Raw genomic sequence first — 269,101 nt, forward strand, 5'->3', positions numbered from 1 at the left:
TGATCTTCAAGGCTCTTAAGCATACATGCTATTTGAGATTGTTCTAGCTCGTCACTTAAGCACATTTGTTGGTCATTTTCAAGTAAGAAAGCTTAATATATATTAAGCTGTTCGTAAAAAATGAGGTTTAGACAATTTCATTACAGAACTGAATTCACAAACAAAAACATAAAATATTAAGAACAAATTTTCACTTTTATGTGAAAAGCACGGTTTTGCATGCTCTCAATAACATTTTTAGTTTATTTTTATTATATTTTATTACGTTTATAATAAAATTTAATATAAGAATAACAATTATTTTCTTTCTTAAAATTTAATTTCGTAATTTAACAAAATTTATTAAATAAATTAGAAACTTTGTTTAAATATAAAAATAGAAGCCACTGTTAACAATTTTAAACTTAAGTAGACTCCAACATGAACGGTTTAGGAAGAGACCATTTTGTTTTATTGAGTACTAAATGGTCTCTGTCTGCCTCTTTAAACGGATGTTAATATGCCGAGGCATTTCGGCTTTGCAAAGCCTAAGAAGCAGCCGCTCAAACGAGACTTTCGAATTCTGACTATTGAAATAATATATTCTTGATTTCAAATACTTCATAATGAATTCTTAACGTACAATTTAAAGAGATGCAAATACATACATATTTGTGTGTTTAACAAACATTTTGAAAAAAATGGTGAACAAATAAATGAAAACAAAAGAATATTTTTCGAGTTTTTCTGGTTATCTAAATCGTTAACATTTACAACTAGTCGGTGTAAAAGCAATTATTTTAAAGTTTGTAAAAAATTAATTCATTCAATGACAACAAAATATTAAGGAAACCATGGATCTTTTTTACGTTTTCAAGTGACGGAGACGTGCTCTTTTTAGTTCGACGATAGATAGAATGATAGAATATGAACTTTTCAAAAGAGAAAATGTGTAACATAAAATATGTGGTTGTCCTTCCCATTTTACGTTTCCAATAAGAATGGATTTTTAGACTTTGCTTATAATTATATATTATCCCTGGAATCCCGACAGTTTCCAGCACTGGTATCGATAGATATATCGCCATTAACATTGGTCGCAAACGACATCAGCTGTGAGCCACTAACAACACACATTATCGTAAGGGAGATTTGAAAGAGAGCATCTAAGCAGAAGTTGGGAGCGAGCTTTCGGCGAGAGCCGAGTCTATTTAAGCAGCCAGCAACCGTATATTTTTTTGATTCTCACCCGCGCTGCTCTCGGTTCCCGTTAATTCCCATAAAATGATTTAAGCTAAAATATAGCGGAAAACACTCGATATCCGATAAATCGCCGGGATAAGACAACAGAGATAATATCGTATTTGCAGTAAAATAAAGTGGATATTTTAGTATTTTTGTTCGCTTTCCGCCACCCAACTTTCTAACGTCAACGATTTCAGCTGCGCGCTTTTCCAACGGCTTTCCGCAGAGCCGCCGTCGCCGCCGAACAAACAATAATAATGAAAAGCGCCAGACGAAAACCGAAGAGCTAATTGACCAACCAGTATTATAGCCATTTGTTAATTGTTAATTCCGGCTATCAACGTGTTAATATTTGCATATCAGTCGACCAAATTTTCGGGTTTTTAGCCAAGTAGTGTAATAAAATCAAAATAAGTTGAAAGCAAAAAATCCTTAATACACACACACACCGAAGCAGACGTCTGGTGGGAGTGTGTGTGCGTGAGTGTGGATGTGTGTTCATGCGCAGGCGCCAATTCGCGTTTCTGTGCATTAATTGCTTTTCGCAAAGTACTCTGCAATACGATCGAAAGGTAGGTGGAAACTGGTTTTCTTGGCTTTTGATTTCCATATTTTTGCTTATTTTTTTGATAAATTCTCTGTTGCTATATATTAAAAGAGTGTCCACCCACGCAGGCTGGCCAAATCCAAATCTAAAGCCCAAATCTAAGCCCCCCTCCCCGGAAACGACACCACCCGCACATTTACTACGCGCGCTTTGCCGGAAAGCTTCGTCTCTGCGACGGCGTAAGCTTTTTCTTTCATTCAAGTCGCTGCTGCAGTCGTTTGCCGTTATGCTGCGTGAAAGTTAATTCCGTTTACTATCGGCATTCATCATCATCATCATCGCCGTACCACCCACACACAAGCCACAGCCCACTACCCACCGCACACCACCCACACTCCGCACCTTTTGCCGGCTTTTTGTGCTAAGCATTTAAGCAGTAATTGACATGCATTCGCCGATATGTGTTGACTGATAACCACGGCTATCATTTTTTGCTGCCATTAACCACTTGCCCTTTCCCTTTCGCTTTTCCCTTTCAGAAAATGTGGGTGGGTTTTTGAGGCGGGAAGGGCGGATTATTATTACAGCGGGATTAGGGTAGTGCCTGCCACAAGGCCCAATTTTCATCATCTTGAGTGCGGCTTAAAGTGATTCCGTTGCGTGCGGGGGCGGTAACCAAAACCAAAACAAGCTCAAAGTTTTCGGGTCTGGGATTATATTTGCATACCCCCGTATAGAGCTCCAAATTAAAATAAGTTGAGCTTCAAGTGCGGCGATTAGTTTTAAAGCGGAGGGATAGATTGTCTCAAAAGTTTTCATGAAGAACATGCTTGGTGTACTCATAAACTATAATAATAAAACCACTAAGTGAAACCTTAAAAGTCGAAATACCTCACTTAGTGGTAAGACAATGGCGAGCACGTTCTCGATTAGAACTTTTGCATTCCCACGCGAACTCAGCAGTTCTGATAGAGATATAGCCAAATTATAAGTAATACAGATTTTTACGGTTATGTAGCTTTATTCTTTCAAAAAGGAATAATAATGGTACTAAGCAACAAAGCTAATAAGAAAAATAAATTTGAGACCATTCGACTTCTTTTTTACTCATAAAACTTGTTGATGTTGGGTTATTTTGCTTTAGAAAGGCTATATTAACAAAAAAAACAAATAATCCTTTGTTATATTATAACTAATAATTAATTACGAAACAAATTTTATTTAAAACTTAAAGTAGGAATGGCATTTCCTCACAAATTGGATTATAACTAAGTTCCCCGAAACCGCCGAAGCATACTCGTATGTGCATTTTTAAGGTTATCCTTGACGAAACGCGACCCAATTATGACTGGTGCCACTCTAAGTGTACGCTCATTCCCAGATCACTTTCATATTCAGCGTACAAATTACGTTCCTAGAAGAGTGTAATCCGCTTTTTGGCTTAGCATTCTGCTGCCGGCTCTGCAAGAGAAAGAAACCAAATTGCGCTAACTTAATCAGAGCGACGTGCAATTACGTGCATTAGAGCATTTCCACTTGGACCACTTGCTTCTCTGGCTCCTCCTGCTCCTCCTGCTCTTCGGCTCCCAGCTGCTTAGTTCCTTTCTTGGTCCGGCTCTTGTTCCATTTGTTTCCCTTACCTTTTGTCATCCATCGCGCCTTTCAACAGCTCACCGAAGCGACTGAGAGGCGACATCGTCGTCGAGAAAATATCGCACTTAAATTGCACTTAATGAAGCTGCATCATCACATTTTGCATTTCATGCAACGGCACACTGAGCCGAAGTACACGGCAAACAAATTAATAGCTTGTTTATTCATGAAAACATATTCGAACTAGACACGTTTTTGGGTTGTAATATTAAATACAAATATTTGTTACAGAGATTAAACGATTTACCAATACAAATTTAAAGGGTTTTTGTCATACAATTACTTACAAGCTTAAAAATGCAAAAAATCAAAACACATGTTAACATTTTGGTATCGTATTTAATGAAAAATCATGTTGAATGTCAGACATATCAAAAATTGTGCTCTGTGCTGCCAAAGAATCATGTAGATATACGTTCGTCGGAAGGGTTCACTCCATTGCCATTTCTTTCCGTACGTGAGGAGATTCCATACTCGGAGAACAATGCTTCAGCCACTTGCATTCAACAGACAAATGAGTGGAAATTATGCCAAGACACTGGCAATTAATAAGTGGAGAAAAGCAAAGTAAGCCTCCCCTCCCCCTCATCATTCTCATACTCATCCTCATCTTCTTCCGTTTGACTTTTGTCTCTGGCCACCTGCTGTTAGCCGCCTTCAGTGATTACAGACACTCCGCACACCTTTTCAGCCCCAATCCACTTCACCTGCGATCCCTTCCAGCCGAACGTCTCATTTACATGCTTGCATTGGGGGCGTCAAGCATGAGGCTTGAGTGTTTGCCAACGGCAATACATAATAATCCTCAGGTCGGTCTGCACTGCTCGAAATCGGTTGGTTCCATTAACTCCTGGATTCTTGTCGTCTTGCCCTGGAGCTCTGTAAAATAATTGGGTGTATATCGTGATTTGATTTTAATGGGGTTTCTCAACGATAGCTGTCATTGATATAATAATTGGGTTCTGCTCTTTCAACAGAAATTTGCATACTTGATGGTTAATATTGCTAGTTTGGCCGAAAGTTAAGCTTAACATGAGCCTAAAATCTATTAGATATAACCTTCTTAGTAGATACAAACACTTTATTTTAAATTTCAATATGAAAATTATTATAATTGTAAGGCGCTTGCTCTTTTTGATTCATATTTCCAAGCCGATAATGTGTATCATGTCAAAGAAGATAACTAGACAGTTTCATATTGAAAAATCTTTCGAATCAATATCATAATCTGGTTAGGTATCTGAAATGTATTAAATTCTTTTAGGAATATCATTTTTCCCTAATCTGCACTTTAAACTATTCCAATTATTTTGAAAACCCCTCCGACAAGAGCAAAATCAGCCAATACTTGGCAATTGTTTTTGGCCAGGCCGCCATGGAATGTCAACTAAAATACATAAGCTGGCATGCAAGTGGTTCTGGGATTGAAATTGGGCAAACACCAGAACTGTGGCCATAACGCCCTCACCCGAGAGTCGATACACACGCAACCTCATTCGCATAAGCCTCTCGAACCCACACACGACAATCAATATAAACGCATTTTCATAATTAATCAATGCTGAATAATTTGTCAGACAGAGCCAGGTTATGTTGTGACACTGGGTGAGCTGAAAGGGGAGGGCCGGGCTATGTGGGCGGGTGTGCTAATAAGCAAATCTCAGAGGTTTGTTTTGGCTTTTATCGGTCGCAGCGGCGGCTTTGCGGTGAGCACATGAAAAATCTATCCGCCCGAAGCCCACATACTCGTGAATGGAATGGTATGGTACGCCGACAGCAGGAGGCCTGGCGAACTGTGAATGGCGCGTTTACACTAGGACACAGAAGTATGCGATAGTAAAGTGATATAAATAGATGCGGATTTTGGGCTTAAAAGCAAACACTAAGTGGAAATATTTAAATTTCATGGGACGACAAAGTTTAAAGTTAAAGCTTAGTTGGCTATTATTGGAAGTGTAACTTAGTGAGTGCATTTATTTTTAGATTTATTCTCGCAATATTATACAAAGAAAAAGTTAAGGAAGATACCGGAGATAGGGCAGTAGCAAAGCATCTAATTTAAGCAGTTTTAACTCCCTGATGAAACTTTAACCAACATAAATAGCCCTTATCAGCTGGGCAGTGCAAACGCAGCTCTAATAAGCACATAAGGTTAATTTACTCTCAGTTGAGTTCTCACATTACAAAAATAACTAACAACAACGGAAAAAGTCGGGTAACTAAATGGCTAAACCAACTGGGCTTCCAGCATCCGTGTCCCTATCACTGGAATCTCCTCCCACTTCGTGGCCCACAGTTCGAGTGGCTGCTGCTCTCTGTGTGCGCTGCATGTTCTGGGTATTATGTGTATTTAAAGATCATTAGTGCGCAATTTATATGTAGATATTCCGGAATATATGTACGTAAATGCGTATCGATTTCCACCAGTTGAGCGGGCTGAGAGCTTAATGCCAGCCCCAACGTGTGGCGGCATTGTTAAGAATGATTAAGAGGCTTCGATGGCATCAGCGGCCAGGAGGTTGAAGAGGTCGCTGGGATGAGGAGGTCGAGAGGTGGGCGCCTTGTGGGCCGAGGGCTAAAGGCGGTGTCAAGGCCAAGCGTCAAGACATGTGTTCCCCGGTGGGGTTCCACCTTCTACCTTAATCGAAGCTAAGCCGGATGTGGGCCCAAATGAGAAAGAAACGAGAAAATGGTACGATGAATTGGCTTAAATAAAGTTAAATAACATTAGAAAGGCCTTGGCTCAGTTTATGTATGTACCTGGAATTTTCTTTTATGCGTTATGAAGGTGAACTTTTCTTCTATCAAGTTGAATTTTTATTATATTTAAAAAGAAATTTTAGCAAATACTCTGTTTTATCCTTTATTTACCTGGTGAAATATGTGCTGGTTTATTTTTGAAAGGTTCTTTGAATTTTACACTACATTCTTACGAAACATTTTTCACTCCTTTTGACAGAATGCCTGGAAATTGATTTTCCCATTACCATTAAACGATTTTCACCTGGGTTCTTTATGCGACCGACTCCCTCTATTCCATTTCCCCAGGAGCCCCGAAGTATGCAATAAAAATCGTTCCGCATTTTAAACGACCATTCAGCCCGGACTTTCTTTCACCGCCATCCATCCGCAATATATCGTTGTCAATTTCGCCGATAACGATCAAGATTCCATTAAACGCATAGGAGACTCTTCCGCCATCAACTGGCGCAGCATTTTTGCATACATTTCCATTAAAATGCAGAACCTGGACGCTTCAGATAAAGAGAATTAAATGCAGGGCCGTGGCGGGTAAAGGTTGCGGATTAAATTAATGTGGGGAAACAATGCGAGGGCGCCAGTTGTTGCCACTCGCTCTAATGAAGCAACATTTGCACACTTGCAGAGTCACAGATACTCACCCACACACATACACACACATGCAAAGGGAGGAGCAAATAGCGAAAATTCCATGGAGCTTCTGCGGCAGCAAAAAGAAGCAAGAGCCAGCCATAAATATTTTTCGAAATAAATTCTCGTTTACAAATTATGATTTTATGACTTTTTGATGGCGCCGCCACAAGCCCCACACTTACGCAATTCCCGCACACATACATAGCTCTATATATATACATACGCAGGGTAATATATTTCCGCTCGGCTAAAGGCGGGAGCGGTAGGGGCCGAGTCGAAGGAAAAACGCTTTACGTATTTATAGCAATTTCGCATTGGGTTGCCGCTGCTGTTGCTGCCACTGCTACTGCTTTATGTATCGATACAAAGGACCTCCTTTTCGCCCATCACCAAGTTTGCATTAAAAAAATTGGCACAAAAAACAAAGCGAACAAAATCGGACAAAAAGGCGAACCTTAAAGCGGCGCCAAAAAAGTTATTACACGAAAGCGCGAAAAAATTCTGTTCGAGTTGAATGCAACTTCCATGTGGACTGTATGTAAATGTATGTGTATGGCTGCAGCAGCTGCTGCCACTTCCCAGCATTTGTGTGCCACTTTTTGTCCAATTTTTCCGCTGCCTACTTTCGGGCGCATAATTTATGACCGCCCGGCATTAAATTAGCCAAAGCGCAGCATGAAAAACGGCAGAAACGCTGGCGACAAGCGACGTCCGGCGCTTATTAGGCGATGACATGGCGTGGGCTAGAGGGGTAGGGGGCTACAATTGCCGGGGTGTTTCAAAAAAGGGGCGTGGCATACATCCCCGTCGAAATCTTTATCGGCTAAGTCAGCGAGTCGCTACCAAAATTTCACATTTATTTTGGAGTTTGGGGAAAAGCTACCACTGCAAAGTTTTTCACAGTTTATCAAATATTTATTTTTCATTTATGCAGCTCTTTAGCAGTATGCAAATAAGTTGAGTACTATAAAGTACAATTGGACTTTGCCTAAAATTTTTATTTGATTTATTTAGAAATCGGAAAACAATGGGAAGATTGCTATAATATATATGTTTAAAAATAAAAGCAACACAAGTGTGGGAATAGTTTGGTGAATTTTTTTGAATTCGATTAAGTTTATTGGGCTATTGTTTTTTAATCGTTTGTTTTTATATCATTTGAATACAATGAAAGCGGTAATAAAGTGAGTAGTGCAGTGAGTATAGGAAAGGCTTTGTTTGGATCGGAAGGTATAAAAAGCTATAAAGCTATACTCGTATAATGCATTTTAATAAACCTGTCCACTTATTTATGATATTAAAGAATGTTATATAAACAATTTGACCTTCTCAATTGGTTAGTATAGTACGTGCCAAAAATGTATATACAGATGTACATACGAGTATATGTTGATCGAGACTGGCTATGTCTTTGACTAATTCTTTTGCGAATACAAACGCACAATGTGAATGCCCAATTAGCACGGCAAATAGGGATACAATTATATAATTCTCAATTCCACTTGGCAATCACAATTTTCTAAATAAATACAAGATTTTGATTATCGCATTAATGTCTTTGAGCTTTATCGGAATAAGTTCTTGTTTTTACCATAACAAAGACAAATATCTGATGACATTGTATTGGATTTATGGTGCAGAAACATGTTATTATCGAATATCATTTTTAGTTATCTGATTGAAACATCCAGTTGAAGTCTTAATCCCTCGGGAATTCAAAATGACCCTCTTCCTAACTTAATCAGCTCATCAAGGTAGCCAAATAAAAGAGAGAAATGTTATTTCAATAGCATTATGTCGGATAGAGACATATAAATGTATATTGTTTAATTTACGAACATAAATAAAACACGTAAACAACTTTTGCAGACTTAGAAGGCGGCCCTCGCTCCTTGGCCTTAAATGCGAATACATATATGCCTTGAGTTTGTTTGGGTGTGTGTTTACTTACAATTATGAGCGTGTTGATGGCAACGCTGGCAGAGCCTTCGCCGTTCGTCCTTCGTCTCAAGCAGTCACACACTTGGAAAAGTTTTTTATAAATTTTCGCCTCGTCTTCGGAGGGGCCTTGAGCTGCGGCATTGCAATAATAATTACAAATGTTGCACAATAAATTGCAAAGTAAACAGACTTGGTGACGGCAGCCACACTGGGAGAAGCAGCAAGAGCAGCCGCAGCAATAGAAGAAGAAGCAGGAGCAGCGGCAAAATTACTTCCTGCTGAATCGTAGCGGAAATGTACATACAAATGGCACTCACACAGACGCAATCGCAATCACAGAAACAGGATGTGTCTGACTGGAGCAGTCCTTTTCCGGTTGAGAGCGTGAGCACGAAATCGAATTGGTTGCTCCCTGCGAACGGGGGCACTCCGATTCGGGTGCTCCGATGCGATGCCGATTCCCCCTTCGCACCGTGTCACGATGGCATCTCTGGTAGGAGTCCTGTTCCTCGGAGAGTGGCAACTTGTCAAATAGAAAATCATAGAAAAAGTCCCGCGGCGGCGACAAGATGCGTAATTGCAGAGCTCCGAGCGGAGAACTGTTGCACTGCGGCTGCCAAGGATGTGAAAGGATGTGTGTATGTGGAAGGATGTGGCCGGATATGGAAGGATGTGTGCCCCAAATGCCACGGCTTTTTGCATGCCTGCCCTAGTGTCGCCACCTCACTAGCTCTCCGCTTCTAAACTCTGCTTCTTGACTTGTCGGAGAATGCAATAAATCCTGGACTGGCAAAACAATGACAAATGTCCTCTCTTCCGCTACGCTTTTCTGCCTCCGTGTGTGTCAGCCGCATGCCGGACATTTAATTTGATATCCGCTTATTGCCAGCCATCCCCCCATATCCAGCCCCTGTCATCTGCGTGTCTAACTGGAGATCCCATTGGGACTCGATTGCAAATCGTTGCCGACCAAATTGTGATTTTATCTTAATGGCTTACCTGGTTACGGCGGAGTCTCTCTTCATCTCTCTTGCAACACATTTAGCAGGCTCGTTTCTATTCCATTCACTGAAATGGCCACAGCAAAAACTGAATCGCTTATCTCCACAATTAGTGTTCTATGACTTAGCATCCGTTCAGCTGTCACGTTGTTAATTATTGCTAAAATACCAATAAATTAGGCTAAGCTCTGGTTTTATCAGGCATTTCATTGGATTAATAAATTTTAACAGCAGTTAGAATGCATTTTATTGCTGGGAAACTTAAAACCTTTGCAAAAACTATCAGTCTTTATTTTTTAAATCTATAAAATAATTTTAAAAATATGAAATATTTTAATAAGCAATTAAAATATCTATTTTATCATGCATTCCTTCAGCCTTCGCTGGCTACTACCATGTAGAATCACATATCAGCTCTCAAGCAATTGAAGTCAGAGAGGAATCATGGTGGAATCCTCGAGTCTGGGGAGGACCCCACCGGCGGCCCAGCAACCCATTCCGCAGCAGCACTCCCCTTCGCCCTCGGGATTGCGGTGCGGCAACATGGAGACGAGGGTGAGGGGCGCCTGGTACCGCGTCCTTGTCACTCTTGAAACGGACTTCCTGGCCGTAAGCCTGGACGAATCTTGTGAGGCGGCGCAACCATCCAACGATGGACAATCTACAACCCTGAATGGAACATTGGGGTAAGCTATAAGCTATAAAGAGGATTATAACATAAAATGTAGGTTTGTTTATTATTAAAGAACTTTACTTAGTTTAAAGGGAATTATTTCGAACAACTAATATAACATTTTCTTAGAGCCATTTACGGCAGTCTATGATAATTAACGTAGATAATCCACTAGTAAAAAATTCTCTAGAAACGCTCTTCTGTTTTCCTGCAGGAGCAATCACAGTGGCGGAGGAGGCGGTGGTGCAGGAGGAGGTGGTTCTGGTGGAGCCGGCCAGAACGGCACTCTGCCCAGTTCTGCTTCGCTCCAGGGGATGAATATCCAGGACACAGAACTAGATGGCTCCGGCAGCAACGACAATGGCGATCTTTGCCTGAACAACAACAACAATGCCGGCGACGGGGGCGGCATGGATATGTGCGACGTACCTGACCATGTGGCCAACCAGAAGCGGCATGTGCGGATCATCAAGTCGGACAACAATGGCCTGGGCATCTCCATCAAAGGGGGCCGCGAGAACCGGATGCCCATCCTCATCTCTAAGATCTTCCGAGGCATGGCCGCCGACCAGGCCAAAGGACTGTACGTGGGCGACGCCATCCTGACGGTCAACGGGGAGGAGCTGCGCGACGCCACCCACGATGAGGCGGTGAGGGCCCTCAAGCGATCCGGTCGAGTGGTGGATCTGGAAGGTGAGTACACACCGATGATACACTTGTTACTCTCCCGGCCAGAATGTCAAATTGTTATTTGCGTAAAGCATTTCGCACACACGGAAGGGGAAGGCGGAGTGCCGAAAAGGGGAAGAGCTTAAAAAACGCGAGTCAAACTAACAAGTAAACTATGAGTACCATCGCGAACAGTTGGCCACAGTGGGGTAAACAGCTGCTTTTAGGGTTAAAAACAATTGCAGCAGATACATAAATCTGTTTTAAATGGCAACCTAATTGCCCAGATAGAACTTCTGAGCTTTGCACAAAACTTGTTAATATTGTTTGATATGGAATTATATTTGTTCATCTCTCTACGAGTAGCAAACGAAACATAAAGCAAAAGTTTTAATCGCCACCCAGAACTATGAACTAAAATCCATCTCTAAATTCAGATCCCTCTTAGCAACAATAAATTCGAAACATTTTTTATCTGGTGCTTGTTTTTGTGATAAATTGTGTCTTTGATTCCCTCCACAGCCCCGCCCCCACAACTGCACAGATAATCTTTTACAAACTTGTTCAACCGTGATTAATTGACCGACAGAAGGGATTCTTTTTTGTCCCGTTGTTGTGGCATCCGTCCCATGGTGGAGTAGCGAGCTGGAAAGGCGGAACAGAGGGTTTTAGTGCAAATACATACGTGGGATTACTCAGCAAAACATGCGAGTTACTGCCGCAGCCACTGCGACTGCCATTGCCACTGTTGCAGCTGGGTCCTGTTGTAAATCCCCCAGCATCCACCATCCGGCCCCCTTTTTGACAGGCTTCCCCCCGTTTCGGCCCACCGTTCCATGTTGACTGTTAGCTGTTGACTGCCGTTAGTTGCGATGGTTTGTTGGCTGGCTGGCTGGTTGGTTGGATGGTTGGTTGGTTGGTTCGTTGCCTGGTTTGTTTGCCCCGGCTTGGCAATGAGTAATGAGAAAAGTTTTCTTTCCATTTGATCAAATGGCCCAAAAATACATAGTCGCTCCTTGTGGGTGGTGCACCCTTATCCGCCCAGTGGCGTCGAGTGGCAAAAGGCGAAAATGATTCAGGTTGAGGAAGGTTGGATGCCGGGATGGTCTGCTACGCACTGCGTTCCCAACTGTCTGAGTGGCTGACACGCAGAAGCTGCAAGACATAAATAAGGCAAGGGTTATAGGTGATGAAAGCGGTTTGCAACAGATAGGAAACGGAAATAATTATCGAGGTTTGCTTAGCTGTCTGGAGAAACGCTTCAGGAGCTAAGTTGAATGTCTTAAGTTTACATATACTTACAAATATAAATGAACTTACAGAGGCATTAAGGTATTTAAATATAGACTTTTACCTCTCTTAAGACCGAACGTAGCTAATTCTTATTTCTATTCCTAAGTTTCTGGCTACGAAGGCTATTTTCGGTCAACTCAGCAGTTGTAATCGCACATACTATTTAAATCAACTCTATTCTCAATAACAATCACAAACTCCTCGATAATTTTCATTCCATTTAAACACAACTCCTGAACGCTTCAGTGAATCCCAGTTATCAGCAAGAACACACTGCATAAGCAAATATCCTGGCACCGAGCCCATCGACTTGACACTTTAAAAATGGATATGCGATGCCCAGGCCCGATCCAGTACAACCCAAGTACATAATCACACCAGCAGATCATCATCGTAATCATAATCATAGACGCACAGACGAACAGAGAGGACAATGCCTAATCAAAATGGTCGGGCAAAGTTGGAGCATCGTTTCCTGTTCATCTCCATTCAGTTGTGTTTTGCTTCGCTTTGCCCGACTCCACGACTACAAAACACAATAAACAATAGTAAGCATCAATTAGGCGATGTATGGGTGGGATGTCCTTGCGCGCACACACACAGGCACACACACTGGCCCACAAAGCGGGCAATCCCAGACACACCCACTTGTGCATCCTGTGGGCGTGACCCAATCACAAGCCAAACCATTTGGCATAAACAATGCAATGAACCGTGCACGACAATTTTGCTGAAACAACTTCCTCTGCGAAATGATGGGGATAAGCTGGAGTTGGAGTGGAAGTGGGAGTGCGTGTGCGTGTGGGAGATGGAGTTGGGATGCAGCGGGAATCCCCTTTGACACAGCCAATTCCATTTCTTTGACATACACATTTCCTGGGCACCTGCTGCCCCAGCTAAACAAACGCTTTAATTATATTGCGTTTATGGCAGGTAGTTTTCGAGTAATGAATGGAATCTCTTTACACATCCAGTATAAAGAAACTGTAATAAAATATGCAATAAATTGAAAATGTAAGTCAAATATCAAATCATATACCACTGAAATGATTCTCGCAAACTTTCCAAAACATAAACTCAGAATGTATTCGTTTGAAAAAAGTACGTATATTTTTGTTCAAGAATCCCCAACGGTTAGGCAGAGAGGTTTAGCCTTAGATCCTCCTCAGGCGGTCACTCCTCAAGCGCTGACGTGGCTGCTCCACGGCCAGGACGAGGCGACCGAACTGCGCTCCTCGAGCTCCCAAGGGCAGCAGGATGAGGCGACCGCTGGCCAGCTCGTTAGTCAGAGCCTCCTCCTCCGCAACCTCCTCGCCCACGAGCTCCACCTGCGACTCTTCCAAATCCAACTCGTTCTCGGGTTCGCTCAGCTCGGGCACTCCGTAGGTGGCGGCGGGTGGTCCATAGGTTCCTGCCGGGGTAACGGCCTTGACCTCTGCCTCCGGCTCGTTGGCCTGCGCTTCCTCTTGGCCCAGGGCAGGGACATCAGCAACAGGCTGCTCGCCGCCACTAACAACAGTGCCATCGGCGGCAAAGTCTTCGACGGCCTCAAGCGAGGGTGGCTGAAAGTCACGGGCTGGCTCCTGAGCTACCACCTCCACGGTGTCGGGCTCTAGGGGATTCTGCTCTCCGGGGGCTCCGTAGGTGTTTGCTGGCGTACGGACGGACACCTCCAAATCCGCTTCCGCTTCCGTCTCGGCTTCCGGTTGCTGCTGCTCGGTGGTGCTCAGGGGTTCGGTACTCTCTAGGGTCTGGACTTCGCTGGGAGTGGTGGTGGTCAGTGGTTCCGCTTCGAGCTTGGGCTGCACTTCTCCCGGAAGACTGAAGGGAATCCTGGGGCGGAAACCAGCTGCCGGATAGGGGGTGGATGAGTACTCCACTTGGCGTTGACTCTTCGCACGGCGCTGCGGCATGGCCGAAACGGAGGAGAGGGCCAGGAGGCACATGGCCAGGATCAGGATGGGTTGGCTCTTCATGTTGATTGGTGGACGAGTGCTAACGGTTTGTGCTCGGCTGCTGTGGGTGCCCCCCTATTTATGCGAAGTGCACGACGATTCTCCCATCAGAATTCAGTAACGGTCGCAAGGTCGCCTCCGCCCGGGGCAATGATAACTCACTCGATCTCAGATGCACAGTGCGAATCCGAATGTATGGGACAACTGGCAATATTCGCGCATTTAAAAACGTATCGTGGCCCATCAAAGCAGCCATCAAGCTCAATGTTAATGTCGCTTTAATATCAACAACCGCCCAACCCCATCCCGCAAAACTTCAGTTCCATCTCGGGCTTAGCCCTCCAAGACTCACGTCATCGTCGCCAACGTGCCTCGCATGCCACGCAGCCCGGAGTCCCAAAGTATCAGTCCGAGGGTCTGACTTGCATTTAATTTTGGCCCAGCACATGTCCATGTTGAGCTGCTGGTGATCCATTTCGCCGCCTTTTCTGGGCCAAAATATATTACTGCTAGCCAATTACAGAGGCAAAACTATTTTCGGAGAATTTTGTCTTTTTGCCACGAAGCTCTTGTACTCTGCTTGCACTTCGTAGGAAATTAAATTTGTTAACTTTACTTTTACTTTTACTTTTACTAAAAGGTTTTAAAATTCAAGAAAACGAAATGGGTGCGATTTGTTTTTAATTTAACGAAGGATTCTTACACCGCCTTTATCAACATCCATTTTATTTTAAACAGACTTGAATTAAAGATGTGTTTTACTAATTAAGTTATGGAAATGTAAATATATTATAAATTATCGCTGTAAAAGAAGATATATTGACAGGCAAACAATTTATTGACTCCTGATTAAAATATGGATTTATAATTTGGTAAAGCTCTTAAATAAGCTGTAAGCTGCAATAAGTATCGATAATCATTTGTTTAATTTAAGCCCATTTCCATTAACATATTCACTTATTTGTAAAACGCACATCCCTCTCAATAAACCAATCCAATCAATTAGCCAATTTACCCCGCTCCAAGTCCCCAGAAACTTGCCTCGCTGCTCGATTTGCTGTTGGGTAAGCATTTTGATATTCGGCTTTTGGTTTGCGGTCGTTTTCATAATTTCAACGGTGTGTTCATTAAATTAAAGTGGCCCAGATCTATAGGCACGCAAAGTGGCGCAAATGTAATCACAATTTCAAAAGCCTTTAGCTATGAATGGGCGGCGACATGCTTAACAGCTCAGAACTATCCCGGCCCAATTCCGCCCACTGACTTCGGCCCGGCTCTTGATTCGAACTTCAATTTACAAGTTGGCCAAGTTGTTTGCCAAGCTCCGCTGGCCGCTGTGCGCACAACTTTGGCCCAAAGTATTTGCGCGCAGGCAGCCGTCTCATTGTAATTTAAATAAGCCAAGGATTCGACGGGGCGCTGGGGGGTTCTGCAACTGGAATCCAGCTCCGACTGCCAAATGTCAGCGACAGATTCCCGAGATGGCGACGGAGGCGACGACAGTTGGCTTTGCTCGCCTCCCAGAAGTCCATTAGCAATGGTTTTTACAGCTTGGCACACATTTGCGGACCCACCGGATTCGACCCACCTAGCCATCTAGCCACCCAACCAACCCACAAGCTCCACCCGAGTGGCCCCTACTTGGCCAACCTGCCCACTTCTTCAACAGGAACGCGTGAGATTTTACTCGCAAAAGTTTTGCGCAAAGTTTGTTTTAACGCACGATTTGCCGAATTCCGAATGCCGCCTGCTGTTGATATCATATTCCGACCGGCCACGCCCACTATACGGCTTGCCTCCTTGATTTATGCTCTGGGGTGGCAGCTCTGCCGGATTTTCAGGATTTCCTTTTGTCGGCAAAGGTGTAAAAAAGTTTTTTGGCCTGACTCTGAATTAAGTGGGGTAATGTGGGAAGGCCAGAAAGCTGGAGACCAGAGAGTCAAATGAATGCGTTTTGAGTAATAATATTATCGTAAAGATGATCTCGGAGAGCAGTGTAAAACAAAATGCAAGTGGCTTAAATAAAATGAATACCCAAACGCTTAGGAAGATTAGCAAGTGTCATTGCGGAATCACATTTCACATTTAAAGGGAACTGGGTATTTTTCAACATCAAGTTTCAGTTTTCGGAATGAAATAAAAGAAATATTTAACTACGCACAATTGTAAGGAGATAAGGAAGTCTCATAGGAAGGGAATTGTATATATTTATAGGTGTTTAGAGAAGGGGCTATGTGAATTTATTCTCTTATTTATGGTTTCTAATGGCTGTGTAATGCAGAAATCCTGTGAGTCTAAGCATTAGATAAACTTAGGAACTTTACGTAAATACTTTCCGAAAACAAATGCACTTTCAGGAGATTTTTGCGAAAACATTAAAAGCTTCTTTTAAATTGCCTCACTTACCATTCCCAGCTTTATTGACCTAAACCACATGCTACGAGCACTAGGCAATTCCTCGACTTTAATCTTCAGTGGATTGTTTGTAATTCCATATTTATTTGAAAAATGTAAGCGCAAAATATTCATACTTAAGCAGCTAACAATTGTGGCCTGCAGTGGTTTTAGCCAACTTTTCCATAACTTGTTTGTTTTTCCAGAATGGTTTTTTAGCACAAACACACACACTCTCATGGGACGGGCAACTTTATTTACACTTAAATGCAAAAATTTGCTCAACTTATTACCGTTGTTATTGTTGTTTTTGCTGTTGCATCTAAACTTTTCCCGCTGCCAGTTGCGTTTCTCGTTTGTCGTTTTTGGCTTAGTTTGCTTTAGTCCGCAGTCCGCAGTCCACAGTCCGGAGTCCACTCCGAAATATCCCAGCCCCCTCCGCTCGAAAGCTTCATCACACTTTGCGCCTGCCGCTATGCAACATTTTTTATTTTTTGTTCCTCCGCTTGTTTGGCTGTTTGTTTGTCGTCGGTTGCATATTTGTGAATGCAAATGTTTGCAGAGCTCCAGGAGGCGTGGGAGTTGGGCTGTCGGAGTAGCCTGGCGGCTTCCACCTTCCAGTGCACGTAAATGCCAAGCAATTAGCAAGTGCCAGCCGCCACCCACATTACCCATCCGCCGCGTGACCGTCTGCTCTAATTAGTTGAGCTAAACAGACGAATTGAGTCGGACAAACCGCCGCCAGCGGCCGATGGCATTAAGTGTGAAAATTGAATTTCCACATCACTCGCACGGCAAACGACTAGGACAACAACAACAAAAACCAAAGCAACAACAACAGGAACAGAAACGACAACGGCAACAGCAAACGGAAATTGTGCAAATTTTGTGGGCGGAATTCTGAGAATATCAAGTGGGCTGGGCTCTGGTTAGGGGTATGGGTAAGCTATGGGTCCTACCAGTTAGATATACTACTCGGAGTGGGGTGACTTGGAAAGTGCCCCTTTCCCTCGGAGGCAGAGCACCTGGCATCGTCAGCACCATTTGCATAGTGGATGCACAGTGGTTGACACGTTTTACACTCAAACAGACACCGAAAGGTACAAGATTTTTTTGCAAATCGAATCAATATTAGTATGCGCTAAATAATCCTACTTCTACATTCTTTCAAATAACTTTAGAAAGTCCATGTATGCAATCAGATAGTGCTATCTGATTTGTGTTAGTAGGTTTCCTTCCTATAATTCTGACAAAAGAAGAGACAAAATGTCTTAAGTCTCAATTAACTTCCACTGTTCCACTGTACCTAAGAGTTTGCCGCTAGTCGAGGGACTTTGGGAGTGCAAATCGAATAAAAATGGAGCGGAAACTCTAATGAATTTATGCCGCAGCGTTTGCCAAGACTTCCCAAGCAACATCAGCAACGTGGGCCTTAACGAAGAAGGGTCTAACTCGGACTGATTGAATGCTGGGAGTTCTGTGTGTGCGAGTCCTTTGCTGATGACACTGCGCCCCACATCCCGTTCTCATTTTGCTTCCATATTCATGCGATATCGTTTGATTTGCACTGTTTTTTATATCCTGGTATGGTTTCCTCCTGTTTGTTTGCAGTAAAATTCCTACGCGAAGTAACGCCCTACTTTCGGAAGGCGAGCATCATCTCGGAAGTGGGCTGGGAGCTCCAGCGGGCCTTCCTCTGTCCGCTGGGACCAGGTGTGCCCACCTCGCCGCCCGCCCCTAAGACGACACCCAGGGCGGACACACGATATATCCCTCTGCAGCTGACGCATCTGGCCAGGAATCTCAAGTACATCGACCCGGGTAAGATATTTTATTTTGAAAACTTATAATTAGGAGTAACCTGTAAAGTTAGTAATAGAGATGAAGAGCTAAAAATGTTAGTTTTTGTTAGTAGCTTCCTTTCGGTATGCAATTATATAATAATGTGATAATATATCTTCCTTCCCCAGAGAATCGCTGCTTCGAACTGCACTCACCAGACGGAGTGCACTCCTGCATCCTGCGTGCGGCGGACTCGGCGGAGGCCTTGGTCTGGTTCAATGCCCTCCACTCGGCGATGGGCAGCAGCACGCAGCGGGCTTTGGCCGAGGCCAACCGAGCCCTGACCAACCTCATCGGAGAACTGAAGCACATCGGTTGGCTGAGCAAGCGGATGAGCGGCAGCGGAGGTGGCAGTTCAGGTAGCGCCGGAGGTGGAGCGGCCAGCGGGGGTAGCGGCACCTCCAACAGCGGCGTAGCCGGCGAGCTGGTAAGTGTAAGTTGACCCATAATCCCGTTAGATTATGTACTTATGCATAATTAAAAACCAATACTTTAGCCTTACTTGTAATTCAAAGAAACCCAAAGCTTAGAACAGAGTAAATATTTAACAACTTATAAAAGCTTTGTGATTAAGTTAAGTCTCTAGAAATATAACTAATATAGAATGAATTTATTTTAACAAACTGTTGAAAATACGGAGATTTACGCTTAGATTTGCTTAGGGTTATTTATTTTATTACATCTATATTCTGTGTACATAATCCTAACTTGTAGAACTTTTGTGATCCACAGCCCAGCGGTCGTTCCAGTTCAGAGAGTTCCGATGAGAGCGACAAGTGGCTGCCCATCTTCGTGGCGGTCACAGAGCGCGAGTTCCGGATATACGAGAGTGCTCCCTGGTCGGTGGAGGCTTGGAGTCGTCCCCTGGAGATCTATGCCCTGGCCACGACCCGTCTGGCAGGAGCCGGCAACAATTCCTCCCTGAATGTGAGCAAAAAACTGCCCTCGAAGTAAGGCAAATATTTTAAGAATTGTATCCTTTGCAGGGCCAGCAAACCACGGTGTTCTGCGTCCGCTGCGGCACCGCCCGTGGGGTTCTCGTCTACTGGCTGCGCTCGGAGACGCATCGGGACATGGCCGCCTGGGCCAGATCCCTCGTTCAGGGCTCCCATCAGGCGGTCAACTACCAGAGGGAGTTCTCGTTCCGCTGCCTGTTCCAGGGCCGGCAGTGTCAATTGGTTGTGCACATAAATCGTGGCTTCTTTCTGTACGATTGCGGTGGATTCGCTCCGACCACTCCGACGGTGGCTACCTCCAAGACGCAGCTCTGGCAGTTCGCCTTCGACAAGCTGAAGGGCTCCGCGGATGATGGCAACCGGATGTTGTATCTGGACTTTGGCGATGACGGGGAAATTGTGAGTCTTAAAGAGATATTTCTAATATAATAATTTAACTCTTAAATTGTTGTTTTTAGGAACTTGACATGGAATGCTGTCCCAAGCCGGTTGTTTTCGTGGTGCACAACTGCCTGTCGGCCAAAGTTCATAACATTGCCTAGGACGAGGTTGAATTAGAAGGGACAATCGAATAATTGTTGATGTTTTGGATATAGTCGATGTATATTTGGGTTCCGTAAACACAACTGTGCAAATTATGTTGTAATTAGATTGTCCAATCTGGTATTGTTTTTCAAAAAGTATTATTACTTACATTTCCACCAGACTCTTAGCCTAACCTTTGTTTTTTATTAAGCTTTGGATACATTTCTTTAAGTGCAATATTTTGTTAACTCTGTCAATTAACCCAGATGTAATAAATAAATTCGCATTTAACGATTTAATTTGTAAGCCTAATTTGTAGATCAGCCTAAAAGCTGGCCACAAAATATTACGATTCGATATGAAATTGTAGCTTCTGTTCTGCCTAAAATATTAACATTTCTAAATGTAAGTCTTACCGAAATAACGACTTAGTTAATATAGCAAGGAAAGGATTAGATAGTGGTAGATGAGTGAGCATTTCGCGCTTCCTGGTGGCCATGGAAATAGATTAGATGGATAGCTATAGCTGGAAGATGAAGACAGGAAGGTAGATCTTTGAAAAAAGCTAAGGAAAAACACGAAGCACAAACCAAAAATATAAAATAATGACAAACAGAACAACTTTATTTAACTTGTAAGTAGTCATAAATTCATTTTATACGTGTGTCGTCTACACAGAATACCATCTAAAGTGAAATCGAAAAACGAAATCTAATTCTATAACTCCACAACATTTGCATAAACGTTGAACAATAATTATCATAATTGTACTTAACTAATTGTATCTTGAATCTTGTATCTAAACGAAGCACACATATCTCGAGGCCCACTCTGTGGCATCGATACCGATCGCGGACTAGGCTCCAGACTAAACTATATATAAGCCATATAGTTACCTAACGATACGAGTATATCCAGGCCATTTCGCAATTTCTCCCCACTCTTCATGTACAAGCCATCGATCATATGCAATTATTATACATTTATATCTACATATAACACGACACATACTCATTTTATGAAATTAGAAATTTCGTTATAGACAAAGCCACACAAAAGAAGAACAACAAAAGTAATACAAGCAAACAGTAATGACAGAAATCAATAAGAAATAACAAAGCATAAGACGTACAATATTTTTAACGTAAGTAGTGTTGAATCTTCGATAATAAACTTATATATATAAATACTATACCATCAAATACTGCAGTTTTCTTTTCTTATTTTTTAAAATGGTGGGACTTTGGCCTGAGGCAAACTAACATTTAAATATGATTTAGTGTGATTATCTAAATTCCAGTTTATTTTAGATAAAACATCAGAACAACATAAGAACATTAGGCTCACTTTGCTGGGAGGCAACCACAGGAATCCAATTAAAGAACGCACAAACGCAATTACTCCAAGTTAACCCTTCAACGACTGCTGTCCATTTTATGCCTGCAAATATTTCTCTGGGTCAGCAGGCAATCAATGAACTTGTAGCCTGTTGCCATTGTTGTTGCCCTCAAGACACATTTATTTCCTGTGAGCATGTGTGTTTATGTGAATTTATTTTCAATTTTATCATTTCCCATTTAAGACGAAAACAAAGTCACCCGAAGAACGTGACCAGCATGTCCAACAGCTGGCACGGTCAAGCCACTAACTTTGCTCATCACAAAGTTAAACCGACAAAACTACACAAGCTCACACACACACAAGCTTACGCACAAGTACATAGGCCGTACATATAGTTAAGGTCAAGAAAATAGTTACTTCAATAAATTACAATGTTTAGAATCTGGAAAGAATAGCTAGCCTTCCGATATCGCACTCAATGCTATGTAGGCCTTTTTTGAGTATTTTATAAATTATTATTTCCTAACGAATAGACTGAATATGGTTCCATATCTGTTTAATTACTGAATAGTACATTTTGTATACAATTTAAATGATCTTATACAATACAAAATTACTTAAAAGAATGCCCACAAACTCAAATTTGAGAACCATTTGGAATTTATTTTTAAATAATATTTGTTACTATTATTTTGACCCCACCTGTATGCGATCTAGTATGTGTGGCTGAGGTAAAGGCGAAAATGTAAAGTGACTTTTTGGGGTTGGCACTCTGGCCATCGTTGCGGTCAATGGGGCTGTGTGGAGCTTAAGGTGTAGTGACCCAGGCAGTTCTGGCCTCCTACAATGCCACCACAGACTCGCACAACACCCTCCGACAGACACTCACACCCACAGACTGTGGGAATTACATTTCCGGAATGGGCCGCTTGCGGAAGTTTCGCGTCAAATTAAATGCTCAGGGCCAAAATTATGACAGCTCCCGAATGGGAGGGAACCACTCGTATAAATACGCCCGTCTGGAATGGACTGCCATCAAATCGTCAACAAATTGACCAGCGAACATGTGGAAAGGATTCGTATGCACTCTGCTCTGCCTGGCTTTGGTTCAGGCAGCTGTTATCCGTCCCGAAGGGGATTCGGAGAATCCGGAAACAACAACTAGTGTGGTTATCCTGGATCAAGAGGGGGATGTCACCACCGAGGAGTCCACAACTTTGGCGGGCCCTGCTTTGAGCCGCGATGAGGAGGCCAGCATACTGATAGATCCCGCCCCAGGCACTTTGCAAGAGGATAGCCCCGTTGTCCAAGAGAAATCCGGGAAGCTTCTACTGCTTAGTACAACACCCAAGCGACTGCATGAAAATGAGCGGCAATTGGAGGAGCAGGATGACGAGGCGGAGGACAACAAGGCTGATGCTGAGCCAACCACAACTGAGCAGCCAAAGGAAAACGCAAAGCAGATGGAGGAGGAGGTCACCCCGGAAAGTTCAACCACAGAAAGCAGCACAATTCCGACCACGACCTCGACCACGACCAAACTGTTTGCCATCGATGCCACCCCAGCCGGAGTGGATTACCCGTCACCGAACATGGCCATATCCCTCTCCCAGGACAATGAAAATGCTACGGTTTCGATTGCAGAGCAGCCGCAGGTGCCCGGCGACAATAATGCGGCCGTAGAGTTGGCCCTCGTGGAGCCGGAGGCCGAGTACGTGCTGGTGGATGGCAGCCACGATGACCTGGACCTCCAGCTAGCCAGCTTCACGCACATCGACAGCGATGTCCACTTGCAGCCGGTGGTGCATTCCGTGGAAATCGTCCCCACCAGCTTCGATGATCCTTTGATTGTCAATTACGTGCACAATTTGCGATGACTTGGCCAGGGAGGCGTGCCCGGACGAATCAATTAACCCGGTGCCATTGTCCCAGGGACTCTGTTAAAGTTTCTTCTTAACGTTTTATGACTTTTGTTACCTTATGAATATACCTCTCAGTCGGCTTCTTACAAGGCCTTTACCGAAATAAAATAAACGTATACATTAAATTGAAAGCTTTTGGAAGACTTTATAGTAAAGGCGAAGAATCCGTTTCACAATACTAGAGAATTATATAAAGTTTGTACATTTGTAATATCTATTTAAAAATCTACTAAAAATAAGTACGTAGAATATTTGCTTGCGTTAGCTCATGTTCTTATTATTTCATCCCATTCAAAATCCGATGCTAATGTGTTTATCTAAAGAAGATTCAATTGTTTCATTTTAAATTGGTTTTGACAAAAAACAAAACGATTCATAAATATGGCACTTTGTGTTAACATTTATTGGGGCTGTCGCTTCAATTGAATGCCACGAAATTCTCACATAAAATATTCAGAAATATTGCTATAAATGTCTGCCACGAAAACTCCTCCCGCTCAACAAGTCCTTCCCATGGAAATGCAGGTTCAATGGTCTCTGTCGGATTCACCGTCCCACTGCCTTCTACACTCCGATGAGACGCAAAGCACTCGCATACTCGTTATTCAATTTGAATCCTCCACGAAGACGGGATGGGAGGAGATGGAGGCTCTAAGCTCATTCTCCAAACTCGCCCTCGCCTTTCCGCATGCCACGCACGTTCCACGGTTAAAACTTTGCACATCCGCACGTCAAATTTAATACGGATGCCGGGAAGAGGAACTCTACGGCTGTCTCCAGCCATAACCAGTCACAATTTGATAGAAAACAGTTTGTTGCTTGACGCCACTCCTCCTTCAATTGGAAACGAAAACAACATTTAACAAAACACTCAATGACGTTAGAGAAACAAAGTTTGGAACGTGCCGCAACTTCCGGTCGATGAAAACGAAGTGATGACGTTATAATTTGTATGCCTAGAAAAACTTCTATAATCTCGACAGTCATCCTAAATAAAAGACCTAAACTTGCGTTATTTTGTTTTCCACTCTGAAATAACACCTGAGTTTATGGTAAATAACAATAAAGGTCGTTTATTTTTCACACACAAAAGTAACTAAAAATACTGAACTGTTAACAAGAATTAGGGTACTTCTCACCACCGCTGCTCCACATGCGTGGTGTAAACGAATCCGCGGGACCTCGGAGCCTGCATCAGAGGTTGCGACCGCAGGGGAATGGCCACCGGAATGGAGGACGGAGCTCTGGCAACAATGACAGCCGGTCCCACGTTAGCGGTAAAGACCACACTCTCCGCATCAGGTTCATCCTTGGATCCTGGTTCCGGTGTGGGTTTTAAGGGATCAGTACTGACACCGCAGACTGGGTGATCAGCGTTGCTCTCAGTGGAATTGCTGGCGGAGATCTGCTGCTGTTCCTCCGGGTTCTGCTCTGTAGGCAGGCGGAAGGCGCGACTTGGTCGGTATCCAGCTGGTGGATAAGGGGCTTTCACAAAAGCCCGACTGGAACGGGACTCCACTGCAGTAGGAAGAGTTGTGGTGTCCAGGGAATCCCAGCTGGTGGTGGTGCTCCAGTCTCCAGTTGATTCCGTAGTGCTGGTCGAGAGATCCTCAAGAGGCAACTCGGTTGTGGTGGTTAGTTGATCCGCAGGCAGTCCTGACCCTTCCAGGACCTCTACTTCCACTTCGGCTGGCACTTCTCTGACCTCAACCTCCACTTCTCCTGGCAGCCAGAAGGAGCGACCTTGTGGCCTATAGCCCGCTGCTGGATATGGAGCTGCCTTAACCTCAACAGCCTGATCCTCCTGCACACTGGCCGCATACCGATTTATCCTTATTTGTCGAGCTTCGATCTCGAGGGAATTAAATGCGCAAAGGCAAAGGACAACGTGTAGAAGCCACTGCATGATGAACTTTCGATCTCGGCCCGGATTTAGACCCAACTGATTCCCGGTACGATTGTGGGCGATACTTTTATACAAAGTTCTCGAAATCGAGAGTCGTCCCGGGGAATATAGACATGAAGCTTCTATATCGCCACGACATCGATTAGGCGCACACTTAATGATTTATTTTGCATAGGTTTTTGTTTGTTTCTGGTCACCGCCGACAGAACCACGTCCGCCGCCAACTCATCCTCCATATCGCCCACGTTATCACCGGTCTCCAACTGCCACACTGTCCGATGTCCACGTCCGATTCGCCATGTTCTATGAAAATTAAATGCGTTTCGTACGTGACACGCACTCCAATCCCCAACCAATTGAAAGCGAAAACGAATCCAAGTCTCCATCGACATCGCCCGCTGTTGTCAATTGCATTATGCTGGAATTGTCAGTTCGAGTGTTAGAATTTTTGATTAAACGCTTATAATCGATATTTATGCGATCAACGATTCGGCGTTGAGGTGACCACCAAGGTCACTTCGCCCATTCCCCAATCTATTGCCTTAAGTCACGTCCTGAACTATCGTTACAAGATGATGACTTAATATAATATAATTATTAGGTGTGAACGCATAAGAAAGCTTAAAATAATTGAACACTATTAACTTGAATATAATAAACTACAACATGTTGCTCTTGTGTACCTTAAAACCTTATTATTCATGAATATACTTTAATTTCTTAATTTTTTAATTGTATTTATGAAGCAACTTCTCACAAAATAAACCTAAATTGGCGAAATACCTACCTTTCCTAGCTAACATATCTTAATTGCTGGGTAAATAGGCTTAAGTTATTCTCAAAACAAAGTCATCCCCCTAAACTAGATCTTCCTCCCACTTCCAGTATCCCAATATCCTTTAACTTCACCCCAGATTTACGACCAACCATTAATTTCACCTCATGTCACATTAAGAGCGTTTTAATGTTGAGCGATTGGTTCCATCGAGGCGGATAACTCCTCTGATTTTGGACTGATTGCTGTCGGAACCTCGGACCTCTGCTTCTGCTTCCTCTTTCTGGTCACGTCGTGGGCACATAAAGACACCGCAGACACCACCGATCGTGGGCAACAAGACTATAGTAGTGTTCCGACGTCAGCGCATAGGTCCAAAAAAGGATGCCCGTACTGGGTCCACGCGCCGCACACTAAACAGGTGCCCATCCAAGTCCTACCTATAAAAGCGCCCAGGGGAGCTCTTCAAGTCATCAGTCGTTGGCTCTGCCTTCCCATAGATACACTTCCATTCAACTCAAACATGGCCAAGTTCCAAGTTATCCTCGTCGTTGCTGCTCTCAGCTTGTTGGCCGTTTCTGAAGCCCAGAAGCAGCGCTATTCGCAGCGCTTGAGCCGCGGACGTTCGAGGTATTCCGCTCGCCAGGAGCTGGCTCCAGCGGACGGTGCTGATCCGGATGCTGTGACGCCCTATCCTTCGGCTGACGAACTGAAACCGGAAGTGCCCTTCGATGAGGCTGCGGCTCCCTCAGCCGTGGAGCCCACACCGGATGCCGTTTACGGACCGCCAGACGCCGCGCCCAACAACGTTCCCGACGAGGTGTACGGCCCACCAGACGTGACCGGAAACGATCTGCCCGCAGCCGCTGACATTCCGGCCGAGCAGCAGGCTCGCTTGGTGGCTGCCAGGAGGGCGTCTAACTACAGGAGAGTCGCTCAGCCCTTGGCCTATCGTCGTCTGGCACGTCCGGCGAAGTTGAGCGCTGCCCGCTCTAACGTGCGACGTTTCTAGATGAAATGCAAGGTAATTAATTGTTTAATAAAAACACGACAGGTACTAAATATGTCAATATTTAAGACCTTTTTCCCTGATAAATTCTAATTCATTTTGCTTTTTAAAATATCTTCACAATAACTTACTTAACACCAAAAAAGGAATTTTCAAAATCAGCTTAAAGCTCTTTAACATTACTGTATCAATATTATTTGCAATTCCAGCAGCCAACTCAATACAAAAACCCATGACGATCCAAGCCAGCCACGATGACGACAAAGGCCCAGACCCAAAACACTTTTACTCACCTGAAACAACCGACATTCACATGAAAACCTTACTCGATTATAATATAAAGCAAATAAATCATGACCTGACATAGAACGTTCTTTTTCTGGCAGACACTTTGGTGATTCACTTGAGCAGAGAAGTGAAGCAAAATTCGCTAGACGCGCCCGAAAACGAAGTTTCCTGCCAATACGATCAAGGGGTATGGATCCATATTGGAGAGCGTGGCTGAAGGGGAAGACCAGAAACCAGTTTGGGAACGCACGCTTCCCAAAGCGGTGACGAATTTGGGATTGCCCCAGCCGCAAAAAACAAGAAATAAACTTGGCTTCATCACTACAGCGAAGGGGAAATACTCTTAATTCTGCTACGAATTTAAATAAAAATGGTCTTTCATTTAGTAGTCAATGGAATATACGTAACATTTTTAAAAACGTACAGAAATTGATCAAATAAAATGAGTGAAAATAGTTGTGTCTGGCTGAGAGTCCTGAAGTAATAGAGCCACTTAACATAACATTGAGATAAGGAAAGGCAGTTCAACAAGGCATACGGACAATATTTTAGTAAACACAACTTTACACATTTTCCATAGAAATACAAAGACTGTGAATGAGAGACTGTATATTATGATGTGGGATCTTCACATTTAATTAGTCTCAGCAAAAGCTCATTCAAAATACAGAACAGTTTTCGATTTCAACGAAATATTATATCTCCTTTTCAACATGTTTACCTGTTAAATATAAATGTATTAATATTGTGAAATATTATATTATTTATTTTCTTCTTATTACTTTTAATATATATATATATATATATATCTTTCTTTCTGTGTACTTCTCTGACTCAAAGAAAAGCTGCGGTCGAGCAGAGAGTAGAAACTTATTTAAATAATCTTACGATCTGCCTGAGCTCAGTTGTCGTGGAAGATCAGACCAGTTAGCATCGCGTGGAGTCAACAGAGAAAATCGTAGAGAAAAAGTGAACTTTCCCTTTAAAAAATGCTGAAATTCATCTTAAGTGCGGCTATTCTCATCATGACTCTCTTGGAAAATCTCCAAGCCCAAAGACCCTCCTATGCGGGTCTGAGGCCACCACTTGGACTAAGTCAGAAGGACAAATACCATGCAACTCAAAACACGGCTGTTGAGAACTTCACGGGAGTGGATATAGCTACGAGATTTGGAGAGGACACCAATTCACAAAAGCCAGCTGTCATCGTTTTGCCCTTTGGTGCATCCCAGAGACCTCCCGTTGGAGTTTCCATAGTGCAGCCAATAAATACATCTCCTCAGGTGGATGCTCCTACTGTAGCCAACCGATTCGGAGAAGCGGACTCGCCGAACCAAGCTACTAGTTCCACGACCGGGAGTCCCGCAACCCCAGCGGCCCCCGTCCTCAATGAGCTTCCCGTCGATGCTCAGGGTGATCGGGAGTTGGTTAACTACTTGAGTCAGCTGCCAGTGGAAAGCCAGCCCTTCTGGTTCATTAACCACAAGGCCATTGAGGCCCATCGAAACGGCTCGAGACCCAATGTGGGCGCTCTAGAAACGCGGGGATCTTTCTTCCGCGGTTAACAGCGTCAACGGGGTTTTTCTAAAGTCTACGCTTAGCTTATATATATTCCCGAATTAAAATATACAATAATTTATTTATTTTTAAAAAACATCTTTTCCTTTGTAATAGGCTGTGATAACCTTTACCAAAGTTATCATCTATAAAATGATAAGACTCAATCGGTTTCCCCAGCCCTAGCAGTTCAAATGCTCAGATGATGATTTGCGATTTATTTAAGGCTGATGCCTATAAAACAAAAGCCTCATCAATCAAGAGGGAACCTATTCAAGCAATACTATCGTCTTTTCTAAAATGGAATTGCATTCGGAATTCCCGGCTTTCCCAGCTGATCGTACAGAGACAGAGCAGCCGTGATTATTGATTAGTCTCAAAAGAATAAATATATTTTTGTTCTCCGAACATTCTAAAAAGATAACCAAGTTCTTTTGTCGTTTCATGATAATAAAACTTATTGTAAACATATTAAACTTTTCAATTTTTTTTAACAATATTCTGTTAAACTAACTTTATGTGTACTTATCTGGCATTCGCCAAGAACATAGGTCACCGTGAAAATAGTATACATTTGGCATAATTATATAACAACTAATAAAATATATTTTATTTTAATTTTGAACTAACTAAAATTACTTTATTTCCTGGTAAATGATTAGTCGCTGTATTAGACATATAACACTTTCTTAATACTATACATCCATTTACCATCTATTAGGTTCCAAACCTTAATAGATCAGAATTTGTTAAAACTTGTTTCTAATACGGTGTACATAATTCTTTTGAGTTAGCCGGAACAGTTCTTTTAACATTGTTACGCTCATTTCTGCTCACACAGTTTAAAAATATGGTAAAAAGTAATTTAAAAACTAAAAAGAAACACAATCCTATGCATAATTTTGACGGCAGGCCGTTTTAAATGCCCTATTTCTGCTCCTAAGAAAAACAAAACGAATTGCCAGCTCCAATCTAACTTCTTGGTTACAAATAGAACAAGAGGAAACGCAATAGTCGAGTGCCGCGACTATAAGATACCCGTTACTGTTTCACACAATTTTAAAATATTAATTTTGCTAGTGGAAATTCACAAGGCGCCACCTATTGTCAGAGGAAGTATGTTGAGTATGCTTATAGTGACGTCACTCCCCATGTGAGGCCTTATAACTTAATTTCTTTATAAATAGCGAAATAATGTTCCGATTTGAAAAATCTTTGGTAAATCGATAGATATTAACAGAAATAAGTTATAAAGGGTCAAACGAAGGCATTCATAATAATGTTATAGACGCCACAGTTTTCCGCGGTTTGTGGGCGTTAGAGTGGGCGCGGCCACATGCAACTTCGTAGCGAGTTGCAGAGACATCTCTTAAATACGTGTTCTTAAGCAAAATTTTGTAGCTCTTATAGCTTTCGAGATTTTTGCATTTTTGGTTTTTCGGGTTTTGTGGGCGTTAGAGTGGGCGTGGCTTCATCGGAAAAAACCAATTCGCATTGGGAGCATTATTTAAACCTACATGTTTGATCCGAATTTTCTATCTCTTATAGTTACCGATATATCAACTTTTCTAGAAATTCCGAAAACCGTCTTTTGAGCCTTGTGGGCGTATGAGTGGGTGTGACCGGATAGTAGAACCACTGTAAGATGCGCTAGCATGTAGATATTATACTTTCTGAATTTCAACTTTCTAGCTCCAATAGTTCTTGAGATTTCAGCAATTTTAGTTTTTTGCGATTTGTGGGCGTTAGAGTGGGCGTGGCAGGATGCTGTAATAAACTTGCGCTGTCCCGGGACCTCAAGAATTTTCATGGTTAATCTCAACTTTGTATCTGTTATAGTTCCTGAGATCTCAGCGTTCATACGGACGGACGGACGGACGGACGGACGGACGGACGGACGGACAGACGGACATGGCTCAATCGACTTCGCTATTGATCCTGATCAAGAATATATATACTTTATAGGGTCGCAAACGCTTCCTTCGATATGTTACATACTTTTCAACGAATCTAGTATACCCTTTTACTCTACGAGTAACGGGTATAAAAACACGAAGAAACGCTGTAGTCGCTAGAGTGTCGCGACTATAAGATACTGTCTTATCCAACTTTAAAATAATAATTTTTCTAACAAACACTAACGCAGTAATACGCTGTAGTCGAGAGCCGCTACTAAAAGATACCTATTACTGCTTTACACAATTTTAAAATATTCATTTTGCTAGTGGAAATGGACAAAGCAATACCTTTTGTCAAAATGTCATGTTTTCTAACTGATGGTGACATTTCATGTGAGGCCTTATAAACGGACTTCGCTATTGATACTGATCAAGAATATATATACTTTATAGGGTCGGAAACGCTTCCTCCAACCTTTGACATACTATTCAACGAATCTAATATACCCTTTTACTCTAAAACTATCGAGTGTAATGACTATTCTAATAATACTTTTAAGAAAGGGTGTTTTTAAACGTTAAAAATGTTTGGAACGTTTTGAGCGGTGTTTATAGGTGTATCTAATGAAGTTCATTAGGATGCAAATACAAATTTACGCTCATGAAAGCACACGCCATTTGCTGTTTGTGTTTATTTTTCATTTTAATATAAAACACAATTTTGCGGAAAAGTTTAAGTTGAGTTTGCTCAGACCAAAAACTGAAAGTAATCGTTTAAGAACTGAGCAAATTTACTCCGCATCACAATAAAAACTAAATGGATTCTGGATTTCTCATTTGTGGCTCAAGTGTTCATAAAATTTGAAATTATTTAAATAATCTTACACGGTAACCGCAATCAGTTGCTGGAAAAGATCTGAGAAGTTAACATCGCGAGGAGTCACGAGAAAAATACAAAATAAATTTTATTTCTCGCGCAATAATGGGAAAACTTATTTGTACATTGGCTATTATTGCAGTTGCTCTGCTAGAAGTTGTTCTGGCTCAAAGACCCTTTTTCGCGGCTATAAGACCTCCAGATGGATTGAGTCAAAGGGACAAATACATTGCAACTCCAAAATCAGCTGCGGAGGATATTAACGGAGTTGCAGATGCCTTTCCGCGACATAAGCGGATGATCGACCTATCCAATGGAGCACTCAAGAGATCCCGCAGACAGACTCCAGTGGACCCAGGTTTCAGCGCAAGAGCTCAACTACCGGCTTGGTTATTAAATGACGCCTTCAAGGGCGGTCTATTCAAAATCTTCGATCTTCAGTTAATTCGAGGGCTATTTCGTGCGTGGCTTAAAACCTTAAACAGTTTGCTTTTTGCAGCTAACACTGGATTAATGCTTGCAAACACGAAATTAAAATTCATCTAAAAACTATAACAAAATAAAACATTATAGTAGAGTGCTTCGAAATTTGACTTTTATATTTTCTTACTTATAAACTTAACAGACTTAAGGAAGAATGTTTTTATATAGAGACAAATCTGAGCAAACATTACATTTCTAAGAACTTTATCAACTGCTTTGAAATATAACTTTTTGTTAATCGAAAGTGTAACTCAGGGTTTACCAATTCGCTTAGTCTAAAATAATTTCGAAGAAGAGTCTGCTAATTAATTACTGGTTAAATCTGTTGCTCATATCACATATGGCAGTTTATTAATTGATAGTGATGCAACTGTTCCTGTAAGACCTTCTTCTTTAAATTCTTAATAATTTGTGATTCGATAGAGAGAGAGTCTACAATCCATAACTTTGACCTTAATATCAGAGACGTCACAGCTTCGGGTTGTGGGCACCTTGAGTCGCAGGTATCTCTAGAATATGTTTGCTTCATACTTTTATAGTTCAGAAGATTTCCGCGTTCATATGGACAGACGGATAGATTGACGAACAGATGGAAACGCCTGTTGATTTAATATATATATTGATCTTTAGATACATTTGGATCTATTTGGAAGGAAGAATTGATGCTATTTACGAGAAATTTCTAACGAAAGATATTTTAGAGAGCTAAAAAACGTATTTTCAATTTAATAAAGTATTTATTTCACCTTTTCATGTCAAGATTTTTCATCTTTAAACTTGCAATATTTCATAACAATCTTAGCGTATATCGATGTCTGGGTAATCCGGATCCGTTTCTAATTGATCCGATGCGGAGGCTTGGAGGATGACCATGGTCACAATGAAAATAGTGGCAAAACAAATATATTTCAACATTTTTGAAAAGGAAATTAGCTTTTCGTTGATAATGTCTTTTGTGGTTCCACGTGGTGTTAACTGGTTGAATCTGCTCCAATAACTATTTACAGACAGCTTGAAACACTATTTATATAGGCTTAAGCATTGAGACTTTCAATATTAATGAAAGTTATAAACAGGGAAACATTTTGACACTGCACGAACGCTTTATATCTATAATATCTGGCATGCAAATTAACAGGATTACCTTAAACAATTCTATACCTTTATGAGTTTTAACTTAAAAGCTTAAAGCTATTAAATACTATTCTGTATTTACATTCCACTCAAAAAGTTTGTAATTAGGAAGTACGTCTCAACTTGTAACGAGGGTTCTGTAAGAAGTCTGTAACAAGGTAAATGGGTCATTGCCGACTTATTAAAAATGTTATTTGTCTCCCTCTTTGGGGGTGTTTAAGGGGGGTGTCTGATATTAAGTGTATTAAACGTAAAGAAAGATTTAATATAAAAAAGCATTAATTTAATTTAATTGTAGCTCCCAATTTTAGCTTTTAGGTACTTTTGCAAAGTATTTCATAAAAATGATAGGTTTTCCTTGAAACCAAGAACGCTCTGAAGTGCAGCTGACAAACTAAGTAATTTGAACTTATCACATTATTGGCAAAAATTATAGGAATTTGGAGAAACACTAGTTCTATTGACTTTTAATTCAAGTTGTTAATGGTTGTCTTTAAATTTGATTAGGAACAAAGGGGGGGACAAAAGAGATACGCTGTTAGGAAAGGAAAGCGATACTATTAATTCTAAATGTAAGAAACAAAATCAGTTCTCCATTTAATATACATTATCACAAAAATTGATTTGACTTGGAGGAAAGTCATTAATGCCTTCAAATATCCTCATCGATATTCCCTGTATCACCCATTATGAAGAGCCGCCAAAATAGCTTAGCGCAACACACACAGAAACTCCTGCTTAAAACGAAACAAAGCATTTAAAATGCATTGGAAAAGGGAGCTAAACTTTCACAAAAGACCATCAAATTGCGGACAAAGTGTACACCAAGACGAGTAGAGCAAGAAACCCTTCAAACGCTGTTAAAGCTATTCACATGTAAAGGGGATATGCAAAAAGGCTGAAAGGGAGGTGGTCCTTAATGCTTTTTCTGGGCCATTGTTAGAGGCCAATGATTTGCAACCAGGTGGTGGTGAGTGAAAACTCTAAGCATTAAGTTGAACCAAAATACCAAAGAAATATCCTGGGATGCATACAATATAAAGAGAATATGTTAATTTAGTTTTAATTGGATTAATACGATTTATTTAGGCAAACATGGCACTTAAATTACTTTTAATCTTGTCAGTTTTAAAAACTCAAATATTACAAGAGACCAACCAAATACAAGCCAGTCAAATAGAACAGACGTTTTAATGAGTTTCGACATTCAAACCTGTTGTTCCTAAACTTTAAATTCTATCTTTTTCCTTGGTGAACCTAAAAATATCCCACTGATAAACAAAACACTCGCTTTCTATTTCCAAAAATATATTTTCAACGACAAAAACAAATCAAATTGAACAATGTGTAAGTAAAGGAAAACAAGAAATTGGTTACCAGCCCAATTGCTGGGGAGCAGCGTTATAGGCAAGATAGTAGGGCTGCTGGCCAGCGCCCACATAGTAGAACTGGGGTGTTGCCAAAGCAGGAGCCTGAGCTACTGGAACAACTGGAGCCACTGCCTCATCAACGGGCAACTCCTCCAGTCGAGCGATGCGTTGGCGCAGACGCTTGGGCTTAGCCACTTGCAACTTGGCCAATCTCTGTCGGCTGCGTAAGCGGGCAGGAGCAGAGGATGGTGTGGTCACCTCCAGGGAGTTCTCCTCGGTGTCAACCTCCTCGGTCTCAGGGTTAGGCTCAAAATTGTCCACTGGTGGCTCCTGATCCGATGGCAAGGCATCAGTATCAACATCCTCAGGAGGTCCGTAGGTCAATGCGGGCTGTTCGGCGGCAGGTTTTAGCTCCGCAGCCGATGGATAGGGAGTGGGAGCCACCTCCTGCCTGGCAAACGCCACCGGACGGAGGCGCAAAGTACGCCGGCGTTGAGTCTGTGCCGTACAAGTCATGGCCCAGATGGCCAGCAGAAGGAAAAGCGAACTGAAAAGCTGGTGACGTGCCATGATCGTGGGACTTGCAGTGGTGCTATGTTGTCCGTCGTATATGGAGCTTTAACTTTTATACCCGCCAAACATCGACGGTGGCCCTGCTGATCGGCGGTCAGTGGTCAGCGATTCTAGCCCGTCGACAACGCGTGCATTTTAAGCAGCTGTTAAGCACTGCGATTTGAAAGCCATCATCATGCGTATGTCAGGCAGGCGCCGCTCAGTGGAGCGGAATTTAAAGTGCTATCAAAACTCTAACCCTAGTTGCCCATGTAGCCATTTGGGTGGACCTTAGAAATTTTTATTGTCTTAGAAGAACTATTTTTCTTGTGATATTAAGTTTTTCAACGGCAAAAATAGAACATTTTTGGCATAGTAATAAAAAAGAAAATCCTAACATTTTATTAAGCTTATGATGGAAAATATAAATACCTTTACTACGATAAATAAATAAGTTCTAAAAATATTTGTATGATTTTAAAGTTTATTAAAATTGTTTATTACGTATGGTACTTGGAAATTCAAAAGTCCACCCCATTTACTCACAGTGGGCCCAAGTTAAGTGTCAAAGTTAAGTACTCGCGGGTTATTATTAAGTGCCAATGGTTATGGCTAAGACATGGGCCCTTGACAAAATATTGTCACGTCTATAGGCCACCGAAAGGGTGTCCGTCGGTGTGCCAAATATGAGTGGCCAAAAACCGAAACCAAAAATCAGGTATAAAAAGCCAGCGACTTCCAGTTATCGACATCATTCTAAGATAACGCAACAGCAGCTCAACATGGCCCACAAGTTCATCTGCTCTCTGCTCCTGCTCGCAGCCATTGCTTCGGTATCGTTGGCGGAACCAGCTGGATTCCGTAGCCGATCATCTCGTTTCCAGTTTGCCCGTCAGGAACAGGCCCCAGATGATCAGACTGCTCCGGTCGATCCAGCCGTGGATATTGCGCCTACCCGGGACTCAGCTCCTTATCCGCCAGCAGGAGTTACTCCGGAGGTTCCCTTCGACCTGCCCACGGAGACAGAGGCTCAACCTGATCTGACCTACGGACCACCAGCTGAGCCCGACAACACCTACGGACCACCCGATAATACCTATGGACCCCCCGCCGCTCCTGATAACACCTATGGACCTCCAGCTGATGGCCCAGTTGATCAGGCTCCTGTGGATGCAGCGGAACCCGTTCCAGCCAGTCTGATCCAGCCTCGTAATGGACGCCTCCGCAGCCGTCGCCCCGTCCCAGAGAAGCTTCGTTCTGCCCAGATCATCCGGTCCAAACCAGTGCTGGTATACTCCATTTGAAGTGGGTCAACACGAATTTCGTAACATCCGAATTGATTCGAACCATTAGGATACACGCCCCTAATTTTGTTGCTAAATAAATAACCGATTTGTTGTTGAATATTTTAAATTTATGTGTTTTGATTTAAATGTATCCATTACGATCTTGAAAATTTAATTTAATTAATGATTTCAGTTATATGTACTAAAGGCTTACGTATAAGGGTAGTCTTAACCATTAATTTCCGTTACGGTGAAGAGTTTCGGGTATATGATCAGCGTTAATCAATAATTCCAGTCGCGTTGAAAATGGTAAGACAACGGTTCTCGATTTTCTTGGTGCACGGAACTCAAAAATATTGTGGATTGAAAAGGCCATTTTTTCCCTATTGAATTCGATCCACCAAATTTGCTAGTGTCAAGCAAGTTGTTGCTAGTAACTAGCAGAGCATTATCTTTGCGTCATTGTAATAGTACGTGTCATAGACGAGCTCCCATGGTCTTTCTTTTGATTCCATTTGGACGACCAGCTTTATGTTGTCTGTTCTACTGTTCGTCAAATCACGAAGAATCTGGTCACCATAGCTGCCGGGCCCAACGTCCTGCATGAATGGGATTCTGATTGTCATCTGCTAAATTACCGAATGTATGGGGAAATTAGGTTACAATCTGATCGGCATGCAAATAAAAATGCAAATGATATGGCGCATAAGTGTAAAATACGTCCCAGAAAATGTTCAAACCCTTCAAACTAAATAGTTATCCGTCTAAAAAAGTCTTCTAAATATTTATAATATTTAAATGTTCTTATAATATAAAAAATATTAATAAAATTATATGTATTTTTATAGAATAATTATTTTAATTGACCCTGATAAAAACTATGAATACATTTGATAATGGACGGAACGTGATTCTTTAACTGCTTTTTCAATGGACTTCAGCACAGCCTACTTGTTCCACATGAATACAAAGTTTGTCAAACGAAATTATGAACTGCCAAGAACCCAAGATCGAAAATCAAACAATCTCAAATGTTCGCAGCGACCCCAAAGCCGAAATCAAAAGTTAATGAATGATCTTATGGAGGGGAAGGGGAAGCATATTCGAAATCATAGCATTGGCCATTCGATTTCAAAAAAGGGTCACGTATCGGGTATTAAGCTGAAGCCACATCGCCGGCGATCAGCGCAACATAATCAAAGCTTTACCGGGAATAAGAGCCTGAAAACTGAAAGTGACGAGCATAAATTATAGTGAAACTCTATCCGGTAGCTTGGCACTATAAATAAGCCAAGTCGGATTGGGAAATCAGAACAGAAGCCCTTCAACAGCGAAAATGATTAAAGCCAGCTCTGCGCCAATTGCAATTCTTGTCCTGAGCCTGATCGCTCTGAGCTCGGCGGAACCACTCCGCCGGAGATTCCTAGCCCGGCAGGAGGAGGCTCCACCTAGCCCTTCGCCCACGGGCTATCCGGAGGCGGGAATAACCCCCAGTGTTCCCTTCGATCTGCCCAGCTCAACAGCCAAGCCGGACAGCACTTACCTGCCGCCAGATAACACCTATGGACCGCCAGACAACACCTACGGACCTCCGGACAACACCTACGGACCACCAGATAACACTTACGGACCTCCAGATGCCGATTCTGTGCCGGTGGCTGATGCTGAGTCGGAGACACAACCTGAGAATCCCATTGAAACCGATGATATTCCAGAGCCTGAGGAGGAGTCGGTTGATGGCGCCAAGCTGCAGCCCGCTGACGCTGACGCAGTGGAGGATGAGCCACAATTGGCGGTGGCTGAGGATGGTTCTGTGATCGTCGTCGCCAGCAGTCTCGACCAGCCACAGCCCGCCCGACTCTACCAGCGATTCCCTCAAGGTCGTCGTACTCAGCAGCCTGTTCCACAGCGACTTGTCCTGCGTCGCAGATGGTAAACGTCTTTTATAGAATTTAATGACTAGAATTAAATGTTTTCATTGTTCATTAACATATCGTTGCATCAGAATAAATAAAATACCTGACAGGTAACGAACACTAAATTGCACAATCTATTATTGGGATATTAATAGCCAAATGCGAGCTTGACATATTGAAATTAAACAATATTTTTTGTACTATATGTACATTTAATCTCTTTAAAAATGAAACAAAATAATTATAAGGAAAGCATAAGTAAATATTAATTAATATAGTGGGTTTTTTTTAACAGAGAAAATCTAAAAGCATTTTCATAACATCTGTGTACATAGCGCTTACACCGACTTTAGTCATCGACGCAATGGGCACGTAACGTTGGACCTGCCGTATAAGTCATCGGCCTCGTCGTTTCTTTGGGCCAATGGATTGGGCAGTCCCCAAGGCCATTCCTAGTGGTATTTATAGGCGTCAATAAGCCAAACCATTGAGCAGTTCATGCAAGCACATCAAAATGTTCGGTTATTCATCTGGTTCTCTGGTCACCTTAGCTCTTTGTTCCATTCTTTGCCTGAATGGAATCGAAGCCAGTCTGAGATTCCCAGGACCCGCGAGAGCTCGATCGCTGCCGCTAATTCTACAAAGACAAGAACAGGCCCCATATCCTCCAGCAGGCATAATGCCGGATCCACCATTTGAGCTTCCCACAGAAGAGGCGGTGGAGTTTCCCCTGCCCGAAGTGACCTATGGGGCGCCAGCAGGCACCTACGGACCGCCGGCAGTAGTGGAAGAGCCCGTTGAGGCTTACGGCCCACCGGATCAGGTCTACGGGCCCCCCGGTCAGACCTACGGACCACCTGAGGAACCAGCCAACGATGGCAGCTCCAACGGCCTGCCACCAAGCGCAGCCATCATAGATTTGGCCAGTCTTCCGCTGCCACCTCAGGCTCAATATGTTCTTCCGCTTTTGAATCGCCTGACTGCCTTCCGCCCGCAGCGTGCGGTTCTACTGACTCCACAGCGTCGTCCTGCCAATCTCACGGCTCGTCCGCGACCCACTCCCGCTAAGATTATGAATGCTAATAAAGGAACTCCGGTGTTCCCATTGACTCCGCTGGCCTTGCCCTTCGTGGATCGCCGTATTCCATTTCGACCGCAGTCATCACGCCTGATAGTCAATGCGCCTTTAAGGCGCCCTTCCAGACACTAGGCCAAACCCACTGTTATATACACACACTGTAAATAAAGTTTGTTGTTTATGTCTAATTTGCGAACGAAAGTAAGAAGATAGGGAATTTAAAAGGCCAGCCGCTTCATCAACAGGTACATGTGCTGATCCACCTCGAAGCCGTGAAGATTGTTGGCGTCTCCTTGAAGTCGCATTAGCAGGCCGCCGAAGGACACATAAGCGGAGAGCCGGGACGCCTCGTTATGCGCCTCATCGCCCTCGATCCGGTATATCTTGCCGTACATCACGTACTCGAAACTGTCCGCTCGCGTGCCCTCGTGCTCCATGGGGTTGTACTCTCCACTGTCCGGACAGCCATCCTCGCGCAACGTGGTGGCCAGAACCAGGCGGAACTTGTCGCCTAGCTCCATGGGATAAAGCCATGAGTTGATGTCCAGGATGAGGTCCATCTTGAAGGACTCGGACTCGCAGTGCAAGCGGGACACACGGTCGAACTTCTTGCCCTCTGGGTCCATATCCTTCACGTTGAAAATATCCTCGAAGAGTACGCCAGCCATGATAGCTAAAATACATATTATGTTTATTAAATATTTTTTTGGGAATCAGTTTAGTGGAGCGCCAAAAAGGCGCACCTTACCTTGTGTCGGGTTTCGGCCTTATGAATATAAAATCTTTTGGTAGAGGTAGTTCGCTGTTCTTTATGAGCAGGGCTTGTTTTAAAAATAGTACTTTAATACGTTTAAACCTTTGTTAACTACTACTTTCCATTTCTTAAATATAATATTTTGCTTGCGCGTGTTTTTAGAATCAGTGATGCCAGACCTTCTAAGCGGCTTTTAGTGCTGCCACATGTCCGCGTTTTCAGTGAGCAAAAGTAGTCGCGTTCAGCAGTCACATATTGTTACATGGTGTGTAATACACTCTAATAGCTTATGAGTAAAAATAAGTAAATGATACATTATCTTATATTATATTTTTATCCAAAATTTTGTTGTGTGTGTGTAAAATAATAAATTCAAGTTTAATGTTAAATGCTGATTTATACACTTTTTATATTATGCCCATTACTCACGAAAAAAAGATTATCAATATCACACTTCCACCTCTAGCCGTGCTGAATAATAATTCTAGTGTGACCGTCATGTGGGGAATACACATCACTAAAATTAAGACAACAACGAAAAACCACCGTAAACAGTTATTTATTGTGTTTAAGTAAATTGAAGACGGTTTTGGATTGCCATATCTTCTTGGTCATCAGAACTAACTCCTATAATTCCGATGGATACATACTGAGGACCTGGACAATCGGCCAGCGAGCGGAGTGCAAAAAGTATGTACACACAGCGAGGGGGCGTTGAAATTATAAACAAATAAGAACCGAATTCTCCGTTGGCCACAGAATGTAGAAGAGGTGGAGGAGGAAGTGAATGTGCGTCCAATTCGGGGTGATGAGTGTACCCGCGGATCGAAGGCTTTAGCCATTCCCGATGATTGCGAGGGTAAGTCCACGGCTAATTGGTTTTCGGTGTTGGAACTTTGAATCTCCTGGATCCATTGTGTAGCATCTGTGTGCATAGATTGTTTAGATCGTAAGTAACTGTATTGTGGTGTTGGCATTAATTACTAACAATCGGATGCAAGACCCTAAAACTGCGGATTCGTCGAGTTTTGTGCCCCGAATACGAAAGACTTCAACGGCCCCTCCCCGCCCCGTTCCGTAATACATACCTACCACAGCCCCTTGCAACCCATCACCCCGCCTATTTAGCATTACAAAACTGCTGTTATGTATTCACTTCTTTATTTTCGCTTTTTGTGTGTGATTTTTGCTGTCGTTCGTGCTTTTTGCCCCGTTCTCTTTAGCTTCGATTTCCAGCTCCGGATTCTAGCTTTAATTCGCCTTTTCAACAGTTTGGTCGAGGCCGATTTGTTGTTTAAGTGAGTTTGGTTTCAGCTTCTGCGGGTGCGGCTCTAATGAACCATTAACCCTCTCTAGGGACAGGGGGTTGGAGTGGGGGTTGGCCGGAACCGAAGGGTTCCCAATCTGTTTGCCAGATGTTCGTCGACGCAGTCCAGGGTCATCGTCATCGGTTCTCTTCCAGTTGCATTTTCTTTGCGCTCGCTTTTCATTGGAAACTCTGCTGCCTCGGAGAACAGACGATTCCAGATCGCTCAGGTTGTACAGCTATGTACATACATATATCTTTCTATAGCTCCTCCAGTAGGTAATCGTATGTTTGTGAGTGTGTGCTCTTATCGTGCAGTAAACGGTTATCAGTTGTTGCCTCCATGGGATCTTATCGGGCACTAGTTCCATCTCACTCCCGCCCAAACGAAAGATTAAGACAACAAACTGGAAAATTTTGTGGAAGCTTGCGTTCGCTGGAAATGCCAAATGATAATTTGATCAAATGCGAGGCTACGCAGCTCCTAGCTTAGCACACAGTGAAAAACAGAGTAATACCTTATTAATAAATAATTAATTACAATTATATTCAGCTAAATCAATATTAAATTATCAATTCATATCAAATTGCATTTTAGACAGCATAATTCTGATTTAAAAATCTAAAGTAAAGAAAATAGAACACATACATATGTAGTAGTGATAAAACTGCCTACATATTGTATACATTTATGTAAATAGATATGTTTTAAATATGAAGTTACTCATCTCTTTTCGATATTCAAAATCCTACATTAATAGACAATTTTGGTAATACTTCTTCCGTGCATAGGTCTTATCACTGTTGACTCAGCTGGAGGTTCTGTTCTGTTCCGTTGCTGTTTCTCTTTTTGTTTCTGTTTCGGCCTCACTTACTGTACTATATCTGTCTGTGTTTTTGATTCTCCGTCTGCTTCGGAACGTGGCGCATTGCGAGCGGAGAAATAAAAACAGTTCTTAACTTTTTGCAGCCCAACTAAACTAAACTAAACCAAAGGTGTATGGGAACTATCCTAGCAGTAGAAAATCAAACCAAAAACAAAAATCAGAAAACTATAAATTACGTAGAGCATTAACCTTAGAAGTAAAGCAAAACGCAGCTGGTGCCGGTGTCCCCTAAGAAGAGGTCCCCAAAAATATAGTTACAGTAACAGAATAATAAAAACCATATAAATGGTACGTAGTCGTCGCAGTGTGTCCAAGGAGGATGCGGTCTCCGTGCTCACGGACAGCGGGATATCGCTGTCCTCGCCGCCGGCGGCGAGAGAATCCTCTCCAGCCAGCACACATCCAATCAAGAGGCGGAAGAGCAGCCTGGTTAGCCTGCAAGAAGCATGTGCGGAGGAGGATGAGGATGACGGCGGCGAGCAGGACTCGAAGGATTCTGACTACGTGCAACCGTTGCCGAAGAAGTCCGTCCGCAAAGGCGAGCCAGTGAAACGAAAGCATCATGTCTGCAGTCACTGCTCCAAAGAGTTTGGCGGCAAGACAGATCTACAGCGCCACATGCTCATCCATTCGGACGAACGACCGCACACATGCAAGGATTGCGGCAAGAGCTACCGGCAGGCGGTTAACCTTAAGAACCATATAACTACGGCCCACGAGCATCGGAAGCAGTTCGCCTGCTCTCAGTGCCCTAAGTCCTTCGCCCTTAAGGAACGTCTGCGCCTTCATATGCGTCTCCATTCCGGAGAAAAGCCATATCCTTGCGCCCTCTGCGACAAAAAATTTGCCCGGGGAGGTCAGGTAAGTGTCACTATGCTAAAACAGAAATCTGTACCTCAACTTTTCTTTGGAAAAAAACTTATAATTTCCTAGCTAAGATATTAAGCTTTATAGTTATATTTTTTATTATTTTTTAAAGCTGAACAGAATTGCTATATCATAATTTCATAATAGATTTTATTAAAGGCGTAGTCCTCCGAGTATTTACATATTTCTTTCAAAATAATAACACTAATATTGATTATTTTAATCACTTCATTTGTATTGTAGCTGCAACAGCACATGGTGTCTCACCACAAAACGAGCATCCAACAGTTCAACTGCACAAAGTGCTCGGCAAGCTTCTCAACAAACGCCAATCTACGGGTGCACATGGTGCGCCACGAACAGGGCATGGATCACCGATGTGGAATCTGTGAGAGCCAGTTTGCGAATGAGCTGTCCCTGCGAGCCCACATTAACCAGGAACACCACAAGCTGACGCAGTTCGAGTGCGAGATCTGCCACAAAATGATCGAGCCGGACGAGGATCTGGCCACCCATATGCAGAAGCACGCCGCGGTTAAGACTCACGTGTGCGAGGTATGCAACACGTATTTTACCCAGAAAAGCCAGTACAATGTCCACATGCGGATGCATACCGGAGAGCGCCCATACCAGTGTAGAGTGAGTTGAAGGATTGCTAGTTTCTGCATAGATATAACTAACATTACATCTGCCAACAGATATGCCACCAGACTTTTGCACACTCAAGCGTGCTAAAGCTGCATATCCGGAAGCATACTGGCGAAAAACCCTTTCGATGCCAGTTGTGCCAAGACGAGGTGGCCTTCTCTCAGCTGGCGCACCTAAAGAACCACATGAAGAAAATACACAAGCAGCAGAAGCCCTACATGTGCGACGGCTGCCATGAGTTCTTCAAGATCAAGGTGGAGTTGCAGGCGCATGCTGAGAAGTGCCCTAAGTGTCCTGGTGGCGGAGAAGAGCCCTCTGGCAGCCAATCTGAAGATACACAAATCCTGTCCACCATACGATTCAACATGGCAGTGGTGCTGAAAAAGATTAGCTCAGCTCAGAAATTGCGCCAGTTGGGCTACGAGAAGCGTCTGATCGATAACGTGATTATTGCATCCCTAAAGCTGGCTCAGCGAGCCTCGCACGACGACGTTACACTGACGCCCTTGGCAAGGCTCCGGCTGAATGTGGAGGAGTTCCTTAAATGGATTGTACCAGCACCCACAATGAAGAAATTCAACGATGAATTGCTGTCTATCGACACAATTTTAGACAAGATTGCCAGCATGTATATGAAACAGAAGTAGATATCAGGAGTTGCTAGCCAACGCCAAATGCAAGTGTGCCATAGAAGAAGGATTTGTAGAACTAGAACTTTTCTTGCCATTTAGTTTAGTGTTCAGTAACCCAAAGTTGCCGAGCGAAACCCGACCAAATAATTTATCCCAAAGATACTTGTATATGTATATACTTTGTAGTTCTACTAATTTTGATGACTTAACTTAGTTTAATCCCTATTTTGCTGCTACCAAATGAATGGAATAGATTTGTCCATAATAATTTAATTTAAGAACGAATTTCGATGCAATACTTTATATAATAAGCTAAACACCAATGAATTGAAACCCACAAATATTTTATTCTTACTTCAGTCTTGCCAGAGCAGCAGATTACTTAGTGTGGATCTATCAGCTCAAGTACCATTTAACTCATTGTTGCCATACATATAACAAATGAGCTTAACGCATTTAGTTGCCTTTTGTCCATAACCTTTTCTTTTGGTAAACTCGATGTTTATAAACAAATGAAACAAGTGTAAATCCAAAGTATACATCCAAATAAATTAAATGAAAATCAAAATACGTAGGTCAAGTAACGGAATAAATAAAAAGATTGTGTGTGATTACTTCCATTTCTGATTACTGAAACAGATTTCTTTTTGGGCTGCTTAGGATGTTTTTGAATTGAAATTATATATTATTTTCCGTCATGATTTTTTATTTTTTTGTTTCTAATTTTAAATGATTTAATTTACCATCAATTTATTTTTATTTTATTTGTCACTTGTCTTTATTTACAATCTTTGAGCAAATGGTAATTTTAGAGTGCGTTCATAAACATGGTACGGATTCCCAATTACATTGATATCAGCATATGCTAAGTCCGAACATAAATTTTAAGGATTTAAGATGGTATGTGATATTTGTCAATCATATATTTTTCATTAGTGACTTAAGTGTTGGTGACCTTAGAGGCTCATCCAAAGAATTTCATGCCATGTCCGGCTGGATGTAGCATTCCATATTTGAATTCAGCCAAAATAGCATCGAGCCACACAGAAACACCCAGACACACCCAGCCAAGCAGGCATCTAACCACATAAACAGTTAGGTACAAGTGCCCCATGGGTCTCTGCCCAATGGCCATAAATGGTCTGGGCTTGTGCACAAATTTATAAGCCACTCACATTAAGGCGGCAAATATTTTTTATGGCAAACAGCAAGCTGCATGCGAACTAAGCTCTGAGCAGAGCAGCTGTGGTATCTGCAGGCGTTGTGGCACCTGCCCACTTCCCTCTTGCCACTTACCTCGACTACACCACCTTCCACCCACCCAGAGCAATTAATGAAATTTGCTCAGCGAATTTATTGACGCGTCCGTTAGTGTCAACTGAAAGGAATCGTGTGGCGGGGATGCCATTTGTTTGGCCAGAAGATGTATACAAAATTTTATGTATCGAATATAGTTATGATTTTATGATAGCCAGGTCCCGGCTGGGTTTTTTTTCTCAGCATCTTACCATTGCGTGTCTGTCACCTAAAGCTGCTCTTGTAATCTCCGCCAATCTCACAACCCAGCCCAGTCCATCCCTCCCATTCCCATTCCCGATTCCGAGCAGCAGCTTAATGTCTACATTTGTTCTGGCCATTGCGTGTTCAGTGGCTGCCCTTTTTGCAATCTCAGCTAACTCGGTTACTCCTCCTCCCACTGCCACTTCCATGTCCTCCTGCTTCTCCACGCCCGTTGTAACTGCAAGTCAGGCACTCCAGCTCCTTCACCTTCTTCCACAGATTTAGCCTCGCCATCTCCAGCAGCTGCCGCTGCCATGCCGCATTAGAACAAATTGCTCTTGTTACGATAGGAAGGATGGACATGCCTTTTGCCTTGTTTGGACCGACGGACAGAATGCCTCTGCTGGTTAGAGACCGGACACACTGGAACCGTTGGATACAAATGAAAACTTACTCAGTTAGTTATAGGGGAATAATATCATTGTTTAGTAAGGAGCTCCGTGTGTCCCAGCTTGTTATTTACCTTTAATATGCCTGTGCAAAATATTAATTTTATTTTTTAATTAATATAAAGATATCTATTTGACAAGCAAAGAAAATTATCAAAGGACTAGTTTTTGCAAGCTGCCTTTATATTTTATAGAAATTTTTATTCACTGCATGCATTTTATTCTAATTCCAAACAGAAATATTTTTGGAACAGGAACTCAGTCACTTTAAAGTAACCCCTTTATTTCGACTTGTTCGTTTCTGAAATAAAATCAACATTTATAAGAGTATCTGAAATGCATCAAACTTATTTCCGATTTGCATGTTTATTTTCCAAGTAAAATGCGTTGCGAATTCGTGAAACAAATACTCAGAGACGTAAATACGCATGTTTCGCCTTCTGGCCAGAGCTCGTTGGGGTTTTAGCTTCATCTGCATACCTGGATTTGAGCGGGACAATGTTAATGATGAGAAAACAGAAAAGCAGCCTCCGAGGACTAGGTCCCATTTCCGTTTTCCCTTTGGGCCCCGGACTGCAACAAATTGATTTGACTTTGGCCTATGCTTGGACTCCGATCATTTGCGTTAGCTCGTTTGGCATTATATAATGCATATATAATTCTTTTGTTGTCTGCGGCTAATTTGCAAATTTACGCTGGCATTGGGGTAATGTCATACCACTTCGAGGTAACATCTTTACTCTGAACCCCTTACTCTTAGCCCAAATCAAGTTCAAGTTGAGTTGTTCACTGACATCTAATTTGTGCTGGAGCTGGGCAACTGCCCAACTAAATTGCAGTAGCCCACGCCATCGAGCCAAGAGCTTAAAGAGTAGAAATCCATAATTGGCTGGGAATGCCCATGTGAAACCATTTTCACAGAACATTAGAAATAAGCCTCTGCAGACTAATTTTGCGATCAGCTTTATTATTTTTTCGTTTCCTGCCATTCTAAGGAAATATAATTTTTTATATATTACATTTATTATCCCTTTTATTACTCATAAAAGTGATTCGCATTCCATTTTCCCAACTTGGTAAATATTTTTGGGCTATTATAATAGCTTTATTTAAGTTTAAAGTCCTTAGGTCAGCCTTGACCAACGATTTTTCGGACCCTCTCCAAGTGATGCCTAGTCATTGGGGTCATTCAACTTCTGCAGGCCCGGGCGTTTAAGGAGGCAAAGTCAAAGTCAAGTCAAAAGTCATAAAAGATATGCAGTCTGTGCAGTCTGACTGCCTTAACAAATGTACAGATGGTTTTGTATAGCCCTGGCTCTGGGTTTTAGTTCGGGTATGGGCTCTGGCCTGGGTTCAGGAATGGTTTGGGTACAGGTATGAGTACGAGTATATGGCTACGGGTAAGGGGATGTGCGTTGCTTTGGTAATCCTTGGCCATGTCTGCGCTGCCCTTATTGCAACAGCAACAGAAACAACCAAACAGCATCAGGAACAACAATTACAAATGGACGACTTCTTTGTTCTGTCAGCAAGGCCTGTTGCAGTCCAACAGCCCAGAATCAGCATCAGCACCAGCACCAGTTGGATTTCAAGACCAAGCTCCGGGCCGAGTTAAGGCCCAAAGAGCTGCAGCCCGAGTTTTGCGGTAGCAGCCCAAAAGAGGGGGCGTCGTCAGAGTCGTCTCCATCTCCATCTAAGCTGCCAGCAGCTGCTACGCATAAAGCATACGCCCGGCACTGGGAGAAATGGGATTAAAGAAGAAACTAATTACTATTTTTTTTGTTTTGTAGAAAATGGCATATAAATTTGAAAGATATTAAAATAATAAAGGTTTTAGGTCGTTACAAATTATTATTATTATTTGTTAGTGATGAATTATGTTTTCTTCGATATAAGGACCAATTCGAGTGTTCTTTTCATTACCTTAATCACCTTATTGAAAAAAAAAAAATATATTTTTATGTCAGCTAACAAAAAGTATAAATATTTTATCAAAATAGTTTTAAATCATTATTATCGTCGTTAAGATTTTATGTTTTTAAAAGATTCTTATATTTCTTTAAGTGCTTTCTGCGGATGCTGTTCTTTTGGGGCGTTATTGCTGGCCAAAACAAATATGAAGAGCTGCAGTCTGCGGCCGCGTCTCTGTTTCTGTCTAGGAGTCTGAGAAGTCAGAAATGTGCAACGTTATCATAACTAAGTGCATGTGGATGCGTGTGCTTGTGATTTTCCCGAAACGAAACGAAACCAAAAGAACGAAACCGTCTGCATATGCATAATTCATGCTATTGAACCTTCTGCGGTTATGACTGGACATGGACATGGGGCCCTGGACTTGAACCTACCCACGGAGATTGGGACGAGGGGATAGGGGATAGGGACAGGAGATGGGGACCTCAGCCAGGCAACTAGAAAAATTATAATTTCACAAGTCATAATAGGATTTGCAATTCAAATGCGAAAAGGCAACGCAGACACTGAAAGCGGACTCAAGTCGACTCAGCCAGCTTTTTTGAGATTGTTCTCGTTGTTGGTGCTGTTGCCGTTTCCTTTTTGTGAAAAATTCTGTGGAAGGAGCGAACAACAATAAGAGGCTTCTCGGCCAGGGCTCAGACTTATGGCCAAGGCTCTGGCCCTGGCCAATATGTCAAAAATATTAAGAGACATGGCCATTGGGCCCGGGAATAGGATCGGGAATTGGCATAAAAATCGGTTTGAGGTATGGGTTGCTGCTTGTTTTGGGGTTTGAGGATTGGGGATTGGCCTGACTATCGTACTGGGATCATGCATAAATATGCAAACGATAAGAGTATTCCTCTATAAAGTTGTAAAATTGACAAGCGTTGCAATGCCAAACTCTCAAATAAAGCAATAAAATGGGCTAAAACATCGCTGGCCAGGGATCTCAACTGCAGGCCGATCGGTAGCCATGGACCAAATGCAAAAATTAGAAATGAATGCCAGCGGGTTGCAGCAGCAGCTCTACCTTCTCTTCTAGCCTCTTGCCTGCTTGCCCAGAATTTATGCCATTCTACCAGGGACTTGGCGGGGGGATTCTGAAGATCCGATGGAGAGATGAGCACGGAAGCATCATCGTTTGTCACTGGCGCATGCAAAGGCTCAATTCATGATTCTGCATCGACATCGAGGAGGAAGTGCGCCTCTAGTGACAACAGGCAGCGCATAAAGATAACAAATAGTATTGCAGCGGGTTGCATCGTAATCATGTCAAACTGCCAATACCGGCAGCCCCAGAAGGAAAGCCCACAACTTACGACTCACTTAGGACTTCCAACTTTATGCGAAATCGAACCCTAAACGTGTTCCCAGGAAATTCAGAGAGATGAACTCGATATAAATGAGTAGGAAGAGCTTTCGGATTTCGGGAATCGCCTTTGGGAGGGTCGACAAAACAAAAGACTTAGGCAACGAACTTGACAGTTTTTCCAGCTAAGTACGCAAGCGGAGCGGCCAGATTTAATTAGGGATTAGACTCTGGCCGTGCTCAGCTGCGGCGTCATAAATATTTAATGATATTGTCAGCTCCGCGGTCAGGGACCATACATATAGCCCTGATCTTGGCTTCGGACCGGGCTTATTTACCGGCTTTGGCTTCAATTTAAATCAAATGTGAGCAACGATGCCGTCGTCGCCACGAGGCTCCGTTTTGGTTGTGGCTTTGGTTTTGGTTTGGGCCCGGCGCGGCCCGGCTCTACTGGCTCTGGTCTTTTATTTTTAGCATATAGTAAGCATATGATCGACACTCGCACTCGCTTGAGTGTGTGCTTGTGCTATTTTTAGTGGTGCATTTAAGTGGCGACCGCATTCGGCCCGGCCGTGGCCTGAACTCTCTAGCGAAATGTGTCCCGCTGTGAATTATGTGCCTACATAAATTACCCGGCCAGGAATTAATCATGTTTTATGCAGGACTGCGGCAAAGCCTGGCTAGAGCAACGTAAGCCTGGCCTGTTTTATTTTTTTGTTTCTCTGCCTGCCCATTAGGTTCAGTTTTCTGGCCAGGTTCGGTGTGGATCTGGCTGAATCTGGGTTTGAGTGCCTCGCAGTGCTCAGGGGCACTTGGAGTCGGTCCGAATTTTTGTCTCTGTCCCGGGAATTGGAGTTGAAATAGCATAGGATGCTGTTTTGGCGCCTGGCCCATATCGTAATATGACCAGGGTAATTGGAAGGTGAAGTCAAATGTCGATGTTGTAAATGAAATTGGATTATATTGGATGATAGATCCCAAGAGGTTTCGGCCTTAAATGTACTAATTATTAACTCTTAGTACTTCCAAAAATTATAGTCAAAATTATACAAAATTTATAGTCGCTTAATTCAACTGTCCGAATTATTCAACTAATAAGGAATTGGAAATGTATCTTATATATATTTATTATTTGGTTTTTGTTCCCAATCATATACATAGTTCACTTTTAGAGCTGTCACCCCAAAGAAATCCTTCGATGTCCTAGAATTCTCATTCAAAATATTTATTCTGCATAGCTTAAGTTCAAAGTTTGTTCCAAGCCGAAAAGTATTTCTGGAACATAAAGATTTAATGCAGAGGAAAAAATTGGTTGGAAGAGATTTCTGGGACACCCGCTACAAGAGTAAACTGCCATGTCCACACCGAAGATGCATCCAAACTTTAATCGCTTTTAAAACTTTAGTGTCGTTGTTCATGGCGAAACTGTTGTAGTGGCTGCTGTGCTGTGCTGGATCCTGCTGGGGCTGTAGCTGGTGTAGTTATTGTTGTTAGCATGTAGCCCACTATAATTGATACGTGCTGAACTTGCGCGCAAAGACAAAATCTACCCGCTGGCTATTTGCTTTGGCCCAGCGTGTGGGAACGGGGGAATCTCAGTGGCGACGGCGGGGGGCGGAGTGTTCATCCTGGACGCCGGTGCAACACGAGTGGGGCGTGGCTGCTGCAGGAGAGGATGCAAAAGGAGGGGAGTTTGGTCACCGCCCCGTTTGCCGTCTGCAGTTGGATTGCATTAAATGTCAAGGAAACCGCATGTCCACCCTCGTCTGCTGGCTGTCCTTGCGTCTGGATCTCGGCAATTTAATGGCAGTCTGGGTACTGGAGGGTTGAGAATGGAAGGATACTCTGGGGCCACCGCCCCACTTGTAAGGCATTTTATAATTTAATTTTCATATGTGGCGGCGAGCGAGTGTCGGGCTTGGGGTTCGTTTATCTTCCCACTCCAAGTGGGTGTTGCTATCGATTATTATCGATTATTCTGCAGGCCTGGCAACCATAAATCAGTGCACCCCCACCCCACTGCTGGGCTTTCATCAGCTCATTTATCACTTGGGCAAACAGCAGAGGGCACAGCTGCAGCAAAAATGGCAAATAAGACTAAAAACAAAAGACGCAGGCAACGAACTAAGTGCAGTCGCCCTCTAATATCAGCGCTGGGATTTCCTACTCATCCCACTCAAGACAAAAACAGTCACAGCTACCAGCAACAAAAGTGATAATTAATGTGTAAGCCGATCTCCCCGATCCCCAGACCCCGTGAAAAATTGTCATCGTCAGGGGATCGAGGCGCTGGAGCTCCACATGCTAACCAAGGTGCTGACACTAAGCACTTGTCACCCAGCCCGCAGCCAGAGCCAGCAGCCCGATGCTTCATATGCATGCCAGTGATGGCGGCCTGTGAGAATATACATCAAGTGATTTTGCGAGGGAAGAGTTGTGAAAATGTTTATAATTTTTTAAGGAATATTAAATTAATTATACTTTGTATGCAGCTGTCGTTAGTTTGGATTCTAATATCTGAAGCGATTACCGTCCAATAATCCATTTTTAGTGTAAGTTCTTACTGGTATGTGAGATTTTGTTTTTGCCATCTTCAGAGAAAGCAAATAGATTATTCCATAAAATATATTTCAGACTTAAAAATTGGTGGAAATTATATTCGGATTAATCGTTTAGAAAATTTCTCAATCATTACACTTTTACGATAAAGTTTATTCATTTTATAGAATAAGAAACGTTTTCCAAAGAATTAAGAACACGTACCAATCTGGATGTTTGAAATGTTTATCAATTCGATTAATTTTCTAAGTGTTTTCATCGATTTTATGATAGTTTTTTGTATTTTCATATAACTTTAATATATTTGTAAAATAACTGGCTTTAAGTATATAGCTTTCAGTACATAGTAATAGTTTAACTTAAGACTTAGGAAATTCCATTCCAAACCTATGTAATTTCTATGCTTGCACTAAAAGTGATTCATATTTCAAAGCCTGTGACTGTGGAGCATTCACAGTGATCCCAAAGAGAGCTCATCTTCAGCTCACCATGCGTGTGTCTCTGTCGACCTGCTTCCACCCCGCCGGTGTCCAATCCCTGGACATGTCTTCCACTGCAGCTGGACAAATTGCAGTTGTCGTCGTTGCCGTTTCGTGGATGCTGGCTCCTTTTTCCATGCACACGAGTGCGGATATATAAAAAAAAGCAAAAAGGCTCTTCGAACCCAGAGTCGTTGTTATGTGCGTAGTTATGCAAACAGTGGCCAGCCAGAACAAGTTGTGGCTGCTGTTGGCTGTCGTAATTAAAGGTCAACATTTGTGCAAGTTGTCAATGGTATAACCATGCAAGGGGTGCATCCCAAATGGAGGAACCCGAGACTTGAGAGGGTCCGAGAACCAGGACCGCATAAATAATTCCCGCAAATGAGATGTCCCAGGCGGGGGGAGTCGGCCGGTCGGAGTCAAAAGCCCTCGGCACGTAAAGGAAGAGAATCATAAAACTTAATTGGATTTTTCTCTTCTTTTAGTTACACTCTTACCATACGTTGGCTTTAAGAAAGCATTCTTAAATTGATGGCTAAGGCTGTCGGACTTTTGAATAGTTTCAGTCAAAAAAAATCAATATAATGAAAATCTTTGACTTCCTAGCCCATCCACATGAATTTTCCTCCGATACGGTTCCGCGCTCAAAGAGATCCGCTCTAGAGGAAGTATTTATCGCCAGGGAGACTTTTACCAGGGTTTTGTCTTCGGGCATAGGCTCATTTGAAATTTAGACAAAGGCAAAATTATCCAAAGATGATTGCAGCTGCGGCTGCTGCTGCTGTTGATGGTGCAGCCTTCGAAGCTGCTGCGAAATTTCACTTTTCTGGTACGGTTTTGGTAGTAAGCTAGGCACTCTGCGTTGCACTTTACATTATTACTATTGTTATTCAACCCAAAATATTTTTAATGAAACTGGCCGAGTTGCTGCTCCATTGCTTGCACAAATTGCAGTCTATTCTGCGGCAAGTGCAAGCTCGCGAAAATAAAGACTACCATTTGACTATTGCACACTGGGAGAATACAGCCCATTGTTTGGCACAGAAACTAAAATGAAATATTTTTATATATTAAATACAAAAAAAACCTTGTATGTAAATAATATCCCCAATACAGTGAAAGTTTGAATTAACATTTTTGATACTTACTGATACTGGGATGCTATCATAAACCTTTTAAATATTTTAAATTTAGTTTAGATATGAATAGACTTAGTCTGGGTTATATCAACCCTTTTAATTACCCCTACTTATTGCTCAGTGTAGTCTCATTGCCTCGTCATGCTTTCTTTGCTTTTTCCCCAAGCAATGTTCATTGTGCGATATTTGATGATGTTGTTGTTGCACTTTTCCCTGCGCTAATTACGGACAGAGCGGGCTTTTTTCTGTTTGTGATTTATTGCAAAGTGCAGCACACCGAACATCAAGGAGGTAGTTGCAGTCGTAGTGTTGCACTTGCTTTGGCTGTGGCTGTTGTTGCTCCCATGAAGCGTGGCACGTGTTGCGTTTAATGTGCAGTTTCTATTACTCTCGCCAGGCTGCGGCAATTGAAAGTGAAACTCAATTTTATGAGGCAGATAGACAAGTCATCTAGGAAGAAGACCGCAGGAAAAGGGGGAACCTCGAAGCCAATCCCCTCGCAGACTGCGGCTGGCCAACAACTTGCACTTTTGGCTGATAATTGACCTCGTTTAAGATGCGGCCGCTGCGATAAAGCTGATAGGAATTAAAAGCGGCATTCACTAATTTAGTCGAACTCCCAGCTGAAGGATGGGCCAGTTCTATAGATGCCTGAGAGCCCGAGCCTGACTATGATCCTTATCGATCGGCCCTTAGGACTAGACCAAAAGAGAAGTTGACTTCAAATATAGCTGCTTCTGCTCTTGGCCATCGTCTGTTGCCGGTTGCCAGTTGCCAATTTCCAATCGCGGCCAGCAATCGCACCACGCTAACGAGACGACGACAACAACGTGCTGCAGGCGCTGCCAGCGAGAGGAGATCCGAAAATAGTTGTTACCCAAAAGCAAGCAAGTTTCTACAGCTTTATAAGCTGTCTGGCATTTTAAGATTTACTATTACTACTACTGTACTATTTCTCAATTTAGCAAGAGTTACCAAATTTCCGCCCCGGATTTCATTCAAAAGATTTTACCCTCTCTGGTCAAGCTTTAACAATAGTAAATTTTAATTTTTTATAGCTTTTGTATGCTCTCTACAATGTCTTTAAGTGCCAAAAAGTAGACTAATAGAGTACTTACTTAGTTGAGAGAATCCGTCAAATAGGGCGGGCTTCGAAAAGGTTAACTAAATGGACAATCCGAAATTATCGATCTGTAGATCATGGTATGCCAGATATTGGAAAGATATAATCATAAAGATATTGCTACCAGAAGAACTTTTGGAACTACCAACGTCCAGAGACCGAACTGAACCTGAGACGCGCCTTGCAGTGGTTGCCGCTGCATAAGCATCTGTAACTTTTCGCGCTTATCTAAGCCATAAATCTCCGATGGCGGTAGGCAAGTCCAAAAAGCTCCTAGTCAAAAGCAAAGCCAACTGCAAGTCCAAGTCCAAGAGCAAGTCAAGTACAAGTGGAAGTCGTGCGGGCGTTGGCTCGGGCAATCGGCCTCGTCTTTTTGGCCCTGGCCACTTGATGGCAAGTGACTAAGTTCGAGACTGGCGAGCTGAAACCGAGACTGACTGGCAATCAAGGCGATGTGAGATGGGCTATCCTAGATTCTCGATCAGCCATCCGCGATCCTCGACCGCAGATTCCCAGCTCCCGATTCCCGATTCCCGATTTCTGATTCTCCATCATCGTCCGCCGTCTCTAATGGGCTAACGTCACACTTCTTATCTAACAATAAGGCTCGGCGCAGAGGAAAGACCGCCAGTAATAAATGCGACCCACATACGCGACCAGTTGGCCTGGCCAAAAATAAACAGAAAAGCAGCAGCACCATTCTTTTGCATTGCCCTGCCCTGGCCTGGCCTGGCCCCAAATCTTGGCAATCCGATGGAGGGAGGGATGCCAGAGAGACCATAGAGCAGGGAGCAGAGACCCCAGACGGGATTTCCAGTGGCTCAGTGGCAATAAATTTCAATTTGCTGGCTTCTCGCAGCCAGCTGAGCTCCAGCTCCGACTCCAGCTCAGCCCCACTCAAAACTCCTGGCCAAGAGTTGCCTGGCAACAATGCAATGCGGAGGTAAAATGATAAAAATTCGATTACATTCAGGTGTGAAACTCACATGTACTGCAGCGATTTTCTTGTTTTTGTACTCTGCAATCTGGTAATTGAGTCTCTGGGCTAGAGCTGCAGAGATAGATTTGAATCTGGCATAATAAATACTTCTGTTTGAAATTCGGTGTGTGAAATCATTCAAGTAGGAGTTTCAGTTTGGATTAATCAAGAGAATTTTACGGCTTTCTAAAGAGGTCACTTTTCCTATATACTAATAATTAATCACTTTAGGATTATAATGACACAATTCCTAAAACTGTAATCAAATCTTCAAATATCAGCTTACTAAATAAATAAATGATACTTTTAAAATACCATTTTTTAAGCCAAACCATTTCTGAAGTAGCCCATAGTCGGATCGGCTTACATTTCGTTGACTTTCTTCTGTTCTTCTTGGCCCAAGACTGTGCCAATTGCCAGCTCGGAGCTGAAGCCAAAGTCTGGGGCTAAAGTATACTGGGAGCCTAGCTCTGTTGGCATCCTTACTTCTAGGCAACTTTGGTCTAAGGCCCTTGTTGGTCATTAATCATGCACTGTGAACGACAAGCGTATAGGTTACTAGCAGATTGGCCCCAAAAAAGGCCATCGGAATTGGGCTCAGCGAGGGCCTAGAGCCACGAGGACAAGGAATGGCTTGGAAGAAAGCCTTCGTCTGGGCCTTCGTCTAATTGGATGCAGATGGGCATAACGGACCCGACCCCAAAGACCCGAACCGGAGATGCAGACAACGGCAAGTTTTGGTGATTCTGGGCGATTCCTGCTGTGATTGGCTGAAAGGCGATTGTTGATGGTTATGATCAGCTTCAGTAGCCAGGGCGTCGTTGTTCGATTGTTTGTCCTGATTCTGGAACTTCTTAGAGAGGTGGTAACAAGAGAATGCTTCCCAGTTTGGTTGGAAAGCAGTTTTTATAATAGCTAACAATATTTAAGCAAATTTATTTCCCAGCGCGGTATTTCCCAGTAAGGTCACCAAGTAGCTTGCCTTAAGTTCTCACTAATTAATTTAAGAGATCATGTTACTAGTAATACAAGGATCTTAATGTTCGTTATAAGAGTTTGCTACCTTTCTTCTATAGCGTCTGAACATATGAAAGTCTGAAATGAAAATGTAGCCTTGCTTATTCAGCTATTTGATGTATTCAATTAGCATATAAAAAGGAATTGGTAACACCACTCACAGTCCGTTTTCATACGTTTGTTTTAATAACTTTAAAAGATAATTATTATCCATCGTGTACCTTTCAGTAATGACTTAGAAAGTATTCGATTTCGCTTTTTCTAACAGCATTCTGCAACCCCGCATACCTGTGAAAAGTTGGCCACGACTGCGCTTCGGTGGTTTTGGGATATTTAATGAAGATTGTGAGTTGGCCCGGCATGCGATGGATTTGTGTCATAATTGAATTGCTCCGCTTGGGGATCGGCACGCGATATTCACCGACGAAGCGGCGGAGTAATTAAAACTGGTTTTCACTTTTCGCCTGAAGGAAATCGGTGGCATCGCAATGCAGATGAGTGGAAAACTAATTTAGTCGCGGCAGATGGAAACCCTTTTCTGGCCAACGTTGTCCGAGGAATGTTCCTTCGGGGCTACACCCACAATGGCCGGCAAAAGCCGTCAACAGCCATTAGCACTTTGGCACATAATTGATACGTGGCTGGACCATAAAGCAAAATGCATAGACATCCAACTCGACAGACATGGGCCCACAGACTCCACTCGCCGCACAAAAAATGACGTTGTAAGAAAAGCGAATAAAAAAGGAATTCCTCGCGTCTCGTCGTTTCCCGCCATGTTCCTCATATTTTCCCGCACAACACCTTCGGGGGCGTTGTGCCATATGACACCATCACCATACCAAGCCACTCCACACGGCTCTTCACCCAGAATCTGACGAATCAAAAGGGCTGCCTATGGTTTGGAGTCTGGGACAGGCTCGTTCCTTTCGGTTCCGTTCCGGTCCGGAACGTAACTAACAATTTATTTAATACGCTGTACGTGCACTTTAATAAAAGGCTCAATCAATCTGGGAAGCTAAGAACCAACCTGAAGACATTCCATCCAAAATGTGAGCGAACTGGGGGTGCACTAAAAGACATTCAGGAATATGAGCTTACTCTTAAAGTTCTTTAATACTTGAGGCTTTCAATAGCTTCTTAAAATATTTGATCAATACATTAATAAAATCCATATAATTTCAAAGATTTAATATGATTTGATGTCATATAACAAAAAATATTTTTTAGTAAATAAGAAGTAAAATAAATGCAATAAAAACTCAGCATTCTGTTTCACAAAGCCAAGATGCACTGCCGGCTTAAAGAACCGAATCGAAGCGACCCGAACTGAACCTCTTTGAAGTGTGCATACAAAGTCTGAAGTGCTCAGGGCCTCCAGAATGAGGACCGACTCTCCGTAGTGACAGATACATAGACAACGGCAGCGGCAATCATGAAGATGGAGATGGAGTTGGAGTCGGAGACGGAGACCAAGAGGATGACGCTTGCCGACTATGTCGATGCCGATCCTTTTGGCGCTGCTGCAGACAGCGTGTCGAATGGTCTTTTCTGTGGGGGATGGGGTCGGAGTTGGGGAACCAAGAGGGCTTTCGCTAATGAAGCCATAAAGATATGTATTATTCCATAAATTTAACAAATCCCGTCTTTGACACCCACACACAGACCACGAGGGTCGCAGTGGACCCTAAGGTGGGTCTAAGGAAAAGACTGACGTCCTGATAATCTGGCCCAAGTTTATGCATTTGACGACGGGAAATGCATTTAATTTTAACCACAATTAGCCACGCAAAAGGGCGAAAGGGAATTCGAGGAAGGTGCGATCGGGGGCGTTCCCCGTGCAGATTATGGCCAAGAAGAGTTCTTTTCCTTATTGCTGGCCCTCGGCAATCGCCCGGCACCGGCTGTCTCTCAAACGCCTAACAAGGTGTCAATATCTTAAAAATTTTATCTTTCTGCACATAAAACTCAAGCGGATCATAGTAAATCAGCCTTTGGTCAGGCAGACGACTGCGGTGCCCGCTCTTAGAGTCAAGTTAGCCACCATCTAAAGGCCTTTATGCCGTGCTTGCCCAGCCCCGTCCGATCCGCAGTCGAAGCCCAGTTCGCGATCGCTGCTGACCCCACCACACCCCACAGCACAATGGCCTGCCAGTTTCCCCAGCTCCTGACCAATGGGGCGAGCTATGTGCCTTTTATACGCCGGATTTACGAGCAAACTCTCCACGTCGTCATCGCCGTCGGAGCGTCGTGGCAAAAGAAATATTCGATGGCCAGGCAACGATTAAAACGGACGCTTCACGCATGCGCGCTCACACACAACGGCAGCGCAGGCAACACTCTTGTACTAACTCCGATACTTGCACTTGCATTTATATGCATTCTGCATAATGGACTTAAACATTCAGGGGGGCGCACAGCAGAGGTTGGCGTCTTAGGATTTCCCAAGAGGATTTCAGAAGAAATATTATTATTATTATATTATTTCATTTCCATCAAAATTCAATGGTTTTGCTAAGTTTAAATTAATGAATAGAATAAAGGAAAGTGGCGTTAGCCAGATTAGTAATAGCTTAATCTCGATAGCTAAAGTCAAAATGATATTATCCTTTTCATAAATCAGAAAGTATTGGAAAATATCCAAAAAAATGGGATTATCCTGATACCAATTGTTTTACCAAATGATAAGGCTAACATTATACTTGAAAAAGATTTTAGTTTGGTATTTAGTAGCTTCTTTAAAGCTGTCTTACTTAGATATTTTACTTATAAATTAGCTCTGCATTGATTAGGATTGCAACTTCAACACCTATTTACGTGTTCAGCACTGTGAGTTGCAAGAGAGCGAACTCCTCTGGTGAGCAATGTTCACTGGGTGTTTGGCCTGGCAGCATTTGCAACACCAGAAACAGCAACAGCAACAGCAACAGCAAAAGCCAGAGCGGCATCCCAGCATCGTCAAGAGCATCGAAGGGGTCGGGATCGCTCTTGGGATCGAAGGGATGCATGGGGGATTCGGATTGGGGCGCATCATCATGTGCGCATTGCACGCACGTGATTAAAGCGCAGCCCCGTCGCGAAGGAGGGGTATGGTATGGGCAGGGGGACGAGGTACTGGCCAAGAGCCCGCTTATAAATCAGAATTCGCTCTTTTGGGGACGACAATGAACTCGGCTGGTATGGTGGCAAACGGAGGGGAAGGGGAAGGGCCAAGGAACCGCACTACATATTGGTAAATAAATAAGATCGCCAAGAGGCTTTGTCTCTGGATATTTGGTATCTGAGCCCTGTTCATTCCGCCGGTTGTAGGTTCAATGCACTTGACCAACTGGTTTCAATTTAAATTTCAAAATGCATCCCCGAAGATTTACGCGCGGCATCTTTCCTTGTTCCAAAAAACTCGCCAATCGAAATGCCCGAAAATTAATTGCCCCCGTAGAATTATGATCGGAAACATTCGCAAATCTTCGGCAGCTTGACACTTGACCCAGACGGCGCCGGCTTGTCTTTGGCAAATAAATTAAGGCGCTTAAAAAAGAGCCGCCAGCAACGGTCCGGCTCGATTATCCGACACATTTTTCGCTTCCCAAGCCAACTGTCGGCACTTCTTTGGGTTCTAATGCTGGTCCAGGTCCCATGTTTTGGGTTCCAGGTCCAGGTCCGAGGTCCAGGTCCGAGGTCCAGGTCTCGGGCCAGACATTCAAATCACCCGGAATCAATCAACTTCGGGCAGGACTCGGAGCTTCGGTGCCGTCGCTTCACTCCACCAAAGTAATACTAGCCCCTCCATGCGATGAGTTCAAAGCCAGCTCCGTTCTTTCTCCTTACGAAATCGTGAAAATATTCTAGGCCCATCGAAAAGGCAAGCAAATAAATTTGAATAATTTTTAACCATAAAGAAAGTTGATACACAGGGTGGATAATGAGATCGCTACAGCCAAGGCAAAAAGGTTGATGGATGAAAATATTAAAAAACATGGCTTAGAAATTAAAATAGAAGACCAAAAAATATGAGTTAAGGGAATATTTATTTTAGGTTAATTATAAAAAGAATCTTACAAATGTTAATCTATAATAGCTTATGGTCAACTGACCTTAGACCTGAAGTACCAATCCAGCTGAGCTGATCAAAATGAACCAACTTTTTGTCCAAGGTGTGGCCCAATTGACTTTTGGCCTGCGCACGAGCCACAGGGTTGCCTTGATCTTGTGCCCAGTCAGGGGTTATTAACGCAATGTGTCTCGGGTATGTCGTGAAACCCGATCCGGCGGTTGGGAGAAAGGCAAAACGTAATATAAGAATGCCTTTTAATTAGCTAAGATCGCTCTAAGACCGCAGGATTACATAAAGCACTGTTAGCGAGGGGAACTTTCAGTTTGGCAAGGCCAACAGGCAAGTGACAGCTTTAATTAAACGGATAATGGCCAGTAGACACCGAAGGCTTGCCGAATAATCGCTGGCTTAGCTAAAACAAGGATTAGGCACAACCTGAGGAGAATTTCATTTCCCGGAGACAAGTTCTAATTGAAAAGTTCATAAATTACGCTGCATCATCATCCCTGCTCGATTCGTATTAAGAAATCCGCCTGAATGTCTCTCTCCCAGATTAAATCTACAAAACGAACAGGTATAGCGAAACAGGTACGCACATACGCTCGGATCGCTCAAGATCATGATCATGAGCAGAAGCCGGAGCTTGAGTTATGGTCGGTTATGGCGAATCACAAATTTGACTACGCGCTCATTTATACGAATTGTTTTTTTCCGACTCTGTGTCGGGGCATGTCGAAAGGTTATTTACCCGCCTTCATGTCAATACAGAACGCAGATTGCCCGGCCAGACCCTCGCAGATCTGATCGTCACTAACGATACCGTAAGTCGGGGCGGTGGGAAGTTTACTCGGCCTCAAAGGTAGATAGGTTGGTCGGTTGGTTGGTGGGGGGGTCAGCTAACATCGACACGATCTACATAACATTTGTTGCGCTAATGGCTGCGCATTGCGAGCCGCGCCAAATATGGAGATGAATGCGGAATGTCCAGTGGCCAATAAGGTTCCCTTGGTCTGGAGTACCGCTGTCACTCGACCGGAGGTATTACCAGAGGAATATTACAATCTGAAACTCGCCCTTATGGAACCTCTATGGTTCTCTATCCTCTTAGTCTTGATGATTTCCTAATTTTCCCTGATTTGTAATCTTGATATTGTAAAACTTCAGCGGAAAAATCAAGTTCTTATTGATAATCAAAGATCACAAATAACCAATGAATAATTTAAATAAATCCCTTGAGATTATGTGAGATACAAAGACTACTTTATGCAACACATTCTCTGATACATTTCTTTTTGCCCACTCATTCAGGTGCTCGAAACAGGGCCCAGTTCTAACTGTGGTTTGCAGAAAGCGCGCCCGAACACAATAATACTTAAGGAATCAGATCGCTGCCGTTGCCGTGTTCCTATTGCCGTTTCTAACGCTATTGGCGATGCCTTTCCCACTTCAACACTTTGTATATCGATATATCATTAGCGCTCTTTTGATTTACAATCGCCTTTGTGTGCGGATTTCGCTATTTCGCCTTTTGTTGGGTTGTTTTCGAGGAGAGTGGCTCTGTGAGGAGACCGCAAAAGCGGTTGGCTAATAGCTAATGGCTTATAGCACTTTCCTACCAGCCAAGTCGAGCAGCAGAGGCCATAAAGTGATATGCCGCATATGCAGAACGAATGAAAGTGTTCTCCATGCCGCGGATCGGTTTGAGTGTGGAACCTGGCCTAGGTTTGTGGATCGCGTTTGCAGATGGTTGCAACCGTCGATGGAGGAAAAAGTAGCAAGAACTCTTTTTTAAAATTAAAAGTAAAGCAAATGAATAGAAAATATGAACATAATTGTTAAGAATATTTAAGTATCAACATATTAAAATACTCCATTAACTTTTTGGTAAATTCAAATTCAGAGAGAATTCAGAACTTATAGTAATAAGAAGAATATAGTTCATAAGAAATTAGATGTTTGTTTGTTTTAAGTTAGTAGTGTTTAAGGTATGTTGCAAGTTAATTAAATAAAGGCGAGCCTTTATACCAATTACCAACATTTCCTTTTAAATAAATCTTCCTAAAAACAAGTTAGTTATAACCATTTCGATTTTCACAGCCTAAATTAAATTTAGTTCACCGAATTAAAGACATAAGATATATAACATATGCATGAATGTATACATTCAATTATGTTTGGAATAAATATTCCTTAATGTCTTATACAAGTGGGGACCTTTTTAGGGGTTAGAGACCAACTCCTTCCCACACTTTACCGCTATCGCGGTGCGTTGCTCTTAGCCGAGTTAGCAAACGCACATCGAACTCGAACAAGTGTTAGTTCGACTTGGCCGCCGTCAAACTGGTCTCAAACGACAAAGCCGGGCCAAAGTCAGACTTGCAGAGCCCGCCAGTCAGTTGCAGTTGGTCGATCGGAGCGAGCGGACGTTTTAGCGCGAGAATCGAGAAGGAATAGACCGCAGAACTGAGGATCGCAGCCAGCGCAGACTGAAGAATTTACGAGCCAACGATCGCGATCGCGTGTGTTGTGGGTTTGAGTGCGTTCGCGCAAGAGATGTTCCTCATTTGATCGGTTAAAGGTTTAGGGCAAAGAAGGGTCATCACAATCAATGGCCGGCAGACGCCACTTGCTGCTGATCCTCCTGCTGATCCTGCAGCTGATCGCCACCACGCCGGCGTCGCGCAGCCTAAGCGTGAATGGAAACAACATTTGGCGGCGGGTACGACTGGTGACCAGTCAGGAAACAGATCGCAATGCCTACCAGGTGCTCAAGCCGAGCAGCCGGAATGCCACCAGCACCACTACAAGTACCAGTACCACCACCACCAGCACCACCACTCCGGCAGCTCCTCAATCCCAGAGAACTGCTAAACAATTGGATCTCAATTTCCCAGGTGGCAATGTGTCGAGTGCAGCCCGCCTGGAAATGTCTACGGAATTCTTTGTGGTGCCCACACTATCAGCTAGTAGTTCCAGCAGCACCACATCCACCACAGCAGCCACGCCCCGAAGGAGTTTGGGGGCCAAGGCGAGAGCAGCAGGCACCACTGGCAAGGTGACTCCAGGAAGCAGCTCCAACAGCACACCGCCCAGCATAGTTTCTACCCACCTGCCCTTCACAGGGCTGCGCAAGGAGCCGTGGGTGGTGCCAGTGCTTGTTTTGGCCACCCTCACCATGCTCATGATGGCCGCCTTTGAGATTTTCGTGCTCTTTAAGGCCTGGCGGACGTCGCCTTCGCGGAGGCACCTTTTCCTGGGCCAGATGCTGCTGCTCGGACTGTTTGCCTGCGCCAGCTTAGGAGCTATTATCACTGCCCAGCCCACTTTGCTCAGCTGTGGAGCCATCCGCTTCGGAGTGGGTGTAGCCTACGCACTTGTCTTCGCAGCCCTGCTGGTCAAGTGCGTATTCCTGATCAGCCTCAATGGAGGCGTGTATCTGCCAGCTCCCTATCAGGGCTTGCTGCTCCTCTTCGCACTGCTCATCCAGGTGGCGATCGGAGGACAGTGGCTGCTCACCCAGCCCCCGGAGGTCTATACCACAAGTGTTCCTGTAATGGGAAGTGGTTTCCTCAGCACCACGGTGGCCTCGCAGACCAACTACTCGGCGCTGTTCTACCCCACGTCATATACCACCCTTGATGGAACTCCGGAGATTTACACCCGGATAGCTGCCGTCAGCACGGTTCTAATTCCACTCTGCAAGACGCAGTTCTCGGAGCTGCTCTTCTCACTGATCTACATTGTCTTCCTGATTGTCTTCATCGCCGTGCTGGCTATCAAATCGCGTGGAATCCGGGATAACTATCGTGAGGCCACCTACATTGGTCTAGCCATTGGTGGCGCTATACCCATCTGGCTGGGATGGATGCTGTGCGGGGTGGCCGTGGCCGAAAGGCACAAGGATGCATGCGTGGCCTTTGGCCTAGTGGCCACTTCCGCCACCGTTTTCCTGGTGATGTTCATGCCCAAGGGGAGACAACTGGCGGCTATGGGCAAGGAGGGACTTTACGTGGAGGACCGCGAGGAGCAGTTCAGCTCCCTGAGCCGTGCCGGATCTGGCTATTCGCCTTCGTTCTTCCACTTCAAGCCCATCAAGTACGGCGTGATGAGTGGCTGCGGACTGCCGAACTCCGCCTCTAACACAGGCCAAGGACTCAACTCCAAGCACTGCTCCAGTGCCAACAACGGAGGTGGTAAGTCCCGCTCCTATTACCTACCCTACAGCAAAGTTTGTCACAATTTCTGCCGCGGGCACTTGGACCCGACTCAAGCTGGATACAGTTCCATTCCGACCTCCTCCCTACTGATCTTGTCAGCTGTCAGCCTCTGTTAATTTTGTAATAACTTTCTTTTCTTGCCTCATGTGCGCAGAGGGGGCGGGGCTGGCAACCTCTTGAACTTTTGTTTATCCATTTGTCCGCTCTTTCTAAAAGCAAAAGCAAAGTTGGGGAGAAGAAAAAGCAAAAGTCTTAACTTTCAAAGACTTTGAGCCCCAGCAGACGGTAGCCGAGTCACAGTGGTTAGAATGGTCACTAAATGGGGCTAAAAATTTAAAATATTCTATACTTTTAAGTTAATTCGAATAGTTACTCTTGACCAGGAGTTTTCCCTTGGGTTAAATCTTAATGTCTATATTTTGTCTATGACTTTTCTGTAAACAAGCCTTGTCAATATTTCCCTTTTCACTGCATTTTCCAATTAGTTTGAATCAAATTATTTCAAAATGAAGTTTCATCTTTTAATCAATTCCATTGAAATTAATCAACTTCTCTGCAACAACTTTTGTTTTCAGTTCCATTGCCAATGCCAAATAAGTAATCATACATTTTCCCAAACCGCGCCCTGTCATTATTTTCATTTTCATTGCTTATGCATTTCTTTTCCAATTAGTATGTATGCCGATTTTCCATTTGCTCCGCTTCATTTGCTTGTATGCAAATTTGCGCGCTTTCATTTCTTCGCCGCCGCCGATTGTTGGCAATCTTTCGCGGCGAATTCGCGTAACTCACAACCACTGTGCGTCGGCATTAACTGGGCTTAAAATTGTTTTGCCGGGCCGTGTAATTGTTCGGCATATTAATTTTCCGACGTCGCAGTCGCCGTGTAAGCCAAGTGTAAAAAGAGCACACATCCAGCGATCCGTCCATTTGTCTTTCAGCTTTCGTTTTCATTTTCATTTTCGGTCTGAGAACGTCCAGGTTCGTGGGTTAGGTCTCTGATTAGAGATCCGCTGGATCTATCATTTGGCTTAAATCATTTCTGGGGATGCGAATAGAGAGATCAAGACCGCTGAAAATGTATTATTCGAAATTTTACATCTGGTCATTAGCCGGTGTTAAATGTCATGTCAGGCGGTGTGGAAGTGGTCACAACCTGTCCCCAAACGAAATTCGCCCGGCTCATTGTCAAAGAGCAAGTGAAACGAGTCAAAGCCAACAAATCTCGCAGAGCCAACAATACGAGCTGACTTTGCAATTTTGGCAATTTATGAACCGCCTGACAAAAACAATATTTTCGGAATTTGTATCTCTTGTGGTTATTAGTTTTTGTTTTCCTTCTTTCTAAACAATAACAAGCCATAAAAGGCTTTAAACTATTTCAGCTTTCTAATGAAAGCACAAGCTGAGTGGTTTATGTGTGTGGCAAAGTGGAAAGATATGGGGAAACTCGGGGAAGCAAGGGTGCCCAAAGGGGGTACTTCGAAATGTGCGTGCCAAAGCCATGTAACACTTTACGTAATTTAATTAAAGTAAATACATCACAAATGTATGATTACAGCAGTCAGCGAAAAGCTTTTCGAATGGAAATGGGACAGGAAAACTTGGGGTAATTCAAGTGGAAAACGAATCAGAAATGCTCTGTGAAAAGCGTTGGGCAATTTGGGGAAATCAATTAAGTTAGTTGAAAGTGAAGTCTGTATAAAAAGAGCACTAAAACGAAAACAAAAACTCTCCCAATATCGAATTAGAACATGATTTTTTTAAGCTGTTGTTTAGCCAAACCTCTATAGAAAACAAAGTACCTAATAATTTTGGTAGTGTACAAGAGCGGCAGTAGCTTACCAAATTATAACAATGCGCTGGTAGGCCAAAGTAGGAAGCGTTTTACATGGCAGCTACTTGACGACGACTCCAAATCCAAATCTGACTCGGGCAGGACAAAAGCCGGGGTGCAGCTGGAACTTTGGGCAAAGCTGGAGCCGAATCTGGAGATGGAGCCACGGCCCACAAGCTAAAGTGCCTGTGGGCAGCCCGGGCTCAGACTGAGCCTCAGATTCCGACTTCAATTCCAATTCCACTTCCAATTCCGACTCAGTCCTCTGAACTGAAGAAAGCCAGCAAGTGAGGCAGCCAGCGACAGACGGAATATAGGTAGGTTCGAATATAGATAGATAAATGAGAGATATAGTGCTCTGGCCCCGGCTACACATATATACGTCAAACTGTCTGCAATTGAAAGTGCATTTGAGGGGTAACAGAAATCAACGACGAACGAAAAACCAGGCAGCAGGCAGAAACCTTAAGAGCAAAAGACAAATGTCTGGAGACACACGGAGTACAGCAAAATCAAAGTAGGCACAGAGCTTAACAAGCAAAAGGAGCAAACATCAGCCGAGAGCTGCAATCGCTGCCATTATCGTACCCAGACCCATACCCATACCCATTCCCATACCAATGCTATACTTCAGCCCATAACCAAACCCGATCCAATCCAATCCGATCCGATCCAGAAACATGTGTGTGGGTTGTGTAGTTGTCTCGCAAACTCTTCGACTGCGACTCCAACTCCGACTTCGACGTCGACTTGAGCCAGGCTGAGTGAAGTGAGCCAAAGCCAGCGACAGCAAGGGTTCCGGCTTGATTAAGGGCACAGAAAGAAAAAACTGGAGCTGCATGTGGGCAGCTGAACATTTACATAAGGCGATGAGGCAAGAGAAAAATCAAAAGTTTTTCCCTTTTTTTCGTGCTATTCCTCTGGCTGATTGAAGAGCAAATGACTTAGGCAACGAACTTGATTCGTCTGGGGAGTTGACAGGTTAAGGAGAATCAAATTATTGGATGTCTTGTCTCTGGAGTAAGATGCCTTCCATTGCTAAGGTTCTTGATCATCTCTAAGTCATTTACTCAGGCAGGAAATTCAAATTGGTGTACTTAAGGCTGTAAACAAAGAAAACCTGCCCTTAGACGACTATTCACTATTCAAACAACTTCAAATAGCAATTCTAAAAACCAATTAATTTACCAAAGAAAACAAATATAACAGTGACTTGTCTGTTAAAACACTTTCTCTAAAATCTTAGATCTACCTTACTGCCAGCTTTGAGCTTAGTTTTACGATTCAAACAGAAATAAATAAATAATTATTTAATAAAAACCAATATCTTACTCCATAAAAGTCCCAAAGAACTGCAATGAACATAAATCATAAATTTATGTGCCCCGAATTGGGAATCCCACAATCGGTAAACCAAAACCGCAGGAGAATCGAAAGATATTTCCAATAAATCCACAAGATCAAATTTCCTGCCAAGCCTTCAAATGCAGGCACTCACACTCAGACACATGTGTGTGGGGTCGTAGGCAGTAAGCAGTTCGGCACATAATTCACTGAACAATTTGCAACAATAAACTAAACGACAGCTAACGGCGTTGACGCCAAGGAATGAGTCGGGCCAAGAGATTTCAGGGCAAGGGCAGGGACGGATCAGTGGACCGGGGGAAAGGGCGCAGTCAGAGGCCAGCAGCTCTCGATGATTGCCGCCATGGAGTCAAAGTCGAAGGCGAGGAATGAACGCAGATTGACAGCTTCAGCTTGGCCCTCTCTTGCACACAAAAAAAATTAGATCAACTTCAAAAGGAAAACCCCATATCATGAACCAGTTTTGGCTAAATGGGGCTTTGTATAAAGAAAGCCCATTTGTATTATGAGAAGTGAATACGATATGAACATGATTGCTCTATCATTCGTTACAAATAAACTCATTGTCCTGCAAGAAAGTAATGGGGGGAAATCAAGCAAATTAAAACAATTAAAAAACCTTTAAGCATCCTATTTGATAAATAATTCCCTAATTTATATCTAGAGTAAAAGTTTGGATTAATGCGACAGTAATAAGTTTCTACCCTATGAACAGAACTACATAACAAGTTCGCTTCCTAAGTCTTTCGTTTTTCTCATGGTTATATGACTACTCAAAATCATATTCTATTTTTATTGGAAATGTGTTCTTGTAAAATAAATTAAAATAAGCATAATTTCTTACCGTGTGTGGGGCCTGTTTTGGCTGGATGAGGCCAAAAGGATGTCGTGGGGCTCGGCCGACTTAAGCAGTCCGTTGCCGCTGATTGAACGAGAGTTCAAGGTTGCCCAGGCTGCTTTAATTGAAGACGCATTGTTGTAAGCGCTTCGGGCAGCTGTCGACAACGAGCGGCGCGATGACAGGCGGAGCCACAAAAATAGATACTCGTACATACTTCCGTTGCCGCTGCGTGATGTTATCATTATACCCTTACCCCTGGGGCCCGACTGCTTGGTGGGGCAACTGCAACTGGAATCTGCGCGCAGATGCCTCCCGAGACGAGACAGTGACCTTATCAGCCAGCAGAGTGTCCCATCTTCGACTTGGCAGTGCCGCCACTTGGCCAGTTGGTCAGTAAGACGGGCCCATCAATCTGGGCATCTGCCAGCGGTCTTTGTTCTCCGGCGACGTCGCATTTTTTTGTAATTTTATTGAGTGACTTTATGCCAGGCAGCCACATACATAAAATCAATCATTCATGCCCGTGGAGCCGGGCAGATCCAAGCAGATCCGAGCAGACCTTGGAAGGTTAAAGCTTGTCGCTACACTCCCGAGACCCGTGCGGAAGTTTTTGTCTATTTATCTTTCATGTTTATCGATCGACGGGGATTTGTCAATAAAGAGCCCAGGGAGGCCACATAGCCATTTAACTGTGAACAGTCCAGAGATTGCTTTTGTATTTGTTATTTTTTCTATTTTCTGCACACTTGAGGACCTGAAGCTTAGCCCGAGCCGAGGTTTCGCGTGTTATTGATGGATACTTCCAAAAGGTTGCTTCATTGTCATAAACAAGTTGGAAGAAAGCTCATTTATGTTATGAGAAGTGAATAAATTATGGCCATGATTATTATAGATTCCTTCAGAGGAATTATTTTTTGTACACAAAAGTGATTGGAAAGTATTAGGTTTCTGTCTGTAAGAGCGATTCAAAGTTCGTTGCCTCAATATTTTTTTGTGACAGGTAAAAAAATACAAATTTCTTTTACCTACTTAGATCTAGAATATATATTCTTAAAGAACTAAGAACATTAAAGAAGTTCGTAGCCTAAGTCTTTCGTTATTCTATGAAATGACAAACGTCTTGAACTGAGTAAGCCATAATAATTATCATTTTGGATATAATTAAAATTCCAATTTAAGATCCAAATTATAAATTTTTTAATTTGTATTGTAAATAGCACACAAAATATTTTCTCATTTTATACTGACGATGATTTCCCATCGTTGCCTCGAAGTTAATCTGAAAGATAGCAAAAACATTTGCCTCAAAGTGTGCTGTTTGATTGCTTAAGCTGTCAATTATTAGACCCAAATTCAAAGCAATCTGAAAAGAACATCAAACAACACTTTCAATCAAATGATTTCTGTTAACCTGGCTTTGTTTAGAACCCAACTTTGCCTTGGGGCACCCATTGAAACGGTTCGACCAGCATCAGCTGTCGAAAATATGACATAAAAAAGATTCGATTAGCCTCAATTGTTCTGAGACCACTGCCAGCAGACCAAAGACTGAGGCAACGAACTTGAAATTGAAAAACCAAAGCAGAAACAAAAGAACAGAGCAGAGCCTTACTGAAATGAACTGAAAAGAACAGAACAGAACTGCGCGGAGCAGAAAGCTTGACAACGATGATGGGCAAGATGATGATCGCGATGATGACGATGGCGTAATGTACAAATCTGTGAAGTACGTGTTGCTGAGTATCGTATCCAACTTCAGTTTGCAGTCCACCACAGCGGCAGCGGCTGAGGCTGTGGCTGTGTATGGGACTTAATATATGAGTTGGGTAAATGCTGCCAGCACGTGCTTGAAACGAGCGTCACTGTATATTACCACAAAATTATAGCGGTTTGCAATAAGAGCCGCGGCCACGAAGAGCCGGGCTTGATGCTGAGGAGCGATGATATTTAGTTTTGCCTAGAAGTGCCAGCAGCCGGCCAGCAACGTAATCGATAACCAGTTCCGAATTGCGGCAATGAAACCGAAAGCGGAAAAGCCAACTCAGCTCTTGGCCCGGCTCAAAGCGGTTCAGGCCAACTGATCGCGGAGAATCGGGGGCTGAGGCAGCCGAGGTAGTCGAGGCAGCCAATGAGCCGTGTGCCAACTGCACATGCTGAAATTATTACGCTAAATTGGCCAGGAGATCGCCTTGGTCTTACGGTATCTTCGCCAGCTTGCGGTTACCGCCCAGGGATGCAAAACCAGTGGGCTTAAAGGAAAGCTGCACCATGGCTTGGAATGATTGATTTAAGGTCTTAAAGCTTCTAAATGGCTAGTTTTAAAGTAAATCATTGCAAAAAGTTAGTTCTCGTAAATCAATACGTTACGGGTTTACTTTTAACAGCTTTCTTTTACACAGTTTTACATAAACTTATTTTAATACGGGAGTCTTACTAGACATTATTCTTTTTTACTACTTTCAGCAACTTGCATTCTGCCATTAATATTTTATGAAATATAATTCTTTTCTTAGTTTAAATTCTATTTGCAATTAAATTGTTATTTTGTATGGCTCCAATAGGTGTTATTCTAATCTCATACACAATATTTAAAAAATGGTTCAGTCTTATTCAATATTTCACTCACTGATCTTAAGTCGGAGAATAAAAGATGTAGAATTAAACCTTAACCTTCTTAGTCCGCATTTACAGCCCAGCAGTTTCATCCATATTAACCCTATCTATTATTAATTATTTTCACAATGAAAAAACATTTATCAACCTGGTTGAAGATTCCGCAGTATTGTTAGTTGACTCAACTCAACAGAAATGTAAATTGAATTGTAGCAATTCGAAGGTCATACGCCCTTAGCCGAAATATGCAAATTGCCGACAGTTGCGGCCATGTGAAAAACGCTTTTCTTCCGCCTCTAAATGGGAGGGAAAACCTCCGCATCGCAGTTCATGACAATGAACTCTGGCTGTGGCAGCCAGAGGGGAGAGGTTGAGGGGGGCTGGGATTGTATGGGATGGGATGGCTTAGAACGAACGTGGCCAATTAGTTATAATGCTGCTTCGTGATATCACAACATCTGGCAACTCACTCTCAAAGATCCAGACAACGGCCAAGGCAAAAGCAACAACCTTTGGGGCTGCAGCCGGAGGCAGAAAGAAAGAGTCAACGCCGAAGCCAATGAGGAAAAGCAAAAAGGCAAAAAAAGCAAAAAGGCAGCGCTCGCCGAAGAAATTACTCAAGTCTGCAAAGTATGTAGCAACTAGCAACAGCAACAGCAGCAGCAGCAGCAGCAACAAAAAGCAAACTCGACTGTGGCAAGAACAACAGCAGCGAGGCAACTGAGCCTACAACAAAGGCGAACAATGACAATCTGCACGTAGCAATCAGTCAACGTGCGGCAGTTGGTTTAACTTTAACTTGTTGCCAGCCAGATAGAAGATACTGGGCTTAGGGTAAGGAAGCAGATGCCCAAGGGGCGGGGGCAAGCCGACAAACTGCAAAATGCAAACTGCAAGCTGCAAAATGCAAAACGTGGCTCTAGAGATGGGCAATTTTAATGAATTTTCCCCAGCCGGTGAAAGAGGCAGGAATAATTAAATGCAAGTGAGGAAAAGTAAAAACAGCCAGCGACGGAAAGGGGGATTAAAAGTGAGGAAATAATGAAGATGGAATAAATCGCCGCAGTTTAAAGAGGAGAATAATAATATGAAGAATTTCTACGGTAGCCCGGAAAACATGCTTTAGGCATATATCTCTAATAGCGCAGGAACTAAACTTAGATAAAGGAAGATAACCAATTATTCTGGTATGGATAGAGTTTATTTCCACGAATGGGTTTTGTAATTAAATATTTGTAAGATTACAAAAGCCATTTCATATTTTTTCGTTCTACGAAAGGTTTGATAGAGAACACATTTCCTTTATTACAACAATTAAGATTCAGGGTCACGTACTCTTGTCATCTCTAAGCCTTGTAAGGCCTTTGGCCGCCCCCACACATGGATACACCATGGAGTCACCACCAGCAACCACACCACCACCGAAACCATTGCATTGCGGAACATGCACAGAAACGCCAATCTTAAGACTGGCCATACATATTTGCACTTAATTAGCGTTTTTCGTTACATTTCGCCTCGTTTCGTTAAGTTGGCTGTCAGCTGTGAGCTAAAGCCACATATTTAATGCTGGCGCACATAATTCATAATGGCCAAATGAGCTGACAGACGGCGCAAATCGCAGAGAAAGATTTTCTAGCTGGTCTCGGGCAAAACGGAATTAAGCCAAATTTGCCGCTTCAGCTGGCGGCTGCTGTTGGAAAACTAGTTTCTTTTTTAACGCGAAATGCAAAAGCCTGCCCACCGCAGATACAGATATGTATATCTGTAGATACAGGTACAGACACAGACACAGATACTGGCGCACAGATTCAGATTCAGATTGTGGCACACACATGCATTTTCATTTTCTGACACATAATTCCAGATTCGAGGCACAAGAAGCAGAACAGAAGGCCCAGAAAAACAAGCGGGCTTAATTGCAGTATTTGTTCTAAGTTAATTAGAAAAGCAGGAAAGTGCCGCGGGAAAAAAGGTTGGCATGTGTGTAACTGCAGCATTTAACACTGTCAAGAGTTCAGATCCCTGATTTCCCTCAGCCTCTCTTTTCGGCCCGGTTTTCTGGACTTTTTGTTAGTTTCCATGTCATTAACACACTTAGCCACACTCGCCGCATTCGGTTGGCCCACAGAGCTGTTGAAAATATAATATTAATCGTAAGTTATTGGCCCCAGCTGCTGCCAGTTGATTTGGTTCACATATAATATGTTAGGCTTTGTCCGTCGTAACTAAATATTGGCCAGAGGCCCAGGCCTGGAAAATGTTTCTTTGGCCCGGCCAACTGGCCTGCTAATTATGACAAGTGTACGGCAGATATAAATAGCCGAACAATTAGGGCTGGTTCTTATCTAAAAGGGAAACTGGATTTCGTCGAATCACAGGCGAGACAAAAAATATGCATAAACTTGAACTGGTTTCGTTACTGATATTAAGTCAGACGGAAAGGAAATTGCACAGCCTGCAACACATTTTTTATTGGGACGACGAAAAAGTCGTATAGCAGACCCCTGGGAATTTCCCCACATTGGCTTTTATTAGCACCCAAAGTTAATGAAGGTCACAGCGCCGCAAAGTGGATAAACGAGACCAAAAACTGTTTGTAAATCCAAGACAAGCCGATTAAGATAGCACTGAAAATAGCTTGGGGTTTTTGCCCAATACCCGTAAAAACAAAATTAAATGCACACCGAGCTCGACTTTCTCTATGGCTTGAGGGTGTAGAGTGTGGAGTTAACCCATTGACATGAAATCGTTTGACATCATTAAGTCAGCCATAAATTGGCCGGCAAAAGTGTGAAATGTGGCAAGGTAATTCCGCCAATTGGGAACATCTGAGTCTGGGTTCGGGCTCTGGGTCAGGCCAATTATGATGGCTGACCATGGGCAGAAGTTGTGACATATTAACTGAGTTATCTACGAACATATGGTTAAATTTGGTTGCACTCTAAGCACATGAATATATACAAATATATTTATTATTATTTTATTTTGTTTTGTTTACTTCTTATTTTTGTCATGTCATGCATACATATATCATCAAACCCACCGACAAACAACACGACATTCATCCACAACATCAACATCGAAAACTATCGCCATCATCATCATCAATGCAACGAAAACATATACAAATCCTCCTTATCGCTCTCCTCCTCCACCGTCGCCCTGATGACGATCATCCTCAAACATTGTCAAACATAATCGAAAAATTCTCGACACGATCACAACGCACACTCTTGCATATGTCATTTCATAATCCATTCATGTTGTTTCTGTAATTTTTTCATTACTATTACGTTCATCAATCATTCGGAACCTTTTTCATTATTGGTTGACTCTTTTGGTTTTGTTTCCGGTATTTTTACCTTTCCGAAACTTAATTGAATTTACATTTATTGTCAAAAACCAATAATTACTGTACATATATGTTTATCCTATACTGATTATTACCAATACGCGTGTGTGGGTCACGACTGGTTTTGTTAATGGTTTGGTAACTTTACACACGGCTCTGGGACTTCCAACCACACACGCACCCACTCCCTCTCAACCGCACCACCGTGCCGTACCACCGCACCAACAATCCCTGCAACCCGCCGACAGATCGGGTTGCCCTGGTCACCGCAGCACCGCCGAGCTATACGCGTATGTATCACTATTTTCCAGCACACCTGAGTCCGCACCCGTTCTGCTATTATCCTCCCGCACCACCGCCACCACTGCCACCGCAACCACCGCCACCACAGCAAGCCGCACCGCCCACGCTCACGCCGTTGACCCTCAAACAGTTGGGCAACTCGCTAACCTCCATGACACAAGCGGCGCAATTGGCCAAAACGTTGCGCTATGCGCCAGGTAATATTCCCCGATTGCTAACGATCCCCTAGGGATATCCACTGGTGTTTGACTGCAGGGGATGCTTCCACAGAGGAGTACAATTATTATGCAATCTGTTGGATACCAAATTTACCTTTACCTGTAGCGGCAATTCGTTTACTGTTTAAAGCAGTTTCAAAGGTTAAGTCAATAGTATGCATTACAAACCATTAGCTTTCTTAGCATAATACTATTATATTTTCATAATAATCAATATTTAGTTTTCAACTTTTTAAATGGTTCTCTTTTTGTATTGTAATGCATTATTAATTTAATAATTTAATTGATTAATTTAATTGATTAGCCATATTTTTTTGCAGTGCTTTGTTAGAAGTGAAAATCTTTGATAGCAGCTAATATAAAATAATGAAACCATTTTTATTATATTTCTCCCCGAATTTATTAAAGACTTGCCTGGGAATCATTAGATTTCATAATATTTAATACCTTTACGTGTGGCTGTTCATCCCTGCAAGAAAACATAATTAGCAAAACTGCTAGGAATGGGACCATCTACGCAGCGAACACCCTACTAAATCATCTAGTAACCCTAATAAAATGATGAAAATGTTTTTTCTAGGCATGTTTATACGGCCAGACGAAACGAATCTCTACACGACGCTGGAGCCTACGTTGAGCAGCAATCCGAATGTGTACTTCCAGCGCAGCGGGGCCGTCCATCCGGGCATCCTGTACTGAGGAGCCGACGGAGGGTGGAGTACCGAGCATCGAGAACACTGGAACTGAGTATTTTTTCATAACTTTAAGTACGGCTCCCAAGGAGCAGCAATAAGCGAATTGATATTCCCCGATCACTTCGAATAGTGTAATATTTTTGTCATAATTGCTAAGCTCGTTGCATCTAAGTTTTGCGATACGAAGAATACACATATCGACCTAGCGAATTAAGGATAAGACTCGACCTGGAAGCAGGAATTTTGATATATTCCCTGGGGTCGCTAGCGGAGGAGTTCCCACAAGGATGCAATATGCTAGTTAGCGATATCAACCAACTACACTGGTTACATCTTACACTCTCGCCGTAGTAACGATTTTATCGAATAAGTCCTCAAAAGCAGTGGCTGGCCTTGATTCCTAAATAATGTAAACGAGTTTCTAACATCGTTAAAGGTTTAAGTAAGATTACTTTTGGCTTGTGATTTAAAAGTAACTTGTACTTAACAAATTTTCATAACATTCGAACAGCTCTGCTTTTGAGATAGCTTAAGATCGCTGGGGTAAATCATATGTATAAGATGGGCTGGCAAACAAAGTTGGATTTGCAAAAGAGAATTGAAATTAATTGTATAAAAAGTGCTGGAAAGCAGAGAACGGAGTTTGAATCCACCTGATGTTCAGCAATGTTTGTCGGCCATATGTATACAGATGTTCTGGCCCGGCTAGCACACACATCTACCAGTAAGTAATAGGCTTAATAAACATTTGTCTAGCCAAGTAAAACGATCGCTTAAGCAAACACGAAATGTTGTACATATAGCAATGGCCCCGAGCCACACAAACACACACACCAACCACTCACACACACACAAACACACACACGGTGAGCCAGCCAATCTCAATAAAAGAAAAACAAAACCGAGGAATAACCACTCTCAATTGCCACACAGGAACATCAGCAATGACGATTACAATTAAGTATAATTGCAAATTATTGGCATCGCAATCCCTATTAACGCCTGCTTGGCGCACAGAGGGGGAGAGGAGGAGGATGGTTGTATTAGGCTTGGAAGCCAAGGGCGGGGAGGATTATTGGATACCAACGCGGCGCTACATGTTTCAAATAATTTGTTAACGCCTTTCAGATGACGATTTGATTGGGTGCGGCTAGGCCGGAACGGCTGTTTGGAATAGATAAACGTTCGACCATTATCGCCAAGTTCTAAGTGCTCCTCCATGGAGCAATTCCCATTGCAAGACACGACGACGCCTCTGACGACTTGACCCCATATATGGCGTGGTATTGGTCCAGTCCTACTGGGCTGCTGGGACTACTGACCACATCCAGTGCATGCCGAGGGCGTGTTCGCCAAGAGGATGCGAGGTGGAAGGAGTCTCCTCATCCTCACATTAATTAAGTGCAACAATGCGGTGCGGATAGAGTGGCAAAGGGCGGCGCAGAGGCTGAGAGGATGGCCCGGCAACATTCACATCCACATCTCCAGGCAGTCACATCGTTCGTATTAATGACATTTCTCACGAACATTTTACCAGAGCAGTCAACACAAGGAGCTCTTGTCTAGCCAAGGGCACTGAGATAAATGCCTTGGCCATTATATTTCGCTCCAAAAGCATGACCGTAAAATGTTCTTTTAGCCAAATTCACTAATAAGCTGGAAAACCTATACTAAAGCTGTGGCAAAATACAAAAAAAATATAATCGTTCATAAGTGATCCAGTTTTGATGGTTTTGAGGGAGAAAAAAGAACAAAAAAGTATTTGCTATGAAAGAAAACTTCATTTAGTGTAGAATCCAAAAAATATTTTAAATTTGAGGTTAATATGATTTTTATGTGAAAAAGCTTACTGAAAAGATAGCCACTGACGGTACGACAGATCTAAGTATAATCACTATAAATTGTGGGTTAAAGTTCGTTGAAAAAAAAGTAACTTTTGTTTAGGTTCCTTTTTGACAAAAACAAGAGTATCGTGATTTTAAGGAATTGCTGACGTTTAGGTACAAATTTTCCCAATGAATCTGTAATAGTTTTTGACAAAACTCTATTCTTTTGTACAGTGCAACCCGCCGTCCGATGTCCAGTGGGTCCAGTCCCAGAATCTGTTTCTCTCTTTTCCAGCCGCCTGGCTTCAATTAGGCGCGCCTTCAAATCACAAGTCAATCAAAGTTGTTAGATTCGCCGTCCCCGTCGTCATCGTCATCGTCATAGTCGGGGAGTCATAGTCGTGGTCTTCTGGACTCGGACATCGTGGTCCCGTCGCTATCACTGGCGGGTTGACATCTACTGACATGGCACACAATGTTGCAGAAGCTAGAAACCGGGAATCTGGAACCCAGAACCAAGAGCCTGGAACCTGGAGCCTGGAGGCGGCAGCATCAATTACAACATCCATGACAGACACAGCGTGAAATGTTTGTACATTTCTTGGCGGCGCTTCCGAGGGGACCAATTAGCCCTAAGTAGGCATTTCAAATGGACTCCTGCAATTAGCCAAAATCGAAGCCAACAATTTCATCACTGGTCCAGCTATCGCCCTTTGCCCATCGCCCAGCTCCATCCTCATGCTCAGGTCCAGGGCCATCATCATCGACATCGCCACTATCATTATCATTATCGATCGTTATCGATATGTCCATCGTTGCAATTTATTTGATCAATCCATTGTCGATGCCCGCTACCTGCACCTACATTCCTCCACTCCAGTCCAGCATTTCCTATTACCATTTCCATCCCTTGCTCCCAGGGGCGTTCCTCCTGACGTGCTAATGGCGATTTGGTAACGCTTTATGGCATAATGGGTATTAGCCAGCCAACACGATCGCCATCTAATGCGGCTGCGGGCGGCGTAAAAAATCTTCTGGAGATGGACTCACCACAATGCATTGAGATCCAGGTGATGTAGTCTTCAAAGGGGTAAACAACTTTTTATAAATAATCTGTGAAATTAGATTTGGAGTGTTTGGAGTACATAAAATGTAAATTTCATTAATTAAATGTCTGCTCAAAGAATAGCCCCATATAATTTACGTTTCCTAAGACAATTAACTACAAAAACAAATTTCCGCTTTTATTAAGTAAAACCACGTATTAAGTTTTAACGGCAAATCTAACTTAGACAGTCAGTATTTATATCTTCGATCCTAATAACTTCCCAAAATTTAAAATTTATCTTAGAATTTCCCTCGCTTACAAAGTTTCCCAGAAAATTATAGCAATAGAGACCAGTAATTTGTTTGGGCCAAGTTGGCCGACTGCCAGCGTTCACTGTCTCATCTCCAAAGTCTGGCCGACTGAGGATCTCCATCTCTCTCTGTATCTGCATCTGTGGCTCCATCTGCGACTCCATCTGGGCACCGTCTGCGCAACCGTCTAGTCTCGATTTTTGGCCATAATAATTCGCGTTGTTCGTTTGTTGGGGGCATGTGGCGAGTGTACGAGTAAATTAAATTACTCGCCCGGGCGCGCCATTAACCGTAACATTATCCTTGAATGAATGGGGGCTGGGCGGCGGTTGGCATTACAGCTATTATTGTGGTGCAAATGTTATGACCGCTTTATAGAGAGAGTGCAGACCGAGGGCCCCAAGGGCAGCATCACGTTGCTGATTTGATGGGCTTTTTTTCCAGAAGACAGAAAGGGGGAGTTGGGAGCTGGGAGCTAAAGTGCCGGGGCTCAGCGATCGCCGGCCGATAAGCTGACGGAGGGGAACTGGTAACTGGTAATGCGTGCATTGACCGCTCGGATCTGGGATCTCCGATCTTGGGCCCTGGAGCGCTGGCGTTGACGTAAGTTGAAATTAAATTTGCGCGGCGGCCCAGAGACGAACGATGCCTTCGCAGTACAGTTAACCTCGTTTAAGTGCGCCACGCACTGCCAAACTCCGACGCCCCTAAAAGGGGAGGGGCGGGACGGATCCAATTAACAGTACCCGACTCCAACCACGTTCCGAAGGAAGTGGATCCCCAGACCGAGCCACCGATCCCGAGCCCAGAGACTCATTTTTGTCGCATGCTCCTGCTTAAAGCATAAGTATAACTCTGCCAACTGGTTCTGGGTTTGCTGCCAACACCTTTTCCGAGAGAGTGTTGGCGGAATCTTAAAGCCAAAAATGGCCACAATCTTTTTATGAATAGAAAGCCGAATACAAAATATGTTAAGTAAATTTAATGACTTTCAGTAAAAAAAATAAAAAAGGTAAGTGCTTTCCTTGATTAGGTCATATTCATCTTATCATCGTCATATCATCATATTAAAGAAAATAAAAAGTTGTAATTCTTTTAAGTGACAGCTAGCAAGCTAAGAATATCTTAATTTTATAAATGAAAAACCAGTAAGAAAGTTAATTCTTAATTAAATATAACAAAATATCTTTAAGATATATTTTAGGGAACCGAAAGTTTGAGTCACTCGATTTGTAAATTTATTTAAATTATATCGGTTTTTTTTGAGTTCCATTATATATTTAAAAATGTCTAGAACGACAGCACTGCTCCGAGATCGAAGCTTAGAGAACCGGCAAGAGGCAGTGGCAGCCCCAACCCGGCATACGAGTTTATAGCGGATGCGTAAACGTAAACGCATTTGGCTCAAATGCCGTTAGGGCCTTTGACTAAATTGCATGGCCACATGGGCCCCTTGGGCTGCAGATTCAGCCTCGACTTGGTCGTGGACCTCGGCTGTAGCATCTTGCCATGCGCTAGTTGCTATTTGCATGTTGTCTAGTGAGACGCCAGGCCGGGCAAGACAAGACTCTCCCATTGACATTTTGTCTCATTCCTGTTCCTGTGGCTCTAGCTCTACCGTTGACTCTTGAAAGTCTCGAGCCTTGAAATCCCCTGCCCTGCAATCGAGAAATGTTAATGCATTACATAGTTATCGATCGAAAGCCGCCCAGCTAGCAGCCTCATATTGAGCAGCTGGCATCCCATTTGACGTAATCAAAACAACAGAATGTGGGCAACCCAAAAATGTTTTGGGTCATTGATTTCGGTCGCTATCCGCGGATCTTAACGGTTCTTTCCACTATTTCGTAATGGGCCAAGATCAATGTACCAATCTGGAGGCCATGATGCTGCGTCTCGAGTTGAGCGCTCGTTCGAGTGTCTTCCCTTTTATGTGTATTACACGCAACTGAGCCTCCATTGATTAAATAACCATGGTCCAAATAATGGGAATAAGAGACGAACCAAAAGAGATTTAATTAGTGATTGGAATACCGAAGTGGGGATACTCTATAAGAAATATTTCATTAAAATGAATCCAGTTTTATTTAAAATATTTATACATTTTTCAAAAGTCTAACATTAAGGCTGTCTTTTGTTATATAATATATATGCAAATCTTGCTTACATAAATAAGACTACAAAGACACACCGAAAACCCTTAAAAAATCACCATGCCACGTTAAGCAAAAAGCACTACGAGAATTTCCAGATCGCACCAAGTACAAACTTCTTAATTATTTTTTATGATCTTCCATGAACTGACTACCGTCTCGAGTCCCTCCAACGAAAAGCCATTTCGACTGCCTTTTATGGCTGGCCTTTAAATGCTTCAGAAATGTTTGAATTCAATTGAAATGAATTGGGTCAAAGTGTTCCAGCTGCGTTAGAAGATTGTCTGAAATGTGCCCACGTAGCTCAGCATTGCTGGTTCATTGAGATGTTTCATCATCCCAAAACCTGTGTTTATAAAACCCGAGGGAGGAGCGGGAGATGTAAATCACTGAATATAATTGTGATTTATGCTCAAAGAAAGGCCAGCAGCCACTTCGGGCACTTGGGAGCTTGTTAGGAGTGATAATAACATTCTTATGAATAATGTATTTAAATTGAAAATGGAAATGGAGAGGGAAACTGAGTAATTTATAATTAAAATTGCCCTTGATAAGGACAGGGAAAATGATTAAAAAGGTTTCTGTTCGCAGTACAACATCATTCCAGGGAAGCCCATCTCTTTTGGTTGAAGAAATGGGTTAAGTCGCCATAAATGTTTTAGCATATAGCCAATTTCCTAATGACCGCGATCGTTCCCTTCCATCACGATCTCGTCCGTAGTATCGCCAAATCATCTCACAGGGATCTTCATGGCGATATCATTGTATGCAAAATTCTAAAAGGGAAAATAAAGCCCACAAAGTCGTGCGCTAAATATAAAATTTAATATGAAACTTACACATGTTCTGCAGATGCTCCAAATGGCCTGACTGGGTCTTTCCCATTTACCATTTGATGGTTCCCTGGGATCGGTTCTAGTCCGTCTCGAGTTGGGTAAAAGCTCTCACGCGGCTTAGACGTGGGGGGTTCCAGGCGATCGAGGGATTCGGGGTCATTTGCTGATTTTTTACGACTATTTCTATCTTAAAGATACAAGTTTATTTATGGCCGGGCTGTAAAGTGCGGCGAGTGTATAAAATGCAGAGAATGACATTGCAACACCCAGTAAGCAGGATCCGATCCGCATCCGAATCTTAAACCAAATCAGAATGAAAATGGCCCCTCCGGTGGGAGTGCAATGGGATGGGATGGAATAGAATGGGCTGCGATTCCAGGGGAGTAGGGTTGGGTATGAGAACCACTGGCAGGGCACTAAACATGCCGCTCGAATGTGGGTAAGTTGACTCGACTTTAATGTGCCTGGCCAGCTAAATGCAAACGCACCGAGGCCCTGAGATCGAGAGCCACTGTGGGGGCCACCAACCATCACGGCTGAATGCTAAAAGGGTTCGAGCCACCTCGTTTCGCTCCCCGCTCCGCACACCACACCCCACACTCCTTACTCCCATTTTTTCCGCTGATGCGCCTCATTAGGAGTGGCTGGAAACCAGTTCCTGGCTAGGGAGAAGGAGCAGCAGCAGGAGCAGGAGCTGCAGCCGTAGGACCCCAGACAATTGACAATTTAAACGAATTTCTTTCAAACACAGCACTGACATGGCCCGGCACAAATGACGAATAGTGGCGGATGCCCAAGCCAAAGTTTACGCATGAAATATGCACCACCAGGAGGCGGACTCGGCATCCTTGCCCTTCTGGCCTCCGACGCTGGTAGTTTGTGGCCAGTTGCAACTTGCAGCTCCAGGGACGCTTGTATGAAGTGTCATTCATCTGGCCATAAACGCATTATTCAATACGCGAAGTTCACTGAGAGAAAACTTGGAAAAGTCAGGTGAATAAATTACATTTATTTATTTAGTTACCAACAAAATACGTTCCATTTTTTTCTATTGATTCGACACCTTAATTCATTATAAAAAACCTTAAATCAAAGATTATACTCCCAACTTCGCTTTAAGTTTGTAGATTCATTATCTACATAATCATTACTCGAAGATTAAGAGGGTATAATTTATCCATTGAAAAGTATCTAAAAGCTGAATGAAACGAATTTCCTTAAGAACGTCAAGATCACGAAATAGAGGGTCAAGATAAAATCGCATATGGAGCCCAAAGGAAATAACTAATGACGTTTTTTTGATTCATAAACGAGTATTTTACACTATCTTAACATAAATCAGGGCATGTTTTAATTTATAAATAATTAAATTTACATTAAACAGGTTCCTTCCAGTTGATTGATATCTGTTGTTATCAGTCTCTTAAAAGGTTTAGATTCTAAACTTTAAACTAAATTGATTAGAGAAAACCCTCAACCCAAGTTCCATTGAAACTCACATTTTAAGCCCATTTTGTAATTTAGTGCTGTTTTATTATGTTATGTTATTTTTTAGGACCATCATAGGTGTAATAAGCACTTTAGAGGATATTTGTTTCAGTGTAGCAGCACATAAGCGGGGGGCCGCAGCTAGACAAACGAGTGATCGGCAGACGGACAACAACAGCGGCAGCAGTGGTATCAACAGCAACAATAACAACAACAACAACAAGAACTACAGCATCTACAGCAACAACGACCGCGACGGCTGACTAAATGCCTCATACTGTGCGGGGTCCGCGGTTCAGGCTCCTTGACTATCTGTCCGCCGGCCCATCCGTCCGCTCGGTTTTCAAGGTTAACAAGTTGCATTTGCAATTTGGCACTAGGACTGGCTCTCGAGATTTGAGACCCTGACAGAGGAAGAAGAAGGATCGTATCCCCAGACAAACCGACCATCGGACAGAACTCGACATCGTCGCTCTGCCCCTGCGACGGCATCAATCGCTTTGGTGAGAATTAAATGGTGGTGCCTTTTGTTTGGCCAGAATCCCCTCTTCCCTGCAACTTCTCCCTCTTTAATGAGCGACCTGCTCAATACACAGAATCAAAATCAAAGAGCCACAGAAAAGTACAACAAAAAGCACTCTCATCGAATCAAATGATACCCTTGGACGGACGCATCGATGTCCCAACTTTGTGGGGCCATGAAGACGATCTCAAGGGCTGGATGAGGTAAAAACATTGTATCTGGATGAGGTAAAAACATTGTATTTAAAAATGTAGCTCCAATAAAGAACAATATCGGCTGATCTCCTGAACAAATCCCTATAATCCTAGCCTTCTATTTCAATGCACAACTTGTTATAAATTTTTTTTTTGCGGGAATATTTTAAATTATTTCTTTCAGTTAGGCAATTGTCTAAATGACATGTACTTAACATAAGATGTTTTAAAAGTTATACAAATAATATTTTATATTTCAAAAGTCTAAAAAACCAATTATAAACAAACTTACGTCATTCTTTCTTCCTTGAATTGCACCTGAGCAACATTCGTTTCCGTCAATGCGAGAAACCAAAGGAACCTTCTTTATGCCACGGGCTGCGGACTCAAAAAGCATCGATTGCTTCGAAGAGCATTGCAGTGAGGAGTCGGCAATAATACGACGCTGATCTATTATTCGCTAGATTGTAAAAATGTAAAAATCACGCTTTCGTGTTGTGTATAAATTGAATGCAATTTATAAATGTCCAGAGTAGAATTAAATCCCCAGCCGTCGGCACAGGCCACGATCGGGTGATGGTGATTTTTCAAAATAAACAACCTTGAGCCGAGGGCTCCGCAGTACCGCAGCTTCATAGCTCAAGAGATCTAGAGTCGAGAACAATTGCGAGGGCCCAGGGCAACAATAGACGGCTGCAGCAAGAGCCCAAAAGGATCCGCCAGATCGGATCCCTTGGAGCCACAGATGAAAAATTGTGCCAATTGAATTTGACCAGCGATTGTGGTCGATTGCTCCTCAACGCGAGTTGTCTGCGGGAGGTACTCTCCGAGGACCAGGGAGCCTGGCGTGGGGAGGTAGTAATATAATGGGCGGTCGCTTAGTTTTCAACGCATTTATCAATACCCAAGTGGTTCGACCGTCCTCCAGCGAACTCCTCCGGATCCCATTCCAGGCGTTGACAATGCCAAGGGCGGTGTCGGGTGCCGTCGTTTAATATATTCGGGCAGAGAAGAAAAAAACTGCCGCCGTCTCTGATTGAAGATGAAGCCACAGAATCGATTTGCCACAGCTTACATCATTCATGAAAAAAGCTCTATGGGAAATTCTTCTGTTTAAAATACGATTTCCCAAATAGTTGAACTGAGAAACTATTTTCTTTAAAAATTTTCTTTAAATCTATCGAAAAATATGTTATAATTGACCAGCAGTTATCTTAGCTCAAACCTTTTTAAGTGCTACGAATGTTAGCTTATTTCTAGTCACTAATTAAGCACAGCCGTGAAACGGATTCCACATTAAGAAAATCCAATAAATAGGCCATCCTATTTAACACCAGTCAGTCTTAGAGGAAAACTCTATCAGCAAGGACCAGCTATGAACGCGCTTATCATATCAACTATGATCTTGATGTCTAGTCTACCTTTTCCTGCAGACTCTAAGGACGACGCATTTAGTCACTTAAATGAGGACATGAATATGGCAGTGGTAAAAAAAACTAAGGGTAAATATGGGTCTAGTCTGCAAAATTTTCGTTTTAAAAATTTGTATTTTTAGATGGCTGGCAGTGTGCCGGGGTGACCTGTCCTAAAAAGTTCACAGCGTCTTGTAAGGTGACTAAGGTTTTGAAGCCAACTGAGCTGGTGAACACCGACCTTCTTATCATTTGCCTGGATAAAAACAATAAGGCAAAGTGTGGTATTACCCGAACACGCAAAGGCGAAATTCAGGAAGTTTTAGACATGGACGAAGACGGAAATTCGGTATATAGTAAAAAAGAAGTTTATACGCAAAGTGACGGTACCAGGATTCCCAGGTGTCCAAGAAGATAAGTCTTGTGCATTTATCTCAATTTAACACAAATATATTTTATTCTACACATGGTAGCTGACTTAAATATGTTATCGACTACAAAGATAAATATGCATATTTTGTGACAACCAAAAATGGTTTTTGTATTCTATATGTTAGAAAAAGTAGTTGTATAGCATGGCGTAAAGTATTCTTAAAGAACTTTGGGAAATTAAATTAATAACGAGATTGATTTACATACAAATAAAGGTAACAAAAGTGGAAAACAACAAAATAAATATTTTTCTAAATTAAGCTAAATAGAATCTGGTAAGACTTTAGGACCGTAAGACTAGGTTAAATACAAATAAATTATAATTGCACCTTCTATAAACAAAAGAAATAAAGACAAAGAATTAAGTACTTCATGAAAAATTTGTGAAAGTTAGAAAATTATTGTATAAGTCTGCTCTAAGAGTGCTCTGCCACCGCTCGCAGTTCCTCCATTAAGGAGGGCATGACCTCTATTCTCCTCTGATCCCGACTAGCACTGAGCAGCCTACTCAGTTCCTCCATATCTGACTGACAGGCGGTAACATCCTCGCTTAATTGGCACAAATTCGGTTGGCATCGCTGACTCCGCTCAATCAGCTCCAAGATGAAGCTGTTGCGTGGGCGGCATGTCTCATTGGCGGTTTGTTGGACGAGCTGTGGCAAGGGAAATCATTTTGATTATTGTCAAGAAGAACTAATATAAGCGGAGCAGAATTACCTTTTTGTAGTCATCGATCAGATTAGCCACCTCATGGGCGGGCTCTTGAGGCGTGTTGCTGGCAGTCGATTTTCCCGAATCGGATGCCTCAAAGCGGGCTCGCTCCGCTGTTAAGGTTCGCTCCAGATACTGTGGAAAACAGATGTATTTACTTTGTATTTTTGTCTTGTATTTTCTTATTTTTGAGGGCACTTGTCGAGTATTAGCCACACAAATTTTAAGTAAAATTGCGATTATTGGACACCTTTATCCTTACCTTTATTTTGGACAGAGCTTTTTCATGTCTTCCGTTAATATCCGCCAGTTTCATTTTGAGCCCCGGCAACTCTTCAGCCTTTCGGTTGTTCACTCTCCCATTCCGCAGTTCCTTTCGCAAAAGTTTGGACAACTGTGGCCAGCTTTTTATGTGTGGAAGCCTCCTCCCCGTTTCCATTTCGAGAACTTGACCGAGAGATCGCAAGCAGTCCACAGCCTTGCGTTCTTCTCGCGTACTTTCCTCTCGCTCTTCGAGCAAGGATTTAACCTGGCTTTGTAGCCTTTGTAAGTTTATCGAATCAGCGGAATGTATCTCCAGATTCTCTTGGAATGTTTCTTTTAGCAGCTGTAACTCCAGTCGATTCTCCTCATCCTTGGCCAAACTCATTTTCTGAAGCTTCTGCAATTCATCATTTTGGCCAGCAAACAGTTCATTTAGTTTTTCCAATTCAATGGTCTTATGCTGAAGCTCCACTCGCATTTCCTGCTCCAAGTGTTGAGTGGCTTGCAAGGCATCTAACAGTTGTAGCCAGTCTGCTTCCATTTCGTTTGTGCTCTTTATTTTGGCATCTTGCTGCTGAAGCAATTTTTGGAGCAGAGAAACGGTTTGCTTTCTTTGATTCTTGACGTCAGCTAATTGCAATTCCAAAGTCTCTATGCGTTGGACTAGAATCGGATCCTCCTGGTCCGTTTGAGTCGCTTGGCACTGTATAGTCTTTCGTCGTGTCGATATTTCAATTGTTCTTAGCTGCTCTTTAAAGATCTCTTCATTCTTGCTTTGAGCTTCTATTCGAGACTCCGCTTCGACTAACGCTTTTCTAAGACTATCACATTGGCCTGCATAATTTTTGAGTTTCTCCATTAACTCACTTTCCTTAAGAGAGCTTTGCTGTTTTAATTTTATGATCTCGATTTTTTCAATTTCTAATTGCAGCTTGGTCTCTTCACACTTGGAACAAATCTCGGCGTACTGTCCGTGAAGAGTGTGGACCTTCTGCTCTAATTTTCTAAGAGTACTTTGCGCCTCTTTCAAATTTTCCTTTAGATCTCCCTTTTCAGTTTGCAAGGAAGCCAAAGAAAGGGTTAAATTCTCCACCTGCTCCAATTTGAGAGCATCGCTTTGGCGAAGTTGTTCCTCCTCCAAACGTTGTGTCTGTAATGTAAACTCCAATTGCTCCAGCTGGCGCTGCTGCTCCTCGCTTTGTTCCTTCAACTGAGACATCATCATCAACTCCAACTGAAGCTCATTAAGGGAATTTTTTAAGCTTGCAATTTCACTTGTCTTGCTGTTAATCTCTTCGTGAAATTTCAGGCTATAAGAATGCATAATTTCCATGCTGCTTTCCCGAGTCAACTTTTCTTGGTAGTAATGTTTTAGATCGAGAAACTCCTGTTCTTTTATCGCTAAAAGTTGTTCCTGGGTCTGTAGAGTCTCATTTAGCTCTGCTATGACTTGGCGAAGCTGCTCACGCTCGGCGGTGACACTGCGCAAGGCAGTGCTTCTCAGCTCCAACTGGTGCTCCATTTGGCTCTTCACGTCGAGTAATTGCTTGCATTTTCCGGTCATGTGCTTGCTCTCCAGCTCCATGCCTGCCAAAGTTTGCTGCAACTGCGAAAGCTTGTCGTCGTGTTCCAGGCTAAGTCTCTGAATGTCGTCCAGAAGCATCTTCTTTTGTTTGCGAAGCACTTCTATCAACTGACGTTGGTCTCGGAGACGAGCCTCCTGCTGTTTGGCCTCAAAGGATGAATCGGGAAATTCTGAATCTGCACTAAATGAAGATGCGCTATGGGATTTTGGGGATCCTTGCTCCTGCTGCTTCTCTAGTGCGGCGCACTTTGCTTTCAAGCGCATTGATTCCTGCTGAAGCGTTTGGTTCTCCATAAGATATTTCCGCTCCTGGGCATACAATCGTTCCAGAGTCTCAAGTCTGCTATGCTTTTGTGACTTAAGCTCCTGCTTGTACCACTGTTCAGATTTTAAGAGTCTCTCCACCTCGCTGCGAGACCGAAGGAGTTCCTGCCGCACCAGAAACATCGATTGCTCACGTTCAGACTCTGGTTTCTGGACGTGATCACCTCGTCCATCGTCGCTAATGCAGCTAAAATGGCCGGAGTCATCTGCCAACGCTGCAGCGCCTTCGCATTCCGAGTCCATTGCAGAGCTGCAAAAAGATTTTCATGTTGGGAGGGTGAGTTCATGGCCAAAAAAACAAGTTTTGTGGGCGTATGCAAATCGGGATAAACGACTTTAGTTTATTACTAAAACGTACCAATTTTTTTGCAAGCCTCCTTTCTGATGCTTTCTTTTGGTGTTACTTCAAAGTAACTCTAACTAATTAACAAGAAACTACATTTTAATCGAAATAAACAAAACCAGTAAAAAACTTTTTAGCCAAACAGCTGATGGCAAGAATAGTATGCCCTTATTCAATGTAAGAAATAATCTACGCAGCAGGAAAGATATACCAAGACTTCATTTTAAATAACTGCATAGTGGCGAAAGCCACTCAATGGAAATAAAAATAGTTATTTAAACATTGTATCCGAACTGATCTTATTTAAAGCGATAATACTATAACGTTATCTAAACATTTCAAATTCACTTTGTATAAATTTCATAGAGAAGTTTGGAATCTAAATTAGAATTGGTAAAGTTTTTAGTTAACTCCCCACAATCTTAAATTTTGGAAATCTAAAATATAATTTCTAGAAGTGGTGTATGATCAACGTTAAATTACTCATTAAATAAGTTACAATTTATTCCTTTGCTCTAATTTTAGAAGTGTGGGAAAAAATATTTTTGATTATTCATAGCATAGACATACAAATAGAGGCAACAATTTTGATTTACATAACAAAATAATGCGGTATTTAATTGTACACCTTATAAATATTGTCTAACAGCTTTGATGGACAACACTAAATATTTTACTAGATTACCATGTAGAATTCACACCCTTTACTACGATATTCTGATTGGATTTCGCAAGCACTGGTCACACTTAGTCCATTAAACCATCACAAAAACATGAATTCTTATTAGCTAGTAAAAACAAGTGAAGACAGAAATTTTCCTACCGTGACACCCATAATAGCGTTTCAATTCGCGGCTTAAAATGTTCGAAAGTGACAACATGGTTTAGCGGAGATCGGAGCACATGCAGCATGTAAGCACAACTTGAAGGCGTTCCGTGAAATTGCGTCGTGTTACAAAACTTTGGCCCTGGTCAAATCCGCTAATACAACTCGTGTATCATGGCCAGTGCAGCTGATGACTCGTCATCTGGTGGTCAGGAGGACCGAGAGTCCTTCACCGTTTACTACGAAGGCAAGACGCTGCAGCTTCACTGGCGCGGATTGCCTCCCTTGCGACGCGCTCCCGCATCAAGGATCTGCAGCATTGGCGAGGGCCTGCTCATCCTGACCACCGACCACGCCCTTTACTCCGCCCAACTGCAGTCCAACCGAGGCCACCTGGACCTTCAACTCCTGCGGACTGATGTGGTAGACATGGACTTCTGTTTCGGCAGTCAGGAACTCTTCGTGGTTCTGACCAACGGTTCTGTGGAGCGCCAGGCTACGGGATCTAGTAGTGATGTGGGTCACCCCCACGCCTGGCAAACACTGGCCTTCGATCCTCTGGAACTGCTCGCTGAAGGCGTTCACATCCAGCGCGTTTGCTGTTCTGCACAGGGTGTAGTCTTCGTTGGTGCTGGCGGAGAAACCTATGTTATGGGCAGCTGCGGAGAAGTCTTTAATGCCGAGAAACAGCCTCGCCACATGCGCTTATACGAGGAGGGCAAAGAACTCCTCGACTTATCAGCCGGAAACGAACACTTTGTGATGCTGGTTGCTCCTTACAACCTGGCAGATGATGTGCTCCAGCTGCGGTTGGCCAGTGCGAAGGAAGAACCCGAGGATGAACGAGCCTCTGTGAAATCTCTCAGCAGTAACAATTCAGACCGAAGTTTTGCGGCCAACACAAGGCATTTGCTTCACCAGGGTTACGCCTTGCTCCATACCCAACTTTTCACCTTCGGAGCCTCTAATAATGGCCTTCTCGGCATTGGCGATCACATCCGTAGGGCCAATGTGATTCGCCTTCAAAAACTAGATAGCGTTGGTGTGTGCAGCATTGCAGCCGGATTGCAACACACGGTGGCCCGCACTCTGGACGGAAGGCTGTATCACTGGGGCCTGAATAATTACTCCCAGTTAGGCGAGGATGTCAGCTCTCCAATAGAGATCACCATTACGGATAACTCTGCATCACTCCCAATGGAACAGAATTCAGCATTGGAGGCAACCTGTGGCGACTACCACACGCTACTGCTAAATGCCTCCGGACAGATACAATCCCTCCAACCACCGCCTCCTATGCGACACCTGCAGCAATCCAGCACTTATGCCCAGACCCTCCTACAGCTACAGTTGGGAGCTGCGTGGCCACGACAACTACGACTGCTCATGTCTTCCGGCGGATTTACGCTGCAAAACCAACGGCAGTTCCAGCGACAGTATCACTACTACCTAAGTCACCTGCAATCCCAATTGCAGATGCTTCTCAAACACCGCCAGGCAGTTCAAACACTAGAGATCTGGCAGCGACAATCAGCGTTGGAGGCGATCAGCGCCCTCGGTCCGCTGCTGGTCAGCTGGGAGAGAATTCTATGCCTGCTGGTGGCGACCTTGCATTCCCTTGAGGGATTCTACCGAGCAGATTTTGTGCAGCCCGCTGATCTGCTGTTCATCTGCCACTATAAGGAATACATCGACCTGTTCGACGGGTATACGAAGTCCTATTGCGATGTGTACTCGGTAAATGGTTTTGGCGAAGCAGTAGCCGCTATTGCTGGACTAAACAGCCCGCTGGCCGAGCTTAACGAGGAAAGCTACGTCACTCGATTGTTCCAGCAACCCTTTAGTATCTATCAGCTATTTGTTCAGTTTATGGAGCTGCTGGTGAGAACGCAACCGGAGTATGGAGAGCACAGGGTGGCCTGGTCAGAGTTCGCACGGCAAAGTTGCATCAGCCAGGAACTGGCCGTGAACACTAAGGATTTTTGGAGCAGCAACGACAGGAACCCCAAGATCGTTCAGTTCAGAAAACGAGATCGGAGGGTGATCCTAACCTCAGCTTTGGTACCTCTGAAACTGGTCACCTCTGGCATCAGCATATCCAGCAACAGCTTCATCCTGTTCTCCGACTTCCTTTGCCAGGTGGGCGGAAACTCGCTTTATTCCTATCCCTTAACTACTCTGTGGGTGTGGACAGAGGGCGACCTTTACCTACGCTTGACTACGCCGGAGAAGAACTTCTTGGTGTCAACGCGTTCGCAGGAGATGCGGAAGGTGTGGCTTGACCAGCTGCAGTCGAGCATAGTTGCTTCGCTGGGCAGGGCACTTGGCAGTTCGGTGCCCAGTTCTCGCTCCACTGGCTATGAGTTCAGCAGGGAACACCCGAAGTTTTCCCGCGTGAAAGCGTGTGGTACCTGGAGAAAGGGTGTGCTTCACGGAAACGGCTATCTAGAGTATCCGGACGGAAGTGTCTACTGCGGGGAGCTGCAACATGGCATCATTGAAGGTACGAGATCTTTTCTACATTTTTGAATAGTAAAACAAGCTTAAACCGTGGTAATAACTTTTTAAATGCCTATATATTTTACGAGAGTCCCGCACCCAGGTAATGTGTAAATTTTGAAGAAAAATATATTTCTCGAATGGGGTCATAAATAAATTTAGTTTTGTAGCCTATAAACATATTTACGTATATTTGTACATATATTTTCCTGTCTGTAATAATGATCAATATTTTTAATGAAAGCTATTAAATATAATCGCCCGATTCTAGTATATCTATTATATTGAAGTTAAACATGTATGTAAAACGTGGAAAACATTTTAGTGATTTATGTTATAAATTGCATATAATGCAAAGTGAAATCTTATAAGTATACGAGGTGTGTTCAAAAAGTAAGGTGACTCTTCAAATTTCGCGAATTTCAAATTTTTCGATTATCGAAACCTTTTAGAAGTTATACGAGGTGTGTTCAAAAAGTAAGGTGACTTTTCAAATTTCAAATTTTTCAAATTTTTCGATTATCTTCAGTTTTGGGAACAAGAAAAAGTCACATGGGGCCAAATCCGGTGAATATGGTGGCTGAGGCATTATTGTGGTGTTGTTTTTGGCCAAAAAATCCAAATCCTTTGATCCATATTTTTCGATAGCAAAAAATCGCCGAGCTCGCAAAACAACTTGTAACTTTACGCCTCTCACAACCAAACAAAAGAGGATGTTCCATTGAAACTTGGTACAGATGTTAGGGAAGAGTGTACCAATATAACAAAACAAAAAAATCGATAATCGAAAAATTTGAAATTCGCGAAATTTGAAGAGTCACCTTACTTTTTGAACACACCTCGTATATAATACATAAGCCTTTGAAATTAAAAGATATAGCTCCCTTGATTAATCTAAGAAGCAAACCCATTTCTATCCTCAGGCTATGGCAAGATGGTGATTCCGACATCGGGTCTGTATGTGGGGCACTTCAAGGGCGGTCGTTTCCACGGCCACGGCGTCTACGAAATCCACAGCAAGGATTCCCCCGAAAGCGAAGTGTACGAAGGAAACTTCTGCGAGGGTCTCTTTCATGGCCACGGAATGATGCGAAACAACCGATACATTTACGTGGGCGAGTACCAGGCCAACGCCCGAAGTGGATACGGCGTGATAGAAGACCTGATTAGCGGGGACAAGTACATGGGCATGTTTGCAGACAATAAGCGGTCTGGAATCGGCAGCTGCATAACCAACCGTGGGGACTATTTCGAGGGCACCTTCTCCGGGGACGATCTCATGGGCAGCGGTGTGGCTGTGTTCGAAAACGACTATTATTATGAAGGCGAACTCACGCTTCACGGCCCCAATGGAAGAGGAGAGTACTACATGCCAATTGGAGATGCCGGTGGAGTAAGTGGAGTAATATCAACGGGAGATTCCGACGACACCTGCGAGCTGATCGGCAACAAGATGTTCGGACAACTTAGCGGCAGCTGGGAGACGGTTCGTATCCAGGCCGGCGAACTGGTTTTAAATCGTCGTTTTCCAAAATACCCAAGGTAAGTCAATAAGACTAAACATTCTATTTTGATGACAGATCTAAATTCTTTACATTTTAGCTCCCTTGGACGCCAAGTGGTGGACCACAATCGAAAGTGGCGGTCGCTGTTCAACAACTTCGAATCAGACCTAGCCAATTGCACGGCCACCAGCAGCAACTCCGGTGGTGGCACCCTTAGAAGATCGTCGAGGCCGACGCTCAGCACGGCCCAAATATGGAACTGCATAGCGGTGTACATGAGCAAACAGCGAGCACGGGAAGGAGCCAAGCCCGGGAACTACTTCAACAACATCCTGCTGAGTCTACCGCTACCGCAGAAGACTTCTTCCCCACTTGCAAAAGCGCGAACCACTACAAACGCACTGAGCAAGTTACAAACAGAAGCTGCATCAGCGCTAGACTTCCTAGGATTTCCACCACGCCGCATCCACTCCCAAGAGACACTCAATAGCAAGCAAGGCGAATTACAGAGAGCAGATAGTTTGCTCTCCATGGGGCACAATTCCTCTCGTGACTTGGACACCAGCAGCCTAGTCAGTTTCCAATTAGACCAAAGCTTGCTAAACAGCACTGTTATTGGTGATGAGTCTAGCACTCTCAACGAAAGTTTTGCAAAACTAAGTCACAATAACAACAATAGCATATCGAAGCACATGAACAACAGCGATGGCTCGATTACCTCAACGACATCCACGACTAGTGCACTGCTGGAGCAGGTGCCCAGTTTTGGAATGGCCTCGGTGCTCACCGAACAGGATGTTGCCTCTATACGTGTGTACCTGGAGCAAGCTTTCAAGGATCGGCATCATCCACTGTACGCCTTAAACGAGCGCATCGCCAACTGTTTCCACTACTCATATGGCTATTGGAAGGTTAAACCCACCCCGATCCTGGCTAAGCAGGCGATGAGAGAATGGGAGTCCATATCAAGACGCATTTACCGCTTTGTACGAAAGATGTTTCCCGCTTTGCCCGAGGACTTTTGCCACATGGAGGGCAGCAGGGAGGTCATTTCGCATATTACCCTGCTTTATCCACTGGTGCTATCGGAGGGTATCTACTCCACCTTATTTGTGCTGTACGCGAATAAATACAGCCGAAAAGATGAAATGTATCGGCAGAATCTGAATATTGCCGAGAAACTCAAGGACCACGAGCTAGTTGAACTTATGGGTCATGAGAGGTAACAACCTTGAACGGAAATTAAACTAAATAGTTTCAAAGAAATTATTAATCTTACAACCAAAAAACTATTTGTTTTTCAGTTTCCTGCTTAATGTAATGCTCGACCTGAAGTTTGAAGAGTCCGTGCAGACGCTGAAGGAACTGCAGGAGAAGTTTAGTCCCCAGGACATGTTGACTGTGATACAGCGCAGCACGCAGCTGCTGACCGAGGCCTACGAGCACGCCATGGCAGGTAAGATGGCATTTGCATAGAAATTTGAAAAAATGATCAACAACCCTGACTTCCAGCCAATGCCGCCCAGCTCAATGCGGATAATATGATACCGCTCACCATGCTGACGATGCTGCGCGCTGCGGTTCCCCACTTAGGGGCTGAGTTGGCCTTGCTGGACGATCTGACGGGTGGCCCAAATTTCCAGGCCGAGATGAATGGAATGGCGGGTTATTGCTACACCACACTAAAGGCCGCATATGAACACGTCACTCTAAGGGCACTGCAAAAAAATCCCTGAGCAGACGCAGCCCAAACATAGAAGCTGTAAAGTTAATTGTTTTCTTGTTATATATCGACCTGCCGGCTCAATAATCGCTTATGCCAGAACACATAGGCGTTTAAGCAAAATTATTAGTTAAAAGGTAACTTCTTTGTTGACATTGTAAGGCTTAGGTGTTTTGAAACCAAACTATTGGTTTCCCGTATTAGTCTGTATATACCCTTAACGACAAAACCCCTCATAGAATTAAGGGTATCGATTCTGTACAGAAGCCATTTGATCATTGTAGGAAATGTGTATCTATATTTATGTATGTATCTGTTTTGTATATTTTAAGCCAACACAATAACATTCCGATTACTCACCAAACCAAATAAATAATCTACACACATAGTATGTATATGAAATCTAATTGGTCTCCGAATCGTTGAAAGTCTTTACCTTCTGCTCGCGGCCCACAGTGAAGAGAGTCTCAGCCAAGTGGTCAGCAAAGTGATTCTTGTCTAGCTTGTAGATTATGTACTTTTCGGGGAACTTTGTGCCATCTTCATAGTTGTACACCAAGATCACCGGATCGTTTTGCTGGGCAATCTTACGCTTGACTAAGTAGGCCATAGCGTAGAGTGCTTTCCGGTAGACGTTTTTCTGGTGCGACATAAGACAGGTGGAGCGGAATGGGAGCATTGTGACGTTGTGGTACATCGATACGTAATCCTCGACTGATCGCATATGGCTGATGAAAAGGATAGGAGTCTGCGGCCGAAAGTGAGCGATCTTCTGCACCATCCTGGTGGTGACACCGATCACAACGATAGACACTGCATGAACCTCCATTGAGGCCGTTACTACGGCCCTCGCGAGGCTATCCGCTCCCGTGTGGGAACGATCACAATAAGGAGTACGCTCCAGCGCTACCGGGCAGATCTGCTGGAAGATGGCGTTTTGCAGGAAGCGGAAGTAGATGGTGCTTTTGTCACGTGGGCAGGACATCACGTACTTGTCCGGATAGTAGAACGTGTAGTAATAGTGAGCCGGGTCCACCCTAAGCTTTTGTTCGTCTATAAGCCGCGGATCAAAGATAATGGGTTTCTTCGAAGCGTAAGCTAGTTGCATAAAGCACTCAGCGTCGGGACATAGGTGCATGATGTCCGGGACCACCGCAGGCTTGGCCAGTTCCACTAGGAACCCATCGTAGCGCTTGGTGGCCCAGTTCAGCTCCCCCTTGCAGCCTATGATCTCGTTGAGAACCACTCTGGCATACAGCCGCATGCCATCGCAGTGCATCGCGGCCATCGCCTGCTCCAAATCGTCCAGGTACTTTGGGGTGCCTACAATATGAGACACAACCACATTCAAGCCCACCTCTCTGGCGAAAGTCAGGTCCTCCAACTCCTCGTACGAGACCCGGAAACGACGGCACCTTGCCGGAAAGAGGACGGGCATGTAGGAGTAGAGCATCCCGCCCTTAGCCACGCAGCAGTTGAGGTGGTCAGAGTGGATGCTCCGCACAACCAGCTGGATATCCTCGCCAATGAGAATGAAGTCCAAATGCTTCACATCAACTAACAAAAAGCGAGCGTTCACATATATAACCTCCGAGCTGCATCGTTTGGAGTACTCCCGATCCACGGTCAGAACTAACTTTTGGCCCTCCACCAATTCGACACTTGCCTTGTCCTGGCCATCCTGGGTCAACAAAGGGTTGATACCACCGGTGAACTGGTGGCGCGGTGAAATCCTCACCATGACTGAGGACGCCACCGGAAAGCCCAGCTCCTTGGAAACACTGATCTCCGCCTCACGCAGCTTTACGATCAGGTTCTGGTTATCATGTTGGGTGCCCACGAAAAGATTGACCATGAAGCAACGGGCTCCGTTAACTAAAAAGGATATGTTGAAGAAAATCCTGGAAGTTACTCTTAAACTAAGTAGTAAAAAACTTAAAACTCACGCAGATAACTTTTGATCTCATTTTCGCAAGTCATATTTGCCCTAAGTTCCACACATTTCCGGTTCTCGTTGGGATCGGGGGCTTGTGGAGAGGTTAGTATCTGGAAGCCTTTGAAAAAGGCATGCCAGCGATCCTCCTCAAACGGAATTTGGCACAGATCCTCGCTCAATTCCTCGAAGTCGAGTTCCTCGTCCGAGCCCGTTTCAAATTTCTGGTTGAAGCCCGAGGCCAAAGAGATCTTGGAGCGGAAGGCGTTAATTTCACTTTCGTGGCGGAAAATGCTGCCATCATCTTCCGGGCCCAAAAGGTGATAAAAAGTGGTCCGTCGCTGAATGTTTCCGAGCTTCTCCTTGGCCTTCTGCAACTTCTCCACATCCACGGCGATGATGCGGAGTCGGCTAAACATTTGGTCTATTATAGACTCAATGGTCGAACCTCTTCCTTCCGTGTTACTATCCTCATTTTGGCTCATGTTGGGAAACGATAGAGAATTTGGTAAACAAATAAAGAGAAGTGTGATTGTCAAATTAAATTAGCAAAATGTTACTTCGTATTTTAGTAACCCATAAAGTCTGGGTTTTCCTTCAAAGTTGGATAGAATAGTCTTTCTACTTTTTTAAAAATATTCAATAATTTTCTTGAATGTTTGGGTCTCATTATAAGAGATTAAAAAAAAATAATCGTATCTATCACTTTTGTAGTTTTATGTATAGAAAGGAAGGAAAGGCGAAATAAGTCTGTCACACTAACGAATTATTATTTTAGTAGATGATCACTAATTATAAGCTTAGAAGATAATGAGCTTTAATACAGAGGAAAAATTAAATATACTGTAATAATTTTCAAGATCCTGGAGCAATAACAAATCGAAATACCTACAAAGTTTTTTTTATACTACTGATGGTATAGGTACACTTTGTATGGTATAAAAGGTTTTAAATTCTTCCACCTTGAAGGTATAAAAGACTACTGTAAGCACTCTCAATAAACGAGTAAATCGTAACTTAGGGGGAGCCTCATCGCATATGAACTCATCCAACGAGTATGTATTCCTGTAATAGCATACCTTCATAACTGCAGCTATGAAGTTACATAATTTTGTTTTAGATGCAGCTAGTTAGCCGCATTAAGACCCCAGCCAAATCGACCTCCTGCGAACCCAGGGGTTTGTTTATAGTTTTCCTGCCCTTTAGCCACCCATGCATTTCCCATTTCCACTCAGCTTATTCAGTCTTCGTTTTTCTTTTTATAAATTCTCCAGCGATAAAAGAAACCGCAATCCGAAGCGCAGGTAACTTTGGTTTTTTGTTGCCGCTGCTGTTTCTCATTTTTGTTTATTTCCGTAATTTATTTGCCTGTTTTGCCGAAGGCGAAAATGTTAAATTTAGCATCAAGCGTCAAGTGAAATGTTTACAATGTGAGAGAAAGTTAAATGGAAATGCGGGAGGGGAGGTTTTTCTTTTACGAAAACAGGGAGCCCTAACTAAGCGTTTTAGAATCTTTTCGGAATCTTGTTTCACCGGAGGCCCAGCACTTGAGCATTCAGAGATCCGCCCGAAGAAAAAAGGAAAACATAAACATCCAGGAATGTTTAGAGAATAAAATGTACATATTCGCTGCCCTCCTTTTTTTGTGTATGTTCCCCCTTTGTTGTTTATTTTCACCACGCCAACTGATGGATACACCGGCTGACTAAGACTGAGACCCGTACCCATACCCACACCCATGCCAGTAGCCGGATCCGCAGTGGGGATACGGGCTGAAAGACTGGGTGTGGCCGCTGCCATGTTTAGACCAAACAGCCGATCGGCGGATTGTGGATGTGTAGAATTCTTCCGGCTCGACTGCGAAAACCGCTTGAACTTTGACGCCGAACTGCACTCATCGAATCGTTTCCCCCTTTTTTCTTTTTGTCCGTTTTTAGACACGGATTTTTCTATGCCATGGGGCGTGGGTGGGTGGTGTGGTCGGAGTGGCCGGAATGGGCGGAGTGGGTGGTGGGGCTGGCCATCTAACCATCTGCCCATCTGCTGCCATTGAGCGGCAGCATAAATTGCCTGGCTCCTTGGCTCGCGATCGGATCGGAACGTTCGGATCGTTCCTCTGCACTTGAGAGCAGCCATTCACTCGCTCCCTCTCTTTCCAATCCTCTAACCCCCTCTCTTTCTATTCGAGCAGTGCCGTCTCGCTCCCTCGCCCATTCATTTCGTGAATAGAATTTTCTAAATGTCTTTGAGTTTTCAAAATTTTGGAGCGTAGGTGCAGTGCGTCGCGAAGCGTCAGCGTGTACGGTTCGCCTTAGAGAATTCAAGACTATCAACTAGCGATCGGAAAACCACCCACCAAGTAATAGGAAAGTCCTCCCTCCTCCGAAAAGAAAGGAAAACACGTTACACCGTTAAAAATTCTTTAAAATAACTTGCATTTCGACCGATCTTAACTGTGCTCAGTGGCGGGGCATGGAGGGCTCTGGGATCAGGATCTCTGGCAGAGACTCCGCACGGAAGTGGGCGTTTTTCGGCCCTGTTGCCAAGTCCCCAGATACACCACACCCACACAGATACACTCACACACAGCGGCGATAATTTTTCATCTTTCCAATATCCCACTCGACTGGCAAAATATTCGCCTTTGCCGTTTGGCTAAAAATATTTAAAAATCCAAAAATCCACTCGACTTGCTGGCGAACGCTTCAACCTACTACGGCCGCCTGTTTTTCATAATTTTCAGTTTTATTTATTTATCCTATACATACTCGCACGTCCGCATATATCCCCTGAGAGTGTCTGTCTTTTTTGTTTTGCGACTGCCGAAAGTTTTGACTTTTTGCGCTTTTTGCGCCGCTTGTTTAATTTGGCATCTCGTCGTTTTTGTTTATCCCAGCCCCGCCGATTTCCCGGCTTTCCCAGCTTTCCCAACCGCCACCCTTGGCCGTGCATTTTCTCGCTGAGTTTTCCCACATTTTTCGCGGCCTTTGTCTCCGCGCGGCGTCGGTTTTTGGAGTAGGTGGATGCCGCTCCTAATTGCCAGCACCGTGAAACAAATCACAACTTAATGGGCAGCCTCCACCGGAGTGGTTTACAACTTCCTTGCCCAGATATCTTTATAAATATATATATGTGCGCATAGTTGGCATCGGAAGACAGCTGTGTGCATTGGCAGATGCCATCAGCATCAGCATCGGCATCATCGTCGTCGACGTAGTCGTCCATCCCGTCCATCCCGTCCATTGCGTATGTGGGGGAAGTCCATAAAAAAAAGAAACCAAACCAGCACACAGTTATAAAAATAAAACTATTTTCGTATGGCCCCTGCATATAGACTCTCGATCATTAGACATCTTTGCTGATCAGCGGCACAGCCGCCTGTTGGCACAGATTGGTCCAGAGCACAGATTGGTCCATAAATCAATCGAACCAAATTAAATTAATTCAATATCTAAACAACCAAAAACACAAGAACCAACCTCATCGCGGTGCCATGTGTTCGGATCGGTATGTGTCGATCAGGCTATATCAGTGTACTATATATCTAAATTCTAGTCGATTTGTCTTTTTCCGCTTACTGGCGTTTCATTTAAACAACGACAGGAAAGGGAAAAAGGCGTATTTACTAAGAGTTTTGCCAACGATTCGCAGTTGGTCATTCTAAACACCTAAATATCTATACATAGGTAAGTATGTATTACCAGTTGGAAGATATATACTCCATTTGACTAATCAAAGTCAACTGTTTCAACGACGCATGCAGCTCATTTTGCGGCTCATTTACAATCATTATCATCAAAATAATTGGCATCCAACAAAAATGTCCAACAAATCAGAAAACTCGAAGTAAAGTTAAAGATAGAACCCTTCATGTTTCTCTAGAGTTTGTTCTCTACAAACTGTGAATGGAATCAAATTAAAACGGCTTGAACCCAACCAAGGACTAGACCAATACAATAGAAAGAAACAAGTATTGTTCAAAGTTCAGGTCTTCTAATTTCACAAGAACATTTTGAAACAAGAACCAAAAAAAAAAGAGAAGATGAAAAATGTTTTCGTATTCGGTCGTTTTCCCGATTTAGATTTTTCAATTGCTAAGCATTTAATTTGAATTTTTGAATTTCGATTAATATTAAATTATATCACAGCCCGAACAAAGAAACAATACTCGCCAGATTCCCCTGCAAGCGAATTTTAACAAATTGCTCCACCCGCCGGGAGCAGATCCAATTCAGATCCAAATCGGGGCATTCTTCGGCTTTGCCGTAGCGTTTCAAATGAAACGAAAATTAAATGTAAAATTTATTGTTGCATAAACAAAATGCCAAGAAACCGACCGCATCCAAATCGAACGATGCGTATGTGGCACCTTTAAGTATTCTGCCCCGCCCGCGATGGTTCCACCCATCCAAGCCTTATACGCTGCCCATGCCCATGCCCATTCTCATCCGCATCCTCAGCTTCATCTCCATCCCATTGGGCCCCGACATCTTCATCTGGCCGGCTGCTGCTATGTAGAACGCATATAGTATGGTCCGCTGGAGAGGATGGAGAACTTAGTGCTGCCTCACGCCCAGTGGCCAAAAATAACATCAATGAGGGCAAAGCGCGGCGTCGGACGCCGTGTGTTTGCTTTGTTTATAGTTTTGGTGTAAACAATTGCGGGCGGAAAAACCGATTTCCCGACATGTTCACGTTCGAGAAAAATCGAATCTGGAAAATGCCCAAAAAGTAGAATACAGAAGCTATTGCAGCTGGAATCGCACTGGGGAGCGCAATTAAAAGTGGCCACGGCAACAGCATCAATCCTATTAGTAGACATCATTTTCCACAACTTGAAAGGAGGAGGTTAAAGATTATTTTACTAAACAGATGATGCAAATAAAAGAATCTTTATAATTTTTTGAGAAATCTTTTTGTAAAATATGCATCTTTGCATGTTCCAATCTGAGTTTACTCAATTTCTGAACTCTTTCGATGCCACATTTTATCTCCTTTGAGTGTTATGATGTCGGAGATGAGCAAAAAAGACCCTGATCCGGGGTCGAACATAAATTAGGAACCCTGAATTGCAGGCCGATATTCGAAATTGCAATGGGAGATGGCAGATGGGCCTGGGTAAGAAGCTTGCTCTTTAATTAATTCTTAGAACGGGTTTCAAGTAAATACCCGCGGATTCATAATGTACATATCGTATGTATGTAAGTAAGTGTCTGGATATTGGCAGATAACCGGTAAACAAGGCGACCAGCCATTCCAATTCCATTTCATTTTTGGCAATATAAAGAGCTGTCTTCGCTGACTCAGAGTCAAATCAAAGTCAGCATCCCATCCAGACAGCAGCATGTTCAAGATTGTGAGTATTGCCCCGACGGCTGGTACCACACCAAGGATTACCCCATTCCGAATCATCTTGCCAGGTCATCATCTCTTTGGCTTTTTGCCTGGCGGTCGTTCTTAGTGCTCCGGTTGACCACGTGACCTCCACCACCCAGCCACCGGTGGCCATTCTGGAGTCATCCCACGAGAAGCACCATGATGGATCCTACCACTTCTCTTACCTCGGCGAGGATGGCACTCACCGCAGCGAGGAAGCGGTGGTAAGGAACCAGGGCACTGAAAACGAGTACCTCGAGATCAGCGGCTCCTATTCCTACTTCGATGCCAATGGCAAGGAGGTAACCGTCACTTACAAGGCCGATGACCATGGATTTGTTCCCGAGGGCGGTGCTATCCTGCCTCAGATTTCTCTGGCCGCCAAGCAGGTCAGTGAGCAGGTGTCCCAGCCAGATCTTGATTACGATAAGCCTCCTAAGGTCTAATAAAAGAATGACATCGGAACCTAGTTCTTGTAGTATGGTGTAAGAGGGAAACAAGTTTAAGGTTGCGATTTTATCTAAATTAAAGAATAAGAATAATAATTGTTCCAATTTACGTTTATGGCGATTAATCATAAAAACCTTAGTTCCTATCATGGAATTATTATCGGTTATCGGTTTTTAATTATGACTTTGGCAGACTTTTTCAACGTTGCTATCTTTGAGAAATGGGAACTTGATAAATATAGTGAAGTAAAACACTTTGGAAAAGTTATTATACTATATAATCACAGTAATACGATGTTTAGTTAAACCTATTTGATGAGAGTAATATGATGAATAGTAAGAATAAATCACTTTCCCAATTCGAAACAAAAGAAGTAAAAGTTAATGTTTACTTTCTTCATTTAATGCAGAAACAATTTCAACTACAAAATAATAGCTAGAGGACCGCCAGCCATCCGGCGGACCATCCTGGGGTTCGTAAAGGTTAACAGTGCGCTGAACAAATTGAGAATACAAAAATACGACTAAGGATGGGGGCAGGGAGGTCGGGGTGGGGCGGGGAGTTATTATAATACATAAAAGCTCAAAGATTAAATTAAAAACAATGCAATAAATAAGAATTGGATTCTGTCGGGGAAGTGGGTGTGCGGCCCTTTCACTTTTTGAAGGGTGTGGCCGGGGGCGATCGATAGTTGACCAGGCCGCCGCCCGAATTGGGTTTTCGGGTCTTCAAACGGTTCTGGAGCGTCTGCAGCAGTCCGGCGAGCACGTCGTGGTTGGGGATCTTCTTGGCGAAGAGCAGGCGCTTCACGGAGTCGTCGTAGGTTAGCAGGGCCACCATGTTCTGGAGCAGGAAACACTGGCAGTACTCCAGCAGGCGATTGGCATTGTAAACCTAATGAAAGGGTAACGGGTTAGACACCCTATTAAGGAGAAGGTGCAGTTCGCATCCTACCTTAGCGTGAATGTACATGGCCACCACGTTGTCCACATCCACCATTTCCGAGCATCGTGCTTCCGTGTAGCGCAGCAGCCCCTCCAGCTGGAAGAAGCTGGCCGCAGCCATTAGCTCGAGTACATCTCCGTGGGCAACGTCCAAGGAGCTGCAGCCGCCGCAGTAGAGGAACTGCATCACCAGCTGGAAGATGTGGTAGCGGATGTCGTTGATCTGCACCGTGGGCGTCGAATTGGCCTCACTTAACTTAGAGCTCAGCATGCTCTGGAAGCGGGGCGAGGCAGTGACCAGGACAATCTTGTGTCCGTAAAAGATCTTTCCTTCCACTCTACAAAATACATTTTTCGGTTAGTTGGAAACGATTTTAATTTAAATCTAATTTACGATATAAAAAATCGAAAATTATTTGGGCCTTTTAACGCGGTTACACCCACCTAAAGGTCACATCGCTCAGCTCCGGGTTGTTGACGAACTTGGGGTCGATGCGAGATCCCTGGACGGGTTGCATGGGTGGTTGTTCCTTCACCGGAGGCAGTGTCTCCCAGCCGAAGCAGGTGGCGAAGATGTCCGCAAGCAGGAGAGTGGTGCCCTCGTTCTTGTTTCGGAAAATGTTGAACAGCAGGGGCAGGCACTCGCTCACAAACTGGGCACTGTAGTCGTCGGGACACACCTGGAGGAAGTCCTGGAGCAACTGGTCTATGACCGCATCCAGGCGCAAGTCGTGGGCAGCTGACAGGGCGTGCATCCAGCAGTGCAGAGTCCAGGGAACACCCAGTTTTCGCAGCTCAATGGTTATATCTGTAAGCCAGAAAGTGCAGAATGCTGTTAGTTAAATGGGAATACACAGTAATTGTTTATTTTCGGTTAACAATAAATCTCTCCTCAAAATACAAATAAGCGGACTGCTTGTAAACAAAACTCTTTCACCGTTTCGTATCTGGTTTGAAATTGTATTTTGACTAATTTTAATACAATCTGAAGCAGATCAAATGTATTAGAAAATCATTAAAGCTCGATTCATTTAATCGGTCATTGCTGTCTGCCTAATTTGAATTGCAAATGATTTCGCAACCAGCTTTCTTTCTGGTACGGGTAATGTTATTAACCAAACATATTTATGAAAATAGTATTGACATTTTTGTTGTTGCAGGAAGAACTCCTCTTTGCCAAAAACCAACTCCTTTTTGAATGAATCATTCTCTTTCTATTTGGAATTCACTTCCCTTCAATTTCGGGGTTTTATGTGTAACAGTTTTTAAATTATTAACTTATTATAAACTTAAATATGGTATTGTAAAGCTTTTGCTTATAAGTGGAGGGGGACTTAGAAAATTATGTAAAGTCAAAGAAAAATGTAACTTTAGTATTATCTAACCTTATTCATTCTTTCACCTTCACTCCCCTCCAAAGTCTACTTACCCAAGTGATTATTCTCGGCACTGTGGTACATGGCCTCCTGGAGTCGCTTGATCTGCGTCTTATTTAGAAGAGGCAGCAAATCCTCGTTGTTTCCACTGGCACTACCATTACTTGGTCCGCCAGAGGAGCCACCTGCTCCTCTCACACCACCCACATCGCCTTCGGCCAGCATCTCCTCAAGGGAGAGCACATCCCTAGTTCCGGGGGAAACAGGATGGGTGAGCAATTTACGAAGACATGACCGATGTCCATGGGCAGCTGCCACGGAAATGGCGCAAAAGCAGCCTTTCTGGGCAGATCCCGCAAAGCACAGTGAATCCTTCTGCTGCGTGGACAAAAAGGCGTTGGCGCCGTGGGCCAACAACAAGGCCACGATCTCCAAATTGCCTGTACCGGCAGCCAACTGAAGAGGGGTAAGCGTGCACTTCTCCTCGCTACTCCTGGCACCGCCTTCGACTTTTCCGCCTCTTTCTAAGAGGATCCTCAAGGCCACATAGTTGGCCCGGCTAGCTGCGAAGCAAAGAGCCGTCCAGTGTTGGGTATCCGCCTGAATGGCTGGGTGGCCAGCGCTTCCAGCAGGAGGCACCTCCACGTTCGGATCGCATCCGGCGTCCAGGAGGGCGTGCAGCGCCACCTCGTCATTCCGGATGCTGGCGATCATTAGAGCGGTTAGTCCGGCACTGTTTTGGGTATCGTAGCGAGTGGTTGGCGGTAGGAGCTGGGCAGCCTGGGCCAACAGTTCCGCCCGACCAGTCAGAAGAAGCTGCCGGAGGAGATCAAGTCAACATTGAGATTAAACTCCATCTCACAAAACTACTACTATTTCTAAGGTTATGTTCTCCCAATATCTCACCTTGAAGGCTACTCCGATGGTGGCACGTCTACCCAGTTCGGAGGTGTCCTCTCCGATTCCAATTCCAATCCCGCTGACCACCGGCGAACTGCAGCTGCTGCTTCCCGTTCCTGTCGAACTTGAAGTGGGAGGATTGTTGAAGTGAGTCTTTTTCGTAGGCAACTCCTCGTCATGGGCCACCGGTCTGATGGGACAGTCCACTCCTGGAAGCAGCAGTCTTGCAGCCTGCATCACGTCGTCCTTGTCGATCATCAGGGAACTCCGGTGCTCAGCATGAGCGGAGGCCACTCTCAGCCACTCGGCCAATGGGGGCAGCACCACATACGCCCTCTCGTAGCACAACTCTTGGACATGATGGCCCGCAGATGGAGCTCCAGCTCCCGGTGGAGCTGCCTGGGCCTGGCCAGAATTGCAGCCCGAAGCGGCGAGAAGTTCCGTGTGCTCCAGTTGAGAGCACCGCATAAAGTAGAAAAGAGCCGCCAGAGCGGATCCGGAAAGGGCGGCGGCTAATTGGAACTCCTGTTGGGTGCGCAGAGCTTTCTCTTTAAGCTCCCTGATACTTCCCACACAGGTGGCCAGGTGACCCCAAAAATCTCCGGAACTGAAAAACATTCAAAAGAACAAGATTTTAATTGTTAGTTTAGGTAAATAAATAATAATTATTTTACTTTTAAATTAAAGGATGCCTAAAGTTTCCAATTCCTTGTTTCTTTAAGGATGAGAAATTTTTGTTTTATAAAACAAAATTATTATTTAAGAAATTTAAATCCTATTGATAGATAGTCGCAGACCGGTTGATAAATTTCATTTTAATTTTAAAAGCAAGTAAATTAAATGAAGATGGAAATTGTGTTTGCTTTTCCGGTGGTCTTAAGACGGAAGGCAGCTTTCAACACCAATGAATTTAATAATTCACCCATATTTCCTTGGTCATTAATTTATTATTATTTCAACGCTAAAATCAAAGCTGAACGAAAACGCACGCCATAGGTACATGCGCGTCTCTTGGCTGGATTAATGGAGTAGACACAGCTAGATTAGACTCCAGCTAGTGCGAAAAGATTAAAATGACAAAGAGCATATGTTTATAAGGATTGAGGAATTAGTATTAACTATTTCGGATAACATTAATAGGGAGATTTAGAAACATATTTCAGATTATAGATTTTAACTTAAAGTGTATTTTCCAAGAATTCAAACAACTTTGAAGTTGGATCACATCGACTAGTCCTTGTCTGAATTTCTATTTATTTGACTAACTTCTTTTACATTTATTATACAAATTACTTCACCCTTTATACATATTTGAAAAGCAAATAGTATATACCTTATACTTTGATCCAAGGAACTGGCCCATCTGGGCACAGCCAACGCCCCACTGGCTACTCGCCCCGCGTTCAGATGGGCAAATGGTTGGAGTAGTCCCCACACTTCGCTGGAACTGGATAGATACGTTGCACATGTAATAAATAAATATTATTAATTAATATGTTATAAGGGTAACTTTACAGAAATATGAATTATCAAATGAAGCAGGCGAAGAAATTAGATGGAGATAGGAGATCAAAAAGCCGAAAAGCAATAAAATGAAGAGTTTGTACCTTATACTTTGATCCAAGGCGGCCGCTGTTGTTCCATTGCACTGCAAGGCTATCTCCTCTAGGAGATTTTCGATGCCCGCGCACAGATACACCGCAGCATATTCGTGGATGAACTTTCCCAGCCTGGCATCCGTCATCCAGCGGTAGAAGCGACCAACGGACAACTGAAGTCCCGCTCTGGCGGATTTGCTCTGCTTCAGGGCACTTTCCCCGGGAACCGCGAACATGGCTGCGGCTCTAAGGCACGCCTTTGTGCAGGAATCCGCCAGAGAGGAGCTGAGCACCACCCGTAGGGCTCCGGCCACCTCCTGTTTGGAGCATAGACCAACCCCCGCGGAGAATCGCTGGATTTCGCGGGCGATCCTCACCAGTGCCCGCTGCAGCAAATAGCCCAAGCGGGACACCGCCTCAACGGCTAGTTGCTCAGCCTTCTGCTGGCATCGGCCGTTTCTTAGAACCCTCAGGATGCACTGCTGACTCCAGGGCGGATGCTGTAGCTCCACCAGCCTGTTGTGCGAATCAACCCACACGAATTCATCGGCACTGGTGCTTGTAACCACAGTCTCCAAGGAGGAGTATCTGCCCAAACGGCGGGCGGGTTCCGAGCTCTCCGATCCAGCGCTCAAGCTGCTGTAGGTGCTGCTGCTAGTTTGGGACCGCAGTGTGAGCATGGCCAGCTTGATGTCCTCCAGCCCGGTTCCGCTCCAAGGAGCTTTTCCGGCTGGCATGATGCCACGATGTCGCCGGGAACGAGTGCTTCTGTTGGTCACTCCGGCAGCAAGGCGATCTTCGGGCAGCGGACCCAAAGTCATTCCACCTGCTGGCGATGAACTGTGGCCCCCTGTATCCGACATGCTGGCGTGTCCGGAGCTTCGGTTCTCGTCCGAGGAACTGTGGCACTCCTGCACCCGCTGCATTGCCCGGAACTGATCATGCTGGTGGGTCCTGGCTGGTGTGGGGTTCCCCGTTGTCGTGGGAATTCCCAGAGTGGGTCGGCTGGGCGAGACTTGGCTCTGGCCTAGACTCCCACTCAGCTGTGGTGGCTGCGATTTCACGGGCGTACTCTGCACGGTCAGCCGTGCGGGTCCTGCCACCGCGCGCTGTGGAATCACTGCCTTCGAGGCAGACACCGGTGACGGCATCTTACAGGACGAGCTCACCTGTCCGGCACTGAAGGTGGTCACCACCTTGTGGGGTATCCCCTTGTTTGGCTGCTGAGCCAGCTCCTTGAAGACTCGAGGAGCAGGAGTTGCCATTGCCACAGCCAAACCCTTCTGTGGCGTCAGGGGCGTCTGTGAGAGGGGTTGTTGGTGCTGCTGGTGAGGCGGCGATTGCAACTGTGGCGGGGGCACGGGTGGCAAGCCGGTCATCTGGCTGGGGGCCGGATGCTGGCCAAAGTTTGTAGGCAAGTTGCCAGTTGGTCTGGAAGAGAAGCAATACATTAGGTCATCTGCTGTCCATATATTAAATTTTATTATTATAATTATGTATAAAATATATTTATTACTAATTTGTTATTACGAAATATATTAATATTTATAAGCAAAACTAACTACAAAATTCTAAAACTTTGCAACATAAATATTTACATTTAGCTGTAGCTAAAATTCTAAAAGAAACTAAGTACTAGTGGCTAAACTTATACATTCAGAAGCTTTTAATATTAGAGATATCGTTTAAGTTCAAATTAAAATATTATTTTCGCCGTGACCCATTCTCAGCCCCATAAATGATGCAATTAATTTAAATTCTTTGGCAACAAAGGAATCCCAGCCAAAATAAACAAAAGCTTCGACTAACGGGCTGCTGAAGAAGATGTCACACTGCCGCTAATCTTAGTTCACACCAACTTCTGTCTTCTAGTTAGTCACGAGCCGAACTTGAAGGCAGTGGCACCTAATTAAGAGTAGTCGCAGTCGGAGAAAACGAGATAAATATGCAAAGATCGTACTAAGTCGAGTGTTTGTTTGCGAAACTTTGTAAAACATTAAGACTCCTTAAGGTATTTAAATATTTTAAAAAGGCAGAGTTTAGGAACATATTTAAGATTTGATAAATAAATCTATGGTATTAAATAATATTTTAAAATGAATAAAAACATCAAAATGTATACATCAAAAGAGAGCTAAGCTCATCTTGGTCTCCACTATTCTGCTGACTTTGTGATTATCATCTTCTAACTGGGTTGGCCAACAGTGAACACCAAATACAAAGCGATATTAAAAGCCAGTTACGATTTTTCATTTGCATGCGAAAAAGTCGCTTGTCTCCGGCTTCTTTGAATCTCCATTCTTTTTGTACAAAGTTATCATTCAGATTCTGCCCATCCCTTTGACAGTCTATGCTGTAACTTGAGCTCCGATTGACCCAAATTTTAAATGCTGAGATGGCTTTTTGTCTTTCTTGACAATGTATCTCGAATATTTAATACAGATCTTAAGAGCCTGAACGGGGTCTGTGCCAAATGCGATTTATGAGTGGAACTTTGAATTTCTTTGGGGTACTGTTAGTATGATCTAATTCTGAACTTGAAACTTGATTTGCCTTTGGGGTATCGAGCAATGACCTTTACCTTTCTGGTAAATAAAATGTATTTTCAATAACATTATTATGATACAAATTACCTATAAGCCAAAGCAATTTCAAAACTGTATGAGAGTTATTTATTCCACAAATCCTCTTGTCTTTAAAATGAAGACAACCTATCAATTATTCAAAGAAGTTGTATAATTTCCGAAAGAACTGATCCATATTAAAGAAGCGTATTTAACGGGCCTACGAATATATGTAAATTCAAGACAAATCTTTATGATCTTTGTCTTAACATTATGAGTTATAAAATCAAACATCTTCTCTAATGAAGAACTATAAAATAGACAAGTTTTACCTTCCGAGAAGCTTTCTAGTATAGGATTTCCTATTTTCTTTTCAAATTTCAAAGCTGGAAGATATCCCATTTCTATTCTTAATCCAATTAAATCTAATTTAATTAACTTTCTGATTTGCCGAACTGTAACTAAATTTTGATCTGGCGAATTGATGTCAATTCTGACATCTTCCCGACCTGGATTCGATTGCCTACGCCGAATCCTCTTTAATCCCAAATCACGTTCCTTTCCCTTTCCCCAATCGAGTGGCCACCCAATTCTACGCCCAGAAGAAATCCCTTTTCCACCAACTTTCACAAAAGAATGGCAGCAGTGCAATATAAATAGAAATGGAAAATGAGAAATGGAAAATGGAAAATGGGAATGAAAATGGGCAATGGGAATGAAGAATGAGGAAATAAATAATGGCGTATGATCTGAAGAGTTCCCAGTACCGTTTCGCGGCCCTCCGCCACTCCTGAACGTAGCTCCAGTCGCACGAATCCGTCTCCGCCTCATCTTGGCCAGGGTCGTCGCTATCATCATCCTCATTACCATCGTCATTATCACCGGCGGCTGCATCGGATTTCGTTGGACCCACGACGGCCAGAGTGGGTTTCGCCACCGTTTCCACCAGCGCACTGGCTCGCCGGTAATTGCCTTCAATTCTGATATTAATTACGCCATTCTGCACGCTCTCAATGTAGGGCGGCAGTTCGTCATCCGCTGGCGGGGCTGTCTCCGGTGCCGCCACCATCTTCTCCTGCTTCGCTGAGCCCTCCTCCTCCACAACGCTGGTCTTCAGTTTCTGGGACATCTCTTGCAGCAGCTGCGAGTGGAGTTCCTTGGGCGAGGGCAGTGGCGATTGCTGGCCCCGATTAATCGAGTCTCCGAAGTATATGACCACCTTGTGGTTGGGCTTCTTCGCCCTCGAAGAGTCTTCGTTGGCCCAGTCGGGCAGCTCTTCAATTGGCGTGGGCGACGGCGTTTGCGGGGGGCGTGGCACCGGCATCTGTTGGGCCAGCATCTCGCTGTTCCTCAGCGATTGCGGCTGGAAGTTCTTGAGGGAGATGCCCCGTCGTCGCAGGATGAAATTGTCATTCAGCATCCTGCTGAGCAAAGTGGGTCCGGCAGGTGACGCCTTCTTGCCACTGGGCTTGTAGCCACGCAACTCGCGACACAGGCTGCAGGTGCAATCTTTGGTGCAATACATCTTGCTTAGTTTGGCTTTGGTTTCATTTCAGATATATTACAGGCGAAAAGCCCTAGTTTTAGGGCCTTAATTTAGTTAATTTATAAAATTAGTGGCTTATTAGTTGTTATACTCTTTTTACCTATTTTGTTCCTTGACAAAAAAGGTAAAATAAAGTAATATTACTATTTATTTAATACGGTGTTTTAAGAATTTTTAGATAAAAATCGAAATTTTTCATTGTTTTCCTTTTGATAAATTTTTACAACTTTTCCACTCAAAGAATTGGTTTTTAAAATGTTGATACTTTTATTTCTTTTCATATTTTTCAATGGATTTTGGACAATTGGAATAATTTCTTTGAGCACTCCGCGTTTTCCATTTCACTGTCGCACTTGTAATAATAGCAATTATGCAAATTATAAATTGCCGTGGCTCTGGTGTTCATCCATCCGCGGCCGAGACTCCGAAAGTCGAGCATTTGAAAACTCGACCCGCCGAATATCCAAAACTCGCGGTACCGTTCGCTCTCGGCTGGAACTGAAGCTCGACTGAATTGGAAGCCCGGATTTGGCCCGAGCCCCAGCTGTGGCTACGCTGACGACGACGGCGACGCCGAAGTCGACTGCGCTGCCAAGTCATTCAGTCATTGTCGGCGGCGATATCTGTTTTTCCTCATTTTCACAGCGCGTTTTGGGCCTCTGGGCCCGGGGCTCCGGCCACCTTGCATGGAGGGTCTTCGGGTCTCCGGCTGTATCGGCTTGGGTAATTTTTCCATTTGCTTCTCAGCTGTGTGACCAAAACAATGGAGCTGCAACAACGACATCCAACAGCCGCCAGCCGCGCAGAAACAGCAACACCAACAGCAGCAGAAGGCAGCTTTTGAGGGCTCACTTTGAACGCCGTGCGATGTACTGGAGCAATATTAGTGAGTTTTCTTTTTCATTTTCCTCGCTGGCCTGTTGTTGCTGCAGTGATTTTCCAAAAGTCACTGCGATCGCCGGCAGTGATGCTCATCGGGGGAAATAATGGAAATTTGACAAATGCAGATTCTGCCTGTTACCTTTAAAAACTAAAGCTATTGGCCTTAAGTATTTTTCTTATTTTTAATCCGTTTTAAAATTCTGAATTTTTTAAAGTAGAGGAATATTTATATTGCAGTTTAAAAATCACACTTTTTAAAAGTTTAATCCAGTTTTAAGCCTTAAAATAATTCTGGGAAAATCACAAAATCAGTCTCACGTTGACGATTTTTGTTAAAAAACACAAAACCAGTTTATTTATATTTTTAGAATAAATAAATAAGCTTTATTTTGCTAATAGTTAAATTATATTTAATAGCTCTAAAATAAAGATAATTAATATTGCAAGGCTTAACAAAACTCAAAGACTTTTCTCATTACAATTTTAGATACTTTTAATTACCGCTTAACATTTTTCAAGGCTAGTATTTAGTTTAAATGTTTAAAGCACCCAAGACATGTTGATTTTAAGCTAATTGAAGCAGTTTTTGCTATCATAAGAGTATATGATATAGTGAAACCTCCCAGGCAGCTCTGATAAAGTGACTGGCCAAAGTGGCTGCGACTACCATCTCTGTCAGCGGGCCTTGCACTGAATTTAATTATGTATAACTGTTTGGCGGGGCCAAGGGAGCATAGCACCACCCAGCAGCACACGAAGGTTATACAATCTCGACACTTATCAGATCGTTTTGCCAGCTTCCTTCCAGCCCGGGATCGCCCGGTTCAAGCCCCATTCCCGGCTCCCAAGAGAGTGAGAGCAGCCGTGTTCTGAGCTTGGGCAGACGTGCGTAGGCTTCGAGATACATCTACAAGATACATCTCATGTGTGGAGCAAATAAATTGCCGAGCGTAACTTGCTTCTAATGATTTACACAAGCTCATTGGCTGACATAACGGTTTCTTGAGGTTAGCCTTTTGTTTTTCCGATATTAACTACTCCGAAGCAGAAGCTTCTCTTTTGTGGATCAAGAATGAAATGGGAAATGATAAATGCCCAAATAGGTGCGGTCCGAAACCGCAGACCCGAAAACCTCAATCCCAAATCCATACGCACGAAGCAATCGTAATTAGAAAGCCACGGTCCTCTGATCCATATACCCAGATCCCCGAAATGAAAATCGGGCATTGAAACGCCCACGAAATGCGGAAAACTGTCTGCTGCTCTAACTGTCTATCTTCTTCGGACCGATTATACAATAACTTTCTTCAGTAGCCGCCGGTTGTTTGGGTTTCTAAGCCAGGTGGATTATTAAAAAAATTACACCCTGAGCAATTTTCGCATTAAAAAGTTTAATTTACGGAAAAGTAATGACAGGCCATAAATACGCTTACACCCATTAGGCCGAGCTTCATACGCCGCACTCAAAAGACCTCCCAAAAATAAAAAACGAAACAGAAACAGAAACACAAAAACTACACCAAAAAGTTTAATGTAATATTCGCGTGTTTATAAAACAACTCGGCCAAGAGGAAAAAACGACTCAAAATGGGTGGAAAAACTGGACAAAGGCAATAAGTGCAACTCACCCGAAAGTAAAGAGAAGAAATGTGGTTAGCCCAACCCTTTAGTATCGGAGATATATCTACCATATGGGTTTAAGTGTGTCACCCGACTAATGAGGTTTGGGCAACTTTCGTTTTTCATGCCTGATGCCTGACAGTATTAGACAGGAAATGGTGTTCGGTTTTCGGCTCTAGATCGTAGATCATTAGAACCAGGTCTTCCAGCGAGATCATTAATAATCTTCAGCTGCCAAAAATATCAGCAAGTTATGGCATGGAAATGGAAGTCGAAGCAAGGTTAGCCTAATGTCTTAAGCCCCAAAGCGAACTGAGAGACTTTGCCCAAATACTTGCTTCACTTCGACGAATTTTCATTTCACTTATTTTCCCTGTAAGCCATGAAAGATTTACCAAAATGTGATTGACATGGATTGCCCAAGTAAAACTTCTTTCGGGCTGAGTCATGTTTTCTTTTGGGCCTGGGAACAGTGTGGATTTGTTACGAAATCTGAATGTGTAGGAAAGTTATTCGAGAGTTAAGAAACTTTTGGAAAATGTCAAGCTGTCAGTTAGCAATGAGAACTCTCCGAATGTGTGTATTTAACGAGAAACTCCAGAGCAGCCGTGAAGCCAAGGATACTAATGCCATATTCCCAGGGAAATCATACATTCTATCCCAATCAAGTCAAGTTAGTTTACACACCCCACCTGTGTGCCTTCCAAATGATATAGCCGGGACTCGACGTGGTATCCCGACACCATCAGTGACATGGCAATTGGCTGTAACTGTTATGAAACCCCAACATCTGACAAATTGCTACCTACTCCGAGTGCTATCGGCCCTATCATATCATCACATCTAGCTGATTAGAGTTTAATATGCTGCGACTACTGCGAGGCGTCCGCGGAGATTTCCGCATTCAACCACATCCCCATCGCCAATTGGAGAGGCTGCGAAGTGGCAGATGATGATGAGGCAGCTGATGAAGATGCAGCGGCGACTGGCTTTGCTTCCGTTTGAAGACACTATCTTCCTCGACGGCAGCTTCCACGGCTTAATTAGTCGCCTGTCTATCCAGGTCTATCAACAGGCTGCTCCATTCCGGCCACAGCTGACGCCTCCCCCAACAATCTCCCACACATTCGGCCCCGAATTTTCTCTGCTTTCAACTCTTGGCTTTCGCGGTTTTGGCCAGGGCGATTCTGTTTTGATGGCAACTACTTAGTTAGCTAAGTATATTTTGACAAACACCGCGGAGTATCTCACAGATACCTGTATCTCAATCTCCATCTGTATCTGTATCTGTATCTGTAACTGTGGCCGTAAAGAAAGTCGCGGTGAGGTAAAAAGGTAACAACATTTTCACTTGCCCCACGTCGCCGCATTATTTCTTGTGCCAGCTTTAATGCTGCGTTCGAAATACCTCCAAACTGAAGATGCGACGGCGATTGGGGCAAAAGGTACGATTCGGGCGGGGATCGAGGGAAAGACTTGGGTATGAGTAAGTGTATCAAGTTTGTTGCCCTCGCAGATGGCTCTGCCCTCCTCCTGGCCATTGTCATTGACTTTGTTGGCTACAAATTGCTGTTGCTTCTGCTGCTGCTGCTGGATTGCTGCCGCTGCTGCTGGCAATTGTGGCGAATTTTTCGTAAATTTTTCCTATTTCAGTTCGTTAGCTATTATTATTTTATTCCCCGTATTGTTGGGCCCAGCTAATTATTCACATTTTGCGATTTTCACTTTCGTTTGTTGTGTGAAATATTTCCAACTGTCATTTGTTTGTTGTTACTCGCATTTCAGACTTTTAATTGCCACAAAGAGAGAAGCGAGCCACAATAAAGTTTCGTAAATGCCAGTCATATTTCAGTTTCCTGGAGGGCGGCCAGATTTCGATCGGCAATTGTCTGGCTCCGCCGGCCGATTTCTCAATCGAGCTTGAACTTTGCGAGAAGACAGCTTAAACCTAAAACCTTCGGTCGCAGCCTCGCTTTTAAGCATCTGTATCTGAATTTGTAGGTCTAAACGTAGCTCTAGTCTCGTTTTAATTGAATTAGTCTTGTCTGACTGGGCCGGGCCCGCATTTAATAATTATTCATCTCTACCTGTGCTGGGGTCGTAAAGCAAGCCCCATCTACTTTTTGTGGCACACATCCGGAGCAATCTTCTTTGCCCCGCCTTCCGTCCCCCAGACCCTTCTCTACTAGAAGAACTGACATTAATATTTTCCAAATTAACCTTGACCGGCTTCACAATGCGAAAACGAATCGCAGACGGATCGTTCCCGTTGGCTCTCGCAAGGCGACCAAGAAGCCACGATCATTCGAAACAAACAAACAATTCATTATTATTTCCGAAAATCGTCTAGCGTCCGCTATTCTGCCCCTTCCACATACTTCCCATCCAACCTCTTCTCCACGTCGCCGTTTTTGTATCATTTCCGAAAAGAAGTTGGTCGCTTCGGCCCAGAATAGAAGTTTATTGTCCGTTCAGTCCGGCCCCTCTGACCTGTCCCCTTCGGGCTTTCCCCTCCCAAAGCCGCCTCACTTCACGCTTTTGTGCACAATTATGCATGCAAGTGTCCAACTCCAAAAATAGTTGCCATTGTGGTGGATCTTCCAGCGTCTCGACTGGCGCTTCGAAAGCCGGTATGAAATGAGAGCGTTAAGTATTTCAAATACTCCAGCGGAGCAAAGAATTTGTTCTTCTCGCAGATTTCTAAAAATAATCGTACACGTGTCATAATCACCAACATGGCCACTTACTGATTACTATCTGATTATTATCTACGTTAAGTCTTTTTGGGTTGTAGGCATTGGGTTAATATTTCTTTTCAAATTTTTATTTTTAAATAATAAAGTATCCTGTGTAATTCAACCCAACCAAACTGAGCTTGGGTCCTCCAGGAATGTTGATTTCTCTTTTATACGTCTTAACCTCTATTTGTATATTAAAATATTTTAGAGCCGCAATATTGGTTTTTTAATTTCTTAGTTTTACGTTAAAAGGGAAGGAAATCTGAAGACTTTGCATTTTCGTTTCACAAAAGCGCCCTCTGTCGCCACAATGGCATACTATCGGCGCTTCAGTAAGCCTACGGTAGATGGCTTGCCCTGTCAAATACGTGTATAATTCCCTAGTTTCGTAAACCAAACATAGATGTCGCTGAATACGAAGTTTAAGTTATTTTACTGCATGAACTCTCACAAGCAATTCAGTTCGATAATTTATATATAAAAAACCTTGATTTTTAACATTGTAAATTAAGTCGAAAATGTTAAATGTAAAAAGGCGACTATTGTCATAGCAGCAAGATAGTATTTTAGTAAAACAGACATTATTTATCGACTATCTAACTACTTAGAAGCCTCAAGTGAGCTGTTTTTTATAGCTAAGTTTATCATCAAAAGAGTACTGGGGCAACAGTAAACTTGACGTGAAAATAAGAAGATCAATCTAAAAAAAACCTATAAAAAACTTTAAAGTTTCATTTAAATACTACTACTTATACTAACTCCTCGATTTACTTCTGATCACTCTTCTGAACTTATTATCAAAAGATTACAAGATATAATTATCCAATTAATAAAAAGGGAACCGATTTGTTTACATTTAAATAACATTAATCACAGCCAGAAGAAGGCGTGTCAAGCATTTTTAATACATACTGAATAATAGCAAAAGAGAAACCCGAACACTATCTGGGCCCTAGGGGTCAGCATGCAGCTAAATGATTTAGAATAACAAATAATCCATATCAAGACTGAAGATCAGAGAATACCAAGCCATAATTTCCATACATGCATAAACTATATTCCATATTCCATACGGATTTGAAAAATCGAAAGACATAGGCAGCGAACTCACCTTCGCGGCTTCGGCCGCAATATCTCGTGGTTGGCATCAGTTATGCAAAGTGGGCTGAGGGCCCCGGCCAGATGTGCCACGCCCACGCGCTCCGTATCCCAGTTGTGCCGAGTGGGCATGCTGTCTGCGAGCGCGTCTGTGAGTCCGAGCGAGTGGCTACTTCTTCCCCGTCTTCCGTCTGAGCAACCAGTCAAAGTTCACAGTTCCAGCTGCTGCATTTTCCGGCTCTGCAATTGCAAAACAAACAAACGAACGATTCCATTAAATAATGCAGTGTGGGAATGAGGAGAGCATGGGAGTAGTTTGTATACAATTATAGAAGGGGATTAGTTGGCTGAGAGTATTGTTCAGTTTGGGTTGGTAAAATCTTCTTTATACACATGAATCTTAAATATCTATAAATATATTACTAAGCAGAGCGGTAACTCATTTAAATATTCGATATATACTAACTCAGGGTACTTATTTCTGCTTCCTTTTTCGTTTTTTCAATAGCATTGTCTATAATTTTCCCTTTTTATTCGCCTTAGGAAATGATTCTAGCTGACTAAATGGAATGAAGGCAGGGGCATCCCAGTGGACAGAGACGACGTCTAGCCAAATTAAAGAGCCCCAGTGCAATTAGTCGCCGTAGCAGTTGTCGTCGACGTCGTCGCCACTTCCTCTGCTCATAATAATTAACGCTGCCCCTTGCTGCAGAGAAAGCTCAAAGGTGGAGGAGGAGGTGCAGGAGGAGTCTCGGACCATTGCGTGTTCTGCGTCATTGGCATGGCAGGTTGATCGTCTGTTGATCGTCTTGCTAGTTGCCAGTTGCTCTAAAAATGGTCACCGGTCTGGTCTGGGCCAGAATCTGGATCTGAATCTGGAACTGAATCTCAGCCGTCCGACGACGTCGTCGGGCTGGTGGTGCCCAGTCTGATGGAACGACGTCGTCTGGCGCAGGTGTCGATCAAGAACTTTGGAGCCACATTGGCATGCAATCAATGCCGTTCGTTTTCATTTTGCTGGAAATGGTTTTTGCCGGCATAATGTCAGACATTTGTGCTTGCCATAAAAAAAGGAAAACATTTTCCCCCTGCAGCCGCTGGTTTTCTTATCGACCCGTTCGCAGAGAGGAAAAACACAAAACAGTTTCCCCCGAACTGCGTTTCTATGTTATTTTAGCTTTTCTATTGAACACTGAAAGCGATCTTATCGGAAGTGTCCAAGAGTCGTAATGGGAAGGGAAATGGGAGACTGCGATGCCGCTGATGATGACGGAGAGGATGCCATATAATAGTACAGGTATTCCAGCAGGTTCCCAGTAATCTGGAGTTATGATTCATATATGGCCGCGGCAACAAACTAGATGACTTTATTGGCTAGATTGTTGATTTGCCAAGGGAAATATTCGATGATTTGTAGTAGGAAAAGAGTTGGTTCCTTCTTGGCACAGAAACTAATAGATCGTCTAAGCCAGGCCATAAAGCACCATGGCCATTAAGTGAAAACAAGTTATTGGCACTGAAAGAGCTCTCGAATGAATCACCTTTGATCATCCCACATATTATATAAACCTCCCCCATATATCCGAGCGTGATAAATGAGGTTGAGCTTGAGCTTAAGCACTTCGACCGATCGATTTGACCTTGTTATATTGGCCCAACAACTTAAATAATTTCTGCGCTGCTTATCGACTTGTTTTTCGCTCTCTGCGGGACGCTATTCAAGCTTTCCTTGGCCAAACCTATTCGGATACGCCTGACTTAGGATTTACCCAGTTTATTTGCTGTGCAACCTCTTATCAGAATACAGACGAACGGGGTCATCTCGTAGCGCCCTCCTGCCCCGATCTGAGATTTCTTTTTAACCGTTCTCGGCTTTGTTAACTTTAACTTTTATGTCTTCGTTTCTGGCGGCGCATTAATTAACCCAGCCCTGGCCTGACACCCAATAATCGAGCATCGGGGAAAAATGTCGATTGATACCCATATAAATGGCAGCTAAACTGCCGCATTTTAAATGACATTAGTCGACTCCATTCTTCTGTTCTCAGTCAATCGGACTGCTGGCCGGCAGATTTATGGCCATGATGCTGTCTCTGGCGAGAAAGCGCTCTGATCCCGAAGAAGTCGTTGCAAATTGATATCACATAACCGAGTTTATGGCTCTCTAACCAACTGTCAAAGTATCCGATCAAGTTCTGATGCTCTTCGGATTGGAAGTAGTGTTTCCGATATCAAAGTGAGTTTTATATGAGTTTCAGGAAACAGGACTAAGATGGTCATCCATAATTTATTACTCGCCTTGTTTATAGCTTCCTGCGAGTCCAATAACAATTAAAATTCATTTTCATTTTATGAAATTGAAACCCATTCAGTCTTGGTTTCCGTTATAAATTATATCATAGAACATGACTTTGTCTGATATCCACACAAAAAGAGCACAAACTAAACTTAAGAAACTTACACCTTACTGAAACACTCACTTGTTAAACAGCTTTCGGTTTTGTATATGTGAAAGAAACTAGAAACTTATATTCATAAATATTACCTTCTTCCTACTTTCAAAAGGTTATATTTTCTAAGCCCTAATGTGTAAATATAAAATAGATTCATTTTCAACGGCAAACAAGTTATTTGCAAAGTGGAAATCTGATCAAAAGGTGTTGCCAGAAACGATGAAGAACATTCTTTGTTCCTCCAAACTATAACGAAATTCTTCTTCGCTAATCGAGTCTTAGCCATTTGGGAATTTTTTGTGGTGCCTCATGAGTAATTTCCATTCCACATTCCAAAGTGAAAGGCCAATCCGAGAGGCACACACACACACTGACGCGTAAAAAAGAGAGAAATAAGAAATTTCATAATTAATATGCCGCACAGGCGACTAACTGTTTGAAGTTTGCCCCTGGACATTAGCATGCAACAATGTGTGGGACACGTTGCAACACGGAATCCGAGGGCCAGTGTGAAGTATGATTCTAACTCTGATTCCCAACCCAAAGTCAGGTCAGGTGGCGTTGTATCGATTGTGACCACAGAGCTGACACTAATAGATGCGGCCTTCTACGCCCTTAACGGCTAATTTGCATAATAATGCGGAGCTCTGGGTCCGGGGATCCTACCGCGATTGTCGTCCCCATCTCTTCGACTCGCTCCATTCATTAATCATACACGAGATCCACGCTGAAAGTTCCAATAGTTTCTACCCCGTCTGGCCAACGTGCCCCGAAGTATAAGTTATTCGTATTTGGCTTTGGTTTGGCCCGCGGTCCGACTTGGTTTCCACTTATTACAAAGATTAATTGCACAGCTTATGCTAATCCATTGCCATTAGCCATTTATAGATAGTTGCGGTGGCAACTTGCCAGCAAAGAAACAAATAAGTCCAAACCAGAATTCCGGGGGAAACTAATGTGTGGCTGCGTTTGTTATCTAAACAATTTCATCGCTGAATTTATCACCAATTCCGTTGGCGTCTGGCATTCCTGGCTGGCTGGCTGACTGGCCTATGTGGCAAATAAAAGGTATCTGATTTCTGAGGCACTGCCTCCATTCGTTACTTTCCCCCTCCCGACGCCTCATTTTGGGGCATCTGCCCATTTCTTATTGGCCGGGGGCACAAGCGCGTGTTAAAATGGCCCAAACAAACAAATGCTCAATGATAACCGATCCCCAAATGATTTCATTCGACTCCATTCTCTCCCTCTGCGAGTGAGCCCCGTGAGGCAGCAAAAATTGAATCGTTTTGTAACTGATACTTGGCCGCCAGTCGGAATTTCTTCTGTTTCCATCTATCGAGTAGAAGGCAAACACTAAGCACATTTCGAGTGGCCCGCTGGCCTTTGGCTTCAATCTTCCTGGGAATGTGTGAACTGGAAATTCAAATATTTTATATGTAAATATCCAAGTTATCTGCCAGAAAAAGCCACATGTGTTTCAATCAGTCGTGGATTTAGTCGCTTCATTAAAAGTAATAGAGACCCACATATGATATGATAATATTTCTATCAAGCACTTTTGATTCTATTTGGAGAGCTACTTTAAGAACTTAAGATGTAAAATGATTCCTAGATAACTAAGGTGTTTTAGCCTAACCAACAACTATATTATGAATTAAAAACCTATTTTAAACGTTCAAACAATCAATTATATCCTTGTAGAAGCACCTTTCATCGCTACAACATCAATTAATTACACAATTTCGAGTAGAAAACCCCATCAAAGATCCATCTCAAACTACCTGATTCGGTCCAGATGCATTTGTGGCCCGAGGGCGGGATGCAGAACCTGTTGATCTCCATTTGACTTTGGAATTTCTTTTGGCAAGTACCCAAGGCCAATCCGGAGATCTTGTTGTGGCATCCGAAGAACTGTCGAGTGCCGTAATTATCTCCTCAGCTGCTGCCCTGCGTTCTGGATTTGATTGCATGTGGAAAATTTGGATTCATGTCAGAAGCAAGACACGAACGCCATTTTCGTCCACCATCTCTGGCTTATTTACCTTAATAAATTCAAAATTAAATTTTCTCTTAATTGCGAACGAGACGAGGTCGAAGTTGGGGCCCCGACCAGAACTTGATGGGCCGGAGAGAAAGTGATTTCTGGCGTGGCTGCTGCAGTGTCGGTCCGGAATTGGGTCACCTGGTTGATATTGGGTATTGGAGTTATGGCTCGGGTCTCTGGTCTCGACTTCTCGTGACTTCGGGCCCGGGACTGGGCCCTCGTCCATTGACATTTAAATTATTTGTTCGAAACGAAAAATTGCCACCGAACAGCGAAGAGTTCGGCGAAGTCGTTGTTGTTGCTGTCACGTGATGTCAGCAAGGGGCAAAATACCAATAAGCGGAGGAAAATAATAAAAACAATTTTTCATCTTAACTGACAGTGAAATAAAATACTCTCCTCTGGGCTTATGCAACCAGAGAGCCAAGAGCTCTGCGGCTTAATGGACAATTGGCTTAACGGGAGAACAAAGGCCACGCCCTGACCCCCATTCCAGCTCCCCTGCGCCCATTCTCTTCACCGAGTGACAGTGACAGCCCCAAGTGGGCCAAAAGCACTCACACTCACTCTCGCCTCCACCAACTGGTAATTAAAACAAGGCTCACTCTATTGCCAGAAGTCGAACTCTCCATCTTGCTATCTAACAAATGCGGACCTATGTCTATCTATCTCTCCCCCCTTGAGCCCCCTGACAAGTCTTTTCTTTGATGGCGACCCTATAAAACGGCCTCATAATGTATCAATAATGTCAGGCCACAGAATGTGGTCCGCCGATTGCTTTTGACTCGCTTGTCAGGTGTGTCGGCACGAGCGGCTTTTGTAGACCCCCTGAACCTCCGCATTACCCGGCTTCCCTCGTTCTGCACTACTCTCAGAGGCAGCTGTGCCTGGTCGTAGGTCTCTAAGCCTACTTTTTCCACTTGATTCGCCGATCTAAGCAATAAAAATGTACACATACCCTACGAATTAGTCGGCAATAGTCGAATTGTAGATAAAAGACTTATCTATTAATCATCACTGTTTCACTGAACAGAACTAAAAGAAGCCGTATCGATCCGTGCTTATATACTGTAAATGTATACTAATAGTATCATAAATCAATAACTTGTACATTATTCTAAGTTATTATAAGGTACTCAACTACTTTATCGACATATTTGATAACCCAAATACATTGAAACTTTCTAAAAACCTGCTGGAATCACAAAAGTCTGTATGTTAAATTCCAATTCTCTAAAAGGTTCCCAGAATTTGCGTGATTAAAAAAACATTAGTGTGTGGCATGTCAAAGATTCACATTTATAGTATGTTTCATAAAATATTGGATCTAAGATGCATCTAAGATCATTCATTCCATATTATTAGTAAATTGAAGCCAGGAGTTCCCTTAATAAATATTATTAATAAATAGCGTAGTATTATCAATCATTTCATATGGCCTTCAGTGATATTCAGTGACATGTAAATTTTTGTTAATCAGATTTGTTTAACCCATTCTATACCGCTTAAGTTAGTCTCTCGTCCCTCTCTGGTTTCATTTATTTTTCGTGAGTTCCATTCAGATCGTAAACAAAGCCTCAAAGGTGTCAAACGCCAAAGCTAAAGTCAATAAAAATAGTTTACCCATGGGTGAATATACATAAGCCCCTTGGAACTTGTACAAACACATCAGTATGCATATGTGTGCCCGTTTGTGATTGTGTGCTTGGCTATTTACGAGCTTGTTTGTTGTCCACTTTAAACCAGAACAAGGAAAAACTAGCAAAATGTATCTGTAAGATACACATATTTTCGGCTTATTGCCAAATGTTTTGTCAGAGGGGAGCTCCACAACCACACCACATAACCAATTCAGAAACCACAATCCGAACTGAAATTGGGTTGCGGCACAGAAATACAAGCCAAAAATGATCTTCCCATGCGGGTCTTTAACATAATTTCCACTCCAACCGCTGAAAACGCTCGCATTTGCATAGATACAATCCATATCGATAGGTATAGGTAGCTCTTTACTGGCGAATTTATTCAATATTTTTATGAACAGTTTAGCGCAAGAATGAACTCATTAGGTTTCCGTTTTTAGGTGTGGTAAGCTACTTGACTTCATTCTCGATAAGAATCGAAACGGTCCGAATTGTTGTGACAAAATAAACGTATTGGTGTTGAATAAAGTTTGAACAATAATTTAGTTACTATTCTATTTAAGCATCCTGCAAATTCACAGCTCACCTTTCAAAAATTCCAATTTATCTTAGCTTCCGTTTCGCAACGACTCTAGTAAATAATCCAAATCCAAGTCCGAACAGTTTTTCAATAAACACATTAGATACGATGATAAAACGGGGGGTTAAGCTCGACTTAACTGGCAGTGATTATTCAGTTAATTTGGTTTGCTAACTCAAACTTGGCACAGTGATCGCTTGACTCTAGCTATCTCGGCTCACTTTGGGAAATTGCTTGCGTGCAATTAATTAAACAAATTGCTTTACTTTCACCTACTGCTGAGTGGCGAGCAGCAATGGCAACAGAATCAACATTTGCATGGCATTTTTGCACTCTCACACACATTACTGGCACAACAACACGGACACACTCACACACGGCTGCAGTTATTTATATTTTCCTCGAATTCTTTTCTTTTTATTTTGGCAGGTTTTCGGCTAACAGGAAAATTGACTCTGCGGATGTATGCGAATGCGCTGCCTATATACCGAAAACCACTTTTCGCGCATATTACACGGCCAGGCTCAATCGGAGAATCGGAGAATCGCAGCGGGAGAGGCGAGGGAACGCAGTCCCATACTGAGACAAAAACAAGCAACCAACGAACCAACCGATCGCAGGAGAATCGTTCTGCACGGCGAAAAGTCAAAAACACAACTGAAACTTCTTTGGGGGAAAAGTATTTTTACAGAGCAACGATCCAGCGATCCAACCATCCAACGATCCACCGAAGGCACGCGCAATAGACGAGGTCTTGGACTCGGACTCAACAGGTCTGCGTGGATTGTCTCTCTCTTTGTCTCTCTCGGTAGCTGGGAGAGGCAGCCACTTTGAGTGAGTATCTCAAACCTGTTGATCTTGTTTTGGTTTTTTGGCCCTGGTTACATGACGACTGCTGCGACTGCCGACTCCTTCGGCCAGTTCGTGTCCTAAGTCTTTTGTTTTGCGCGCATGGACTGCAAATGCCCGGCCATTATTATCTATGAGTTATTTACGCTCGGCGATTTTGTACTTTTTGTGGACTATGCTCTTGTTATGGCCGAACCGAAGCTCGTGGGCTTGGCACACGCTGGCCCCCGAATCGCAACTGTGGAGCTCGGGCCATAGGAATTTCCATGGCGTCGACAGGTTTGGTCCTCTCCTCCTTCCGCCTGCCTCCTGCCTCCCGCCTCCCGCCTTCCACACTCTACTTCCCCCTGCAATTTGCACTGCTCGATGCTGGCTTCTGTGTTTCCCCAAATGGCCAAGGAGCGTAGGAGTCGCTAATGGTTCAATGACCAGCAAGGAGCTGGGTGTGAAGCCCAGTCGCACTAATCACTGAAACTGCCAGTGAAACGACCTTGTGTGAGTGTATCTTTGAGGCCTGCCTGCCGCGCAAACGTCACAGTTTACTTCGGAATTTATGGCCCAAACTGGGCCCTAAGTTCGGTTTAGTGTGCCATTGTTCTGGTCGGTCCGCCTCACATCTCCCAAAACAATCGACAAAATAAGAACGCCGCCAAATGGCAAACCAGTCGGCCGTCGGACGCAGAGGCTATCCTGCCAATGCTCCAAACGCACCGCCATCTGAGGTCCCATCCACTTGACCAGGCGAAAAACGAGCGGCCAACTGGTTGCATCTTTGCTGCCAAGCATGCGCCAAAGAATTTCGCCAGCGATTTTCGGAATGTCTACAATGCCAGAGTGTGCAAGGAAAAACATCAACAAAAAATCGCCAAGGAATGAAAACAAAAACACGGAAAGACTGGTCCGCCAAAAGGCGCGATGAGTGGGGCGTGTGTCCACTTTCTGATATGTTCTTAAACGGCTGAGCTTTCAGATTATAATATTACATACATTCAGGACCTAAGTTTATACGGAATTTGCAATAATTTTGAATAACATTTAATAAAACTGTCTTAAGAAATAACTCTTTTCTACAGTTAACGCTTTAAGGAAACATTAAATTCAGTATGAACTTGAAGGCTCTGCCTTCTCCAATTGTTTTTCAGCTTCCGCAGCTAACAAATTCCAAATATTATCTTTATTTCAAGCAGATTCTCATCGTTCGCAAGCAACAGCCGTTTAACAGTTTGCTTTACCATAGCCATTTGAACGGTATTCGAAAAGATAATATAATCTTAGCCCTGTCTGCGTAAGGACCTCTCAGATGATATCTGGAACCGATAAGCGGACCACACTTGAGGGATTATTATCGGTCAGGGGCAAGGACGTGTCTCTGGATGGGATGTGACTGGTGTTGTGACAGCCGCACCGTCCCTCGATGGGCTCTTTGTTGTTGGGGTATAAATCAACAAGAGACTCGCAACTCAGAAACGCAACAGAGCCGCAGCCTCAGGTAGCCGAAGACGACATAAAATTCCACACGTCCACCGCTGAGCTCAATTAGTGCAGTCGCCTTGGTTCTTTGTGTGTTGCATTCTTTGCATGCCAAGGTGGCATTTGATTGATAATTTCGTTACGCCCCGAACATGGCCCACAAAAATCACAGAAAGAGACAAAAACAGAACATGAAAAGCAAAAAATAAAAAATATTTCATTTAATAGGTGTGGGTTCTCAAAAGCCAAGATTTATGACGTGTTCAGGCTGCCTCTTCGATCGTTACACCGAGCACCGAACTCCACTGGCCGATGCAAAGTGCCCGCATCAGATTGGGAGATTAGGAACGACGATGGGACATATTTTCGAAATGTAAAACATATTTGGGGTTTTGGAAGCAATAAACTTAACGGGAAAATAAGTTACTCCATGGACTTCTAAAACTAACATGGAATTGGGGAAAATATTCACGGTTTGGAAAATCAAATTACATCCAAGCAATAAAACCTTGCTTATTTTTAAGATTAAAACGTATTTGTATATATATTTAATATTTTCAAAATGGTAAAATTTGTAATATTATGATTAGTCATAAGAGGGCAATTGGCGTATATCATTTATTGGCAACTACATTGGATCTACTTGAGTGCCCCTAGATACGGCACCTACATGTATAGGCAAAACGTTGGCTTTTAAAATTTGAGTAGTTAAATTTGAATTTAAAATTCTTCATCTAGGCATAAGTAATGCATAATATAATAATTGGTATTTAATTGGTTAACTACGAGCTACATACAATTTGGGCAAGAGCAAATACTAGTGTAAAATTTGTAGATCATTCCTATATTTGATTTTGGTTAAGAGTAAAATTTGTATGTATCTCATGAATATCACTGAACAGCGACCCAACTCGAATGCTTTTGGAGCGGCAATGTGGAAGATCCCTCAATCCTATAGAGTCCAGGCCCTAGACTTCAAGTTTCAGCTTGCCGTACTTCTGAAACTTGCTGAGAAACTCGTCTCATTTTTTCACTCCGACGTACGTTGTGCTCTTTCCGGTCTTGCGCAGCTGTTCCAATAGCTCGTCGGATGACAAGTTCGACGTCACGCTCACCGTCCGATCCTCCAAGTTAATGTTGACTTTCTCGACCCTATCTGCGGAATTCAAGACAGATATTAGTTGGTAACCACGACGGGAAAGCAAATCGCTACTGATAAGCGATAATTGGAACAACTTCTCAGTACAATGCAAATTATGGGCGAATTTATCATTTTGTAATTCATTATTTTCAGGGCTTCATTTCAAATCGATTATTAAATCTATAGTAAACAGATTTCATAAGCAACTTATCTTATTTGCTGTTAAAAAGATGTTAGCAAGTATTTCCTAGTGTAACATAACGCTAATCTTTATTTTTTTTTATTTATGATAGTCGTACAAAGCCAAATCAAATTAAAATTTGTTTGGTTAATTCACTTTCAGGAACTGCGGTTAGAACGGTCTGTTGTATATATGTTATCGGGGAATTTATCAAAAGTTCTTATTATAGTCATTATTCGTTGTTATAATGAAAGATCTTAAAAGAAAATTTAAAGAGTTCTTGAATATAACTTTTTGACTCATTTCGTAAGCCTTTTTAAAAAAATGAAATCCTTTATTTTACATATTAGGATTAAAAAAACAATTTAGAAACAAATACATATGTATGTTGGGCCACAATGACTTTAAATAAGTTCACCCGCATATGTAAGATTATACATATGTACATATGTATGTAGTAACTGCCGATAAGATGGTATTAACTTAATACCGGAGACTAATATCACTACATACCTCCCAGTTTGCCCAAAACACGTTCTACGGCGCTGGCACATCCGCCACAGGTCATTTCCACCTTGAATTCGTGCACCTGCGGAAAGCGCGAAAACCGAGAAAGTGGAGCATTAAAAATTTAAAACGTCTGAATCGATTTTAGACATTATCAAGGAGTTGGTACCCACTGGCATCCTGCTGCTGCTGCTGCTGTGACTCGTCGAGTCGGTCGTACGCTTGTAAACTTGCGGTAGGTTAAACAGCTTGGCGGCTTTCGACGATACTCTCAGACGTGGCAGAGACAAACACCTTTCCTTTTTACAGAAATTATTACAGATATTCCTATTTTATATTTGGCTTTCCAGAGTGACCGCGCTTGGCTGCTTCTAAAATACAGCACGAAGACAACCGCCAATTATAGCACAAATTAGTATCGACTCTATTGATAACTTTGCTAAAAGTTTAGCGGTGATACAACCCATTTTGTGCTGCCAATGGATGAAAAGTGATGCCCATAAAACCGATTACCGGTTAATTTGGAATAGCATTTGAATATACAGTATTTGGAATCAAGAATTGGGGAATTAAAAAAGCAATTGCAGACAATAGCCGTAAAAAACAGTACGGAGAATTATAACCTCTCACTTTATGAATAACAGAAACCACAAAGTAAAAACTAATTAATTAAAAACAAATATCAATAAAATGTTGGTAAAATAATATTTTCCAAGGGTGCCAAACAAGTTAATTACTAAGCCGAAAGATAACACCTCGGTTTACATTAAATTTCGCAAGTGTTGGGTGCGCTCCTCTTTTCACTCCTTGGGGACCTTTTTCCTAGCTCCGCGATCTGAAAATGATCCAACTATACCCGCTTGGGGCAGGCGCCAAACCGATAGACTACCTGGTGGTCGTATAGCTGCCCGGGATTCAGAACGATCGAAGGAAAGTCGCAGTGGTTCATGGCGTCCGGATACTTCTGGGTCTGTATGCAGAAGGCTCCCTGGCGGACATAGTGTGCCCCGTCCTTGCCCACGTTCGGGATGTCCCCGCAGTCCTCATCCGGCAAGTTATTGGCCGTGCTGAACTGCAGGCCCGGCTGGTTGGTGTGGACCTCCATGAACCGTCCGCTGCAGGGATGCACCACCCGGGCGACCAACTGCACCCGATTGGGCGGGGCGTCCACGCAGAAGTTGTTGTCGAAGCCGCCCAGAGGGCAAGAGGCCACCATATTAAGCCGCTTGCCCAGACTTACCAAACTGGAGAAGTCGTAGGGAGTGGTGCGCACACGCATTAACTTTCCAGTGGGCAAGAGCTCCTGGTCCACGTCCACGATCTTCTGTGCCTTGATCATCAGCATGTGCTGGTATAAAGCATCTCTCCCCGCCCCCTGTCCGGCCAAGTTAAAGTAGGTGTGATTCGAGATATTCACCGCCGTAGTGGCCTTCGTCCGCGCCTCGATCCGCATTCCAAAGCAGCCAGTTTCATTTAGTGAAAAGTTAATATTAGTTGTAAGTTCGCCCGGATAGCCCTCGTGTCCGTCCGGTGAAATGTGCTGCAGGGTAACCCCGTCCTTGTGCACACCCACCACGTCCCAGATGACGCTGTCGAAGCCCACGAATCCGCCGTGCATGTGGTACCGATCCCGAACATTCCGGCTCACATTCACCTCCTTGCCGCAAAGCTTGAAGCGCCCGTGGGCTGTGCGATTAGCCACTCGGCCGATAGTGGATCCGAAGTAATTCGGCTGGTTCCGGTAGTACCCAGCCACGTCGTCGTAGCCCAAGCACACATCCTCCAACTTACCGTTGAAGTCAGGCACCTTCAGCGACTGAATAGTGGCGCCCATCGTCAGGATGGACACCGACATACCGCGCTCCGTGCTCAGCGTGAAACGCCGGATCCGATCCGTCTTCTGTGTTATCGGATTAACGGCGATGCCGAACATGTCCTCGATCACACGCACCATTCTGTCGTGGCTGCAGGTGTCCCAGAAATTTGGAGATTTGACAATTACCTAAAGGGGGATAACTAAAATTTCGACTGCGATGCTCTGCCGACAGATTTTGTGAATTAATAAGCAGACAGCTATACTGCCATGTCCAAGCCCACTGTGGTTGTGATTTAATGTCTACTTAGTTACGTTTAATGTTTATATATCAAATACACGTGCCAAACAAGAGATCAGAAAAAATTCAAATAAATTACTTTACGAAATGGTAGACAATAAATTAGAAAGCATTATAAGTCAATGAGAGATAAATATAATGTCTGGCGCAGTGTTTTTCACCAGACTAAAAGCTATTACCATGAAATATCATATCTTTTCCTATCACGTTCAAGCAAAATAAAGTCGTATGTACATAAATATTACCGCTTCTATCAGATACACATAACGCTATTTCGAAGAGAAACTAACGCCCTAACTAGCTCCAATTTTAAAACCTTACAAGGCATGTGTATTAACTGACAGTGACGTCGCTGCCCTATGATAATTAATTAAGAAATACTATTCGGACATAAAATGTTTTTTGCCAATTCAATAATAGACTGAAACAACCTTGTACAGGCAACTGTAGAATATGTATGCTTAATCCCGACCTTTTTATATATTTATATAGTTTCTTTATATTATATATATGTATATAGTTTCCGGGATCACAGCTTTCACATTAAGGTACAGGCAAAATGACACTCATGACTAAATTAACCGGCTATTGATTTCAACAAATGCATACAATTCATGAGTCGCCTTCTTCTACCTCTAATATACTTATCGACAAATGCAATATACGAGTAATTAGGAGGAAGATCAACTTATTTCGGGGTTGGGAAAAAGTGGAATATCCACCTTTATTTAAGAGAGATCTAGACTACACTCAGGGATTGTTGTTGCAACAGCACTTCCAGGACTCTTCAACCTTGAACCAGTAACAGACCTCATGCCGGTACTTCTCATTCGGCTCGAGGCTGACAGAAGGGAACTCCGGGTGGTTCATGGAATCAGGAAACTTCTCGGTCTCTACGCAAAACGAACCGTGCTTCACATACTGAGTGCAGTTCTTGCCCACAATCGAGTTTAAATTGTTTGCAGTGTAGAATTGCATGCCTGGCTGGTTGGTCCAGACCTCTAGCACCCGGCAGGATTCCGGATGCACGATCTTGGCCACCTTGGCAACGGTTTTCTGCACTTGACCTCCGTTGACGACGTAGCAGTTGTCGTAGCCCTTGATCAAGCGGTTCTCAAACTGCATTAGGCGATCTCGCATCAGCACAGGCAGCCTAAGATCGAAGACGGTGTCCTTAACGTCCACCAACTTTCCCGTGGGAATCTGTAGTTCATCAGTGTCAACGATGTGGTCGGCAGCTATCTCCACTGTATGCTGCGCCAGACCCTTTGCTCCAGAACCGTGACCGGCTAGGTTGAAGTAGGCATGGTTCGAGAGATTGACCATTGTCGAACGATCTGTGGTTGCCTCGAATCTGACCCACAACCGATTCTCATTGTCGAGCTGGTAGGTGATCAGGCATGTTAGCTTGCCAGGATAGCCCTCGTCGCCATGTGGCGATACGTGACGGAAGACCACCCCCTCGGAGGTCTTCTGAACCACTTCCCAGATCACACTGTCAAATCCCACGAAGCCACCGTGTAGCTGAAACTTATCCTGAAAGTTTCAAAGATTTACATTAATGTGTTTCTCAATAACAAATGTTAAATTTTACATCGATGTTTTTGGTCACAGACACTTTCGTGTCGTTCACTGTGTACTCGCCGTTTCCCACTCGGTTGGCCACTCGTCCGAGAGTTCCTCCTATGTAGGCTCCCTTGTTGGCCACATAACTAGCGATGTCATCAAACCCTAGACACACGTCATCGACCTTTTTGTAGGCGTCCGGCAGGCATACGCTTTGGATGATTGCACCTAGTTGGATCACTGAAACAGACATGCCCTTGGAGTTCTTTAGCGTGTACCGGCGCACCATTTCCGGAGATTTGGTGAAGGGATTGACGGCCAGGCCAAAGATCTCCTCCTCTAGGGTAATCGACATTTCGATTTCGGTGAGTGTAGGTGTATACCTCGTTCCTTCCCCTTAAAACGGTTGACAGCAACTGCCTGGGTATCTGTAAGGCGGCGATCCGGCACACCTCTGTTTACTAAACGTTTTCTACTGATTACGGCCAGCCAAAGTCGTTCGGGTCGCGAGCTTCTCCCTCAAAGTCAAACCGGGCAATCAGCTTGTCAGAAGTCGATTGCCCATCCCCCGCATTCTACTGCCCACAATAGTAAGCGCCAACATTATCGAGAGCCAGAGGTAGGGCACACGGCTGCCGTCACTTAAATAGAATATGTATATACTTAGGGGGATTGGCTGACAAGAGACACATCTAAAATATTACAAGTTACCCACTAATCGGAGCGGTCGTATCTGGGTTATACGACATTATTTATAGCAACTTTATTAAGTAATTCAACAATTCGAAAACTGATGCTATTGCAGTTAGTTAATTGGCCGAATACTCATTCTACAGTATTTAAGTTCAGTTTTTTTATCCCAAAACATTAACTTTGCATTTAAATTACTAAAAATAAAAAATTTACTTAAAAAAAATCCATAATAATCAAAAATGATCTTACCACTTAAAACGTGAAGGGGCCCTCCACCAAGCAAATGACTTATATACACCTCTCTCGTTGCCGTCAAACTCAAATGAGTGATTTTCATGATCTCTCAGGGCATCGCCAGCGTTTCCGGTGTAGTTTCCCAGAGACAGAAGGCAATACCTTTCATCTGAGCTTCCCACTAGAAAGTTATCGTACCGAGCATATGATTCCCTTCCATGTCGGTCCGCAAGTTCGATGTAAAGTTCATGTCTTCGGGCCTTCGTAATCTCATGCAACTTCATGCAACCAATCCAGTACTCATCATTGGGGTCACCGAATCCCTTGTTGTACAAGTAATTCTCCGTAATGAAGTCAAGCTTCCCGGATTTACGACACTGTATGACAATCCAATCCGAGGGTTCTGGGGGTTTAGAGATACTACTACCCACTGTGGAGATCTTTGTTATATCCTTGCATTTCAGCTCTGCAATTTTCATTTGCAGCCTTTCCTCGTTTTCTAAAGCATCCGATTCCAACTTAGCAACTTTATTTATTAAATCAAAAATTTCGTTATTTTGTTCATCAATTACAGTTTGGCACTTTTTTAACTCTTCTTTGACCTGCTTAAGAATGATTTCCGTAGTATGATTTAGTATGGTTTCTGATATTTCAATGCTGATTTCTTGTTTAGTGAACTCAATATTCAAATTGTACTTTTTACTGACATATATGAGCGGTTTTTGAAGTGCTAAAAATTTTTCTACGGCCATGTTAATGTCTTTTGTCAATTTGTGTAAATCATATATTCCTTCATTGTTACTCATTTTAATACTTATAAAATAACAAATTATTAAAAGTGACAAATAATGGAATAATAAATAATCACAAACTGTTTGGTAGAGGTGGAGAAACGTCGATGCGAACTGTCGATGACATCGATGTTTTCGAAACATTGGCAACATCGATGTTTACCGGAGCAACATCGATGTTTTTCCATTTCTAAGGCACATTGAGGAAGATTGACGAATTGTTAGTACGTTTTTAAAACGTTAGCTTAATAATACTTCTGCGATCCGGATTCTTCCTTCGAATCTGAAAGAGTTTTCACTATAGCTAAACAACTTATAAATGAACGTCGTACGCGGCTATCATCGACCGATGTCGATAAGCTAGAGGAGCTTTAACAAAACAAAACAACAAAAACAAACATGTAAATAATATGCAAATATACATATATAGTAGAGTTCGGGATAGTAAGTATAGTAGGGATATCACAATATCCAAAAGAACTATTATTTTCTTTGGACCATGAATATTGAATATATTGAAACATTGATATAAAATTTGTTTATTTTTTTTTTTTGTTTTTATTTACAAACTAAGAATAGGACAATATACCAAAGAAGTGGAACAGGAATATCATGAACAGTTTTATTTTAATTTGCTTTTCTTTTCGTTTTTATGTAATAAGTGATTAAAAAATTGGATTTAAAATAAATAAATATATCTAAATTATAGTTTTTACACTTCCTTAGAATTGTTGTGTGTGTTGGTGGATCGGAGAATCGGACAAGTGGATCGGAGAATGGACAAGTTTTTGTTTGAATTTTAGCTATTAAGTTCTTTAAGCTCTTCTTTTTAAGTTTACATTACATAATTTAAAAAATATGTGATCTCTTCTCGTTTCTTACGTTTGTTTATTCCATAATTATTATATTGTTTTATTTTTTCGAATTAAATCGATGTTTTTTCGAAAAAGATCGAAAAGAATCGATGCACTAAAAATCGATTTTTTCCCAGCTCTATTGGTTACTGAACTTTGATTGTGATAAAATAAGAAAAATTAATCGGAGTGTGACCAAAGCTGGAAACCAAAATTGGTACTAAATAATGATCGTGAATAACTGCTTTTGGGATATTGTTGCATTTAAATATTATCCTCAGCTTTTGGAAAACTCATAAATTAACAACGGTCAGCCCACAGGATATGCTATACACTATATTAACTACGTTGCTTGCAATAATTGCATAGCTTATATATTGGTTTTTAATAAGTATCTCATTGTGAGATGTGTTTTTATAAATTTGTATAACGACTTCGGACCGCGCTGGAATAGAATAACTATGTAAATATTTATCTGTGAGCATGTGACTGGAATATGAATCAATTGAACGAAATTTATTGGGCTATTATGGTCTGTTCGAAAACCGAATTGGCAATTACATTTTTGTCATGGGTGGCTGCTGATGTGCAGGGCCTATGGGATCAGGTGCACGTCCTTACACGGGATGGAACGATTGGTACCTTGCAGTCTGGTGGGCAGCTTTTAATTTACCTTTCTTCTGGTTTTAAGTTGGTTAAATTGGCTTGAGGCTTGAGCTGGATTTAGCTCGTATAGTATGTCCGACTTGGGTGAGTCCGCTGCGTTTAACAACACCTTTTAGGATTGCTCTGGTATAGGGCAACATGGGAAATATATTTAAGAACAGGTAGCGTTTGTGTATTTATATTTGCGGATTAAACATAGTGCTTAAAGATATTTATTTCTAAAGTAATGCAATTGATTTATGATGGGTATAAAATTATCTAAAATAAATTAAGTAAATGGTTTTTTTTCATATTTTATTAACAGCTCTACTTCCAGTTTTTAAATTTTATTTTTGACATTTTTCAGAATATTTTTTAATAATAATTAATTTTCTATCATAACATTATAACCTAATATTGTTACTTGATTGTATTGTTAAAAATGCATCTTGAGAAATTAATTTTTGTTTATATTTAAATAAATTCAATCGAAATACCTGATTATTATTATGTCGTCCAATATCGAAAAAAGAGAAAAAGGAAAGCTTAAATTGAATAAAACCAACAAATATGCACAAGTATTACCATATCTTTTACGGCGAAAGAAGCAGAGTGGCAGGCTTAAAAGTCCCTGGACCAAAATTATAATACGTTCGGAGAGAAAATATTGATGTAAAAGCTTTAATTATTATTTTCTTTTAAGAATATTTACATGATTTACAATGATTGCTTTGCCAGCTATATAATTATATACATTTTTTTTAAACAATATAAATCCAGATAGATGTGAAAGAGTCTAGTACTTGTTAATGTTGAATAACCGAACGCCGTGAAACTGCGGCAGCTTGGGAAGAGTAACTATTACCAGTGATATAAAGTTCGCTATAAAGTGTTCCGTATTGTTCCTGGTATACAAGCAAGTAAGCAAGAATCTATAAATGATAAAACGATAATAAAATGATTACATTATCTATAAGTACTGAAAATTCATTATATGATTTAGAATTAATACTCCTTTATATGGCAAATCTTTTAAAATTTTATATAATTTATAATTATAAACTTTTTTCATAACTCAAAGTTTTTTTCCTCCTTTAACTAAAAAATAGCGTGCACTTACAGCACAATAGGGACGGCGGTGAGAAACCGGCGGGTTGTGGTCATTTGCACGCCGTCGTCAATCTGTTCCCAGTGCGTCCATCGCCGGCTGGGATCATTCTCAGTGCTCAGCCACGGTGCTCCCTTAATGACGTGCAGGAAGTAGAGATGGGCCTAGGCGTAGAGGGATTAGGATTGGCTGATTGATGGAACCTTTACCTCTTACCGCATTATGAAGCAGATTGGTGGCCGTCCAGGCCCACGGAATGCTTACAAAGGGCACTGATAAGAATAGAAGGTGCACCGAAAGCAGACCGAGAAGGTACGCCAGCCAGAATCCGCGGGCACTTAACCAGGAGCTGTTCGGATTCGCCTCTCCGTGACCTCCTGCTATGGACGTCATTTAGCTAACTTATTTACTTTTTGCTCTAAAACAACTAAATAACAAAATAATAAATAGTGAATAATGCAAGTAAAGTATGACCGTGGAAGCATACAAATGAAACGTTTAAATATACTAAACGAATGTTCACACTGGCGGCGATTGTTTTGAACAATAAAGTAAACAAGGGAAATGGTTAACAAAAGTTGAAGTGTTTCTTAAAATTAGCAAACATTAATGAAATAAAGGTGAAAATTTAAAAACAACAATGGTTTTCTTTATTAGAATGCGATTATGAAGGGTTAAAATAAATTTTTACCGAAGATCTCCACTGAGACTAGCTGGAAGCTAGACCCTTTCCATAATTAAACAACACTCTACCTGTACAAAAAAATCAGCTTTTAGCATATTTATTTTATATTTTTTTTAAATTCTTACACTTCTTATGCTTACATTTTGTAAAAAATTTTATAAGTATTTCCTTTTTTTGGTTTTTATGTTCAAACGCAGGTCTTAACTATTTAAAATTTATTCAAAGAGGAATTAAATAATACAAGTTTTATTGTATTTGCAGCTATTATGAGCTATGTATTCAGATTATATTAGTAATGACAACCTAATTATGCATTAATTCTTCCGTTTACTAACTATCAGAGCATTTTTAAGCCGGCATTCAAAGTGCATACATAAAACAGCACAGATCAGAGGATTTCTAGAAACCCTTTCAGCACCAATATTCTAAGCCCGTTCAACTACTTAGTGTGTTCAAAAGTGATTAATAATTGCTAACGTTCTTGGGTATTGCAAGCAGCTGCTTGTGTGTTAGTAAGTGTCGCATAAGACAAGCAGAATATGCAAAATTCTTTGGGCAATGGACACAGTTGAGTGTTTTTCTGGTATGCACTAGCATATGACGGCTAAGGCTTCGAAAGATCGAAAAAGTTTTAGGACACTTGGAACACTGGAATGGCCGTTCTCCGGTGTGTTTTCTCTTTGATCTTCGGGAATATTGGTAAGCTTCTTCCGTTGTGTGTATGTTAAAGTGACGCTTAAGACTTGCTCTGGATGCAAAGGACGCCGAGCACTGGGAGCACTTGAAGGCTCGTTCTCCCGTGTGCGCTGACAAATGTCTCTTAAGATTCGACTTTAATGCAAAAGCCATTGGGCACTGGGGACATTTGTAAGGCCTTTCTCCAGTGTGGGTTCGCACGTGTCTCTGGCATTGTGAAAGACTCGCAAATGGTTTTGAGCAGTAGGGACACTGAATACTGCATTGACGTTCTTTTGTTTTTGGGTGTCGTCTTCGAGTTTTAAACTGTCGGCTAGTTTGAAGACTTTTTGAGCGTCGGGAAAATACTTCTCTTGTATGCAATACCAAGTGCCGATTACGATTTTCTTTAGTTGTAAAACCCGCCGAACAGAGAGAGCATTTAAATGGTCGTTCTCCGGTGTGTGTTAACATGTGCCGCCTAAGATTCGATACCATTGTAAAAGGTCTAGAGCAAAGAGAACATATGTAATGCTGTCCTCCGGTATGGGTTCGCATGTGTGATTTTAAAGTTGCATTTTTGACAAATCTCTTTGAGCAGAGGGAACACTTAAAACGTAGGCTTTCAATGTGGATTTTCAAGTGAATCTTACAGCTTGCATGCAAGTGGGGGTCAAGATTTTCTTTTCCGCTAAAATCCTTAGAGCATTGAGAACACTTAAATGGTCCTTCGTCTGTGTTAGCATTATCATTATTATCAATACTAAGCTCATGGTCTGTATTACTCTTATAATTCTCATTTTTACCAAAAACGTAATCTTCCCCGAAAGTAGTATCTTCCAAATTATTTTGAATTCTCTCAGTACTCGCGTTGGACCCGTACTGATCTATTCCGCCAGGAACCTTCTGCTCTACCATCTCGTTGTTTAAATCGTATTCCTTGATTGTTTCATTCCCAAAAAAATTACACTCAGCACTCTCGCTTTCCTCCTGCCGTACATCATTAAAGAAGCAGTAGAACTGATGACTTCTTTCGTAAGTTTCAATAATATCAAATGCATCTTGTGCATCTTGAAGGCAGATTCCACAAATGACGGCGGGTAAATGATCTCCGCTTACAACTTCAATTCCCGTACAATATGAAATAATATTCGCGATGGATATGCCCGATTCATGTTTTGCCTCGAAAATGTTGACCGTATTTTCGACGATCTCCAAGCATACACGACACAGTGACGCCTCCATTTATCTGAAATTGCTAAATAACATTGAGCAAATTATAACAAGTCAGTTCTGTTTTGATTTGAGTTCTTATTTTAAATTAAAAAATTGGGCCAAGTTGGCTTCAGTTTTCTTTAAAATAAAATGAAACGGCGGAATTTTAATTATTAAGTGTTCTTTCAATACCTTTTCTGCTAATGTTTTATTTTAAAAATTCTAATGTTTAAGAACACCAACACGCAAATTATATAAAAAGGTATTCAATAGATCTGAATATGGCAAATGTTCTTTTTGTACTGATTTTAAACGACATGCCATCAGGCATATATAAATGATTCAACTTTCCATAAGTAGGGATGGCTATTTAGTTACCTGGACCGGAAACCTAAAAACCAAAGGCTTTTCCAACAGATGTACACTTAAGTTTTATGACGGCGCCCCGTAATCATATATCTGGTAGCAGTTCCAAGCAGGTCAATTTTTAATCAAACGAATGAAGGTTTTTGAATTATTCAGGTAGATGCGTTTCCAGTTACCTAATACACTGTTGCTTTGTGCAACGATAAACTATTAGCATAACTTTCCCAATTGTGACTCAGGTCATGTTAAGACTAATCTTCAAGAAAGGGACATTGCAGTATCCAGTTCCAACATACCTAGGAATAACGCACTGCACAGAAGTATTTGTAGCTAATGGGTAACATGTATCTGATATCCGCTGAGTATTACCATATACTAAAGCATCCCTTTTTGTTGTTGTATCCTACAGACAACTAAACGGTATAGCGTTGTATTTGGCAATGAACACAAAACCTGATGACAAAAAATTTATACATTCAAGCTTTTTGTGACATTTTTAATCATCAAGTACAGAAGGGGCTCGTTTACTTATATAAAATAGAAGGAAACAAGTTGACTTAGTGGGAATCGGATATAAAAGGAATACCCTGGTCAAATAAAAATATGTTATTCGAGAATTGTGTGGCCATATATCCAGCCACATAGAGCAAAAACAGCCATTTTGTTGTATTGGCGTTGAATTTTTTCGGCATGATAGAGGTACACAGAAATGAAAGGTTTTTAAATACGTATTTAGATGTGAAAACCGCATTTTACAATCTAATTTATTGTTGAAAATGCCAGAGCACCACTAAGCGAATAAAAATTACCATAAGTCAGAACGATGAGCGGATCTAATGCGAAGGCTTCGGGGACTGGTGAGTACCGTTTTTCATCCGATTAATTTCGATTTGGGGAAATACTAACACCCCTTTGATCAGGCTTCGGCAGTCACATACCTAGTATAGAGGAGAAAAACAAGCAGATCCAGCAGGAGACCATGATGGAGAAGCTGCGAGCCAAGTACCGGAGTAAGCCGAAAAGCTACGAAGAGATCAAGAAGTCGGTGCGGATGTACTTCATTGAGAAGCACTACCCCCTTGACCCGCTGTGCAAGGCCACGCTGCAGTCGGCGCTAGATAAATTACAGCACTACATTAAGGTAACATCTCGTCATGGACTTGTTGAACGCCTTGAGAGCCTGTCGCGCCAGTTGGGACTCAAATTCATGGAAGACCAGCAATTGCTCTTTATCTCCACGGATATGTTTTACGTCGAGATTTTGTTGGACGCCACGGGAAGCCTGTCGGACGTCAAAGTGCACCACGAGTGCAAAATCGAGCAGCAGTCTAGCGAGCTGGTTGCGTGCCTCAAGTCCGGTGACTTCGCCGACTTTACGGTCCAACTAGAGGGTCTGTCTTCCATCTATCAGCTGAACGCCGAACCCAAGGTGAAAAAGAAGGCTTTTGTGGCTCTCCAAGCCATGGAGACGGACATCCAGACTCTCTATCAACTGCATCTGCAGGCTCACTCCGGCGACAGCTACTCTCTGATGTCTAGCTCCGCCGTGGGTCTGGTGCTGCCGAGACGCGGTGGCCATCCCATGAAGCTCACTTACTTTTGCCCGCCGCTTCATTTGCCCGAGAGTGATCCCAAATTGGCCAGTGGCGACTTCACCATCGATCAGGTAATGCGCAGCAGTTACGGACTGAGTGCCACCGTCAACCTCGAGGGGTCCTCAGCTAACAAGCTGCAAACCCTACCCACTGTTACATTGGCTCGCGATGCACAGACTGGATTGGAAGTTCCCACGTATGCTCAACTCAATCAAAACAACTCACTGCTGATGCCTGCCACGTACGTGTTACGACTAAACAAGCCCATGCCCGTGTGTCTTGAATCTCTAAAGGCCCTCGGACTTCCCGGCATAGATGCAACTTCCACACCACCAAGCCCACCCAGCACAGTGTTGAATCTGATTGTGCAGACTGCTTCCAAACAAGCCATCAAGAACACCCAGCGCGGCTTATACGTAAATCTGCCGAAGGAGACGCACTGCTACTTCTTCACCGACAACCGAAAACTACAGGGAACCCTAGTGACTTCACTGCCCTTCACCGAGCCTGCCCAAGTGCCGCGGATTGTGGCGTTCCTCAAAAAACAGGCTCTTTTCTACACCTTGCTCGCCAGTTGCGTACGCGAGCAACAAAAGCAGTATAATGGTAAGATTGATAGATTGATTTCGTTTAAAGTTGTACTCTTACAGTTTTAAACTATATGTAGACATGGACAGCACTGTGATACTGGAGGTAACCGCGGTCTCCTTCAACCAAATCACTGTCGAACTGCAGCATCCGTACGAGGAGTCGCTGGCCACGGTCGATTTTTTACTAGAGGACGGTCAGCCCACGTGTAGTGTTTACTGTCTGACAAACGAATATGAGCTGCTTTCCCAAAAGCTCACCCGTACCGTTCGCAAGGTGGTATCTATTCCGATGGTTATTTACAAGCTGCTTAAGTGCTGGGATGAGGAGCATGAATTCAAGCTGCATGGGGTAATTGGCCCTGGAGCGGGTGCTTCGGGTTCAGGAGCAATCGGTGGAGGCATGGGCGGTGGACCCGTCTCAGGCGGAGGCAATAGCTTTAACCAGTTTACATTGGACTCCGCGCCGCCAACTGATGGAAGTTTTTCCGGAGGCGGTTTCGCCAACATCAACAACCTTAAAATGGAAGCTAAGTCGCGATCTCTAGCGGATGCTTTTGCAGCATCCACTTCGGCTGCAGCGGCCATTGCGGGACTGATTAACCTGAAGCGCGAAACGGATCCGCAATCTGGTAGTTCCACCAGTGGCGCAACGGTCAGTGGGAATTCCAGTTCTTCCAGTGCCGCTAAGACGAGCGATCATGATATTGCTGACAAGTATAAGAATATCTGGAAGGATAAGACTCCGAATTTAAAGCATTGCGTTAGTATCACTCCCATCCCAGGGGACGGCAAGTCTGCGGGGACAACTGGGGCAGTCCCCGGCGTTGAGGTTCAGCGCACGGGAAGCATTGAAATTATCCCACTAAATGCACAGGCTGCTGTCGCCGGAGGAGGTGCAGCAGCCCAATCCAGTGCAACGCCTACGACCATTACAATTACCCCCATAACAGGCAAAGACACCAATAAGGATTCGTCAAAAAAGAGTAGCTCTACCTCTACTTGTGTTAGTGTGGCTGCAAAGCGGCCCCATGAAAGTAGTAGTTCCTCTACGTCTGGTGGAAGTGGTTCTGGCGGTTCTATGTCATCCTCAACCAGCAGCGGTTCCTCGGACACGCAAAAGGAGAAGAAGCGCAAAAAGAAGCGCGACGATTCCCCCATGGGTCCGCCGGAGAAGATTTATTCTCGTCAAAACTCACCAGCAGCTGGCGGAGATGCCTCCACGACTGGTGGAGTGGTTCGTAAGTTCTCCTCGCCCTCCTCGTCGCCCAAAGCAGGTGGTGCTGGACAGAACTTGATGCCGGGAGTGCCGACTGCGCGTCCTAGCCCGAAGCATTCGCCCGTATATAGCAGCCCGAAACATAACACTGCCTCCAATAGCCCGAAGTCTCCGTTCGGCACACATTCGCCCAAACACGGCTCCTCTGGAAAGCCAAGCATGTCTACTTTAAAAAGCGCAGCTACAGCCGCCACCATCTTAAGTCCCAAAGGCGATAAATCCTCTTCGAGTATTGGAGCCACATCAACGGGACCGTCTGCATCCTCGGGATCTGGCGGGACTCCCGGTCTGGTGCGGTCTTTTGCAAGTGTTGGAGGACCGCCACCACCACCGCCAATCCCTCCATTAGCCAGCGCTAGCGGCAGCAGCCAGAGCTTAAAAAAGGAGAAATCTTCTTCCGGATCCGGTTCCACTTCCACATCATCCTCGGTTGCGACTGTGTCATCTGGCGGAGGCATTTCCCCGGCTAGTGTGGCAGCAGCCGTGGCTGCCCTGAAATCCTCTCAGCAGCAGATGAAGTCTGTCGCCAGTCTTTCGCACCTCGCTGCGGGCGGAGGATTGGGAAGCTATACGGCGTCTTCGGGAGCGGGCGGATCGGCTGCAGCAGCAGTGGTGGTGGGAGCTGGAGCTGGCGCTGGAGCGGGGGCTTCCGGACTGGAGCTGAATACCCTGCGCAAAGGCATGGCGGGAGGTGCGGTAAGTCCGTTTTCATTATAAGTGCTCCACACCAACCCACCCCCAGCATCTCCCACCGGAAGCCTAACACGTAGTAGACTCTCTTAACCAATGCAGAATCCAAATTAGAGCGAACCTATATTAAACTAATGCAAATGCAAATTTATCATAGCTATAAAAACGATTTGTAATTCGCCTACCTCTGTTGTAGTTGAAAATAATTATGATTAGTGCTATTTTTATTATTATTATTATTTTTGTTTGTGTCTCGTTTGGCTTTCTTATTTTTGTAAATATATATTATCCTATTATTTGTCATATATTACTGCATCCGTTTTATTTTCGACTAAAATCTATTTCACGGTAATGGGGCCTATAAAATCGCAAGGTCTAACCTCTTTTCCTGCATCGAGCACGTATGTAAATGTTTGTCTTGTATCGTTGATCAGCCTGCATGTTGCTTGTAGAAATCTTACGAAATCTTATTGAGTTTTTCATGCGCTTATAAAAATGGTTTGACTTATTCTCGGTTATACCTGAATTATTGGCGTGCGAAGGATATCCAATGTAGAACCCAATATATGGATTTCTTCTGCATCAACATTACATGGCTAGTCGATATAGCCAAGTCAGTCGGTTCGTGTGCTTCAAAGCCGCGTGCAAGCTCAGTTCAAAGCTATCAAATTCCCTAGAGCTGCCCTGTGTAATTTGATATCTTAACGAATTTTTTCGTAGCATTTGATGGCATTTCCGTTTACGTTATATCTCAGTTTGATTGTAATTAAGTTCTTTCTTAATTGTACTAAGAGTATCTTTTGTGAATCCCCTAGATTTGTAATGAATTTTGCTAATTTCTTGCACTTCTTTTAATTTCCACTAAATAAACGGTGTTTCTCGCCTTATTATTAAGCTAATTACTAACGGGGTCCTCTCTTGTTTTTTCTTCCTTTTTCTCTGTCTGTTTTATCGCCCCACACGAAATCCACACCCACTTTCCGTTGGGACTCTGCAAATGGCTGTGAAATCCCTATTTAATTTTTATTACACGTGATTGATTGTTATTATTTTGGTTCTTTTCCGGTTAATTTTTGGTTCGTTTGTACCCTAAAACACACACAACCACATGCTTACTTTGTCAGGTTAGTTTGATGACGTCGACAGCAGCTTTAGCGCCAACAATCCCGGCAGCAACAACAACGGTGGCAGCGGGAGCAGCGGCGTCATTGGCGCCTCTAGTCTCAGCGGGAGTGGGTCAGGGTCCGGCAACAGCAACAACAGCAGCAACTCTGGCAACAGCAACAATGCTACAACAGCAACAGCCGGGAGCAGCGTCAACTAGTAGCTGCTTGGTCACCAGCGGGGGCAGCAGCGACTGCACTGGGGGCAGCACTCCGGCTGGGGCCTCTACAGAATACATGGTTAAGCCCAGCAGCCAGGAAGGCCTAAAACTGACCATCAACAAGACGGGCAGCAGCAAGAGCTCTGCCCCCGGCTCTAGCTCCTCGTCTGGCGGCCAAGCTAAGGCGAAAAGCATCAGTAGTAGTGCGCCAAGCTTTGCAGGATCCTCAAGTTCCACGAAGAAGCAACACACCGGCCTCAAGCCAGGCGTTAACAGCGGACCCGCTTCCAAGAAGGCCACAGCAGCAACGTCGGCCGCTGCAACATCTTCCAGCAAGCATCTCTTTCAAAAGGCCAACTCTTCGGGCAATCTAAGCAGCAAGCTCATCGGATCGGGTGCCGGCGGAGGAATTCCTCTGACCAAAAGCAACAGCACAAACTCCTTCCAAGAGCATAGCGCCCCGAGGCGACGTCCCAGTATGGGAGCCTTGGCCAGCGGTAGCAGTGGTGGCGGAAGTACTCAGCGAAAGTCCAGCTCCACTTCGGCAGGGCCCAGCGGATCATCAGGCGCAGTCTCGCCGGCCCTCAGCGGTTCCATGTCGCAGCCACCGCCGCGATTTGATCACCATACGGATATGATGACCATCCTCCAATATGCCTCTCCAACGATGGCCGCCAGCATGGAGGGTTTCATTAAGGGCCTGCACAATAAATTTCAAATCCCAAAGCTGTCGCAGCGAGGAAGCGGAGGCAGTACAACCAGCGGACGCAGTACTCCAAGTGGCAACGCGGATCTGGCTGCATCGGGAACATCTTCTTCGATACCTGGAGCTTCTGCCAGTGCGACTGGATTGGCGGAGCCGGAGGCCAAGCCGCCGGCACCACCGCCCCCGCCATGCAATGATGGGCTCCTCAACTTGAGCGGCACGGCGGGAATGCCATCAGGGGATGGCATCGACGAGGAGCTTCTGGCTAGCCTGGCTGGCGAATGACAGAAGGTGGACAACCATGAGATATTCCTGTTGCTCTATGCGATTTTTATTTTTATATAATCTAGTGAATAAGTTATGGAGCATTAGTTGGAATTCATTAGTTACATGATTTTGGATAGACTCTGCGATTATTACTAGGTAATTATATAATTCCATTGCCGTATCCCATAATTAAAGAACTCCTGAGGAAACTTTTATAAAATTTTTAGAATACTATTACGGGTTTGGTCCTAATCTCAGAGATTATTGCCGGTTCTGTAAAGTAAGCAAAACAACTCCTTAAGCATTGGTTTAAAAATTCATCGCGAAACCATCGCTTTAAATATTATGTAATATATAATAAATGAATTCAGTTGGAGATCTTTCAGTTTTTGGGTAAGGTGACACCAAATAATTTCAATTGGTCTCTTTTTGGGGTGCATATTATTTTATTCTCATTTAAACCTTTGTAAACAATGTTGAAACAGCTCTCAGAAAGTTTTTTTCAAACTCCTGCTCAGAAAACCTTTCCACGGAAGATCTAAGAAAGAAAATTTGTTTATAAAAACGTAATAATTCTAGAAATGGTGATGGTTTTTCTTACCTTGCTGCACTTTGGATTCCGGCCATTTCTTCGTTATTAACAATGATATTTAGTATGTTTTCTGCGTATTCCACTGCATCAGTAGCGAGGAATCCATTCTGACTTCCTTCGGAGGTTTCGACAATGTCAAGGAGAGGTCCTCCGGACCTGTGGGCTACCATTATAAGGCCAGCCGCCATGGACTCAACGATTCCGATCCCGAAGTGTTCGTTCCACATGGTATGAATGCCAATATGGGCGGTTTGATACAGCTTAAGCAAATCGTCGTAGGCGACGTTCACCTTAAATTGAACATTGCTCTCTAGCGACAGATGCTTAGTCAAGTCCTGCATATTCTTCAGCCGGTCATAGTCCTCTTCATTTCGGCAGGAGCCCACAATGACTAGCTTTATTTTATTCCAAAGAGCTTCATCCTGGACCAAAAGCGTTCTCAGTTCGTATATAGCTTGCAGTTGAAGGGGATGATCTTTCTCTGGACGAAACTGGCCGACAGATAAAATAACGAAGTCCTCGCCCTTCCCCGTGTGCTGGAGATTTTTAAGGTGGCTCACCTCGCACGGAGGGTAAACGCGGTGAGTCTTAAATGGTACATCCCACAGCTGAAGAATATGATTCTCGGTCCATGATGAATTTACCATTATAGTCTCGGCGCAACAACCAACCCACTTGTACATCTAAAATAATGAAAATATTTTGTAAAGTTGTGGATATTTGATTTTCCAAGCTCACCTTTGAAAACAGTCGGTAATATGCCAGTTTAGTCCAAGTAAGGAAAGGATTTCTTGCCACGTACTTCTTGTTATTGTGCGACATCTGCCGCTGCTGAACTCTTTTCAGCATATCCGTACTGATAACCGGATAGTGGACATAGCAGCCCACTTTGGACTGCGCCAAATAGCGAAACAGAGGAAACGTAAAAGCATATCCCATGGTGTCAATAAAAATGTCTGGTGGAAACTTGCAGAGCGCCTCCAGACCCAAAACCATCGATCCAATACTTTGACCAAGCAAAGTAAAGTGCGGATAGTTCTTTGCCTCGATCCAATGACGTTGCTTCAGGAACACAAATTTGACATTGTCGCTATCAACGGCGATGTTGAAGACATTCTTGGCCTTCTGCAATATGGAATTGGGAGATACGTCTATGTCGCCGGTGTAAATTACCAACTTGGCATTTTGGTATTTTTCCTTTAAAAGTATAATTTCAAAATAAAAAGATAAGTTTACTGATCAGTGAAAAATATAATACGAAAAATAATTAAAAATCGTCAACTATATTGACCTCCTCTCCTTATATTGAGAATACCCGATAGTATATGAAATTTAAATGAACAATTTCGGCATTATTAAGACCGTTATTTCAAAGGTTTTTACCTGAGTAAAGGATCATATGATCATGGATTAGTACCATTAAAGACACGAAGTTTAAGATTTTTCTCTGATATTACCTGCAGCGCTTTCACGGCGCACCATAAAACTCGTTCACCACCGCCACCTGCATTGCAGTAAGGATGGAAAATGCCAACGTTAATGCTATTTTCCGACGATGTGTGCATCTTTTTTTTCCGGCTTAGCAACCATTGCCTCAGGGAAATAAATGAGAGCACTGACACCAACACAAGGGATAACAACAACCAGAGACTGCGGATGAAACATGTTAGTAAATAAGCCCGTTTAAAGGTGGAATTTCTTACAGTAACATTATCATGGTCGACTTCCTTTCATCGAATCATTATTATTACACGTAAATAAAAAATACTGCATTATCTCAAAATAGGGATGGGCCATATAAACTCTCTCAATTAATGCCGATATATCGGCCAATCCAGAAACTGTTATTAATCGATAACAAGATTCCAACTTAATTTTCACACATATATTAAACTTCATAAGAGCGTATTATATTATAAAAGCATTTTAAAAATTACTTTTGTTCTGTAAATTATTTATTATATTTAGCAATAATCAATGTCTTTTTTTTAAATTATTTAAAGACTTTTAATATAGTTAAAAAAAACATTTCAAGTATTTAAAAACTTATTACATTGAAAAGTACAACCCTTTGTAATTATCAATATGTATTTATTTAAGAAAGATTTTATAGTTTGAGACAAGGAGAAAACTATTAAGTCTTAATAAAATTTATAAACATTTTGAATATTTTTTTAAAGTTATCACAAATAAACCTGCTCATATTGCCTTGCATCAAAAGCTCAAAAAGCTTTTGGCATAAAATAATCCTGGACTGGGCATGCGCTCACTAAATGGAACTTTTAAGGATAAATACAATTATACTCGCCAGTCTTGAATTCGAGACAATTTTATAAGAAACGCGAAAAATGATCTTAATCTGACTAAAAATAAAGTGTTGTGTGCAAGTGAATCGGGCCGTGTTAATAAGTCAACGGAAAACCAAAAACTGGTTAATTTAATAAAAATAAAACCGAAAAAAGAACATACCGTATATACATATTAAAATGGTAAGGATGAAAATGGGTGCCTGAAAAATTAGGAGTGATAAAAAAATCGAGAGTAAAAAGAAAGTTTTTCCTGAGTTGAAAATACAATTTAGTGGCCGATTAAGCAATTCCAACTACAATAATTTACTTAATCGTAGCCCTTTATGTCTAAGTCCGTGTATATATATTATGTATGTGGGTGTATATAAGTTGATGTCTATATATACAGACACACTTATGTATTCGTGATTAATTTAAAAAGATTATAATACACACTTCCTCAGTATGGATCTGAAGGTATTAATGAATTTAAAGATTTTATTGAATTCTTTAATGGCATACATATTGATTAGTTTCTTTTTATGTATGCCTACGAAATTTAGATGTACCTTGTGTAGTATATACAGACATATATGTATTATATAGTGCAGACCTTACAGAGACAAGTGCTAAACAGTTGATTGGATTTTACAGTTGATAATGGATTCCAACTGGAGAAAATCAGGGCGGGATAACCGAATTTCTCTAAGAGCTTTTGGGATAGTTGATGTTTTATTTCGTTATAGAAATAGGCAATCCGTTTTATATAATCATAAGTTCAACAATATTAAAACTGGAATATATAAAACCGTTAAATAAAAAAAGGTCGTAAAATGGATAAGCTCATTTGATCCTATATATGTAGATGATGTACTCAAGTTGCAATACTATCTTGACTGCTCGTATTAAGAAACATAAGTTCAAATTCTTTTTACATATCTGCCACACCCCCTTCCTTACCACATGCCAATGACGGACTGAATAGTTTTTTTTTATTTAAAACCCTTTTCTAATTACTTTTTTTTAATTGGAATTTCATTATACAGATTGATTGATTATTTTTAAAAGCATTTAAGCTTGATACAGAGTTAAGCGGGAACGTCAGTTCTAATTCCCAAAATAAAAAGGAACCTTAAAATCAAGTATACGAACACTACAGATCTGTCCCATTTAAAACATAGAAATGATTTGCCAAATTGACCAATAAAATAATTAAAATTTGCTAAAGTTCACTTGATTCAAACTCTTAAAATGTAAAAAAAAGTTTTCAACGAAATTCCCACATCGCATAAAGGTAGCTATATTAACTATCTTATCGTTATAAATCAAGAAAGGAATTTTTATTGTTCGAGATACTTAAATATTTCTGCTTTCTTGTTGCTGGTGTATTCGGTATACGTCTTGTTCCTGAGTAATAGGTATCTCTTAGTTTGGTTTACATCTTCGGCGCTCGAATTTCATTAATACCACATTATATTTATCAAATAGTTCATACATACTATACTTCAAGCATTAACATTTTCTTAAATGGACATTTTCCAAATAGTGCGATAAAGAAAAAAAAATCTCCTCTCTCCCCTCCTTCCTTATTCGGGTAACTCGATATCTTTAATCACCCAGTATAAATAAATGTGCATATAATTTACCAATTTCAGAATAACTTTTCAAGGAGATACTGGCCGGTTGTTCTTTACCTGTTTTCTATATCACTTTCTTATATCGGTAAGTAAAACAAAAATATTACAAATATAAGAAAATACATTTTACAAAAATGGGTGTCTCAACAAAGAGGTAAATTTTAAGCTTGCTGTATTAAATTTAGTCCGAATTTCAGAGTAAATTATTATTATTTAAGAAGTAACACCAAACCCTTGCACCTTTTGCAGATGGCTCTTTCATATTGCCAGAGAATGACCCTCCCACAACGGCGCCAAAATTCTTATCCAGGGGTCACTTGTACAAGGTCATCGTTGGGGAAACCATCGAGTTGCCCTGCAAAGTACAAAACCTCGGCTCGTTTGTGCTGCTGTGGCGGAAGGGATCGTCGGTGCTCACAGCCGGACACTTAAAGATAACAAGGGATCAACGATTTAAGATTGTGGGGGACTACAACTTGCAGATTAATGGAGTGAAGACCCAAGACGCTGGAGACTATATATGCCAGCTCGGTGATCAGGAAAACCGTGACCAAGTGCACACAGTTGAAATATTGGGTATGTTTTTCTCGCTCGGTAACTAAGTTCTTCCTTTACTGTAAATATTTGATGTATGTTCACAGTACCGCCCACACTAAGGGCTCTTCCACATAATGGCCAAGTGACTGCTAGGAAGGGAAGCACTGTCACCTTAGAGTGCAAGGCGTCTGGCAATCCGGTGCCCACCATATTCTGGTTCAAGAAAGATGTCTTTTCGGGACCAACTCACTTATCGGATAGCTCAACACTTATATTGGAGAACGTGGACAGACATCACGCAGGCACATATCAGTGTTCTGCCGACAACGGGGTAAAAGATCGCGTATCAATGGACATACAGCTCACTATTCTCTGTAAGATACAGTTTCTTTGACTTAGAATGCATAATGTACTAACTAATATTGAAAATTAACACATTTTGTCCAGCTCCCCCCGAAATAACGGTGGAGAAATCCTGGGTCCATGCATCCGAAGGATACGACGTGGAGCTCGTTTGCATCGTAAATGGTGATGTGAGCTCGGAGGTAAGTACGAGTGATAATGTTTAATTTCATAAAAAAAACTAAGAATAAACAATAAAAAAAAAAAAACTTCATAATACGTTAATGCACAATCCCGAAGATGCTGTGGTACCAGAACTCATTCCTACTTGATGCTACCGATCGGCGATCTATGTATCCCCGCGATGACAGATACAGTCTCATCATTCGAAACTTCCAACCAACGGATTTCGGCAACTATAGCTGTGTGGCTGATAATGCTTTGGGAAGGACAAAGAAATATATCGAAGTATCTGGACGACCGGGACCTGCTGATTTCATTTCCCCAGCTTTGAGTGGATTCCTAGATCACTATAACTTGACGTGGACAATTGAGTCCATACCCCCTCTGGATGAGATAAAGCTCTTGTACCGCCGTTTGTTGGTATGTTTCCTATTACATTTCTAAATGCTTATGCCAAGTGATTTATTTAAAATAACACTTTAGATGAATGAAACCTACCAACATCCTGGCAAGTGGCATGAGTACCACATTAAGCCAACGCCAATTAGAACAGATGGATCTCACTTCCTGATGTCGTATCTCGTCAAGAACTTGGAACACAACGCTGTCTATGAGGCGATTGTACAGGCCAAAAACAAATATGGGTGGAACGAGGTATGGAACTACTGATTTCATAAATATAAGATTTCTTTTTAAACTGGCTTTAAATCCCTCTTTAGATCAGCGATATTCATCAGTTTTACACGCGAAATCACGATCTCCTTCTCGATATTGATATGGAATATAAAATGGGCATTTCAAGCAATATTAGAATATCTCCAACTGTCTATGGAATTATTTTTTTTACATTTATGTTAGTGTTCTATCCCATCATTAGTGTCTAAGAAATAATGAGTAGCGTTTATTTGCAAATATAATTTAAATGGTGCCTTACTAAAACTTTAGCAAATAATTAAATTTACATGTATGTACATTAAGAAATCGTATTAAATGTATTGAAATCTCAATAGAATACTTCTCTCAATAGAATATTTATGAATGTACTTCCGCAATGGTTTAAGACATAAAACGGATCTATTATCATTTTTCCTTCATTGCTACTGGAATAATAATATTACAAAAAGTTCACTTAAAGTAAATGCTTATAATACTTCCGACCAGATTTCATTTAATTCTCTTGAGATTAACTATCAGAAATATTTAAACAAATTATAAGAGTTTTTAAAACAAATGCCCTTATTATTTCGTAAGCAAATACATTTTTGGTCTGAGCAAAAAGTGTTATACTCACCATTCCGTTAGCCCGATCCATGAACTGAGTACCGGATTTACATCATAATTACTCTCAAAACAGATCTAAAAAATCAGCGTAAACTAGCTGATATCGATAAGGAATAACAACGTCATACCATAAAGAATACGAAAGTAGATCCTTGAATTAGAAATACTCATCGGAGAATTAAATCGAATAAAATTAGGGAAACCGAAATTCGTGTAATTGCACAAAAGATATATGTACATAAGCACAAGTATTCTCAATACATCTTCTTATTGGCAGTGAAAATGTCGAACAGCAGAAAGAAACATTTACCACGTTTATACGATGCATATCCCCATAGCCCCCATATTGTTTGAATCTGACGGTATAATCTTTCCATAAGTTGTGAATTAATAGACAAACACACAAGGGAAACTCGCTTTCTTGACAGAACTTGTTTTCTATTTAATAATTAGTTACGAAATTGTTATTCCCCAGAGTGGTGAGAAATTTTTTAACATATCGCGATAGGATAACTATAGTACTCATATCCTAAATCGTATAAGCGTAGTAACTGTTGATAAAATTAAAAATCTTCTTTAACGAATATTTAGAATCTAGAAAGTACGGTAATATAATTCTCTAAAGTTGCACCATAGGTACTATTTCGAATTCAGGCCCTTTTCTCGTGGTCTATGAACCAGTTCACCTCAAAGAGAAAAAGCAATTGAATCATTTTTTTTTGGAAAGGAAACATCTCCTAAGTTTTATCAGAACTGGTATTCTTTCTCTCATTCTGGGCAGTGGAAATATACAAAGATAAACTATGGACAAAATGATAGATCAGCATTCAAATTCATTGCTGAAGAAAGCTTAGTAATTTCGTAAAGAAAACTTAAATGAATACAGTATATACCCTCCTGTAATCATAAAATACATAAATACATATTGCAATATCGTTCAACGATTGTAGATACGTTTTCATAATAGGTATACCACTGAATATAAAATAACTTATAACTCTAAATAATTTAGTAATATGAATCATCGGTCTGGAAGATAAGCTTCCTGAGTTATCATTAAATTTAAACTTTTCTATGAGTTCATGTACAAAGCACATGTAATGGAAACTTTACATAAATGTAAATTTTAGATGGTTTTATATCTTATCATTGATTGTTAAATAAGACCAAGAACTAAGATTAATTGTTTTTGTTATCTCCACCATTTAAATTGATTTTTTTAAATAATTACTTAAAGTTTTAAGATTTGATTTGGTTATATGAAATCCATCTATCTAAAATAAATACTTAGACTCCATATTATTAGTAGAAATATCTCTAGATGCATAATCAAACAATAACATATTAATAGACTTAAAAGAAAATTAAACAAAAAATAAAAGAACTGTATGATACAAAAATAATCTTTTAAAGCGGGAAAAAATGAAAGTAGTAATAATATTAATAAATCTTTTGTAAGTTTATACGTATGTATGCCCCTATACATATGTATGTATGTACAATTATGTGCGCAATACCCGTAAAATTTGGATCGTATTATGGACATAATAATAAAACATAATGTATCTTTTATTTTAATTATAAGTGTTCATAGGCCTAAGAAATAGAAAATATCTCATTAGTGTTATAATTTCGATAAAAAAGAATTACTTTACATAAGCGTGTAAGATCTACCTACTAATAATGAATGGCATTATACATAACAAACTTACAAAGCACGAATAAATCATTTTACTAGTAGATTAACATAATTATTTTTAATTCAGGTTTTATTCTTCCTTAAAGATGATAATTTAATCCCCCTGACAGTATAAATAAAACAATCAAGGTATCAAATGTGCATATATTTTTGTCTAGTTGAGATTAATTGAAAGTATAATTTGTTTGATTATTATTTCTATTTTAGTTATTAATAATATTTAGTCAAGTGGTGCTCCATCTGGCGAAGTCGACAGAATCGACGGCTGAGGACTTATTTGGCTTACGGTTGTCGGTCTAATGGACAGTAGTTGAATAGCTTCTAACAGCCCATCTTGACTGGTCGAGGCCAATGGCCAATTTCCATCTGCAATGAAAAGGCTTTTTATATAGAATCTGTAAATGACAAACAAATGCTTTGAAGATAAACCTGAATTATGCGAGGTGTATCGTTCAGAACTGGACATTTTATAGCAAGATGTCTTCAAAGTATTCATTGGCATTATTCTGGTTTGGTTCCATGTCACTGTGTTCCTGTCAGTTTTTGATGCTTCCCATGGCATTGACCACCTCCTCATCTGACTTTCGGGATCTGTAGAGATCCCGTCTATTACCTCACCGGCGGCAGCTTCTGACCATCGACGCTGACCGTTCAATGGAAATAATGGGAAACTTAAGGATGATTTGACGTTCCGGTGAAATGGAATCTTCATGGACAAAAGTTGTCCGGGATTTGGCAAGGGACCGCGAGTGTGTTCAAAAATGGCTTGCATGGGATTGGCATCGCAAAAGTTCAATTGGGGTGAGGGTCCACGTGGCTGGTCAGCTTTAAATAAAATAAAATGTTTCGAAAAACGTTCTCTAAAGCAAGTTTGTATAAAAAAATACCAGTTTCTGAAATTCCAGGGGCAATTGGACGTTGATCGGTCAGTGAGTTTCCTCTGGATGAATCCATTTTTGTACTTGGCCCACATAGGTTGGGCGATGGAGTTTGAGATCGTTGGTCGTATTGATGGCTTTAAAGATTGAAAAAAAAAATTGATTGAAGTTTGAACAAATATATGACCATGACTTACCGTTGTTTCATAACACTGCAGTCTTGTTCATGTGGAAATCCGACTGGGGATTGGCAAACAAAGCAACAAGTTAGGGATGAAAATGCATCGTAGCTGGCTGCACAGAATTGGTGCTGAATATTGATCACAGCCTGTGCATTCTCCAATACAATTAGTTCGTTATGTTCTCTGAACCGTTTTTGATCCAATTCAGTATTGGAAGATTGGTCCATGGACGATATGGTGACGAAATCCTGCAGTAAAGCCAACATGTGAGTTTTGACTGTTCCAGTGGCCACTGTTGTAGCTCTGGGGAATGAAGTATTTGAATTTAGAAACAGATTTTGGTCAGGCTTATGGCTCTTACCTTGCCAAATCGTTCCAAGAATTTGTTAAATATGAAGTCGTGTAATTATTGAACAATGGCTTTTCGCTCAAGGACCACTGCTCTAAAACAGCTATAGAATGGGCCAGTTTGGAGCCAGCAGTACATAAGTTATTTAAGGCGCTCAAGTAATTTATCCAAGCGGCGGAGCATTCACTCAAAGCGGTTTTAGCTGATATCGACGAATTACTTCCGCTGCTAGAAGTGGCCGAGTGTCCGGAATTGTTGCAAAGCTCCTCCATTCTGAGACCTAATCTGTAAGTATAAAATGTTCAATTATTTTGAAATTTTCTTGGAAAATTATTTAAAATTTAATTTAATTATCTCATCCTTAATAATTGATGACATTCATATTTTGACGTTCTATAAGTTTTGTGTTCACTTCTTATTAGAATGTGGTGAATAATGTTGGTAAGCCGAAGCATGAATACTCTTAAAGGTGATATTCGTGACTTATAAGGGATTTCATATTAATCTAAAGCTTTTTTTCACTGCTGACCTCTTAAAATTAATAATTAATAAAGTTTATAATAATTAAGGTAAGTTTTAATAGTTTGCATTTCAAAGTGTATTTAGAAATTACAATTGCTTTTACAGTTATTTAATGAATCAACAAGATTATCAATAATAAAATAATGGTAAGCCAATATAGTACCCAAATTTGTTTAGTAAGACCTCAGCTTAACTTCTTAGCTTATAGGATACGTACACATTCTTTCATTTGAATAAATAAAACGTTTGACAAAAGTGAAAAGTCTTGGCGCCTGATAAAGTCTATGGGTCCTCTAGTGTTATTGCCGCTTTTTGTGTAACCATATTATTGTATCTTTTACTGCGGTATAAACAGATTGATTGACTATCCCCAGCTGAAAAGAGTATTTCTTGCAAATATACGGTTATGACCTCTCTTGAGTAACTTGAATACATTTTTGCGATTTAGATTTGCTTTTAAATTTAGCTTTTCATACCTTACTTAAACTTGCTTAAAAATATATGCCTAAAGTATGACCAAAACTAAATTGTGCAAAAAAGATAAGATACAAATTATTGAAATCACGAAATAAGAAATAATCTTTGAAATAGATATAATAAAACCATCCTTTTTTATCATTCCAAACCTATATATATTTGAATTTATTTTTATTTTATTCAATTCAATAGAAGACTTTTAAATAAATCTTAACTTTTATAATTATATTTTTTTCTATTTAGTATTCGCCTTATTTGTATTTTCCGGTATTTTTGATATTACCATTTATGTCCACACTAAACAGCTGATTATGGTTTGTTTATTTGTTTTTCTTCAGTAAGGAGCCTGTTGAACTTTTGAATTAAATTAGATCAATCTCACAAAGTTAAATGAATGTGTTTACTTTTATATTTACCATAAGTGCAATTTGTGGCTTTGACGCCTTTAAAACAGCCATAATTCCCAATGAGTTTATTGTTCATTTCCATTCTAAGTACTTTGCACCGGTCCGCGAATCCTTTATTAAAGCCAAACTCTTTGGGTCGAATGTAAGTTAATGTCCTTAAAACCAAAGTGTATCTGAGAGAACAGAATATTTTTGTTATCAACCAAACATTTCGCTATATTTAATAATTTTAAAATAAATATTTAATTTGTCTTTGCCTAGATCACAAACTGGAAAATAGTTCGTCGTGAAAATTTAGCTTGGCAATACCCAAGCGATTTTGATGTTTTACGAGTGCTAGCTAGTGACGAGACGTTTGCCAAGTTAATTGTAGAAAGGATTGAATCTCACCCATCAGTGAAAGCAATAGTTCCTCAGCGAAGTGTGCGGAGGATCCTGAACTATACCCCGTACAGAAATTTGACGAATATAAACCGTCACACGCAAGGAGTGTTGAGAAATAGACCAGCAAACAATGATCGACAGCGGCAGGTTTGCTCCGTTCTGCACGCTAATGTCCTTTGGAAACTTGGAATTACCGGCAAAGGAGTCAAAGTGGCTATATTCGATACTGGCCTAACCAAAAACCATCCGCATTTTCGAAATGTGAAGGAACGAACCAACTGGACAAATGAAAAGTCCCTAGACGACAGGGTAAGTCATGGGACCTTTGTCGCCGGCGTAATCGCCTCCTCCAGGGAGTGCCTAGGTTTTGCTCCTGACGCCGATCTCTACATATTTAAAGTCTTTACGAATTCTCAGGTGAGTAAAATGTTAACATCACAACAAGATTAAAACTTATTAGAGCTCTCATTTCAGGTCTCTTACACTTCCTGGTTTCTGGATGCCTTCAACTACGCGATTTACAAGAAAATAAATATTCTTAACCTCAGCATAGGCGGACCAGACTTTATGGACTCGCCGTTCGTTGAGAAGGTTTTGGAATTGTCCGCTAACAATGTGATAATGATATCGGCAGCAGGAAACGATGGACCCCTATATGGGACTCTGAATAATCCTGGTGATCAAAGCGATGTGGTTGGTGTCGGCGGTATTCAGTTTGATGACAAAATCGCCAAGTTTAGTTCAAGAGGAATGACCACGTGGGAGCTTCCTCTGGGCTACGGGAGATTGGGGCTCGATATAGTCACGTACGGAAGTCAAGTGGAAGGAAGTGATGTGCGCAAGGGATGCAGACGCCTTTCGGGAACGTCCGTTTCGTCTCCAGTTGTTGCAGGAGTAGCTGCACTGCTTATAAGCGGTGCATTTCAGAAAATCGATTTGATAAACCCGGCGTCGCTTAAGCAGGTGCTTATCGAAGGTGCCGAGAAGCTTCCGCACTATAACATGTTTGAGCAGGGAGCTGGAAAACTGAATCTGTTGAAGAGTATGCAGCTGCTGTTGTCTTATAAACCGAAGATTACTCTTATTCCATCATACCTTGACTTTACCTTAAACTATATGTGGCCGTATAGCTCTCAGCCGTTGTACTATGGTAGCTCAGTGGTAATTGCAAACGTGACAGTACTCAACGGCATTTCCGTCACCAGTCAGTTAGTTGGCACCCCCAAATGGATTCCTGATCTTGATCATCATGGACAATTTCTACAAATATCAACACAAGTCTCCCCTATATTTTGGCCGTGGACCGGATGGTTGGCCTTTTTCATTGGTGAGTTGAATATAATTGTTCGCAATTTATATTCGCCTTTTGTGGGATCTTACAGCTTTTAGAATAGTTTTTATATATCAACAAACACGGTTTTATTAGTAAACATTTTGGTTCCCATTTCAGCTGTAAACAAGGACGGCGAGAACTTTGAAGGGGTTTGTAAAGGAAGTATCACGTTAGTCGTCGAAAGTTTTAAAGATTCAACGAACGAAAGTCATACAACCGAAATAGAATTCCCGATGTCCATAAAAGTAACCCAAAAACCTCCAAGAAACAAGAGGATATTATGGGACCAATACCATAGCTTAAGGTATCCGCCGCGTTACATACCACGAGACGATCTTAAAGTAAAGTTAGATCCTCTGGACTGGAGGGCGGACCATATACACACAAACTTTAAGGACATGTATACACATTTACGAAATGTTGGCTATTATGTTGATGTTTTGCGAGAACCATTCACCTGTTTCAACGCTTCGGACTATGGCGCACTGTTGATCGTTGACCCTGAGAGAGAGTTTGGCGACGATGAAATAAACGCTTTAAAAGAAAACGTTTATAATAAAGGTCTGAATGTCGTGATATTCGGAGATTGGTATAACACAACGGTGATGAAAAAAATCAAATTCTTTGATGAAAACACCAGACAATGGTGGACACCGGACACTGGTGGCGCTAATATTCCAGCCTTGAATGATTTGTTGAAGCCATTTGGAATAGCCTTTGGCGACTTTGTCGGAGAGGGACACTTTAAACTGGGCGATCATTCAATGTACTACGCAAGTGGAGCCGCAATTACTAAGTTTCCAATGAACCCAGGAGATATTTTAGTCGGAACAAAGCTAAATGATCAAGGACTTTCAGTATGTTTACTTAAAACTATTTGATTTAAGCGAATTAATGATTTCCATTTTTCAGATTATAAATGCTAAGACAGCCAACAAGGAGGCTAAGATAGATTTACCTATTTTCGGAATGTTCCAAACTAAAGCGAACAGTATTGACAGCAAAGAGGAGATAATGAGCCTTGCAGAAAGCAATTTGGTTGAGGCTATACCCACGGATTACTCAACATTCAAGAACAGAGTCTTGCTACTACGAAAGAAGGAACGTAGTATCAGCTTAGCCAAAGTCAATACCAATAGTGAAGGACGAATCGCCGTATATGGGGACTCAAACTGTCTGGATTCGACGCATCTGGAGAAAGCTTGCTACTGGCTGTTGATCACATTTCTAGATTTTGCGATAAACTCTCACAAATCGAGCTTGTTGCAAAACCTTAATCGTATATCGGAATTTCATAAACTTAAAAGACCCCCATTACCTCTTAGGATATCAAGCAATAATTCAAAATCAAGTCCACAACACAATATTTGTGAAAAGATTCATTGGCTTCCCTTGTCGAAGAGAGAATCCGCTGAGCCGAGAGAATCTTCTATATTAGACGTAGTTACAAGGGAAACTGAAGGTATTTATTAATGTCTTTGCTAACTATTCTTACTAATTTAACATTAAACGTTAAATCTTTTTCAGAATATAATATCGATTTAATTAAAAATTTATTGGATTCAGAGATCACGAAATTGTCCTTAAACAGTGACTACTTTACAGCCAGCCAAGACGCCGATAGCTTAAGAACTCCAATTATATTTATGGTTTGTTTAAGCTTAATTGTTATTATATTATTTGTTTTATTCATAAAACGTAGATATATTCTGTAAATAAATATTTCATTACTTAAAAAATCCAAAAACTCGTACAGTAAAAGGGTTTATTAGATTTGTTGAAAAGTATTTAACAGGTAGAAGGGAGCGTTTCCGACCCTATAAAGTATATATATTTTTGATCAGTATCAATAGCGAAGTCGATTGAGCCATTTCCGCCTGTCCGTCCGTCCGTCTGTTCGTGTGTTCGTCCGTTTGTCCGTATGAACGCTGAGATCTTAGGAACTATAAGAGGTACAGAGTTGATATAAGGCAGGCAGATTCTTGAGGCCCATACGCAGCGCAAGTTGATTTCAGCATTCTGCCACGCCCACTTTGGCGTCCATAATATTATGGTGTATGTCTTCGTTTGACTTTGTTTAACATATTTATGTCAATATCTACCGGTTTTCCAAAGTATTTTCAAATCGGTACAATTTCGCTTTTTATGAAGAAATGTAAGTTAAGGCGTCACATAGAAAGTGACGTCACCGTCAGCTAGAAAACATGCTTTTTTAATAAAAGATGGCACTTTGTCCATTTCCACTAGCAAAATGAATAATTTAAAATTGTGTAAAGCTGTAAAGGGAATCTCATAGTCACGGCAATCGACTACAACGTTTCTTCTTATTTGTATTCATATGGATACAGGGTGGAGTCTTTTTGGTAGTAAATATCCTTAGACAAAAACGTCTGTATGACACCTGTATATTCTAAGTTTTAATTTTAAAATCCAGTTTACTACCTGTTGTTTATCACAAGTCAAAGGTGGTTAAAGAACGCGAGTACTTTTAAAGGATGAACTTCTTGAAATGTTCCAATTCGAAATGTCAAATTTTAGCAATAACAAATATTTTATAATGTGTTTTATTGATGTTCCTAATCATTACTAATGTCGGAGGATTGATTTTCAACAATCGGTGGATATCTGCAATTAGTAAATACACGAACTTAGTTTTAAAAACACATTTTATTCATTTGTATAATTTTAAAATCTTTAAGTTGTAAGTTACTTAAAAAATTAAAAATGAGAGCATTTCAATCGTTTCTACATACAAATAATTGTATTTGTAAAGATTTTTGTTTGAATTAGTTGTAAAAAGCTTTGTGCTTTTGACAAAAAGTCGATGTATTTGTCTAAGTTAAATAAATTATACGTATTTAATATATTTGAATATTGTACATTCAAATTACAGTTATAGATATACAAAATGTCCAATAATTTACACTTAACTAAATAAATTAATTTACAGGAATTTTATTATTTTTATCGATGTTGTACCTAATGTATGGAAAGTTAATCTTAAACTACGGCTTGCTTTAATCTGTGGCAATATACAACATAGCCTATCATTTTTTTTCGTTGTCAATTTTACTTTTATCCAACGATGATGACACCATCCCGCCACCGTTTGAAGGATACAGCTTTTCCAAGTAGTTTAACGATTCATTCAAAAATGTCTGTAATGAAAAAGTTTGCGTTAGTTTAATAATAGCTTAATAGTTTATCTATAGCATAAAGTACCTGGAAAGCATGCAGAACAGCCATGATTGCGGGCGATCCGAATCCGTGCGTTATCAAGGAGAAGTGTGTTAAGTGGCGCTGCATCGATGGCTCCAGCAAGTGCTGGGATCTCGTGCCGAAATGGGTCGTTCGGTCTTGGCTCAGGATCTGCATAAGTTCTTTTGTAATCTGCAAAGTTAATATTTAATTTAAAAGATTTTAGATTTAGATTCAGTTCTTTAATGAAATCAGTCCATGATTGGTTTAGTTTCCTTAGGACTACTTACCTGCTGGGAGTGAAGAATGAGCTCTTTCCGCCGGTATGAGTCCTGCGGCTCAGTTTGGTGGCGCACAATATACTCGGCCAGCTGCCTGGCGGGGAACTCGGTTTCGCACACGAAATGAAAATCCTTGGCCAGATGGGTTGCCTCCCCCTCCACCAAGGATGTGAGTAGCGTCACGTTGGCCGCTTTTCGCCTGCCAGCCGGTAAGTTAAGGCCGATCTTTTCCAACTTTTCCCTTAGCAGGCGTCCCCCGTTCTTGCTCTTGGCCCTGCAATAATAAAGCTTATTACCATAAAGAAGTTGATAACCCATTTGAACCCACCTTCGGAGCACTCCGCCCAGTAGGGAGGCGTTCAAGCACTCTGGAGGCGACAGGCGTCGCTGCACTTCGGCTATGGTAACCTTGTATTTCGAGGTGCTCGATAGGAGACTAAGGCGACCAGGAACTGCACAAAATACCTCGCTGGGCGAACCCGATCCAATGTTCCCGGCTTCTTTTCCGCTTTTCATGCCTGCAAAAAAGAAACAGCAACACCAAGTTTAGACTCCATGAGTCTGTATGCACACCATATTGTTCAGGGCAGGGAAAATATATTATTATTGCCATTGTTGTTATTGTTCTGGCTGTGCCAAGTGTGAACGCAGGACGTGGGGATCGTTTTACCCGAATCCTGCCAATTAGAAGGGCAAGATTCGATTTCACAATGCCAGCCAACTCACACTTCCTAGGGTAGGTACTGGCATTGTTATTTAGGCGTGTTCGAGGTTCCGCCTCATTCGCAACATGGAGTGGAATCTAACTTGCAAGTTCATTAGGATTATGAATGTATATGTATATGATGTTGAGAGTATATGTATAAAAATATTTGCAGTAGTTGTGTTTTCAATTTATATAAACAATTTTCTCTCTAGTCTTTGTTTTTGAAGCAAGCCTTGAATCTGTTGAGCAATGTAGTATTCCCCAGGAGACCTGTAACTTCTAAGCCTGTGCTTTCTATATTGTATATTTCAGGCACATAAACAATTGAAATGCAGTAAATGCATAATTTTAAAACAATAATCCGCATTCAAAGTAATTTAAGCAACAAAATACAATCTCCCATTACTTTTTCCATCAAAATATGAACATATGCTTTAAAAGTTCTAAATCTAAATTAGACTCTCCCCCTTACTGGTCTGTATTTTGTATATTCTGTATTTTTGGACTCTGTTCACAGGGTTGGTTTCCACACATGTTGATAAAATGACCTTCATTAAGTAATCTCGAGTTTAAAACGAGCTTGTATGTCCACGGGAATGCTATATTTCTAGTCAACTTCGTTTCTTAATTGAAAGATTTATTTAAAAGAGGATATTTTTTGGATCAACTTACTCTTTATAAGCGGTAAGTCTGACATGAACGCCACATTGTCATCGAGGGCAGGAGCTTGGACATCATCGACAGCATTTTGAAGGGCTTGGTGCAACGCCAGGGACTCGTGCTCATGACCAAGGCGCGTTCCGTGGGCAGCTCCCGCCGATATTGCACTACCGTAATCGCTTCTTCTATCCGTGTACGGAAATCCGTGGGACAGTTGAGTCTGCAAATGATTCAAAGTAAATATAATTCGGACTAATAGTAAGATGTTGGTAACTTAAGTTACTTAAACAAATAAACATAAAATAATAAGTACATTACATGGAATGTATCTGGAATGGCCTTTTTTATTAATCTAATCCCATACCTTTTTGTGTTTCTGGACCAAATGAACTTTTTAAAGCACACTTACGACACGTCCCTTATTATTATATCTTTCCATCTTTTTGGTATCGTTACTTAAGTTGGCTATAGTTTACGAAATAATACATCTTTATCTCAAAGATCTGGAACAAATGCTATCTTCTATACTCTTTTGTTTTACATTTAGTACTTCTTTTGACCTAAAAGGTGCCAATAGAAGCGTCTTAAATCAAGCGGAAACATAACTCTTGCAGCTCAGTGTTATTACAGCGGGCATGGTAGAAACGATGTCAATAATTGCGAGATTATTAATACCTCGGCGGTTCGGTTTCGCCAAGGGGTTGAAGTCGTCGCATAGCCAATCCGAGGTCCTTACCGCTAATGTATGCAGACCGGCTGGAGGCCGCACACACACACACTCTTTGCCGGAGCTTGTGTGCCGCGTCTGTGTGAGAGTCCTTTGGGGCGGACAGATGCGCACAGAGCCTGCGAGGCTACGCCTTTTCGGGGCATTGAGGCTGCGTTTCTGGGTTCGGAGTTCGGTGTTCGGTATTCAGTGTTTCGGTTACACTGCACCACTTGCCGGCGGAGTGAGTAGGACTCAACAAGGGACTCCCTTCGGCGGGCTAAGGCTGAGCTAGGAATTTCATCGTTGTTGGCAGGACTTTCTTGCGAGATCCCAAGAACATTTTTTACATTTTCCGGAGGATGTTTTTTTAATGCACTCGAATGGAATTCGTTCAAAAATAACTTCGACAACTTTCACAGAATGAGGAAGTTTCCACCCCCGAAACGCTCTATGGCCTTCGAAGCCAAGAATGTAGCAAATATGCAAGAATAATGTGGAACAAGACGGAAATTCTTAAACGGATGAAGAGATTGAGTACCGTCCTGAATTGCCTCCTTGTTAGTACTTATAGTAATTGCAAACCGCTCAAGCCTTGATTTTATTTGTGAAATTAAAATTTTCTAAAGGCTGTTAGTCATAGTAATAAACCTAATATTACCCAAATTATATAAATACTTTGAATAGGATTAGATCGATACTTCTCTTGTGATAAATTAAAACAAATCCCGAAAGGTGTCTTAGACTGCCAAACAAAAACTGATAACAATTCTATATTTTTTTACAAAAAAAATAGTCCTAATCCGACATCTTATAAAGACAGCATTATACTTCTCCCTAAAAACCTTATCAGACCTCAGTCTTTAAGTAGAGTTAATAGAGTAGTAATAGGGTTTATCAGAAATATAAAGTTACAACACCACAAATTACCATACATTAGATTCTAAGCTATACTTACAACATGTCCCTGCAGCTCGGCCTCTCTGTGGGTCCTGTGGATCCCCAGTTGGTCCTGCGTCGACCTCAGTCCAGCCAGCTGGTTGTAGTGGTGCAGTGGGGCGTGGTGCAGCGAGGAGAGGGGCTGGCCGTACGGATCCGTGCCCAAGTACTCGAGGGCCCCGTGGTTCTGCAAGTAGCCGGATATCTAGATAACGCTTGGGGTAATCAGGGGCAGCCCTTGGGGTGGAAAGCTTACCTGTTGCTGGGGGGGACTCTGGGTGGAGTGGTGGAAGGGAGGCGGAAAGTACGGCGGCTGGAAGTCGGACTGCAGCGATTGGTGGTGCATGGTGGCCGCCGAGCCATGGGTGCTACTGTGCCCACTATGCCCCGTGGCCGGTCCGCTCCGTCCTGTGTGTCCGCCGGAATGCGTAGTGTATGCCGCACTGCCACTGGAAAGCCCTAGACTCCCATGTCCACTGAGGCGTTCCTGAGGAAGACACACAAATGTAAGTAACTTGGTTTTGGAACACACTTAATATAGGTTATATGCTTCTTAAAGTTATTAAGTTTGTTATAGAAATTGAAGTTCCGGCGGTAAAAATATTTTGTAAGAGAAGCACAGTGACACAAATTGTACTCCTTAATTTTCTTAATAAATTAAACATATTTAAATCGAAATCAGTATAGTTCATGTACTTTAGAGGCTTCGTTTTTGGTACTGCTAATTCTTAACATCACATAAAAACAGTTTCATTCATTTAATGTAAGTTTTTTGTTAATAAAACAGAGGAAAAATCCAAATTTAAATCGATGAGTTGCGTAATTTTTTTTGATTAATAACTGAATTTCACATTTAAAATAATAACAAACGCTGTTATTTTTATTTTCCTAGTTCGTATATTTATATTTGCCAGACAAAGTTCCAATTAATTAGCTCAAAATGTGAGTTAAAAAGCAGTGTCTAGAAACTGTTTATGTTGTTTTCCGAAAATGAGATTCAGATGTTGATATCAACCGATTTGTATATATCAATCAAATAAGGATACTGTTTAAGTGTATTTGTATTTAGTTAATGTGATTAGCCACAAATGTGTTTAATTATTTGGAACTTTAAACGGGAGAAATCATGAAAAGCTGTTTTAATTTCCAGGTTAGGTTTCACAATTCATCACATTTAACGATGTCTAATGAGAGCCGATCGAAAAGATTTTAAACACTTCTGTGAGAAACCAGCAAGAATTACTGACACACACTGTTTGGGGGTCAAGTTGTTTTGCCGCCAAGAAATTCGACACACTGTCCATCATTTCTAGAAGTAATCCCATGGAGGTCTTAGGTCCGAAGTATACCTGAACCTGAATTACAGCTGGCATATCCACATACGCTAAGGTCATGTTATCATATTTAAGTCCACTGAAACCTTAAGCACACATATTGATTGGGGTTTTCCGATTCTGATTTGGATTTATCAATATTATGTTCCGGAACTATGGCTGTATCACAACGGATTACATGCGCACGAGATGCAAATCGAATGGGATTTATACGACTTAGATACGCGCTTTTTTCCGGACCGACGGCAGCATCAGCAGTCCACGAGCTCCGAACGCGAAATGAGAACTAGTCTCTCGTCAGTGTGCCAAAAAGGCAGAAAGGTTCTTCAGCCAACGACGCCGGCTTCGCTCCGCAGTCGCTACCGTTAGAGGTCGCTTGGTCTGCCAAGGAACCAAACACCCAAATACGATATATATAAATATATATATGGACATCTATAGATATAACGCCGCTCATTGTGATTACCAGCGATTTAAGATCTTTGTTGTGGGAAGGCACATTTAAATCTGAGCGGCATAAAGGACCCACATTATGGGGTCGGAAGCTGAGCTTAGTGAATGGTATCACACAAGCCATTTGACATCCTGCCCAGTCGCGCGCCTTTGAATTGGAAGGACTCTCAGGATGCGGTGTCAATAGAAGATGCACGCGATAAGGCCGATCCTGTGAGGCTGCACACATTAGGTATCCATAACTGCGGTTATTGATTCCTTAAATTTGCACAACTCGCAAACTGCCGGGCCACTCGATTAGGCCATGCCGATGCATTAGGCCTGCTCCCATTTTCCCATTTACCTGCTCCTTAATTCAGCATTGTGTCCGGGGATTGCGGAAAAAGAATGACAGTAATTTGACACAAAACGTTGAGGTTTTCGCAAATCGAACATGTTTATTCGATTGTGCAGGTGCAAGTGTGTGCGGAGCGCCAAGGTGCAGCGCCCAGGTTCGGCCTTCATTGTGGTCCAAATAAGGAACTCCTCCGAGTGGACCAAACAAGGCGCTCCATGCCCAAACGCTCTATTTCCCGGCACTGGCATCGCTTTAATCAACTAATTCATATTGCTTACACATTCAAGTAGCAGCTCAATTATTTATCTCAGAAGAGTATTTATTAGTGGATGACGGCGAGTTATAGGCGGTTTATTTGGAAGTTGGGAAAATAGTTGGGACTCTAAGCTTCGTTTTAAAATGACTAAATCGATTCCCTTGGACTTTACTCTTGATAGTTTTTAAGTTTACTAACAAGAACATCTTAAATATATCTTTTATTTCTATCCAAAGTCAAACTTAACATGCCATTGAGAAATCAGCATTTAAGGGTTTTCTTTTTATCTACATGACTACCCACTTGGCCAGAATGATTAGTAGGTTGAAACATTTAAAGTTCTAACAGGAGTCTGAGTTTCAAGAGGCTAATATTTAATTAAATTTATACTGTTTTCCACATTTAAACACATCTAGAGATGTCGTTTTGATTAATCATAGATTTACAGTTCCCGAAAAACCCGTTTCTGCAAACCTTCAGAGATTCGTCCATCATAAAAAGCTTCTTCGCGGAATGTCTGTCAAACTACTAAATTCCTGCTATCAAATTATGAATCGACAAGCTATTCGTGTAAGTTTAGTGAATATACATTATATCCACATATGAGGGCATACTATATGATCCCATCTTGATTTAGGTGCCAGGTTCACCAGGGCCGGGGCTTTGGTAGGGAGCATTCTTCAGAGTCAGAGTCTTCGGCTGGGCCAAGAACGTGGCAATTGCGGATCGGGCACGACTTTATTGTGGCTTAATAAATTAAAATAATTTTGATTGATTACTTTGGATTATCTTGTCATTTGCCAACATCAAATAGAATATTTAAGAATACAGGTAAACCGGTTCCCTTTTGTTTTGCCTGAATATTCGTCTATCGACGGCGGTGGCTGGGCTCTCGGTGGTTTTCTTCTCCAATCCCCGGAGATTTCGCGCATTTCGCGCTGAAGAATTCGTGCTTCGCTCTAATCAAAGCCAAATCTGGGTATTAAGTCTCCGTTCAATTAAAACGGTATTTCTGGATGGAATGTACTACTTAGCCAGACACCTAAACATCCAACTCCTGTAAGATCTCCAAGATCGATTTGTTTACTTCTGCTCGGATGGACTACTCAATATTCTTGGTAACCCCCAAACACACGGCCTTCTGCTCATCCCTCGGTAGATATTCGGGGCTTAGTCTCGGCTCTTGCCGTCACTCAATCCCGATACCGTCAATACTCTTGGCCTGATCGGGCTATGTTGGTGTGCGTATGCGTGGCTTTTGAGTAATGCTTTTGACCCTTTGCCAGTTGGCAGTTAGCAGTTAACTGTTGGCAGTGGCCGTGGCCGTTCTTTATTTCGCTGCTATTTTTATTTATTTATTTATTTTGTGGCGGGTCTTTTCTCTATTATGAATTGTGCGATTGGAAACTCTTGGTTTTCAATCACATGAAATTCAGAATTTTACTCCATTGTTCGCCATCGTCAGACATGAATATGCTGAAATTTCGGACTTACTCTGGTGGTCAATACTCCCATGGCGTAATTCAAGATAAAGATAAATAAATTATAAAGGTTCGAATGGTTTCTTGGTCGCGCCGGGCAGAGACTATCTGGTTTTGGGAGGCACTGGCACTGGCGCTGGCACAGGCACAGGTAGACAGTTGGAAGCTGTTGAGCAGGTCGAAATAGTTTCACCTCAAGTGTGTTCTGTTCCAGCGACGGTCATACACAAGGCCTCACATACGCACAATTTACACACACGCCGTGTATAAATGCGCACTTCACTCGGTATTCTAATGAAATGTTATCCACTTGCGAATGATCAATTGCCATTAAAAGAGTTTTGACTCCGAAATCAGGCTTCGCTTTTCTAGCTGGCCTATTACCATTCGTGGTCCAGTGTTATTTCTATCGATGCTCCTCTCCTCCCTGCCGCCACCTACCTTGTCTCCCTGAACTTGGATCCGTTTTCTAACGTTTGGATTTCCTACTTTTAAATGGTGTCCAATATATATATTTTTCCAGATTTTCCAGTCACCTATCACCTATATATAGACATGTACTCGCAAAGACAACTCCTAAATGTGTGTCATTTATAATTTGATTTGAATGTTTTCCAAATGCATTGAGCATTGCAGCTTTAGTTGCCTTTTCAAAACATTTGCAATTCAAATACTAAATAAAGTATTTCAAATAACCCTTAAACCAAGTGAAACCTTTTTCGTATTTACATTCGCATCAGGAATATATCATTTATCAATTTACATTTTTTATATATTATACAACAAAAATATTGTCTTAGAAATAGTATGGATAAATATCTACGAAATTTTAAAAATGTAAGTAAGCTTTTCTAATGATTATAAAAGTTGTATCGTTGGTTAAACGCAATACAACTATAAACTAATATATGGAGTAAAATTAATATATTTTAAAATCGAATTTGCTATCCGCATTTTTCGGCAAGGATTGTAGAGAAGGAAACCAGCGTTAGACCATTCGTAAATTCAAACTTATTTTTAAGTTGTTTATTTATTTTAAATAGAATGTTGTGAGTTCTTGCACTGCAGTAAAGATATAGGAATCTTATATAATCCAGTGGCAAAAACAGTCATACAAATTTCAAAAGTTTCTAACCTAATACCTGAATTAAAGAGATAAATTATTTCTCTATTGTTCTTTTCTTGATCAATTGTTTTTATTAATAAAGAAGAAGAAACGCTGTAGTCGAGTGCCGCAACTATAAAATACCCATTACTGTTTTACACAATTTTAAAATATTGGTTTTTGCTAGTGGAATGTCAAAAAATCATGTTTACTAACTGATGGTGACGCCACTTTCCATAAGAGCCACTTTCCATAAGCCTTAACCTACATTTCTTCATAAATAGCGAAAAAAGGTTACGATTCGAAAAATCTTTGGCCTGCTTAATCTCAACTCTGTATCTCTTATAGTTCCTAAGATCTCATCGTTCATACGGACAGACGGACATGGCTCAATCGACTTCGCTATTGATCCTGATCAAAAAAATATATATATATATTATAGGGTCGGAAACGCTTCCCTCTTCCTGTTACATACTTTTCAACGAATCTATTATACCCTTTAAATCTACGGGTATCGGTTAACTACACTATTTAATATTGTATATTTGAATGTGGAATTTGTTAAATATAAATCAAATAACTATATACATATAATGCATATACTCTGTTTTGTTTGATAATGGCCTAGTGGCTCCACTAGGAACAAATTTAAAATCATATTGAAAATAATAAATTAATAAATTCAGTTGATTCCAATGGCGAACCAGATCGAAAATTTATGGTAACATGGGCGTGGCTTGTCCAAATTTGACGATCTATGAAACTTTACATTCCTTTTACATAATTTACACGCCATGTGCGTCATCTAGATTTGACTTGCTGAACCAAAAAAAGGCACCCACCCATAGGTGGCTCTGTAAAGTATGTTACAACCGAATTGGTAGTATCTCATTTTATATATAAAAAATATGTAATAAAATTCAATATTAGTTTTATGTTACATTTTTTACTTTAAATTTTAAAAGAAAGTATGGAAAGTGACACTATTGATTTAGGCGTTTCACGTTAAATATTTCCCTATTTCAAGTAATTAGAATTATAATATTTGTGATATTTTAGACAGTTTAGCATTTATACCAAGGGGTTAAACTAAGCATATGTAACAATTACTTAATAGAATCTGAATCTAGAATCTTTCAACTGTTTAGGATGTATTTTAAGTATCACCCGAGGATTGGGATTAACAAACAAAACTGCAAAACTGAAATCTAGTTTATATGAATACATCAAGAATATTGTATATATTCTATATTTTATACATATATAAACTCAAGCATAACTTATTCTGTTACATGCGTAAATAGAATGCCAATTATCACATTTAGAAACCACGGATGGAGTTGAATTTGGCTTTTTGAATTCATTAATCTAAAAATAAAGGTATATTTTACCATTAAACATTAAAGAGGTCCCTTTAGATCATTGTTAAACTATATAACTAACTCTATCGTTACTTTAACTGAGTATTGCCTCTTAGAAATGGGGTATGGCATTAATAAAAACTTTAAAGCAACTTATTTAGAGCTATAAATAAATGGTAATTGGTATTGGTAAATGAGAGCATCATAGTTTGAAATAGTATCAATTTTTTGTGGGTTCAAGATTACATAAAATATGTAAATAGGAAATAAAAGCATAACACTTTCCTGTGTCAATAGCAAAAAAGAATAAGCGTAAGTCTTTACATTAATATTAATAGTAATAATTATTAAATGCAAAATGAATTTGAAACAAAATAAACGACAGCAGACACTTTCCCTTAGTTTATAGTCAAATACATATCACAGCTATAATTTTTTCAATAAAACGCAATCGAAAGCTTAGCAGGGCATTTAGCAAAAGTAAAACAGTGAATTATTCCTCCCAAGAAGAACCCCGAAAGTGCGGTGAAAGAGTTTGGAGCACCGCTCACTTTGAAAGTATTTGCAAATAATAATTAAATTAGCACGTGGCTTCCATAAAAGCAATCACGTCCGAATTCCTCGGCGATGACGTAATGACTCTGGATACTTATACAGTAGCCAGGGCCAGGGCCAGGGCCAGGAGTTGGCCTCAATCCGGGCTGCCGCTATTACTGAAATTGCCGGTCAAAATGATTCCGCGAGAGCGAAGAAGTGCCCGCCCAAGAAAAGAACATGTCTGCGCGATTTTCGCATTTTTTGGGTTACTACCTGGTCGGACTTGAATGCCACCAATTATATTGCGACATATAAAACAAGTAGGCCCTAACATCTTATAAAACTCCTCACTTTCATCCCGTGGACCAAGCCTGGGCCAGTCCTTCTAATTACGCTGTCAAGTTGAATGATGGTGGGGCACCCAAGGGGGTTGGCCTCGGACCCTGCCACAGGGATATGGAGACATCGAGTGGCATAAAGACCGCCTTACGGCCATAGTATAAGCCGAGTTCATGCGGGCATTGTCATAATATTGTCAGTAAATAAAGAATCCATTCGCAACTTTCAACTGGCAACCGTCAGCCGGCCCATTTTATTCAGCGCACAAATTTACATACTGTCTGTACGGTTGAGACTGGCCATCGACTGACCTGTACAGTGGGCCCCTAAAATTGGCTTGTTTCCAATTAGATTACATATTCGTTCGACGTCCGGTGCTGTCATTTATTGGAGCTGCAAGTTGGAACTGTCGGAAGAGCTATAAATTAAACGAATTTAAGAGGAAGCTTCGCTCCAAACGCTGCATATAATATTCATAACAACAATGGAAATGTTCAGCGGACGATAATCGATTTTTGCTTATTACGATCCAGGTACTCCGGTACCTTTCCCGGTCTCCCAGTCTGGCTGGCCAGGCTGCGCACGCGCTCCAATCCGCGGAGTCGGATGCCTTCTCTCGTCCTCCAGCTCGCCTCTTGGCTCCTTGGCCCACTAAACCGCGAAGGAGCTGGCCCTTAATGAAGTAGTAAAACTCATTCATAAATGTATTAAACCTGCTGGGTATTTGCGGAGCCTTCTTCCAAAATCGAAAAGCTGCGTCCGCTGTTCTAGCGTACAAATGACGAATAGAAGAACGAGCCTCGGAGTGACCACTTGGCGCACTGGAAGAAAAATGCTCTGGTGTTTTGTGCTTTTTGTGGAGATTTTTGAAGTGGCAGGCAGTGGTATACAAGGGGCATACTCTCCCTCCAATAACCTCCTTGACTTTGCCAGACAAACATTTATACCGCACTGATCTATTTAAAATCGGATTTACCTAACTAAACTGTTTAAGAAGCACATAAGTAACTTTTTCTAAAGTACTATTGATCTAATATTTATTGTAGATAAAACAGAGAAAATTTGTTTAGGGATAATAAAACCAAATATAATATGTACTTTAAAATTAAAGAAACAACTAAAAGATCGTCATTAGTTTGAAGGATTATCTTATAATTCGATAAGGACTCAGTTAAGATCTTTCCAAAAAGGTAAAGTACGCTTCCATATTGCGGACTACAATCTAAGACTTATACTCATGATTGATAAAAGTTAGTTAGTTAAATGCAACTATATTCATAAATGTTAATCCTTCTTTTAGCCGACCCAAGAAATTGTTTTCACTGTGTAGCTTCGACTGAGCTGGGCTCAACTTAACGCAGCTCGAGACCGTTTGCAATCTGCGTCCAAAGGGCAGGCTTTCAGTGCAGCAGCCTCGTGAGCCAACTGCAGTTCTCCTTGGTTCTTTAGTCCTCTCCCCTTTGCCAATCTCATCCTCCATACTCCAAGAAGTTAAAGACAACGCATGTCGGCCAACCGATGATTTCGCTCTTGCCTTGGCTTTTGGCTTCGGATGTAGATGTGGATGTGGATGTGGCTCTTTCCACGGCTTTGGTTTGCCACGAGCCTAACACACGCCGTTCGCCTTGTCGACGTTCCGACACTTGATTCTGCTGGCGGATCTTGGCCACGTTATGAACATTTACATTTATCTTGCCAATCAATTTAGTTTTGTTTGGACTTTTTAATTTCCTCTCCGCAAATGAAATCAATTTTGATGCGTGCATATGCAATTCGAGTTTCCTCTGAGCATAAGTCCGTGTGTACGAGCGGAAATGCCTTCGAGCGGATGCAAAGGACTCGACATAATCTCGCCCGCACTGCTGAAGTAATGGATATGATATGCAAATGCTCCGCTATCAGGAGCTCCCTTGATCGGAAATTCCTATCCAAATTGTTGCATTTATCTTGTTGCGAATTTCTTATAAGACCCATTAAATAGATTAATAACTTTTGTAAATCCAATATCTTGAGAAATTCCAATAATATATAGTATATATATCAAAATGAAGGAATTAAATATTATATTCCGCACTTGTGTGATCCATAATCCCATGTCCTAAACTCAATTACCATACCGACAAGTCCTGAACTCCCAAAAAGTGCACATTGCAAATTGGAACAATTATTCTAAATTATAAAGAAATTATTCAATAAATCATCGGGGAACCCATCAATCAGTCCTTGTGCCTGGCTGGTCTGGGATGAAACACTGTTTGGCTAATAAATAAGGCCAATACTTGAATATTTTTCGATATTTGGGGGCTATACATACACCCAAAGTGTGTGTGAGCTATGGGAACTTTCTGCCAGGCTGAGCGGACTGCATGGCATTCATTTTCAGTCGGGGATCGCACGCAAATTGACGATGCGTTGCGCTTCAATCTCATAAATTATTTTGGCAACGCATCACGCGAGTGTCCCAGTGGGATCTTACCTGATTTAGGCAGCATTCGAAGGGCCAAAGCTAATGCCAACACACTCATACCAGGAATGCCCATTTTATGGTCCGCACTTTCGGCATTTTTGTGGGCGATGACTTTTGGTCTACCTCTTCGCTGTGTTTTTGTTTTGATCTTTGGCCCTTGCCCCGCAAATTGCCCTATTTTTTGATCGGGCATCGAAAGGGTTCTTGGAAGCAGAAACACCATATAATTTGGCTAATTAAATGGGGGGAGCGTGTACCCACGCATTTCCAGAATTGCCAAGGAGGCATTGCTCTGCAGCCGCATTTGAATTTTGACTCCTGACGTCTGATCACTCCCACTGCCTTCCTTTCTTCTGGACTTTGAGGCATGTCTGCTATTAAGCCAGAAAACTTTTTGTTTCAAGATTTGTTTTCCCATAACGCAAAAATGTTTGAAACCGAAAAAATACATAATTTCTCGGTTTTTATATAACTCGGGAGCTCAGAAGGAATGCTTATTGGCGAATAGCGAAGTTTTTATAGAAACTCAAGCGAAAGTCAGACAAACAGCTCAGGCTATTATTTTTATCGAAGTAATATTTGATTTTCTTGGTACTTAATATTTTAGTAATATTTTTTAAAGCATTTTTAGTTGAAACTTAAAACTAATCTTGTATTTACCAGTTGATATTAATAGTTTTACTGTTTAAATTTTGCTTAAATCGTTGGGTAGTTAAGAGAATATTGTAAAAACATATTTTAAAGTTGCATTCTTGCCGACGGCTTGTCTCACCGACTTATAAAGCTAAGACATTTGGAAGGAAAATCGTTTCTTTATATTATATATCTCTTGTGTTAATATTGAAGGTACATGTAAGCAAACAAATATAAAGGTCTTTGATTAAAAATATTTTAGTATTTCTTGTATGAATGGGTATATCTGAAGCGACAGTAATTAAGCATTGTTCTTTCTAATGCCAACAATCTTGAGCTTAGATATGTTCTAAGATCATTTATGCTAATCCCAATAACAAGATAACAAGTCCTAAGATATCTACTTGTCCTGCCTAACATGATTATATTATCGAAATACTTTGACTAACATGACTACTTTTACTGTGTCGTCTTTATATATTATTATAATATCGTGTTTAATCATTTTAATTTAGTCCTCTATTTAACCCCTTTTTATAAAGAAGAAGACCCTCCAAAATATATAAATATTGCATTTCATGTCTGTATTTTGGGACCCACTCCCTTCTGGGAGTCTTGAGTGATTCGCCAGACTCTTGGAGTGGGCATAATCAGGTTGAAGTTTATGTACTTATTATTCCCAGAGTAAGAGTGTGCCACACGGACTTGGAAGAAAACCCATTACTGTAAATTGGTCATTGATTCTGCTGCTAGGATGGCCAGGAATGGTAATCAGTTTGTGTGTGAATCCCGACCAGAGACGCTGGGTAATTGGCCAAAAGTGCTTGCGTGCCCGAAAGTGCCCAAAGAAATTTTAGTGTCAATCAAGCGGCTTTGGCCCATGGGCACTCGATGGTTCAATATCTGATTTGAGTAGCTGCAGCTAAAGCTATAGCTGCTCCGATTTGGATCTCGGCTGACAGACAACTTGGATAGAGCTTAGCAAGCCGCCTTCTCCCGCCTCCCGCCTTCCGCCGATTTAAGCTCGGCGCCCACTTGGCTTACCATCATGAACTTCTGATCCTCGAACTGGTGGTCGTTGGTGCGATGGAGAATATGCATTTTGATCCAAATTAACTGTGGCGCTATCGATTAGGTAGAGGGCATAGGTTATCTTTGAACACTTGGGCCAGTTGAGATGCAGAACAGGTACGATCACTAAGTAAGTATTTGATGAAAATCGATTTTTGGCACTGGTTAAGGCAACTGTGGGTGCTTGAGTTAGAGTTACGTATCCGCCGCTATGTACACAGAACACTTGTCCCCTTTAAGGACAATAGATGCGCGTTTTATTGGTGATTGTTATTCGAAATCTATTCGAAACTATTTAAAACTTCAACTTAAACTTAAGTTAGAAATGCAATTTAGATCCGCGATTGCTATCGAATGTGAAGGAGCGGTTCGGTTCGGTACGGATCGGAACGGATCAGAGCGGTTTCGGTACGGTTTCGGTTCGGTTAATTAAGCGAGGGACCCGCAAACGAAATTCCGCCTTTGCGCAGCCACCAGACGTAGTTCTCGACTGAAGTTGGATTTTCTGGTTGGACGCAAAAACCTTCGGGGGATGTGCGATGTTGCCGCTGCTGCTGCGGCGGCTGCTGCTGCTGCTGCAGATGCTGCTGCTTCTGCTGCTGCGGCTGCCGTTTTTTCACCCATACAGCTGCGGAATACATAGGAAAAGTGCCCAAAGCCTATGCCCGTTCGCCGCGCGTCTGTATGGGTGGAAACCGCACACAGATACGCCGGGCAAGCAGGTTTTCTGGCTCTCGGGCATCGAAGAGCGGCTCCCGAAGAGAGTCCGGCGAGCGAAGAGAGCACAGCCATTTATATTTCGGAAGCCACGCCCCGCCAGCGGACTACTAGACAATGGGCCGAGCCCGAGAGCCAGAGGCTGCGGCAGCGCAGCTCCAGATACAGATACAGATACGGATGCTTGCGACGTGCGGATACATAGGGGTTGCAAACTGAATGCGAATGGCCGGGGCTGGGGTTGGCGATGTGCCCCGGAGGGTTGCTGGGTTCCTGGGCTGCTACTGGGAAAACCCCGGCATTGGGCATCCAAATCGCCAGTGGTACGTGCTCCGGGTTCTTTCTTCTCTCGGGGATTAAGCGGCGCACCTATGTACCAACGTACTTATCGAATGTTCGGGGGTTGCCGCACGAAGCGAAAGGTTGGCCAATTTACATATTCCCGGAACCTTCCTACCCGTGCTCATAAGTGTGGGTCCGTAATCAAAACAAACTGAAAATAACAGATTTTCATTTTTCTTAGCTCGCAAACAGTTGCGGAAAAGATTAAACAATGAATACATACATATTTCGTAAAAGATAAATCACACTGAAGGGACAAGCAAACAAACAAATATAATATATATATGATGTATATATTATATAATATATATGATGATATGTAGAACATTTGGTTAGAAAAAGGCCTCGTTAAAGAAAATCTTGCTGGGAACTCTTTAAGGCTATTATTTAAGTATGCATCTTTAATAAACATAAATATTATAATTTAGTCATCCCAGAGATGGTCAATGTTGCCCAGAATTACCTAAACTCGGTTTTCTATTTATAATTATATTGAAAATATCCTAAATAACTATGAGTAAATGCTCTAACTAACATAGCTTAGCAAAATAATAAATAAAAAACAAACAATTTATCAGTTAATATCGTTAAGAGACCATAAGGGTTGTTCTTCCCACTACACTTATCTCTTTATTATAATATACAACCATAAGATATGCAGTCATTTTCCACTTCATCTCAATAAACATTTTTACCTTGGAAGGAATTGCAGTTTTTATTTGTAATCCTTTACATTAACCAGGACATTTATCGATATTAGTAAGAAGATGAATACAAATAAAATTTTGCTTAAATATTACGAAACATATTCAGAACTGTCAATATGATTTTAATTTTTGTTTGCTTTCGAGAACGATAATATTGCGAAACATTTCAAATAAATCAATTTATATATTTAGACAGATTTTAATAATGCAACTCTTTAAGAAAGCTAAACCTATATCTCTACCTTTTGCCATTTTTATTTATTAATTAATTAAAACCCCAACATCTTAGGTAAACTTACTTTGACATAGTTTGATTATTGCACAAAGTATACAATCCAAGTAGCTATAACTGCACGTTCCTGTTGCTTTAGTTTAAGCTTTAAGCAGATAGTTGAAAATACTAACTACAATATGCTTAAGCTGTGAATTCAGTCCACCTAAATATTAAAGTTTAAATTATAAGCAATTATACGTATCATTCGTAGGGTGTTTATCGATAACATTTTGATAGATCATACGTACCTATGTACCTATGTACGTATGTATGTAAGTTAAGCTCAGAAGAAGTTAAGTCATAAGATTTTAAGATTTAGTACTAGTTCATAGAATACCATAAACACCTTAAAGGTCATGATTTTCATGGAAATTTCTTACATTTAATTTGTATTGTTTTTTAAACTCTCACAATTTCTAAAAGTCTGTCTGGGACCTCTCAAGGGACATTTATTAGCTTTCTTGTTGACAAGATTCCGGCTTTGTTTTCAGGTTACGCAATTAAAGCCGCGAATAAATGCGATAAGGATTAGGAGCTGTGGAAAATTGAATCAGTTGTTTTGCCCAGCCAGGGCTTTGGATGTTTGTCTTCGCAATTAAATTATGCCATTAGCTTTCTAAGCGACTCAAATGGATTCGGGCTCCTACCTTCGGATGCCTGGGGACAAGGTGGCGAAATCGGGAGAGGGAGGCGAAGGAGGCGCAGAGGGAAAAGTGTAGCAGGCACGCAGTTATTAAGTTCGAATTTGTGGCAGGGCAAAGTAAGATGTGAAACCGTGATCCCGCCGACTGCACATACACATTATGTACGTACAGCCACTCACGAAGCTGCCTCGTAGGAGCAGAGCAGACCCGCGCTGAGCAGAGCAGAGCAGCTAATTTCGTGGAGTGGAAGCGGTGATCAGGTGCATTATCCAATTGCGGCGGTGGAATGCCGGACGACCCACCTCCATTTCAGCGATTTCATTGCGGCGGCACGATTTCTGATTGCGGCCACGACAAGAGATCGATCGATCGATCGATGATCGGTCCGCCATTTTTTTAGCTCCGATTCGGATCCGAAACAAAAACCAAAAACAAAACCCAAACCGATACTGATACTGATACTGATGCACTGCTCGCATTACCAATTAATTCCCAATCCTCCCCGCAGCACAAGGCATAAATCGTGATGCACAGTGGTCCGTGTGCCCATGGTAAATGCACTCAAGTACACCTCTGTGCAACTACCAACTACCAACTTGCAACTACCAACTACCGACACCGCACACCTACACCATTGCACTTAGCCACATCCACATCCACATCCCAACCCATACAAGTCCACTCCCGAAAATGGCAGCTTTCTTTGAGCCAGTCATAAGCTGCCTCTAAACCGGGGAGCCCAAGAGCTGGAAGACAAGGAGAAGGAGAGCTGCAGAACCCAATAGCCCAAGTACCCAAGAGCCGAGGACTCGGCCTGAGCACCTCATTTAAGATGCGTCTTAAATGCGATCGCCAAGGGGGAAACTCGTGAATGCCGCAGGACTTGCATGACTACTGCCCCGACTTTCAGCCCCGACTTGTGGCTTTCGTGGCACTGATGCTGGAGCTGAAGCTGGCACCGACCTCTTCGGACTGCGACTGCCAATCTGAGGCGACTCCTTTATCGGCAAGCCGCTCTTCTCGGTCTGCATTGCTGGCCTCAGTCAAGTGCATTCCACATGCAAATCACAATCAGCGCCAGAGCAGTGATTTCCCAAAAATATAAGCAACCGATGTGCGGCCAAAAATAATGTGGCTTAAATTGCAAATGCACTGGGCTAAAATTACGGCTTAGAAAAGGAGGCTGAATCGAACATGTTTTAACTTAAGAGGGCTTACTTTTTATGGTGAACAAACTCACAATGTATCTCCTTGAAAAATGGAAAACACTGCCTTAACTTTTAATCAATTTATTTTAAGAATTTAAAAAAATATAATACAATTTTCTCAAACATCTGAACCTTTCTAGAAAAAGTAGGAGGAAGTCCCACATTATTATTATTAATCTAACTTAGTGGGTAAAGTACTGGTGTAGAGGCCTTTGTCCCAAATTGACATTCAACATGTTTTAAAGGTACAACATTTTTAATGCTATTCGATTCGTCATCGCAGTAAAATCAATGCTTTCACTACAATCTAAAATTTGCAAATCATTCAAAAACAGAACTTTGTTTCCTATTTCCCAAGCATGTTGTTAACTTTTTGTTTTAATATTTAATAAGCTATAGAATGAATTACGTATTCAAGAACAGTAAACAATAGTTATATCAGTTAAAGGAAATAAGAAATATAACCCAGATCAGTGTTCTCCTGATTCGCCACAGTTTATGTTCTCTGTGTAAGACCAAGAAACACAATAGTTTTCCCTTTAAACCACCTAAGCAAGTAACTCATAACGAATATAAAATCAGCTCGTCTTTCAGAAAGAGCTCTAATTAACAGATGTAAGAGTGCAAAACTCTTTAAATGAACAATCCCTCAGAGCGAAAGGAAGATCTACTTTCGGGACGGTTCCTAGAGGTTATGGTTAATGGGACTGCTTAGGCCTCATGGCTTTCCTAGTGGGATATGGAATCTGGGATTGGGAATCTGGGATCTGGGGATCCAGAGGAGAGACCGCAGAGAGGGAGGAGTATGCAAATGGAGCCCTTGTGATTGAGTGTTTGTATCTGCAACTACCTCGCCATAATTTTCCGCATTCACTCGAACTCGGGCTCAGCAAACTCGAACGCATGTACGTAGTACGTAGCGAGTGTGGTAATATTTTGAAACAGCCGCGGGCCATTTCGTTCATATTCGTTAAGTCCTCAGATGCAGGCAGATTCAAATTTCGGGAGAAGCCAAACGCTGTAGCGGCGGCGGCTGCGATACACGAATCATCAGCGACATGGCCGTGGCCCATGGCCCATGGTCGCTCATTCGCCCATTCGGGCCATTCGGCCATTCGCTCATCCGCCAGGTCTTTCTTTTGGCCGGTCTTTCAGCAGCCGCAGCCGCAGCAGCAGCAGCGCAGGCCCAGGAAAAGGCTCCTGCAATGTTGCACGACGCCAATAGCCGCGGGGAAGATGAGCGAGTGCGCCGCGCTCGTCGCAGTTCTGGGTTCCTCCTCCTGCCTCCTGTCTCCTGCCTGCTGCCCTTTCCTCCTCCTCCTCTTGCTTTTGCCCCTGGTTGCACTGGCAGAAAATTTTATGGCATTCTACTTAATCACATTAAATGACTCTTGGAAATCTAAATCTAAGCTTTAAATAAACTCGCTTCATTTTCTTATTCGTAATTTCAGAATTCAATTTAGAGCTCTAGTAATTCAGTACTTAAACTTACATCATTTTCCGTTGCTTTTCAAGCCAACAATTAAATGAATTAAATTAAATTAAATTAAATCAACATTAGATATAGATAAATAATAAAGAAGGTTGCATCTGTAGAAACATATTTGTCAAGATAATAGATACGGTTTCTGTATAATGACTGAGCTTTGGATAATTCAAGAACTTTGTTCATAATTTTAGATATCTGAATAATATTTTATCGAAATGGCTTCGAATTCATTATTTTGAGTGTGCTCCAGCTCTGTGTGGCAGTGTGTGCGTTTTCAGATGCAGTTGCAGCAGGCGGATGTTTGCAGCATATTTCCTACGGCTGTGCTCATGTGCACCTTTAATCCGCTCCGTTTTTTCGCAATTCAGGGTAAGAGAGGAGCGGCCCAATAGTTGCGGAGCGGCCAGGGCGGACCATTTAAATTCGAGGTCAAAAGGAAATATATTTGCAGCTGTGTTTACCCACAGTAGATTGCGATTACGCACATATAAATGCGAATATATATCGTTCCTTTGTGCCAAGGAACTTTATTTATGTAAAAGGATTATTTGAAGGTATCTCAGATCATTCGAAAGTTCTACATTTCGATTCTCCACAGATTGATAATCAAAATTCTATTATTATGATTTAAATATCTTCCAACTTTGTTTAGGCTTCATCGTCTTTAACTTAATTTGACTCTAACATTATAATATGTGAATCATCATAAATTTAGCATATCGCTTGATGAATCCTTTTGAAAAGCTGCTTACTTATGCTACAAGTTCAATAAATATATCGAGATCTAATCTAAAATCAGATTAATATACTGTTAAATTAAAGAGGATAATATAGCGAGTATTTCTTATACTAAAACACTTTGCTCATAAGCATGTTTTCCGCAGAAAGATAACTTTAATAGCCCCTGGATAGGAGAATAGCAGATAGGACTCCTCTCGCAGATTGTTAAAATACTATTTCCCCTTGGTGATCTGGTAATTTAGTGATAATGCCAAGCTGGGATGTGGTTAGGAGGATGTGCAGACAGGAGTCCACACTGCGGCGCTCCTCCGAGTAAGTGATTCCTCGGAGGCCGTAACTCCGTTCACGCGTCACGCACAAGAGGTCGTGAAATGGTCAGCGCCAGTTAATTAGGCAATAAAACATGAATGCCGAATTGCGTGCGGCGCCTTTTTTTAGCTTATAAAAACGGATTTCTATGTGAGAAAATTATCAGTGCGTTGGAGTCGAACCAAATTGCCACTATTAAATCAAGCGAATCGCCAGAACCGAGTGGCATCAACATCCACATCAGTGGAGCACACATTCAGAGACCCAGACATTGGGGCACATGCACACATCCAATTTGCGATAAATAACAGCGGAGACGGATTCGGGATACTGGATTCTGTGCTTTCTGCTTTTCAGACTCCGACTCCGAAAATTAAAAGCAAACATCCAAATAAGAGTTGTAAGCATTTGGCCGAGTGCAAGTGGTTGTTAAGGAATATAAATTGGACTATAAAATCATTAAAGCGCTTAATAATGATTAGCTGCTTTTAATTCCTCGCTCGTTTTTACGCTCCCAAAATGGTATAATTATGCCATAGCAGCGATAAAACAAAACGAAAATCATTCTTTTTGGAGTACAAAAAGTTCATATCTCGAATGAACAAAATCATTGATGGATTGAAGCTATTTCTGAATATAAAAATAAATTGTTATTTTTCACTACAGATAACAGATATGTCTTATTATATACTAAATATAATTTACGTTTTACTTCTTAACTATTATCGATTGAACTTCATTATCTAGTATTTCTACTGTGCTTCAGTACTAATTTCAAAGAAGCTTAGTTGACTTTTGAGCTATGCAATTCGATCAACGGCATTACACTATTAATTAGGGCATAACCAGTCATCCTAAAAATAGGTGGAAATTTCATATAATGATAAAAAGCTGTGAGAAAGTGACCCTTTAGTTAGCGTATCGTGGAAATATATGCCAATTTGATAGCTTCTTTGGCTTGTAACATCTTGTATATCTACTCAAATAGGACCTATAGTAACATTAATTGATTTGCTTGCCTAAACGATTTTTCTATGCATTTAGTTACCTCGGACGCTATTCTCTGTTCTCCTTAAAATCGATACAGATCGGAGCATTTATCACTGCCAAAAGCAGTTTCTTGGCCCAAATGTTATCTTTTGTTTATTAGCATATAAGCCCCGCTGTACTATTATTATGTACTTTGACTATACGCACTTAAACTGCTGTGATCTTTGGTGCAGAGACATCCAGTGCCTGCGGATGCGTTTCTGAATCTAGATGGGCTGAAAAGTGCGTAGAGGTTGAGATGGCGCGGAACGGTATCCGTTGCCAGGTGGTTGGTGCCTGGTAGAGGTAGTTGGAAGTCAGATGGTGGCTCATAATACTACTACCTCTTAACTAGCGGTGGCCTCACCTGGTAGTAGGTGTCGCTGGCCCCGTGTGAGAATAACTAGTTGCAGGCCCGCCCAGAGCTATAATTAGGGATTCGCATTTTGCCTCATTTTACTGCACACTTTCGAGTGATTCGCCAAGTGTAAAGTGGTCTTTGGGAGAGACGACCAAGATTGCATTAAAGAAGAAACACTTTACATGGCTCGGGACAGTTAGGAGGTCGGCAATCCGTCTTCTTAGTCAACGCAGTTCCCTTGGCCAAAAACCGAAAGAAATCACAAAATCACTTTTGAGCACGCAGACGTGTTGATATGGGGTATTTCAACATGGTCCAAAACCAATACCAAAACAATAATTAAGCATGTTTGCTAATGACACGACCGCGATGTTCGGCAACAGTAGCGGAATCTCGTACAATTAACATAATTTGCCTTTCGGTGCTTTTGTCTGGGTGCAAAAGAATAAAAACCACAACAAACCGAAACAGATTCTTTTTTTTTAATATTTAGTCAATATTCATTTGCGTTAAGCTAATGCTGATGCCTACTCAAAATCACAAATTTATGTAAACTAAAATGTTCAGATTCTTGGCTTCCTAGGAAGTTCCAGCTAGTAGAAGCGGGCCTCTCCTTATCCGCAGACTTCAATAAATCGATCTGACATTTTCGGATTAAGATTTATAGCCGTTCGGTCCATCTCCATCATAAACCTCAAACCGCCGGCTCTTCTCGCCCATATTTCTTTGTTTTATGGCGAAAGCCCGGCTCTCAATAGGTGCCAATCCTGTCCCAGCGCCAGCTACGGCCAGCATCTGTATCTGTATCTGTATCCGAATCTGTATCTGTATCTCTTTCCGCGCATTTGTGCATTTAAGCATTTATGCATTTTGCCATTGCTGGCCGACCTGTCGTGGCGATGACTTTATTCGAAAGTGCAGCGCGTGCCGACCCCCACTGACAAATTTGTTCTGCAGTCAAAACCAGCGCCGAGCACGCGTGAAACATGATATGCCGCCATTAATATAAATCACGTGATAAGTACAGTGCTGCGAGGACCCGTCACGTATATATCTATATGAATACAGTGAGCCGCGAGTAATGCCTCTTCAAAACGGCACACAATCCATTGAAATATATTAATTTATGCAACGAATCTGAACACAACCCGTGTGTAATTTCCTTTAATTAAGCTGCAGTGGCTAATGTTAGAAATGAATAATGAGACTTAGAAAAACTTTATTCGCTGTGCTTTAACTTGGATACTTCAACATTAACAATGACCTCTTCCTAAGACTTAAAACTAATCATTTCCATGGCTAAAATTACATTACATTTAAGATAGTCTTCCGGATCAATAAGTTTTCTTATCAGGATATATCTTTCTACGGCATTTACATCAGTCTTGCAGTCTCTATGAAACCGGAAAGGGTAGTTAGTAATAACTTCATAAAAAAGACAACCTTTCTAGCGTTCTTCTTAAGTTACCTGTAACAGATATGCCCATTTATACCACCCACAAATGCTATCCCTGTTGATAGCAATAAGCAGCAAATAAAGTATCAAAATTGGAAATTCGCTGACAAAAGACTGTCGCGGATCGTGGCCCTGTTTTTTTATGGACTTAATTAAAATGACGGCTCTCGGGTCACGTGGCCCGGCATCGTAATGTATATCCGGCTTGTTTGTAGTGTGTTTGCCGTGTAATTTTCCTACAAGCCTTCGCAGGCACTTGAGCCCCCAGCTATCGATTCTGCAGGAGTGGGGTCGGGGAGTTGTGGATTTTCATTAAGCACCACTCAGGTGTGCGCATCCTGCAAAGCAACAAACACTGCCGCACGGCCCCAGAAAAAACATATGCGTGTCGCCGCAGCGCCGCTCCTTGCCACTCGCACTACTTGGCTTTTCACTTTTTAGCTTGAAGTACCTCTGCCCCGCCCCGTCTCTACCACTCTCTCTTCCCGGCCCAATTTCTCACTTAGAGGGAACAATGTTCGGCAATGGGAAAGATTATCCCTGGAACACTGAGAAAAAACGGGGTCCTTCGACTTGAATATAGAAAAAACTGTCACGGATAAGGCAGTTTCCTAATTCAAATTCCAAGTACCAACCTGCTACTTTTATGAAAGGAACTACTAGTGTGATGAGCCTCTAAGAGGTATTCTAAGAGGTATATACTTGCAACTGAAGCTAAGAATTGAATTCCCAGTGCACGCAGCATCACTGCAAAAGGCGGGGGTGCATTTTTGTGGGCAAATGGGATGATATGCCTCGAAGTGTTGTTTGGTGCCAGGCGGTGTTTCCTCATGTATTAAATGGCATAAATATGGTCACGTGCCATTATTTTGAACATTCTCCGAGCTCGTCGCAGCTCTCTCCATTTCATGCATGCAACTTGAGGCCGATTCCCAAGCCGCAAACGTCGGAGTATTAACATATCGAATTATTAGCCTACCCAGAACATTGGATAACGTGGATAAGGATGTCGCGGCCGCTATTCCGTAATTATCTCGAAAATCCCTTTATGCATATAATTGGCATTTAACTACAATGGACTCTCTGTGGGCCACGTCTGTGCTGGTAATGCCATTACTTCCGCTAGATTATACAAATTCTGATATTTCACAAATTTTGATCTCAGCCAAGAGGAGGCTGCGGCGACCATGAGAATGCCAATCTGAGTTTCTCCAAAAATGAGATGCAAGCCAAAGGGTCGTCAATCAGTTTTCGGGTTGGTGTTATAGATAAGCATACGCTCGGAATAATCCCATTCGTCCTGGAAGAATAACAGAATTGGAAGAGCAATGGCCACGGCGGCCTATATTCAACGCTGCTCATTTTCAAGGAATGAAATGTTTATCTCAGTTTCTCAACCAATATATTTTAAAACATAAATCTTTTTCTGGGTTCGTTACTGTTAAATGGATTTAACTAAGGCTTTTAATATTATATGTGTTTCACTTCAAGTAAATTAAAAACTCACTTTTACTTTACTTTCACTTCAATACAAAACACAGGACAACAAAGGATAATCAGTTATATATATTGACAAAGATTATGGATTTCTTAACAAAAAACATATTTTCAAATACGTTTAGTAAACCAAAGCTATAGTATTTCATCTGAATTATCTGTATTGTTAGGATAATTAAAAAAAACTTATCTATGCTGGAACTTTTAATTTTTAATACTGAACCGTAAACTAGAACATATATTTTGAGAAGAAGTTACATTCTTTATTCTGAGGAACAACCTATAACAGCTAGAGAATTGAATTTGTGGAATTAAGTTTAAAAATTTGTTCTCTCCCTTTTCCGAAACGTAAGTCTCGAATCCCTGCTCCTATACTTGAAAGCCAACACTTAAACACAGCATTCTACCTTGTTATCAAAATTACTTCGACAGAGAACTGAGTTAGCCACGGGACATTGAGGTAAAATTGTCACGTTTTGATTTTCACTTATAAAAGAAAATTCAACAATCTGAGGGATGGAAAGTGAGAGTTTCCAGAATGATGTAAAAATGTTAGTTAATTTAGGAAACTTTAAAACTGATGAAAGATCTCATTGAATAGTAGGCTAATGTATAGGTAGAGTAACAACAAACACAACATTCGTTATTCGCATTATTTCGAATAAAAGCTTTCCAATTTAAGGCTGAGGAACCTGTTACCTATTTATTTCTTAAGGCCAAGATAGTGAGCCACCCCTTCTTAACATGTTTTCATGCGTCACGTCTCATTACCGACATTGCAAATTGTTTTAGGGGCACAACAGCTTAGGCACATTTGCATGCCACGGCGGTTAGTTGCCGGTGCTTGATTAATTTTTGCAGAAACGACGAGCGGACGGCTTATTCAGGGGCGACCCACCGCACTCATAAAGCAATCAGGTCCACCAACTGCCGGGGATTTGTCACCCCCGTTAAAGAGCGTTTGATGTATTATTCGGTTCATTTGGTCGACAGGTCTGCGCAAACAGAGCGCTGCCATTTGAGCCTTCGCCACTGCTGGCAGCATCAACAAAAAGAGCGGCCTGCCGGTGACAGGGACTAAGTCGTCCTGCAAATAGAACTACTCCCACAAACAGGATCGGATCAGACGTGGACAACCACTGCCCCGTAATACACACGTCCCACAGGCCCAATCTGCAATTTAATTTGTGGTAAGCGGAACTTGTCAAAGGATTTTCGGAAAGCGGAAATATGCGAATCAAAAAGTTCAGATGTCTCTTCTGTTATGAAGTTTTTTCCTAACCAGGCGATCTTCTTTCCATAACCGATAATGTATTTTATGGTTTATATTTACCCATTTAAGCAAATCTTTTGGGGTCATAAATTCCAAATCAAATTAAAATACGAATACTACAGTTTTTAAGGAAGTTTTAGTGAATATCTGCTAAGTATGGTTTATCTAACAATTCTTACTAAATTGCAAAATTGTTTGGAATATCTGCACTGCAAGAATATTACAAAATATTAAAATTAAGATAAATAGAAACCTTTTGTATCTTTTTTTTGAACCAAACTGTTTTTTTGGAAAGAAATTTTTATTAGAAGGGGGATATCAAATACCACCATCAAATACTACCTGTCTGTTTTCTAATTTCTTTAATCAAAATTTTTTTTTTTAGTATTAGTATTAAACTTAAAAGCACTCAAAACATAAACACTTGACAATTTTGTGGTAAAAAGAGTTAAAACAGAAAATAACATAACCGACGGATAAACAAACCCTCGAAGTTTCAGCCGTAAATCGATAAAGTTTTTATTACAAATTTAGATTCTGCAAAGAGTTTTCGTTTTCCTGGTCAAATTTAGCATGTATGATTCAATTGTCTGCCGTCTGAGTTGTGAAGTTCCATTCGAAGTAATAATATTATTTCGGCTTACCAAACAGCGAAATTAACAAATTCATCCCCTATACCTAAGACCAAATGAGCTTCGTTGTATCTCCAAAAACCCTTATTTTAAAGCCCCTGAGCACTTTGTTTATCTTTGCTAGATGATCTGGGCTTTAAGGCCTCCAGCTTTATATTAAATGAAAATGGTAATTTTAAGCATGATGATCCCGATATAGTTTTATGGGGTAATCTATATATTATTAGGAAATGTCAGAACTCCTTTTAAAACCCCTTCTATTCACACGAACACTATTCTCTTTCCACAAAAGTTGGCCATTTCCAACTTAATACATTCTGCAGTGGTTAATTTTAACAGTAAAACACACGAATCACACTAGCTATGAAGTGATTTGTTCATTTGACACCACTGGCAGAGTTCATTTTTGATAAAAAATTCATTTAAACTTTTGAAATTTTACAAACTTGACCTGATTCGCAGTCAAGATACTCCCAAGTTCCCTTGAATCGCATTATGTTAATGGCAAGGAGGAGGACGTAAGACATACCTGCCAGGCACTTGCGTCCAAGGTAGCCAGAAATGACATATCCAACTCCTACGGAAATAGACGAAAAGTTGGTTAAAGCAATTTTCCAATTTGGCCCCAGTGGCAGCTGTTGTCCGACCGACCTTCCGTCGGAAGTTGTTTGTAAAATCCAGTATGATGACAGCTTTCGCAGTTGGCCACCGAGTGCAAATTTATGTTAATCGTTGTTATCGCCGCGCGGGGGGATGAAGATACTTTAACTTTAATTTTAACTCTAACTTAAACTGTAGCTGTAACTCGTACTAGGGAAGCACGTGCGAATGCGGATGCCGCCGGAACTTGAGAGCAAAACACGGTTATTTAGTTACGGGGTAACTCGGTAAAGGAACACGGCCTGAACTTGGACTTGACATCCGCCCAGTGAATTTCCGCTCCGGTTTCCTGCGCTCGCACTTGTGCCTCTGCTTGTGCCTGTGCCAGAGGTTCCAGCAGCGGATCGGCACTGGAGGAGCTGCAGGAGCGCTGTCGTCGTCGTCTGAGCCAACTTCCGTATCTCCTTTGTGGTTTTCGGCCAAAGGATTCCCCAGCCCAGCTTACATTCCGCTCCGCTCCGTTCAGTTCAGTTCAGTTCCATGCGACCGAAGACCCAGCCGTCGGCTATGTACAGTTCTACCCGGAGGTGTATGCATGCAGCTTCTGTTGGTCATGTGCCACCCGGGTCCCAGCCCCCGTTGGACCCCAGAACGCCCCCCGAAAGTCCTGCCAAGATAGCGCGCAGCCATAGCCACACACACACTATAGCAGTCTATGTGATCCTTCTCCAGTTTGCCTCCGCCTCTGCCTCTGCCTGGGCCACCATTCCACATACAGCTCCTGTACATGGACGGATACGGGGATACGGATACGTATACGTGCACGTATATGTATGTACGGACTCGTAGGTACCTGTACATACGCACTGCGACTCCCCGGACGTGTGTACATGCGTACATCTGAGACTCGGGCGGACTTCTTCTATATGCGGGCAATACCTCCCGAGGAAATGGAACTTTCCAAAGTCGGCAACGGACACGGCTCATGTAGAGTGATAAGTGCATAATTACACATAGCCCGCACTCACTGGAGTGTCTGCTCCCGAGTGGGTGGGTGGTATGCAGATACATAAATATTTATGTGCCGCATGGCCAGTACATAATACACTGCTTGATTTAATATTTGTCTCACCCACTCCCCGGATTTCATTGCCCATGTCCGGGGGCATTATGTGTGTGTGCCTATGTACTGCACTCGGAAAAATAGGATATAGGTCAGAAAAGGAAACATTGATAAACATCTTGAAAGAATTCGCCATCTTTGGCTTTTATAGTTTAATATTTATGTATGTTTTGTTATCTTCATAATGGACTATGATTCAAGGGTTAAACTCATTTCCCCAATTTAATATTGAAGAAGCAATTAAAGAAAAACTGTATTAAAAGTTTAAGTAAATATGTTAAGTATCCGCAGTTAATACGGTTTCTAAAGCAATAGATTCAGATTTGCAATTGTAAAATGGATAAAATTACGAATAGGCATGTAGTTACCACAACTTATTTTCCCCAGTGTAGAGGTACTACTCGGGATAAGCCCGAAAAGGGGGAGTTACAATCCCCTGTGTCACCGGCAACAGCCCCAATACACATTCTGCTGCGGCTGTACATATCGCTTTTGGGGATGCTGGCAGAGTTTCCAGGCAGCGCGTTCGAGGCGGTATGTATCTTCGACTCACCCCCGAATGTATTTATCTCGTGCTCCGTCCTGCTCTGCCCTCGTGCCATCCCTCTCTGGCCAGCTCTCTTTGCTCTCTTACATAGCCAGCGACTCTCTTCGGCGCTTCTCAGATACACTCCTCAGATACATTTGCCCGATTTTTGGTAAGGGAAATAGATGGGATACTGCATGCGTCTGCATCTTGGCCGTGTAATGCCCTATTAGAAATCTCCTACCTTCGTGCTTCGCCATTATTTTCAAAATAGAAAGACGCCGCAGAAGTATCGCAAAAACAAAATCAATAATTTATGCACCACAACATTAATTTATTTACATATGGGTTTCTTATAAAATAACGATTCTTTGAGTTTTACAGGTTGTGATTTTTAAAATATAATTCTAAGCGTCATGGCTTTATTTTCCAATTTGTACATAACTACAGTCGAACTTCAATTATTATCAAACTTTAAGAAGTTTCATAAATATTGTATTTATGATTATAATATATATACATTTAATAATAACTGCATAGCACAGCTTTTTTTCTTGGGATAGAAAAGCTTTTTTTATGCATTATTATTTTATGAAGTTATTTTGTCATCAGAAATTGCATCTGCTTAACGTGTAATTTTATTAAAATAAACTCATAGTTCATACAAATTAATTTCATTCAAATGAGAACTTATAACTATAACCTTTGAACTTAATATAATAAAAAAATCCATAGAAAATTGTTATTGTTAATTGTTATTTTAAATTGAAACTGCTTAAAAGCTTACTCAGATCCCTTGTAAAGATTTGAACAAATTGAACAAACAATAACAATAACAATTAACAATTAAATTGAACGCATTTAATTGAATACCTAATGCTATATATAACGTACTATATTATCCTGTAAACAAAACAAATATTATTTAGATACCGCACTGTACAATAGTTTAGCTTATTTAACTTAATGTTTAATTCCATTACCAAATGCAGCTAAATTTTATTTACACCTGCATTTGTTTGTACTAAATATTGCAATGCATAATTAAATCATCCAACTAGGCGATGTAAATATTTTGATAACGGTTACGCCCTTCGCATTTATAAATATGCATAGTTGATGTTTATGTATTCCAGGAGATTTATTCAGTTCTAGAAATGTGAATTTCAATCATGTTTCTGTCGTCCTTTAAATATTCCATATTTTAGTTAGCTTTACTTTAGATGGAATACAAATTTAGGTTCTAGCATTTAGCCATTTCTATTAACAATGTTTGACATAACAAACAGGCAACAGCGATTGCCTTTAACATGATCGATAATTCAAAATCTAATGGTTAAATCTCTTCAGTTGGATTTTATTAATGAGCATTTAAATGAGTATGAAAATCGAAATAACAATAATAATAATATAATGACATGGCTGGCTAATGTGCATAATAATACGGTTAGCCACCGTCGCACATACCGACATACCGACATGTGCATGCCGAGGTACATGCTTACCTGCATTATTAATTAATCATACTTAAGAGAGAGGAGGCACTGCCTCCTTGCACCGGGACCGGGACTGGTATGGTCTTCTGGTGGTGGCCTAAATGTTGGCCGCGCGTCATTAGTTGGCCGACTGAAGAAGAGCAATCGAGAATAGATTAGTATTTAATGGCTTTTATATATTTTAAAAAGTAAACCCCAGCCTCGAAAAACATTCAAATGCAATTGCAGTGGAGCCGTAAGCTGGGAGTTGCGAGTTGTGAGTTGTGAGTTGCGAGCCTCCAGGCAACGTGGCCAGGGGCGTCATCAGGGCCCAATGTGGATGCCTAGGAGCACGTGGCTCCAGCGGTCCATGGGATTTCGAAATCATATATTTATATTTCCACTAATTCATTTTTAATAATTTGTTTGGTTCTGTGGTCCGTTTCTCATCACGCCCCGCGCTTGTGTGTTAATTATCGAGGCTGGGACTGGGACTGCGACTCTGACTTGGTCTTGATCTTGGACTTGGTCTGAAACTCGAACTGGGGACCAAAAACTGGCACTGTCCGCGGTTTCTTGTGCTTGGCGGCCGGCAAGATGAACGAGTGAGGCCACGCAGGAGCAGGTCGAGGTGCCCAGAGTTCCCGAGATTCCGAAATTCCGAGATTCAGAGCTCTCTCTGCAATCCAGATTCGGGGGTGAGATCGACTCGTCTCAAATAATTTATCGTGCAGGTCCAGGTCCTCTTTGTCTTAAGTTCGCGTATGGGCCTAAATACATGGTTTAGGCCGAGCTTTGTTGGCAGTCATCTACATATCATTAGTGGATATGCAGTTGCAGTTTTTCTGATTTCTGAACAGCAAATTAGTCTTGTTTGACTCTGCAAAATATTTGAAAATAACCTTAAGGGGGAATACTGTAAACTTCACTTTTAAATAAAATCTCACGAAAGAAAACTAAGTTTTGCCTTTGATCAATTGTTAATAATTAGAGTAAACTCATCTCATTGATTTTTTATGCTGAGCTCAGTTAAAAATGGAAACGGAAAATTACGCTTGGAGTGAAGGCGATCAAAAAGTGTTGAGCTTGGATTTTCCGACGGAAAATGGCGGAGCATGAAGGCAACAGAACAGCATTTCTCTACAATAGGAAAAGTCTAAATATTTCGGAGGTGAAGGAATTTATATGTATTAATGAATTATTCCAAATGGAGCAGGGGATTCCCTTAAATCAGTATGGAGAGATCTAAGAAACTTTCGAACCTTATAAATCGACCAACCATTATCATAGTCTTTAGCATTGTTCAATTTACATACTGTTTAACGTTATTAAACTATACTAACCTCCTAAAAATATTCCAGAGTCATTAATACAAACATATTTTTGCTGTTGCAAGCAACCTTTATCAGTCCAGTGATTAGAGCTTTGACTTGCGGGTATTATAATTATGGCAGTGCTGCCCGACCTCCAACTAACAACCGCAAGTGTCAATGCCAGAGATCGAAATGCATTTGAACTCGGTTTTCGGGACTTAGTCCTCCGACGGCTTCCAGACTCCCAAAGTACCGAACTCCCAGACGGAGGTGGAGCTTGGGGCGCAGTCGAGAGCCGAGAATGGAGGACCGAGAATTGCTAGCATTCCTCGCACAGAAGGAAGTACTTGTGCTACCGCTCTGTCTTCCGCCTCCTGCCCGCCGACTCCTTTTGCTGACCCCTCTTCTGACTCCTCCAACTTGTCCAGCTCCTCCTCCACCACTACCTGCGTCGTGCTACACTGGGCGAAATCCGTCCTGATCGCAAAGAGGAGGAGTAGCGCACATAGCGCAAGGGTCCAGGGCCAACGAATGACCACGAGCAAAAGTGGGAGTTGCTATAATTGTTTAATTATAGGATTTTGCTTGCTTGACTTTGCATTTTGTGCTCATAACTTTTGCGCTGAGTTCATGTTACCTGTAGTCGATGGGGTATGCGGTAAGCCGCATGCTCTCATAAATATGCATCGTCGTTATATGGGAATTATTTTAACTAATTGCGATCGTCACTTTTTGTGACACCTCGACAGATTACTCAAGTATGCTAATAGGGAAACTAAATTCGATTTTATAAGATGTTAAGGTTGTTAAGGGCCTGAAAAATATTCACTCCTTGCAGAACTATCATGTTAGTTTGTTCGAAAATAACTCAATTCTTATCTTAAATATACGAATAATACCAATTTCGAATATCTTCCTTTTAAATACCATCAACTACCGAAAGTTCTGGTACCCCTCCTAAGGTTTTGCATGTTAGGGTGTTCAAAAACCGCCTTTGAGCGATGGTTGTCTTTCGTTCTTTTAGCTTTGACACGGGTTGCTCTCCTTGTTCTCCGCTTTGTATTAACCTTCGTAACAAAATCTGCAATCGCTCCAGTGCTCAAGCTTTAGAGCCGGCATCGCCTCCGATCTCGCAGTGCCGCGTGCCTCCGCCTCCCTCCTCCACTTTCCGCGCCAGCTCTTGACGACCTGCGTCGTTATGGCCCCTGCTCCGCCAGGAATCAGGCTGCCGCCTCCGATAGAAGTCGTACTTATCATATCACAACAGTCGATGATCAGCTCATTATCGTTCCTCTGCTGTTTTGAACTTAGAACTGACAATACTCAAGACTCCTCGAGTCGTCCATTTGGATGAGGATGTAAGCATATGAAGTCAATATGCCAAGATGAGTGGCAAAATAGTTAACGTTACACTTTATTATATTACAGATTAAATTAATCGTAAGCTTAATAACTAACTAGGTATAAATAAAAGCACTAATAATTGCCCCAACTCTCTCTCTTAAGAAGATATAATTATGGTTTTTCCAATTTAAGCTTGCAAACTAGCCAAGAACTTAATAATGAATTTAAAATTGAAGTTTAATGTTCGACTTATCAGTTATTTTCCTACAAGATGGCTCCTTTTATATTACCTAAAAAACCTTCCCCTAACATTAGTAATTTCCATAGCATTGATTCTCAATTCTTAGCCCTTTCAACGAAGTGCATCGTTTACTTCTCTGCAACATTACAGAACGAAGAAGACGAGCTTCGCGGCCGACATTAGAGTGCAACATTCTTGGTATGCGTCAGAGATTCCTAACGTTTTTTGCCGATCCGATCGGCGGGATGATGATGATGCCGCCGGTGGTGCCGCTGCAGCAGCCCTTTTCTGCAGTCGTGTACCGAGAATTATGGCCACTAGCCCGTGCCAGACGCAACGCCTGTGCTGCGGCCCATCTCCTGTGCCTCCTATACTTCTGTACCTTCTGTAGTAAGGTCCCATTCTGCCCCGGGGCGATCATGTACGACCTGGAGAGACCGGAGCTTGCAGCCGCCTCGATGGCTCAAATGGCCAGAGACAAGGAATGGGCAGCGAGAAACGAAGAACGAGCGAGCCTTTGATGGGCGACGGGCATGTCCGTATTGCGACATATCAGGGCTCCCAACCGACCATAATTGCTCCAACGATCCGAGGGACCAGAGCCAGAACCAGGACCAGGACAATCGGGACACAACACCCACAACAAGCCGTCATCGCCGGGCAAATCGGCGAGGTAATTTAGTAGCAGGACCCCAAGAATATTCTAATATTCTTTCCGAGGAGGAGGGAGTGATGGAAAAGGGGGCGGACCTGAGGGGGGAGTGGCCAGGGAAGGAAATTGATGGGCAGTTTTTACTATGCTTTGAATACTTCAGACGTGACGTGAATAATGTGCACGATAAGGATCTCAAATACCTTCGTTCGTGGGGAGAGCATGCAAATTTTCGAAGATTATGCGCCGATTACCAGCAGTTAAAGTGATTTGGAAGTTTGTATGGGCATTGGAAATTTTACAGATTTATGTGCGCACATTTGAGGAATTTGTATATATTTCGGCGATTTCATATTTAAAGCATTATGGCCGGAATGCATATTACAGCAGCTCGATGTACCCAGAAACATCTGCCAATTTAGGGCACTTTAAGTTAATTTATTTTAATCACATTCACTTAGGCGGTATATAATCTGGACTTTATTTATTTTAAAGGCATTACGAAAATAATCGTAAATATAAACCCTATGTTTTTATCCATTTACCCACAAGCAAATCCTTTGAACTTTTGATTTATTGCCCAGCTTCCCAATCTCATTGAAATTCAATTCGTCCTGCGAATGTATTCCGCAATCGGATTTCCCACAATGTTTTCAAACTCAAAGGTGAATCAAGATGATTGCCGTGAAGGATCTTAGGTTTATATTATATATTCTTCAGCCAAAAATTTTCATACAAACTAGATTAGGATTATATACTCCAGTGAAACGCTAAATGCCAATCAAAAAACCTGCCTACATTATTATGCCAGGATATTTTGTCATGTGCAAAGTACATATGTATTTATTATCCTCCCCGGGAGACTGGCATGAATATCAAACTTGCACTTGCCGCAACGTTTCCTAATGGGATTATCTCGATGATAATGAACCGCACACCCGACAGTGCACCCGCAATTGGCCTTCCCATGACCATGGCGAACTATTTGCCCGGCCCATAAGCCTCTTTCCCGGATGGATGAGATCCTGGATGTGTGGTGGGCAGGAAAAGAGCAATTGTATTCGGGCATGAAATTCAAATACAAATAGCGCAGCTCGAACAATGCCGTTTATGAACCTGTCAATCCAAAATTCAATTGGGATTGGGATTGTGTGAATTGGAATAGCCGCGGATGGACTGGGTATCAATGCGATTGTTTAATCACTCGACACGACGCTTGTGAATTGGCGCCAGCTGCTAACTTGTTACAAATTCAATACCCATGAGTGCATCTGCGTGGGTTCATGTTTGCCCAAGTACTGTTCTCGGACTCCTGTGTTTGCTCGCTGCCGTATTAGCATTTGTTTGCTTTATCAAAACAAAATGCATTCTTTGGGTCCTTATTGCCATTGCAGCTCACTTAAAGAAAGGAGGTTCTCAAAGGCCCAATTCTCCATGGATAACATGGTAATAGAACTGCTTATGTTTTCTTATGTAAGATACGTCTCCGATCGATCTCATAGGTCTTTATTGGGGAAGCGGATCCTCTCAGTTTGTGTTTATTTTGTATTAACCAAGCCTTCCTTGGGTTATTGGAATATATGAGACTGGTAAGAATAGTGGAAGGGAAACTGCAAATTCTCTGAACAATACAAAGAATTATTATTTTTAAAACGAAATAATAAAGTCTGGATTGAAGGTAAGTTTAAGATAATTAGAGTATATACTCAACAACATAAAGGGTAGAAACTAATGATGACGTACTTACATAATTTAAGTTTAAAGTGGATTTAGTGCGTACATTTCATAGTTTGGTATCCTTTAAATTCATCAACACACCCTGGCAATCACCCAAATAACTTTTAGAGCTATCTGTTTGGACTAATTGGGGGTGTAATAGAGCTATTAACCGCTCCGAGTGACAACACCCCTCGATGTGGTCGCTCTGCGTTTAAATGTGGGCCAAAGGTAACACATTAGCATGAACAATTTAGGTAATTGCAAGTGGCAGGCCAATCGGCAACCCTCTCTGCGCCGTGGGGGTGGCTAATTTAAACATCGTAAATGTATATTTTAATGAACGGCCTGGTCGAGTTGGTATGCCAACACTTGACAAGTGCACCGGGATATGCACATAGCACTTATTAGGACATATATAATTACGATGTGTATTGGCCATGTGGACCGTTTTTTATTCGAATATGCTTAATGTTGCCCCAGCAAGAGAGGAAGGCGAGGAGTGACAGATTGCACGGCATGGCGAGAATTTTGACAGATGGCTTTCCCGATTCTGCTTTTTGATCTGACAATTTGTGGGCTCGAATTCAAAAGTGTTTTGTTATCCTTCAGTGCGCCTTGTTTGGTAAATAGGTAATTTAAATTTAAACGAAAAGGGGTGACGGATTATGACAAAAAAGTGTACACTTTACAATACAGTTCATGTCAATATTACTGTCACAATATTTGGGATTATCTAGATGACAGCCTTGTAGGTGTGGGGAACCTTTTTAACTTTATCCTATCAGATTGAAATTTGTTTTTTTTTTTGAGGAACTTTAATAGGTATGTATTTTTTATTTATTTTTAAATGCATATGATTAGCAATATACACATAATATAAGAACCACTTTACAGAAAAATTTAAGCTGCGCAGTTAGGTGTATAGTCTGATTGGTTGATCCCGATGTTTTAGCTCTAATAGTTTCGGAGATCTCAACATTGTACCGACATACAAACACGTCTAATGATATTGATCAACTAGTGATCACATATAACTATATAAATATCTTACTTGGTATGAAATGTTTTTCTAACTTTTTAAAGAATGCATAAAACCTTCTTATTCTACCAGTAAGGAGTATAAGTCTTCATAACAACAAACATTTTGAAATGCGCGCATTAATATACATAAAAAGGGAATCAGGTGAAAATGATATGACTAACCTTTTTAAAAATACTGTATCATTTCGATTGCAGAGAGTGCAAGCTTGAGTCCCATTAAAGTATGTACAATGAACTATTCTTGAAGTCGTTAATATAATCAAAATCATAACATCCCTAGGCGTAAATTATGGGTTACCACATGTTGGCTCGCCTTGTGGGTAGAAAAAACAAGCCCACGGGCGATTCGTTTTTTACGCCATTGGGGGCGTTTCTCATGGTCGATGGAGAAATTTGGGTATCGGCAAATTGTCACGTAGCCGTGGCCCTCGCCGCACTGGAAATTGTTTTTTTTTATTTTTTAGCAAATGTTGGGGGTTCCACTAGCAGTCTGCTGCTGCCTGCCCTGGAAGTAATTACAAATTCGAATTGCAACCACTTGGCACGCATATCGCGCTCAAGTCAATTTCGGGGTGGTCCGTGGGTAAGCGACCGTGTAATTCACGGTTCTCAGCGGAAACCCCGTCACTTGCGGTATAAAAGGCATTTAATTACGGTTTACACCTTCATTTGGATTAATGCGTCTAAATTAAGACTGTACTAGGACTTCATTTGCTAATTTTAATGGTTACTATTTTTAGTATTTGCATACATAAGAGAGGAGATAGCCATTGCCACCCAGAAATGGGAGTATCTTTTTATTAAGCCCAAATTGAAAACAATCCAAGCGAATATAACACATACAACATGGCTACAAAGAAATAATTACATTTTGATCATTCACAACAGAAGTTGGTATTTTACTCAAGTAAAATATACATTAAAAGCAAAAACTGTAACACGAGTTAACTGTTTAAACTTCAAAGGTCTGTAACTTTTTTTCTAATGCACGCATTTTAAAGAAATTAGTCATGTTTTATAGGTTGCATCATTTACTACTATTTAGCAAAATTAAAAGCCATTTGTTATCAGTTAACGGAAATGACACGCCAAACTTTCAGTATGTGTGAAGTTGAAACAATGAACTCGTGTTACAGTTTTGCTCGTCAGTGTATGTAGATAAATTACAGGAAAATGCAACACAGTTTATAGATGACGGATTTCTTTTACATTTATTTTGGACAAATTAAAAATTCAGAGACTTTCACTTTTAACTTTAAACTTTAAAAGATTTATGATAATTGAGAAGGCTAATGTTTTACCTTTAACGGCTAGATCTAGCAATTCCACATGCATACGGGTTTAAAAAAGCGGCTTTCGGAACTAAGAGATATGTCAAGATCAAAACTTCTATCAAACTTAATTTAGTTATGTCCTCTGAAATTCATATTTACGAGAACCCTCTTTTACCTTATGGATGCGCTAGACACAAGTTATAGTAAAACAGTAACGTACACACAGCCATATTAAATCTAAAATGCAATTTCCGGGATAAATTAAGGAAGAGGCAGTTAAAAAAGTTTTACGAACTTACGAACCAGGATCGCTCCTTACACTTCTTAAAAACCCATCCATTTTGTCATTTCGGTTGTCTTTTCTCAGTTTCTAAAAGTTCCCTATTGGGATTCTACACTTAAATCATTAAAAATATTAGCCTTTGCAAGAATAAATTCGATATTTCCGCAAAAAAATCTCTATTTTTTTTTATCTCCTAATGGAAAATTGTTAGCCAGATTATGTCTTACTACCCTGTAAAATATTATAACTGAAAGCCCTACAGTTCCAATAAAAATTAAGTTTTAATCTTATCGTATGTTACTATGATTCTAAGAGACTAATCCTAGGAAAAGCTCCTGTAAAATTAGATTTTGTTTCATACGCATCGCTCTGTAAGACAAGACGAGATAAGCGCTCGCGAGTCGCCGATCGCTCGGCTCGTCCCTTTACATTTCGGTCTCTATCGCTGGCAACACACAGTCGCAGCTTTGCTAAAATAAATCGTAGACAAAATCTCTGCCATTTTTTTGTTGGTATAATTGTAAAAAAAATTATACACAAGTGTCCTTCTTTAATTTTAAAATAATCCCAAAGCATATGAAGTTCTTACCAAAGGCACATATATTCAAATTAAATTGAGTCAATAGGTTTATTTTACATAAGCTTTAATTGCTATGACTTGGTTAACGGAAAATTGCTAAGGAATTGTAATTATGAAATGCTAACAAACAAAAGTGCACCAACTAATACAAACTACTTATTTTGCACCGTCCTGGTTTGTGGCTCCAGAAATGAAAACAAGCAGAACCACCGGTACGATGTACATCCACTGAAAATTAATAATTAGGTTAGAACAAAAGATATTAGTGGAATACTTTCACTTACGTATTTGGCGAAGAAACCACGGTTATCACGGACTTCACCACGCTCCCTGGCTTCTCGCTCCCGCTCCACTTTCTGAATAAAACCAGCGGTATCAGGCACGGGAGCCAGTTCAGCGTGGCGGATCAGGACGTCGGTGCTAAATTGCGATTCAACCAGCTTATCCACGTCCTCTTTGCTGCACTCAACAGTGGCGGGAGCAGAATCCTGGGAGACAGTGATGCCGGTAACGTACCCAGAAGGATCGAGCGAAACCCAAAGTACATCGTTCAGTTGTGCTTGCAGCAGACGGCAGGCCTTGTTGGAAGTGATGAATTGGGCCTTGGCGCCATTCGAGTAGACCACCGTGGCCTTCAAGCGGTAAAACTCATTTTGCAGAGCCAGTTTCTTAAACAGTAAGAAATTACAAGGTAATATAAAATAAGATCATGTAAGTGTCAAAGACTTCAATAAACCCCACGGGCTGTTCCAATTTGCCGGCTACTAAAAACCACTATTACCTTCAGCAAACCAAGCTCGGCATTACTTAAAGATGGTTGTTCCACATTAGCCAGTCCGGAATTGAGACTTGGAATAGTCACATTCCCGCGGAAGCCAAAGCTATCCGAGTTGGCAGCCAGAGAGTGTTGCAGCTCAATTGTAATCCAACTATCATGGTCCAAAAATGCCTACACGTAAAATTATTCAGTTATAAAATTTGTAGTTTACATTGGTTTATAACTTACCCAGCTGCTAGACACTACGCCCAACAGAAGACAGAGCACAAATTCAAACTTCAAATTCATTTTTCCTTAATAAATGTCAATTTTTATTTCAATTTGCCAATGGTACGAGGGATGTTACGAATAGTGTGGCCGACTCTGACTACTCATATAACCATATAATGTCTAAAGAAACATACTAAAATGATTGAGCTCAAGTTTGGGGTATTCTATTTCTTCCGAAATACCCGTTGATAACTGCGTGTAACGCAATTTAACAATTTCTAATAAGTTTGGTTATATGAATTGAAAAATATATACATATTTTAGTTGGAAATTAGTAAGCTAAGAACTATGATATTTTTGTTACAGGAAACACCTTAAGAATTTCGTTATTATTTCTGGTTATAATTAAAAAAAGATATTAAAAATAATTACTATTATTTGAATTTTGTTTTTTAAAACAAATTGTTTATCATTATTTATAAAAGAAGGCTTAAAGATATTTAAATGCGATTTCATGTACACTTCCTCTTATAACTTAAACAGGGTAAAATGTTTTAAAAACATGTGTATTTCCCACTTTTAATGTTAATTTGTTTAAGATTTATAAGTTTAACACCATTATCGTAACCTGTGGTTTTTACTCTCATTATGTTGGGACTTAGTAGGCCAGTAGAAGATTTATAAATATGGCTGTATAGCAATAACTGCTGATCTAAAAAATCCCAACCATAATGGGGGCACACGCGGATTTCGAATAAGTCCCGACTTCTTTTAAGGCTAATACAAAACTGACAAACTATTTGAAAATAACCTGTTCTTTTATAGTTAGCGATGAGGAATCGGTAATATCGGATTTAGCATTCAATATATGATGTAATGGAATATTCATAAATATGATGACATCGTTTTTTTACTTTAACCCTCTAAAAAGATTTTGCTTAACTTTTTTTAAAGTAAATGCTGACTTTATAATCATTGCAACTACTGTCTCGATATTTTAATTTCGTTAAGGTAGCCGAATTTTTGAACTAAAGTTGAAAATATTAAAAAAAAAAATGCATTAATATTTTATTATGACTATAGTGTTAAAAAGATATAAAAGTGAAATAAGATAAAGGTGCTTTTGTAAGGTTTTAAAACGAGGCCGAGCTGAAATCCGAGAAAATCGTCAGGCATCATTGACTTTCGACTTGCTTGATAATTTTTAGTTCGGCAGCTCACAAGCTTTTTGTTGAATTAAACCAACAGTTTTAAAAGAAATCGCAGCAATAATGGTCATTTAGCTAACATTTTAATTTACATTAAAACGGATGCATTCCCATTAAGTGGTAAGACCCCATTTGAGCACTTTTTGTGTTAAAAGAATAAATATTAAAATGAAATATTTTTATTGTAAACGCCTATAATATATTAATATGTAATGACAACAGATTCATGTAACACTTTTCAAGAGTCGGAATTTTAAAAATATTTTGGAAATTTCATGCCATCAGAAACTGTTTTCTAGTTGTGTACAATGGAAACGTATAAATGCTCAGATTTAAAAAAAATAAAAATAAAAACATTAATATTAACGTTAATATTAATATCAAGTAAAAACATATCTATGTAAGATTTATTTTCCAAATCCGGAACGCTTTAAATATTTGGGAATTTCATGCCATTACAAACTGTTTTTGAGTTGTGTACAATCGAAACGCATAAATGTTCGTTGAAGTTCAGATCTCGAAGCAACTAAAAAAAAAATAATTAATTTTAAATTCTTAATATATTAATTTTATTTTATTTACCTTAGGTGTTACAAATAAATACTGAGCAGAACCGTGCTTTGTGGCCTCCTTAAGGAGTAAATCAAATATGTGGCGCTCATTTTTAGCGTCCATGCCCTGATTTATTTCATCGACGCACCTGAAAAATGGCAAAATGTAATCTACTATTAAATAAATACTTTGGTTTATAAATACCTGAATGGCACATGAGTAACATGTTGCAATGATAATGAGTAAATTGCAATTGATACGGCCCGTTCGCCTCCAGATTGAATGAACTTATCCAATGGCTGCAGCTGGGCACCTCTCCTAAACTGGACCATTATCTGAATGCCGTACGAATCGAAGTCGAACTGAAAAAAGAAAATGGCATTGTAGTAAAATGTTCGAAAATTATTTAACGCAATATTACTTATTACCTTATCAGTTTTGGATAAAACTACTTCCCCAACGTATTCAATTGACTCCATAAACTCGCTGAACTTTGTACTTATTGTTTCTACTAAGCTGGTTAGTTTGAGTACCCATTTGTCGTATAAATTTGACATTTCAGATTCGATGTTTTTGGCTTGGCTAACAGATTTTTGAATTCCCTCCTCCAGCGTTTTGACTTCGTTTTGCAATTGCTGATAGCTGTCGATTGCCTGGATATTCATTTAAGAAAAGTAGATCCTTTAATTAAATAATCAGTTTTGTAAAGGGTATTTATGTAATCTAAATAATAAATAACAACTAAATAATCTATAGTAATTAATAAAATAAGCATTTCTTATATCCACCTCGGAGTTAACGCTTTTCATGCACTCCAAACGAGCCTGATAGTCATGTATAGCTTCAAGTATTCCGGCCAAATCCATGTTTTCTAAATCCTTGAATTCCTTCTTAAATGGAAATTTCGAACTGGTTGGAATTTCTCCGTCACACAAACGCTGAATGTCGCTCTTTCGTTTGTTTATATCATTAATCTGATTTTCCAAGCTCTTTATCAATTGTTGGAAATCTCTCTAAAAATAACAACTTTTAAATATTGAATCCAATCTTTGAATGTTCGCTTACGGTTGCTGATAAACTCTGTTGCTCGCTTTCCTTGAGTGCTTCACTTTGACTCTCATGTTGCACCATATAAACAGATGCCATTGTCTGGGCTAATTCCTTTTCAATCGTAAGACGACTCACTTTTTCCAAGCAGTTTGCCAATTGCCGCTCGAAATTGACAATTTTTCTTAAGTCTGTCCTCATGCTTTCATGGAAATTGTCTTTAAGAGCGTCCAGTGCTGAAAATACAGTTCATATATGCTAATACTTTGGCGCATTGATCAACACTTACCGTCATTACTCTGAAGGATTTCCAACTTTCTCCTGAGAGTTTCAACTTCGCTTTTTAGGTTATTAAAATGAGTTATTTTTTGGTCAAGTTTTCGTTTCTTTTCTTGTTCATCCTTTGTTACATCTTGCAGCCGTTCAAACTCATTGTCGGTTTGGCTTATGGCGTTCCTAATTTTGTCACTTTCTTTCACGGCTTCGAAACACAGTTTCTTGACCTGCTCTAGTTGTTGTGAATCCACTGTAATTAGTTGATTTTTTCCCCTGATAGTGCTTTCCGTAAGAATTGTATCGGAACGATAGCGAGATGCCGTCACAACAAATTTCTTATTTCCTGAAATATTCTACCAAATTAGTAAGATTCGTAAAGGAAAGACTCTAATAAACAATAAAATTATTAAAGTATACACACCCCCAAAATAAACTCGAATATTTTTCGGAATGGCTGAAGTATTATTGCCAACGGCTTCTGTGCCAATGGGAATATTATGAATCGAGTAGGAAGCACAAAGCTTGTTTATTAATGGTATCGGTCCGCTTACGAGCTCCACAAGATATGCACGAAAACCCAAGGGACTGTAGGGACATTTAAATAATTATCTTCACTTAATTTAGATTTTATTTGATCGTTTACATACCGCAAATCATTTCTTGAAATACTTGGATTGTACATTACTCTATCGGCTGGTGCGCAATATATAATGTTGACTCCCAATTTTTGTTTCACACACAACTCGTTTATCAAGTCCGACATGTCCTCTTTGTCCTCACATGCAAATGCAAATAAGTCTCGCTGAGATACAACATTTTCCAGGTATTTGGCGTCTTCTTGATTTTCTACGGTAAGCTAAAGGTGATTTATTTTTAATACATATTAGTTTTAGTGTGCAATAATGCAGAAAGCTTACCTCAAGTACCATTGGATCGTATACGTTCAATTTGTATCTCTGTCTATTTTGTGACAACCAATTCATAGCTTTAACTAAATTTGGATTACGCATTCTAATTTCCTGAAAAACATAACATGCAGTATATTTTGTTAATGTAAACCAAAATATTTACTTCAATTTTCTGCAACTTGACGTTTTTGAGTCGATCTATTTTGTGCTTATAAGCTGTGATTTCTGGAATCTTTTCATCATTTAGTTGTTGCTCAAGTTGTTTTCTTCGCTTATACTGTTCCATGGCTTTACGACGTGCTGCATCGCATGCTGTTTTAACTCTTTCCAGTTCCGAAAGGATCTGAGGCCTGCTTTTATTGAAGTCTTCTAACTCCTCGTTTTTATTGTCCACTAATTGTTTCACTTTGTCAGCTTCTGCGGCGTTTCTAATTGATTTTTGGATGTTTTGCTATTTAACAGAATAAATAATATAAATATATACATTTTGAATACTTCAAAAACAAATACCAACCTCTAATTCAAGTTCTTTGCCCCGAATTCCTTGTCTTAGGGAATCAATCTGACTTTCTAAAGCATTTTGTTCTGCTACAGACTTATCTAATGAACGCGTCTAAAAAAAGATACCAATCAAATAATTTTGTAGAAAAATTGCATTCAGCCAACAATTACTTTTTCCAAGCAGTCTTGTCTCAGTGAGACTTTTCTTCTCTCAATTTGTTCTTGAGCCATGACAAGTTGGTTGTGTCGCTCCTTCATTATGTCGCTTTGAGTTTTGGCTTTGTTAACTTGTGTTTGCAATTGAGCTGCCTTTGCTTCTCCATTCTGGGTCTCAATCCACAATTTCTTCGCACTAAAGACTTGAAGTTTTTGTTTGACTTCCTCGCGTTCCTTATAGTGCGCAACAGTCATTTGCAACCTACAAAATAAAATTTGGAAATGCATTAAATAGTCTTGTAAATCATTAGTACAGAAAGTTATGACTTACTGTTCCAATCTTTTTTTCTTTTTCACCAGATCACTTTTCTCCTTTTCCCGATTGGTATTGGCATTGGTCTGTTGTGTGCGCAACTGCTTTAAAAGATTGAAATTGCTGGTCAGCTCATCGTCACATACGGAAGACATTGTGTTCAGCAAAAGCTCTTGAGGATTCATCTTGGAAAAGTCCTAAAACATAAATATAAATATAATATATAATATTAAGATTTAAAAGTCAATCAATTTCAAGGCAAATTACCTGAACCCGATCCTGCGGAAGGAACTGGCACAAATTGCTGACTTGTATGTTGTAGGAAGATACGGCAGCCAGAAAGTTTTTCTTGGAGGTGTCCTGGCCGTTTACAGAGAAGGTGGAAGATCCATTCGAGTTAATGATGCGCCGGAATGACTCCGTGCTGTTTACTGTTCGTCCATACACCCGGACAATAATCGTGGCCGAGGTTTTGTTGCTCTGTATGTAGTCAGCAACACTAGCGGATCTATCCAACAGAATCGGTTCCCCGCCCAAGCCCAATATAATGGCAGACACAATTGTGGACTTGCCACTGCCATTAGGACCCGTCAGGACGTTTAAATAGTGCTTCGGATGAAAAGTAATCTCACTGTAGGACCTGCAATTTGAATTTTAAATAAAAAGATCAGAGATTTACGAATCGGACCATTAAGACTTGAATTTACACGAAATCTTTGCAGTAAACTGAATGAATACGTCCCGCCAGTTGCTTGGAACTTAGGGCACGGTGTCCACCCATAACGACGAGTCAGCTTCACTTGTTTTTATCTTCAACTTTTTAAATAGAATACAATTCCTTTTAAAACGAGTCCGCGCTTTCTGGATTTCTGTTTCGCATTAAGGCAATAAGGCACGTTAAATAAATATCGATAACATTTGAATAAAAACATCGTTGTAATCCTAAGAGGGCCCCTTAAATATGTGACTCAGTTTTATTTAGGACAACAGCACTGTTCCCACAAGCTCTTAAATCAAAGCACAATTCTTTTATCTCAGTCCGTTTGCTGTTCTTACATTTGCTAACACCAAAAATTTTTGACAACATATAAATTTAAATCAATAAATTATTTTTAATTGAATAAGATTATCTTGATTCGTTAGTGTGAACAGCCTATTCTATTCCGTCTACATTATTTTAATAAATCGATAGCTGCTGATGTCTATCGCTATGGTTTTGTTTCATCTCTATTAAGCACTCATAACTATTTAAACTAAGGCAATTAAATATGAATTTTGGCAAAATAAACAGTCTAGCCAGACTTCCTGCACTACAGTCATGCTTACAATACTCAAGCTCTGCAAAAGCCGAACTGCCGGCAGCCATGGTTGGTGACGAGAATGACCTACCGGCATATCCCCAGGCGGTGGACAGATCCGGCCTGCAACCACAACATAAAAATGTGCTCCTGAACAAATTGCCCTACCAAGAGCCGCACTCCTGGATACATCGGACCGAGAAGTACCAGAGGCAGGCCTTCGGACGTTACGGTGCCGAAAGTAATGTGAATCCAAAGATCTGTTTCGAGTCCCTTGGAGAGGAAGACAACAGACAGGTTATGCAACTAGAAACACTAATGAAAATGTTGCAGAAGAACCGCGCTCAGAAGGCCGAAGAGCTGGAGAAGATCACTGCACGCGAGGATGACATTGCGAAGAAGATGGAAAAGTTAAAGCAGTGGAAGGCGGATCTCCATGCGAAGGTCGCCAAGCGGGAGGCGGATGCCGCGGCAGCTATACAACGTAAGGAACGCCTGGTGGAAGAGGTGCGTCGACACTTCGGCTTCAAGGTGGACACACGCGACGAACGATTTAAGGAGATGCTGGAGCAAAAGGAGAAGGAGGACAAGAAGAAGCAAAAAGAGGCCAAGCGAAAAGCTAAGGAGGAGAAGATGATGGCCAAGCTGGTAGAGAAGTCATCTGCGTAAAGTTACTATAGTTGCTAGTACCATCGATTTAAGCAAAGAACTGTTATCTGTTGCCGTCAATAATAAATATCCAGCAATAGAAAAATATTTATTTTACCGGATTCCGTATACATTTTTTAAAATTTCAAAGAATTCAAAATCGAAGTTAAAGCTTCACAAATTTTCGGTGTACAAGTAAGCTTGAATTCTAAATAACTAAACTTTTAAATGTTTGAGGAAGTTATCGCTATCTTCATAGATCTTTCCTTATAAATATATAAAAAAAATCTTTTTACATATCAAATTTAATGTATAATTAAATTTTAAATATAAATTTTAAAAAGCGCAGATAATATAAAAATTCATTAGTTCATTTTAAAATATTTTTTTTGGTTATCAGTAATTTATTATCACAAATATATACATAGTGTCTTGTTTTCAAAATTATCACGTTTATTATCGTCTAGGATACTATATTAATTATATTATTATTATTAAAAGTTATAAAGTTTAAACCGAAATAGATAATTTTTTAGAAAATCATATTATTGTGGTAACAGTAGACAATACGAATTCAAAAATATTTTATGGCACCTATTTTGGTATAGCCATTTTGGTTTTATTCTTTTTATTTCACTGAGAATTTATAAAATCTTTTTATCAATCTTCAAAATCGCTTTGACGTAAGGACAGGGAACTGCGAACTGATTTTTCACTCTCACGCCGGCTGTTTGCCATAACACTTTGCTTTTTGAAATTAAATTCCTCCTCGTTACAGCTTATGCAAACATTTACAAATTGTTGAATATCCTTTTCCATCAATTTATCCGCAACTTTTATTAACTTCTCTAGAGCTTCACCGGTTCGTTCGACCTTGTGAAGAGCGGCATTGGCTTTAATTATCAGTAAATAGCTGAGAAACTGCCAGATATAGCTGTTACACTTGATGGCCTCTAAAAAGTATGATTAATAATCTAAAACTTTACAGTAAATGAATAAAGTATCGAACCTTCAATAGACTTTCGGGCACTAAAACAGCATTCGTCGAATCTATGAGATTGCAGATGCACACTGCCAATCTGATGAAGAAGGTAGGATCTTTCGATAGGGTACTTTGCGAAAACCATCCTTTTCTCGAATCGGTTTACTATTTGACTGAAAATGATTAAAACTTATTAGGATAGGTCAATTTAAAAATGTATTTAAAGTTAACTACCGCGACTTTGACATGGCCGGATCGCCTGTATCCAAGCCCTGATGCGTGGTACGGTCCCCAAATACGAATGGCTTAACCTCCAATGACTTGTCCATGGGAAAGCGAAGCAAGCGGAGCAGAGCGTTCTTTTCCGCAAATCGAAAGTTCTTTGGAACAGTGTACTGATCTACAAAGGCTAATGCCAAAATGTTGTATACCTCGTTCAAAAACTCAAACTTCCAGGGCATAATCCTGTGGGTTTTTTTGACCACATAGTCGCCCATTACTTCCTCCACGTAGTTAGCCAGTTTCTGAAAAGGAGAGTGGCAAAATATTATAATTCTTATAAGGCACAACAGTTACTATGAGAGGTAAAAGAATCACCTAAAGAATCGAATCAAACCTACAAAGTTAATGTAAATTTTACGACAAGGAACTGTGTTCTCAAAAGTATTTTAAAAACAAATAAGCTAAAGCCAAATCCTTACTGGTAGATTTTTAGTTATTCGAAGATAGCGAATAGTGCGCAGAGCAGAGATCATATTTCGTCTGGTTTGGTACTGAACTCGATACAGATATTCCTGCCGAAATTTGTCCATTAACTTCTTGTTAGTGAACTTCTGGTAGCGGATATTGTACATGGGGCTGCGTGCTTCTAGCATTTTCTGTGTCAAATAGTAAAAAGATTTAAATATGCTCTCTTCACATTTAGTAACCGCTTCACCTACCAAAAAACCCTTGAGCTCGTCATATTTCTTCGTAGTGATGGTCTGTAAGAACTCATAGCTTTTTTTACACTGATCCAAGAGCAGAGTAGGATTCCTAAATAAGATAGATATGTTGATCATAAAAGATTTAAATAAATCGGATAAGGGGCTTACTTTCGAACATGTTTCAAAAAAATCATATCTAGCCAAGACCGATCTAAATACATTTGGTTAAATACATCGAAGGCACGATTTCGCCTTGCAATTTCCAAGGGAGAAAGCATTTCATCCTAGGTGAAGAAAACTTGTAAATAAGATAAGTACAAATTCATCATAAATGCCAACTTCTATTTCCGGGATACTAAGGACATCGCATTTTTCTTGTTCCTTCAATATTTTCCAAAGCGGCCTGGTATCTTTCTTATATCTTCTTAGTTCTTCAGCTATCTGCACTATAAGTTTGTCATTTTCAGATATAAACTGAGTCATCGAAGGACCACACGCATCTTGAATATTTTCGTCCACCTAAGATAACTTTGTAAATAAGGGAGATATCTCCGTAATTTACCCAAAAATCAATCATACCACAACCAGAAGGCGTTCAAAAATTTTGGTTTTGTTACCAGTGAACAGACGAGCATTGTCGTGAAGCTCGGCTTTGGAGTTTTCAAAGTGATTCAATTCATAGAGGGCATCGCAGACTTCCAAATTAATCGGCGCATCATTACGTTGCAGACTATTTAATATTCCTTCACGGAAATTAAATAATTTAACATATTAACATTTTGGAAGAGGACAAATTGTAACTTACGCTGTGCATCCCGACAATCCTTTAAAGCACTTTCTGTCAAGGCATTTTTCCTTTTTGTCTGACTTCGGCGATATAGAGTGGTGAAGTCTGTAGGTCCGAGAGTGAGGGCTTTGTTAAAGTAATGTATGCCAAGATTTTCCCGGCGCCGGCGGCAGTAGTACGTTCCCCAGTCCTTGTATATCTTCTGTTCAATCTCTGGGCTCCAGTCAATCTTAAACCATATTGGTATTGCTGCTTGGACGCCCTGAGCCTGCGGAACAAAAGAGTCGGGTTGTATTATTGAAGTCATTATATTATTTTTTTGTTTTATTATTTTGTTGTTTTTCCATCGAATATTTGAAGGCAACTGAATTACATTACAGAACGGATTCTAGGACGTAAGAGTGTAGTAGAAACGGTACTATGATCGAACCTAGCCCTATGCTGGCCTTGATCAGTTACATACATTGATGGTGATACACATTGATGGTGAGACTTCCTTTTTCCTTATTGATCACTTCGAGTGATTTTGTCAAAACTTAGATGCCGCAAAAATAGTATAAGGAGAAAAGCTTGCATCCTTATTAGGCTAACATGATTCTGAAGCACTTCGGTTTGCCCCAAAGCCACAAGTATATCTGAAATTACCTCCCACCTTCAGTTCCACTAGCATGGAAGTAAATGTAGGAATTCGGCTTCAACGCCTGCGCACTCTGCCGCCCAGATTCCCTGCTCCTCAAGCTGGCCAGAACAATTGGATATGCAAACAGTTGCTTCCCACCTGTCGTTGGCCAAGCATCCTGCGGGAAATAAGAGCCTTTCCGTGTCTCGGCAACTTTGATATGTGCACTAATTACGAAAATTCGAGTGTCAAAAGAACCCAATTAACAAGTGTTAAGTCAGAAGTAGTTATGAATGGATTAGGAAGTTCTTCAGGTGCAAGTGGTAAACCAGTGAGAGATTTTACGTAATTTTCAAATTTACAAAAGCACGTTTTCTTAACATATGCACTTATATGGCCATTTGTTATAATTTTAGTTATGACAGTAATTTGTGATAAGATAAACGACTACTATCAACATTGCGATAAAAAGATTGGTATCCATTAAATAAATAATTTATTATGGGGAGATTGAATTAATTAAAAATGCTACTACTTATAAAAACTTAGGAAAATGTTAAATCACATTTAAATAAAAATCCAATGACTAGAATTTAAACTAAAAACTAAAACTAACTTTAAATTCGATAAAAAATAAATAAAAGTAATACCTAAAAAGTGACTCATTTCAAATATATACGATCATTCGAATATTTTAAAAAATAAACACTTATTTTCAAATTAAAAATAATTATGTTATTATTTTCTAAGTACCTTAATGGAGGTGCAGTATATATATTTTCAACATCAACTGGGAATAAATATTTACACATGTAAATATTTATGTATGCACCGATAAAAGCTTTCTTACATATAATTCTTTCATAGTTTGCTGAACTTTTGCATGTGGTTCCAGGTGTTTACGGTTAAACATGTTTTTATTGTACTACATAAATTATGAAAAATAAGTAAAGAGGATCAAAATTACTCTGTTCAGCAATCAAAATCCGTTTCAAATTAATCTAAGATGGGCTTAGGTCCTGTTTATTACTCAAACACTTCGGAAGCTTTGAATAAGACAGCAACCTCGCTAAGCCTTTTTACTTATTCATCTTCATTTGCACTCAATAAATTCAATTGAAGCAAGTACCTTGGCAGAAAGTGCTAAGAAAACTGCCAGATGTACATACATAATTATTTTCCACTTGGGGCGACACTTGACGTCTATTACCCACATAAATACATATGCAAACTTGTGGGTTTCGGCACCCAAGTAATTAGCAACACGTGGCTTTGGTCACTTCTCGGGTTCACCGAAGGGGCTGACAGAGAATGGGGTTGGTCACCGCCTAAGTGTCCCTAATGATTGGATGCTGGATGGGATTGCGTGTCTCAAGGGTGCTCTGGACCCTCCAGGGTCTAAATTGGCTGATTTAATGATTTAGTGCTTCGCTAGGGGGGAAGCTCCTAATGAGCCACCTGCTATTTATTATTTTATTATCTTTGAGACTGTCGTACCTCGAGCTGGCTTCCTAATTACACGTGTGCCTTCCTGTTTGCATATTTTGTCAAATTAAATTCACGTCTGAGTACACTTAGTTGGAAAGTTAGCAAGTGCGTAAAATTGTATATAGTAGTTCGGTTCGCTAAGCCAAAATGTCTCAGTGTTTTGAGTTGAGTTTGTCTCGGCGACATGTTCATTATAATGACAGAATCTGTGGCCAACACCGATGCAAACTTTTCTGGCTGCGAGTCTTCGTATTTGTGTCTAAGCTATTGTTAACCCCATTTAAAGTGGCTTAATAAATCTGGCCAAGATGCTGCTGCCGACACTTGCAACCACAATAAAACTAAATACCTGTGGGCATATTATATTAAATTCCCATCTGTCTTAGGCTTTAGTAAACAAGGCCTTAAAGTTCTTTGGCTGGTGGCTTTAAAACGAACTGAATTAATAAAACATTTTAAAGGAATCTGTAGATATCAAGCTGTTCGCCTTATTAATCTGGCATACAAAATTAACAGACAACATTTAAGACGTGCACACATCGCTCGATATACTTGTATTATATATATCCATAGAGCAGTTTATCTAACGAGATGTGAGTCAGTTGATAAGATAGCATCTTCAAATGCAAATAACGACAAACGTTATACATATATAGGCTTTCAGAGGCTGTTAAATTAAATTAAATTAAATTAAATAGAAATAATGAACGTGTGTGCCGGCCACTTCAGGCTAAACCTTTGGAGGCAGAATCTCCCATGCCCTCTTGATTTGATAACTGACGCTTGTTGACATTTCCACTTAATCTATGTGTAGAAATAAAAGATATCCGGGTACCGTCGGAATAATTCTTTGAAGTTTTTATTTAAATTAGAACACCCAGTGCTCCTAAAGATCAAGGGTATATTGCTTTATCAAAAATCACATTTGACTTCAAAAATATCAGGAACATCTGAAGTCATATACGATTGCCATTTCATTGAAACATTTCCTTTGTGGTACCATTTTTATTTTAAGTCATTACGATATTAAAAAGTTCATAGTTTTGTTTTAGCAAATATATATATAGCCAAAAATCTAAAAGGAAACTATAACACCAAAAAGATCCTCAAACATTTGGTATTCCTTGCATTTGTTTAACATCTGATCAACTTATCTTTTAATTAAAGATTAAATTTTGTTGTTTTTGACGTAAACACAGAAAATTACTCATTCTGCGGCATGAACATTATGCCATACCTATATATGTATCTGACCACATACATATATGTACCTAAAATATGTACTTGTTGTTTATATATGCCCGTGTGTATGTATTTATTTACAATTTAGCCTAAACCATGCCATCTTATCTTTTTAGCGCTAGACTGCGGACAGTAATCTGTGGCCATCTACAAGATACAGTGGCTGTATTATACGATAGCGCACCGCGTATTTTTTTCACCCCATAAAAAATTAAACGGAAATTAAATCGTCGTGTGCCATGGGATATTTTAATTTTAGCAACGGCCGTTAAAAACTGTTCCACTTTTCCAAATAAACCAACAAGAGTTTATTGTTAAAATGAATTCCTCGACAAATCCCACGTTTCCGGAGTTCAATACAAGTTTTAGCAATACTCCAGATTTATATGCAACTAGTGTTAGTGTAGAACCAACCAACGGATTAGAAACAGACGGATACTATGCCTGCGGCACTTTCAACTGCTCCCCAACGGAATTTGTGGCTTTCGTTCTTGGTCCGCAGACCCTGCCACTTTATAAGGCGATATTGGTAGGTATTTAAGATGTTGTTTAAAGTTATACTCCTACGTTTAACTCCTTATTGATTTCCTATAAAAACAATTATTACAAATGTTGTTATAATAATTTATTTTAAAAATGACGCACCCTCACGTTATCCAAGTTAGAATAAAAAATCTGTACTCAAAAACTGACATTCAAATTTGATTTAAATTTAATAGATTTATGTACGTCATTCCTATGTTTTAAAATGCTGTAAAAAATATAATAATTTAAAAAACCAAAACATTTTTACCAAAACCCCCCTCAGATAACCATTATATTTGGAGGCATTTTCATAACCGGGGTCATTGGTAACTTATTAGTATGCATTGTAATCATTCGTCACTCGGCAATGCACACTGCGACAAATTACTACCTCTTCAGTTTGGCTGTCTCTGATCTGCTGTACTTACTATTCGGTTAGTTGAATACGCAAAACTATAAACCTGAAGATTAAGAATGACTGTTTTAATTACTACTAGGACTACCAACGGAAGTGTTTTTATACTGGCACCAGTATCCAGATCTCTTTGGCATGCCATTTTGTAAAATTCGCGCTTTCATTTCCGAGGCGTTAGTATGAATAAACTCTTTTTCTGTGATAATCACTTTAAAGCAACATTTCCTTCTAGGTGCACTTATGTCTCTGTATTTACTATAGTAGCATTTTCCATGGAACGATTTTTGGCTATTTGCCATCCGTTGCATCTATACGCTATGGTTGGCTTCAAACGTGCTATTCGGATAATAACAGCTCTTTGGATTGCAAGTTTCATAAGTGCCATACCATTTGGATTACTCTCGGATATTCAGTACCTGAAGTATCCATTAGGTATGTGACTACATTTGATTGTTATTATTAATCGTAACATGCTATAAATCGCTGATTGAAAACCTTTACCAGATGGTTCCATCATTCAGGAATCTGCATTCTGCTCCATGTCTCCCGAGAAAGTTAATGTTATACCAGTATTTGAGGTATCCTTTTGCATATTCTTCGTCATTCCGATGATACTTATCATATTACTCTACGGACGAATGGGAGCTAAGATTCGGTCTCGGACCAATCAGAAATTAGGCAAGTACTTGGCTACTTCTATTGATCCTAAAAGATCCGACTTCAGGGAAATCTTTTAGGTGTTCAACATGGCACCAATAACAGGGAAACTCGAAACTCCCAAATGAGGAAGAAGACAGTTATTCGTATGTTGGGTAAGCTTTTGGGTTGTTAAGTATTATGAGAAGAATCCAATAAAGTAAACCTTTTAATCAGTATAGCCGCTGTGGTGATAACATTTTTTGTCTGCTGGTTTCCATTCCACCTGCAACGGCTTATTTTCCTGTATGCCAAGAATATGGAAAACTATTTGGATATAAACGAAGCTCTCTTTTCAATTGCGGGATTTGCGTACTACGTTTCATGGTGAGTAATTAAAATATTTTAAAAAAATAAATATTAACTTATTTCTTTGACAGTACCATCAACCCTATAGTATATAGTGTAATGTCTCGACGCTATAGGGTGGCTTTTCGGGAACTTCTCTGCGGAAAAGCCGTTGGTGCGTATTATAACAGTGGATTCGCAAGGGATCACTCTAGCTTCCGGGAAAGCACGGGCACCAGTCTGGGTAACAACATCAATTATGATCGGGTCCATTCCGTCGGTTACTTTTCACTTTTTTACTAGCGTGATTCTCATTCGAACTCACTTTTTAGGTTCACGTCAGATCAAGCCGGCATCAAAATATTAAGAATGAAGCTGAATCCTTATCTGCAAATAGAGTGCTGATTAAGAAAACATACAGTCTTCCGCTACCAAAGGTAAATTATCAAATTCAGTTTTTCAGTGCGAAAATAAAATATAATTTTACTTGAAACTTAACTACAGAGCTTGAGCTTTAAAAATGTCCATGCATGAAACCCCCGTGCAAGCAAGGTTGATAACGGTCATAAGTTAAGGTTACCTTTAAAGTCTTTCGCTTATATTTTTTAGGTCATTCATTAGAAACCTCATGGTTATATATACTATATATTATGTTTAGTAATCTAGTAATATTATATTATAGTTGACCCTTTGTATGAATAAATTTCCTTTTTGTTGCTGAGTTTCAACAATTATTTTCAAATTTTTTCCGTGTCGCCAGACTTCTTCTTCAAAGATACATAGCTCGGTGAATAAATCAAATTAAAAAGTTATTTAACTCTGCGTCAATTCGTGAAACTTTGTAATTCCCAATGCTAAAGTTGCTTGGCACTCTTGTTTTAACCTTGTTAGGTTGATTTCCCATTGTTTACATGTGTACCTATGGGAACCTAACTTTTTCGTTACGTCGCAGGCCAAAGGAATTAAAGAGGTCGTATCTGATTGTCTGAGTTCTCAAAACACGTACATATGTAAATATATTACATGTTGCTTTCACTTATAATAACCTTGAAATTTGTCTTTATTTGCAGAATGCGGATTCCACTGTTCTGAGCACAACAGACATTGTAATTGTACTAGAAAATAGCCACACAGTTTGTGAGGAGCCCAAAGTTGAGAACGATATTTGGATCGAAAATGAGGAAACTTGTATTTAAGCAGGAAGCCATTTCAACATTTCTATATTAGGCTTAAGAGGTCGAGTGAAAAACCTAAGGTTATGTGCACAACATTTTTTGTAGTATTAATTTAAGAGCTTAGATTTGTCTATGTAGAATCGTAGGTCCAAATAAGTTAGTCTGTTCCAGGAATTCGACTAATTTTTAAAAGCTTAGCACAAAGGAGATTAAATTATTATCTTATTGAATAAAAAATAAATGAGTTTTATAATTACGAGGCGTTTTGAATCACGGAGATTTTATAAATATTTATTTTTGCGAGAAAACACTTTTTCATCTTTACATGTTTTCTTAAAACAAAAGAATCCCAGATGATTGAAACTTGATGAACCAAAACTTTTTAGGCAAACAGAAATAACTGGACTTTTATGAATGAATATATTAACAAATGATTACGGTTTTAAACGTTTTGCATAACAATGATTGAAATTATCGTTTTCATGGCTTGTTCTCTCGAACAGCAATGCCAAATTGACGACAAAAACGAAAGTTGTACCCATTATCCCAGTATCTATAATTAAAATACATTTTCACTTTTTCTTGAAGATATAAAGCCAGAGGTAAATAAACCTTAAATTTAAAAATGTCTTATCCAGTGATCTAGCATTGTGTATAAGCAAATTAATCTTTGAACTTTGAGGTATTTCCGAATGAGATGCCGCCAATTACGCATAGGGTCTAAAAATGTTTTCTTCTCGATCACCTCCGAATTACTTTCTCCTGCACTTAAGATAAACAAATTAAAAAATAAATCAGGCAAATAGATCTGTAGCATCTGAAGCGATACCACTGTGCCCCGATGTTCGAGTGTCTCGGCTTCTCGATGATCTCTCGGTGGCCACCACATCCACATTTCCTCTGTAGCAGAGTCACAAAACTGGTTTAATGGCCATTCCGACGAATTCCAGCACAGCTGGCTCAGAAACGTTCCATTTGCAACTCAGTTGCTTTCCAACCAACCGACGAGACCACCGAATTTTAAGAAGAAAGTGATCGGATGGATGGTCGAGACCCTCGATTGATTAACGGTTCATCGGCGTTTAAACAACAGGCTCTGAAAAATGTACCCATGTAAAGCTAAGGCCAATCGGTTTTGAATAGATCGCTGCATCTGGGTCTGAAGACGTAGCTCTGGCTCTGACTTTGTATTTGGCTGCATTGCCGCGAGGCGTTCCATTTTTATTTTAAACGATTGGCCGGATAACAAAGAAAGTGAGATCAAGTCTGCGAGATCGTGGCGAAAGAAAAAGAAGCTTCGCATGTGTGCGTGGTTAATTCGAAAGAAACTTTTTTGCTTTTGGCTGCGGAACTGACAAATGTCAAATACCAATAGACCGTCGTGGAATTAAGACGCGCCTGTCACCAAGCGGACTTCGAAAATGACGAAAATTGCCATCAAATTAGCCCCTCTTTTGGAGGTTATAGTTTTATTGATATTCCTATCGGTCGAAGTGCAGTGCGATGACAACGATCTGAGACAAGCGCGCATAATGCAGTTTCTAAGTGAGCCCCAGCCACATTTTAACCACAACCGACCTCCAGGTCCTGGACTTTTGCCCCGAATAAGACCGCGATCAGATAACTTGGCTCTTCTTTCGGGCAGCCCCAGCGCCAATAAATTCCTGAGATCTCCCCAACCTAAAACCGTTCAACATATCATGCGCCGCGAGCAATTCGGCAACTTTCCTCCGATGGATCAGACTAGAAGGTATCAATTCGACCAGAACCAGCCCGGAAGATTCGCACATGTGAAGGATACTCCTGTCCTGGACGTGGGAAAGAACCAGTTTCCACCCCAATATTTCTCCGAGCAGTATATACAAAACTTGAAGTCCTCACCGCGCTTCAACGGCAATGTGATAATGAAGGATCATAAGCCAGTATATGCACCAATCCAGCAGCATGCGATTCCAGTTCAGGCATCTCAGTACCTGCATTACCCCAAGCTATTCGAACAGCAGGCTGCCAGTTTCAGTCTGGTGCCCTCACAGCAAACCGCGCTTCAGAATAATCAGTTCCCGCAGGAAGCGAACAGTTACTCGGTTTACGAGGAATCCGATAGTCTTCCGAAACAGGGGGTCAACCAAGGGGTTAACTATCGCCAGGCCGTGCCGCCCGCGAAAGAGTCGAAGGAGGCGCAGGACTACCTACAGTTCATGAGTACCAACGAATATTTCCTGCCGAAGAGGGATCCTGACTACAAGAAGTTGGATGTTGAGCGAGATCAGCAAAAGCAGCTTTACCAATATCCACAGCAATACAATCAGCATCACCAACAACAACTCCAGCAAACACAGCAACCACAGCAACACCAGCATCTTCAGCACCAGCAGCCGCAGCAACATCAGCCGCAGCAGCATCAACCTCTGAAGCAAATTCTTCCCTATAAAACTGCTGGTCTAGACAACACTGTCTCCTCCAGTTACAATGAACCCATACAAGTCTCCGATTTGTTCTACCAGCAAGATCCCGCACCGGCGAACTCCGCTGTAGTTCGCGGCAGTTACCAGGCTGGCCAAGATGTTTTTGTGGTCAAATCCGACGGCAACAAGGCGGTCAAGCATGTAGTCTCCACTCCCATGTCGGTCCAAACATCTACTCAAACCCCGCCTAAGAGCCACCACCTTGCCAAGAGCCACAAGAGCTTCACGCCAGAGCCCCTTCGATTTGAGTTCACTGAACAGGATGCAATCAGGGGATCCATGAAGTACACCACATCCCCACAAGCGAATCAGTACTACTACGACACGGTGGCCCAACCCGCCCGCGAGCCCGTTAAATCTCCTGCTCCGATCCTCGAACTCAGCAAGCCCATCAAAGAATACAGTGACGATCCAGAAGATAGTGCAGATACGGAAAGTGGAAAACAGGTGGGATTATTTTTTGATTTGCTTAAATAAAATAATTTACTCATTAGTTTGTTCGATTCAAACAATAAGTTATATTGATGATCCGGAAAAGGAAAAAGGAATTGTCATGTATCAACATTTGAAAATATTAGACTATAAAGTTTAATGTGAAATATATATGCTCTAGAGAATATGAAAAAAAGTATACAACATATTTACTAATTCCAGCAAGAGGATTCGAAGGTGCTAACTGGGACTAGTTCAGCGACTCCAGACAGTCCAAAGGATACGGAAAGTTACTGCGAGAAGGTGTGCGCTAATGTGTATGATGAGAACGATGAGATAATTTGTGGATCCGATGGGTACATGTACACGGGCGAGACTCAACTTCAGTGTTACTCAACCTGCCTTAATATAAGTATGAACTTTTAAAAACCTTTTGTATGAATATGAATTTAACAATTACGTTTTTATTTCAGGTGTGACGATTAAGAGTAAAGGACAATGCTCATAAAGTAGATTAATGTAATAACTATTTATTTTAATTTAATTTATTCTAGCGATTACAGTATAATTTGTCATCATGCTCGATTTATGTCGAAGGCAATGGTAAAATTTAGGGTTTTGTAAAAAGTGATTTCGATTGTATGATAATGTATCAAATATCGTGCACTGGTAGCTTTCCTCTTCAATTAATATTACTTTTTAAAACTATTAGTGCATGTATATTTAAATGCATGTATAAAAAATTCAAAAAATAAGTTTTAATAAACAAATTTACAAATCTAAAATAATGTGTAAAAAAGCATTTGTTTTTTATAAACAAAAGTAGTCTTATTTGCAGGATTACTTTCATAACTGATGTTTCCGTTACTCGAATATCTTCAAGTTGGACAAATTTCATTTACAAACCACAAGTTCCAAATCTTTTTTGGCGGCAGTCATCAGGTTTAGTTATAGAAGTTCATTTGCATTTATAATAATAAAATTATTATTATTAATAATAATTAAACAGCGAGTTTTGTGCTCATAACATAACTTTTCATTTCAAAGCACATTGAACTTTAACTCTTCATATTCTGAGAGATGGTTTTGTTCCGGTGGTCAACGAATGGAGAATTTAAACAAGCAAGTTAATGATAACTTAATTTTTTCAAGCTATAGGATCAGTGAATTTAGAATACAACGGTTTTATACCGATTCTAAATCTGTTCCAATTTTGATGTGATTTACAAGGTAATTTTCAGTTAGCCCAAAAGCCAATATTTTATATTTAAGAATATATATTTTAAAAAATAACGGCACGGGATGCATTTTAACAGAGACCTGAAACTACATCTGTTAAACGATTAGCAAATATATTAATTCAAATGACAACCCTTATCTGGGTGGCAACGCCGCCGATAACACTTGTGTAACAATAATGCGCTATCGATGTATCACGAACACAAGTAAACCCAGTTGCTTTGTAAAAAGGAAATTTAAGGCGAAATACTTTAATTTTCCGTTGACTCTCGCCCGCGTCCGTTGCAATTGAACCTTCTTGTGGCGTCGTCTGATTTCTCCTCAAGATTGCCCAATACCCTGTGCTGTAATATGAAAACTTGCTAACTCAAATTACCTTTGAACACTACAATCACAAACTGAAAACCTCGATGCGAATGGTCGGCCAGTCGCAGTACGAGCCCTAGTCCCCATCCCGGTACCGAATTATAATCCCGTCGAGTGGAGGACTTCCGGAAGGAGCGGCGCGGAACCATGACATCATAGACGTTGCATATGTTTCTTGCCCCAAATCAAATGTACATAAATATGTATGTATAGCCAGCGTACCGCACATACGCACATATCCCTCGCGACAGAACAGAACAGAACGTAGTGCAATCAAAACTAGTGATTCATGGAAAACATACACCTCGGCCTCCAGGAGTCGGCGGCTCTTCCTCTTCCACCCAGCTGTAAGCGATATTTCAGACGACGGCACACAGCAACGAACATATGTGGGTGGAATGGTCACCCCCTGGCCCAGCCCTTGGCCCTGCCATCCCCAATATTGAATACTGCCGGAATTTAACCTTGGATTGATCCCCTGCCCTTCTGTACTCATCCGCCACTACGCCTCTCATTCCAGATTAAACGTGGTGGTCTGCTGCTGAAAATCTTGCAAAATTGGACAAACCCTCTGCGACTTTGTACGACAACAAGAGGTCGTACCTGCGAACCGTGCTCGGAAGGGAAGCGCCATCAGCGAAGATGGTACTACCTCCTGCACCACGCAACCTCAAAGGTGGGTTAGAAGAAGTAGGGGATTTTTCAGGTTTTTTCAATGATATGTAGGTTAAATAGTTAAGAAGGGAGGGATGTTGGAAACAACAGGTATCGTTCTTTCTACCTAAAAGGTGTAAACAGCAGTTCTAGGCTTATAATACCTCTCGTTTATATCGTCCCATATTCCTGCATATTATGTCAACAATAAATGAATAAATATTAAAACTATTGTAAACCCTATTTGCCAAAACTCGTAAAATGAAACCCCCCTATTTCTGACATTGAGTGTTTATAAACAGTTTAGTATTTAATTATACGGAAATCGAATTAACATCCACTTTTGTTATTTTTTTAGGAATACCTCCATTTCTAGCGAGGAGCAAACTGTGCAGGGAGCTAATATACAAAAGTCGGAATACCGTTCGTTTAATAGGTCTGCCTCCTCTAGGCAAAACCAGAACCCGACATCTAAACTAAAAGACACACTGAGCAGAAAGCCCAATCGCAAGCAGGACGCACTTTCTGCACACACGAGCACCAGCAGCACTACATCGATCCAATCATCACCTATCGAACCAGCTTCCTCTCTGCCCACGCTGCACACCACACCACCGGCTTCCGGCAAAAGTAATCTTTTTGTGCGGATGCTGCGCCGCTTTTCCAGTAACTCTCTTTCCGGGAAGACGGCGGTGAGCCTAAAAAACGAAGTCGACGCACCTAAAGTTAACGATAACAACAACGGCGCTCTGAACAAACAGCAAACGACCGATGTAGAGGTGCTTTGCTCTAAAGACAACCAGCAGAGGAAACACAATGAGGACAAAATGGATGGCAAAGCAGAGCCAGCAGATGCCAAGAGCCGCCAGAAAGCTGGTTTAGCTTCGGGCAATCCTAAAAAAGACAAGTCGGCCAAGGGGACGTCGCAAGCTGTTGTTTCAGACACGAAGAAAATGGAGACCAGAAAGTCCTCCTCGGACACAGTGATCGAGCCGTTGATCAAACAGCAGGCACCACTGCACTCGTCCAAAACTACACCTACTACTCTGACGGCAAACTTCGTGCAAAACATTCGATTCGTGCGCAAAAATGTGGAGCAGTCGGGCAGGAACACTAATCCACTGCAATTCGTCGAGCTCGAAACGGAGTTTCCTCGCGATTATGATGATAACATCGAAATGCTGTCCCGCGAGGCGGAACACCTGGAGGAGCAGTTCCGCACGCCAACTCGGTCGAATGCTACAGATGCCACCTCCCACCAAGTGGCCGGCATCATCGACAATATTATTACCGAAGCGTCACGGAGTCTTACAATCGAGAAGACTGAGGACGATGTGCCATTAAGGTCCTCCACCAAGCATTCAAGCGGCGTCAAGCGCGTTGGTTTTCAGGTCGAGGAGAAGGACGATACCGAAATTCAGAGCGAAAAGCAGCCAAAGAGCATCGACGATATATCAAAGAAGTCAGAGAGCGCCGAGGTTAGCGCAGAGGAAGCTACTGTCACTGGATCATCCACGGATGCCTCCACATCCCTGCTGCCTTCCACGACGACGGTGTCAACCACTTCGTCAGCCACTTCGATCACCAAGAGCAAGAGTGATGAGGACGATGACCCGGTGGCCATGTCCCCTTGTGGGCGTTTTTTCAAGTACGATAAGGAAGTCGGACGCGGTTCCTTCAAAACTGTCTACCGTGGCCTGGACACGTTGACGGGTGTTCCAGTGGCCTGGTGCGAATTACTGGTGAGTTAATATATGGATAGGATAGGAAGGTTCCAAATATGCAAATTTATATTTATTAATTTTATATATATATATAATTTATATCTTAGTCAAAACGAACATTAGCCGAAATTCATATGCGTTGTGATAAGAAAGATAATAGTTATCATTTTTTTGATTTTTTTGAGTAATCCTATTATATAATGTATTAGAGTCCTGACAATATGAGAAAGATAGATTTATCAACTTATGCTATATATATATTTTTTTTTTCAGGACAAGCAAGTGAAGAAAAGTGAACGCACCAGATTCCGTGAGGAGGCAGATATGCTGAAGAAACTTCAGCACCCAAACATTGTGCGGTTCTATACATATTGGGAGTTTCCTATTGGCCGCAAGAAAAATATAGTACTAGTCACCGAACTAATGTTATCTGGAACTTTGAAATCGTAAGAGGATACCTGACTTTGGATTCTATTGTTTAGAAATATAAACTCTAATTTACTTCCAGCTATTTAAAACGATTCAAGAAAATACACCCAAAGGTATTGAAGTCATGGTGTCGCCAGATCCTAAAAGGCCTCAACTTCCTGCATACTCGTCAATTTCCTATAATTCATCGTGATTTGAAATGTGATAATATTTTTATAACTGGCACCACTGGTAGTGTTAAAATTGGCGACTTGGGCCTGGCAACGTTGAAAAACCGCTCCCACGCGAAATCTGTGATTGGTACGCCGGAGTTCATGGCCCCGGAAATGTACGAGGAGCACTACGACGAGTCGGTGGACGTATATGCCTTCGGCATGTGCATGTTGGAGATGGCAATCTCCGAGTATCCATATAGCGAGTGCAAGGGTCCGGCCCAGATCTACAAAAAAGTGATCTCGGGTATAAAGCCAGCGGCCTTAGCCAAGGTAGAGGATCCCAACGTGCGCGACATTATCGAACGATGCATTGAACTTAAAAAGGAGGATCGACCTAGCTGTAATGAACTTCTAGAATCGGAGTTTTTTGACGAGGACATCGGCATTCGCGTGGAGCCCACTGCTTCGGAACAGTTCCTTTCTGATCCGAGCATCAGCATCATCGAATTTCGACTGCGTTTTATGGATCCAAAGAAGCGCTCATCTCGTCATAAGGAGAACGAGGCGATACAGTTCGAATACAACATTAAACATGATGAATACGAGCAGATTGCGCAGGAAATGATGAAGGAAAATATTATATCGGAGGATGATTCTCGCGCTGTAGCTCGACTTCTGAAGGTGCAAGTGGTATCGCTGCTTAAAGAACGTGCCCAGCGTCAAACTCAAATCAAACTGCAGAACGAGAAGTCGCGATTGGAGAAACTAGCATTGCAAAAGCAACGTGAGAGTTTGCCGACCAACGTCGACGAAGATGAAGAAGAAGAGGAGGAGTCCGAGGACGAGGAGGATGGCGTGAAGTGGAATCAGCGTCTGCAGCTCAAGTATGACCTGCTTAACACAGATTCAGAAACTAGCCTAGCTCTCTCCACGAACAGCGTCGAGCCGCAACTGTCCACACGGTCGAGCACAATTCCAAATAGTGGTATTCAGCAGCCTGTTCAAGTCCCAGGTCCTGTGGCTGTTTCCCAGTTGATCTCGGTGCAGCCGCAGGCTATCGCGTCACCGGCTATTCCGTTGCAACAAAAACCAACGGTCCACTACATCCAGACGCCGCAGCTGGCCTCATATCAAAACTCGAATCCGACGATGCAGGAGATGACTAACAACCAGGTCATCTCACCGACGGGCAGTCAGCAGATGCAACAACAGCAGCCCATTGCTGCACCAACCGTAAATCATCAGATCATGCCGCAGCAGCAGGTCAACCAGCAACAACAGCAGCCACAAATGATGCAGCAGATGCCCCAGCAAGTTCAAGTACAGCAGGTGGCTCCGCAACAACAACCACAGACAGTGTTGGCTCCACAACAGCACGAACAGCAACCACAGCAACAGCAACAGTCATTGGTAGATCAGCAAAAGAGCCACCAAATTCCATTACAGCAACAATTACAGCAGCTTATGCATAACAACGTGCAGACACCGGAACTGGCACAACAGCAACAAATGGTTCAGCAACAGGCTCAGCAATATTTTCAGCAGCAACCGCAGGCTCCGGTTTCTATGCATCCAAATCAGCTTGCGCAACAACAACAGCAGGCTTATGCGATGCAACAACAGGTGGCGGTTTCGCACCAACAACAAATTTTGCAACAACAATTGGCCCAGCATCAACTACAGCAGCTGCAGCAGCAACAGCTTCAACATCAGCAGCTCCAACAACAGCAGCTCCAACAACAGCAGCAACAGCAAATCCAACAACAGCAACTACAACAACAACAGTTTGTGCAACAATACGCACAGGCCATACCACAGCAACAACACCAGCAAATCATCGCGGGATCGCAGGTGATGGCACCACAACAACATCAACAATCTATGCCGATCCAAGTTCAGATGCAAGTTCCACCAACTTCGGTGGCTCCTACAATGCAACAGACATATAACCAGCAGACCCCTCAAGTGACTCTGGGTGATCCTCAACAACAACAGCATGCGGGATTTTCAGCCGTACCTTCGCAGCAACCACAATTTGTTCAACAACCCACACAGCAACCAATACAGTTGTCAATGCAGTTGGAGCAGAAATTGCAGCAGTTACTGCATAGCCAACCGCCCCAGCAACAACAACCGCAGCAAACCATAAGTCAACAGCAACAGCCACCTTTGCTCCAACAGCAGCAGCCTTTGGTCCAGCAACAGCAACCTTTGGTCCAGCATCAGCAACCGTTGGTCCAACAGCAGCCACAACCACAGCACCCACAGCTGCAGCAGCAACAACCACAGCAGCAACAGCCACAGCAGCAACAGCCACAGCAACAACAACTTCAACAGCAACAACTCCAACAGCAACCGCCACAGCAGCAACAACAACCAATACTACAGCAGCAGCCTGTAGCCGAACAACACTCACAGATTCCTTCACAAGTCCCAATGCAACAGGAAAATCTGCAACCACTCCAAGTTAATCCAGAACCATCTGTCGTAGCGGAAGTCGTGCCTGTTAATAATATTCAAGCAAACCCCGAAAGTGCAGGGAAAACAGAATCCCATACACCTGGCGATGCAGATAAGCAGCAGAAACAACAAGGCACGGCAACACGGACTCAGAAACCAAGACGCTCGAACCGTAGCGGCAACGAAAGGATTCCCAAACTAAGTGTTACCAGTGTGGACGAGGGCAGCGTCATTAACTGTCACATGGAAAACAAACTTAAAACGATTACATTTAAATTCGACATAGGAGATGTTAATCCGGTTGAAATTGCCAATAAATTGGTGAGATAAACTCTTAATTCAAACAACACTCAATCATCAACTTTTTTTGAATTTCAGATCGCCCAAGATTTGCTTTCTAATTGCCAAAGTACAGTTTTTGTGGAAATGATCAATGAAATTGTTGACCAAGTCAAACAGAATCCCAATCAAATCCCTATACCGACCAATTATCGCCGCAATATTGAAAAGGTACATCGCTATTCCAAAATTATTTCCACAACAATTTCATTCTTACTCAATGAAGACTATTCTTACGAGTCCTTTGGGTTCGTTAAACGCAAAGATGGATACTGTTTGTTGGATGAACAACCCCTGATGAATGAAATGATCCACCGATTGTTCTAGAGAACAGTCTTTATATACTATATAACATTACATTGACAGCCCTTCTATCCTTTGTTCCTGATGGCATTACTTTTTCACGGCGCCACACATATTAAGTAGTCCGGTCTGTTAAAGAAAATTTTAGATTTAAAGAGTTCTCAAAGCATCATAAATAATTTTCAACAAATATAAATATATTTGTCCATATCACAGGTGTGATTTTTTACGATGAATATTACATTAGTTAATCCAACACTAAATGAATCCTCCTCCTCCTTTCCTTGTGAAAAGCAGCGATTCGATATCGAGAAAATGATGCGACAAATTTCATAAAATACTTAACTAAGCGACTTAAATATCCATATCACAAAATCCATGTTTTTTGATTGTCTATCCCTACTATAACAAAACAGGTCCGACACGCGTCTCTAACTCGACAGCGTTCCACGTTTAGGTCACACCAAAGACATAGATCTGTAAGTGTTGAGTGCACTGGGCTTATGTAAACACTTATTTTTTCCTAGCTAAAATGTTTCTTTACTTACGAGGAATTTTATTTTATTCTTAGACTATTTCAGAAAATTAGTTATATTCAAGTTATTTATAATTTAACGTATATTTGATGTTACTTTCAACAACCTAATGTTATGCCGTTTCAGGTTTATAAACGAGGCCCCACAAATACCTTCCCCCAAAAACCAATTATTAAATTTCAATAATAGATTTTTAATTCAATAACATTATTCCTTAAAAAAAGAAATCTCCTTTTCCGAAAATGAATATAAATACATTGTCCGGAATTCAACATTTAAATTATCTTCAACTCCGTAATCAAAAAACGCCTTTACTTCATTTAAATATTCCAATTCCAAAGCTTTATACCGATGAATATTCACTCAATCTTTTGCTCCTTTTATAATAAAATATGGATTTAAAATACTTTTTTTCTTAAGTTTCACGTCTAATACATTTTTATTTAAAATAATAATGTATATGCACAATTACTATTGATTGGCTCCTTTGACTCACATTTGACTAAATTATTTTAGCGGGATGAAACCGCCAGCGACATTACAAAGATGTTCGAACCCACTATCCATGGTGTTGAAAATCTACCTTCCGGAGGCGGAGGCGCTGATCCGTCGAACCCCAATTTAATTTTTGAAGCCAGGTCCCATGGATCCAACATAACGAATGCGCAAGAGCCCCAGGTAAATTTAGGAACCCCACCCACAACCACTTCGACCATGTCTTCCTCATCAACCGCATCGAGGGATGCGCCCAATAGCAGCAATGACGTGACCATCGGATCCGGTTCCGTGTCTCGCAAGACAAGTACGGCCTCGGAATACACTTCGCTTTCGATTGACTACATGCCTGATAGCAACATTACTCCAACTGGTCCGGAACCATCGCTTGACGATACCAAGGATAAGCCACTGGCTGTGCAGCAAAAGCCTTGCTCCCTTGCTATCGCTAGAATGCAAAAGCTTTTGGAGTCAACCGGCGGCGGTGCCCCCCGCAGTCTGAACCTGCCCCTGAATCGTCACCTAAAGATTCAAGAGGACTTAAAGCATACTAGAAGCCTTGACGACTTGACCGCTGTGAAAATAACCTTTGACATGCCCAATAAGACAACATTAGAACCTTCCGAGAATGTTCAATATACCACTGCATTGGAAGTAGAGAAGCCAAAAGATAAGTCCGCCCAGGTGGTAGGAAACCAGGGAACGGGAGCGGCCAACACCCTAGAACAGTTAAAGATAGAACTAGAGAACATAACACACGCCCACGCTTTTGCATCTGCGGTGGTTGCCTCGATCAATAACAGAGTTCCTCACCAGGCCTCGCCAGCCATGTCCTCACTTAAGGCTTCATCCGGACAACCGCACACACAAGAGGTAATTAAAAACAGTAAAAAAAAATATGTGAAAAAGACAAAATAAAATGAATGTTTTTGATTATTTGATATTTAACTCACTTCAAATAATGTGTTACAGATGAAAGTAATTTTAATGTGTTATTTTAAATGTCCATTTTCTACTTTCTTTAGATTAACAAGTCAAGTAACGGAGCAGGTACGTCCGCTCCCTCAGTGGGTCAAAATACTCCCACTGCGGCATTAACATCCGCCAGGGGCTCTGGCTCCTCCGTCTACAACTCACGTCGCACTTCCATTGACAACAGCATGGGATCTGATGTGCACTTGCACACTGCCACCAATCTTGAAGGGACAATTAGTAACTCGGATCCGACTCCAACTGAGGCATCAGTTGGCATTGCCATTGGCACGGGCCATGAGAAGCAACTGTCCAAGCAGCCTAGTTTGGAAAAACCATCGACCACTTCCATTTCGACCAACTCAAGTGATCCTCCTCATAGAAATCCTAGCAACGGATCACTCAATCAGAATTCAATAGCAGATTTGGAAAAGAAATTAGCAGCTTTGCGTAATACCGAAAACGCTGAAGAGGTACAATATAAAATAAAACTTCTTGTATCTATTTTTTATCAACTCTTTCCATTTTTAGTCTGCATCAACCACGTTAGGTGTGGTCCCCAAACCAATCGAAGAGGTCGTAAACCCAAGCGCCCGTAAAATTTCGCGTTTCAGTGTCAGTCGTGTGCAGGAGCAGAAAACTTCGACTGGTATGGAGGAACCTGCACTGAAGATCGACTTGCAGGTCGCAGGCCCTGGAGGCCAGTTACAGAGCAACAGCTCAATGCAGAATGGCAGTGTGGTTAACACTCCAACTGAAATTATCAGTTCTCCCATTCAAAATGTTCCACTGGCTATTAACGGAATTCAATTGATATACCAACAGCCCCAACAAATCCAACAGTTGCCTGGAGGAGCCTCCACCTCTACGAGTGGAGCAGGGGCTCAATGCATTGTAGTGCCCCAAGTAATAAATCAGAATGGCACCCATATGCAACAAATATCAAACCTACAACCACAGCAGCAACTTGTACATTCAAATATGCAACAACAGACGCCACTCAATGGCCATCAGCCCATGGTAAACACTCACCAGCAACAACCGCAACAGCAATCTATACCCATGCAGCCGATTCAGCCGCAGCAGCAGCAGAACCAAATGCCTCTCATACCACAACAACAACAACAGATCTTAATGCAACAGCAACAAGGATCTCAGCAGGGATCGCAGCAATTTAACTTGCCTGGCACACAACAAACCCATCCTCAGCATCAATTTATCCAGACTCAGACCAATCAGCTTCACTCGCTTCCACCCCAGGTGGTAAGCATGGCCCAGGGAATGCCACATCAACTTCCACCCATGCAGACTATGTCAGCCCAGCAGCAAATCATTTCGCAACAACAGCACCAGTTGCAGATGCAGTCGCACATGCAGCAACAAAGTGTGTCAGGAATGTACAACCAGCAGACCGGAGCTCATGTGACCGCTCCACAAAATTTCCAAAATGCTGTACCAAATCATTTGTTGCAGCAGTCTCCTCTGATGGCTTCCCAACAGCCAGCACAGCCTATGCAACACGTTATGCAACCGATCTTTAATGCATCGTCTGGGGAAGGTAAACTATTCCAAGGCAATAATCTTAATAACTGGCGTTTTGAATATGTTTAATAAGAAAGAAGAAATGACTACAGCATTTTTTCATAATTTTCCTCTATTGCAGTTACCGAAGAGCCTGTATCACTAGCAGCTACACATCCACACTTGTTACCAAGCGATATACAATCCGTAAGATCAAGCTAAGTAACATATCGTTTACAATTTGTTATTGTTTTTTCCTCTTGCAGGATATAAAACACAATTTAGACTCGTTGGTCAACCAATTGTGCAATACGCGCTTGGGTACTAATCAGCACCAGCGGCTGTTGCTGTTGCGTCAGAGACAACTTATTGAAGAGGACGAGCTGCGCCTGAAACATTATGTGGAATACGAAAAGTTTCAAAAGGCACTTCGCCAATGTAAGTTTTTTTTAGATATTTGGAAATATTCTTTTTTAACCCTTTGGTTTGTTCAGCAATCAGCACAAACGTTCCAGCGCCTGCAGCTTACTATTCAGCAGCTGCCGCTCAGCTGCCAACTAATTTGGCAGCTCCAGCAGCTCCGTCCTCAACGAATCCGACATCAACTAGCTCCGCGAACACATAACTGCGCTAAATGTTTTGCTTTATGCACCTTTGACAAGCCATACTAACAGCTCTTACTCTATGTTCTCGACAATATAATTGGCTCGAGTGTGAGGACGTGGACCTGGAGGTAGATTTTAAGTAAAAAGTTGTCGAATGTTACGGGGTTGTCTGTAAATATTAGTCAAACGCTTCTTGTTGATATGCCATTGTTTTATATTTTTCTTTCTGTTTCACTTTTAATTTAAAGTTTCTAATTTCCAATCTTGGCTTTCGTTTATTTGTTTAAAATAAATATTAAAATTTTGTATGAACTTTTTAAGGAAATTGTACATTTTATTAGTAAAAAAAACTGTAAATAAACATTTCGATAATGTAATAATATAACAATGCATATAGGAATATTATATATTAGTCATCATTTATTTAAAGTGGTGTATACATACTGTAGTTACTAAATAAATAACTTATTATACCCAACTGATTTTTTATATATCCATCTTTAGAGGCTTATTTATTTACTGCCGCTTTACTTGAGGCATTGAAAATCAGTCAGTTATTCAGTGCCACACAATGTCAACTGTAAAAGAAATAATCAAACAGATCAGCACAAATCGTTACTTTGGTTCACAATTCTAGTAGAAATTTCGAACCGTAATAACATGTACCCCGGAGTTAATGAAATAATATATCGCCAGATTATGAGTTCGCAAGGACCATACAAGGAGATAAAACCAGAGCTACATGTTGGTAAAACCTTAAATGAAATATTTATGTTTTATAAATAAAATACCTATTAAATTATGTCGCAGTTAAAACTATTTAAAAAGCTTTTGCCGTTTTAATTGTTTAAGCATGTAAGCATGCAAACTTCAGGAATTTCAATGGTAACGAAATCTCTATGTTTTTCAAGCTTAAAAATTGAAAGTATTTTAATTCCATTACATAAAGTTCAGTCGAGAGCTGCTTCTATGAGATACCCGTTACTGTGTTAACCAAATTAAAAACAAGAGGAAACGCTATAGTCGAGTGCAGCGACTATAAGATACCCGTTACTGTTTTACACAATTTTAAAATATTAATTTTGCTAGTTAAAATTCCCCAAGCGCCACCTATTGTCGGAGAAAGAATGTTGAGGAACTGATAGTGACGTCACTGCCCATGTGAAGCCTTACAACTTAAATTTCTTCATAAATAGCGGAATAATGTTCCGATTTAAAAATTTTGGGCAAATCGATAGATATTAACAAAAATAAGTTATACAATAGACTATGGTTATAGACGCCACCCTTAAAAGTATATATATTCTTGATCAGGATCAATAGCGAATTCGATTGTGCCATGTCCTTCCGTCCGTCCGTATGAACGCTGAGATCTCCGGAACTATAATAGATTCAAAGTTGGGATTAAGCATGAAGATTCTTGAGGTCCCTACTTAGCGCAAGTTTATTTCAGCATCCTGCCAGGCCCACTCTTACGCACACCAAGCTCATAAGACGGTTTTCGGATTTTCTAGAAAAGCTGATATCTCGGTAACTAAAGTGCTAGAAAGTTCGGAGTAAACATGTAGATTTTTATGATGCCTCTTATCCGAATTGTTTTTCCCGATCAAGCCACGCCCACCCTAACAACTATAAAAGCTAGAAAGGTGTGCTTAAAAATACGTATTTAGAAGATGCAACTTCCCACTGGTTTTTATTCGGCAACGCCCACTCTAACGCCCACAAATCACGGAAAACGGTGGCGTCTATAATATTATTATGAATGCCTTCGTTTGACCTTGTACGAGTATAAGATATTTCTGTTAATATCTATGTATCTATTTACCAAAGACTTTTGGAAATCGGAACATTATTTCGCTATTAATTTACTGCCTCACATGGGCAGTGACGTCACTATCAGGTACTCAACATGCTTTCTCCGACAATAGGTGGCGCCTTGTGAATTTCCACTAGCAAGATTAATATTTTAAAATTGTGTAAAACAGTAACGGGTATCTTAGCGTTAGAGTAGGCGTGGCTAGATGTGAAAAAATTAGTTTGCAAATGGGGCATCATCAAAACCTATATGCTTAATCCGAACTTTCTATCTCTTATAGTTAACGAGAAATCTGCTTTCCTAGAAAATGCGAAAACCGTCTTTTGAGCCTTGTGGGCGTATGGGTGGGTGTGTTCGAATAGTACCACTATAAGATGCGCTGGCATCTAAAGGTTATACATTGTGAATTTCAACTTTCTAGCTCTAATAGTTCCTGAGATTTCAACGTTTTAGTTTTTTGCGATTTGTGGGCGTGGCAGGATGCTGTAATAAACTTGCGCTGCGAAGGGACCTCAAGAATCTTCATGGTTAATCTCAACTTTGTATCTCTTATACATATGTAGTTCCTGAGATCTCAGCGTTTATACGGAAAGACGAAAAGACGGACAGACAGATGGACATGGCTCAATCGTCTTCGCTATTCGTCCTGATCAAGAATATATGTATTTACTTTTTAGGATCGGAAACGCTTCCTTCTACCTGTAACATACTTTTCAACGAATCTAATATACCCTTTTACTCTACGAGTAACGGGTATAAATATATTTTATAGCAATGCTTGGGGTCTGATTCGAGTAACCTATCGATACACAAGAAAAAACGCTATAGTCGAATGCCGCGACTGTACGATACCCGTTATTGACTTATCGAATTTAAAAATAATTTTGTTTGCAGAAATTGACGCAGGGAATAATTTTACTACCGCCACTTTTTGTCTCCAAAAAGCAAGTTTAATATCTGATGCTGACGACACTGCTAATGTGATGCCTAATAACTTATATTTGTTAATAAATCCCGAAATAATGTTCCAATTTGGAACATTTTTAGAAATTCGGTAGTTAATGACAAAAAGGCTTTTACCATGTCAAGAAAAACACCACAGTTTCCCGCGGTTTGTGGGCGTTATAGTGGACATGGCCGGATGAAATAAAACACCATGATCATACCGACATCTGAGAGCTCCTAAGATAGCGGAATTTATCTAGGTTTGTGGGCGCAAGAGTTTGTGGAAACCAGGAAACCATTAACCCTGAAACTTCAAGATTAAACATGTTTAATCCCAACTTTCTAGCTCTAGATTCATAGTTCCTGAGATCTCACCGATTTTAGTGAGTTAAACGCGTTAGAGTGGGCGGAATCTTATTTTGTCAAGACTTATTTCCTATGAAAAATGTTTAACATTCTTCTATTCTTCTTGTATGGTAAGTCTTAGTGTGACAAACTTTTTGATTACACTAGCTTTGATCCAATAGCTTTTGGTCTTCGACAGAGCTAACTTATGGTAAGGTAACAAAAAGCTTGGCATATAAATGGGACCGTGATAAATTACTTCAGTTTCTTAAATATCATTATTAACTAGGATTTCCGAGGTCTGTTATTCTACCAATTAATCGTTTAAATATAATTGAATACTTTAATTTACTTTATTATAAGTTTCAATCTTCATTTTAAGACACTCGGATAAATGGGAATGCTTGGCCCAAAAGTCAAGGGTAGCTTTTCACTTTTGCGCGTTCAAAATTTACAAACATAAATGTTTTTAGCTATACATTTCTTTAACAGGATTGCCTAAAGCGAAATCGCTAATACAATATATTTTATGCTTTAAAGTTCAAATTAATAATACAGGATGTAAGAACATCCGGGGTAAAGAAACAATAACAAAACAAGTGAAACGTATAGATAATGATTACACGGTGACATCCATGGTGTTTTTAATTTCATTGCCCCACTCGCGGGCCATAATCATGATTTCGTTCATGCTTAGTTTGGGTCCGATCAGGGGATTCAGCTGCGTCATATAACAGCACAACCAGCTGCAATGAAAAACGTCATTAACAAGTCCTAAGATATGGAACAAGGATAGGTTACTTACAACAGCCAGCATGTTGCTGCGGTGAGCATCAGGCAGCATTGAGTTACCCTGAAAAATGTTATATTGGTGGCTGACTCTGAAAGTTAAGTAAACACCTTACCCCCTGTTGGGACCTCGGGCAAAGAAAGGACAGATGATGCCAATGAAGGCCCAAATGCTGGTGATAACGATCGGTGCCACCCACTCGGAAACCATTTTGCAGGCTGTAAGGATCGACGCAAAGTGTTTGGGCAAAATAAAAAATAAAAAGGTGGACAACGCGATCACGGAACTTTTTCTCGAGCAACGAATATCACATGACGGACTTGTCCCATGAAGCAGTGCGACCATTGGCGACTATCGCGGAAATCGATAGTCATGAAATGGTCACCCTGAACGTCTTGTCTCCACCATGTTTTTTTTATTTATTTTTATTTTGTAGCTAAAAACGGTTATGAATTCCTTCCTTGTAGAAATATTTCTTATCAGGAGCATGTTCATCAAATTGTTATGAAGCTGTTTTACAAGATATAAACTCATTCAAATGTTCAAAATTTTAAAACGCTGACAAATTTATTTAAACGCTAGAAAAAAATTTCGTAGAAATAATATTTTTCGTTTTTACTATTTATTGCTTTCTAAGTTATTGATTAAGAGTTTTTCTAAACTATATATTTATAAAAACTTTGATTGATATTGAAAAAACGAATGCCATTTGTTCATTTGTATATATTAATATATACATATATATGTACATATTTAATGTACATTGTATGTATGAACTGATCGGCCACAATAACTTTCATTGGTAGAATTGACTCACAATTATTCTAATAAATTCTTTGCAAATTATATTTTTGTGTTATTTGCCCTCATTAGCGAACAATCATTGATTATTATGTTACTACAACCTATGTGTACATATTTAAACAATCCAAACCAATATGCTTGATTTAATTGAGTGTCCAGGTATTTGAGTAAAATCTATAAGAACACTTATACTTTGTACTGTTTGATGTTTTATACTATATAAAACTGTGTATACTATATAAAATTAAAGTCAGCCTTAGCTTGATCATCTAAGATCCCTACAATTCTCGTAATCCGTTTTCTAGATATTTTATGAAAGCTTTTTAAGATCTGACGGAATTTTGCGGTAACCATAAATATGATTTGATATTTAAATAATATTTATTGTTTCACTTTTTGAATTAAAAAATAGATTTCAAACACTTTCAAGAATTCAAAAACGCAGTTCTTGAGTTCTTCGAGTACCTCGATATCATTTCGTGTCACGGAAGTTACACGGAAATTCGCAGCATAAGCTGACACATAGATCCGAGTGAATGACAAATCGTAAAGAAGAAGCATTCTAACCTTACAGCATTGATTTTCGCCAGCAAATTTTCCAAATAATATTGAAAAAATGTTCCAAAACAGTGCTGCTCGCCTCCTGGTCCCCGCTATCCGTAGCGCAATGCAAAGCCGATGCCAGTCGGTAGTTTCTGGACCACCAACTCAGCACGTATCCACCGCCGTAAGTTTCAGCTGGTTGCATAACGAGGATGTTAGGTCCCAATTAAAAATATCACAGTGCTAAATTTCAATTTAAATTACAGGAGAAGGTGATCCTTGGCGGCGGCATGTGCGCTGCCTCCCTGTTTATTCCCGCCTGGGTGCTCTACCACATCCGGGACTACAAGGGCGGAAAGTAATTTGGACTTGTTACCACATATAGATAATACCCCTGTAAAGTAAAGAGTGTCAATACATGAATGGTGGCCCTGCGATAGGGAAATAAACTATAATGCGTTGAGCTACAAATTGAATTTGTTATTTATCGTGCCTCAATTGCCTTACTAAGATCCTTAATCATTGATCGAACACGAAAAAAATGTTTAATACAACAATTTTTGTTATGTATGCTTAATTTATAGTCCCCAATCCATGTAACTTTTTAGACCTCGCAGAGCTATGTATATATAACAACAGTGGAAAGTTTGAGAACATTATCTGCTGGTGAATGATTTGAAACAGGATTCAAAGGATACTCTGTTACACAGAGTACGTACAAGTTTTAAAAGACCCGTGAGCTGTTATTTGTTATTTGTTTATATATTTTCACTTGAAGCATAATTTTAAAGAGGCTACAAATGATTTTAATGGGCATACAAATGCTTTAAATGAACTTATAAGATATAATTATAGGTGCGGATTACTTTTTCTGCGAGTCCTTGCCGTCGGTCTTTTTATCCTTGTCCTTGTTTAGCGAACCGACAGCGTCGCGCACTGCTTCCGACTGAGGATCAACCCCGGGTAGGTTTTCAAGCACGCTCTGCAAAAAGGCCGGGTCCCCGATCACCTCAGAGTAGTCCTCGTCCACTTCCATGGGAGCATTGGTCTCGTCCGTCTTGGGGCGCTTTGCTTGCTGAGTAACAGTGTCGTCGGAGGCATCCTGCATGGACATCTGCATGGCGAAAGCAATTTGTTCCTCCTCAGTCATGTTGGCAAAGTCAGGTAAGTTGTCCTCGGGTGTTTCAGTGGACAGAGCCAAGGCCCGCTGCAGCATGGCCTCCTCAGTGTTCGCCTCGTTGTCGGCTCCGACACTCTCTACGTTGCCAGGACCGGATCCCGAGGTACCGCCTGCGCCACTAGCGTCTCCGCCAGTAGGTGCAGCTCCATCTGTATTGGCGCGACGTTGCTCACTCTCTTGGCGCTGACGCTGCTCCTCCATAGACACACGCAAGGCGAGAGCCAGCTCGGGGTCCTCGTTGGGATCTACACCGAATTCGAAGACATTGCCGCCAAGGCCAGCTCCGCCCAAGCCGTCCTCGCCGAGGATGATTGGTGACGAAAGTAGCGCATCTGAAAGGGCGGATCCCCGAGGCACACTGACCAAATGGGAGCCAGTGCCGTCCTTGCCATTCAGCGCATTAATAAATGCAGTGAGCGTCTCGTTGTTGTTACCATGATCGCCGAAACTGACGATGTCGACATTGACCTTTTCTTTCTTAAGGCGCTTGGCCTGTTTCACCAGATCACCCTCTTCATGGTTGATAGGTGATCCCACAAAGACCACGATGCGCATCTTATGGTTTTTGCCTTGGCGATGCTTCAGCACCAGGTGAGCAATACGGATTCCAGTTAAGAGGTTTATCTCGCCCTTCGGCTGGATCAGATGCATCTTTGAGAAGATCCGACCTACATCGCTGGTGAGGGTGGCTAGAACTTCAACGGTACTAGAAGATAAAAAAGAAAAAAAAGGAGAATTTGGGATATGCCCCGGCAGCTTTACACTCACTTGGACAAAGTCATTAGACCAACATTGTTCTCCGGATTCGAACGCAGCTTTGTGAGGCAGACCAGATTGATGCCATCTTTCTGTACGTTCAGACGAGTCGGAAAGTAGTCTCCGTTTCGCTGGTAGTCGCTGTTATCAAAGCTAAAAAAATACGAGTTATGATTGCCGGACCATGCACCATTAGATAAACCGTCGAAATATGTTCTTATTGTCTGAAAAAACAATGATTTACCATATCATAGTACTCTCCAGAACCATTTTCGTATTTTTGCTTGTCACTTTGCCACTGAACTGTAATTTCCAAGGGTTGCCAGGTTGCGAAGTGTTTGCAATCGATATTATTATGCTAGGACGTGTATGACCGTTTTACGGGATTTTCAGTCAATTCCATTTTGTATAAAAGAAACAATTTAACTTTAAATTATAATAAACTCTTAAATTTAAATACTTACTTTTTTTCGTATCAAAATTTTTAAAATTAAACAATTTTTTTTATAAATATTTTAGAGTTTGTGGTATTTAAAGATAATTTAATTAAAACATTAAAAGAAGCAAACATGTTAAAATAAAAAATATTATATAAATTATCTCGGCTATGAAGATTACACTGAAACCAATCATTAAGCTCATTATACCACCAGTGAGGGCTAGAAATGATAAAAGACATATAATAGAAGAAAATAATGCAGATGGTAGATATCATACCCATATATTCAGTTGGTCCGGTATACGATGTCCTCACGCTGCTTCTAAAGTAGTTGTCAGTGTGAAAGAAATTTACTACCGCCAAATTTTTCCGTATGTAATCACTTGACAAATTCTTTAAATAATTGCTCTGCGCCTTAACGTATTTTTGGCTAAATGGTGTGGTAAATGCATCGGGAAAGAAAATTAAATCATGGCAACTGGTCAGGCACAACTCTTTGCACTGCGAACTCTGTGTGTCGAAAATCTGCGATTCTGCACTATTTAGACAATCAAAGTTAATCACATCGCATATCGAAGCGTTTGGATGAACCAGTGGTAAGTAATGGGGAATACAATTGCAAAGTCTCAAATAAAACATGGAATCGCACTCCGCTTCGCAATTTCGGCGGGTATAATACCGATAAAAGAGTAGTTCTTGTTCATCACTAAAAATACATTGCCTTTTTGTCTTGTGAATATTTCTTATAGAAGGTAGTGCTTCGAAACTTCTAGCTATGATGCGAAAACTTGTCTGATGCCCGATCATTATAGGTAATCCCGACTCCTTCATGCGCGGTTGGTCTATCGGATTGTACAGGAGGACCTTAAATATATGGTTGCAAAAATGGCTGATCAAAAAGTATAATATAACACAAACTTTAAATCCTTGGCCATTTGTGGAAGAACAATAATAATCGTTGACGTGGCCATTCAGGATAATCTGCAGGCCCATTGAAATACCAACACCTACTCCCGTACGGGGATAATAACTTGACGGCAATCTATGCGGATATCCAGAAATTGGATCCCAGTCAACGGCGATGTCAGCAAATCTATCCGATGAAGTATAGTCCCGAATATAAGGTGAGCTTTAAAATAAATTTTAAAATACTCGTTTTTTTTTTCTTTAAGAAAAGCCTCACTTGAATTTGTATAGATAATAAGGATGGAGAAAATTAAATATGCAGCACAAGCCCTCATCAACAAAAATTTCCCTGAAGATGTCGGTGCATGGAATTTTTTGCTGATGGAATGTACAAGAAACTATTATATCAGAGCACTTTTCCGAAATATCCAATATGAATTTTGGAAATGTTTCATTTCTGTGTTGCATATCCATATATTGCGAGTAGTTGGTTTCCTTATAACAGGTTTTTTGGAGCATGGCGTATCCCAACGAGCCTCTAAGAAAGGTTTAAAAAAAGAATTATGAACTTCTATACTCGAAATTAACTTACGGCTTCAATTGCGCTACTTTCGATTTCTTGGCCTGGTTCATATTACATATCGTTATTGCCGGAAACGGAATTTTATTTATGGGAGTCATTGTAGAACTAACTTTAACAGAACATAATCAATGTTTTGAAAACAACAAAGAACTAAATCTGTATTTACTTCCAATGATCACTGGTGTGCTGTCCCATTTGTTATAAATTCCAACAGCCAAATTTATGGCCACAAACACAAGAAAAGTGAAAATCACGGCGAAGTAAAGCTTTATCCATAACGGTAATTTATTATCGGTGATAACGTATTTAAGCACTTCCATCGATGTATTTCGTAGAAATCCTTTTCCCCTTTTTTCGCCAGTGTTCCATATTTGCCAATGTATGTTTTTTAAAAAACTCATCTTTTTTCTTCAGTCCTGGTTATCTTTTGTTAAAGTTTAACGAGTACTATTAAGCCCCTTCAAACTCCTGGTTCCTCCAATTCATTTTATTTGAGGGCACTATAAATCAAAAAGGGATTGGTGCTGTCATTAACGTTGCGTCATTAGTAAAAGTAATTAAATGTAACCCTTATTAAGTCCCTGAACCCAATAATTAAAAGAAACCTATGGTTGATTCTTTTTATTATTAAATTGCATCTTAAGTTTTCTTTCATATTCCTTTCTTATATTTAATTGCGATTAATCAATTTGGCAATAACTCAAACTTTTTAAATTATTGAATAATTTCGATTAGTTTTTAATTGTAACGGTTTGATAACTTTGTTCACTCTGCTATTCTCATGACACCTTTGAGACTATTGATTTGTTATTTTAAACTAAAGGTAAATATGACCGCAATTATATAGTCCCAGCTTTTTAAACTATTGAAGATAGGTTCAGGCAAATACCATCTCATAATATCGATTACTATAGGCCCGATAGTTCAGAGAAATATTTTCTCCGAATATCGAAGTACTATGCCGTCCGGCCCGATTTGTTCAAACAAATAACGCCTCCTAATATCGATAATCCAAGGTGCATAAAACGACAAAGTAAAAAATTTTAAGTTCTCTAGGCGTTAAAGAGCTTAGATTTTAGGAACTCGCGGAGCCGTTAGGCCATCAGGTAATATTGAACAGCTTACAATCAGCGATGAAAGTGTTTGATTTAATATCCAACAACAAAACTGCTTAAATACGTCTATAGGAATTCACATACATATGTACATGCGTACTTACATTGCATATTTTACTGATGCTAAGGGAATTATACAAATGCATTTCTCGTCACGCTTGCATTTCTGTTAAATTTCCGCTGAAAATAGCGAAGAATTGAAAATAACGTGGTGTTACAATCCGCACAGACGGTATTTGATATCATCCGCGTATGTACGCAGTTGTTGTTTCTGTAGGTATGCGCATTCGGGGGTAAGAACGTGAAAGCTCGACACTTTGGAACACATCTTGAATGTCAATTTGAAGTGTCAATAGCTAAGCCTTCGCTTTTCCTTTCAGGTCATCGTACGGAATTGTCAGTGATTTGTAAACCCAAAAGCCTTTTGCAATCGTCATAGCGAAATGAGTGCCGTCGCCAGCAGCGATCCAGCCCTCAGCGGTATGTCCCTTGGCCGGAGCCAAACCATCTGCCGCTATTACGTGCGCGGAATCTGTCGCTTCGGGGAGCTCTGCCGCTTCTCCCATGACCTGACCCGCGGTCGCCCAGAGTGCGAGCAGGAGACGGCCACCGAGGTGCTGCCGAAGCCCAGTACGAGCAGCAGCAACAACGCCAGCGTTTCCAGCCAGCAGAGGAACTGGGTAAACGCACCGGTGTTTGTGCCCAGTCAGAAGCGCAATCCTGCCCTGGAGGAAAGCGTGGTTGAGACCTCAATGGGTTCGGAGGTGGAAGATGGCGCGAGCTATGCAGTTTTCCAGCCTGGCGTATCCTGGGCTGAAGTTGTGGGTGGGCCTTCCTCAGTGAATAACAAAGGGGACAACAGCGGACCCATGAATCCCGCTTCGCTTGATGAGGTCTGTCCGTACGAGAGTCCCTGCGCTTGGGGAGAACTCTGCCCCTATCGCATTCACATGGAGCTGTGCGAAATGTGCGACCAGTTTTGCCTGCATCCTACAGATCAAGCACAGCGTAAAAAGCACAATCGCGAGTGCCTGCAGCAGCACGAGCAGGCCATGGAGCTATCCTTTGCCATCGCCAGATCCAAGGACAAGACGTGCGGCATCTGCTTCGACACGATCATGGAAAAGGCGGGGCGTGAAAAGCGTTTCGGCATCCTGCCCAATTGCAACCACATATTCTGCTTGGAGTGTATTCGTACATGGCGTCAGGCCAAACAGTTTGAGCATAAAATAACGCGGTAAGTAGGGCTTACCACTGATTCAGTGATCGATTTCCCTTTGTACAATTTTCGTTGTTAAATCTTGTATAGTTACTATTCAAATTATGAAAAGTTTCAGCACATACTCGTACACTAAGCTAAAATGTATAGATTTTTATAAAGGGGGATCGTATTATTCTCTTGATTCTTATATAAAGAAAACATCTAAATGACGAGACTTTTGACGGAAATATGATTATTTTATTTGATTCTAATTATTTTCTGAATTTTGCAGAGCTTGCCCCGAATGTCGCGTGTGCTCAGACTTTGTCTGCCCCAGTGCGTTTTGGGTAGAGACGAAGGAGGAAAAGGACAAATTGCTCAATGACTACCGCTCAGCGTTGGGAGCTAAGGACTGCAAGTACTTCAAAAAGGGCGAGGGCAAGTGTCCGTTTGGAAACAAATGTTTTTACAAGCACGCCCTGCCCAATGGAAATATTGTCGATGTGGGACTACCGAAACGAACACGAAAGTTACAGAGCCAAACTGAAATAATCGATTTACTTGATGTAAGTGCAATATATCAATCTGTGTTAGGGCATCTTTTTTTTTATTTAATTTTTGGAAGGTCGAAAAATGATGTCTACAAAAAATTGTGATAATTCTTCAACATACTTAATATTCCGTATTTTATAGATATATCTATGGGACTATGTAGATCGACGAGATTATCATTGGCTGGAGATATTTTCGACTGATGTTAGCGAAAGTTCCGATTTTTCGGATGAGGAGTAGGCTTCTTGAGCAGAAGGGATACAAAAAAAAAGGAACAACAGCCCAAAAGTATACAAATTTGGATATACAGTCCCAGAAAAACGTAATCAATATTCAAACGATATATATAAATGATACTGAACCAAATATCGAATGCGAAATTAAACAAAAAACTGTATTTGGGTACCAAATTTAGGTTACATAATATTTATTCTCCACTTAATGCAACGAAATTCAGCAACTTTTCCGTACTTGTATTAAATTAAATTATATTTAATACCATTAACAAGTGGTTCAACTTAAACCTAAAGGAACATTGATATATCATTAAATATGAATACACAATTTTAGAGATAAACAATTTTCGTAAACAGTACATTTTGAAAATAGGTGATATAAAATGTGTAAACTATGCCTTTCAGACTGAATTGTAAAGATAAAAATACATACATTCTTTAATCGGTTTTCTACTCATTTTTTGAAGTTTAACGACTACAACTAAGTGAAACGCACATAGCAAACCACATAAGCACGCCGATCTGGATAATTGCATACATTCAACCTCGAATGAGTCAGTGTATCATAACCGAGCAGAAACTATTCCCATTCGTCGATAAATGAAATTTTTGTTATTGTTATGAGACTTTATGTTAGAGTATTACTGTTGCATACCTATAATTCAGTATATTTGTAATCGTTGGCCACAAGCGTAATACCCAAACCACTACATATTATATGTAAAACATCTATATTGTATATTGCTTTTAAGTTTATACTTTCGAAATGTACCTCTTTGAAATGTTTGTTTTTACTGATACAAATGTAATGTTTTGTCCATAAGAAATCGACAATTAAACAACCTAAGGTAACTAACATATAAACCGAACATGTTCAAAATCTAAAACCTAAATCAATGTAACAATTACATGAAAAATCTCAATATTGCATAAAATCGGGTTCGGCGATTCTAACCCATTTATATGTGATTCATAGTTGACAAACAAAAAATATCTTATGAATAATTGGTAATAAGTACGTAGTTTTAAAAACATGAATATGGTCGTTGAGATATGATATAGAATGAACAATTCAGTTTAACAAATACATGCTATCGCAAAAGCTGCAACGCAATGCCTTTGTTCTACCTTTTTTTCCGTCAATCTCATGTACCACAAGGAACACTATGAAGGACCCTCGTAGAAAATAGCTGGTTAAGAGGTTAACCTCATTGCATAAGGAGGAGGCGTAATTTTAGTTAAGTGTATTAATTACAAATACTTTCTATGAAGTTATGAGTTTGTCCAATACGATTTCCAAAATAGCTAAACCTATCCAGAAGTGATATTTTTCTTTAATTTTTGAACTGGATTACAAAAGAAGAAACTGAACGGAATAAACTTGTAAATCAAAATACATTTTGAAGTTACTAACTAATAATTGTAAGCAAACATTCGGGGTCCGTTCCAATAAATTATAAATATCTTTTAAAACGGATTTATAACATGAGCCTTGAATCGAATACTAATTGTGCCATTTCCCTTTTTAAAATTGTTCAAAACAAAAATAACCAATCTGGCTGAAGTTGTACCTAGATTAGATTAAAAATAAAATTTGTAACATTATGTTGATAATAAAACGCAGGAATGAATTAAATAAAAGATTAAACCTAACCTAACACGGATAAATAGTGTATAGATAGTTAGTTAAATCAAACCTTTTCTTCCTAAGGGTATAAATATTTCTCTAAGAAGTTAAGGAGTTGGAACCCCACAACCTTTAATGCTCTATGTTCTCTTGATTAGCATCATCAGCGGAGAACAGTGTACTTAAGTGACAATTATTTGGGAACATTTTATAGATTCTTTGTGTCGCACAAATGTTTTTGTTACAAATTAATTTCATATTATATTGATGATATGGGAAGGAAAAAGATATGTTTTTAATAGTTACATATATTAGGATCGGAATTTTAATTAGAATATTGACATACATTTTATTTTGTTTCATTCCTGGTGCATAGATAAAGTTTGTTTTTTATTTCGACTTAATGTCAACTTTGGCTTTCCGAATTTCGGAGTTGTTTTCAAAAGAATCGCTTTCCTTGCTCATAATCTATTTAGTAAAATTTGTACCCCGTAAATAGTGTGTCGGAACATATTTTTTATTCCCATTTAAAGCAGTGGATATCTTTCTGAGAAATTTCGAATCCAATCCCATGTTTGTACAAAATGAGAATTATTAAAATCCAATATTTTGGCTTTATTAGTAAGTAAATAGATATTTCACTTTAAAGGAAAATTGTTCTTTGTGTTTTTATAGCTATTTGTTTTTAATATATATTTTTTTTTTATGTTGTTTGACGTACATATGGAAACTACGAGTAGAATACATAATATACAAGTTTTAAAAAATTACTAAATTTCTTATTAAATAAAGATAAAATATAAAACCATTTCTTTTTAAGGATATTGTTTGATAGTATTTAAAAATTTGGTAAGATCAAAAAAGTGCATAGTGTGTATTTTTGAGTTCTTTACAAACGTTCAAGGGAGTGTATTAGGACCAGTCCTTTACACCCTATACACGGCAGATATGCCAGTAACAAATAATTGCACCATTGCAACATATGCTGACGATACATCTATCCTGGCAACAAGTTCATGTCGAGACGAAGCTTCTCAACTGTTGCAAAGTGAGCTCAATATTATTGCATCCTGGTTTCTTCGCTGGAAAATTAAAATCAACTCCCTGAAGTCTGTCCAAATAACATTTGCATTAAGACCAGGAAACTGCCCAAACGTGACACTTTACGGCTCAGCCATTCCACAAGATTCATGTGTGAAGTATCTTGGCATGCACCTCGACCGCAGACTAACATGGAAACCCCACATAAAAGCGAAATGTCAACAGCTCAGAATAAAAACACTGAAAATGTCCTGGCTACTTAATAAAAAATCTACAGCCTCTTTGGAAAATAAAATTCTCCTCTACAAAACCATTCTGAAGCCTGTTTGGACCTACGCTATCCAGCTCTGGGGAACAGCTAGCAACTCAAATATTGATATACTTCAGCGCTACCAGTCGAAAACATTGCGAAAAATTGTCGATGCTCCATTTTATGTAAGCAATGCAAACATCCACAGAGACCTAAACATTCCAACAATAAAAGAAGAAATTAACAAATACAGTAGGAAATATACAGACAGACTTCACAATCATACGAATAATTTAGCCCTAGGCCTAGTAGACAATAGTTCAACATATAGAAGACTTAAAAGATTTCATGTTCTTGATCTCCCTGATAGGCTAATTTAAGTAAACAAGATGTTATATTTAATAGCAGGTTTCACTGGAAGTCTGCTACTCCTGTCCTGTAAAATATTAGTTATAAAATTTACTTATTGTCACAAGACAGATTGTAAATAAATATTGAATTAAAAAAAAAAAAAAAAAAAATAATCTATTTAGTAAAATTTGTACCCCGTAAATAGTGTGTCGGAACATATTTTTTATTCCCATTTAAAGCAGTGGATATCTTTCTGAGAAATTTCGAATCCAATCCCATGTTTGTACAAAATGAGAATTATTAAAATCCAATATTTTGGCTTTATTAGTAAGTAAATAGATATTTCACTTTAAAGGAAAATTGTTCTTTGTGTTTTTATAGCTATTTGTTTTTAATATTTTTTTTTTTTTATGTTGTTTGACGTACATATGGAAACTACGAGTAGAATACATAATATACAAGTTTTAAAAAATTACTAAATTTCTTATTAAATAAAGATAAAATATAAAACCATTTCTTTTTAAGGATATTGTTTGATAGTATTTAAAAATTTGGTAAGATCAAAAAAGTGCATTGTGTGTATTTTTGAGTTCTTTACAAACGGTATTACTAATCAGCTGATGGTAGAAATGTTTGTTTATATGGCACCATAACAAGTCATTTTATATAAAATGACGGAAAAAAAACGGTTTGTTTGCGTTAATTGTGGGCACAGAGTCAAAGAATTATTCAAGAAATACAGCAATACTCTGAAAACTACTCATTGCGTAAGTCAATAAAACATTAATTAATCATTGATTCTAATTTAACATAGTATCGCAGGATAAATGTCACCAAATCACTGATAAATACATAGAGTTCGAGGAGTTCATCATATTAATAGATGCACTTTTATTAGATTCCTGCGCCTTTCGACACATAATTTATAATGGAGATTTTAAGGTGAGGACCTTTAAAATTAGGAAGCTGATACTGCATAAAGCTCTGAAATGTATGCTATTATAGCTGTATTGGAAGATTTCTTTGGTGGTGCTGCTCCTGGAATCCTTTGCGCTGTGCCGACAGAAACTAACTGACCCTTCCAATGCTTCTTTACACGTCCATGAAAAGGGGTTTTATACATATACGCTTCAAAATATGGGAGGTATTGAACAACGGAATTGGAAGCACAGCAATAACTTTCTTTAATTATTTTATAAATTTTCAGATTACCTTTTTATGACGTTGTTGCTGCTAATAATTACAGCTACTCTTAGTATTGATTGGATCCAGAAAATGGGTCTACGCAGTTTTACTTTAATTATATTCAAAGTGGTGCTGATTTCGAACCTATCCAAGTTCTTCCTTCTGCCTATATTAGTATGGCGTAATAATACGACCATGTTTGGAAGAAGTTTGCACCATATTTTGGTCATGGGCCATCACCTTTGCTCTTTGGTACTCGCCTACGAGGCAGTAGGAGCTACTAAAAAGAAGCTTCGCTGGTGGTCTCTAGCACTTGTAGTACTGGCATTCTCCTTTAAGTTAACAGCGAGGCAGTTCGTTTCACTTGTGGTGGAAGAGCATTTTACTTAAGGAAAACCTTTTAATTTTATATAAAAGGCTGATAATAAAAAACCATTCAAATTAATGCATATGAATTTAAAACGTCTATTTGCTGGACCGTCTTGGTTTTTGGGCCTGGCTTTGGAAAAGCCAGTACTTTCTTATCTTAAAGTTCCCACTTAAACCATTTGGCCGAAAAACTGACCAGTTATTCAAACAACCATAGTTAATTTTCACTCAAATTTTATTGATTGTTTAAGACCCAGGATAATCGAAAGGAAACATCGACATTTTAAAAACATATATAGTACTATTTTTATTGTGTCTGTTGGTTATGAAATACGTCAAATCGTGTTACATACTAAATGTCGGAAACTGCATAGAACAAATCAAATGGCAATAATTAGTTTATAATTTGAAGACAAAGCAGGTCGATTTTACTTTTGATAAATGAAAAGGTCGAGAAGATTCGCTTATATAGACCGAGAAAATTACTTTGCATTTCCATATACATACATAAAAAAGAAATCTGAGAACAAATTGATTTCTTGTTATAGCATAGTAGATATGATGTTATGCCTCTCCTTTCGTATGAATGTACTTAAGTAATTAATGCTAATCGTAAGTCATGCTGCTCATACATATTGTTGTAATGGCAGTTTGTAGCAACGACGACACCGACGCGCAATTAGAACGAGATGCATTCTGCATTTATATCGAAATCAAGGCGCACTATAACTAAATCAGCATCCAATATCTACCCCACGAACATTCTTTTGCTACGGCCCACGATCTTAAGTCATATTCCACGAGGATGAAGACGAGCTAGAAGAGCAGTCGTCACTCTCAGTCGTTGCGCTGCTGCCGTTTGGCTTTGGTCCCCAGATCCTCACGGTAGCGTCGTCGCTGGCGCTGGCCAGCAGGGACGGGTACACGGGGTTCCAGGAGACGCAGTTGACCGTCTTGGTATGCCCGGCCAACTTGGCTAGAGGCTCCTCGCGCTTGATGTGCCAAATGTAGACAACCTTGTCCTCACTGCCGCTAGCCACGAAGCTCTCGTTGACGCCGCCAAAGCAAGAGTGAATGGCAAAATTGCTTTGTCGAATTCCCTGGAAACGACGCACCAGGCACTTGTCCTCAATGTCCCAGAGATGAAGGCCTTGGTTGGAGACGTTCAGCAGAGCCAAGCGATCGGCCGAGTTAATGCTGAAGGTCATAATGGGATGTGGTTCCCTCAGAATATCAAAATCTGAACGTGGACTATCAAAGTTGTACCTGAAAGAAAATATGAAGAAGAAAAATAAGTCACAGGTTCTGGTTAAAAACAGTTTTTAAGTTGTTGCATCCTGTCAAAAATTATTAAGGATAAATTCAGTGAAAATTTTATTTTACAATGAATAAATGAAATCCCATCTTTCTATACTATATATCTTCTAAACGGTTAAAATTTTATCATATTGAGTTATGAATGTCATGTTCGTTCTATAATCTGACTAGATATGGCAAACAATCTGCAATCTTACTTACCCTCTGATACGGTAGTGATTATCGGCCGCTAAGATAGTTTTGTTGTCCGCCCGAAAAGCTATACTGTTGACGCGCACTCCCTCCCAGGAGTCCACAATGGTTCCATTGAGGTCGCACAAATAAAGCTGACCCTTCTGTCCGCCGCAGACAAAGCGAGAACCATCTCGACTGAAAGCTCCGCAGGCAAGGCTGTCTTCCAGCGACTGCGAAAACTTCACTACGAGCTTGCCGTCATCCACGTTCCAGATGTATAGCTCGTGGGAATCCTCGGTGCCGCCGACAAGGATGAGCTTGGAGTCGGGGCTCCAGCTGACAAAGCTTACGCTAAGCTGAGCCTGGCCGTCAAGAACACGGCGGTGTTTAAGAGTAAGCTTGTACGGATCAACATCCCAGATAATCACAGTGGAGTCCTTGCTTCCTGTAGCTAATTTAAGGCCGTCGGGCGAGAACTTGCAGAACCAGACTTCGTCACAGTGGTCGGTTAGGACCTGGATGGTCTGCATGGGAAATCCGTCCGTGGTGCAACAGTGGTCGGTGAGCAGAGATACTGTCCTCAGGTTCGTTTCCCACGCCATGTCGTGACAGGGGCAGTGCTGGCTCTGTAGCTCTACGGCCTGCTGCAGCAAGGTTCGCAGGCGTCGCGGCGACATCATTACCGACGGGGGCATAAATTTCTGCAGGCGTTCCATGACCAAAGCCCGCGACAAGATGCCCTTACCTTCCCACTTGGCACGCTGGTAAAGGTCTTGATTGGTGGAACACATCATGTACGAGGAAAGTTGGTGCACACGCGATATGTTGTGCTGCAGGGGCGTTAGCTCGCTGCGAAGGACGTGCAGGGCGTCCAAAGGATTGCCATCATCCAAATGCTCTAAATACTTTTGCTCCAGCAATATGAACTTCATTTCGGTGATCGTTGCCAATTTACCATTATCGATTAATGGCTCTAAGTCCTGCAATATCAAAGAGGGATGTGGGTTAAGTTCTAATTCTACATCACTTTTCGAGCTTTTCCAAAACATCGAATACATTTTTTTATTTTATAATTTTTTGTAAATAATTCAGTCAAAATTTGATTAATAAAAACTTGTTTAGACAAAAATTTTGTCCATAAAAAATGTTATACCTCTTTTATTATTTTAAGGGTTCCTGCGGATATATCTCGATTTTTTATCTTCTTGGTTTAGTTATAAATTTGCCCAACAAACACATGTGCAAAAATTTTTATAACTAGATTTCTACTTCCATTAAAAATTAATTAAAATTACTTTAAATTAATAAGACTTTTAGGATCCTACAAATACCGAGTACAACATATATCAAAAATAAATACCTTAAGGTCTGAATCAGCCTTTGACCAGTCACCCATATGAACATGTTCTCTAAATTTGGTGGCTGAGGGATGTTCCAAGTAGCACCCCGACTCAACCATGAGCGTCTGGACCGACTTGTCGAGGCCCACGTCGTGCAGAAACTGCCCAATCAATCGAATGATCTCCTGGTTGGACTTGTCAAGCTGCACGCCGCTATAGCTGGAGTTTTCCCGATTGTTTTCACCGTCGACGACGCGACTGCTGCTTCCGTTGTTATTGACGACAAAGCCATTGTGCTTAGAGTCGTGTCCATTGGTGGCTGCGCTGCTACCCGAGGGATTCTCATCCCCGATACCAACGCTGTCTTCGCCACTACCGGCGCCTTCGCGTGTTACGTTCTCAGCACTGCCGCCAGAATTGAGTTCGGAACTCTCCAGAGGTCTGGAGCAGGAGCCGCTCGATGTGGAAGTGGTGCTCTGCATGTTTGCTTCGGAGCCTGGTGTATTGCTGTTGCTGTGATCCCGTGGTCTCTTGTTGCTGTCTATCGATTTTCTCTGACCTCTGCTTTGATTTCCTGATATTTCCGTGCTAGTGCCTGTCGAAGAAGAGGTGTTCAATTGGTTCTGTAACTGCTGGGCTGCTCGTGACGTAGATGCGGCATCTATTGCTCCTGATGCAGCGGATACGGCAGATGACGATGTGGAGCCTGAGCCTCCTGAGCGACGACCCTTTTTGCGCGGCGGCTGGTCCTCGGAAGAGGCACCAGTTGCAGCAACCTTTTTGTTGTTTCTATCAATTTTGAGTCCTTTGCGAACGCGGCAGCAACAAGGAGGCTCTGCCTCAGGCTCAGCCTATCTTCCGGACCCGAATCCCGATATCGAGCAAGTGCCTCCAACCTGGTCCGCTCCGATGGGCCTACGCGGCCTAAGTCGACGATTGCACAAGGGCTGACAGTGTGATTGTGGCTCCGTTTCTGGCAGTTGATAGCACTTGCTGATAGCAGTTCGATCTACGACCTGCGGAGAAGGTATAGTACATTAAATTCCATCTACTTTGTAAGAGTGCAGTTCATAATCTTTCTATTGATTGGGACCGATCCGAAAAACCGCCTAGGCCTAGCCACGTAAGGAACCCAACTGTTGTTAATAAAAATTTTATATTTATTTATAACCTACTACCTTGTAACGTGCAGAATGTAATCTTATATTTAATTTGCGTACCTTAAAAAACTTACTGCCGAATAAAATGTAAAAACACCCATTAAATTTTCTCAATTCCTCCAATAATTAAAACAGTCCCAGTCAAATCAATTAATACAGAAATCAAGGGTATCTGCATTCGGCTTTTTTACTTCCTACACATTACATTTATCGGTACATATGTATGTGCAATGTACATGGATTTTACTTACATATGTACATCCCTAGATGTTGGCTGCACAGTCGCGGGCAAAAATGTTGGTAATACTTCTTACAATTCCAAGTCTATTGCTTTTAAAATTAGCCAAATTACCAAATCTTTTACATATGTTATTTTAAAATTATAGTTGTTCATTGTATAAAATTGTGTTTGAATGAAGGAAATATTTGAACGTGCTTAGGGTATACAAGATTTTCTTGTGTACTTTTGAGTTTTCTTTTTGGGAAAGTAAAATTACATAGCTCTATGAACAAAAACTGGTTCACCCACACCACTAGGAAAAATGCACCCCCATATAATAATACTCAAACAATGGGTTCGTTGTAGAATAGTACGCAATTCCAATTTATCCCCTATTTCAATCAAACTAATTTTAAACATATCTATTTTAAAAGGTCAAAGATATATAATAAACAGTCTTTAAGAAAAAACAACAATGAGTAACCCAGTTTTCAAAACAACCAGAAATTTACTACGTCGTAAAAGATAACAGCAAAATTTTAAAGATAACTGAATTTCGGGGCACTTAAGAAATAATTTAATGAATCTGAATTAGCCAATACTTCCGCCCCCGACTGTGTAGGCTCGTATTAATCAACTTTGCTTTGTTTTCGGTACAAAGGAATGAGAAAATACATCTATTTACATACACGCACACATTGTTTTCCTCACTTTCTTTTCAAAATGTCTGGACCAAAATTCCGTCCCCAGGGATCTATAAAAAGGTTAATTTGTGCATCCACTCAACTCAGCTGGCTAAGGTTCGCTAATACACTCCACTTTCCACTGCATTTCTCTTTTGGCCTTCCAGGTGCATCGTAATAATCAGGTATACAAACATACTCGCCCCCACAGATGCAACCTTTCCCATTGTTTATGCTTCTAACTCTGCCCATCCAGAAGGCCTATCCCGAGTTTTAGTTATTTCGATTAGTTAGACACACACCGTAGAACAATTTCTTAATTGACGGACGTGCAATTAAAAAACAAAGGCGAACTGACACAATATACATACAAATCTGATGATGAAACGCACTTATATATATGCTGCACTTAGTGGGACCTCTCAAAAATACCAGACTATTTCGTGGCTCAAGCAAAAGATACTACCCTTTTTCTTTTTGAGTGACCGTATTGCGCAAATTTTTTTAATTTTACCTTTTTTAGAAAATTTTTTGAATTTCCTAAATATACTCAGAAAATTTGTATATCAGTGCATATCTTAAGTTCTATCAGCAACTGTCGGATTACAGCATGAATCGCCATTCTTTATTATTTTTTTAAATGCATTATTTTTGTTTTAGTTATCCGAACCTATATATTAGAAATACGAGTATACATAATGAATTATAATTGTAAACCAAAAAAAGAAAAAGATTTTTCTAAAAAATGATAAGTTTTTATTTTCAAAATAAGAGTTTTGTTTACTAAAAAAACAAATCATTTGACTCCGTCTCATTTAGTTGTGTTGACTCAACAAAATAAATAGTTGTAGCTCTTATAAATTGGCTATGAATCGGGAATCGGGAGAAGAAAGCAAATTTTTAGGATAGATATCTATGAATCATTTCTTTTTTGTTATTTTTCTAATAAACTTTATAAGAAATACATTAAAAATGCATTAACCCAGTTTTTTAAAATAATTCGAGGAAGCGATGTAGCTTAAGTTAAAGTACACATTTTATATTTCACTTTTATTAAGATAGGGTTTGCTGTACCAAAAATTAATTTAGTCGATTTGATTTGCGTTTTTAGATATTACTTTTGATGATCTTCTGTAATGGCAGAAGTATTCAACCTATTTACATAATTTGGAGTGAATCGGTTTCAGTCTCACGCACATCATGCAAAGTAATTCTGATGCTGTGTGCGCTCAAACATCATATTAAAATATAAACTTATCAAATGCCTGCATATGGGTAAATTAGTACATATTTACTTGATAAATTCATTTATAATTTACATATTTCTTAAACTAAACTTAAAAATAAACTAAACTAGTCAATACACTATCTGTAATCTATTATTATTTAACAATTTATTTATAATTAAAATGCTAATCTTTAACTGCTTCACTATATACGTTTATTTCGTAGCTTTGAAACACGGTCACTTACAAATCGCCTTTGATTATACGAATACGTACTGAGTTACTAGTTTACAATTTCGTTAAGCGAACTGTACATTCATGTTCATGCACGATGTCTTCCGATTGCCAATATAAGATTCCAAAATTAAAAATACTATAGCATAGCAAACTAAATTGAATATATAAAACCATGATCTCTTAAAAATGTATCTTTGCGAATATTTATATAACAATTCGTTTATACAGCGATTGATTAAATTTGCCCAACATATAAAGTAATTTATAAATGTAGCCAAGACTTTATTGAAGCTGTCATAAATTCGACAGCGGCTAGAGCAAGTCCATGTCAACCTATTCTGGCCCTGTACAAGAATAACAGAGCCCCATTATTGGTTACGTTATTGCTAGTTACGGCTAGTTGCTAGTTCCACCAGGAACACTCTTCGCCATCACGCTGCTTGTAGTTCTCTCTTACATTGAGAAGCGAAGCAAACAGCAAATGCTAAGCATCCCCCACCATGGCAGCTCCATGCTGTTGGTATTTGGTCGAGGCTATCACCGTGGGCGGCAGAGACTCCTGTTGTTCTCGCATCTGCCGACGGCGCTTCTTACTCCAAAGCTCGTGACAGTCCTGCCATGTAGGCAACTGTGGCGTTGGCATTCTTTAAAGATACAAAAAAAGTAAGTTGATTGCTTGCTATATCCACAGGAAATAACATCTGGTTTTGAATTACTTACTCGTCGGGGTTGATTTTCTTCAGCCACGGTGACCGGAGCGCATCTTCGGCTGTTATGCGCTTGTCCGGGTCCAAGTCCAACATTTTGTCCAGTAGATCAAGTGCATTGGGTGGCATAAACTCAAAGTCTTCCCGTAGGCGACGGCGATGCGTCTTCTTTTGCTTGAGCGTGTGGAACAGAGGCAACTTAATTACATTAGGCCACACGGCAGGAACCGGTGACCCACAGATCTTTGATATCGTTTCAAGCTGAGCCATCTCCGCATTGGCTTGAAACAGTGGGCGCTTAACAAAAAGCTCCCCAAGGATGCAGCCGCAGGACCACACGTCTATCGATGGACCGTATCGCTCCTCTCCCAGCAAAAGTTCCGGTGGTCGATACCATAATGTAATCACTTTGTTCGTGTACGGACGCTCCCGATCGTCCGCATTGTACAGTCTTGCCAGCCCAAAGTCCGCAAGTTTCACCTTACCTCTGCAAACGGCATACAATTGTTGACAATGATTAGAATATCGAATTAATCTTAATGGTATAAGGTGATAGTGGAATTGCTGGTGTAGGTTTTGATCCGTAAGAAAAAAAATTAAATTTTTCTAAGGCTAAGCAAGGAAAATTACACAAATATTTTCTCGACTATGTAAAGGGTTATTTTTAAGTCCAACCAAAAGTTAAATCTCCCCACCTGTTGTTCATTAAAATGTTCGAACACTTAATATCTCGATGCAGAAAATTCTTTTTGTGGCAGTAGTTGAGACCATCTAAGAGCTGCTTCATAATGCTAGCGTTGTTCTCCTCATTAAAGTCGACCATTCCAGATTCAAGCAGGCCCATCAAGTCATGATCCATATACTCAAATACCAGGTAAAATGACCCCTTGTCTTTACGAAACTCCACGGCATCTTGCTTGTCCGTCACAATTTCATGCAAGTTGACTATATTGCGATGGTTCAATTGCCTCAATATTTTTATTTCACGAACAGCTGTGATCGGAAATCCCTCTTTTTCGTGCTCGAGCCGAACCTTTTTCAGAGCTACCATATCATTGGTATGATGATCCCGCGCCTTGTAGACCTAAAAGATTGAATGATAAACCATTAGGCATCGCCTAAAAATTCATTATATATTCAATATTTACCTGCCCGTAAGTTCCTTCGCCTATTTGCGCAATCATTTCGAAAACATCGACACAGCGCTCCCCCCAATCGCGGACGTTGTTTCGCGAGTCTCGACGGTTTAGTATTACTGGGCGCCGACGGGTAGTTCCTTGGCCAACAACTTGACCAGGCACATTGCCACCAGTTGGAGCATCGAAGTCTTCGGGACTGTCGATAACATCATCGTCACCACTTAGTTCTTCGCTGCCTGGAATTACCGGTGGCATAGGAAGATTAAGCACGCTTTTGTTAGCGCTGACGCTAGAATTTGCGTTCTTTTCATCAGGTTCCTTTTTCTGAGCTGGTGAAGGAGATCTAGCATTGACCAGGTCAAGGGCATTCATCCCAGGTGGCAACGGCAAGGACGTCAGACTCTTTGGCTTGACGTTGTTTTTACTGGCCGAGGTGGGTGGAACCAACAAAGGTTGCTTCAAAGGCGTAGAACTGTCCGGAACGTCGGCGTTAGCACCTGGATTCGGAACCAGAATCTCGTTTTCCTTGTTTGGCATGGGAATGTTGTTGAGGTCCAGATCTGATTTGCTTCCCAGAACTTCCAGCCCATTGGATGTCGTCGACGCCACTGCGGGTGTTCCACTTCCAGGGCCAGATCGAGAATCACCAGTGATTGGCGTATTGCCGTCTACAGAGGAACTGTTGTCGTTTATGGTCAGTGCACCGTTGCTGTTACTATTGCTATTGCTATTCTCCTCCTGCCGCTCGATGATTTCCTTTAGCGCCTTTTGTCTTTTGTGCCGGTCCTTAACCAATTCAGCAAAAAGGCTCGTCTCGCTGATCTTTTTGATATACTCTTCCCGTTTGTGTTTAAGATCTCTTGACGTGGGCGATCTACTGCGCGAAGCGGAGCTGCCGCTGCTGATCGAACTGGGCGACCGGCGTCGGCTGCCTCCTCTGGTCCTCTGGCGCATCCTTGGCGACCGGCGGTGGTGATGGTGATGCGAACTGGAAGCTCCGACTGGCGACGGAGGTGAGGCGTCCAAGTATCGTGAACTCGTTCTAGGCGACCTTGAGTAGCGATCACCAGAGGTACCAGTTCCAGAAGCGCGCTTGGATGACCTCGCTGTATGGAGAGTTGGAGAGCTAGCCGTCGTTCCATACTTGTGTTTGTGACTGCTACTATGCCGGAACGCATTGGAACTAGCTCCACTTGACGACAAGCCACCGACAGGTGATTGTCGACTTCGGGAGTGCTGAACACTGGGGCTTCTGGAAAAGTTTTAAACAAATATTAGATTCTTGGCTACTATTTAGTTAAAGCAGATAGTGATATTTCTAAACCTATAAAAAAGGAAACGTTATATCGAAAAATACTTTACCTTGATGACCGCCTAGAATATCGATCTCTACTGTAGCTATCGTACTTTCCCGAGTGGTGCCTACTGTGGTCAAAGTTTCCAAGGCTCACATCCCTGCCATCGCTATACTTCCGTCGCTTGTGAGGCGGCGTGCTTGGCGGGTGATTGTAGCGGTCCAGCTCTGTAACAATTTTCCAAAGTAAGTAAAAGCACTTTATCGGAAATTAAGGCAAACCTACCAGGTGTCAATCGCTTCATTTTTCTGGCATCATGGCTGCTGGAACCGGCACCTGAGTAACGACTCTGATAGCCGTGATCGTGGCTGGACCGGTGATGTCCACTCACATCCTCCTTGTGAGGACTATTTACATAGCGGGAGCTTCGTGAATCGCGCGATACTGGGCCACTACCCCCGCCACCGCCGGAGGAAGTGTAGTGCGAGGGCGGAGGAGTACGGGGAGAGTTTCCAAACCTCGGCCCATTGCCACTTGAGCGGGTGGAAGGAGGAGGAGAACGGTGTCGACTGGTGTTGGTCTTCTTGTTCGTCACAGTAACCTGCAGGTTGCTGCCTAGGGCAGTATTGGCCGTATCCACGGAAGGTTCACCGTAGTAGGTGCTACCTGTATTGGGGCGTCGCACCGGCGGCGGGGTGGCCGGTGAACTGCTTTCCTTGAGGTTATGTGGGGTGAAAGTGGACGGCGCTGCGCTGACAGTCCGATCGTTACTTTTGTTCGGAGCTGTCGGCGGGGTGTATCGCCGATCCAGTAAGGCATTGATGTCGTTGTCAGACATCGAATCGATGCTAGAGTATGACTTGGCCCGCTTCTTCTTGCGCTTCTTTGACTTTTTCTTGGACTTGTGTTTGTGCTTGTCCTTCTTTTGCTTCTTGCGCTTTTGCCGCTTCATCTCCGCCTCGAGCTCGTCGGTGTCGATAGAGTCGCTAGACATGTAGATATCCCTACCCCACAGCTCCTCCTTCGAGGTGTTAGATGCCTGCGAGGGATCCTCCCGAGGATTGGTGGCCTCGCTGCTCGACGTTTGCCTAGATACGGCCGCAGCCGGAGCGGTTGAGTCTTTTGTACGTCTATTTCTGCAAAGGAGGTATGATATGTTACCTTCCCTTTTAAATAAACGTGCAAGCTACTTACCTGTAGTTATCATAACCCTTCTTATCGGCCTTGGCACCGGGTCGACCTTTGGGAAACTGATTATCCGTAGCTGGCTTTGGTTTTTTGATATTTCCGACTCCCTTGCCGGCATCTGCGTCCAAGTCGCCGGCCTCCGGGTCCGAGAAGTCCTCCGAGCTGACGTCTGAGTACTCCACAAGTGCGGTGGCCGCCGCAGAGGATGCATGCATCGTAGCGCCTCGACGATTGGGATCGGAGCGCTTGCAAGATCCGCAGACACCAGGCTCAGTTCTCTACGTTTCGTGCTGGAAATTCGTCGTCTGAATCGCTATATTTTCTTGTTTTGCAAGTAACACTACGACGTCCGAGTTTTTGTAATATTGCGATCAGATTTTCCTCGGGATCAGCTTTAATTTTATTTACATCGCTGCCTCTCAGCACAAGCACATATTCGTGTGACGTTTTCTTTACATGATTATCATGGGGATATGTGCTATTTCACAGCGCCGTAGTCACGCAGACAATCGGAAGGGTTCGGCACTTCACTGCACAGTATTTCAAAGTCGGTTTGGCTTTCGGTTTCCACTAAAATTAACATTAAAAAAAATTATAACTTGTCATTTTAAGGTTATAATGAAGTGACGAGTGTGACCAAACACAATAAGTGGGCGAATAGCGAAAGAACGCGTGTAGGTGCCACTGACATTTTAGCGATTAATATCGCATCTTGGTCTACAGACAGTTTCGGAGAAAGAACAATAATTTGGTTTATATCCTTAATTTCAAACTTCATGTTCATGCTTATTTTGGACACTTACCAGCTGAATAAGACCCTATAATAGACAGTTCGGAGTCTGCCGGAATATCTGAAAATGCAATTAAAACCAGTGAATAATAATTTTTCAGACATTCCGATATTTTCAAAATTTTTAGGTTTCCCGAGGTCATTTTTCAACACTGTATCAACACTGTTGCTCGTGACGTAGTGTGCAAGTCCAAGGCGGTGTGCGTGCCTATATGTATGAGATTCACCGCCGCACATACGTACGAATGTAAGTATGTGGGTCATTTATTTTCTTTTTCTGCGAACTTACCAGTTTTTTGATGTAAATTATGCAAACACCACACTTCAAAAATTGTATTTCCCTTACAATTGGTTGGATTTGCGTTTCTTTGTTTTGCCTGTCCGCGAACGCACTGACTGTTGCTCTTAAATTATTAAATAACACGGCAGACTCGTATTCCGACGTTGTTTATGCTTTCGAATTGAATTCTTACGCGAAATTTGCTTTAGATTGTTTCAATATTGTTACATATATAAGATAGTTTTATCAAGCAAGTTACATGTCTCATTAAGCATAGTTTCGGCAGTACAACCATTAGAATAATTTTGCCATGGTTTTGAGCATTTTCAATGGCTAGGCAATATTCTCGGCGATTAATCACCAGGGCTGCAACGTTTTTGGTTCGGTGTGAACGCGCTGTGATGGTAAGGTTTGGCCTCAGTTAAAAATATGAAAATCTTTTAAAGCTTGATTAAAAGGAGAAGAGAAGAGAAAGTCAGTTAGGTTATGCTTATTTTTAATTAAATAACACCAATTTTAAGAGTTGTTGGGTCGGAGTTTTATCTTAATTAGGTCTGGTCATACTGCTATATATTTTAATGATTGATTTATATTTTATATCGATATATAAGCAGAGGTACAGTTGTAAAAGTAAATATCGAAAATCCAGCCTTTGCTGGTGTTGGTAAATTAATTCCTGGTTTTAAAGATTCCCAACACTTACGGTGGCGTTTAAATTTTTGTTGGCTTGTTTGTTTACATGGCTTTTTGATTAAAAATAATAATATAAAGTAATTGGCTCAGTAAGTCTTTTAACTATGTATTCAAATCGGACATTTGGAGAAGCAATTGAGGTGGGTGCATTGAAAGCCAAGTAATTTTAAGGAATCTTCGAGCGTTTGCCTTTGCAGGATTATGAAGTACAGCACTTGTTGGGCAAAGGTGGTTTTGCGAGTGTCTACAAGGCGCGATGCCTGCACACTCACCAGGATGTGGCCATTAAAATGGTAAGAAACCGTTTAATATTTAAAAACCTTACATTTATTATTATTTTGCCTTCAGATCGACAAGAAACTGATTCAAGGTACTGGGCTTACCAACCGCGTACGTCAGGAGGTTGAAATTCACTCCCGCCTCAAGCATCCTTCTGTGCTCCAGTTGTACACTTTTTTCCAGGACTCCAACTATGTGTACTTGGTGTTAGAGTTGGCGCACAATGGAGAACTTAATCGCTACATGAAGCATATCTCCAGACCATTTACAGAGGTGGAAGCTGCATCAATCCTTAAGCAGGTGGTTGCAGGTCTTCTGTACCTCCACTCGCACAACATCATGCACCGGGATATATCGCTATCCAACCTACTCCTTAGCCAAGAAATGCATGTAAAGATCGCTGACTTCGGACTGGCTACTCAGCTGAAGCGACCGGATGAGCGCCATATTACAATGTGTGGGACCCCCAATTATATTTCGCCTGAGGTGGTTTCACGAGTGTCCCACGGTCTACCGGCGGATGTCTGGAGCGTGGGCTGTATGCTTTACACTCTGCTGGTGGGACGACCACCATTTGAAACTGATGCCGTGCAGTCAACCCTTAACAAAGTGGTAATGTCTGAATACCTAATGCCGTCTTACTTGTCTTACGAGGCACAGGACTTAATAAATAAGTTGCTTAAGAAACTCCCTCACGAACGAATTACCCTTGAAGCGGTCCTTTGCCATCCATTTATGTTAAAAAAATTGGATAATAGCTCAAATGCTGGACATTCCACGCCGGGAGCGTTGAATGTTTTCAGCCAGAGCCTGGAAAGCACCGATAGTGGAATCATAACATTTGCTAGCAGTGAGTTATTTAAAAATATGTTTATTTTATTTTCTTACCAAACATTTTAATTTTAGGTGACTCTAGGAACTCTCAGCGGATTCGTTCTGTGGACAACTCAGGTCCACAGCAAGTGCTTCCCCAAATACGAGAGGAATTCGAGGATCTTCACCGTTTACCTTATGAGCAGCCTGGTTTATTTCGGCAAACTTCAGCTGGTATGGGAGAGCCCAATCGGCCAGGAACAGCCAAGATTCAACCTTTGCGCATGGACATAGTATCAAATTGTAGACCAGCACCTTTGACGGAAGAACGCATTTCTGTGCCGCCATTGAACACAATCAGATTGTTACCGACGCGTTATAGGACAAAGAATGTTGTAATGAGTATTTTGCAAAATGGTGAGGTGGTCCTGGAGTTCCTAAAGTTTCGGCCGAAGTATAATGAAGATCGCATTACCGACATTTGCCGAATATCGGATGACGGGCAACGTATCATAGTTTATCAGCCAGATCCTGGGCGGTAAGTCAAGTTGTATGATGAATGTCTAAAAATGTATGTTAATATGTTCTAAAATTTTAGTGGTCTAGCAGTGAGAGATCAGCCACCGGATCTTCAAATACCAAGCGGAGACTGCGTCTATAGCTACGAAAATTTGCCAAGCAAACATTGGAAAAAATATATATACGGAGCTCGATTTGTGGGCCTGGTCAAGACGAAAACACCGAAAGTCACTTACTTCAGTGGCCTCGGCAAATGTCAATTGATGGAGACCATGAATGACTTTGAGATTCGTTTTTATTCGGGTGCCAAGCTGCTGAAGTCGCCTTCCGATGGTCTTAAAGTGTACGATGCAAATGGTATGCTGCTGTCGGATCATTCCTGTCCGGAGCCCCGATCTTTAATAGAGCATGGAAACGAGTGTTTCACCCACTGTGTTAACATCAGTAATGCCTTGGAAATTGCTCAGACAAAAGACAATACATGTTTTCCAGTCACAATAGGGCGAAGACCTGTACCAGATGTACAGTCAGCTCAGAGATTAGACGGTCTTAGGGATACCACAAACTTTGCGTTTTCTACACCGAAATCTAATCAGGTAAATGCATATAAGAATCTTATATTATTTGGGTTAAATTACTATTTCAATATATTCCCTCAGGGTTCAATTAACTTTTCCGTGAGCACTATTTCGTCAACTCGAAATACCACAGATTTCGAAACAAATAGTTCCAGGTCCAACATGCTAGCCGCCCATCAAAATATTCCTATCAAACGCATCAACGTTCCTGATATTGGAATCGCTACTGAGGTTAGTTAATGATTTTATGTATATTTCAGACATCTTAACTGATAATTCTTTTCTCTGTCCTAGCTTTCCCATGGAGTTATTCAAGTGCAATTTTATGATGGATCCGTGATCTCTGTTATTCCAAACATTCAAGGGGGTGGTATAACCTTCACCCAAGCCAATGGAAACTCAACCCACTTTGGCAAAGACGACGACTTGCCATTCGCGGTCAGAGATAGAATCAGTCAGATACCAGCCATTCAGATTAAGTTAAAGACCGCTCCGTTGTTGGGAAGCGGCAGGAAGATTGACTATAACAATGCAATGACACCTAAAACGACAACGCCTTGCTATAATCGCATGCTTTTATAATTCTAAAAGATCAGCTTATTAAGCCTTTAAAGTTTATGAATGTAATTGTATTGTAAATTTAAGGTAAATATATTTTTTAAGTTTTCCCTGTGCTTATTATAATGAGTAACTCAGTTTGATTTAAAAGTATTAAATGTAAAAATAAATTTTTTCAAAAATTCAATATAAATATGTTTTTTTCTTAAATATGAATACATATTCTACGTTTTCAAGAAAATCTCTTTTCAGAAATTATTATTAATTCAGAGTTTTCCTTAAGTGCGCTTTAAGTCCACCCAGTTAAGTTTTAAAAGTTTGGACCATTGATTTAACTCAAATATTTTATTCATTGTTTAAAAGTTTATGTGTAAACACTCTTATGATATCCTACCCTTTTGTATAAGTGTGAGGTTAGAAAATTGTAGTATAAAATATATTATTATTATTACGTCGGTGTATATATTAAATACAAGATGCTTAGTCGAATCTTTAGATTAACGTTGCCTTACAAAACTGATGCTACCGCATTTACAAAATACTACGGCAGGATTCGTATTGCTTTCAAGTTTTAGATGCAATAGTTAATATACACATGTTGAAGTAATGACATGTACAGATCTGAAAGGTAAATCATGCACGGATGGATTACACTATATAATGATAAGTTGCGATTAACTAACGTATTGGTATTTTAATAAAATGCATTCGGCAATTCAGAAGAATCAATTTGAGCATAAGCATTTGTCGTTTATGTGGATTTACCTGTATGGATTAATTCTAGCAGGGTTATGACAAACAGAAACAAAGTGACAAAAGTAAGCTTAAGTAACTTAATATAATGGACGGAAAATAATGTTAGTAAAAGAGTGCATAATATAAAAAGCAGCATGTCAGTGGGATCTTTTCATTTGGCAGATTTCGCTAGATAGAACTGCTTACTTATATGGAAATTTTTAAACATAAAATATAGTTGCAGCCACTAACTCATTGAATGAACATGCTAAACTTCAAAATCAACTTTAATCTTAGGTCTAAACAAAAAGTCTTAACTATAGCTTGTGTGGTTTCGTTGGAATTTTGTTCGCTGTTCGTTGTATGGTGAATTAATCGCTCAAATAGCGGTGGACTTCTCTTTAAGCTCAAATTGAATCTTCTGAAATATGTCCTAGAACCGGTCCTTCGAAGTAGCACTGTACTCCAGTTCGTTTAGGTTTTGAATTTCCTGCAGCTCCTGGAATTTCTCGTGATCCCTAATATGGGCATAGTTGGCAGACAGGCACATCAGATAGTGAACCAGGCTGAGCAGCACCAACAGGGTGGATAGCGTGGCCAAAATAAACATGACCTCAGCGTTTTCCACTCCGTCTTTGCAAAAAGCCTTTATCTCGTACTTCTCGCAGACCTTCATATCCTCGAGTTTCGTGTTTGGCGGAAACATGAAATCTGTAAGATCGGTTAATCTTTAGAAAACTTC

The 269,101-nt window shown here is 41.3% G+C and overlaps 46 protein-coding genes and 1 long non-coding RNA gene across 70 annotated transcripts in view; 21 read left to right on the top strand and 26 right to left on the bottom strand.

Moving 5' to 3' along the window:
• Positions 1-1,337: 1,337 nt before the first annotated feature.
• Positions 1,338-21,268, top strand: LOC108108788 (beta-1-syntrophin). Of its 2 annotated transcripts, none has more exons than XM_017216962.2 (8): positions 1,338-1,796; positions 10,137-10,445; positions 10,647-11,125; positions 18,355-18,564; positions 18,714-19,018; positions 19,318-19,512; positions 19,572-19,940; positions 20,000-21,268. In XM_017216962.2, exons 2-8 carry the CDS (start codon positions 10,204-10,206, stop codon positions 20,081-20,083), a joined length of 1,884 nt encoding a protein of 627 aa, XP_017072451.1. In that variant the 5' UTR covers positions 1,338-1,796; positions 10,137-10,203; the 3' UTR covers positions 20,084-21,268. The 2 variants fall into 2 exon arrangements, with proteins under 2 accessions (XP_017072451.1, XP_017072452.1); XM_017216963.2 differs by having other exon boundaries at positions 18,714-19,012.
• Positions 13,095-14,390, bottom strand: LOC108108789. The gene has a single exon (XM_017216964.2). The coding sequence runs from the start codon at positions 14,368-14,370 to the stop codon at positions 13,549-13,551; it is 822 nt and encodes a 273-aa protein (XP_017072453.1). The 5' UTR covers positions 14,371-14,390; the 3' UTR covers positions 13,095-13,548.
• A 1,193-nt stretch (positions 21,269-22,461) lies between the features above and the next one.
• On the top strand, positions 22,462-23,454 carry LOC108108697. The gene has a single exon (XM_017216803.1). The coding sequence runs from the start codon at positions 22,472-22,474 to the stop codon at positions 23,282-23,284; it is 813 nt and encodes a 270-aa protein (XP_017072292.1). The 5' UTR covers positions 22,462-22,471; the 3' UTR covers positions 23,285-23,454.
• Positions 23,455-24,375: 921 nt separating this feature from the next.
• On the bottom strand, positions 24,376-25,259 carry LOC108108699. The gene has a single exon (XM_017216805.2). It carries the CDS (start codon positions 25,233-25,235, stop codon positions 24,465-24,467), a length of 771 nt encoding a protein of 256 aa, XP_017072294.1. The 5' UTR covers positions 25,236-25,259; the 3' UTR covers positions 24,376-24,464.
• Positions 25,260-26,499: 1,240 nt separating this feature from the next.
• On the top strand, positions 26,500-27,385 carry LOC108108701. 2 transcript variants are annotated; one of them, XM_017216807.1, is made up of 2 exons: positions 26,500-27,034; positions 27,229-27,385. In XM_017216807.1, exon 1 carries the CDS (start codon positions 26,534-26,536, stop codon positions 27,020-27,022), a length of 489 nt encoding a protein of 162 aa, XP_017072296.1. In that variant the 5' UTR covers positions 26,500-26,533; the 3' UTR covers positions 27,023-27,034; positions 27,229-27,385. The 2 variants fall into 2 exon arrangements, with proteins under 2 accessions (XP_017072296.1, XP_017072297.1); XM_017216808.1 differs by having other exon boundaries at positions 27,232-27,385.
• An 838-nt stretch (positions 27,386-28,223) lies between these two features.
• LOC108108679 lies at positions 28,224-29,335 on the top strand. The gene has a single exon (XM_017216784.1). The coding sequence runs from the start codon at positions 28,297-28,299 to the stop codon at positions 28,870-28,872; it is 576 nt and encodes a 191-aa protein (XP_017072273.1). The 5' UTR covers positions 28,224-28,296; the 3' UTR covers positions 28,873-29,335.
• A 2,877-nt stretch (positions 29,336-32,212) lies between these two features.
• LOC108108693 lies at positions 32,213-33,173 on the bottom strand. The gene is made up of 2 exons (XR_001772488.2): positions 32,869-33,173; positions 32,213-32,721 (listed from the first exon to the last, which is right to left on the bottom strand). It is a non-coding gene; the product is annotated as an uncharacterized LOC108108693 (long non-coding RNA).
• Positions 33,174-34,562: 1,389 nt separating this feature from the next.
• LOC108108700 lies at positions 34,563-35,207 on the bottom strand. The gene has a single exon (XM_017216806.1). It carries the CDS (start codon positions 35,194-35,196, stop codon positions 34,630-34,632), a length of 567 nt encoding a protein of 188 aa, XP_017072295.1. The 5' UTR covers positions 35,197-35,207; the 3' UTR covers positions 34,563-34,629.
• A 742-nt stretch (positions 35,208-35,949) lies between these two features.
• On the top strand, positions 35,950-38,505 carry LOC108108673 (extensin). Its single transcript, XM_017216777.1, has 2 exons — positions 35,950-36,481; positions 37,755-38,505. Exons 1-2 carry the CDS (start codon positions 35,961-35,963, stop codon positions 38,398-38,400), a joined length of 1,167 nt encoding a protein of 388 aa, XP_017072266.1. The 5' UTR covers positions 35,950-35,960; the 3' UTR covers positions 38,401-38,505.
• A 350-nt stretch (positions 38,506-38,855) lies between these two features.
• On the top strand, positions 38,856-39,649 carry LOC108108797 (extensin). The gene has a single exon (XM_017216977.2). The coding sequence runs from the start codon at positions 38,895-38,897 to the stop codon at positions 39,588-39,590; it is 696 nt and encodes a 231-aa protein (XP_017072466.1). The 5' UTR covers positions 38,856-38,894; the 3' UTR covers positions 39,591-39,649.
• Positions 39,624-40,413, bottom strand: LOC108108798 (DNA-directed RNA polymerases I, II, and III subunit RPABC3). The gene is made up of 2 exons (XM_017216978.2): positions 40,207-40,413; positions 39,624-40,131 (listed from the first exon to the last, which is right to left on the bottom strand). Exon 2 carries the CDS (start codon positions 40,124-40,126, stop codon positions 39,677-39,679), a length of 450 nt encoding a protein of 149 aa, XP_017072467.1. The 5' UTR covers positions 40,127-40,131; positions 40,207-40,413; the 3' UTR covers positions 39,624-39,676.
• A 298-nt stretch (positions 40,414-40,711) lies between these two features.
• On the top strand, positions 40,712-45,172 carry LOC108108796 (zinc finger protein OZF). Of its 3 annotated transcripts, XM_017216974.2 has the most exons (5): positions 40,712-40,902; positions 40,972-41,071; positions 42,489-43,266; positions 43,516-43,911; positions 43,971-45,172. In XM_017216974.2, the coding sequence occupies exons 3-5, from the start codon at positions 42,691-42,693 to the stop codon at positions 44,565-44,567; spliced, it is 1,569 nt and encodes a 522-aa protein (XP_017072463.1). In that variant the 5' UTR covers positions 40,712-40,902; positions 40,972-41,071; positions 42,489-42,690; the 3' UTR covers positions 44,568-45,172. The 3 variants fall into 3 exon arrangements, with proteins under 3 accessions (XP_017072463.1, XP_017072464.1, XP_017072465.1); XM_017216975.2 differs by lacking the exon at positions 40,972-41,071; XM_017216976.2 differs by lacking the exons at positions 40,712-40,902; positions 40,972-41,071 and adding an exon at positions 41,368-41,793.
• Positions 45,173-63,536: 18,364 nt separating this feature from the next.
• On the top strand, positions 63,537-77,461 carry LOC108108810. Of its 2 annotated transcripts, none has more exons than XM_017216994.1 (3): positions 63,537-65,312; positions 75,596-75,847; positions 76,449-77,461. In XM_017216994.1, exons 1-3 carry the CDS (start codon positions 63,728-63,730, stop codon positions 76,565-76,567), a joined length of 1,956 nt encoding a protein of 651 aa, XP_017072483.1. In that variant the 5' UTR covers positions 63,537-63,727; the 3' UTR covers positions 76,568-77,461. The 2 variants fall into 2 exon arrangements, with proteins under 2 accessions (XP_017072483.1, XP_017072485.1); XM_017216996.1 differs by having other exon boundaries at positions 75,659-75,847.
• A 9,321-nt stretch (positions 77,462-86,782) lies between these two features.
• On the bottom strand, positions 86,783-90,162 carry LOC108108806 (interaptin). The gene is made up of 4 exons (XM_017216990.1): positions 90,029-90,162; positions 87,760-89,920; positions 87,504-87,632; positions 86,783-87,439 (listed from the first exon to the last, which is right to left on the bottom strand). The coding sequence occupies exons 2-4, from the start codon at positions 89,911-89,913 to the stop codon at positions 87,203-87,205; spliced, it is 2,520 nt and encodes an 839-aa protein (XP_017072479.1). The 5' UTR covers positions 89,914-89,920; positions 90,029-90,162; the 3' UTR covers positions 86,783-87,202.
• Positions 90,163-90,571: 409 nt separating this feature from the next.
• Positions 90,572-96,957, top strand: LOC108108763 (alsin homolog). Its single transcript, XM_017216930.1, has 5 exons — positions 90,572-93,342; positions 94,262-94,880; positions 94,941-96,065; positions 96,148-96,299; positions 96,356-96,957. Exons 1-5 carry the CDS (start codon positions 91,014-91,016, stop codon positions 96,577-96,579), a joined length of 4,449 nt encoding a protein of 1,482 aa, XP_017072419.1. The 5' UTR covers positions 90,572-91,013; the 3' UTR covers positions 96,580-96,957.
• LOC108108764 lies at positions 96,845-99,031 on the bottom strand. The gene is made up of 2 exons (XM_017216931.1): positions 98,513-99,031; positions 96,845-98,441 (listed from the first exon to the last, which is right to left on the bottom strand). Exons 1-2 carry the CDS (start codon positions 98,982-98,984, stop codon positions 96,970-96,972), a joined length of 1,944 nt encoding a protein of 647 aa, XP_017072420.1. The 5' UTR covers positions 98,985-99,031; the 3' UTR covers positions 96,845-96,969.
• Positions 99,032-102,114: 3,083 nt separating this feature from the next.
• LOC108108696 (endocuticle structural glycoprotein ABD-5) lies at positions 102,115-104,547 on the top strand. Of its 2 annotated transcripts, none has more exons than XM_017216802.1 (3): positions 102,115-102,185; positions 103,727-103,855; positions 103,920-104,547. In XM_017216802.1, exons 2-3 carry the CDS (start codon positions 103,844-103,846, stop codon positions 104,319-104,321), a joined length of 414 nt encoding a protein of 137 aa, XP_017072291.1. In that variant the 5' UTR covers positions 102,115-102,185; positions 103,727-103,843; the 3' UTR covers positions 104,322-104,547. The 2 variants fall into 2 exon arrangements, with proteins under 2 accessions (XP_017072291.1, XP_017072290.1); XM_017216801.1 differs by lacking the exon at positions 102,115-102,185 and adding an exon at positions 103,601-103,617 and having other exon boundaries at positions 103,710-103,855.
• Positions 104,548-104,705: 158 nt separating this feature from the next.
• Positions 104,706-126,981, bottom strand: LOC108108805 (ankyrin repeat and BTB/POZ domain-containing protein 2). 2 transcript variants are annotated; one of them, XM_017216989.2, is made up of 9 exons: positions 126,321-126,981; positions 119,605-119,831; positions 109,153-110,574; positions 108,879-108,992; positions 107,552-108,152; positions 106,699-107,461; positions 105,714-106,077; positions 105,280-105,607; positions 104,706-105,219 (listed from the first exon to the last, which is right to left on the bottom strand). In XM_017216989.2, exons 2-9 carry the CDS (start codon positions 119,721-119,723, stop codon positions 104,980-104,982), a joined length of 3,951 nt encoding a protein of 1,316 aa, XP_017072478.2. In that variant the 5' UTR covers positions 119,724-119,831; positions 126,321-126,981; the 3' UTR covers positions 104,706-104,979. The 2 variants fall into 2 exon arrangements, with proteins under 2 accessions (XP_017072478.2, XP_017072477.2); XM_017216988.2 differs by lacking the exons at positions 119,605-119,831; positions 126,321-126,981 and adding an exon at positions 112,475-113,428.
• A 2,256-nt stretch (positions 126,982-129,237) lies between these two features.
• LOC108108678 (copper transport protein ATOX1) lies at positions 129,238-130,839 on the bottom strand. The gene is made up of 3 exons (XM_017216783.2): positions 130,636-130,839; positions 130,469-130,544; positions 129,238-129,789 (listed from the first exon to the last, which is right to left on the bottom strand). Exons 1-3 carry the CDS (start codon positions 130,639-130,641, stop codon positions 129,656-129,658), a joined length of 216 nt encoding a protein of 71 aa, XP_017072272.1. The 5' UTR covers positions 130,642-130,839; the 3' UTR covers positions 129,238-129,655.
• A 309-nt stretch (positions 130,840-131,148) lies between these two features.
• Positions 131,149-132,570, bottom strand: LOC108108803 (galactose mutarotase). The gene has a single exon (XM_017216985.2). The coding sequence runs from the start codon at positions 132,414-132,416 to the stop codon at positions 131,313-131,315; it is 1,104 nt and encodes a 367-aa protein (XP_017072474.1). The 5' UTR covers positions 132,417-132,570; the 3' UTR covers positions 131,149-131,312.
• Positions 132,571-133,267: 697 nt separating this feature from the next.
• On the bottom strand, positions 133,268-134,615 carry LOC108108802 (galactose mutarotase). Its single transcript, XM_017216984.2, has 2 exons — positions 134,171-134,615; positions 133,268-134,112 (listed from the first exon to the last, which is right to left on the bottom strand). Exons 1-2 carry the CDS (start codon positions 134,495-134,497, stop codon positions 133,327-133,329), a joined length of 1,113 nt encoding a protein of 370 aa, XP_017072473.1. The 5' UTR covers positions 134,498-134,615; the 3' UTR covers positions 133,268-133,326.
• Positions 134,616-134,876: 261 nt separating this feature from the next.
• On the bottom strand, positions 134,877-136,202 carry LOC108108804 (fibroleukin-like). The gene is made up of 2 exons (XM_017216986.2): positions 135,085-136,202; positions 134,877-135,029 (listed from the first exon to the last, which is right to left on the bottom strand). Exons 1-2 carry the CDS (start codon positions 136,011-136,013, stop codon positions 134,948-134,950), a joined length of 1,011 nt encoding a protein of 336 aa, XP_017072475.1. The 5' UTR covers positions 136,014-136,202; the 3' UTR covers positions 134,877-134,947.
• A 1,824-nt stretch (positions 136,203-138,026) lies between these two features.
• LOC108108690 (ORM1-like protein) lies at positions 138,027-138,962 on the bottom strand. The gene is made up of 3 exons (XM_017216795.2): positions 138,684-138,962; positions 138,480-138,631; positions 138,027-138,291 (listed from the first exon to the last, which is right to left on the bottom strand). Exons 1-3 carry the CDS (start codon positions 138,858-138,860, stop codon positions 138,156-138,158), a joined length of 465 nt encoding a protein of 154 aa, XP_017072284.1. The 5' UTR covers positions 138,861-138,962; the 3' UTR covers positions 138,027-138,155.
• Positions 138,963-139,366: 404 nt separating this feature from the next.
• LOC108108695 (zinc finger protein 501-like) lies at positions 139,367-141,436 on the bottom strand. Its single transcript, XM_017216800.1, has 2 exons — positions 141,235-141,436; positions 139,367-141,085 (listed from the first exon to the last, which is right to left on the bottom strand). Exon 2 carries the CDS (start codon positions 141,070-141,072, stop codon positions 139,615-139,617), a length of 1,458 nt encoding a protein of 485 aa, XP_017072289.1. The 5' UTR covers positions 141,073-141,085; positions 141,235-141,436; the 3' UTR covers positions 139,367-139,614.
• Positions 141,437-142,034: 598 nt separating this feature from the next.
• On the top strand, positions 142,035-148,232 carry LOC108108753 (mediator of RNA polymerase II transcription subunit 1). 2 transcript variants are annotated; one of them, XM_017216911.1, is made up of 4 exons: positions 142,035-142,265; positions 142,329-143,609; positions 143,671-145,565; positions 146,684-148,232. In XM_017216911.1, the coding sequence occupies exons 1-4, from the start codon at positions 142,232-142,234 to the stop codon at positions 147,872-147,874; spliced, it is 4,401 nt and encodes a 1,466-aa protein (XP_017072400.1). In that variant the 5' UTR covers positions 142,035-142,231; the 3' UTR covers positions 147,875-148,232. The 2 variants fall into 2 exon arrangements, with proteins under 2 accessions (XP_017072400.1, XP_017072401.1); XM_017216912.2 differs by having other exon boundaries at positions 142,039-142,265; positions 146,689-146,987.
• A 50-nt stretch (positions 148,233-148,282) lies between these two features.
• LOC108108754 (GDP-Man:Man(3)GlcNAc(2)-PP-Dol alpha-1,2-mannosyltransferase) lies at positions 148,283-150,243 on the bottom strand. Its single transcript, XM_017216913.1, has 5 exons — positions 150,152-150,243; positions 149,906-150,098; positions 149,187-149,645; positions 148,458-149,131; positions 148,283-148,394 (listed from the first exon to the last, which is right to left on the bottom strand). The coding sequence occupies exons 1-5, from the start codon at positions 150,163-150,165 to the stop codon at positions 148,313-148,315; spliced, it is 1,422 nt and encodes a 473-aa protein (XP_017072402.1). The 5' UTR covers positions 150,166-150,243; the 3' UTR covers positions 148,283-148,312.
• A 498-nt stretch (positions 150,244-150,741) lies between these two features.
• Positions 150,742-156,479, top strand: LOC108108800 (MAM domain-containing glycosylphosphatidylinositol anchor protein 2). The gene is made up of 8 exons (XM_017216981.2): positions 150,742-150,937; positions 152,392-152,458; positions 152,623-152,949; positions 153,015-153,284; positions 153,358-153,455; positions 153,553-153,855; positions 153,919-154,089; positions 154,155-156,479. The coding sequence occupies exons 1-8, from the start codon at positions 150,935-150,937 to the stop codon at positions 154,317-154,319; spliced, it is 1,404 nt and encodes a 467-aa protein (XP_017072470.1). The 5' UTR covers positions 150,742-150,934; the 3' UTR covers positions 154,320-156,479.
• Positions 156,480-156,539: 60 nt separating this feature from the next.
• On the bottom strand, positions 156,540-158,868 carry LOC108108801. 2 transcript variants are annotated; one of them, XM_017216982.1, is made up of 6 exons: positions 158,823-158,868; positions 157,837-158,109; positions 157,491-157,778; positions 157,303-157,430; positions 156,845-157,240; positions 156,540-156,781 (listed from the first exon to the last, which is right to left on the bottom strand). In XM_017216982.1, the coding sequence occupies exons 2-6, from the start codon at positions 158,094-158,096 to the stop codon at positions 156,636-156,638; spliced, it is 1,218 nt and encodes a 405-aa protein (XP_017072471.1). In that variant the 5' UTR covers positions 158,097-158,109; positions 158,823-158,868; the 3' UTR covers positions 156,540-156,635. The 2 variants fall into 2 exon arrangements, with proteins under 2 accessions (XP_017072471.1, XP_017072472.1); XM_017216983.2 differs by lacking the exon at positions 158,823-158,868 and adding an exon at positions 158,564-158,801.
• Positions 158,869-159,155: 287 nt separating this feature from the next.
• LOC108108814 (membrane-bound transcription factor site-1 protease) lies at positions 159,156-162,704 on the top strand. The gene is made up of 6 exons (XM_017217000.1): positions 159,156-159,372; positions 159,492-160,031; positions 160,089-160,941; positions 161,065-161,804; positions 161,860-162,409; positions 162,475-162,704. Exons 1-6 carry the CDS (start codon positions 159,214-159,216, stop codon positions 162,660-162,662), a joined length of 3,030 nt encoding a protein of 1,009 aa, XP_017072489.1. The 5' UTR covers positions 159,156-159,213; the 3' UTR covers positions 162,663-162,704.
• Positions 162,705-163,886: 1,182 nt separating this feature from the next.
• On the bottom strand, positions 163,887-192,745 carry LOC108108816 (transcription factor AP-2-epsilon). Of its 6 annotated transcripts, XM_017217011.2 has the most exons (9): positions 192,142-192,745; positions 192,020-192,067; positions 167,694-167,924; positions 167,457-167,642; positions 165,805-166,012; positions 164,755-164,944; positions 164,436-164,700; positions 164,170-164,337; positions 163,887-164,105 (listed from the first exon to the last, which is right to left on the bottom strand). In XM_017217011.2, exons 2-9 carry the CDS (start codon positions 192,056-192,058, stop codon positions 163,995-163,997), a joined length of 1,398 nt encoding a protein of 465 aa, XP_017072500.2. In that variant the 5' UTR covers positions 192,059-192,067; positions 192,142-192,745; the 3' UTR covers positions 163,887-163,994. The 6 variants fall into 6 exon arrangements, with proteins under 6 accessions (XP_017072500.2, XP_017072502.2, XP_017072498.2 ...); XM_017217013.2 differs by having other exon boundaries at positions 167,457-167,624; positions 192,020-192,745; XM_017217009.2 differs by lacking the exons at positions 192,020-192,067; positions 192,142-192,745 and adding an exon at positions 178,785-179,282 and having other exon boundaries at positions 167,457-167,624.
• A 10,913-nt stretch (positions 192,746-203,658) lies between these two features.
• LOC108108677 (ER membrane protein complex subunit 10) lies at positions 203,659-204,858 on the bottom strand. The gene is made up of 4 exons (XM_017216782.2): positions 204,668-204,858; positions 204,443-204,610; positions 203,946-204,329; positions 203,659-203,889 (listed from the first exon to the last, which is right to left on the bottom strand). The coding sequence occupies exons 1-4, from the start codon at positions 204,725-204,727 to the stop codon at positions 203,818-203,820; spliced, it is 684 nt and encodes a 227-aa protein (XP_017072271.1). The 5' UTR covers positions 204,728-204,858; the 3' UTR covers positions 203,659-203,817.
• A 1,162-nt stretch (positions 204,859-206,020) lies between these two features.
• On the bottom strand, positions 206,021-210,482 carry LOC108108813 (structural maintenance of chromosomes protein 5). The gene is made up of 16 exons (XM_017216999.1): positions 210,318-210,482; positions 209,878-210,250; positions 209,629-209,807; positions 209,313-209,559; positions 209,155-209,253; positions 208,804-209,091; positions 208,650-208,751; positions 208,380-208,588; positions 208,154-208,317; positions 207,746-208,075; positions 207,475-207,692; positions 207,198-207,422; positions 206,838-207,062; positions 206,614-206,771; positions 206,440-206,557; positions 206,021-206,383 (listed from the first exon to the last, which is right to left on the bottom strand). Exons 1-16 carry the CDS (start codon positions 210,389-210,391, stop codon positions 206,288-206,290), a joined length of 3,105 nt encoding a protein of 1,034 aa, XP_017072488.1. The 5' UTR covers positions 210,392-210,482; the 3' UTR covers positions 206,021-206,287.
• A 348-nt stretch (positions 210,483-210,830) lies between these two features.
• LOC108108684 (growth arrest and DNA damage-inducible proteins-interacting protein 1) lies at positions 210,831-211,664 on the top strand. The gene has a single exon (XM_017216787.2). It carries the CDS (start codon positions 210,879-210,881, stop codon positions 211,575-211,577), a length of 699 nt encoding a protein of 232 aa, XP_017072276.1. The 5' UTR covers positions 210,831-210,878; the 3' UTR covers positions 211,578-211,664.
• A 471-nt stretch (positions 211,665-212,135) lies between these two features.
• LOC108108692 lies at positions 212,136-214,629 on the bottom strand. The gene is made up of 9 exons (XM_017216797.2): positions 214,270-214,629; positions 214,044-214,207; positions 213,804-213,983; positions 213,633-213,748; positions 213,480-213,573; positions 213,240-213,416; positions 212,773-213,062; positions 212,566-212,711; positions 212,136-212,509 (listed from the first exon to the last, which is right to left on the bottom strand). Exons 1-9 carry the CDS (start codon positions 214,556-214,558, stop codon positions 212,217-212,219), a joined length of 1,749 nt encoding a protein of 582 aa, XP_017072286.1. The 5' UTR covers positions 214,559-214,629; the 3' UTR covers positions 212,136-212,216.
• Positions 214,630-217,919: 3,290 nt separating this feature from the next.
• On the top strand, positions 217,920-220,952 carry LOC108108689 (neuropeptides capa receptor). Of its 2 annotated transcripts, XM_017216793.2 has the most exons (10): positions 217,920-218,129; positions 218,409-218,559; positions 218,623-218,713; positions 218,773-218,972; positions 219,045-219,218; positions 219,278-219,352; positions 219,419-219,563; positions 219,617-219,800; positions 219,857-219,961; positions 220,595-220,952. In XM_017216793.2, the coding sequence occupies exons 1-10, from the start codon at positions 217,920-217,922 to the stop codon at positions 220,718-220,720; spliced, it is 1,461 nt and encodes a 486-aa protein (XP_017072282.1). In that variant the 3' UTR covers positions 220,721-220,952. The 2 variants fall into 2 exon arrangements, with proteins under 2 accessions (XP_017072282.1, XP_017072283.1); XM_017216794.1 differs by lacking the exons at positions 219,617-219,800; positions 219,857-219,961; positions 220,595-220,952 and having other exon boundaries at positions 219,414-219,501.
• Positions 220,953-221,690: 738 nt separating this feature from the next.
• On the top strand, positions 221,691-224,108 carry LOC108108682 (putative uncharacterized protein DDB_G0268364). The gene is made up of 3 exons (XM_017216786.2): positions 221,691-223,611; positions 223,819-224,008; positions 224,070-224,108. The coding sequence occupies exons 1-3, from the start codon at positions 222,121-222,123 to the stop codon at positions 224,102-224,104; spliced, it is 1,716 nt and encodes a 571-aa protein (XP_017072275.1). The 5' UTR covers positions 221,691-222,120; the 3' UTR covers positions 224,105-224,108.
• Positions 224,109-225,752: 1,644 nt separating this feature from the next.
• LOC108108727 (serine/threonine-protein kinase WNK1) lies at positions 225,753-235,872 on the top strand. Of its 3 annotated transcripts, XM_017216861.2 has the most exons (12): positions 225,753-225,877; positions 226,214-227,597; positions 227,853-228,025; positions 228,088-230,944; positions 231,002-231,133; positions 231,682-231,744; positions 232,318-233,169; positions 233,322-233,741; positions 233,800-234,826; positions 234,932-234,996; positions 235,056-235,227; positions 235,284-235,872. In XM_017216861.2, exons 2-12 carry the CDS (start codon positions 226,503-226,505, stop codon positions 235,412-235,414), a joined length of 6,987 nt encoding a protein of 2,328 aa, XP_017072350.1. In that variant the 5' UTR covers positions 225,753-225,877; positions 226,214-226,502; the 3' UTR covers positions 235,415-235,872. The 3 variants fall into 3 exon arrangements, with proteins under 3 accessions (XP_017072350.1, XP_017072351.1, XP_017072353.1); XM_017216862.2 differs by lacking the exon at positions 231,682-231,744 and having other exon boundaries at positions 225,754-225,877; XM_017216864.2 differs by lacking the exons at positions 225,753-225,877; positions 231,682-231,744; positions 232,318-233,169; ... (3 more) ...; positions 235,056-235,227; positions 235,284-235,872 and adding an exon at positions 231,928-232,293 and having other exon boundaries at positions 226,409-227,597.
• A 2,962-nt stretch (positions 235,873-238,834) lies between these two features.
• LOC108108728 (V-type proton ATPase subunit e) lies at positions 238,835-239,621 on the bottom strand. The gene is made up of 3 exons (XM_017216865.2): positions 239,406-239,621; positions 239,306-239,353; positions 238,835-239,246 (listed from the first exon to the last, which is right to left on the bottom strand). Exons 1-3 carry the CDS (start codon positions 239,498-239,500, stop codon positions 239,120-239,122), a joined length of 270 nt encoding a protein of 89 aa, XP_017072354.1. The 5' UTR covers positions 239,501-239,621; the 3' UTR covers positions 238,835-239,119.
• A 996-nt stretch (positions 239,622-240,617) lies between these two features.
• Positions 240,618-241,108, top strand: LOC108108808. Its single transcript, XM_017216992.2, has 2 exons — positions 240,618-240,821; positions 240,904-241,108. Exons 1-2 carry the CDS (start codon positions 240,711-240,713, stop codon positions 240,997-240,999), a joined length of 207 nt encoding a protein of 68 aa, XP_017072481.1. The 5' UTR covers positions 240,618-240,710; the 3' UTR covers positions 241,000-241,108.
• A 272-nt stretch (positions 241,109-241,380) lies between these two features.
• LOC108108807 (26S proteasome non-ATPase regulatory subunit 4) lies at positions 241,381-242,940 on the bottom strand. Its single transcript, XM_017216991.2, has 3 exons — positions 242,818-242,940; positions 242,586-242,726; positions 241,381-242,523 (listed from the first exon to the last, which is right to left on the bottom strand). Exons 1-3 carry the CDS (start codon positions 242,841-242,843, stop codon positions 241,500-241,502), a joined length of 1,191 nt encoding a protein of 396 aa, XP_017072480.1. The 5' UTR covers positions 242,844-242,940; the 3' UTR covers positions 241,381-241,499.
• A 171-nt stretch (positions 242,941-243,111) lies between these two features.
• LOC108108786 (pickpocket protein 28) lies at positions 243,112-244,863 on the bottom strand. Its single transcript, XM_017216960.1, has 6 exons — positions 244,668-244,863; positions 244,511-244,610; positions 244,196-244,456; positions 243,931-244,141; positions 243,291-243,876; positions 243,112-243,232 (listed from the first exon to the last, which is right to left on the bottom strand). Exons 1-6 carry the CDS (start codon positions 244,819-244,821, stop codon positions 243,120-243,122), a joined length of 1,425 nt encoding a protein of 474 aa, XP_017072449.1. The 5' UTR covers positions 244,822-244,863; the 3' UTR covers positions 243,112-243,119.
• Positions 244,864-245,474: 611 nt separating this feature from the next.
• On the top strand, positions 245,475-248,719 carry LOC108108787 (probable E3 ubiquitin-protein ligase makorin-1). The gene is made up of 4 exons (XM_017216961.2): positions 245,475-245,607; positions 245,997-246,853; positions 247,110-247,383; positions 247,511-248,719. The coding sequence occupies exons 2-4, from the start codon at positions 246,060-246,062 to the stop codon at positions 247,607-247,609; spliced, it is 1,167 nt and encodes a 388-aa protein (XP_017072450.1). The 5' UTR covers positions 245,475-245,607; positions 245,997-246,059; the 3' UTR covers positions 247,610-248,719.
• A 2,755-nt stretch (positions 248,720-251,474) lies between these two features.
• LOC108108772 (protein ARV 2) lies at positions 251,475-252,504 on the top strand. Of its 2 annotated transcripts, XM_017216940.2 has the most exons (4): positions 251,476-251,641; positions 251,697-251,816; positions 251,880-252,018; positions 252,082-252,504. In XM_017216940.2, exons 1-4 carry the CDS (start codon positions 251,546-251,548, stop codon positions 252,447-252,449), a joined length of 723 nt encoding a protein of 240 aa, XP_017072429.1. In that variant the 5' UTR covers positions 251,476-251,545; the 3' UTR covers positions 252,450-252,504. The 2 variants fall into 2 exon arrangements, with proteins under 2 accessions (XP_017072430.1, XP_017072429.1); XM_017216941.1 differs by lacking the exon at positions 251,880-252,018 and having other exon boundaries at positions 251,475-251,641; positions 252,082-252,143.
• A 141-nt stretch (positions 252,505-252,645) lies between these two features.
• On the bottom strand, positions 252,646-257,787 carry LOC108108771 (WD repeat-containing protein 26 homolog). 4 transcript variants are annotated; one of them, XM_017216938.2, is made up of 4 exons: positions 257,715-257,787; positions 255,280-256,275; positions 253,947-254,899; positions 252,646-253,694 (listed from the first exon to the last, which is right to left on the bottom strand). In XM_017216938.2, the coding sequence occupies exons 2-4, from the start codon at positions 255,739-255,741 to the stop codon at positions 253,214-253,216; spliced, it is 1,896 nt and encodes a 631-aa protein (XP_017072427.1). In that variant the 5' UTR covers positions 255,742-256,275; positions 257,715-257,787; the 3' UTR covers positions 252,646-253,213. The 4 variants fall into 4 exon arrangements, with proteins under 4 accessions (XP_017072427.1, XP_017072426.1, XP_017072425.1 ...); XM_017216937.2 differs by having other exon boundaries at positions 257,694-257,780; XM_017216936.2 differs by lacking the exon at positions 257,715-257,787 and adding an exon at positions 257,625-257,708.
• Positions 257,788-258,592: 805 nt separating this feature from the next.
• On the bottom strand, positions 258,593-264,524 carry LOC108108757 (cyclin-dependent kinase 12). The gene is made up of 9 exons (XM_017216918.2): positions 264,194-264,524; positions 263,918-263,965; positions 263,121-263,684; positions 262,212-263,062; positions 261,994-262,153; positions 260,641-261,883; positions 260,188-260,576; positions 259,506-259,979; positions 258,593-259,429 (listed from the first exon to the last, which is right to left on the bottom strand). Exons 3-9 carry the CDS (start codon positions 263,327-263,329, stop codon positions 259,270-259,272), a joined length of 3,486 nt encoding a protein of 1,161 aa, XP_017072407.1. The 5' UTR covers positions 263,330-263,684; positions 263,918-263,965; positions 264,194-264,524; the 3' UTR covers positions 258,593-259,269.
• On the top strand, positions 264,040-267,811 carry LOC108108758 (serine/threonine-protein kinase PLK4). Of its 2 annotated transcripts, none has more exons than XM_017216920.1 (7): positions 264,040-264,151; positions 265,075-265,170; positions 265,226-266,006; positions 266,063-266,507; positions 266,568-267,084; positions 267,148-267,297; positions 267,361-267,811. In XM_017216920.1, the coding sequence occupies exons 2-7, from the start codon at positions 265,168-265,170 to the stop codon at positions 267,646-267,648; spliced, it is 2,184 nt and encodes a 727-aa protein (XP_017072409.1). In that variant the 5' UTR covers positions 264,040-264,151; positions 265,075-265,167; the 3' UTR covers positions 267,649-267,811. The 2 variants fall into 2 exon arrangements, with proteins under 2 accessions (XP_017072409.1, XP_017072408.1); XM_017216919.2 differs by lacking the exon at positions 264,040-264,151 and adding an exon at positions 264,772-265,017.
• A 139-nt stretch (positions 267,812-267,950) lies between these two features.
• Positions 267,951-269,101, bottom strand: part of LOC108108712 (neuronal membrane glycoprotein M6-a) — a 6,374-nt gene continuing 5,223 nt past the window's right edge. For both annotated transcript variants that reach the window (XM_017216844.2, XM_017216845.2), the window contains one exon: positions 267,951-269,070. In XM_017216844.2, the coding sequence (XP_017072333.1) occupies positions 268,793-269,070 (278 nt within the window). In that variant the 3' untranslated portion in view covers positions 267,951-268,792. The remainder of the gene's footprint in view (positions 269,071-269,101) is intronic.

The sequence above is a fragment of the Drosophila eugracilis genome, unplaced genomic scaffold, assembly GCF_018153835.1.
Source record: "Drosophila eugracilis isolate 14026-0451.02 unplaced genomic scaffold, ASM1815383v1 contig_2154, whole genome shotgun sequence".
Classification (NCBI taxonomy): Eukaryota; Metazoa; Arthropoda; class Insecta; order Diptera; family Drosophilidae; genus Drosophila; species Drosophila eugracilis.

What these genes read in the sequence shown, in the direction of transcription:
- LOC108108788 (XM_017216962.2), top strand. Translation starts at nt 10,204, where the DNA reads ATGGTGGAATCCTCGAGTCTGGGGAGGACCCCACCGGCGGCCCAGCAA. An exon ending in ACCCTGAATGGAACATTGGG is followed by an intron (nt 10,446 to 10,646) that starts GTAAGCTATAAG and finishes GTTTTCCTGCAG; the next exon opens with GAGCAATCACAGTGGCGGAG. An exon ending in TCGAGTGGTGGATCTGGAAG is followed by an intron (nt 11,126 to 18,354) that starts GTGAGTACACAC and finishes GTTTGTTTGCAG; the next exon opens with TAAAATTCCTACGCGAAGTA.
- LOC108108789 (XM_017216964.2), bottom strand. Translation starts at nt 14,370, where the DNA reads ATGAAGAGCCAACCCATCCTGATCCTGGCCATGTGCCTCCTGGCCCTC.
- LOC108108697 (XM_017216803.1), top strand. Translation starts at nt 22,472, where the DNA reads ATGTGGAAAGGATTCGTATGCACTCTGCTCTGCCTGGCTTTGGTTCAG.
- LOC108108699 (XM_017216805.2), bottom strand. Translation starts at nt 25,235, where the DNA reads ATGCAGTGGCTTCTACACGTTGTCCTTTGCCTTTGCGCATTTAATTCC.
- LOC108108701 (XM_017216807.1), top strand. Translation starts at nt 26,534, where the DNA reads ATGGCCAAGTTCCAAGTTATCCTCGTCGTTGCTGCTCTCAGCTTGTTG.
- LOC108108679 (XM_017216784.1), top strand. Translation starts at nt 28,297, where the DNA reads ATGCTGAAATTCATCTTAAGTGCGGCTATTCTCATCATGACTCTCTTG.
- LOC108108700 (XM_017216806.1), bottom strand. Translation starts at nt 35,196, where the DNA reads ATGGCACGTCACCAGCTTTTCAGTTCGCTTTTCCTTCTGCTGGCCATC.
- LOC108108673 (XM_017216777.1), top strand. Translation starts at nt 35,961, where the DNA reads ATGGCCCACAAGTTCATCTGCTCTCTGCTCCTGCTCGCAGCCATTGCT. An exon ending in GTGCTGGTATACTCCATTTG is followed by an intron (nt 36,482 to 37,754) that starts AAGTGGGTCAAC and finishes ACTATAAATAAG; the next exon opens with CCAAGTCGGATTGGGAAATC.
- LOC108108797 (XM_017216977.2), top strand. Translation starts at nt 38,895, where the DNA reads ATGTTCGGTTATTCATCTGGTTCTCTGGTCACCTTAGCTCTTTGTTCC.
- LOC108108798 (XM_017216978.2), bottom strand. Translation starts at nt 40,126, where the DNA reads ATGGCTGGCGTACTCTTCGAGGATATTTTCAACGTGAAGGATATGGAC.
- LOC108108796 (XM_017216974.2), top strand. Translation starts at nt 42,691, where the DNA reads ATGGTACGTAGTCGTCGCAGTGTGTCCAAGGAGGATGCGGTCTCCGTG. An exon ending in AATTTGCCCGGGGAGGTCAG is followed by an intron (nt 43,267 to 43,515) that starts GTAAGTGTCACT and finishes TTTGTATTGTAG; the next exon opens with CTGCAACAGCACATGGTGTC. An exon ending in AGCGCCCATACCAGTGTAGA is followed by an intron (nt 43,912 to 43,970) that starts GTGAGTTGAAGG and finishes ATCTGCCAACAG; the next exon opens with ATATGCCACCAGACTTTTGC.
- LOC108108810 (XM_017216994.1), top strand. Translation starts at nt 63,728, where the DNA reads ATGGCCGGCAGACGCCACTTGCTGCTGATCCTCCTGCTGATCCTGCAG. An exon ending in CAGTGCCAACAACGGAGGTG is followed by an intron (nt 65,313 to 75,595) that starts GTAAGTCCCGCT and finishes ACCCGCCGACAG; the next exon opens with ATCGGGTTGCCCTGGTCACC. An exon ending in AACGTTGCGCTATGCGCCAG is followed by an intron (nt 75,848 to 76,448) that starts GTAATATTCCCC and finishes TGTTTTTTCTAG; the next exon opens with GCATGTTTATACGGCCAGAC.
- LOC108108806 (XM_017216990.1), bottom strand. Translation starts at nt 89,913, where the DNA reads ATGGACTCGGAATGCGAAGGCGCTGCAGCGTTGGCAGATGACTCCGGC. An exon ending in AAGCTCTGTCCAAAATAAAG is followed by an intron (nt 87,633 to 87,759) that starts GTAAGGATAAAG and finishes TGTTTTCCACAG; the next exon opens with TATCTGGAGCGAACCTTAAC. An exon ending in TGATCGATGACTACAAAAAG is followed by an intron (nt 87,440 to 87,503) that starts GTAATTCTGCTC and finishes CCCTTGCCACAG; the next exon opens with CTCGTCCAACAAACCGCCAA.
- LOC108108763 (XM_017216930.1), top strand. Translation starts at nt 91,014, where the DNA reads ATGGCCAGTGCAGCTGATGACTCGTCATCTGGTGGTCAGGAGGACCGA. An exon ending in CGTTTTCCAAAATACCCAAG is followed by an intron (nt 94,881 to 94,940) that starts GTAAGTCAATAA and finishes TTTACATTTTAG; the next exon opens with CTCCCTTGGACGCCAAGTGG. An exon ending in GAACTTATGGGTCATGAGAG is followed by an intron (nt 96,066 to 96,147) that starts GTAACAACCTTG and finishes TTTGTTTTTCAG; the next exon opens with TTTCCTGCTTAATGTAATGC.
- LOC108108764 (XM_017216931.1), bottom strand. Translation starts at nt 98,984, where the DNA reads ATGAGCCAAAATGAGGATAGTAACACGGAAGGAAGAGGTTCGACCATT. An exon ending in TGAGATCAAAAGTTATCTGC is followed by an intron (nt 98,442 to 98,512) that starts GTGAGTTTTAAG and finishes TATCCTTTTTAG; the next exon opens with TTAACGGAGCCCGTTGCTTC.
- LOC108108805 (XM_017216988.2), bottom strand. Translation starts at nt 113,232, where the DNA reads ATGTATTGCACCAAAGATTGCACCTGCAGCCTGTGTCGCGAGTTGCGT. An exon ending in TGGCGGAGGGCCGCGAAACG is followed by an intron (nt 110,575 to 112,474) that starts GTACTGGGAACT and finishes CTTCTCTTCCAG; the next exon opens with ACCAACTGGCAACTTGCCTA. An exon ending in CCATCGGAGTAGCCTTCAAG is followed by an intron (nt 107,462 to 107,551) that starts GTGAGATATTGG and finishes CTCCTCCGGCAG; the next exon opens with CTTCTTCTGACTGGTCGGGC.
- LOC108108678 (XM_017216783.2), bottom strand. An exon ending in TGTTTTGGGCAAACTGGGAG is followed by an intron (nt 129,790 to 130,468) that starts GTATGTAGTGAT and finishes TGAATTCCGCAG; the next exon opens with ATAGGGTCGAGAAAGTCAAC.
- LOC108108803 (XM_017216985.2), bottom strand. Translation starts at nt 132,416, where the DNA reads ATGGTGCGTGTGATCGAGGACATGTTCGGCATCGCCGTTAATCCGATA.
- LOC108108802 (XM_017216984.2), bottom strand. Translation starts at nt 134,497, where the DNA reads ATGTCGATTACCCTAGAGGAGGAGATCTTTGGCCTGGCCGTCAATCCC. An exon ending in CTGTGACCAAAAACATCGAT is followed by an intron (nt 134,113 to 134,170) that starts GTAAAATTTAAC and finishes TGAAACTTTCAG; the next exon opens with GATAAGTTTCAGCTACACGG.
- LOC108108804 (XM_017216986.2), bottom strand. Translation starts at nt 136,013, where the DNA reads ATGTTGCCAATGTTTCGAAAACATCGATGTCATCGACAGTTCGCATCG. An exon ending in GCCCCTTCACGTTTTAAGTG is followed by an intron (nt 135,030 to 135,084) that starts GTAAGATCATTT and finishes TTTTATTTTTAG; the next exon opens with TAATTTAAATGCAAAGTTAA.
- LOC108108690 (XM_017216795.2), bottom strand. Translation starts at nt 138,860, where the DNA reads ATGACGTCCATAGCAGGAGGTCACGGAGAGGCGAATCCGAACAGCTCC. An exon ending in CCAATCTGCTTCATAATGCG is followed by an intron (nt 138,632 to 138,683) that starts GTAAGAGGTAAA and finishes CTCTACGCCTAG; the next exon opens with GCCCATCTCTACTTCCTGCA. An exon ending in ACCGCCGTCCCTATTGTGCT is followed by an intron (nt 138,292 to 138,479) that starts GTAAGTGCACGC and finishes TATCATTTATAG; the next exon opens with ATTCTTGCTTACTTGCTTGT.
- LOC108108695 (XM_017216800.1), bottom strand. Translation starts at nt 141,072, where the DNA reads ATGGAGGCGTCACTGTGTCGTGTATGCTTGGAGATCGTCGAAAATACG.
- LOC108108753 (XM_017216911.1), top strand. Translation starts at nt 142,232, where the DNA reads ATGAGCGGATCTAATGCGAAGGCTTCGGGGACTG. An exon ending in TGCGAAGGCTTCGGGGACTG is followed by an intron (nt 142,266 to 142,328) that starts GTGAGTACCGTT and finishes CCCTTTGATCAG; the next exon opens with GCTTCGGCAGTCACATACCT. An exon ending in AAGGCATGGCGGGAGGTGCG is followed by an intron (nt 145,566 to 146,683) that starts GTAAGTCCGTTT and finishes TTACTTTGTCAG; the next exon opens with GTTAGTTTGATGACGTCGAC.
- LOC108108754 (XM_017216913.1), bottom strand. An exon ending in GCGCCGTGAAAGCGCTGCAG is followed by an intron (nt 149,646 to 149,905) that starts GTAATATCAGAG and finishes ATACTTTTAAAG; the next exon opens with GAAAAATACCAAAATGCCAA. An exon ending in ATTACCGACTGTTTTCAAAG is followed by an intron (nt 149,132 to 149,186) that starts GTGAGCTTGGAA and finishes TCATTATTTTAG; the next exon opens with ATGTACAAGTGGGTTGGTTG.
- LOC108108800 (XM_017216981.2), top strand. An exon ending in GCACACAGTTGAAATATTGG is followed by an intron (nt 152,950 to 153,014) that starts GTATGTTTTTCT and finishes GTATGTTCACAG; the next exon opens with TACCGCCCACACTAAGGGCT. An exon ending in CATACAGCTCACTATTCTCT is followed by an intron (nt 153,285 to 153,357) that starts GTAAGATACAGT and finishes CATTTTGTCCAG; the next exon opens with CTCCCCCCGAAATAACGGTG.
- LOC108108801 (XM_017216982.1), bottom strand. Translation starts at nt 158,096, where the DNA reads ATGGAGGAGCTTTGCAACAATTCCGGACACTCGGCCACTTCTAGCAGC. An exon ending in CCCTGGAATTTCAGAAACTG is followed by an intron (nt 157,241 to 157,302) that starts GTATTTTTTTAT and finishes TTTTATTTAAAG; the next exon opens with CTGACCAGCCACGTGGACCC. An exon ending in ATACACCTCGCATAATTCAG is followed by an intron (nt 156,782 to 156,844) that starts GTTTATCTTCAA and finishes TTTTCATTGCAG; the next exon opens with ATGGAAATTGGCCATTGGCC.
- LOC108108814 (XM_017217000.1), top strand. Translation starts at nt 159,214, where the DNA reads ATGAATGTGTTTACTTTTATATTTACCATAAGTGCAATTTGTGGCTTT. An exon ending in AAGTCTTTACGAATTCTCAG is followed by an intron (nt 160,032 to 160,088) that starts GTGAGTAAAATG and finishes CTCTCATTTCAG; the next exon opens with GTCTCTTACACTTCCTGGTT. An exon ending in AGTTACAAGGGAAACTGAAG is followed by an intron (nt 162,410 to 162,474) that starts GTATTTATTAAT and finishes AATCTTTTTCAG; the next exon opens with AATATAATATCGATTTAATT.
- LOC108108816 (XM_017217007.2), bottom strand. Translation starts at nt 178,841, where the DNA reads ATGCATATTCTCCATCGCACCAACGACCACCAGTTCGAGGATCAGAAG. An exon ending in AGAGTCCCCCCCAGCAACAG is followed by an intron (nt 167,643 to 167,693) that starts GTAAGCTTTCCA and finishes AGCGTTATCTAG; the next exon opens with ATATCCGGCTACTTGCAGAA. An exon ending in CTGTTCTGCATGCTTTCCAG is followed by an intron (nt 164,106 to 164,169) that starts GTACTTTATGCT and finishes TTTTCATTACAG; the next exon opens with ACATTTTTGAATGAATCGTT.
- LOC108108677 (XM_017216782.2), bottom strand. Translation starts at nt 204,727, where the DNA reads ATGAATTTGAAGTTTGAATTTGTGCTCTGTCTTCTGTTGGGCGTAGTG. An exon ending in GCGTAGTGTCTAGCAGCTGG is followed by an intron (nt 204,611 to 204,667) that starts GTAAGTTATAAA and finishes TTTTACGTGTAG; the next exon opens with GCATTTTTGGACCATGATAG. An exon ending in CCGAGCTTGGTTTGCTGAAG is followed by an intron (nt 204,330 to 204,442) that starts GTAATAGTGGTT and finishes TTACTGTTTAAG; the next exon opens with AAACTGGCTCTGCAAAATGA.
- LOC108108813 (XM_017216999.1), bottom strand. Translation starts at nt 210,391, where the DNA reads ATGGGTGGACACCGTGCCCTAAGTTCCAAGCAACTGGCGGGACGTATT. An exon ending in AAGAAAAAAAGATTGGAACA is followed by an intron (nt 209,560 to 209,628) that starts GTAAGTCATAAC and finishes TTTATTTTGTAG; the next exon opens with GTTGCAAATGACTGTTGCGC. An exon ending in GTTACTCATGTGCCATTCAG is followed by an intron (nt 206,558 to 206,613) that starts GTATTTATAAAC and finishes GCCATTTTTCAG; the next exon opens with GTGCGTCGATGAAATAAATC.
- LOC108108684 (XM_017216787.2), top strand. Translation starts at nt 210,879, where the DNA reads ATGAATTTTGGCAAAATAAACAGTCTAGCCAGACTTCCTGCACTACAG.
- LOC108108692 (XM_017216797.2), bottom strand. Translation starts at nt 214,558, where the DNA reads ATGACTTCAATAATACAACCCGACTCTTTTGTTCCGCAGGCTCAGGGC. An exon ending in TTGAACGCCTTCTGGTTGTG is followed by an intron (nt 213,984 to 214,043) that starts GTATGATTGATT and finishes AAGTTATCTTAG; the next exon opens with GTGGACGAAAATATTCAAGA. An exon ending in TGCCCGAAAGTCTATTGAAG is followed by an intron (nt 212,510 to 212,565) that starts GTTCGATACTTT and finishes CATACTTTTTAG; the next exon opens with AGGCCATCAAGTGTAACAGC.
- LOC108108689 (XM_017216793.2), top strand. Translation starts at nt 217,920, where the DNA reads ATGAATTCCTCGACAAATCCCACGTTTCCGGAGTTCAATACAAGTTTT. An exon ending in CACTTTATAAGGCGATATTG is followed by an intron (nt 218,130 to 218,408) that starts GTAGGTATTTAA and finishes AACCCCCCTCAG; the next exon opens with ATAACCATTATATTTGGAGG. An exon ending in GTACCTGAAGTATCCATTAG is followed by an intron (nt 218,973 to 219,044) that starts GTATGTGACTAC and finishes AACCTTTACCAG; the next exon opens with ATGGTTCCATCATTCAGGAA.
- LOC108108682 (XM_017216786.2), top strand. Translation starts at nt 222,121, where the DNA reads ATGACGAAAATTGCCATCAAATTAGCCCCTCTTTTGGAGGTTATAGTT. An exon ending in ATACGGAAAGTGGAAAACAG is followed by an intron (nt 223,612 to 223,818) that starts GTGGGATTATTT and finishes TACTAATTCCAG; the next exon opens with CAAGAGGATTCGAAGGTGCT. An exon ending in CTCAACCTGCCTTAATATAA is followed by an intron (nt 224,009 to 224,069) that starts GTATGAACTTTT and finishes TTTTTATTTCAG; the next exon opens with GTGTGACGATTAAGAGTAAA.
- LOC108108727 (XM_017216861.2), top strand. Translation starts at nt 226,503, where the DNA reads ATGCTGCGCCGCTTTTCCAGTAACTCTCTTTCCGGGAAGACGGCGGTG. An exon ending in CACACCAAAGACATAGATCT is followed by an intron (nt 231,745 to 232,317) that starts GTAAGTGTTGAG and finishes AAATTATTTTAG; the next exon opens with CGGGATGAAACCGCCAGCGA. An exon ending in TACCAAGCGATATACAATCC is followed by an intron (nt 234,997 to 235,055) that starts GTAAGATCAAGC and finishes TTCCTCTTGCAG; the next exon opens with GATATAAAACACAATTTAGA.
- LOC108108728 (XM_017216865.2), bottom strand. Translation starts at nt 239,500, where the DNA reads ATGGTTTCCGAGTGGGTGGCACCGATCGTTATCACCAGCATTTGGGCC. An exon ending in GCCCGAGGTCCCAACAGGGG is followed by an intron (nt 239,354 to 239,405) that starts GTAAGGTGTTTA and finishes AACATTTTTCAG; the next exon opens with GGTAACTCAATGCTGCCTGA. An exon ending in GCAGCAACATGCTGGCTGTT is followed by an intron (nt 239,247 to 239,305) that starts GTAAGTAACCTA and finishes TTTTCATTGCAG; the next exon opens with CTGGTTGTGCTGTTATATGA.
- LOC108108808 (XM_017216992.2), top strand. Translation starts at nt 240,711, where the DNA reads ATGTTCCAAAACAGTGCTGCTCGCCTCCTGGTCCCCGCTATCCGTAGC. An exon ending in CTCAGCACGTATCCACCGCC is followed by an intron (nt 240,822 to 240,903) that starts GTAAGTTTCAGC and finishes TTTAAATTACAG; the next exon opens with GAGAAGGTGATCCTTGGCGG.
- LOC108108807 (XM_017216991.2), bottom strand. Translation starts at nt 242,843, where the DNA reads ATGGTTCTGGAGAGTACTATGATATG. An exon ending in CTGGAGAGTACTATGATATG is followed by an intron (nt 242,727 to 242,817) that starts GTAAATCATTGT and finishes GTATTTTTTTAG; the next exon opens with CTTTGATAACAGCGACTACC. An exon ending in GGTCTAATGACTTTGTCCAA is followed by an intron (nt 242,524 to 242,585) that starts GTGAGTGTAAAG and finishes TTTATCTTCTAG; the next exon opens with TACCGTTGAAGTTCTAGCCA.
- LOC108108786 (XM_017216960.1), bottom strand. Translation starts at nt 244,821, where the DNA reads ATGGAAGTGCTTAAATACGTTATCACCGATAATAAATTACCGTTATGG. An exon ending in AAAGTAGCGCAATTGAAGCC is followed by an intron (nt 244,457 to 244,510) that starts GTAAGTTAATTT and finishes AACCTTTCTTAG; the next exon opens with AGGCTCGTTGGGATACGCCA. An exon ending in TATTATCTATACAAATTCAA is followed by an intron (nt 244,142 to 244,195) that starts GTGAGGCTTTTC and finishes TTTATTTTAAAG; the next exon opens with CTCACCTTATATTCGGGACT.
- LOC108108787 (XM_017216961.2), top strand. Translation starts at nt 246,060, where the DNA reads ATGAGTGCCGTCGCCAGCAGCGATCCAGCCCTCAGCGGTATGTCCCTT. An exon ending in TTTGAGCATAAAATAACGCG is followed by an intron (nt 246,854 to 247,109) that starts GTAAGTAGGGCT and finishes TGAATTTTGCAG; the next exon opens with AGCTTGCCCCGAATGTCGCG. An exon ending in AAATAATCGATTTACTTGAT is followed by an intron (nt 247,384 to 247,510) that starts GTAAGTGCAATA and finishes CGTATTTTATAG; the next exon opens with ATATATCTATGGGACTATGT.
- LOC108108772 (XM_017216940.2), top strand. Translation starts at nt 251,546, where the DNA reads ATGACGGAAAAAAAACGGTTTGTTTGCGTTAATTGTGGGCACAGAGTC. An exon ending in CTCTGAAAACTACTCATTGC is followed by an intron (nt 251,642 to 251,696) that starts GTAAGTCAATAA and finishes ATAGTATCGCAG; the next exon opens with GATAAATGTCACCAAATCAC. An exon ending in TACGCTTCAAAATATGGGAG is followed by an intron (nt 252,019 to 252,081) that starts GTATTGAACAAC and finishes ATAAATTTTCAG; the next exon opens with ATTACCTTTTTATGACGTTG.
- LOC108108771 (XM_017216938.2), bottom strand. Translation starts at nt 255,741, where the DNA reads ATGCAGAGCACCACTTCCACATCGAGCGGCTCCTGCTCCAGACCTCTG. An exon ending in AGGCTGATTCAGACCTTAAG is followed by an intron (nt 254,900 to 255,279) that starts GTATTTATTTTT and finishes TTGATATTGCAG; the next exon opens with GACTTAGAGCCATTAATCGA. An exon ending in AATCACTACCGTATCAGAGG is followed by an intron (nt 253,695 to 253,946) that starts GTAAGTAAGATT and finishes ATTTTCTTTCAG; the next exon opens with GTACAACTTTGATAGTCCAC.
- LOC108108757 (XM_017216918.2), bottom strand. Translation starts at nt 263,329, where the DNA reads ATGCATGCATCCTCTGCGGCGGCCACCGCACTTGTGGAGTACTCAGAC. An exon ending in TATTCTAGGCGGTCATCAAG is followed by an intron (nt 261,884 to 261,993) that starts GTAAAGTATTTT and finishes AAACTTTTCCAG; the next exon opens with AAGCCCCAGTGTTCAGCACT. An exon ending in AAGAAAATCAACCCCGACGA is followed by an intron (nt 259,430 to 259,505) that starts GTAAGTAATTCA and finishes GTATCTTTAAAG; the next exon opens with AATGCCAACGCCACAGTTGC.
- LOC108108758 (XM_017216919.2), top strand. Translation starts at nt 264,982, where the DNA reads ATGTATTCAAATCGGACATTTGGAGAAGCAATTGAG. An exon ending in TATCAGCCAGATCCTGGGCG is followed by an intron (nt 266,508 to 266,567) that starts GTAAGTCAAGTT and finishes CTAAAATTTTAG; the next exon opens with TGGTCTAGCAGTGAGAGATC. An exon ending in ATATTGGAATCGCTACTGAG is followed by an intron (nt 267,298 to 267,360) that starts GTTAGTTAATGA and finishes TCTCTGTCCTAG; the next exon opens with CTTTCCCATGGAGTTATTCA.